A 288,358-nucleotide genomic window follows, 5' to 3' on the forward strand; every position below is an offset into this window, starting at 1 on the left:
CTTTAACTGCCTTAGTCAATGCAAATTTTAAGTAAGTTATTAGAGAAAACGATGGATCTAGTGCTGCCTTAGAATACTTGATTCTTGTTAGTCCCCAGCATCTAGCAGTTTCAGGCTCATCTTCACCTTGATGGTGTTTTTCTTTCAAGGAGTTTCTCTAGGGCCCGTTTAAAAAATAAGTGATATGTATCTGTATCAGGGGCAATTACAAAGTTATGATTGTTGCATGAAGTTTTGTGATTTTCTCACTAGCATGTGTTCTATTGATGAGTACCTCGTAGAGGAAAATGAAGCACGTTAAATCCTTCAGGGCTGCAGAAGGTCTCTGCAGCTTGCTGGATGTCTCCGTAGCTTGGTTAGACTTTCTGCTACAATGTGTCTTCACCCAACTGCCAGCCGACTTCCTTCCACCCACTTTGTAAATGGAAAATAGCGACGAGTTTCCTGTTTTGAAGTTAGACCTCCACTAAATTGTCAGTGTCGATGGCAATGAATCATAGGGAATCTAGATAGCATTTTTATTGGAACACTTTCCCCACAGTGCTTAGCACACTGCCTTGTACTTGAATGTCTGCCCTAATGAAAACAGAAACCTGATCAATCCATTCCCAGCTAAAAATCCGTCAGTGACTCCAAATAGCTTCCAAGACCTGGTTGAATTAGCTCCACATTCAAAACTATTAATAATGTAGTCCTGACTAATCTGTCAGCCTTGTGCAAAAGGTACAATAGTCACATATATTCCTTAGAAATATATATGAATATTAGTACTTAGTTACTATATTATATATAAATATTAATACTTAGTTATTATATGCTGAGCATACTTATGTCATTGTCTTTCATATTATATATACATATGATCTCATTTATTCCTTTTTGAAATATTGTATGCAAATGAGGAAACCAAGACTCTGAGAACGTAAATCTTTACAACAGCTAGGGTTTGAACTGGAGTGTTTTTGACTCCAGAGTCATTATTATACTTCTCTCATCTTGCCTCTTCTCATAAGCACATACTCTGCAGTCAGACTGCGGTACTCTCAGTTCCTTTTATGTCTAATAAGTTTTGCATAATCTTTACTTCCTCTAGAATGCCGTTCTCCTCTGCTCCAACTAGTCAAATCCTTCTTGGGTTTAAAACTTAGTTTTATCACCTGCTCTGGTTGACCCTCCCTGGTTTATTCAACTGTGTTGGTTGCGTCTGCTCTGAGTTCCAGTCCTGAGTAGTTTTTCTAGAATGTCTGTGAGGGAGTGTGGCAGAGGATGGGGGATGTAATTGCTGATGCATTACACAGTGTGGAACTCCATTTTTAACTTGAACTACAAGAAAATGATTCTTCCTTCCAAAGGGAGCAAAATAAGTCCATCTCCTTTGACCCTAGAATATGGTTACTGAGAGAGAGCGAGATCGAGAACTGAGGGAAGCAGTAACTAAAGTTCCAACTCTGAACTCCCTAGTTAGAGAGCATAGAAGAACATAGGGCTAAGAGAATAGAATATATTACCTGGGTTAACAAATCAAATGAACAGCTGTATTTAAAGGCTAGACTTCGGGGCACCTGGGTGGCTCAGTGGGTTAAAGCCTCTGCCTTCAGCTCGGGTCATGATCCCAGGGTCCTGGGATCGAGCCCCGCATTGGGCTCTCTGCTTAGCAGGAAGCCTGCTTCCTCCTCTTTCTCTGCCTGCCTCTCTGCCTACTTGTGATCTCTCTCTCTCTCTCTGTCAAATAAATAAATAAAATCTTTAAAAAAGAAAAAAAAGAAAGGCTAGACTTGGAACGAACTTTGAGCTTTTGCAAATGTAAAGACCAAAAGGACCTTGAAAGTAAGGAACAACAACCCCCACCCAAACTACTACAGGGAGAATCTGGGTACTCAGAATGGGCAATTCTAGAGAAACAACATTCCTTTTTTAAATTCTTCTCTTAAGGTAGCGTACTGCTATTTGAGTATGCTGTATAGGAGCGGAAACTTTGATGGAGTCTTTCTCCAACATTCCCTTTTCATTTCTTTCTCAAAAATTGGAAGGTAGATTTTCCCATAGATTTCTAGCATGAGTATTGCTTGTCTTATTTATTTAGCCTTTCTTATTATGGTTTCTTCCTCTTTTCTCTTTGTGGGTTGAACAGTTTTCTAGTTGATGAGACTCTAGAAATTTCCAGGCAAATATGGTTCCATTTTCTTGAGAGGAAGGAATTCTTTAAAGAAATGGCCTTATTAGTTTATCATTTCAAGTATTTTCTTTTTATCACTCATTTAAAAAATGTTATGGGAAAGGGAAGTGCCAGATGACTCTCTTAAATGGATTTCCTCATTTAATTCCAGACACAGTCCCTATGATGTTTATTATCCCCATTTCATAGAGGAGGGGATAAAGTCCAATAGAGATCGAATAACCCAGTGGTAAGTGGGGGAAGCTGAGATTTGAATAACATTAAGTCCAATTCCACTATCCCAGAGTTTCCTAAATTTTTTTTTAAAGATTTTATTTATTTATTTGACAGAGATTGCAAGTAGGCAGAGAGAGAGGCAGAGAGAGAGGAGGAAGCAGGCTCCCTGCTGAGCAGAGAGCCCGATGTGGGGCTCGATCCCAGGACCCTGGGATCATGCCCTGAGCCGGAGGCAGAGGCTTCAACCTACTGAGCCACCCAGGCGCCCCAGAGTTTCCTAAATTTGAATGAAGAATAAACTTTTTAAAAAATTTATAGTATATTTTAATAGCTAGATGAGCTTCAGAAATGATTGAAGCTCACTAGACCTCTTTCTTTTTTCTTTTTCTTTCATTCCCACTCCCTATTTCCCCCACACCCCTATCTATGTCCCCTCTGGTAACCAACAGCTTGTTGTCTGTAGTTAAGAGTCTTTTTCTTGCTTTGTCTTTTTTTCTTTTTTTCCTCCTTTGCACATCTGTTTTGTTTCTTAAATCCACATATGAGTGAGCACATATGGTATTTGTCTTTCTTTGACTGACTGATTTCACTTAGTATCATACTCTCTAGTTCCATCCATGTTAGATTTCATTCTTTTTTATGACTGAATACTATTTCATTGTGTATATCTACTACCTCTTTATCCATTCATCAGTCAGTAGACACTTGGGCTGCTTCCATAATTTGGCTATTGTAAATAATGCTGCAATAAACATAGGCATGCATGTATTCCTTTGAATTAGCGTTTTTGTTTTTGTTTTGTTTTGCTTTTGGGTAAATACCCAGTTGTGCAATTCCTGGATCACAGAATAATTCTATTTTTAATTTTTTGAGGAACCTTCATACTGTTTTCCACAGTGGCTGCACCAGTTTGGATTCCCACCAACAGTGCAAGAGGGTTCCTTTTTCTCCATATCCTTGCCAACACTTATTGTTTCTTGAGAATAAACTTTTTTTTAAGAAAAATATTTCTGCAGACACTTCATGTTGGCTAAGATTATTTCTTATAATCTATATAAAACTCATGTTTCTTGAGTGAATAAGCATAAAACTAGAAGTAAATATCTCATGCTTATGGCATTTATATAACCACAGAACTAAAAACAAATGTACACATCTAATAGAATGAACAATTCAGACAATATTAATAAAGAACAATTAACATAATTTTGTTGCACTAAAAATGAGGCTTGCAGTATAAATGTAATATTGATTTTTACTGTGCAGCCTCTTTTCAGTTTGGTGTTTCTATATGCTGTGTGAAGATTCTATTTTAACATTATTGTTTTCTCTTCGAACTACTGTTAAAACCCAAGATTTTTGCAGAACATTGTGATATGAATTAGCCTTTACTTGACCTAAATGATTATTTTGTTATGAAATTCACCTCTGTCATGAGCTAAAGAAATAAGAACAATAAAAATAGGACTATGTTTTTGGAATATTCATTCTTTGAGGGTGGGTCCTCTGTCTGTCTTCCCTGTTGTATTCTTGGTGTCTAGAATAGAGTCTGGCACATAGTAGGTGCTCAAGAAATGTTTATCAAATAGAGGAGTTAATAAACAAAAAAAAAATACTTGAAGCTAATACATTAAGTGTAAATGCAGGTCCTGAAATCTTGTGGTAGTAGATAGCCATCTAGATCATTCAAAATGTGCTTATATTGTGAGAGAATATATTGAGTTATTTCTTTATTGGTTTCTGTGTTATCTCCAGCCCTTCTCTTTCTTCTTCAGCCACTCAAGCAGGCACTTAGGATTCTATTCCTGTGACCTCACGGAGAGAGCTGGTGGGTCAGAGAAGCAGAGACTGTTTATAAGCTTTCTTGATTTTTGTTCCTTAAGCCTTCCAATGAGAGAACCAGTTTTGAGTATACCTTTCTTCAGTGTGATACTTTTCTTTCATTCGTACCTACAGATCTACTCTCCATTTTCCTTCAACTTCATCAGTGCCCTTGGAGGCTGATCCTTATGAACTACATGACTGGGCCCTCTTGACTTTTGGCTTCTTCAGTTTGGTCAGTGGGAGGCAGTGGCATGAGACTGGAGGGTCACACCTTAGTGGCTTTTTATTTGGACAGATGTCCTTCCTCCCACATAGTCCCCCCACATTTTGGTGTTTGGGTTCTGTGAAAGGTTGCAGAGTTGGGACCAAACCCTGGAGATGTGAGGTGAGGGGAGCAAGGAGACTTGAGGTTGTCTGGCTTCCTGGTGAAATGGTGGACTCAAGTTAGAAATAAGTTTAATTATAGAAAATTAAGTAGGAGGAGGTGCAAGATGGCGGACAGAGTATGCGGGGCCCAAGCTCACCCCCAGCCATGTTTATAACTAGTTACCTCACATCTGAGTCAGTAAACCAGAGAGCAATTTGAAGACTGGCGGGACAAACTCCACAACTAAATGTAGAGAAGACGTTGCACTGGAGAGGTTAGGAAGGACAGAAATGGTGGTTGGGAGCTGCCCACGGGGAGGGCGGGAGTAGCAGGTGGGACAGGGGAAAGCACCAGGAAGCCCGTACAGGGAAAACGAATCTCCATAACATTTGGCCTTGAAAACCAGAGGGGCTGAATTCCATGAGCTTGTTTAACCAGCAGACTTGGAGCCTGGGGCTTAAAAAGTCACCTGAGGCTACAAGAACACTAATTCAAAGGGATTCATGCATCCCTGAGTTTATTGCACCATTATTTACAATGGCCAAGATATGGAAGCAGCCCAAGTATCCATTGATTGTTGAATGGATAAAGACATGATATGTGTGTATATGCACACACTCACACACACACACACACACACATATGCACACAGTGGAGTATTACTCAGCTGTAAAACAATGAAATCTTGCCATTTGTGATGACATGGATGGAATTAGAGGGTATCATGCTAAATGAAATAAGTCAGAGAAAGATAAATGCCGTGTGAACACAATGGTGTTGCAAACAACAAATGGGAAAAAAATAGAGACAGAGCAAGAAATAGACTCTTAACTGCAGAGAACAAAATCATGGTTACAAGAGGAGAGAAGGGTAGGGGGATTGTGAAATAGGTGATGGGGATGAAGGAGTGCCATTCTCATGATGCGTGGAACTACTGAGTTACTGTATTGTACATCTGCGACTAATACAACAATGTATGTTAACTAACTGGAATTAAAATGAAAACTTGAAAAGTCAGCTGACTCAGCACTGGGTATGCCAGGAGGGTGATTGATAGCTGGGTTCCCACCCTTAAAGAGACCAAAAAAAAAAAAAAAAGGGGGCGAGAGAGGATTAAGAAATATATTTTTTCCATACACAGTTTTGCAGACTGAGATTCATACCCCCCATGAAATGTTTCTAAAAGGTTATCATTATGATAGAAACTCAAAAATTTTAAATTGTCATCGTGAACTCCGTGGACCCCGGCTAAGAATTCACTTTGAGATACACTATGTTATGTTATGCTAAACTTTGGTTTATAAAATTCTAAAAGCTGGTTTCTGTGTATATGAACGAAAGTTGTGATTAAAAGTTATACTCAGGGAGGCAACAGAATATAGTGGATAAGAATGAGGAATCTGGATTCAGAATCTAGCTTTGTCACTTACGAGCTATATGACTTTTGGAAGGTTGCTCACATCTCTCTGTGCCTCAGTTTCCTCATCTGTAAAAGAACACAAAACTTGGAGGATTAAATCAAATACTATGTGTAAGTAACTTAGAAAGGTACACACAGTAAGGCTCCCAATAAATGATTTTATTATTACTATTTTTTAAAAAAATATTTATTTGAGAGAGAGTGAGAGAGAGAGAGCATGAGAAGGGGGAGGGTCAGAGGGAGCCCGATGTGGGACTCGATCCCAGGACTCTGGGATCAAGACCTGAGCTGAAGGCAGTCGCTTAACCAACTGAGCCACCCAGGTGCCCTATTATTACAATTATTGTTGTTCCTAGGATTTCGGTATCACTCAAGGCTTCCTTGTCTCACAGATGTTTACTTACCACCAGCCCTGCAGTGCACAGCAATAGGTACTTGTGCAAAAAGGAATAAGAGATTTATCTGCTTCTAAGCAGAGGCTTGCCGTTAACCAAAAAATCCATTTCTTCTTTTTGTCGGGTGTGCACCTACAGCTCTTAGGTGCCCTTGCAGGTTGGCACAGAATGCAACAAGTTCTAGCCAACGGTTTGTGAGTGGAAGTTTCCATGTCACTTTTGAGCTAGGGTTTTTAAAAGGCAGGTGTGCCCTTTTCATACTTGTCCCCTTTAGTGTCTCGGTGTCGAAGGTGATGAGACTGGCGATGACACAGCCGCAATATGATGGAGCCTGAGTTCCTGAGTCGGCATGTGGAAGAGAGCTGCCAAACGACCAGGAATTTCCCTCCCACATTGAATTATGCGCAAGAAATAAACTTCTGTGTTCTTTAAGCCATTGTAGTCTTTTTAGAGGGGCTGTTTGTTAGAGCAACTAGGGTGATCCAAATTAATATGCAGTCAAATAGGTTGACTAGTTGGACTCAGATTTTCAGAAGGAGGAGGGAAGGGAAGAGGCTAGAAAAATGGAAAGCCTTTCACATCTTGTTTTCTTTCCTGAAGTCAGACCCTTTCCAGGTCTTCCTGGTCTCCCCATTATGTCTCACCCTGGGCAGTATTCCACCCCCCAACCTCTTCTCCGTCATGTTCTTTGTCTTGCTCCCAGGCAGCAGGCCCCTCAGCTCAACCATGAATGGCATCCGCTAGGAGTGCTGGCCCCTTTTTAGATCTGGGTCATGCTTTGTGTGTCTTTCCCCATTAGTGTGATAAAGAGCTCTTCCTGACCTTCTGGTTCTTTTCCCAAATGATCCACTGGCAATTTGTACAGTGAAAAGTTGGCTTTCCAACAGTCCAGAAGTAATGTGACTTACTCATCAAAGGAATTTCATAAGATACAGGGCACTTGCATTGTTTCATTTTCATTAAATAAGTTGTATTATTATTTTTTGGAAACATTTTTATTTTTATTTTTATTTTATTTTTTATTTTTTTTATTTTTTTTTTAAAGATTTTATTTATTTATTTGACAGACAGAGATCACAAGTAGGCAGAGAGGCAGGCAGAGAGAGAGAGAGGGAAGCAGACTCCCCGCTGAGCAGAGAGCCCGATGCGGGGCTCGATCCCAGGACCCTGAGATCATGACCTGAGCCGAAGGCAGCGGCTTAACCCACTGAGCCACCCAGGCGCCCCTGGAAACATTTTTAAATTCCAGGCTAGTTGTATATCTACCTCTCGAGACAAAACACCTTACTTTCAATGGGCACTTTTCGCGGTAAAAGGCCGACACCTTCACTAAATGGCAGAAACAGGCAGTGTCCCACGGTATGTTATCCCCATCCTCCAACCTAAATTATGGACTTGGCAGAGGTACTTCTCAGGACACAGACCAACACCCTTTTAGCAAATCTGTGGGTACCCCTAGACCAGACCACCAGAGTGGGCACAAGTGAAGAATGGTTCTGAGCGTGTTGCCCTAAATCAGATCTGACTGAGGGCTGCACAGGGAGGCCTGGTTTGGGTTGATTCCAGCCTGGTCCTGCTCCAGGCTCTGTCTGGAGGCCTTCCCAAAGGGGAGGTGGGGTGGTGTCTGGTTCTCTCCCTCCTCCAGGGCACTGCCAATCTGCATCCTTGGCTCGAAAGGTGTAATAACACAACTAGAAACAAATCATAGGCCCATTTTTACCTGGAGTTGCCAACTGTCCTGGATTGACCGTTCTCATCCAAAATGTAAGCCTGGATTTTAGAGAAAAATAAGCACTTCAGAAGCATTTGGAATTCTCTCTCTCTCTCTCTTAAAACTTCCAAAGCCTGAAACCGAAAGAAGGCAATTCTTCTTAAGTTGCTATATGTAGATTCAAGCACCTGCATCAATAATATTTACTATCAGGACTTCATTTTACATTTAAAAACAATATTCCAACTCTGAAAAAATTATTCTTTTGGCAGGTTTTCAGGAAATAAATGTTTACCATGTGAGATTTTAGGGGAAAAAAAAAAAAGGAAGGGAAATTAGTCACTCAATACTTCGAAGCATCCAGCAACTTCAAAATCCCTGGAAAAATCAACACAAAGCAGACCCCTTACAGATTTCTTAACATTTCTGTTCTCTTAGGAATGCCAACCTCTCAGCTCTCTCGCAAACACAATTTGCGAGCCAGGATTGGCCCAAACCAAACTGGTTTTTCATTCTCCTATAGCAATTGCACTCAAAGGGGTAATCACAGCTGCAGCTTCAAGTGAGCCCCCCAAAACTGGACAGAGTGGGGTTTGGTGCACACATATTTGTGTGACCTGCTCCGTGGAGGCTGTCCTATTCTGGCTAGAGGAGGAGTGACCACCCACTGGGCAAGTGCTTACAGGAGAGACCATGTGTTCCCCAGCCCAGGGCTGCTCTCCGGGTTGGCAGGGTGGGTCGCCAAGGAAAAGTACAGACTTAAGTGCCAAAGAGCCTCACTCCTATCACGTCTCTGCCTGGAACCTACCACAGCAGAGAAATTAACCAGCCACCTACCACCCATTTACCAGCACAGTGGAAGGGAAGGATCACAGGATTTCCATGCTTGCTGGGAATGGACCGCTGCCATATGAGAACCCCTCTCAGGGTGGTCTTAACAGAAAGTGGTGATGGCAATTGTTCCAGTGGGCAGAGATACAAACCACATACTTGGAGGCTCACTTTATGAAAAGGGAGAAGCAGCTTGAGATACAGATGGCTATGAACTGGGGAACAAGGGTGAATTGCTTGGCTGCTTGGTCAGGGCCCTGAAGGAACCAGATTGGAAGGTCCGTGATAAGATAATCTGGGGAACAGGGATGAGACTGTGGGCACAACCACGTTTATGTTTCCTTGTATCCTACCTTAATGCCCACCAGAGAACTTCTACTGCAGGGGATGCTCTCAATAATGAGCTAGACAAGGGGTCTTGTTTTGTGGCGGTGGGCAACCCATGATGAGCCTTGAGGACACCAGACCACCCATTGGGTGGCAGAGGGATTTCAATTTCAGTTAGTCCATACTGAATTGACACCTGCCTTGCCTATGTGTCTCTGTTAGAATGACCATCCAAGGGCTCAGACAGTTCCTGATCTATAGTCGTGGCATCCTGCATAACTCTGTCACAATGGGTTCAGGACCACAGAGCCACTGGTCTTACCAGGTGGTTGCTTAACCAGGAGCAGCTAGCTAGTCCAGTGGGACAGTGAAGAGATTATTGAAGGCTTAGCCAGAGGCCTTGGGGGCAATAACCTGTAGGGCTGGGGTGCAGCTGTCTCAGTATGTGGTATTTTCACTAAATCAGTGGCTCTGGTGCTATTTTCCCAAGACCTAGAATTCACAGAGACAGGAACCAAGGGGAGGAAGTAGGTGTGGAGCCTCTCAGTCCCTGCTTCTCAAGCTTGCAACTTCAGGCTCTGCCATATTAAAGTTCCTGGTTCCCACAAGGGAAACACTAGGCAGTGTGTGAACTTGGGTGGGTCATTTTAGTCTCCTCCTGTCAGCGGAAGAACTGACAAGGAAGAAGATTACTGCACTGGTGGACCAAATTGACCTCAGTTACCATGAGGAGTGGGTTGCTTCAAAATAATAAGAGCATGGAGGAGTTGACTAGAACCCAGAGGACTCATTTGGGTGTGTCTTGGTGCTTCCATGGGATAACAGTAACTGGGCAACTTCAATAGCTAGCTATGGCTTGATGAGGGCAAGGCAGCTCAGGGCTCAGGCTGAGGTGCTGGCTCATGGGCCCATCAGGCAGGCAGCCTCGGCTGTCTGGAGCACTGGCCAAGAGCCACGGAAATTAGAGTGGGTGGTACAGGAGGGAAATGAAGCCTTTATCTTGAGATCTGCTTTCCAGGGAACTCAAGAGAGATCCTTAGCACCTGACAAAGATTCTGAACCAAAGCTGGGAGGCCCTGTGTGGTTGACTCTATGAATCTTTGGTGACTATAGGATTGCTCGACTGCTTTGCACTCTGTCGTAAAGGAGCTCATGTTAATTCACATTTGAGCCGTGCTTGGGGAGCTCGGGGCAAAGTCGGTCTATTAGCACGTGGCACTCCCAGACAGTTTCAGCAAGGTTCATTGACTGTCCGTCCTGCAGAACCAGGGTCTCGTGGTGAAGGCTCACACACAGCTTTGGAAACGCACCAAACCACCTCTCTGCTTGCCTCCCCAAGCCACTGTGTCCCCAGCAGGAACTCATTATTCCTTCAGAGTCAGAGCGAATGACAGAGAGAAATACAATCTTTCTAGCTTAACCATTTTCTTTCCCCAAGTAAAAAAGCCAAGTCACACATGGCTACAATTTGGATGCTGTGTCACTTTGCCACTTTATTGCCCCACACATAAACCAGTTGAATGTTTTGGTAACTGACTGACTGAATTTAGTTTTTCAATTATCCTGTGTACCTTACCCCAATAAATTATCAAAATAAACAGCAAGCGTAATATAATTACAATGTCGACAGTGGTCTGGGGCTTAGCTAGATGAAAAATTGCTCTCCCTCCACCCCTTCATTTCTCTCTCCTGGGATCGGCAGCTGGGAGATGAATTCTCCAACATGGGAGCTATCTTCTTGAAATGCAGTCATAGGCGTGGGTGAACTGGGAAGTGTTTTGCCTAACCATGAAAGACTCTGGTTAAGGTCAACAATCTATTAACCTCTTAATGTTCTTTCCATCTTTCTCACGTTCTCTTCGTTTTTGACATTTTGACGGTCTGGTTCAGTGACTCTCAACCCTTTGGTTTCCAGCCCTTTCTCCCATTATGGAATTTTGGTGGCATGCTTGAAGGCATTGAAATAATCAAAACAGGAAACAAGCCATATATTGCCACGTGATCACTGCTAGGTGGAGTGCTTGCCGGTGGGGTCTGGGAAAGCATTCACAATTCTACGACTTTCTCCTGGCAGTTTTTCAGACCCATGTGTTTGTTTGAGATGACCTTTTCACGGTCTTGGTCTTTTGCTCACATGTTTAAATTATCATAAAATTTGCCTTTAGTATTGGATTGATTAAAAATCTGTATTTTACTGCCTGACTGTACATTTCACATAGCAACCGTCTCACCTCTTTTGAACAGCTCTGTAACATGAGATATTCATTCTAGTTGTGCCAAAAAATGAAATTTACACCTTGCTCAGTATTTGACTTCATATTAGCAATGTTTGCAAGATGCCACTGTCCTTTATATGACCCATCAGTTAGAACCACGGATCTAGCTAGTCGTGGTGATTTCTGTGAAGAAAACAGTATGTGTTACCTTCGTTAAGAGAAAATGATGCAAAACTTGGAAATAAAGTAGAAGGATGAATTTCTATGCATAGGCAGATGGTTTCGCCTGGCTGAAGAGTTAACCCCAAAGATTGTAGCCTTATTGCTCTGAAATGTAGTTTTTGTAGCTAATTTAGCATCTTCAATCTTTTAAAGAATAGACTGTATTTTTTAAAGATTTGATTTATTTATTTGAGAGAGAGAGCCTAAGAGAGAGTGAGCATGAGCAGTGGGGGAGGAGCAGAGGGAGAGGGAGAAGCATTCTCCCCACTGAACAAGGAGCCTGATGCGGAACTCGATCCTAGGATGCTGCAAGCACGACCTGGCACCCTAGACTGTATTTTTTTTTTTAAAAGATTTTATTTATTTATTTGACAGAGAGAGAGAGAGATCAAAAGTAGGCAGAGAGAGAGGGGGAAGCAGGCTGCCCACCAAGCAGAGAGCCCGATGCGGGGCTTGATCCCAGGACCCTGAGATCATGACTTGAGCTGAAGGCAGAGGCTTAACCCACTGAGCCACCCAGGTGCCCTAGACTGTATTTTTTATAACAGTTTTAGATTTACAGAAAAATTGAGAAGCTAGTGCAGAGGGTTCCCTTGTATCCTGTATGAACCCAGTTTTCCTTATTTTTAACATCTTATGTTAATAGGATCCATGTGCTATAAATAACGAACCAATATTATTACCTTATTATTCGGCAAACTCCATATTTGACTTTGATTCCCTTAGTTTTGACTCGATGTCTCTTTCTATCCCACCATCCCACCAGGATCCCACATCCCATATAATGGTCAGGTCTCTGTAGGCGCCTCTCCGCTGCGGCAGTTGCTGGTCTTTCATTATTTTTGATGACCTTGACAATTTTGAGGAGTCCTGATCACGTATCTATGGGAATGCATCCAGTGTTTTTGCATGATTAGACTAGTTTTATGGGCTTGGGGAAAAGACCACAGAGATAAAGTGCCATTGTCATTTACACCCTATCAAGGGTACATCCTATCAACATTATATCAAAATGATATATGACTGCTAATGTTGGCCCAGAGCACCTGGCAGAGGTAGTGTTTGTCAAGTGTCTCCACTGCACACATCTCTTTTCTTCCCCCTTTCAACTCTGTCCTCTCTGAAATGTAGTTCATGTACCACGGCATGTAGTTCATCCCTAGAGTCCCGAGTTTTGCTCTGCCTCCTTGAGGGTGGAGGGTCTCCATAAATTGTTTGGAATTCTTCTTCAGGGGGATTTGTTTCTCCCCCACTTGCTAATTTATTGAACCATTTATTTATATCCTTTTTATAGGGACTCATGTCTCCCAGGCACCAGGTTTTTTGGTTGCTAATGGGGTATTGTTTCTCCTGAGTCCTCTCAGCTGACAGCAGGGAAATACATGTATGTATATTAACATATACACACATGTATATTATACATGTGTGTATATGTACACACATGTCTGTGAATGTTTCTGTATGTAACCATCTGTAACCATATGAAACTAAACATGAGTTCTTACGGATGTCTCCAACTCCAACCACATGAGTCATTCTGGCCTCCTTCCCTGAACTCCCTGTAAATTCGCACTTTAAGAGTGGGAAGCCTGATTCCCACCACCCACCATCCATTCATTTAATTGTTCAATTCTAAGATTCATGTAATGTAGCATCAGAATTGTTAATCCATGCCCCCATGGGAAACCACTTCATTTGCCAGGGTACAGTGCTTACACCCAGCTCCTTCTGCCTTTAGTCTTACAGATTCCACTCATTTCCAGTTACTTAGGTCAGCCAACCCCCCACCCCCCGCTCCCGTGCAGTGAGGTTGTTTCACATGTTTGTCATACAGCCAGATTCTCAGGTCATAGCCAGCATTCCATCCTGGGATCCCCCAAGCTCTTAAATGATTTTTAAAACTTTTCCACACATTAGGATGCCCTCTTCATGCTGGAAAGCTTTATGGGCTTTGATAAATGTATAATGTTAAGTATCATACAGTTTTACTGTCTTTAAAAAAATCCTCTGTACTCTACTTATCCATTCTTCTCTCTTCCCTTCCTCCTGGCAATTGCTGATCTTTTTACTGTTTCCACAGTTCTGCCTTTTCCAGAATGCCCAATAATTGGAATCCTACAGTATTTGACCTTTTACTTAGCAGTATGCATTTAAGTTTCCTTCATGGTTTTTTTTGTGGCTTGTTGCTCATTTCTTTTTGTCACTGACTAATATTCCATTGCACAATGTAGCACGGTTTGTTTATCCATTCACTTACTGAAGGACATCTTGGTTGCTTCTAGTTTTTGGCATTATGAACAAAGCTGCTATATTTCTGCTAGCAGCCCTTTTTTTCATTGCCTGTATGTATTCATTTCTTCTGTATGCCTTTGAACCAGTTTTTCTGTCTTGCCAGTTCCCTCATTAACAACATGTGCCCACTGTATTATTTGTATGAGAATTATGTTTTTAACCTTTTGGCAGTCATACGTTGACATGCTCTTTTTTATAAAATGCCTTTGGGAAGATGTATTCCTTCTGCAGCTTGGGGCACATTGCTGTATGATCCACCTCATTTCCATAAGTGTGGCTCTTGATGTGGCCTTTGGTTGGGTGAGCACTTCTAAGGGTGAGCCGAGGCAAGCATTTCTGATGAGTGGTGCTGTTGTGGTTATACAACAGAGTTTGTTGAAAAAGTACTACTTTGTTAATGCTCCTTGAGATGATTTTGAGTCCATTGAGACTTTCATCAGGTCACGAGGATCACCTGAATGGGTCAGTCAGTTGAGCATCCAACCCATGATTTCCTGATTTCAGGTCAAAATCTCATGGGTCATAGGTTTGAGCCCCTTGTTGGTCTCCTCGTTCAGTAGAGTCTTCTTGTCCCTTTTTCTATGCCCACCCCCACCCCCCACCTCCCCCAATCAATCAATCAATCAATCAGTCAATCTTTAAAAAAAAAAGACTTTCATCAGGTCACGTTGAGGACATTATTCATGTAAGGAACATGGCAGGTGAGTGGGATGGAAACAGCACTGGGTTTGAGGACTCCTCTGTTATTCAGCACCAAGTCCATTAACACCTGGAACCTCAGCTTCCTAATTTTTATAAGGTTGGAAACATGTAGCAACATAATGATGCTATGGTGGATAAAATATCCTAATCCATTGAGATATTTGTTTAAAGTTAATGAAATTATGTGTGTGAAATACGTTCTAAGCTCTATAAAAGCATGAGTTGTTACCGTCTAGTACAGTGGCTGGCAAACTTTTTCCTTGAAGGATCAGACAGGAACTATTTTCAGCTTTGCAGACTACATGGTCTCGCTGCAACTATACAGCTCACTGTGACAGTTCAAAGGCAGCCATAGTTGGACAGCACATAAACCAATGATCATAGCTGTGTTCCAATAAAACTTTGTTTATAAAAACAAGCAGTGGGGGCGCCTGGGTGGCTCAGTGCGTTAAGCCTCTGCTTTTGGCTCAGGTCAGGATCTCAGGGTCCTGGGATCGAGCCCCGCATCGGGCTCTCTGCTCAGAGGGGAGCCTGCTTCCCACCCCCCACCCACACCTGCCTCTTTGCCTACTTGTGATCTCTGTCTGTCAAATAAGTAAATAAAATCTTTAAACAAACAAACAAAGTGATCTGTATTTGGGCCATGGGCAGTAATATGCTGACTCCTTGTGTAGAATAAGTGTGGAAAGATAAAAACTGCTTTCTCCTCTTTTCCTTCCCAAATCTGTTCCAAATATAGTACTGAGGAGGACATCCAATCATTTACTGAGGGTCTTGAGTCAGAGACTACAAAGTCTCTGGGTGGGGTGAGGTATTTGTCAGCCCAGCTCTTTAAAAACATGACATCGTCCCTGCTTTCTACCCAGGGTCCCACCTTCTCTGTGGGAACTGCCTGCTTCTGCAGGAACCGCCACACTCATCTGTCCATGAATCTGCTCACCTGCTCTCTGGGCCATATTATTAGGTGTCTGGGAGGACTGAAACCCGGTTATTTCTTTATCTGAGCCAGAGAACTGAAAGAGAGTGCCACAGGAAGGGAAGACCAAGATCATTGCCCCTTTAAAGCTTGCAGTTATTCTGTGAGGTAGGTTTTGGCACACCTTTTTCACATTTGATAAGTTCAAATTTTAGAGTGAGTTCATTTGACTTTTCGCATATAAACATTTTTTCAGAAGTCGTGACATCTCCGCCTCCACAAGAGCAGGAAATTTCATGTTGTCAACTCAATTCAATTAGTGCAAGTTCCCCTGTCCCCTCCTTCACTCCTTGTGTGTGGGAGGGGTGAGCTAAGTTTCTGGGGTGTTGGATTATATGACATCATGGTGGGGCGGGTCGACATCAGCCTCTGTTTCCTGTGTTCTCCTGAGAAGTTTGTCTTTTCTAGTCTATGTGGTCTTCATGGTTTCCTATCATGTATGTGACGATCATACATTCCTCCCTCTCCATGTCCCAGACACTGGCTCCTTTGGGGCTGTGGCTTGTGCTCATTTTCCTGTTCATGGAGGGGCTCACAGGATCATTTTGCTAATTCTATGAGGCTTTCCTGTGGTTCACCTGACCTGGAAATTTCCTTAGTCATTGTCAGGCTGCCCTTCTGGGGCCATTTTGGACATGAGGCTTTTCTTCAAGACTTGAATTCTGAGCTACTACCTGGGAAGCCAGACAATGAGCTCTTTGGCTCTGGACACCCTTTAAGGTTATCTGGGATTTCTCTCTCCCCTTCTGTCCAAGGTTTTAGGTCCATGGAGGGGGCCACTGGGCAGGGTACTTCTTAAGGACCTAAATGGGTTGTAACCTTGCTTACTCTTCATCCTACAATCATTGACTCCATCTTTGTTTTTTTCGAGTAGAGACAAATGTTTTAATGTCATCCTACATTTTTTCCTGTTCCTTAGTTCATAGTATACACTCTGCAGAATTCTCAAGGATCCTAGTTCCTTAGTTCAACATTTTCGGTCCCAAACATTTTTCTCTTTCAAACACCCTGCCTGCTGTAACAAAAAAGTTTTATTTTCAAGATAATGTCTCTGCATGAGGCTCTAACAAGAATCCTTCAGAACTCACAGTTGACCAATTACTTCTTCAAGTTTAGCACATTTGTCTTCCCTCTAAGAACAGTATGTATGGAGAACTGCTTTCATTTTGTTTGTTTGGTTTTTCCTAGAAACAAATATTATGAAAAGCTTAAGATCAGATTGAATACAGATCAGTATAGGATCCTATTTCTTTGTCTAAATGATTAAGGGATGGACACAAGGGAGGAGGAGGCGAAGAAACCTTGGGTAGTATCTCAAAATATCAACTGTGCATCCTCACAGATGAGGAAGCAGAGGCCCCAAGAGGCTGGGCACTGGCCCAGGGCATACCAGAGAGATCGGAGGACGTGGAACTCCCAAGCCAGGTCAGTGGCCTGATTTCAAAACAAATCCGAGGTAGGGGGACAGTTGTAAAAGGAAGAAGTTCTCCATTTTAGCAGGTCCAAATGATGCAGAGAAGCCCAGAGAGGTAAGAATGAAGACAGGTTTTTCAAATGCGACAGAGGTTGAGATAACCACTGACAGGTTTGCTCTATGCTGGATTTTGTCCCTCATCACAAGACTGCAGACTCCGAAGTCTTGATCCATTTGCTCCACTGAGGTATTGCTGACTGTTTAGAGCTCCCAAGGAGTGTGCATCCTTAAAATATTTTTTTCTGGGTGTCCAGTGGGAGAAGGTTCTAAAGAGTAGGACATCAGCAAGGATATATTGTACTTGACCATTATATAAATGATACATGGCTAGAGGAAGGTGCCAATTGAAGAACATGGGAAAAAGAAGGTGTTGAAGTGAGTGGAAAAAAGGGTTTGAGTGAGGATGTGAGGGTTCCTCCAAATTTTATTGGTGTCCCAAATTCCTGCAAAAGAGAAGAGCCAAAAGGGTTGCCCCTCTGAAGACAGGCTAACAATGGCCATCCATGAAGGAATCCTTTTTTAGACTCTTTGTAAACTTCTAAATAAGCAGTGTCAGTTTGTAAGCCCTCCCTAGCTGTGCGCTAAGTATGTGGAGTCTTTGTTATCTTACCCTGGGAGGGCTGGCTGCTACCTATATCTTGGAGGACAGATTTTAATTCTTCTTTTTTCCTTTTTCTTTCTGGAACTGCTTCCTAAATGCCTTGTGACAGCCAGGTTCCCAAGGCAAATGGCCTCACAGAGATCTGTTCCTTCTAGGACCTCAATGAGGTGCCTCACTCTCCCTGTGCAGGTGGGGAGAGGCAGCCTCTGGGAGCTGGCTGACCTCTGCTGCTGTGGCAAACCATTGACTGCTTGTTTCATTTCTCCTTGAAACAAACATTATGAAAAGCTGAAGTTCAGATTAAATAAAGATCAGTTAGGATTCTGATCTGTTTTTTTTTTTTTAAAGATTTTATTTATTTATTTGACAGAGAGAGATCACAAGTAGATGGAGAGGCAGGCAGAGAGAGAGAGAGAGAAGCAGGCTCCCTGCTAAGCAGAGAGCCTGATGCGGACCTCGATCCCAGGACCTGAGATCATGACCTGAGCCAAAGGCAGCGGCTTAACCCACTGAGCCACCCAGGTGCCCTCTGATCTGTTTTTTTTTTTAAACCTTTTCTTTTTAAAATCTTCTCTTATTGTGGGAACCCTCTTAACATATTTTACTGAGATGTAATTGACACATGAGGTGTTAGTTTTAGGTGGATGACATAATGATTTAATATTGTAAAATGATCACCACAGTAAGTGTAATTCATATCCATTTCCACCTCTTAACCTTCTTTAAGTGCACAGTATTGTTGTGCTTACAATATTGTTGCCTTTTGGCTTGATGTTGGCCAACAGATCTCTCAAGAACTTACTCCTCTTGCTTAAGTGAAACTTTATGCCTGTTGATTGGTAACTCCCTATTTCCCCCTCCTCCCATGTTCCTGTCTTAATTCAATTTGACTCCTATGTATCCAGTGCCTCCGATATACAGGGCACGGTGGCCAGTGGCTATAGAAATGTGAAAGAGGGAAGTCCCAGCTCCCGCCTCAAGAAGTGCCTATCACCTGTGGGGTAGGGAGGTAGACAAATATTCAGGTAACTGGCAGAAAGTCAGTACCTTAAGAGAGGAAAAAAGGGGCATGAGAGGTTAAATTATTTCCCACTGGGGTCTTCATGGGGGACCTAGCATGTGAGGCAGAATTTGTAAGGAGAGCCTAATTTCATTGGGTGGATGGATGTGTGGCTAAAAAGTAATCTACCTAGGGAAGTTCATCACGGATATAGAAATTCTGGGGTTTTGCTCCTCTATGGACCTCAGGCCATCTAAAATTAGAAGCAGATCCCAGGGGGGCCTGAGTGGATCCTGATTAAGTATCCAACTCTTGATTTCAGTTCAGGTCATAATCTCAGGGTCCTAGGAGGGAGCCCTTCATTGGGCTCCCCTTTTAATGGGGGAGTCTGCTTGAGGATTCTCTCTCTCTCTCTCCCTTTGTCCCTCCCTGACTCATGCAAGTGCTCTTTCTCTCTCTTTCTAAAAAGTCTTAAAAAAAAAAAAAAAGCAGCAGCAGATTCTGGTTTATTCCTCTGCCCTTTTCCCCAGGACTGCCTGAGACTTCAATTATTGTATAAAGTTCCCAACTACCTCGAATATCGAAATAAACCAAAAATGCTTTCCTGGAAAGACGGAGAATTAGCCTTGAGAAAACGGATGAGTAATAGGTCTTGGAAGGGAAGAGAAGAGGAGGCAGAACAGACTTTATAGGTATAAGAAAGAGGTGGTATTGTCTCCATAAGGTACTAAAGACCTCTTTTTTTTTTTTAAATATTTTATTTATTTATTTACTTGACAGAGGGTGAGAAAGAGATCACAAGTAGGCAGAGAGGCAGGCAGACAGAGAGGGAGAAGCAGGCTCCCCACTGAGCAGAAAGCCAGATGTGGGGCTCGATCCCAGCACCCTGGGATCATGACCTGAGCCAAAGGCAGAGGCTTAACCCACTGAGCCAGCCAGGTGCCCCTACTAAGGACCTCTTAATGCCACAGTGGACCATGAGTTAGAAAAAACAGGAATCTGTGCTACAGATGGGCATCAGGAGAGAGCAGATTTGAGGGACCAAAGCCAAGCTATAGCTGCAGTTACGTGCCTCTGCCTCTTGACCTAACAACAGTCTCATCAACCAGTGGGTACATATGCGAAGTGCCAGTTGACGCATACATTGAGCCCTGAGGAGCTCAGGCCTGGACATTTGGGCTCTTTCTATAATCAGAGGTGGCCAGGTCCCTGGGAGCATAGCCACAGATGGAGGCACAAAGGAGAGGTCAGTGTGGCAGAGGGAAGCAAGTGAGGGCAGGATGGTGCATGAGTACTAACAAGCAGAAGTACTCATATGGGGGCATCTGGGTGGCTCAGTGGGTTAAAGCCTCTGCCTTCGGCTCAGGTCATGATCTCAGGGTCCTGGGATCGAGCCCCGCATCAGGGTCTCTGCTCAGCAGGGAGCCTGCTTCCCTTCCTGTCTCTCTCTGCCTGCCTCTCTGCCTGCTTGTGATCTCTCTCTGTCAAATAAATAAATAAATAAATTAATTAATTAATTAATTAAAAAAAAAAAAGAAGTACTCATATGGGCCAGATTCTGGACACTAAAGCCCTTATCTGTATTTTCTAACTTAATCCCCACAAAAACGGAGGCAGTTGCTGATGACTTTGGAGAGTACTTTTTCCAGAGAGCAGGGGGAGAGGGAGCCAGGTCTAAAAAGCATAAAGGAGTGGGAAGGTAGAGGGGAAGTGGAGGCTGCAGATCTAGGCTATTCTGAGAAGTGTGTCTTTAGCAGGAGATGAGGGAGAAAGAATAGCAGTTTAAGAAAGAGAGTTACTTTTTATATTTTTACTTTGCTTAAAAACATTGGAGGGGGGGTGCCTGGGTGGCTCAGTGGGTTAAAGCCTCTGCCTTCAGCTCAGGTCATGATCTCAGGGTCCTGGGATCGAGCCCCACATCGGGCTCTCTGCTCAGCAGGGAGCCTGCTTCCCTCTCTCTCTCTCTCTCTGCCTGCCTCTCTGCCTACTTGTGATCTCTCTCTCTGTGTCAAATAAATAAAATCTTTAAAAAGAAAAAAGAAAGGACTGTGCCTTAAAAAAAAAATTGGAGGGGGTTGGGATATGAGATAGATGGAGAGGAGGGGAAGGAGCAAGTATCAGAGGAGAGGCTGAAGATACTACAGAAGGGTTTCTTGAGTGTTGTATTCCCAGGGCTGCTGAGGTGATGTGCCTCCCTGGGGTGCAGTGAGTTGGTTCTGGGAACAGGTGTGAATGAAGTCAAGGGCACAAGAAGATAGGAGGGCTGTGGCCCAGGTGGGAGGGACTTCTTCCTCAACAAAGAAGGAATGAAAAGGGGAAGGCACAGAGAAGTATTAAAACGGGCAGGAGGAAATTACCTGAAACCATAAAATTCCTAAAAGAAAACATAGGCTATAATGTTTGATATTAGGTGTAGACACATTTTTCTAGATATGTCTCCCCAGGCAAAGGACACAAAAGAAAAAATAAACTATTGGGACTACACCAAAGTAAAAAGTTTTTGCACAGCAAAGGAAACAAGCAACAAAACAAAAAGTCAACCTAGTGAATGGGAGAAAATATTTGCAAATGATATATCTGATAAGGATTAATATCTAAAATATGTAAAGAATTTATACACCTCACTACCAAAAAACCCAAAAAATTTGATTAAAAATGGGCAGAGATCCTAAATAGACATTTTTTTCCAAAAATACCCACAGATGGCCAATGGACACATGAAAAGATGCTCAACGTCACTAATCATCAGGGAAATGAAAATCAAAACCACATCACCTTACACCAGTCAGAATGGCCAGAATCAAAGACACAAGAAATAAGTGTTGGCAAGGATGCAGAGAAAAAGGAACTCTCATACACTGTTGATGCAAATGTAAATTGGTAGAGCTCCTGCAAAAGACTGTATGGAGGTTCTGCTAAAAATTAAACATAGAATTACCATGTGATCCATGTAATTCTACTATTGGGTATTTACCCAAAGAAAATGAAGACACTAATTCAAGAATATATATGTAGCCTATGTTTATTGCAGCACTGTTTGCAATGGTCAAAATATGGAAGCAACCCTAGTGTCCATCAATAGATGAATGGATAAAGAGGATATGGTGTACATATATAACACAAACATACAGTGGAATATTGCTCAGTCATAAAAAAGAATATCTTGACATTTGCAACAACATGGATGGGCATAGGAATTCTAAGTGAAGTAAGTCAGAGAAAGACAAATACCATATACTTTCACTCGCATGTGGAATTTAAGAAACAAAAAAAGAAAAAATGAGACAAAGACTCTTAACTACAGAGAAACAAATTCATGGTTGCTAGAGGAGTAGTGGGGAGAGGGATGGGTGAAATCTATAAAGGGGATTTAAAAAATGGGCATGAAGTTTAAAGACTGCAATTTGAATGGCCTCAACATTAAAAAAAATTTTTATTAACATATAATGTATTATTTGCCCCAGGGGTACAGGTCTGTGAATCACTAGGCTTACACATTTCACAGCACTCACCATAGCACATACTCTCCCCAATGTCCATCTCCAGCCACCCTAGCCCTAGCCCTCAACCTCCCAGCAACCCTCAGTTTATTTCATGAGATTAAGAGTCTCTTATGGTTTGTCCCCATCCCGATCCCATCTTGTTTTATTTTTTCCCTCCCTACCCCCAACAACGCCCACACTGCCTCTCAAATTCCTCATATGAGGGAGATCATATGATAATTGTCTTTCTCTGATTGCCTTATTTCGCTTAGCATAATACCCTCTAGTTCCACCCATGTTATCACAAATGGCAAGATTTGGGGGTTTTTTGATGGCTACATAGTATTCCATTGTGTGTGTGTGTGTGTGTGTGTGTGTGTGTACACACACACCTCATCTTTATTCATTCTCTGTTGATGGACATCTAGGTTCTTTCCACAGTTTGGCTATTGTGGACATTGTTATAAACATTGGGGTGCATGTGCCCCTTCAGATCACTACATTTGTATCTTTAAGGTAAATACCCAGTAGTGCGATTGCTGGGTCATAGGGTAGCTCTATTTTCAACTTTTTGAGGAACCTCCATACTGTTTTCCAGAGTGGCTGCACCAGCATGCATTCCCACCAACAGTGTAGGAGGGTTCCCCTTTCTCCATATACTCACCAACACCTGTCATTTCCTGACTTGTTAATTTTAGCCATTGTGACTGGTGTGAGGTGGTAACTTATTGTGGTTTTGATTTGTATTTCCCTGATGACGAGTGATATGGAACACTTTTTCATGTGTCTGTTGGATGTCTTCTTTGCAGAAATGTCTGTTCATGTCCTCTGCCCATTTTTTTTTTTTTATAATTTTTAAGATTTTATTTATTTATTTGACAGACAGAGATCACAAGTAGGCAGAGAGGCAGGCAGAGAGAGAGAGGAAAGGAAGCAGGCACCCTGCTGAGCAGAGAGCCGGATGCGGGGCTCCATCCCAGGACCCCAGGATCATGACCTGAGCCGAAGGCAGCGGCTTTAACCCACTGAGCCACCCAGGCGCCCCCGCTCTGCCCATTTCTTGATTAGGTTATTTGTTCTTTGGATGTTGAGTTTGATAAGTTCTTTATAGATTTTTGGATACTAGCCCTTTATCTGATATGTCATTTGCAAATATCTTCTCCTATTTTGTCCGTTGTCTTTTGATTTTGTTGACTGTTTCCTTTGCTGTGCAAAAGCTTTTGATGTTGATGAAGTCCCAATAGTTCATTTTTGCCCTTGCTTTCCTTGCCTTTGGCGATGTTTCTAGGAAGAAGTTGCTGCGGCTGAGGTCAAAGAGGTTGCTGCCTGTGTTCTCCTCAAGGATTTTGATGAATTCCTGTCTCACATTGAGGTGTTTCATCCATTTTGAGTCTATGTTTGTGTGTTGTGTAAGGAAATGGTCCAGTTTCATTTTTCTGCATGTGGCTGTCCAATTTTCCCAACACCATTTGTTGAAGAGATTGTCTTTTTTCCACTGGACATTCTTTCCTGCTATGTCAAAGATTAGTTGGCCATAGAGTTGAGGGTCCACTTCTGGGCTCTCTATTCTGTTCCATTGATCTATGTGTTTGTTTTTGTGCCAGTACCATACTGTCTTGATGATGACAGCTTTGTAATAGAGCTTGAAGTCTGGAATGGTGATGCCACAAACTTTGGCTTTCTTTTTCAACATTCCTCTGGCTTTTTGGGGTCTTTTCTGGTTCCATAAAATTTTAAGATTATTTGGTCCATTTCTTTGAAAAATATGGATGGTATTTTGATAGGTGTTGCATTAAGTGTGTAGATCGCTTTAGGTAGCATAGACATTTTCACAATATTTGTTCTTCCAATCCATGAGCATAGGACATTTTTCCATTTCTTTGTGTCTTCCTCAATTTCTTTCATGAATACATTATAGTTTTCTGAGTACAGATTCTTTGCCTCTTTGATTAGGTTTATTCCTAGGTATATTATGGTTTTGGGTGTAATTGTAAATGGGATGGACTCCTTAATTTCTCTTTCTTTTGTCTTGTTGGTGTATAGAAATGCAACTGATATCAGTGCATTGATTTTATATCCTGACACTTTACTGAATTCCTGTATAAGTTCTAGCAGATTTGGAGTGGAGTCTTTCAGGTTTTCCACATAAAGTATCCTATCATCTGCAAAGAGTGATAGTTTGACTTCCTCTTTGCCAATTTGGATGCCTTTGATTTCTTTTTGTTGTCTGATTGCTGAGACTAGGACTTCTAGCACTATATTGAATAACAGTGGTGATAATGTACATCCCTGCCATGTTCCTCACCTTAGTGGAAAAGCTCTCAGTTTTTCCCCATTGAGAATATTTGCTGTGGGTTTTTTATAGATGGCTTTTATGATATTGAGGTATGTACCCTCCATCCCTACAGTTTAAAGAGTTTTGATCAAGAAAGGATGCTATACTTTGTCAAATGATTTTTTTGGCATCTATCAAGAGTATCATACGGTTCTTGTTCTTTCTCTTATTAATGTATTGTTTCACATTGATTGATTTTCAGATGTTGAACCACCCTTCTAGCCCAGGGATAAATCCCACTTAGTCATTGTGAATAATCCTTTTAATGTACTGTTAGATCCTATTGGCTAGTATTTTGGTGAGAATTTTTGCATCCATGTTCATCAAGGATATTGGTCTATAATTTTCCTTTTTGATGGGGTCTTTGGTTTTGGGATCAAGGTAATGCTGGTCTCATAAAATGAGTTTGGAAGTTTTCCTTCCATTTCTATTTTTTGGAATAGTTACAGGACAATAGGTATTAATTCGTCTTTAAATGTTTGGTAGAATTCCCTGGGAAGTCATCTGGCCTTGGGCTCTTGTTGGGAGATTTTTGATGACTGCTTCAATCTCCTTACTGGTTATGGGTCTGTTCAGGTTTTCTATTTCTTCCTGGTTCAGTTTTGGTAGTTCATATGTCTCTAGGAATGCATCTGTTTCTTCCAGATTGTCGAAAATGCTGGTGTATAGTTGCTTATAATATGTTCTTATAATTGTTTGTATTTCTTTGGTGTTGGTTGTGATCTCTCCTCTTTCACTCATGATTTTATTAATTATTAATTAATTAGGGTCCTTCTTTTCTTTTTGTTAAAGTCTGGCCAGGGGTTTATCAATCTTATTAATTATTTCAAGGAACCAGCTCCTACTTTCATTGATTTGTTCTACTGTTCTTTTAGTTTCTATTTCATTGATTTCTGCTCTGATTTTTATTATTTCTCTTCTCCTGATGGATTTAGACTTTCTTTGCTGTTCTTTCTCCAGTTTCTTTAGGTGTAGGGTTAGGTTGTGTACTTGAGACCTTTCTTGTTTCTTGAGAAAGTCTTGTATTGCTATGTACTTTCCTCTCAGGACCACCTTTGCTTGTCCCAAAGATTTTGAACAGTTGTGTTTTCATTTTCATTTGTTTCCATGAATTTTTTTTCAATTCTTCTTTAATTTCCTGGCTGGCACATTCATTCTTTAGTAAGATGCTCTTTAGCCTCCATGTATTTGAGTTCTTTCCAACTTTCCTCTTGTGATTGAGTTCTAGCTTCAGAACATTGTAGTCTGAAAATATGCAGGAAATGATCCCAATCTTTTGGTACTGGTTGAGACCTGATTTGTGACTCAGGATGTGATCCATTCTGGAAAATGTTCCATGTGCACTAGGGAAGAATGTGTGTTCTGTTATTTTGGAATGGAATGTTCTGAATATATCTGTGATGTCCATCTGGTTCAGTGTGTCATTTAAAGCCTTTATTTCAGGGCACCTGGGTGGCTCAGTAGGTTAAGCCTCTGTTTTCAGCTCAGGTCATGATCTCGGGGCCCTGGGATTGAGCCCCGCATCAATAAGCTTTCCCCCCCACCCCCACCTGCCTCTCTGCCTACTTGTGATCTTTGTCTGTCAAATAAATAAATAAAATCTTTAAAAAAAATAAAGCCTTTATTTCCTTATTGATCTTTTGCTTAGATGATCTGTCCATTTCAGTGAGGGGGTGTTTAAAACCTCCTACTATTATTGTATTATTGTTGATGTGTTTCTTTGATTTTATTATTAATTGGTTTATATAATTGGTTGCTCCCATGTTAGGGGCATAGATATTTAAAATTGTTAGATCTTATTGTTGGACAGACCCTTTAAGTATGATATAATATTCTTCTTCATCTTTTATTATAGTCTTTGGCTTAAAATCTAATTTATGTGATATAAGGATTGCCACCCCAGCTTTCTTTTGATGTCCATTAGCATGGTAAATGGTTTTCCACCCCCTCACTTTAAATCTGGAGGTGTCTTTGGGTCTAAAATGAGTTTCTTACAGACAGCATATTGATGGGTCTTATTTTTTTAATCCATTCTGATACCCTGTGTCTTTTGCTTGTGGCATTTATCCCACTGACATTCAGGGTAACTACTGAAATATATAAATTTAGTGCCATTGTATTGCCTGTAAGGTGACTGTTACTGTATATTGTCTCTGTTCTTTTCTGGTCTGTTACTTTTAAGCTGTCTCTTTGCTTACAGGGCCCTTTCAGTATTTCCTGTAGGGCTGGTTTGGTGTTTGCAAATTCTATTAGTTTTCATTTGTGGAAGCTTTTTATTTCTCCTTCTATTTTCAATGACGGCCTAGCTGGATATAGTATTCTTTGGTACACATGTTTCTTCTTTAGTGCTCTGAATATATTATGCCAGTCCTTTCTGGCCTGCTAGGTCTCTGTGAATAGATCCACTGCCAGTCTAATATTTCTACCATTGTGTGTTACAGACCTCTTATCTCGAGCTGCTTTCAGGATTTTCTCCTTGTCATTGAGACTTGTGAGTTTTACTTTTAGATTATGGGGGGTGGACCCATTTTTATTGATTTTGAGGGTGGTTCTTTGTGCCTCCTGGATTTTGATGCTTGTTCCCTTTGCCATATTAGGGAAATTCTCTATTATAATTTACTCCAATATACCTTCTGCTCCTCTCTTTCTTCTTCTTCTGGGATCCCAATTATTCCCATATTGTTTTGTCTTATGGTATCACTTATCTCTTGAATTCTCCCCTCATGGTCCAGTAGTTGTTTGTCTCTCTTTTGCTCAGCTTCTTTATTCTCTGTCATTTGGCCTTCTATATCACTAATTCTCTCTTCTGTCTCATTTATCCTAGCAGTAAGAAACTCCATTTTTTATTATACCTCATTAATAGCTTTTTAAATTTTAATTTGGTTAGATTTTCTTTGATGTCTCTGGAAAGGGATTTTCCTTCTCCAAAAAGCAATCTCAGTATCTTCCATGCCTTTTTTGAGCCCAGCTAGCACCTCGATAATTATCATTCTGAACTCTAGTTCTGACATATTACTAATGTCAATATTGATTAGGTCCCTAGCTATCAGTACTGCCTCTTGTTCTTTTTTTTTTGTGTGTGTGTGTGTGTGGTGAGTTTTTCCACCTTGTCATTTTATACATATAGGAATAGATGAATGAGAGAACAAAATACTAAAAGGGTAGCAACGACCCCAGAAGATATGCACTAACCAAATTGGAAGTGACCTGAAACCAGGGGTGAAAAAACAAAGAAAAAAATATGTATATGTTAGACTGGTGAATAGAACAGAGCCACATGCTTGATTTTGGGTGTATTTTGATCTGTTAGAAGAAACTACCTCTCAAAATTCTACAGAAATGAAAAAATAAATACACACACACACAGACACAAATAAGTGTAAACATGATGAAGGGATGGAATATGAGTGTAAAGATGAAAATTAAAAGATTCTAAAAAAGGAATTGGTAAGATTAGATGTTAGTTAAAAAAAGAAAAAATAAAGGAGCAAAGAATGTGATCAGACTGGAGACTAGAACAAAGCTATGTGCTAGATTTAGGATATATTTTGATCTATTAGAAGAAACTGTATCCCAAAATTTTAAAGAAAAAAAAAAACCCTATATGTATTCAGAAAACAAGGTTAAATATAAGGAAGGATAAAATATGACTATAACAATGAAAATTATAAAAGGTTTTTAAAAATGTATTCTAAGATAAAATAGTTAAAAAACATTAAAATAGGAAAAATTAAAAAATAAAAAAAATTAAAAAAATTTAACTTTAAAGACTAAAGAATCATGGGGAAAAAAAGCCATGAATTCTATATGTTGCTTACCCTTAGCTCTGGAGTTCTGCAGTTCTCATTGATCGGTGAACTTGGTCTTGGCTGGATGTTCTTGCTGATCTTCTGGGTGAGGGGCCTATTGCAGTGATTCTCAAATGTCTTTGCTGGAGGCAGAATTGCACTGCCCTTGCCAGGGGCCAGGCTAAGTAATCTGCTCAGGTTTGCTGTTGGGAGCTTTTGTTCCCTGAATGCTTTCTGTACAGTTTTGGAGGATGGAAATGAAAATAGCAGCCTCCCAATCTCCTGCCCCATAGGAGCCAAGAGCTCAGGGCCCCACTCCTCAGTGCACCCTCAGAGAAAAACAGTTAATCCCTCCCATCTTCCTGGTCTCCGGCCACACTATGAGGTCACCCAGCCTGTGACCAAGCATTTCTATCTCTGGCACATGACCCCATTTGGAGTCTCTAAACTCAGAAGATTTCTGCCATGCTGCTCCTCCCTGAGGAAGAAGGTGAGTCTCCCCAGATCTGCCATTTGTGGGGTCCCTGCTCAAAGAGCAGTGGTCCAACTGTGCCCAACTGTGGATCACAGTTTAAGGTAACCCCGAGCTGAGAGTCCCCTCCTCAGCTCCGTCTCTGTAATTGGCTTCCCCGCTCCAATACCTGGGAGCTCTGCCACACTCAGACACCCCTGGTCTTTCTGTGACTCCGCAGGTCCCAACACCACACTGTCCCCGTGAAGGCTCCATCCCTGCTTAGCCTCTGGAGTGATGTCCCTCAGTGGAGCATGCTTATAAAAGTTCCAGTTTTGTGCTCTGCTGCTCTCATGCCTGCCAGGAGCTGGCGCCTCCCCCTGCAGTCTATCTTCCCATATGTCGCCTCAGATTCACTTCTCCACACGTCCTACCTTTCGGAAAGTGGTCGATTTTCTGTTCCTAGGATTGCTGCTCTTCTATCTTCTGTTGAGTTTGTACGTGTTTAGAATGGTTTGATAACTATCTAGCTGGACTTCTAGGACCTGATGATATTTAGGTCTCCTACTTCTCCACCATCTTACTCCTCTCCAGATCTGGCCTCAACATTTTTAATAAAGTGGGACAAAGAGTCATTTATTAAGAGTGAAGGAGTCATGGAGAGTGTTTGGGGCTGGATTGTATCCCCCAGAATTCATATACTGAACTCTTAACCCCTAATACCTCAGAAGGTTACTGCATTAGGAGATAGAGGTAATTAAGGTACAATGAGGTCATTAAGATGTACCTTCATATGACAGTGTCCTTCTAAGAAAAGGAGGTGAAACACACAGAGAGGAGAGATCATGTGGGCTCCCCACAAGAAGATGGCCATCTGCAAGCCAGGGAGAGATGCCTTGGGAGAAACCTGTCAACAGCTCCATCTAGCTTCCAGAACTGTGAGAAAATTCATTTCTGCTGCTTACACCACCCAATGGTACTTTGTCATGGCTGCCCAGCAGATGAGTACAGGGAAGAACAGAAGACTCGGACATATAGGAGACATTTCTAACAGCCAATGCAGGGAGTACCGTAACGAGTGAAGACGAAGGTGGAAGGAATGATTGCTGAGGGGTGATTTGTGTACAAGTGAGTTCAGACGCTGCTGTGGGTAGGCATGGGATTGCTCAGCTGGGCTTCATGTGTGAGTCTATGTGGGTGTGTGTGTGTGGTATATATACAAACACACTGGTATATATCAGCTTTCCATTCATCTTCCATTTGTAAAGATGTGATATGAACATGTTTGATTTAGGAACTTGTAATCAATGCACACATAGGATAAGTGATTAATCTGAAAACTTTGGAAAGTATTACAGCAAGGCTTTGAGCTTCTAGCTCAAAGGCAAAAAAACAAAACAAAGCCAAAAAAACCCACAAAAAAAAAAAACAAAAAACACCCCAAACGAAAACAGGGTATACTTAATATCTTTTCCTTCCCCAGCTCTCAACCACTCCTTCTACTCTGTTCTATTTCCACCTGCTTGGCTTCATATTCAGCCTTCCCTTGGGAAAGGCAGATCCTCAAAAAAAACCACCATGTGATAATACATAATGTGAAGAATCTTTGTTTCCTGGTGATCTTTGGGGGGTTGTCTGACCTTGGGAGAGGAGAAAAAAGCTGGTGGCTTTGCTTCTCTGCTCCTGAGAACTGTCTTAGGGCCTCTTCTCTTCCCTTCCAGCCCCCTGAGACCCTCCCAGGGCTGGCTTTAAGTGTAGGGGGTGGCCGTGGAGCAACTATGCAGGCCTGAGCTCTCCTTGAGGGTTCAGGGTTTGCGTGATGTCAGTCTTGCCACTGAAAAGGGAATCTAAATGATCAAATGTGATTTTGTGGGGGGCAGCGGGGGAGTCTTTTAAAGTTCTTTTTTTCCTTTTCAGGACACATTCACAGATTTTAGCAAAAGTCTCTGTCAGATCTTCTGTTCTGATATTTTGCTCATCAAGCATGTTTCATTTATAGGTAAAGCACAGGATTTTTAGGGCTGTGAAACTTCTGTATGATCCCGTTATGATGGACACCTGTCTTTGCACATTCTATGGATTTTGACAAGTGTATAACACAAAGAGTAACTTTAATATAAACTATGGGCCTTAGTTAAAATAAAGTATCCATATCGGTTCACCATCTGTAACAAAGGTACTACACCAAAACAAGATGGGAGGGAGAGGGCACAGTTTCTGTACTTTCTGATACTTTTATGGAGCAGTTACAGATTTATAGAGAAATGTAACACCTGTAAAAATAAGGGAAAAAAATCAAGGTTCATGTATAAATGTCACCCCCTCCTTTTTATTCCCTATCTCCAGATTCTTCCCCACAATAACTGAGTCCAACTTTGGAGACATGCTTCTTTGGGTGAAATGTCCCCTTTCCAGCCTTTTAACTAAGTTTTGTCTTTTCCCTCCTTCCCCCTTCCCCCTCTTCTTGTATTAATGGCTTGTGGGGGGGGTGGTTATTGGGGTTGGTTATTCTGGTGCAGACCCCTGTGGAGAGATATTGGAATCTTGCCTGAAGGCTGAGGTATTCCTTTGTATCAACAACCTGAGACAAGTGTCCCTCAGGGTGGATAATGAGTCTGTAAGCAGGGGAAGGGCACTTCAGGGGGGTTGGATGCCTGCAAGGTGCTCTTGTAGTCAAATGCTCTACCAAAGAGCTATATCCCCTGCAAGGTGCTCTTGGATGGGAGGTTTTAAAGGTGATGCCTGGAGGCAAGCTGGAGGTAGAGAGGGAGCAGTCCAGGTGAGACCTCTTTGCTCTGGAATCTTCTGTGGACAGTCAGCTCTGGTCGTCTAGCCATTGGTTCCTCTTTGTGACTATTTGCCTCTTATTGTGCTCTGGCCTTTAGTTCAAAGACTTCTTCAGAGATCCTAACCTAGAGAATGAAAGGAAGGGATTTGGTCCATACTTGGGTATGAGTGTCAAAGGGGCAACACTCCCCTTCCTGTTGTGATGAAGCAGGTACCCATGTGGGCCCTAGGAGAGTGTGAAGCTTAGGAACGTATAAGGCTGTGGGGTCTGGGACATTATCCTACTAATCTTGAGGTATTGATTTATTTTCTTATGAGAAGTGGTCTTTTCTTACATAATCTCTTATGTTAAAAGATTATATATTAAGTACAAGATTCTTTCTCAGAAATTGCAGAGAGGCTGGACCAGAAAGGATGAGACTCTAGAGTTCATTCATACACAGTAGAGGTGACAGCAGAAGATCAACCTTGCCTGCCTTTCATTGATGCCAATGCCTTCCCATGGGGGTTTTATGTTGCTGGAACGAGCCTACCCCTGCACATCTGCTCCTGGAGAAGTTCATTTTCTACCTGCATTTGGATAACAGGCTGGGTTCTGGGCTTCTCCTGCTCTGGTCTCTCTCCCTATGTACCTGTTGTTTCAGAGTAACAAGTCAGTGAGCTGAGTTACAGGGGAAGAAAATTGTCCCCATAGGAGGAAGGAAGCAGCCATCCCAAATGCCAGGGCCAGTTGGCCAAGGCACTAGTTCTTACTGTAGACTGTGGAAAATGCAGTGCATGTGATCTTGTTGCCTGTGAGAAAAACAGAAAAAGGTAATTTCTGGAGGGTCTGTAACTTCCAAACATTATAGTTATGGAGCTGAAAAGTAAGCAAACATGATTTGAGGCAGATGAGATTTTCATGCCCTTAGGAAGGTATGCGCCATGCAGCCAGCTTCTCCGGATCTAGGATAATCTAAAACTCGGGTGTGGGGAGCAAGTGAAGGACTGCAGTGGACTTGGAGGGCAGGGCTTCTTCCACTGAAAGAACTCTTTCAAGTGGACTCTGGGTTGAAAACTACTAGCTTTCTCCTAGCCAACCCTCAATCTCTGTCTTTTTCTCTTTCCCTTCCATTCTGTCTGTCTGTCTGTCTATCTGTAGCTAGCTATCTTTCTATCCATCCACACATCCATCATCTAATTTTTCTAGTTTTTTTTTTTTTTTTTCCTTTTCGAGAAATGTCAGGGTCTGTATGAAGGTGCTATTCACTACTCCTTGTGCCTGTTGATTCAGGACTCTTGGTACATTTCACTCTGTGAAGCTGTAGACACAAAGTTGAATCAGGTGAAGTTCCAGTAGAAAATGATTACTGCTTTGCAGTGTCTATTAAGTGGCACCTTATAGGACCTGAAATCCAGACTATTTTATAAAATGGGCCTCAAACTATACCTTTGGAGAAAAAAACCAGCTTCTTTTCACATGGTATTATTCACATGGAGGCATAGCAAATAGTTCTTTAGAAACAAGTAATTGCCACCATCAAAAACAAGGTAATATGAGTGTAACAACACATATAAGCATTGTCTATGCTGATTTGATTAAGCAAGAGAAAAATGATTACTTTATTCATTTTGCTATCTATGAACATCCTGGTAGAATTGGGAAACATGATTGGAGCTCGGAAATATTTGGGAGGGTAGAATCATAGTTTTTTGTTTCTTTGTTTTTGAGAGAGAACGAAAGACAGTGAGTGGCAGGGAGAGGAGGAGGGAGAGAGAGAATCTTAAGCAGGCTCCATGCCCCGTGTGGAGCTGAACATGGGCTCGATCCCACAACTCTGAGATCATGACCCATGCTGAAATCAGGTGGCTTAACCAATTGAGCCACCCAGGTGTTCCCAGAATTACAGATTTTTTAAAGACATGTTTGCTATGGGGATTCTTGCTTTTTACAAATCTGAGCAGGAGTTCCCATAGCTTCAGGCTTCTGTGCCATTCCTCTTGCATCCTTTCCCTGTCAGATCTGTCAGTACAATCTGGGGCTGCCTAGTGCAGCTGAGTTCAGCCAGCCCTGCCCGTATCCCTTGTGACCTTCAGCTTCCTTTTAGTTGACCTTTTGGAGTTTAAAGTTTTAGGAGAGATACTTTCAGGGGGATTTGTGTAGAAGCAAAAAGACATGTTCCTAGAGATCATGAGCGAGTGGGTAGAGCCTGTGAAGAAACTGCTTATGATGAGGTCAGAACCTACTCATACATGCCTCCATCCATCTCTCTATCCATGGAGGCATGTATCCATTCATCCACTCATGCACACCGTTCATCTACCATCTGTGCATCTGCCCACTGATGCATCCATCTGCACTTCCATCCTTCCATCTAGCCATCATCCATCTGCCCCTATAGCAAAGCGAGAACACAAATTCCATGATTTTGGAGATATTTAAATTGATTTTTCTGCCTTTTGGGTAGCTATGACTCAATGCATAAAACATTAAAGATTAGTGTACTGTATCAAAATTTAACTTTTTTTTAAACAGTGAACCTCAGAAGAAACCTCATATCTGAGATAAATACATAGCCATCTGAAAAGGCATCTGAATCTCTGCTACACAAATACCTTCCTCTCAACTACTGTGGCACCTTCATAAGATCCCTTGGCTACCTGGAGCACAGCTTACAGACTGCTATGCTTTGGTATAAAATGAAGTATTGGCGATGTGGTTTCGGCAATTGATCTTGGGGCGATAAGGGAAGGGAGAGGTCACTGGGAGGTAGAGATTTTGGAGGAAGTGTTTTGAAAGAGGGGGTGTGCCTTGAAAGGGAAGTCCTATTTTGATCCATGAAGAGGAGGTGGGGGACACACTGCTTGGCAGGGTAGAGGCATAGAGGTGGAGATGGGGTAGAGACAGAAAGGTTATCAGTCAGGGTCCAATGAGGAAAAGATGGCGCAATAAAGCTGAGTAACTGAGAGTGTATTAAAGGGGTAATTGACAAAGCTACAGCAGGTTTGGGGAAGACAATAAAGGATAGTGTGCAATCTTGAAGCTGGTGCAGCTTCGAACAATTATGGGGGAGGGGTTGTGTGTGTGTGTGTGAGTATGTGTATGGTGTAAGAGGAAGTTGTCACTCCTGGACCTAGGGAGAGAGCTGGACCACCTAATAGGATGTGTGGCCTTCAGGTGAGGGATGCAGGGAGAAGTTCAACGAGGAGGTCAGGGAAATAAATCGCCCACTTTGCTCTTTCTCTCCTGCCATTTCATTGACCAAACCATTGGAAACCAGAAACCAAGGAAACCCATAAAGATTTACCTCCTAAAGTCCAGAGAATGGTGGAGAAGGGATCTGGAGGGACAGACAAAAAATAGACATATATACAGTAATTGGGTTAGAACCCAAGGACCTGTTATCAGTTAGTTCTTGCTTCAGTAATGCTGTGTAATAAACAACCCCCAAATCTCAATGGAACATATGTTTCATGGGTCTGTGGGTTGGCCAGGTGGCTCTGCTGAAGGCTCTGAAGGTTGAGGTGGCTTTGCTTCTCACTGCAGGTATGTCTTAGTTGGGGCCATTTTGTTCCATGTGTGTTCTCTCTACAGCCCAGGCTGCCGGGGCAGCAGCTACCCAGGGGAGGATTGTCAGGCCTGGCGTGGCTCCTGCTCCATGGCACAGGAATTGATTTTATTTTTTAAAAATATTTCATTTATTTATTTGACAGAGATAGCACAAGCAGATGGAGCTGCAGGCAGAGGGAGAGGGAGAAGCAAGCTCCCTGCTGAGGGAGGAGCTGGACGAGGGGCATGATCCCAGGACCCTGGGGTCGTGACCTGAGCTGAAGGTAGCTGCTCAACCAACAGAGCCACCCAGGTGCCCCAGGAATTGATTCTAAGACACCTATAATTCTCTGTAGTTTCCAGCCATGATTTGGTGGGTCACAGCAATGTGTGACGTGTAAAGAGTACAGTAGGGGCGCCTGGGTGGCTCAGTGGGTTAAAGCCTCTGCCTTCGGCTCAGGTCATAGTCCCGGGGTCCTGGGATTGAGCCCCGCATCGGGCTCTCTGCTCAGCAGGGAGCCTGCTTCCCTTCTCTCTCTGCCTGCCTCTCTGCCTACTTGTGATCTCTCTGTCAAATAAATAAATAAAAATCTTAAAAAAAAAAAAGAGCACAGTAAACTCTGGCACCAAAGATTAGAAGACTGGCCAAAGGACAGTTCTCCATACCTGGTCAAGAAGACTAAATCGAGATCCTTTGGTTATGCCCATTTAAAAAATATATATATATAATTTAATTTTAAATTATAATTATAATTTTAATTATAAATTTTAATATATAATATTTAGTCTTGAAAAAGTAAGCATATATATAATATGTATATTATGTATGTATATATTATATACTATGTATATATGTATGTATAATATGTATGTATATATTATATACTATGTATATATGTATGTATAATATGTATATATATTATATACTATATACTTCTATATATAGTATATAACATACGTATTTTTTATATATATATATATGTTTATTCTATAAATCACAACACCATTCCATTAAGGGATTCTTCCTAGGAAAATGGAACTATTGTATAGAGCAACATCTCAAAAACACTGGAAAGTCCACCTGTACTTGTAAAATTGTTGAGTATAATAGCAAGAGAAGAGATACTTGATTGCACTGCCATTTAGAAAAAGTTTCTAAAGCTTTTCCCAGACTCAGGGCCATACTTTGGTAAAAGGATGAAAGTGTTTTATCATCTGATTTTTTTCAGTCTATCTTCTTCCATTCATGTTGATGGAATAACATGTATAATATACTTAGATCCAATATACTGGATGAGAAACATGAATTCCTTCATTTCTCTTGCTTGACTTCTCCCACTCTTTGGTGCTTTTATGATTTTATAACGGACTGGCCACATTCACTTTCCTCTCTTCCAATTCAGTCGTTTTTTGGTCTTGCAACTAATCTGTAGATCTAACACAGTGAAGGAGTTTTATTGTTTCATCCAGCACACTTGTGCATAGTGTTTGGCATGGAAAGAGGAATCAGACAAGGTGCGTTTGTTGGGAAAGGAATCAGACAAGAAGTGATGCTTGGGCTGAGTCTTAAAGAAGGTTCTTTCCAGGAAAAAAAGATGAGGAAGGAGTCAGTTGAAGTGTGGGGGTGAGAAAGAGCATGGGGTAAGTGCAGGTGGCTTGGAAGGCTGTTTGGGTGCCTGTGGAGGGAGGGTGGGGTTGCAGCTGGAGGGAAGGCTGGAGGTGTGAGTGGGAACCTGTGATTCTTTGGAAGATGCTAGGCTGAGGATTTGGGGTAGGATGGACTTGGATTTTAAATTAAGAATGAGGATCCTGATCAGATTTGCCTTTTTGAAGGCTACTGTGACAGCAGTGTGGGCAACAGCAAGTCTTCCAAGTAGTCCCTGTTCTCTGATTTCTAAAGTAGGGACAAGGGGCACTTGAGAGGCTCAGTCAGTTAAACCTCGGACTCCTGATTTCAGCTTGGGTCATGATCTCAGGGTTGTGAGATCGAGCCCCCGTCAGGCTCCATGCTCAGAGGGGTTTCTGCTTGAGATTCTCACTCTCCCTCTCACCCCACTTGTACTCTTTGTCTCAAATAAATAAATCCTTTAAAAGATAAAGTAAGGGCAATAGGTTTTGTATAAAGATTAGAGGAGATAATGTCGGTGAAAATGCCAAACATATTAAAACTATTATTCTTCTTGTGTGACTTCTTTGAGTCATGAATGAGTTAATATGCTTACTTTTTCAAGAAGAGACCAGCTTTGTCATCTGAGGCAAAGAGGATATGCTTGGTATTGTTACCTGACTTACATAGCTTCCTACTTCCTTAAACATCTGGTTTTTAAAATGGGAGTGGCTATTACTATTTGTTGTCGGCTTTAGCTTAAATTTTAACTCCTTCAAATTGGAAGGGTGGTGGGGGAGCAGATGAATATTAAGAGAAGAAGAAAGGGTTTGTTTTTTTTCCCCCCTCCTGGTATGGATTCATCCTTTCAAGAGCCAGTAAGGAAGGAAAAATTCCCTTCTCCCAGCATGTAGGAAATCAGGTGCCTGAAGACATCATTAAATCTCTCCTCCCAAAAGAGCATGAGCTGTGAGTAGGTGAACAGAAGCCTGCTGTGTAAATAGCTAAATGCACAGAGAAGCATGTGAGGCATCTTATAATGTGAGATACTCAGATCTGATTTTATTCAGGGTGGTATTAAGAAGGACCTTGGGTTCTAAAGAACATTAGATCATTTTCAGAGCTCAGATCTGAATCCTGTCTCACTGGTGATGGTGTGACTGAGAAAATGATGTCAACTCTTTCTGATCCTCCCCTTTTTTGTCAGTGGGGAGGGTTGAAAAGCCTGCTTCATAGGGCTGCTGGGAGGAGGACATGAAATTGTCTGACTCAAGCACTTGCTGTAGTGCCTGACAATGAGAGCTCTGTAAGTTCAGGGCTAGGACAGGAGCAATCCCAGCTGTGGGAACTAGCTATTCCCTTCTCATGGGGGCAGAAGACATTTAAGTTGCTTCTAGGCATGAATCTTAATTACTTAAACAGGAAAAGGACAAAAAAGGCGATTTGGTTTAGTCTCTGAAAGGTCTTGAGTGGTTGGGTTTCATCTATGAACAGTCTTGAGCCTGAATAAGTACTAGAGTACAGCCCTTGACTTGTGTCATGGGGCCCAGATGCCAGTGGGTCCTGCCCACATGACCAGGCTACATGGACCAGGCATCAGGGCATAAAGATGCTGAGGAGATGGCCACTTCGGGCTGCAGAGATGGGAGATGGCATGGATGGTGACCAGGGGTAAGACAACATAGTCCACACAGCTACAGGTGTGAAAGTCAAACTCTGTCTTTATTCTTTTACCATTTTATTTGGGATAGGTAGCAGCATTGCCTGGGAAGCTCCTTGGAAGGGGAGGAGAGGAATTCTGTTGGATAGAAATCTTACCTTTAAGAATCAATGATATCTAATGCCTATTTTCAGCACATTTCTTGTTAAACTTTTCAATGGCAAGTCGAGGAATAGGAGGAGGATGGACTCAGAGGAAGGGTTCTTTGCAGTCGTTCAATGTAGTGGCCAAAAGTTGACTCTTGCATTTCATTATGCATGCGCCTTGGAGTTATGCTTTTTGGAACGTGAATTAAGAAAACACAAACTTTCCAGATAGCGTATAGCTTTCCCCATCTTTCTTGTATCTCTGTCCTTGGTTGATAGGATGCTATACTTTCCTGACAGTCATTAGCAGCTCTATTAGGAGTCTGATACCACACACATTCATACTGCAGCCACAAAACAAGGCTTTCTAGGTGCTCTGTCTTTTCCAACAGATACCTTTCTACCACTCCTAACTCCCACCAAAATGAAGCAGAAGCACATTCTGAGTTGACCACTTCCTCTGGGCCCAGCCAGGCACACAGCAAGAATGCTGGCTGGTGATGGACTCAATACACAGCCCACCTGACTGAGCCATATATATGTTCAGCCTTGACGTACCCTGGCAAAATCTGCAAGGATATTTGTAGACATTTCAAGTGATTGACTCTTCTGAGGAAATGCTACATTAAAAAATATATACACACATATATTTAATTTTTTTTAAAACCACAATTGAAAAAAATTTTTTTGCCATTGGGTAGAATTAAATCTGACAAGAAACCCTAGGAGTTTTTTTTTATTAGTACCATTATTGTTTTCTTTGGCTCCATGTATTATATTGGTTAAAGGACAAAAAAAAAAAAAAAGAAGAAAAGGAAAAAATTGTAAAAAGGCAAATATTTTGTACAAAAATACAAAGTTTTAAAAGCTCTTTAAGTATATTTCATATTATCACTAAGAGTTGGCTTATATATCTGTATGTCTGCATATTTTTCTTACGTTTGGGATTTTAGAAATGTAAGGTACTGTTTACACAATACAGTTTAAGTTCTTAGAGCTCAACAACCAATGATAGGCTTTTTTCTGATTGGAGCAATCCATACTTTGGAAGATGTGTTTTGCATAATTATACAGTTACTGGCTGAGAAAAATCTATGTGATTCAGTCCATTTGCATACTGAAAATCAATATATCATACTGGGGGAACATTTTAGTTCTGAAGTCCTTGAGTAAAGGAGGATGGTAAAGATAACCAGCTGTCAATCTTTTCAGAAACTGGTCTTCAGTGCTTTTTTTTCCAATCTGGAGAGAAGGTGATACAATCAGAGAGCAGTATCCTTTCCCTTTGAGAACCATCCAGAAGTTTGCTCATGTTATTATATCACAGTCCATTATAATGCAGATGATAGTACTAAAAGAGAGGAAAAATAATGGGCATTTAGTTTTTCTTAAAGAATACCATTAATGTACAATTAAAAAAAAAAAGGAACATGTATTTTAATAGAAAAGATTCCAAAATGCAACATTCAGTTATTTTTTCAAAGAAATGCCTGTAAGGTTATATTCAGATTAACTAAAAGGTAAATTTCCTTTTGAAGAAGCCTATTCTGGGCTCAACTCAAATCCCAAGTGGCCAAACAAGGCAAACAAATGACAAGTCTGGGTCACTTCTCACCCTCTACTGTAATTTCTTTCTTTTTTTTTTTTAATTGAGGTATAGCTGACACACCACGTATTAGTATGTTTCAGGTGTACAATATGATTTGGTAATTGTATACATTCTGAAATGATCACCACAGCAATCTAGTTAACACCTGTCATCACAGTTAGAAAAATAATTTTTTCTTTTAACTTCTTGAAGTTTTAATTTTAATTCCAGCTAACACAGAGTGTTATATTAGTTTCAGGTGTATAATACAGTGATTCAACAATTCCTGGTGCTCATCATGACAAGTGCACTCCTTAACCTCCATCCCCTATTTTGCCCATCCCCCCAGCCTACCTCCCTTCTGGTAGCCATCAGTTTGTTCTCTATAGTTAAGAGTCCATTCCTTGGTTTGTCTTTCTCTCTTTTTCCATGTGTTCATTTGTTTTGTTTCTTAAAATCCACATGTGGGTAATCATATGGTATTTGTCTTTCTCTTCATGACTTTGCTTATCATAATACCCTCTAGCTCCATCCACAATATTGCAAATGGCAAGATTTCATTCTTTTTTGTGGCTGAATAGTATTCCATTGTATACATATAATACATCTTCTTTATCCATTCATCTATTAATGGAGGGTTGGACTGCCTTTCATTTTTTCGAAAGCTTCCTTTGCTGTGTAGGAGCTTTTTAGTTTGATGTAGTTCCAGTTGTTTATTTTTGCCTTTGTTGCCTTTGCTTTTGGTATTAGATGAAAAAAATCATCACCAAGACTGATGGTCAAGGGGCGTACTGCTTATGTTTTCTTCTAGGGATTTTATGGTTTCAGGTCTTAAGTCTTTAATCCATTTTGAGTTAATTTTTGTGTATGATATACACTTCATGATTTTGCATATGGCTCCAGTCTGCCTAACACTATTCATTGAAGATACTATTCTTTTGCTGTTATGTATTCTTGGCTCCTTTGTCAGTTAATTGACCATATATGTATGGGCTTATTTTTCTATTCTGGTCCATGATCTACATGTCTGTTTTTATGCCAGTACCATACTGTTCTCATTACTGTGCCTTTATAATATAGTTTGAAATCACATTTCAAAATGCTTCTAGCTTTTTTATTCTTTCTCAAGATGGCTTTGGCTCTTTGGGGTCTTTTGTGGTTTCATACAAATTTTAGGATTGTTCTATTTCTGTGAAGAATCTCTATGGAATTTTGATAGGGATAGGACTGAATTGCTTTGGCTAGTATGGACAGTTTAACAATATCCTTCCAATCCATGAGCATGGAATATCTTTGCATTTATTTATGTCATCTTCAATTTTTTTCATCAATGTCTCGTAAGGTTTCAATGTACAGATCTTTCACTCCTCGGTTAATTTATTCCTAGGTATTTTCTTTGATGCAATTGTGAGTGGAGACGTTTTCTTAATTTTTCTTAGCATTCATAATTAGTGTATGGAAATGTAACAGATTTTGGTATACTGGTTTTTTATCCTGCAACTTTACTGAATTCATTTACTAGTTCTAACAAGTGTTTTGTTTGTTTGTTTAGTGGAATCTTTAGGATTTTCTATATATAAAATCATGCCATTTGTGAATAGTGACAGTTTTACTTCTTCCTTTCTAATTTGGATGCCTGTTCTTTTTCCCTCTAATTTCTCTGGTTAGGACTCCCCCACCCCATACATTTGAAAACACTTCTATCTCCATTAAAAAAAGATGTTAGTTGAATGGGATATTTTAAAATTTAAATTTAACATATAGTACATCGTTAGTACATACAGGACAACATAAAGCCAACATATAGTAGCTCATTAGTTTTTGGTGTAGTGTTCAAAGATTCATTAGTTGCATATAACACCCAGTGCTCATCATATCACATGCCCTCCTTAATGCTTTGGCTAGGACTTCTAATACTATGTTGAACAAAAATGGCAAGAATGGGCACATCCTTGTCTTGTTTCTAATCTTAGACAGAAAGCTTTTAGCTTTTCACCATTGAATATGATGTCAGCTATGGGCTTATCTTCTAAGACCTTTATTATGTTGAGGCCTCTCTATTCACTTTGTTGAGAGTTATTTTATTCTAAATGGAGGCTGAATTTCATCAAATGCTTTTCTGTATCTATTGAGGTATTATTTTTATCCTTCATTTTGTAAATGTATCCTACTGATTGGTATATGGATATTGAACCATCCCTGCCTCCTTGCAATAAATCCCACTTCTCATGGTGTATGATCCTTTCAATATATGGTTGAATTCAGTTTGCTAATATTTTGTTGAGGATTTTTGCATCTATGTTCATCAGAGATATTGGCCTGTAATTTTCTTGTGGCATACTTCTCTGGTTTTGGTATCGAGATAATGATGGCTTTGTAAAATTAGTTTAGAAGTATTCTCTCTTCTATTTTTTGGAAAAGTTTGAGAAGGTTAGTATTAATTCTTCTTTGCATTGTTTGATAGAATGCACCAGTGAAGCCCTCTGGCTGTGGACTTGTTTGTTGGGAAGTTTTTGATTACTGATTTAATCTCCTTACTACTAATCTGTCTGTTCATGTATTCTCTTTTCTTTGTTATTCAGTCTTGGTAGGTTTATGTTTCTAGGAATTTATCCATTTCTTCTAGCTTGTCAAATTTCCTGTCAATAATTGTTCAGAATAGTCTCCTATGATCTTTGTATTTCTGTGGTATTAGTTGTAATATCTCTACTTTCATTTCTGATTTTACTTAAAATTGAGTCTGCTCTTTTTTGTGGCGAGCCTAGCTATAGTTTTGTCAGTTTTATCCTTTTAAAGAATCAGCTCTTATTTTCATTGAGCTTTTACAGTGTCTTCTTAGTCGGCATTGCATTCCCTTCTGCTTTCCTTTTTGTTATTTCCTACCTTCTGCTAACTTTGGACTTCATTTTCTAGTTCTTTGAGATGTAAACTTAGGTTACTTATCTGAGCTTTTCTTGTCTATGGAGGTGGGCATTTATTGCTATGAAGTCTCTTAGAACTGCTTTTGCAGCATCCTGTAAGTTTGGTATGTTGTATTTCCATTTTCATTTGTCTCAAGGAATTTTTTTTTTTAAAAGAATTTATGTATTTGACAGAGAGTGAGAGAAGGAGAGAGAGCACAAGTGGGGGGAGCAGCAGAGGGAGAGGGGGAAGCAGGCTCCCTGCCGATGCGGAACTCGATCCCAGGATCCTAAGATCATGACCTGAGCTGAAGGCAGAGGCTTAACCCACTGAGCCACCCAGGTGCCCCTCAAGGAATTTTTTGATCTCTCTTTTGATTTCTTCTTTGATCTACTGGTTTATTTAGTAGCATGTTGTTTAATCTTCACATATTGGTGAATTTTCCAGTTTTCCTTTTGTAATTGATTTATACTTTTATATCACTGGGGTCAGAAAAGATGTTTGGTAGGATTTCAGTCTCCTTAAGTTTAATTTAACTTGTCTTGTGGCCTAATATATGATCTTAGAGAATGCTTCATGTACATTTGAGAAGAATGTTTTCTGTTGACTTTTTTTTTTTTAGATTTTATTTATTTATTTGACAGAGAGGTCACAAGTAGGCAGAGAGGCAGGCAGAGAGAGAGAGGGGGAAGCAGGCTCCCCGCTGAGCAGAGAGTCCGATGCGGGGCTCAATCCCAGGATCCTGAGATCAAGACCTGAGTCGAAGGCAGAGGCTTAACCCACTGAGCCACCCAGGTGCCCCTTCTGTTGATTTTTGATGGAGTGTTTAGTATGTCTGTTAAGTCTATCTGGTCTAATACATTGTTTAAGGCTGATGTTTCCTCATTGATTTTCTGTCTGGGTGATCTAGCCATTGATGTAAGTTGGGTAATAAAGTCCCCTGCTACTGTACTGCCGTCTATTTGGTCTGTTAAATCTTTGTTTCATGTATTTAGGTGCTCCTATATTGGGTCCATAAATATTTATAAATGTTACATCCTCTTGTTGGACTGACCCCTTTATTATTATTATTTTTTTTTTTAAGATTTATTTATTTATTTATTTATTTGACAGATCACAAGTAGGCAGAGAGGCAGGCAGAGAGAGGGGGAAGCAGGCTCCCCGCTGAGCAGAGAGCCCAACGCGGGACTCGATCCCAGAACCCTGGGATCATGACCTGAGCTGAAGGCAGAGGCTTAACCCACTGAGCCACCCAGGCGCCCCGTGACCCCTTTATTATTATGTAACGTCTCTTATATAGTCTTTGTTTAAAGTTTCTTTTGTCTGATATAAAATAGCTATCCCATCTTTCTTTTGGTTTTTGTTTGCTTGGTATATCTTTTTCCATTCCTTCATTTTCAGCTTGTGTGTACCTTTATGTCTGAAGTGAGTCTCTTGTTGGCAGCATACGCACGGGTCTTGTTTTCTTATCCATTTGGCTACTTCATGTAGCTGATTTTGATTGGAAAATTTAATTTAATTCATTTCATTCACTTAAAGCAACAGTTGATAGGTGTATACTTAGTCATTTAAAAAACTGCTTTTTGGTTGTTTTATAGTTCCTCTTGATTCATTTCTTTTGCTCTCTTTGTGATTTGATGACTTGCTTTAGTGGTATGCTTAGATTCTTTTTATCTTCTGTGTATCAACTACGGGTTTTACTTTATTGTTACCATGAAGCTTACATGTAACTACTTATATTTATAACTGTCTATTTTAACTTGATAACAACTTAAGTTTGCATTCTAAAGCTCTACATCTTTACTCCCACTTCCCACATTTTGTTTTTGATATCACATTTCATCTTGTGTATTTCTAATTTTTGTAGTTATAGTTATTTTTACTACTTTTGTCTTTTAACCTTCTACCAGATTTATAAGTGATTAATCCACCACTTTTACTGTTTATCCTTACCAGTAAGATTTATACTTTTGCATGTTTTCTTGTTATTAATTAGCACTTTTTTTTTAAGCTTAAAGAAGTCCCTTTAACATTTCTTGTAAGGCTAGTTTAGTGGTGATGAACTCCTTTGGCTTTTGATTATCTGGGAAACTCTATCTCTGTTTCAATTATGAGTGATAAGGCTTATGGGGTTTCCCTTGCAAATACTAGTTTTCTTTTCTCTTGATTCGCACCCCCCACATTTTTACTTAAATTCTAGTTAGTTAACATATATGGTAAAATTGGTTTCAGGTATAGAACTTAGTGATTCATCACTTACCTGTAATACTCACTGCTCATCACAAGTGCCCTCCTTAATACTCATTACCCAATTAGCCCATAAATTCTCATTATTTTTTAATTGTTATGTGTCTTGGTGTAGATATCCTTGGCTCCATCTTATTAGAGGCTCTGTATGCTTCTTGGGCCTGGATGTCTGTTTCCTTCCTCAGATTAGGGAAGCTTTCGAGTAAGTATTCTGCCCTTTTCTCTCTTCTGGGATCCCTATAATGTGCATGTTATTATGCTTGATGATGTTACAGAGTGCCCTTTAACCTACTCTAATTTTTATTCTTTTTTCTTTTTGCTGTTCAGCTTGGCCACTTTCCATTACCCTGTCTTCCAGACTGCTGATCTGTTCTGCATCCTCTAATTGGCTTGATTCCCTCTAGTGTATTCTTTGCTACTGAAATCTTTCCATCCAACTGGTTCTTTTTGTATTTTCTATCTCTTTGCTGACATTCTGAGTTCATACATTCTTTTCTCAAGTGCAGAGAGTACCTTTATGACCATTACCTTGAATTCTTTACCAGCCATATTGTTTATGTCCATTCATTTAGCTTTTTATTGTGATTTTATCTTGTTCTTTTATTTGGGACATATCCCTCTGGCTCCTCATTTTGTCTGTTTGTTTCTATGTATTAGGTCAGTCAGCTGCAATTCCTGGTCTTGAAAGTAGTAGCCTTGTGTAAAAGAGGTCCTGTAGGGTGCTATCATGCAATCCCTCCAGTCACCAGAACCAGGTGCTCCAAGGGTATCCCCTGTGTGGGCTGCAGGTGTCCTCCTGTTGTGGCTGAGCTGACTGCCTTCAGCACAGCCAGCTAGAATGACCCACTTTGCCTGCTGTGGGTGCACCAGGCAGGGTTTGCTCCCTGTGTGTTGAGAGGCCTGTCAGCAGCCACCATGAGTTCACAAATGGGTGGGCCAGCAGTCAGGCTAGCTGCCTGCATCTGAGCAGGCCCACCAAAGGACAGGTTTGTTCCCTGTGCAGCCAGCTGTAGGAACATCCCCTCATCTTCCCGGGGCAGGAGTCACTTTGGAGTAGTGGTATCCGGGCCAGGGTTGCCTCCCAGGTGTGGCAGGGTAGGACCTGCTCTGGAGGGATGCTTGCTGAGATGGGTGGGTGGGCTGGTTGGGGGGCAGGGGGTCTGCAGGAGAATGCCAGGGCAGAGCATTTAAGGTAGATGGAGAGTGTTAGCATTGGCTCCCCTTCGCTTGCTAGCCTTGGCTTGCCTTGGCTATCTAGGCTGGGAAAAAGAAATGGTGCCCACCAGTACTTTATCCCTAGAGAAATCTTCAGATCTCTGCCCTTTCAGCACATGTTCTAAGATAAGTCCCAGGTGTTTTTCAAACTACTGCTTCTGTGCCGTGTCTTGGGTAGAGTTATGTATGCTGACATTTTAAGGGTAGGGACTCAGTTTCCCTTTGCTCTCCAGCTCTCCAGGTGCCTGGCGTGGGGTCCTATCCTCTCGCCTCACCATGCTTGTGATGTCCCTCCCATTTTCGTTAGTCACAGTGGGGGTCTGGTTTCCAACCACATCTCTGCCCCTCCTTTCTCTTATGATATGACCTCCTCTCTGATTAGCTGTGGGAGGTCTGTTCCGCCAGTTTTCAGTTAGTCGCATGGAGGTAGCTGCTCTCTTGGGTGTCTTTGCCACAAGGTGAACTCAGGATTCTCCTATTCCGTCATCTTCCCCAGTATTCCAGTGAGCAGCTTGATGGCCATTACTGTGAGCACTTTATCAGGGAAGTTACTTATCTCCACTTTATGAAGGGTTCCCCCCTTGCTGCCGAAGTTTTATCTTGCTCTTTTGTTTGGAACATTTTCCTCCGTTTCTTCATTTTGCTTGACTATCTGCTGGTTTCAATGCATTAGATGAGACCACCTCTCCCAGTCTTAAGGAGCGGCCGTATGTAGGAGATAAACCTTACCGTTCAACCCCACTCTAGCTCTTGGTTGTCTCTCAAACTTTCTGATTGTCCAAGCAGCCTATTTTATTTTTAATAGCTCCCCATAGTTGAGGGCGTGCCAAGGTCAGTGTCCCAAAGGGGAAGATCACAGTCAGCACCTAGATGCAGGCTGATTGGAAGTCAGACCTTCAGGCAGCAGTGTTTAAAGACTGCAAACAGACACAGTCCTGTGGGACCACATGTGTAAGCTCTGAAGGCCACCAAGGCCAGGTGATCTGGAGGTGTCATTTGCAAAAATACCCGTGGGCACAGGGAGAGCACAGAGATGGCATCCCCCAGCCTCTGTTCCCTAGGAAGGCCTCAGATGTATGCCAATCTGATAGGTCCCCTAGCCCACCAGACACATGCAAGAGCTCCCCTCCAGGAGACGCTGGTGCTCTGGAGCACAGCAGAGAGAGAGCATGGAGATAGTGACTGTCCTCCAGACCTCTGGAAATGATTACAGTCAGGCCTTAGAGGTGTCCTTCATCACAAGCCTATGCCTCAGTCTGCAGTCATGGTGATAAGTGGACACGTGTCTTTCACAGAAAGTGGAGCTCCTGGGTCTGTTATCTCTTGCTGTGCCCTGGAGGGGGGTGGTAGCTGTGTAAGAACTCTTTCTCTGCTGGTTACAGTCCTGCAGGATCCATGAGTATAAGACCCACAGGCCACTGGAACCAAGCCATGTAGATATGGCCCCTAGTGACAGCTGCAAACATGGATGCACTGGACAAGGGTCTAAGCTCCTTTCTGGGAGACGCCAGTGAGCTTAAGTGAGTCTGAAGGATAGTGTGCAAGGGCTGCAGCCACTACCCACAGGCCCCTAGATGTGGTCTAAACCGGAGGCTGCCCCTTAGGCCAAAGCCCCTGGACAGGAAACTAAGCTGCTGTTGCTTCTTTTTATTTTAGAGAGAGAGACAGAGACTGGTGTGTGAATAGTTGTGGGGGGAGGGTGGGAGAGAGAGAAAATCCGCAAGCAGACTCCCCACTGAGTGCAGAGCCCACTGTGAGGCTCAAATCAGGACCCTGAACTCATGACCTGAGCTGAAATCAAGAGTTAGACACCTGACTGTTGAATGGATGTATGGAGAATCTGTGCCCTGGTTACTACCAACAATAGTTTGAGAAAATGTATTTGAGGTTTTTTTGTTTGCCACCACCATTTTCATAAAGGTTTTATGAGACATAATTCACATATAAAATTCATCCACCTAAGGTATACAGTTCAGTAGTTTTTAGTATATTCACAAATTTGTACAATTTAGAAGTACCTAATTTTAGAACATTTCATCACTCCACAAGAAATCCATACTTATTGGGATTCACTCCCCACTTCCTCCTACTCCTACCATAAATGTTTAAATCTAGTCCTGATGAAGAAAACAAAGATGCCCCATTCTGAAAAGGGTCATGTATTACATGAAGCTTTAGATTTTAAAATAAAAAATAGATACATCCAAAAGCTTCTTTGGCTTACAGGCTTTTCAGGGGTATAGACCATCTCCCTCCATTATCTAGCATAGCCCCCGGCCCAGATTAGATGCTCAATAAATACACGTGGAGTTGAATGGTTGGCCGCCTAAAATCTCCGTGTGTGGAACTCTATAAAAGAGGCATGACACTGGTACCAAATTTATTAACTGACAATATTACAAGATAATGACCTAGAACAGTTAGTCTAATACTTACTTCCTGTACGTTTGAGGCACATTTATCAACTTATTTAAGCTCTCACAACAACCTCATGAAGAGGATACTGTTACTATTTCCCTGGGGTTTACAGCCTTCCCTCTAACAAGTGGCCTAACCGGGACTAGAACCCCATTGCAGAGCCTGCATTCAAAGCCCTTACCCTCCTTATATGTCACCCTTGAACAGGAGGTAGGCTCTGCAGCCCACCCTCAGATCTCCACTCCTGCTTACCTGTCTCTCTGTCCTTTTCGCAAATGAAGTTATTGATGTCTTCACACTGGAAGTCATTCCACTGCCCAGCATAAATCAGCCCAGCACAGTCTTCTCCTGGCCCGTGGCCATGACCCCAGTTATCTGGCTGTCCAGCTTTCCAATTTCTTTTAATAAAAAGAAGTTGAGTGTTATTTGCAAGTCACGCCACAGTTTTCTTTACCCAAGAGCAGCAGAGAAATGTAAAAAACAAAACTGCATCCTGTCATTTGTCCTGGAAGGAAAATGCACTGTTTAAGGAGTGTTCTTATTCAGAATAAAAAGCAGCTGTTTTGCAGGGTAGTGGGTAACACAGCATCTCCCTGCAGGCTTGTTATTTTTGCCACAGAGAAATCAACTCACTAAGCTGCTGCATCAGAATGCTGAGGGAGTGAATCCTTCTGGCAACATGGTTAGATGAGTAACCTTCCAGTGTGTGTGTGTGTGTGTGTGTGACTATACATGTACTCAGTGGACACGCTACACACACACTCTCACTCACAAGAGAACCAGGGGGATCCTTGCACATTTTGATACCTTGCCCATGACCTGTTAGTGTCAGGCAGGGAAAGTGAGGGACTGCTAATATACATTTCTGAGAATTTACACCCACCAACCTTGGGTTATGACAGTCTGCTTTAGAAAGAAATAGTAATTTAATCTTACTGAAAATGACTCCTCTGTTTCCCTACCTTTTTTGGGAGAGAAATGCTCAAAAACAAGTTTTCTTTAGGATGCATTCACTTGGGGCTTGTTAACTTGGATGCCGCAGCTCAAAACACCACTTTGCCTGAGTCTGCACTTTTCAATTCTGTTTCTACGCAATTCATTAGATGTGCTTCTAGGACTCAAAACTTGAAAGCTGAATTTTCTATAAGAAGCAGGTTCTTGCATAAAAGCTTGTGGTTACTGCCTGAGAAGACAAGCTTGCCTCATGTGGAGGGTCTGTAAAAACATGTGCGGCGGAAGGTTCTTCCCATAAACAATGACTCATTGCCCCGTCAGCCATAGGGTGTCCTAGGGTCACCCGAGGACACAGCCCCTATTGCCCTACATCTTTTTTTATCTATGTCATACACACACACACACACACACACACACACATATACACACACACATACATAAAATATATAATGTATTATTATTTGCCCTAGGGGTACAGGTCTGTGAATTGTCAGGCTTATACAATTCACAGCACTCACCACAGCACATACCCTCCCCAATGTCCATAACCCAGCCACCCTATCCCTACCCCGCAACCCCCAGCAACCCTCAGTTTGTTTCATGAGATTAAGAGCCTCTTATGGTTTGGTTCCATCCTGATCCCATCTTGTTTCATTTTTTTCCTTCCTTAACACCCACGACCCCCATCTTGCCTCTTAAATTCCTCATATCAGAGAGATCATATGATAATTGTCTTTCTCTGATTGACTTATTTTGCTTAGCATAATACCCTCTAGTTCCAGCCACGTTATTGCAAATGGCAAGATTTCAGTTTTTTTTTAAATTTTTTATTTTTTATAAACATATATTTTTATCCCCAGGGGTACAGGTCTGTGAATCACCAGGTTTACACTCTTCACAGCACTCACCATAGCACATACCCTCCCCAATGTCCATAACCCCACCCCCCCCTTCCAACCCCCCTCCCCCCCAGCAACCCTCAGTTTGTTTTGTGAAATTAAGAGTCTCTTATGGTTTGTCTCCCTCCCAATCCCATCTTGTTTTATTTATTCTTCTCCTACCCCCTTAACCCCCCATGTTGCATCTCCACTTCCTCATATCAGGGAGATCATATGATAGTTGTCTTTCTCAGATTGACTTATTTCGCTAAGCATAATACCCTCTAGTTCCATCCATGTCATCGCAAATGGCAAGATTTCATTTCTTTTGATGGCTGCATAGTATTCCATTGTGTATATATACCACATCTTCTTTATCCATTCATCTGTTGATGGACATCTAGGTTCTTTCCATAGTTTGGCTATTGTGGACATTGCTGCTATAAACATTCAGGTGCACGTGCCCCTTCGGATCACTACATTTGTATCTTTAAGGTAAAGACCCAGTAGTGTGATTGCTGGGTCATAGGGTAGTTCTATGTTCAACTTTTTGAGGAACCTCCATGCTGTTTTCCTGAGTGGCTGCACCAGTTTGCATTCCCACCAACAGTGTAGGCGGGTACCCTTTTCTCCATATCCTCTCCAACATCTGTCGTTTCCTGACTTGTTAATTTTAGCCATTGTGACTGGTGTGAAGTGTTATCTCACTGTGGTTTTGATTTGTATTTCCCTGATGCTGAGTGATGTATTGCACTTTTTCATGTGTCTGTTGGCCACCTGGATGTCATCTTTGTAGACATGTCTGTTCATGTCCTCTGCCCATTTCTTGATTGGGTTATTAGTTCTTTGGATGTTGAGTTTGGTAAGTTCTTTATAGATTTTGTATACTAGCCCTTTATCTGATACATCATTTGCAAATATCTTCTCCCATTCTGTCAGTTGTCTTTTGGTTTTGTTGACTGCTTCCTTTGCTGTGCAAAAGCTTTTGATCTTGATGAAGGTTGAAGCAGTCATCAAAAATCTCCCAACAAACAAAAGCCCAGGGCCAGACTGCTTCCCAGGGGAATTCTACCAAACATTTAAAGAAGAGTTAATAACTATTCTCCTGAAACTGTACCAAAAAATAGAAATGGAAGGAAAACTTCCAAACTCATTTTATGAGGCCAGCATTACCTTGATCCCAAAACCAAAGACCCCATCAAAAAGGAGAATCATGACCAATATCCTTGATGAACACGAATGCAAAAATTCTCACCAAAATACTAGCCAATAGGATCCAACAGTACGTTAAAAGAATTATTCACCACAACAAGTGGGATTTATTCCTGGGCTGCAAGGTTGGTTCAACATCCACAAATCAATCAATGTGATAACACTACATTAATAAAAGAAAGAACAAGGACCATGCCCTACATCTTTTGACAGGAGTATCAGGTACGACCAGAGGGTAGTGGGAAAGGATGGGTGAAATTTACAGTTAAAGGGTGAGAAGATGAGGTAGAATTGTCTCCCCCACACTAAACATATACATATTGTGATTTTTTTTTTAAGATTTTTATTTATTTGTTTGACAGAGAGAAATCACAAATAGTCAGAGAGGCAGGCAGAGAGAGAGGAGGAAGCAGGCTCCCCACTGAGCAGAAATCCCGACGCGGGACTCAAACCCAGGACCTGGGATCACGACCCGAGCCGAAGGCAGCGGCTCAACCCACTGAGCCACCCAGGCGCCCCCATATTGTGATTTTTTAAAAATGAAATGTAATCTAGTGACAGATAATCTAGATGAAACCATCAACTAAAGAAGAGTAAAAAAGGGATGATACTTAGGAGGGAGAGTTAGAAATACTCATTCACACATTCAGTCCAGCAGATCTCCCCAGAGCACCTACTATGTGCTAGGATGAAGCTACATGACGGCAACACTGCAGTGCAGGGAGAAGACAGAATTCCAGCCTTCATGGAACTTCCGTCACCGACAAGAAACAAGTGAATTAAAAATCTCAGATCGCCATGGTGATGCCAGAGAGAAATGAGGTTGGACGGAAAAAGAGGTTACTTTCATGGCTGCTTTTCTGTGTGTATTTCCATCCACCTCGTGGGACCCCTTTGGCAATGTCAACAATGCCTGAGCAGCTGGATCCTGCTGATGGACGTTTGCCTAATCCCTGCCAGCAACCCGAGGGGGTTTGATTCCAATTTTGTTTACAGAATTTGAGATCTGTGATTCCTGAATGTATAATGATGGGACATCTGATAGTCTTTATCTCAGTTTACTAGGAAGTTGTATAAATAGGACTTTTGGAGAGAAGACCTGCTTAGTATTATTCCCTTGTATATCCTTCCATTTAAATAGATAAATGGGATTTAGAGAAGAGACCAAAAGATAACTGACTGATAAGAGAGGAGGTAATGTTTATCACCATTCTCTGTTATTTTGCTAAGCCTTTGGAATTCTTTGCCTGCAGTGCTCGAGGTTTTCCTGTGAGACAAGAACTGGGTCGTAGTCCTGTGGCTGCGAGGGAGTGACTTGAGGGGACACTGGTGTTGGGGGTGGGCTGGTAGAGGAGCCTGAAGCCAGGCTGCAGGGGGAAGCAATTCTTCCAGCAGCCCAAGCACCCAGTCTCAGAGCATCTCTTTGGAAAAGCCAAAATCACATGCAGTGATTTGTAGCAAATACCCTGAGTCTGCATGCTTGTACTATAACAGAACAGAACATGTCCCGTAAACAGAGTTTATATATTTTAGAGAAAAATTTTAGCTTAAATTGTGCCTTAACTTCCTTTACAAGTAGAATCAGAAAAGAAGATGGCTGAAGCCTGGGCCCCAATCCCTGAGTCCCATACTACACAGACACATCACAGAAGTGGCTGGGTAGCGACAGAGGTACTCGGGGAAGCATGCTCTAGATACACCAGAGACCTGGGAAGCGCTTGGACTCCCTGCTCCAATCAGCTGCAAACACACAAGCATGTAGGCCAGTGGGTGTGAACCTCCCCACTGAGGATTTTGGTTTCTCCTCATGGCAGCAGAACACAAACTCTCCCTTGGGAACCCCTTCCAACCTCACGAATTAGTACTTTCTCATCAACCACAAGATTGAGGCTTCAGGGCCAAGAAACTTCTGCTGGTAAAGCCTGGCCCCAAAACAGGAAAACCTCCATCTTGCGAAGTGTTACTTGGCTGTAGAATTTTCTTCTGATACAAGGTTCTATATAGATTTCTTGCTGGTGGCCTAAAAGCCAGCGCCACTCTGCTAGAAATGTGAAGCATAGACCAGAGTGAGTTTTTAGTGAATCAGGTGACTCTGAAGGTTCCCTTCTGGAGGCCACCATACTATAGCTCTCTAGTCTAAAAAACACAATACGTAATAGTATGTAGAGGGGTCTGCATGGATAGAGAGGCAGCCCAGAGCAGAGACGGGAGTGTTACTCATCACTTGACAGGATACTTCCACCAAATGATGTCCCGTGCAGGAGACCAAGAAATGGACAAGAGGAAGAGAGGAGCTTCAAGTGTGTTTTGGGAAACCCTTGGGAAGACGATCACGTCTCTGCTGATCTAAGGTGGGCAGGTGCAGGCAGGGTAGGCAGGAGAGGCCTTACAAGGTTCCCTTATAGTTGTGCTCTGAGCCAAGCCAGTGGGCAGAATCTACATCCCACATGGGACCGATTCCCCCACTCCTACCGGGCAGCCTCCATGAATGGTGATGAGCTCTGCCAGGCAACATACTTGCATTTATTCTATCAGGAGCAGAAAGCTCCGCTGGGATGTGCTCCTGGTTTCACCGGTCCTCTTTCATTGTCTGCTTTCTGGTCATCATTATTTCCTTCCTTCTACTTATTTTGGGATTAATGTGCTCCTCTTCTACTCATATAAAGTGGCAGCTGAGATCATGGATTTTCAGCTTAAAATTTTTTTTTCCAAACATAAGCACTCTTAAGGAGTCTAAACCCTGTTTCATCTGCATCCCACACATTTCGATATGTTGCATTTTTCTTTTCTTGGACACATTTTCAGATTTCCTTTCTGATTTCTTCTTCGATCCATCGGTTATTTAGATGTGTGTCCTTTCATTTCCAAATATTTGGCAATTTTGCAGCTATCTTTTTGTTACTGATTTCTAATTTAATTTTGTTTCGGTCAGAGAATATATTCTGTATAATTTCCGTTCTTTTTGAATTCATTAGGATTTGTTTGATGGCCCACCACGTCTGTCTTGGTGAATATACGGAATGTACTTGAAAAGTGTGTATTTATAGCTATTGAGTGAAGCAGCCCATAAACATCGATTAAGCCAAGTTAGTCGACAGCGTTTACCATATCCCTACTGATTTTTCTACTTGTTCCGTCAACTCCTTCAAGGAGAATGTTGAGATGTCCCTTGAAGCTCTGCTCTTTTCTGTGTCCACATTTAGGGTTGGTATGTCTGTCTGCTTGATTGTGACATGGTCTTGGAAATCAGACTTTCTTTTTATTTATTTATTTATTTATTTACTTGACAGACAGATCACAAGTAGGCAGAGAGGTAGGCAGAGAGAGAGAGAGAGGAGGAAGCAGGCTCCCCACCGAGCAGAGAGCCCGATGCCGGGCCTGATCCCAGGACCCTGGGATCATGACCTGAGCCGAAGGCAGAGGCTTTAACCTACTGAGCCATCCAGGCGCCCCGGAAATCAGACTTTCTTTAGAGCAACAAGTCTCATGAGTAGCACCGGCCCTATACTCTAGGAAATATCCTCTAGGCCAGCACAGAGACTGGCTCACAGCGGGCACTCCAGGATAATTTAGTGAATGTGGACACGGGACAGTGGGCTGCTGGATCCCCATTTCCAGTCCGGGGTCTGATGCTGGCCAGGAAAGAAGTTTTCATAGACATGTGGTGAAATATAAGGACATACTGGTGAGAGACCCCTAGGAGCTTGGAGCTCAGACCCCATCCCCAGGTCATGGTGGAGAATGTTCTCCTTCACGGCCCTGGTGTGGGATCTGAGTGAGGCAGCGCATGTGGCATCTGAGTCAGGATATGGTAAAACGCCTCAAGGGCAGGTGGTCGTGTTCTGCAGTGACTGACGTGTGACGACACTTAGATTCTGACAATGATAGTGATACTCATACAGGGACTAGCACGTGACCTTTCCCGAGCACTTCCCATGGGCCACACACTGTCTTAAACGTTTTATATACATAATCCCATTTCCTTTCGTTTTCACAATACTGCTGCAGGCCCTTCTGTAAGACTGGTTGCTAGAGAAGGACATGTGGTCCACAAGCTTGAGTACCTGGCAGTGATGAAGGCCACGTCCAAGCCTGGAACCCGGACGGACCTCCCTGCACCGGCTCCTTTTCTAGTTGGAGCAGTGTCTATTATTTTATGTCAAATTAAATTAACCTTTCGTTGTTGAGGCCGCATAAACCATCTGCTTCATTTATTCTTGCTTTTAAAACTTGATCCCGTGGGGGCGCCTGGGTGGCTCAGTTGGTTAAGCATCAGCCTTTGGCTCAGGTCATGATCCCAGGGTCCTAGGATCGAGCCCCACATCGGGCTCTCTGTTCTGTGGGAAGCCTGCTTCTCCCTCTCTCACTCCCTGTGCTTGGGTTCCCTCTCTCGCTCTCTCTGTCAAATAAATAAAATCTTTAAAAAATAAAAAACAAACACAAAAACCAAAAAAAAACTTGATCCCGTGGACTCATCAAGTGTATGTGTTCCTCTGGGTGGTAAGCGAGAGGGATGGGGTGTTGTGGCTGGAGTGCAGAAGACCAGGCCCTTGCGGGGTTCCGTGGTGGCTGTGACTGGGGATGGAGTTTCCGGGAAGGGGCCTGGTGAGCTCATCCTTCTCAGGTCCCAGGTACTGATGCAGGTGTTCTCCTCCCAAGTCACCTGACTCTTGTAGAGCCGAGGGAAGGGGAGAAGATTGCCACTTGGGGAAAGCCAGTGAAGCCTGTAATGGTCCAGCTCAATCTATCCCACATGGGCCAATACAGTTTTTTCTTGGAGGAAGGCTTCCCACTAAATTTCTTAGTGAGTCTAACCCTGATCTTTTTTGCACTTAGGACTGTGAGGAAAGTGGAGGTGGCTGAAGTGTTTTGTTTTGTTTTTTTTTGACTCACCTACTTTCAACTCCCTAAAAAAAAAAAAAAAAAAGACCCCGGCAATCTTGTCTAAGACCAGTTTTATCTTTTTCCTTTAATAACTTCCATCTTTCATCTCTACCGCCGACCTTTCCAACGGTTTTGAGTCTCCTGAGGTATAATCATGCTGTGCTGGGTGCTCTCCTTGGACCGCCAGCTAACCCCCCAAGTGCCAGGATGTGGTATAGCTTCCTCTCCCGAAGGACAGGTGCAGAGGGGGCACACAGGATATCTGTTGGCCCAGCAGGCAGATAACCACTTGCCTTGGGGGCACTGTGAGGCTTACCTTCCAAGCAGACTTAAAACCTTCCAGTGTTCCATCTTGATGTTTAGTCACTGTTCTGTAAAGAAATGGCCTTACACTGGTTTCTGCCTCTACTTTAATCTTGTCATGTGGAAGATTTGTCTCCCTGTGCCCAGGCACACGCACACAGAAACTTTTTTTTTTTTTAAGATTTATTTATTTTTTGCTCCACATCACTCAGCATCAGGGAACTACAAATCAAAACCACAATGAGATACCACTTCACACCAGTCAGAATGGCTAAAATTAACAAGTCAAGAAATGACCGATGCTGGCGAGGATGCGGAGAGAGGGGAACCCTCCTACACTCTTGGTGGGAATGCAAGCTGGTGCAACCACTCTGGAAAACAGTGTGGAGGTTCCTCAAAAAACTGAAAATAGAGCTACCCTATGACCCAGCGATTGCACTACTGGGTATATATCCTAAAGATAAAAACGTGGTGCTCTGAAGGGGCACATGCACCTGAATGTTTATAGCAGCAATGTCCACAATAGCCAAACTATGGAAAGAACCTAGATGTCCATCAACAGATGAATGGATAAAGAAGATGTGGTATATATACACAATGGAATACTATGCAGCCATCAAAAGAAATGAAATCTTGCCATTTGCGACGACGTGGATGGAACTAGAGGGTATTATGCTTAGCGAAATAAGTCAATCGGAGAAAAACAACTATCATATGATCTCCCTGATATGAGGAAGTGGAGATGCAATGTGGGGGGGTTGGGGGGTAAGAAAAGAAAAAATGAAAGAAGATGGGAGGGAGACAAACCATAAAAGATGCAATCTCAAAAAACAGACTAAGGGTTGCTGGGGGGAGGGGGATGGGAGAGGGTGGTGGGGATATGGATATTGGGGACGGTATGTGCTATGATGAGTGCTGAAAAGTGTGTAAACCTGGCAATTCACAGACCTGTACCCCTGGGGATAAAAATACGTTATATGTTTATTAAAAAAAAAGATTTACTTATTTTTTAGGGGTGCCTGGTGTTTCATTCGGTTAAGCACCTGCCTTTGGCTCAGATCGTAATCCCAAGGTCCTAGGATAGAGCCCTGAGTTGGGCTCCTTGCTCAGCAGGGAGTCTGCTTCTCCCTCTCCTTTTGCCCCTGCCTCCATGTGCTCTTTCTCTCAAAGAAATTTTAAAAAGATTTTATTTTTTAGAGAGCCAGCAAGAGAAAGCGCATATGAGTGAGCTGGAGACAGAGGGGGAGAGAGAATCTCAAGCAGACTCTCTGCAGAGTGCAGAGCCTTGGGGCTCAAGCTGACTTGGGGCTGGACATCACACCCTGAGATCGTGCCCTGAGCTGAAATCTCAAGAGTCAGATGCTTAACTGGCCGAGTCAACCAGGCGCCCCCACAGAAACATTTTAGACACACTGGCTTCTCCACCACCTCTGGCCCTAGCTCCCAGTCCTTGACCATGACAGGTCACACCTCAATACTCCCGACACTGTCTTAGCCTGAGGCACCCCACGGTCTCCTCCCCCATGCAATGATCACAGCTGCCTCCAAACCTCCAAACCGTGACAGCCTCATGCCTGCCTGAGCCTCTGCAGGGTGTCTGCCTTCTCTTCTCCAGCAAAGGAAAGGCTGGTTATTTAGAGGTGAGTTTTCATAAATTCTGCTGCATGTGGTACCATGTGTGGCATATTTTCACATTCATTAAAGGCAAAACAGGAGTTGGAAGAAGTGAAATTCAAATTGGTACAATTCAGCCATCTCCTGACCCTGGGGTCGTATTAAGGAAGAAGTGGAGAGGACAGCCCTAGCGGTTGAAAGAGGAGCCCAGAAGTCTCCATGAGCCTGGGAGCCTGTGCAGGTATTGTAAAGGGTTTCCATTCTTTGTTGCTGCCTTTATAGAATTCAGGTCACACCAGACTAACAAGGACTTCTCAAACACTTAGAGGATGATTATCCCCCACACACCACATCTTTGTGCCTGGTGCATCTGTCACAAAATTGTAGTTCATAAATCACACTCTGGCCAGAAGCCCAGCTGGGGTCAGGGCCACTGACGGTGTTATCCTGAAGTGAGCTCCCGGCCCTTGAACAGGGGTGAGCTCTCATCGTGCCTGGTGTAGTCTTATCCTTCACAGCAGCGACGGAAGAGAACACCTCACCACAATTACCATACTGCGAGATGTTATGAGTCTCTGATTTTTTTTCCATAGGAATGAAAAAAAATTCATGCCATGAAAAGGAAAAAAAACCCCAAAACTAGTTTATAGCTTACTCATTCTCAACCACACATGGAAACACACAACAGGTAGCAGAAGCCTCAGTGTGAGGGGCATCTAGGACACAGGGTGTTTAAAGAAGAGACTGCAAGGGGCCAGGGAAGGGGTGAGAACCAGAGAATAGCCTGGAAGGCTCTGAACACTCACTTATACTCTGGAGATGTCCCATCCAGCCACTTCCATTCGTTTTCATGCTCTGAGTCTGTGAGGCCGATCCAGTGGCTCGCTCTCCCTACCATCTGCTTCTTTATCCATTGCTGAAACACAAATCAGTGGCAGTGTGTCATTATTTGGGGGAGACAGGTATCTGGAGGAATGCCCCCTTCCCTGCAACATTTGGGGAAAAGAAAGGACGTTTAAGAGAAGGTGTGTTATGGTGTGTACATGCTTCTGCTTTTTTTTTTTTAACTGCACTTTTTTTTTTTTTTTTTTTTTTTTTTTTTTTTTTTTTTTTTTTTGCAGTGGTTGGGGGCTTGGACGCATTTTCCTCCTATAGGTTTGTAAATGATATTTAAGGGATGCTCCTCTTCTAAATCACCCAGACACCTTAATGAATCCCACCAGGCTCCATTCCTTTCTATCACCCGTCGCTCCAGTGTTCTGATGACACGAACAGCCATGGCGTTATTGAGCTCTTCCTTGGGCCAGCTCCCGTGTCCATGTGCCACAAACAACCTGTCTGTAAGCCTTCCCAGCAACCAAGGTAGTGAGTGGCTGAGCTGAGATGGAACCCACGTCTGCATATTCTAAAACCCAGGCATCTGACTGGATGCCCGGCCCCAGTTAGTCAGTGTAGGAAACATCTGTTGTCAGGGCTGCATCTGCTGAAGATACTTAGGGAAATGGAAGGAGGACACTGGAACAGTGTGGCACCAGAGAGCACTGGCATTGTTGCTAGAGGGACCTCAGTTTCAGTCTCAGCTCGGCATTTACTTGTCATCCTATAAATAAAGCCATTAAACCTTGTGGGGCCTCAGTTTTCTTATCTGTAAAAGGGGGATAATAATACCCCAGGTTCTGGGCTTGCTGTGAGGTGTAAAGAAGAGATGCCTTGTACAGTGCCCGGCCCATAGTAGGGGCCTAGGGAATGGTCACCAGCGTGATCATGAGGGAGCTCGGCCCTGGGGCCTTCTCTACTGCTGAGGTCACACACCTTGTCCCCTGCACCCACCCCTACAGTGCTCATGCCCCTTGGCTTCTCTCTCCACAGGTGTTTGGTGCCAGCCAGCGGACTTCTCTTCCATATTACAGCTCTTCTGGGAGAAGCCACCGGGAGGAGCCACCATCTCCAGGCTTAATACAGCAGTATCTTTCAGGTGGAAGCAAGAGGACGTAATTCCCATGCCATGAATGCTCTTGTCACTGGATAAAGCCCAAATCGCCAGAATGCGGCCTTCTGTGTTTATGTGACTTACGGATTTTTGATATCTTTGAATCCCCAGTTAAGCATGCAATTTCCAGATGTAAACAATCCTTAAATGATAGTTTTCTCTAAGCATACTGCAAACATACCTGTTCCTCTCTTGTGTTTATGAAAACGAGATGTGAAGACTTGTCTTCGCAGAAGAGTTTTGCATCCTCAAAAATTTCTTTCTCAACCGAAAAATAGTAGCATTTGTCTGTGAAATTCTTCCAGTGAGGGGGGCAGCCTAGGAGCACAAACGTTTAAAATATTAATTAAAAAACACACATACAAAGCACTACGCCCTTCTTCAGTTATATTTAAGAGGCCGTGGCTCTGGCCTTGCTTCCCTCCAAGGCCAGGAGCAGTTCGTGCGTCCACATGTGAGCCTGTGACTGCCCGTGCTGGACAGGCTGGGAGCAGACTCTAGTGGGGAGGAGGGCGGCAGGCCGCAGAGGACACAGTAGTAAGAACTACAGAGCCTGGAAAGTTAAGGACACTGGGACTTAGTTCCTCTGCGTCTGGATTAGTCTTTACAATGACAGAAAGAACAGAAACAACAAAAGACTGAGCAGCCACAGATGTGCCACATTAGTCTGGAGTCCTATGGAACCCATCAATAAATACAGGGGAGAACCCACAACCAAAACGGGGCTTGTGGAAAAAAAACGAAGACAACCAGAGTCGTGCTTAAGGAAATCAAGTGGAATTGGGTGTGATTCAAAGGAGACAAAAATAGGCTTAGTCACTAACCAAACATTGATGGTTTTGCCGAATTATCAAAATTTGGTAATTGAATTAAAAAAGGTAGAAGCACCAGAACACCCTCTCAAAACCATAAGGTCTGGGCTTTAGTAACAGAAAGTTCCATCTACACGGTTACTGAGGGGCGTAAGATGAGAACAAGACTGGCTGGGGGTAGCCAGCCTCAGACTTGCATGAAGGGGATGCATTTGTCCCCAAGGGCCTGACTCATCTAAATAAGTGTGCTAGAACATGATGGCATTTAGAGAGAAACACAAAGTTCCTGAGAGACCCCACCCGGGGTAGAGGTCTGTGAGAGCAGCCAAGGCCATGTGCCTGCCCTCACAGAGGCTTCAAAGCCAAGCAAAGCGGGGCACGGGGGCACACGGGGCTGCATGCTGGGGCCGGCCAGGAGTGCACAGAGCACCCCTGACCCCGGGTGTGAGGGAAGTCTCAGACTTACCATTAGCCTCAGGTGTGGGGGTTGGCTCGTTCTGTAGGGCTAGGGGCATCGCTGCCCCCGATGGGCCCGGGGGGCCGGGGGGACCCTTTGGGCCCGGCATGCCAGGCACCCCAGGCAAGCCCGGCAGCCCCCGTGGTCCAGGCACCCCCGGCTCTCCCACGGTGCCCTGCAGTCCCTGGAAGCCAGGAGGGCCCTGAGGGCCAGGGGGTCCGTCCTTGCCGGTTGGGCCAGGGGGGCCTGGGTCCCCACTGGGGCCCTGAGGGCCAGGCTTCCCGGGGGATCCACGGGAGCCTTTGGGGCCCTGCAGGCCCTTGGAGCCTTTGCCGCCACGTTCTCCAGGGGGGCCGGCGGGCCCAATTGGGCCCCTCTCACCGGCGGGGCCAGGTGGACCAGGCTCCCCCTTCTCTCCTTTCTGTCCTTTGTTGCCAGTGGGACCAGGGGGTCCCTGCTGTCCTCTGTCACCTTTTGGACCTCTGGGGCCAGGAGGACCTAAAATATAAAAAAGCATAAATGGTGTGAACATGAAATCCACTGTGAGTAGTGGTGAAGAATTTATCTTCTTATAAACGCTCCAACTAAAAAAATAGATTTTTTCCGAAGTATATACATTATGGAGGGCTACTTCTTTCACCGTACTATTGTTGATGGTTTGTTTGTTTTTTAATGGAAAGGTTTCTTTACCAAGTTCACCCTTTCTGCTCCAAGCATTTAGAATATCTCTTAATGGCACACAGCCTTCTGGTGTCCACATATGTCTTCTTCCCGCCGACCCCACAGAAGTGACTCACGCCATTAACCTGGGTTCCCTTAGTCGTCTGGCACTTTTCTGTCACCAGCAGAAAAACTGTGCAAGTTGGGATGGGGGATTCCCTCCCACAGATGTCCCCTTCTTTTCATTAAGTTGACAAATATTTATTAACAACCTGCTATATGCCAAGCACTGTGCAAGGGGTTATGGGAAAAAAGTTGAAGAAAGATGCCATCAAATGTTGAGAGGCACCAGCCGGCTAACTCCCTCAGCACACCAGGTGCCAGCCTCTTCTCTGTCATGTCACTGCTGGCCCTCTTGTCTCCTCCACCGCGCTGTGGGGATGCTGCTGTCCTTGGGACTGAGCCTCCCTCACTCTTGGCTCAGAGGGTCTTGGTGGGAAAGGGCTCAACGGGCTGAGCTGAGAAGAGTGTCCTCTCTCCCAGCTTGTTAGTCTAATAATGCAACAGGGAAGGTGGGCTAGAGAAAAAAGCAGGTGACCGTCGAATTGAGCAAGCAAGGAAAAAAAAGGCCACCATTTATTCCCAAAGGAAGAACGCGGCTATCCGCTTATCCCTTATCATCCTAGAGAAGGTGGCATAACCTGAGATTGTTTTTCCTGTAAGTTCTCAGGGGCAACAGGGAACTGCACGCAAATACACCACGACCAGGATTTATAGAGTGAATGAGTTTTCGAGGTACTTTCACATACATTATGTCACCTGACCTTCATCTATGACCTTTGATTCTCAGAGCACCTGTGAGGATAGGTTGAGCCAGAGATGTCAAACTTCTTATTCAACACTAGCTCCTCAAGACAGATACACCCGGGAGGATGAGACGTGGACAGTCACAGTCTAGCGGTGGAGCTGGCCCAGGAATTCCTTCTTATGTGGAAATAACTGGACCTGGGAGGACACCATTCTCAAATATTCTACTCTCCAGAATTCTTGAGTTTCTGAAATCTCACTGTTCTACAGGAGTTAAGTGAAAGAGATCTATACTCATTCTTTCCATAGAAGTAGAAAGCCTTTCAGGCTGGCTGGGCAGAAGTACTGGGGAGATGAAGGGTGGGTGGGCCTCCCACCCTATGTTTTTCTTGATCCCTCTTACCCAGTCCTCCCCCACCAGCTGGACAAGACAGAACAGTGAAGTAGGCCTTCCTGCCTCCATAGGGCGATCTCTCTCACCCATTCCCCTTTCTAAGCCTCAGTGGACATCCACTGTACCCTCACACTATCCATGGCCCCAACTAGTCCACCCATCTCTGTTCTCCCTTAGCAAGAACCTTGCCTCTGGACTCAGCTTTCCTTATTTAAGGCTACCCATGATTTCGTCCTTGGATTTACTGGCAGACGTTCTACTGAGCTGTAAGAGAGTTTATGCTAATAGTTCAGACTGGTTTCAATGTGTCCCTTTTTAGGGTTACCTGCTTCATAAGCGAGAGACTTGAGAAGACTTTGTGATGAAAAATTTTCTCTCTGAATCCAACTCACTGACTTCTGCCTCCCAGTTCCTGTTGGCGCTTCTCAATCATCAGCTCTCCTGGTCCTTATCTCATAGTCAGATGGTCCCCCTTTCTCTGGGATGTCTTGCCAGCACCTGCAACCTGGCGTGTCTAAAACGGACCTTATCCTCACTTTATCATTACACCTTTCATGACATCATCACAACCATCTCTTCCGTCACTTATCACGACCCAGTGTGGGGGCTAATCTCTTAACTGCTCTTCCTACCTTTGATTCCTCTCCCTTCACTCCACTCCGCATCTTTCCCACATTTGTCTTCCTTACTCAATGATCTGATCTCCACTTGCTCTAGAACATTCAGCCCCTGCTACTTGGTCACCCGGTGTTAAACCAAGGCTTTCATGACCTGGTCTAGCATGTGTTTACTCCATCCTCCTCTGCCCTTCTGCAGCTTGGCTCTTAGAATTTCCTCTGCCCACATCCATCTGGAAAATGGTCCGCCTACCATATAGTCCTCCCAGGTGGAAGTGCTTCCTCTTTCTCTCATCTTTTAGTTCTTGTTTGTTCTTTGAAGGCCCTTCCCCAACTAGCAGCTAGCAATGTCTCATGCACAGTCATTTTTCAGACAGGATTTACCAAATGAATGTGCATCACAGATCCAAAGACCTAGCGCACTAATGCCAACATTCTGGGTCCCAGGAGAGACCAAAGGGAGAAGTTTCTGGGGGAAAATGACCTGGTATCCCTCACCTTATTCTAAGAAGCATAGCTCCACTCATTCTCTGTCTCAGGATGACCCTGGCTGTTGCTATGAAATGATCCTGGGGAGACTGGTCTTTCTTGACTCTACTCACATTTAAGAATTGATCCAATGGTCTCTGCATCTACAATCCGAGGGTTTGTTTTTTTTTCTTTTTTAAACTGAGGAGGCTCATTAAGTGTATTAGTAAAAATAAGGAAGGTGGATTTTCACTGCCAAATCTATCTCCTGTGAAAAAGGATCTTAGTTCCTTTGTGTAGTTGAGAAACAACGTCCTAGAGATTAACAGTGGGAAGGTGGCGTATGCATTCCTACATAATGGTTGTAGCATTATGGAAGTTCTAGTGGAACAATACTGACAACAGGCCAAAAAAAAAAAAAACCCCACAACAAAATTCTAATTTGTTAGAATAATAGCAAACATAAAAGTACCTTTTCTTCTTACCTATTTCTGTTTAATGTTCTATGTTCAGCCTTATGGAATCTAAATAATGGAGAAGGTCTGTTGGGAAATTCAAGGGCTTTAGAGATTCTTTATCCTTATTCTTTTTATGGGTTTTGCCAACAATCAGTGTTTCTCAATGGTTCACAACTGGGTTTGTTACTATACTTGCAGGTGATGGGAAAGGAATTTACCTGTGTGCTTGGAACAGAGACTGTTCAGGGGTCTGTCTACCTGATGGGACAGACCAATGTGACAGGGAGTTCTGTTTCTCCCAGAACACCTTCCACTGGTTCCTGACAGACCTCCAAAGACACATAGTTCTCTCTTCTTCTCCTGATATGAATCTGAGACCTACCTCACCTAGGATGACCGCTTTTCATTAATCTTATTTCTTTCTGGGGTTGGGTAGCTAATGGTATTTAGCTATTTCCCTCTGAAGTGCTGCTCAAGTGTCCCCACTCACTCCACACAAAAGTACCGGCTTATTTTAAGAATGGCACCAACCATGGATCCCACAGTCAGTGCAACGTGTCGGCAGATGCTAACTTCTAGATCTTGGGGAAGAAAGAAAAAGATGTCAAAAGACGATGCAAGTTGTTTGATAAATCTTACTTGTGAGGCATTTACCAGCTGGATGAGCATAAAAATGGATTTTTTTTTTTTTTTTTTTGCATGAAGCACTACATCAATCACAAATCAGTTATCTGTTTTAATTACCTTGAATACTCATCACTGTGGATAACCTCCTGGCAACCACCGTGTTACTAACTTCTTCATTCACAGCTGCCCTGGCCTTGGGAAAATCGTCACGGTGCTAGAGCAGGAAGCTGGCCTTCCAATGCTGGGCTAAATAAAAACGTATTCTATGTGTCCCCATATGTAAGAGGATTCAGTCATTAATACTTACATATCCAGTAAGACCATACTTTGCTCATTAAGACCTAGATGTTTCCTACTTACTTCTTTTTAAAAATTACTGAGAAAAAAGAGCTAAAACCACTTGAAAAGCCAGTACTGGACACCCAGAAAAACAGATTATTAATGCCCATAAAACAGATTATTAACGGGTATATCTTCCTCTAGGACACAGGACGGTAGTATCGCTTGTTAGCATCTGGATGATCCCAGACTTTGAGGTCTTACATGCACCTTTTATTGGGCAGCTGTTGAAGTGAAAATAAAATGAAATAAAAGACAAGCCACCCCTAGTGCCTTAAAACCAAAACAGTGAGATAAATAACACAAGAGTATTTCTAAGCATGCGTAGTAATGACTTGTCCTCAGAGTTGAGAATGTGTTAGCTCCCAGGTGGAGGCATGTGTGATGGCCCTCTCAGAAGCAAATTTGAGAGTTTCTTTCAAGGCCAAGCGAGTGGCTCTCTGGCTCTGGTTCTGACATGCCAGGATATGCACTGCGGTACTGGCAAAGCCAGCCCAAGCTCCTGAAATGTCTGAGTCTGACTTAGACCAGGCCAGGGAGCAGCCTGTATTTCACTGCCTGCAAGGCCTCCTCCCCGTGTTCCCCACCCTCCAGAGCAGGGAGACTGAGACACCTGAATCCTCCAAACAAGCAGTTAGAAGAGGACAGATGATTTTAAATCGCTGCGCCGTTTCTGCTTTGGACACCAAACTGTGGACCTTGGGGAGGGCCCAGCTCTGTGTCCTACCGCTGAGATAAGTTTCCAATTTATTTGCCAACAAAACAGAAAGTAGAGAAACCGCTTTAATTCTTATTGCTGTCCAAAATTTTGGAGACTTGATTTTAGAACCTCTAGCGGTAAGGTTGGAAGCTAGAGAAAACTACTAACATAATCGGAGACATTTTACTTCATTTAAAAAAAATCTAAATTAATCAAACATTTACTAAATACCTACATTATGAAAAGTCATCCTGTTTCACTGAAGTACTTTCAAAGCCCTTATATCACTAGGAAATGGACAGGATATTATTTGGCAATCATTTTGAAAATTAATTCAATTCTTAACCTCATGTTTAAGACAGCCTTCTGGAAATCCCCAGAGGCTCCTTCTCCACAAACACACCCTTGTCCGCAGGGTATATTTAAACCGCTATTTCTCACCCCCTGGCAACAGTCCGCTTCTATGCCTTCCAATGCCTGCTCTGAAGGGTCCACAGACAAATGGTTTTGTTTGAGGAAGCGTGGCAAGAGTGGACGGGGTTGGCAATGAGAGAAACTGAGGCCTCCTGCCTGATCCTTTCGGCCTCCTAGGTATCTGTTAAGATGCAGCTCAAATGTCAATCTCCTATTTAACCTCTACCAATTGCTCTCCTGAAAATAAAGTCTCCCACATTTCAACTTCCCAACATGCCGTCTGTTCTCTTTCATTATCACACGGCAGCAGGGTGTCATGTGGAAGCACGGCTTTGGGAACTAGAAAGATCCAATGTTAGCACTGACAATTTACTAGCTCCTTGACCTTGGAAAAGTTACTCGGGCTCTCTGTGCCGTGGTTCCCAGCCCTGCAAATGGAGACTGGTAATTCCAACCTTAAAGAGCTGTAACAATGAAAGCAGACCCTTGAACTCAGGGCTCAGCAGTATGCCTGGCATATTGAAAACATGGGACTGAAAAATGAGTTGAAGCTGGCTGTCAGTAGCACCTGAGTCTGATTCCTCTTCAGGGTTGGGCTGCAGGCTACCAGCAGTAAGCACTGTTAGACCCAAATCGAAGTTGACCTGCTTCTGTACAATTTTATTCCTTGGGCACATGAAGCTGTTGTCTTCCACTGTGATGTAGCGGCTGGGGCTGCAGGAGAGGAGAAATCTTGCGGAGGTGCTGAACTTCCACTTGGGTATGAATATTAGCCCATGACCTGCTAGGCACTGCACTAAAATCTTATTTACATTATCTCCTTAAGTTCTCATCACTTGAAAGGGTAGATGTAGATGAGGATGAGGAACTTGGTATTTGTGTCTGGGTCTGTCCCATTCCAGAATTCTTGTTCTCACTTACTGAATCTGATGCCTCTCTGAGAAGAGCAGAGGAAGGGGGCCCTCTGCCTGGGCTAGGAGGGGGCAACTTCACATTCTCTGCATTATGCATTATGACATATGAAGCCCTCCATATACATAATGAGCATAAAAGTATTTATATTATTTGTAACAAAAAATAAGGCTTTCTTAGTAAGGTTTGTTTTGTTTTGTTGGTTTACAGATACAGAGATAACTGTTGCTGGGATTCAACATGGAGTTTAATGTCTATTTCCATGTTATCACCTAGTTTAGTGCAAGCCGTCAACTTCCGCTTCTATTTTGCAATGAGGCCAGTGTCTCCTGTGAGCCATCCCGTAGGCATGAGGGTTCATGAAGTGCGAGTCAAAAGGATGTCCCAGAAAGCATGAGAGCACTCTGAACCTTGCAGAGGCAAGGTCAGCATAATCCAAAGTGAATCCAATCCTGGCTCCCTCCTGCTTTGTCCCGTCTCTCCCTCCTCCTCGGGGAAGAGATCTTCTTGGAGGAAAAGGAGAGAGGGAGCAAAGAAGTGCACTGGGAAATGGAGCCCTGCCCCCAGTCTCTTGTTCTCTGGGAACACCTCATGGACAATCCTGTTCTGTAGGAAGTTGAACAGATGGAATAGAAAGGGGGCAACTAGAGATGTTTCTGAGGTCAATTCACAAAAAGCACAGGTAATGAAAAGACCAAGGATAAACGTTATAAGGGAAGGCAAATGAGAAAAGGAAAATACCATTCAGAAGCCAGGATCTCCAGTGTTTTAGAAACACAGAGTCAGAAACCTCCTCCTCATAGACATGTTCCACTTAACATGTCTAAATGGGCCTCTCTTCCTGAACCTCCCCAGTCTGTCCTTCCACCTACTTGCTCAAGCTAAAAACCGAGGAGATATTCTGCTCCTCTTTTTCCCTCACCCTCCACTATCGATCCACCATCAGCCTTGTCCAATCACATACATCAGCCCCTGACCCTGTGTTCCATTTCTGTCCAACCCCTCCACAAGCACCCCTACAACACACAGCCTTGGCCACTCCTCTGGGCTAAGAACACGTTGGGTAGGAAACTCCAGGGTCCTGAGCACCAAATGGAGCAAGAACAGGTTGATGTGAGCTCTGAATACTCCTATCCCCTTCCATCTCTAGGTTCCTCCCCTTGGGGAGCATAGCTGGATAAAGCCAGTCAGGGTCCTGATGGCCAGGGAAGGACAAGCCTGCCCTTGGGTCTGCCTATAACACTCCTCCTGAATGAGGAGACCCATTTCTCTTACCTCCAAGTCACCCATAACTGGCCCATAGCCCTGCACTGGACCCCTGTCGCCCTGCTTGCTTCCCTGTAATCTATCCTTCTCCTACCTTATTCCCCTCCCCACACCCAGAATGACCTTTTAAAAATATAAATCAGATCATGTCCCCACCATGCCGCACTTAGAATGAAATCCCAGCTCCCTGTGCTCACAGGCTGCAGGGCACCTAAGGACTGGGAAGAAGGGCATGCACTTTTGGTGATCCAAGATGGGGTTAACAGCATGGGCCTTGGCACCAGAAAGCCTGGGCTCAGATCCTGTTTAGCTGCTACCATCTCTGTGAATTTGAGCAAGTTCCTTAAACACCTCTCCAAACCTTAGTTTCATCTATAAACTGGTGATGATCTTGTAAGTACCATCTTACTTGGGATGCCTAGGTGGCTCAGTCGGTTAAGCATCTGACTCTTGATTTTGGCTTAGGTCATGATCTCAGTGTTGTGAGACTGAGCTCCACGGTGGGCTCCGTGCTGGGCATGAAGCCTGCTTCAGATTCTCTCTCTCCCTTGCCTTTCCCCAAACTCCTCCCTGCCCCTGGCTCACACACAATCTCTAAAAAAAGAAAGAAAATAAATAAGTAACTGTCTTACAGAGTTTGAGTCAAGTGCTCAGTGCATTCACACTCAATATTAGTGAATAAAAACAATTATAATAGTGGAAACATTACCTAATTGAAAGCCAGGGTCTGAATCTTCAGTTAAAAGCTTTTTGTACACTTCCTTAGCTGCCAAGCAACACGGTCTACACACTAAATATGTTAGAAGTTTACTTGTAGAAGGCAAGCTAGCAACTGGATGGAATAATAAAACTGTAAAACTTATAGCTAGAAAATATCCAGAGTACTGCAACAGGATTCTCTAAGGTTTCACAGTGCCAACATAAATTGAGAAAGCTCTTATTTTATGTGGTTGCGCAACTACTGAGATCTGCCCTCCTTTTGAATTTAGGTTGAGAAAGAATAGGAAAAAACTAAAGCAATTACTGAAGAACTTTCTGATCATCTGAAAGCCTGCCCCTTATTCAGAGTATGACTCGTACCCACGATGTCTGTCTCCTCTGGAGCTGGGACACCAATATTGCTCAGGGAAGCCATTGTATTTACAGGCAACACCAATTTTTATAAGGAACGTCACATAAAACCAAAATTTGTTTTCTATTCATGAATACCCACTAGTCCTGTTTCACCCTCCCCAGATGTCACATGAAATTTCTTCCATGTGATAGTCGTTTTTTTTTTTTTAAAGATTGTTTATTTATTTATTTGACAGACAGAGATCACAAGTAGGCAGAGAGAGAGAGGAGGAAGCAGGCTCCCTGCTGAGCAGGGAGCCCGATGCAGGGCTCGATCCCAGGACCCTGGGATCATGACCTGAGCCAAAGGGAGAGGCTTTAACCCACTGAGCCACCCAGGCGCCCCCCACGTGATAGTCTTTAAATACCTGTAGATAGCTGCCTTGTCTCCACTAAAACAGTGTTTCCTACAGGTTAATGTTCCCGGGTCTTGCAATCCTTCCCCAACCACATCTAGACTCCATAATCCTGGGTGTATTTTTCTTGAGCATGCTGGTCTGTCAATGACCCTTTGAAAGAGGTCCCTCAAAGTACACACTATCCTGCAGGGGTATACTGAACAGAGTACTGCCATACTGAACAGAGTAAGGTATCACCTCCTATCATTTTCATTGATATAATCAAAGATCACATTAGATTCACTGCCAGACACAGTGACTTGCTTACAGTCGATTAAAACCACCATGCTTTTCATACACATGCTCTTCCATCAACATCTGTCTGTCCGGCCTTTTCCAACCTCAAGCAGGATTTTACAGGTATTCCCTATCTCTTCCATTTTGTTGGCACCTCTTAACTATTCTAGCCTCCCCAAGTCATTTTGGATTATGATTCTAGCATCCATGGGCTAGTATATGTAGTTTCATGTCACACAAGTAGTGGATTATCAGGTTATCTATATCCTCATGCTAGTCACTGACAAAGGTGTTGAATGGGGCTTTGCCATCTGCCATCCAGACCTGCTGCCAGCCCCCAGGGGCTCATTGAACTGCCATTCTTATGCACATTCTGTGGAAGACACACCCTAGGGTCACCCCCAATGACTCATGCCCTTGTATCATCTCTTCCCCTTGAGTGTGCAACCTGTGACTTGCTTCTAACCAACAGAACATGGCAAAGGTGATGGCATGTCACTCCCTTGACTTCCATTAGATGAGATTACATTACATAACACTGTCTCAGTAGACTGGAATGAGAGACTCCCCTGCCGGTTTTGAAGAAGCTGCGGTGTGGTTTGATGGTCACATGGCAAAGGGCTGCAGGTGACCTCTAGCCCAGTACCCCTTCTTGCCCCCAAAAGACCCCAAGAACCTCAGTCTCACATTTGCAAGGACATGAATACTGTCAAGCACCCAAGGGAGCACAGAAACGGAATTTCCCCAGTCAAGCCTCTGACGAAACCTCAGCCCCTCAATGACAGGGTATCCTGCTTTGGGGCAGAGACCCCAAGCCTTACCCAGACACCCGATCTACAGATACTGTGAGATAAGAAATGGGTATTGTCCCTTGCTGCTGAGTTTGCACTTTGTTACATAGCATAGAAAACCAACATCACCAAAAAATTCACCCAACTGCGATGTAATTCAGCACCTACTTTCTCCATCTTGTTCTTGACAGCATCAATGACAAATGTCTTGGTAAAATCCAGATACGCTATTTTTTTATTCTTCTAGTTTTTTTTTTAAATTTTATTTATTTATTTGAGAGAGAATGAGTGAGAGAGAGCATGAGAGAGTAGAAGATCAGAGGGAGAAGCAGACTCCCCAAAGAGCTGGGAGCCTGATGTGGGACTCGATCCTAGAAGTCTGGGATCATGACCTGAGCCGAAGGCAGTCGCTCAACCAGCTGAGCCACCTAGGCGCCCTTATTCTTCTAGTTTAAACAATCTAATAACTCTGTTAATGTACAGAAATAAGATTAGGTTCACCTGCCTTCTTCTTAGTGATCTCATTCTGATGATTGCTGCTTTCCCAAAAGCTCACAGATTATCCTCTTAACAACCTCTTTTCAGGCTTGAAGACCAATTCCCCATTCTACACAGTATGTCTACGCATATTTCCTCTTTTTGAAAATCAGGATTTCTTTGCTTACAGGCAATCTCCTGATACTCTAAAATTCTCCTGATTTTAAGCTACCTGAGGGGAAAGACCATCTGGGCCTCTCTGCATGCCCCAGAGTGCTTAGTACATCATCTTTCACATAGTACTTTCAACATAAAAGCAGTGAAAATAGTTCATGACTGAAAAATGCTATTAATATATGGTTGCCACAAATCTTCAGAAGGAGAGTTAATTTGAGCCAAGAATTTTCAATTTACATGGGTGACCTGGATCAGAGTAAAACTCAGATTTTATATGCAGGTCACATTCTTTCTGTCTTCTGTGGCTTTACGGTTACTGTGATGGCCAACCATCCATCTGCTCATGACACTTAGAAACGGGAATCCCTGTGACCTAAACAAATTAACCCTACTTTCAAAGGAGCCCGATTTATAATGACATTGAAAGAGCAAGGCACTGAGAAAGTCCAAATTCAGCAAATAGTTAATGGATTGCCTTTGAGTGCTATCCACAAAGTCACAGTTAAAACTCTTTTCAAGATGTGGAGCTTAATCTACCTGCCCCTTGAGTGTGGGTTGGACTTAATGACATTTTTAAAGAGCAGAATATGGTGGAAGTGATAGTATGTGACTTCTGAAGCTAGGTCATAAAAGGCATGTGGCTTTTTCTTGTGCTTTCTCTTGGATCACCTACTCGGCAGTCAGCCAGCTGCCATACTGTGAGAATACTCAAGCAACTTCACATTGCCAGAATCGAAAATCTCTTGCCAACAGCCAGTAGGGAACTGATGCCTCCTACCAAGAGCCATGTGCATGAGTTATCTTGGAAGGAGGTCCTCAGTCCCAGTTAAGAGTTCAAGATAACTGCAGCCCTGGCCAATATCTTGACACAACCTTACAAGAGATACTGAGCCAGAATCACCCAGCTAAGCCACTCCTGAATTCCTGATCCACACAAACTTGAGATGGCAAATGTTCACTGTTTTTAAGTTGCCGACTTTTAGGGTAATTTGTTATATACCAATCAGTAACTAAAACGAATACATTCAGAATTTTCACTTACCTTGTAGTATTGTAAAGTTCTTGATGAGCTGACCATGCTTGGAGTCTACCAGCTTCATTTCTTCCATAATCACTGATAAGTTGGCTACTTCAGTGTCTAACCTTGACCTCATCATATCTTGCTGCATCCTGAGAGAAACAGAATCCAAACGGATGTTGGCTAGTGTGTTATTCAAGGAGGTCAGATCATCTGTGTGTTTGGTCAGTGTATCAGTGCACGTGGTCCTGACTTCATTCAGATTGCTGGTCAGCGTCCGCAGGTAGTGGGCAGTGTAACTGATGTTGCTAATGATGTTCACTATATCCGTCTCAAAGAGCTGGAAGCGTTCCTCCAGCTGGCTAAACTTGATGGCCGTCCTGTTCTCCGCGTCCTTGTGTATGTCCTGCAGGTCTTTCAGGTTCTGCTCGTTGGCTTGGGAAGCTGTGGTGATGTTGTCCATCTGCCCCGTGAATGAATTGAGCTGGCTGTTCATATCCTCCAGGGTGTCATTGTTAGCTTTGGCCAAGGCAGAGTTATTGGCAGCCAGTGTCTGTAAGTTCTGCACTTTCTCCTTCAGCCAATCAGTGTCCTTCTTGGCTTGAAGGAAAACCTGCTGCAAATTTTGGAAGTCATTCTTGATTCGCTGGATGGCCTGGCTCGTGTCATCCACAGACCGCTGCAGATTGGTGATGAGGTTCCTCTGCTGCACCTGGGTCAGGTTCAGGTTGTTGAGGTTCATAACGACCACGTTATGAGAGTACATTTGGCTCTGCAGGTTGCCCTGCAGCACACTGGTGTCTTGCTGCAGATTTGTGACATATCCATTATACGCCTGGAGGGTTTTGTTCACAGTGGTGATGAGGAAAGAGTTATTCTCCAAAGTTTCTTTCAGTTGACTCTGCCTGTCCACCAGGGCATCCCCACTTGCCTGTAACTTCTCCAGAGTGTCTTTGTTCTTGCTGGTTTTCTCTGTGATCTCACGCAGCTGCTGACGAAGATCTAGTATGTCTGATCTGAAGGTAGAGAGTTCTGAGTTGGTGCTCATAGCTTTCTTCCCAGTTTGGTCCCCTGGAATAAGACATATTTATTACTTAGATTGGTGGTATGGAGAAATGCTCAGGTGGGGTCAAAGATCCCAAAGAGGGGCACCTGGGTGGCTCAGTCATTAAGCTTCTGCCTTCAGCTAAGGTCACGATCCTGTGGTCCTGGGATCGAGGACCCTGCTCAGCGGGAAGCCTGCTTCTCCCTCTCCCACTCCGCTTGTGTGTTGCCCCTCTCTCTCTCTTTCTGTCAAATAAATAAAAATCTTTAAAAAAAAAAAAAAAACCAAAAACCAAAAAAAGAACCATAAAGATCCAAAAGACACTTAACTAATATGAACTGTGTGTCAGATATAAGATTTGTGGTCTATGCAGAGTGTTTTGCATTAGTAAAACCCACGTATCTATCTTTTCAAAGTGGGTTCTGGGAAATTGGGAAGGGTGCTAACTTCCCAAGCACTTTTCTCAAAGAAGGAGGGGGATTTTATCAGATTTTAGAGCACTGGGCAGGGTGTCAAGAAGGAAATAACTTACTGTTTATTAAATTTACCATTAATCCCTTCCTAAAAAATGAAAATAAAAATCAAAGTATAGAAATAAGTTGGAATCTTTTAATTTTTAAAATTGATTTCTGTAGCTCTTCTATGCAGTTTAGAATATTTCAAGTACGAATTTACTGAACATTTTATAAAGGATATTTTTTTGTTTTTTTTTCTCTTATTATTTTTTATTGAGATGAAAATTATAGCATATACACAAATTTTAAACTTTAAAAATTACCCTAGGTTCACATTTCAACTGTTCTTCTTCCTATTTAAGTCACCATTTTCTCCTGTATAAATTAAGGATGACAATACCAATATCCACCTTGCAAATACTTAGAAACTTTCTCTGTAGGTTTGCTCTAAAGAGCTTTTACTAAAATCTATGTGTGGTCCTTTTTGATCAGGATTGATCTTCAGATTTTAATTGGCACACAGAGTGGTTTTTTGAAGAACTCCAAAATTGCTCCTTAAGGTTAAAATGTAGAAGCCTTTAAATAAAATCATGAGGAAAGACTCAACACACAACACAAAAATTTAACATCCTTCTGGGTGAATGTGAATTTACAACAGTATGGTTCTAAATAGCGGCGGTCATTTAACATGGAATTAGAGGATTCAGTTTGACGGTTCATTCTTGTTGCAGATTACCTAATTTTTTCAGGTCGCTTTCCACTGCTGTAAGCTTGTCATCATAGGTCTGGCGAGATGTCTCCATGCCACCCGTAACATTGTCCATTTTTTCTACAACTAAGATTTAAGAATTAAGGATTAGTACACACACATGCTCACATTTTATTTTTCAGTTTTGATGAAAAAAACATTTCATTAGCGAATAAAGGAAAAGATTGAAACAAAAAGAGTATAAATGAAATCAAATATGGGGGAAAAGCGATTCTTTTAAAAAAATAACTTGTTACAAAACCCCGTGGTAGGTTATTTGGTTGAGAATTGTGTGTTTTAAAGATTTATTTATTTGACAGAGATCACAAGTAGGAAGAGAAGCAGAGGGGGGGTGGGGGGGTGGAGGCAGCTTCCCGCTGAGCAGAGAGCCCGATGTGGGGCTTGATCCCAGGACCCTGGGATCATGAATCCAAGCCGAAGGCAGAGGCTTTAACCCACTGAGCCACCCAGGCGCCCTAAGAATTGTATGTTCTTAGCTGTTCTTAGGATTCTGTAATGCCTTGGATGTGTTAGATGTTGTCTGGAGCTCAGCTTTAATTTTTATGTATTATATAAGTCCTCAATCTGTATTATTTTCTAAAGTGTTTTTCACAGATGGAGGTATAACACTGTGATCATTTACAAAGTTTTATCACTCATCACACTCCCTACCATTCCTGGAAGGTGGTATACATTTGTCTGGAAGAAAAGTCTGAGAAAAGTCTGTAGTAAAGAATACCTAGCTACTTCTATAAATAGTCTTTGTAGAAGGAAGGGAAAGAAAGTCAAGAGCATTTGCCACTCTCTTTCATGAGGCCTTGAAAAGTCTACTTCTCAGTGACAAGCCAATCTGTCCTTCGTCATTTCCCAAGAAGATCCCTACATAGATTTCCAGACAATTATTCATGAAGAAGACTTTTTTTTTTTTTAAGCATTTTCTTGATTGTACATGAAAGGGAAAGAGTTAGTGACACGGTGTTAAGTATCAACTTCTGCTCTTATTTGTTCTCAGACGGCAGCTCTTTACGGTTGTGAATACAAGTTTCTTTCTAAAATATTGCATAAGAGCGTGTTTCTCCAGAAGTGACTCCTGCGACATCCAACCTCTAGCAACTCGAGATCAAGTCTGTCTTGGTATCAATGGCTTTCTGAAAAGAAGGACTTCATTTTTTTTTTTTTGAAGCATGAATATATTTTGTATATTAATTGTAAGGTAACGGAGCCAATTTATTTTTATTCTTCAAGTGTTCCACCCGTGCGTGATTGTATGAGAAGATTCTCCTGGCTCCTTTCAGGAAGCAGAGGTATGCTCCCATGGGTCTGTATGACCCAAAGTGAACCAGCCCTGTGGCTTCTAGCACCTTCTCTGGGGAAGCTTGTCCTGCTGTCCCCCTCAAGCTTCTAGAGTGTGGCTATAATGAAATGCGTGCAAGGCACCAAATGCTCTTTTTCACCCAAGCCCTTCCAAGTGCTCTTCTTTCTACCTAAAATGTTCTTCTCTGGGATCATCGCCAGGTTAAGCCCTACTTGCTCTTCGAGACTCCCCTCATCACCTTCTATGGGAAATCTTTGCTGCGGTGCATCTTTTAGAAATTCTCTTGGCAAGCAGTCCTTTCTCTGCCATAGGACTTACTTCACTGTGTGGTCCTGGCTTGTTTACTTGCTTGTTTAAGGCAGGAAAATTTGCATTCAGTTTGATCTGTAGCTCTTAGTGTGGCACTTAGTAGGTGTTCAACACATATTTGTTTATTATGCTATTTACTTAAATCGGTGAGAGTCTGCCCCCTCGCTACTGAGGCCTGTGAAAAACTGGCTGAGCTAGAGATCCTGCAAACAGACATACAAATCAGCCCTCCCCACCCCCACACCCCAAGAAGAACAACAGCCAGCTGAATTATGACTCTTTTTTTTGAAAGTGACTATATAGACAAGAGGGGTATTGTTATAATAATCTATATCTTAGGACTGTTAGACAGGCATGCATATTTGTAAATCCCCCCAAACTCTGAGGAACACAATGTTTCATCTGTAATTTTGCAAAGTTAAACTTTAAAAAAAAAAAGCATAAAATGTTGATGAGTTAAGATTCAGTTTTGATTCTCAAATCAAAACACATGGCTCAGTCTGTCCTCAAACCACACACAGTCTCTTCAGTCCTGCCCATTTTTTCCCGGAAGCCGAAGAAACTTCTAAATATGCTGACAGGCAGTCATTTTCTACCCTCTCTAATTTTCCTTCCATTTTAGTTTTAAAAAACACAGAACTGTCATGGACAGAGAATTCAGGTTTGTGTAAAGGCAATAAATACATTTGTTAAAAACAGAATGAAAATCTGTTAGATTTCTCTTTGGTGCAACGAGGAAGCTATTGGCCTTGGCCACAGGGGCTAATGATCTGGTTACATGCATTGGGGCGTGTGTGTCTGCATTTAAAAAATAGGATCTGGGTCTAAAGCTGCAAACTTCAGGGCTGCAAAGCTGGCAGCTTGCTACGGCATAAAAAATACCAGGCTGATGGGCATCTAGAACCAATACTTGCTGTAACAGCACACAGCATTTTTGTTGGTTTTTACTCTTAACCTATCAGCACAAGTTGTCAATCAGGAAAACAGTGACAGAGCCATCCTCCCTTACCCTAGAAACTCCCAGTCTATTGATGCAGACCTCGGTTTGTAGATCCTTCTGATGTGAGAAAGATGAACATCAAACGGAAGAGTTCCTAGCAGCCTGTTTTTTCATGCGCTCCCCTTTATTCTTTCTTTTTTTTATTGTGTTATGTTAGTCACCATACCGTACATCATTAGTTTTTGATGTAGTGCTCCATGCCATCGGTGCCCTCCTTAATACACACCACCAGACTCACCCATCCCCCACGCCCCCTAGCAACTGTTTCATCAGTTTTTCTTCAGAACATTACTGCTTTGGAAATCATACCCAAGGAGTTGGCCCTCTTTGAGTACCCAAAGCCTAATCCTCGTGGATAATCTGACAATCATACCTTTTCTATAAAAGCCTTTTGGTACCATCCCTTGGCCTGGGCCATGAACCTCGTTCTCCCTTGTCATGATTCCACCAGTCCTTCAGGGTCCACTCCACTCTCACCACCCCAACGTGCTAAGCCTTCCCTGACAATTGGGTTTTATACCACACCAATAATAACAGCAATAACAGCCTCTGTTTACCAAGTGCCTACTCTTTGAAAGGTGCACTGCACCATCACCAAAGTTAATCCTTAAAACTGCTGTTTTACAGATGAAGAAATTGAGACTCAGAGATGTTCAGTAACTTGCCCAGGGTTACACAGCTTGTAAAGGACCAAGTGAGATGGCAGGCCAGGAAATCTAATTCCAAAATGAATGCTTTCTCTAGAATTCCACATTACCTCGTATTTAGTACTTCTTTTTCCTCAATATGGTTACCTCCCATGAGAGACATAGTTCACGCTCCAGGCCCTGAGGACAAGGAACAAGGGCAGGGCGAAGAGCTCCTGCCTGGTGCTCACACGCATGTCTGTCCCAGACGGCGGTGCTGAGGGGGTAAACACGCCCCTGCGTGGGTACCTGGGACTTCCGGGAATACCATCTGCACTGCCCTGGAATGCAATCAAGGCATTTCCACCTTGAATGCTATTTCGGGTCTCACTACAAAAGTACAGAAGATCTGGCTGTCGGGTGTTATGCTGGCTTCTCACAGGAGCCCCCCAGTGTGACTTGATGCCCATGTGGAAAGCCTACTGAACCAGCTGTCTCTGCTACTTTAGCAGAGATTAGCAGCAAGGTAGACATTCAATGACTAGGAATGTTGAGTTAAAGGAGATTTGTCTTGAGAAAGATTCAGATTTCTTTCTTCTCTATCCTAATTCTCTTGAGATGGATGCCTGCTGATTTTCCTGTTCCGGAATGTTCTGGAGGAAACATGACCCGCTGAACTTAGGAGATGGTGTCTGCCATGGCAGCTCCATGACGGAAGTTAAAGAGCCCAAGGCAGAGAATGCCCCGAGCTGGAATTATCCAAGAACATAGTTTCTGTACAGCAGTTGCTAAGCCTCTGGGGTCACAGTCACTGTACAGCCCTGTGGGGGTGACTCAGCAGTTCCCCGCCTTATGCAGCAAATTCTCCAGAAGGAACTTCAGTTATATCCTAACTCGTGGTTGTGTAAGTGACATAAAAGGAGAAGTAAAAAACTGTTCTGAGGAAAACAGTATGGAGTTTTGCCAACTCTCATACATAAAGCACTTTCTATTGTACTTCCTAACTTCTCCTTCAGAGAAAGATCTCCTTTGAATATTCTTTTTCTTCTTTCTTTTTTGAAATGGAAAGAGTCTCTCTAGACTTCAAAGGGAGATGTGGGAAAGGAGAACCAGGTCTTATCTTTCTGCCTCTTCCCCTGTGGGGTTGCTAGACTCTTATCAGCAAGAAAGAAGACCTGCTGTACAAGAGAAAACACATCTGGAAAATATCCACATTTTAGTTCATTCAGACTATGTTTGGGAACCCAAACTGGATGTGGTTATTATTTTGTATTTGTTAGTAGATGCCTGAGGGATGGGGGCCCCTTCAGGAGGGAAAAGGAGTAAGACCATCTCCTTGCATCCACTCGTACTTGCTCCCTCAGCACCTCCCTGCTTCATCCTGGGCAGATTACACCCGCAGAGAGCAGTCCATGCTGATCTTTAGGATTTTAGACTTCCTGGTAGGGCTCTGAGTGGTAGCAATGCCTTAAATGCAGAATGGTTTACACATCCCTGGGCACTGACTTATTGTCTTTACAGAAGTCAGCCCTGATCTACAATCCATCCATCCATCCTCCCTCTCATTAATTTATCCAGTAACTTTAACTGGTGCCTAATAAGTACCATGAGCCTAGGTGCTAGTGGGAGATATGACAAACTAAAGATAGGAGTCTCTTGTTTTCATGGAGCTTAGAGTTTGGGTAGTGACACAGACAAGCCCACTGGCCATCATGAGTGAGTATGACAGGGGCTAAGTGTAAATAAGGGAATGCTTTGGGAACAAACAGGAGGGCCTAACTCAGCCTCCGGGGCTTCTTATGGGATAAATGTCTAGAACATGAAAGGAAAGGAGTCCTTTTAGGTGGAGAGCAGGAAAAAAGTGTTCTTAGCAAATGGACCAGCATGTGCACAAGATGCCAGAGCTGAGATGGGCTTTCCAATGTCATAAAAATGGAGGAAATATCTGGAATAACTTTAAAAATAAACAAAGGGGGGGGAACCCCTCTCCTTTGGAACTTTTATACAATTCTAAAGGCACAAAGATTCTAGATCTTATTTCTCTGCAGAGAGAAAAGTTATAAAATGCCATATGGTAATATGCTCTTCAAACCTTTGTCAACTTTCTTCCAGTAGTTGTTTGCTTTCATGATATCACACAGTACTGAGCCCTAAAGGTACTTATTAAATGGCTATTTGATCTCAAGATTCTCCTTTATCTGGGTTTTCTGGGAAACATCGAGAAGTAAGTAGTGCTCTAAATAACCTGGTAAAGGAGGAGAGCCAGCTGACTTCAAGCTGACTCACCCAGGACATAACAGACCCTCCCTTTCCTCACTAGACTCCCTCCCCCACCCCTTGTCCTGCCTTGCCACAATTTAATAACCTTTCTTAATGCTTACTTTGTTATTCTTAGGTTGGATTAACTAATCACAAATGTATAAAATGACCTAGTAAGTTTCTAGATTTCCACTGCTCAAATTCATCAGTCAACACCCTACAGGATGCACACAATTTTCCATGCATCTGGCCTCAGAGATGGGACTTTCAAGCTTCAACTATACTAAGTATTTTTAACATTTTGCCATTCTACGAGCCACAGCTGTATAAATGCCATTATGAAGAAGCAAGAAACAGAAATATGGCCACTATCTACTAGAACCCACTACTGGACAGGTTCAATGACATCATCTTTGCTCATTCCAAACTCCTTGAAAAGTGGTATTACTGTCATTGTAAGAAATAGGAAACTCAAAGAGGTTGTGATTCATACCCAGGTTACACAGCCATGCGGAGGACTTAGCATGATGCCCAGCATGTCAGCAAACACTTAATAAACTCTCACAATTGTTTTACAAATAGAGGAATCGAGAGTTAGCTTGGACCATCTGGCTCCAAAGCCCATTCTCATTTTAATACATGGGGTTTCCTCAGGAAGCCTCTAGACACTTGGAGAGAGGAAAGAGGAGTGATAGGTTGGAGGGAATTCACTTCTCTCCCCAGGGAGGAGTGTCTATGAGCCAAGAAACAGAGAAGGGAATATGTGGGAATTCTCCACTGATAACCTGTCAGTTCTGAGGGAAGGCAGCCAGGATAGCTGCTGAGTGAAGGTTTTGAAGATCAGCAGCCCCCATGCTTGCCTCTTGCTGAAACCAGACGACACATCTGTGTCCTGTATCTTTGATGGGAAGGCTTCCATGGCTGTTTTCTATAAAAAGGTTTATGCAGCCCATGATTCTGAATCATGACACCTTCTACCTGTGGTGTCTGGAAAGGGTGTGGTGGTGGGCGGGGGAGGGGAAGAAGGAAACCCACTTTGTCTGCAAGTCTGAAGGATTTAGGTAAAAATCTTCCACTGACCTTAAACCAGACATACTGAAAGAATACCTAACATCCCATAAAGTATTATTGGGGTGGCGGTGCTCCCTCTATGTTTTACTTCTACAGGGCAATATTTTTACGGAGCTATATAAACAACAGTGGTCAGGGTAAATGTGCTGAAGAGGGAAAAAAAGGAAACTAGCTGCCCAGTCCCTGGGGTGAAGTAAGTCGTAACTCTGGAGATCTTGTGTTTGGCTTACCCTCTGTCAGTATAATTTTCCTGTGTGCTGACTCCAGGGTTTCCACAGGAGCTCTTAGAGATAAGATGAAAAAAGATTGAGGAAGAGGGTGGAGCTAGAAACAGGTAGGAAAACACAACAATGAGGAAAAAGCTTTATAACTCATAGAGGACCTTTAGGATTGTAGAAATGCGTCAAAAGGACTCAGATCCCACAACTACAGGAAGCGCAAGACACAAAGTTTACGATGTTGCTTACTTTTGCATTTGAGTTGTATTAATGACATACTTCATACTTGCAAACATTTTTTTTTTCATGTTTAAATTAATAAAGGGAAATGTGCCATTTGGAAAGAAAAAGGAGAGAGTACTTACCTTTGTATCCCAAAATGGCTACTGTGATTGTTAGCAAGGCACACAAAATGTATAATAATATGATAGAAAACTTCAGTGCCCAGTTATTTTTACATTTGGTACACTGCGTTCCTTCCTGAATACCTGTAAGAGAAGTCAAATTTTAATAACAGTAACCAGAGATATCATTTCAAAAAGTATCTTTCTGCATGTTGCCTCGAATACTATGATGAAGACTCATTTTTCCATATGCCTTCCCATAGGATGAGTGGTATTTTAAACATAACCATTTTAGCAACATAAGCACTTTAAACATCACCATTATGATGATATAGTTTAATGTCGCTGTATTTAATAATGACTTGGAAATAGCATGTAACTTTGTGTCAGAATAATTTCAAATCCATTATCATTAGCATTTCAATAAAAATCTCTACATGATCAAAGATTTTAAACACCCAAATTGACTTGTTTCAGCTCTTATTGGATCTATAGCAATTCAAACACAACCAACCAGAAAAACTGTGGACTGTCCCTTGATGTCTGTTTCAGTGGTCTGCTTGAGCTAGTTCCTACTGGCTTACAAGAGCCAACTGTTACATTTGTAGGAATTTGGGGAGCTGGTTGTCAAATTGTTGGAAACCTAAAATCCCCGGAAGGAGTATTTATACCATGGAAATGGGCGACCACCACATATTGTGACCGCCCCCCATACACATTGTTTTACCATGCCCCTGGCTGCAATGCTCTATAACCTATAGCAGAAAATATAGGTAATTTTATGATTAAAATGCTCAGGATATAACCATTTTTGGATATCATATGTATATAGAAAACAGACACTGACCCTTACTTAAATTATCACAGTGATTTGAATAACAATTAGGAAACTAAAAAAAAAAGGACATTTTTGATGAGAGGAGGTAAATTTTGACTGCTCACTATTCAATTTTTTGAAAAACATTCTAGCCTAAGTGGTAAACCGCTATCACTTCTGCAAGTGACTCCAGAAACTAACCTATAAAAAGGGAACTTTCCGTCACACTGATTAGAAACACAGAAGACAGAGACTGTGGACATTTTAATGTGAAAATCACATTGTAAGGAATATCGGGAGATCCCTTATTTTCCTATGTATATTTTACTAATAGCGTCTCACAGGAGCAACAGCACATAAAGGACTGATCTCGTATAATTGTGCTCAAAAACTTTTGATGTGTAAGTCGTGAGGGTTAAGCCACAGCGAAAGTTCTCCCCTTTCAGTTTATAATTTTACGCATGGTGCCCTTCTTCAGTGAAAAGAGTTCTTCAGCTGTGTTTAATGCAATATGATGAGAGAAACAGCAAAGAACAATGACTCCAATTTAATTTTCAGGGTTTAACCAATCTCTCTGGTGTTCTGAGCTACAAACTCAAGGGGAGGGGGTTCATTCCATCTGTTCCATGACTTAGAGCAGTGGTTCTCAAACTCTGGGATGCATCAGACTTGTCAGAACACAGCCTTTCTACCTCAAGAGGTCTGGGAAGGTGCCTGAGAATTTGGATTTCTAACAAGTTCCCAGGGGATGTGGACATTGCTGGTCTGGCCGCCATGCTTGAGAACAGTGCTTCTCAAACTGCAGAGTGCTTACAAAACGCACTGTGAAATGCAAATTTCTGATTTAGTAGGTCTGAGGCAGAAGCTAAGATTCTGCATTTCTCCCAAGGTCCAGAAGATGCCTAATTAGAGAAACACATTTTGAAGAGCTAAAGCTTATTGAGAAGATGGTCATTCTGGATCAACCTTTGGTTAGCCAACCCTCTGAAGGTAAAGTTGTAAAATCTGACTCAAACTGACCAAGAGTAAATCAACTTCTCTGGATCGGTTTTCCCATTTCTTTTACTCTATTTCCTTTCCGTCCTCCTTTAATTGCCCTTTGGATGTCTCGGTAGCACCTCCCTATGCAATATCATCCCCACCAAACCAGAACTCCAACTTCCACCCTAAATACTACCATTATCCCAATCCCCCGCTCCAGGACACCTTCGAGTTTTCTCTTCTATTCTTTAATTCACTCAGTTGCCAGGGCCTGCTAATCTTCCCATGAGACATTTTTATCACAGTCATCTCCTCTGTAGGTTAATCTGGTCCTGCCTATGCTCTAATAGATTCTGAGCCAAGTGCTTTCCATACGGCATCTTTATTCACAAGCACCCTTCAAGGAGGCATGGCAGTGATAGCTGCAATGATATCCCACAGACACCATAGGCAGGATTCAAACTCGGGTCTGACTGACTTTAAGTACCATGCTCTCTCTGCTCTGCCATGGTGACTCTCTCTGGTCATCCCTTCCTTTCTACTTCACTACCATGGTCCTCAGTGAGACCTTTTCATCTCAGTGGGAGCTTCGTCTTCCACTCCCACTGGAATCCAGCCTTACCCTGTACTCAGACACTGCTATCCTCACAACAGTGCCAAAGAGGGGAAAAAAAAAACAAAACACTTTAACAACTCCTCCTTAAATAATGAACACACACACACACACACACCCATCAGCTCTTAGACTCTCTATAATCCGGCAGCTTAAAATGAAACAAAGACCCCTTACATCAGTCAGAGTGAAACTATTTTTGGAACTGGGATTGGTGGGGGTTGGGAGTATAAGTAGACCCACAAGCATGCCACATCTCCTGTCCAGAACCCAGAAACTTGCTTTGGTGGCAACGGTAAGCACAGAAGGATGATAGACACAGCAATGTTGGACTGAACTCCCTTGGAAAAGACTGGCTGACGCTTTTGTGGTTGATGGGGGGGGGGCGGGGGGGGTTACCTTCCTTTTGGATTTTAGGACAGTAGGTGGGTGAATTCTTTATGTCTCTCTAGGGCGATTTCTTGCATTCCATTGGAAGAGCCTCAGAAGATTTGGTCACAGGGGAGGTTAGGGTAGATAAGAGAATCTTGGGTGAGAAAGCTGCTTGGAGGTCATCTGGTCAAGTGTCATTGTGTTATTGATGGGGAAAGTGAGGTCAGTGAGGCAAAGCAAATCCAAAGCCACGCGTCTGCCCTCTCAGGGTGAAGGTCCTTCCCTCCCACTCTGCCGTGTGTGCTGCTGTTGGGTTTGCCGCTGGACCTCCTGGGCATGTGGTCTTCATGCAGATTGCTCGCGGACAGTTGTCACTGGTTCATATTCTGAAGAGCAGGGTCACTTCCTCGCGATGCGCCTTTCTCGCTGCTGACTGTATCAAGCATTTAATCAATATCAGATGGCACCGCCTGGCCTCCCTTTCCACTTGACACACGTTCTGTGTCTTGTTTCTTCTCTCCCCAGAGACTTATTTTTAATAAGAATTCTGTTTTATCTTTCCCTCTCTGCCCTCTGCTGGGAGGACATCTGGCCAAACATACAGATGCCTACTACAAAGAGACCCTGCTGGCTCACGAAGCTGGGGGACCCCCTCCTCCGTGAACCTAGATGGTCACAAAAAAACATTCAAGAGAGATATCCCCCTGTTCCCCGCCTTTGTACTGTTTGTTTTCTCAGCATTACTTTCCAGAGACTGGGGGCTTTGTTCCTGTGGGCCGGGGTGGGGTGGTGGGAAGGGCAAGGGAATCAACCTGCAGGCTGCTGCGGATAAGACATTCTCGCTCAGGAAGTGAAGCAGTCTTGCCCCTTACCGGGAGACTTCATGTATCAAAAATCCTGGCCCAAATAGCACATTTGCAATTCAGCACGCCACAGATGGAACATGCCTGAAGGATCCCTGCTTCTGCATTGGTTATCCCTCTCAAACTCTCTCCCATTGAACTTGAGTCTTGGCTCATGTTTTAAATGTATTTTCCAGTGTCCAAGTATTTATTATGCAAAAAAAAAAAAAAAAAAAAAAAAAAGGAAAAAGAAAGTCTGGGGGCCCAGTGAAATCAGAATCACTCTGGTTAACTCCTTGGGTATTCCACGGAAGTTCAGAATAGGCTGACAATTTGGTCCCCAGGGCTCAAACTCTGGGTTCCTCGGGTTGCCCCGTTTCCAATAACACATGTTTAGAGTAAGAAGAGTGGGGGCCGGGTGGGGCCGCCGATCAGGGGGCAGCGGTTAGCTGGTTGGAGAGAATAATTGAAATACTGCAGGAATGACAGTGCAAAGGGCCAGAAGAATTCACCAGCAGAGAATTCCTTTCTGCTGTGGTTCTCCATAAAAAGCCCTCCCAAGTGCTGCGGTCCAGGCTCCAATCCAGTCTGTTTTTCCAATCTTTTTGGAGAACAAAAGTGTCTCCTTCCTTCACTATCGTATTTTTCGGCCATCACCGAAGGATCGCTTGTCTTTTGATATGGACTCATGCTGATCCGTCCCCTTTCCTGTCAGGGGAAGCTTGGCATGGTGGGCAAGTGTGGGACACACTCCTGGTCTGTCTGAATTATCACAAATGTCTACAGAGCTCAGTGGTGTTGCCGTAAAGATCATGTTACTGAAGAGAAGCTTCAAAAAGCTGGTGGGTTGCAAAATCTAGAAAACCACAGGCTTTGATCTGAGATTTGCATGTGGTTTTTTTATAGTTATTAATCTATTGCCTGGTGGCATCTATTCCCATCAGCCCACAAGAATGATTTGGCTCTAACAGTAAAACTGATGATTCAAATAAATTCCTGTAATTAAAATACCCTTAAAGGCAACAACATAGTAAGAGTTAACAACCTGGTTAGTTATTTGGATGTTATGTAATATCACTAGAACAAAAGTTAAATACATAAAATACTTTAACCCACAAATAATTAATTTTTCCTTATTATAAAGGCCATTTACTAAATGACAGAATATGGATTTAGTTAGCAACAATTTTTTTTTATTAATCAGCAATTTAGTTGCCCAAATATTAATCTCAGCCGTGGACACCTCATTAGGCCAAGTTTCCTAAACGACGTGGAGAAGTATGAAAACAGAGGCAGGACAAGACCTGGGAATGAAATAACTCTCTGCACAAAATAAATGAGGCCTCATAGCATCCCTGTATTCATAAAAGTGTCCTCAAACCAGAAAAATTATTTGGAAGAGAGTTTCAGGAGTCTGAAATCTTCAGCACTCATTCTGAGCTTATATTAATAACTTGCCCAGTCAACAAGGGTATAGTTTTTTTTCATTAAAACATTTATATATGGCAGTCAGTTCTGGTTTGATATTTAATGTTCAAAGAGGAGTATGTAGTATTTGTTTACAATTTATCATTTATACCCTGCCTACTAAAAAGAATTATAGGCAAAAGCCAGATACAATGAGCCACTCAGAACATACATACAGAGTCTCCCAGAATATATAGTGTCTCAACAGAACACCATTATTTTTGGTTTTTATAAGAAGAAATCCTTTATTATATGAACTGTACACAAATGCTTTCAATTCTGAGGGAAGGAATTCTTGCTCCTCGGGGAGCTCAAGCATCACATCTCCAACAGTTGTCTCTCCTCGCTGGCCCCCTTCCTCTTGGCTCTATTCCTATTCATTTTATTCTAGGGACACAGCGTGAACTGTCAACAATCCTGATGATATATTTCAGTAGCTCTGACGGCTTCATTATCTGGTACTACCAAACAATGTCCTTCTGTGATTAGGCACTGAGTCTTTTAACGGAAAGGACTTACGAAAATGCAGCTCCAGCTCGGAGCATCAGAGTCTGTTGTATAACTGAGCTGGACACGGACACTACACAGGTATCTGGAGGAAGGCCACTGGACGTTTGCTTAGTGGGTGAGAGTCTGCCATCGCCGCGAATGCAAGAGGAACTGCTGGGGATGGCTGCTGGTCCTGAGGCCCTGAGAGGTGCCAGGCATCTTCTCCTGGTTACTTACAATGCCTTCAACGATTCTGCAAAGTAGGAAAGCTGGCCCTAATTTTATAGAGTTTAGGAAGGTGCCCGTGAAGGAGGTTGACTCTCCAAGCCAGTAAGTGTCTGAGCTGTAAGATGAACTTGGGGTTATCACATGATGCTTCTCCAAGCTTACTGACTTCCAGAAGTGGAAAGCAAAACAAAGCAAGATTAAGGATGCCTAACAAGATAAACCATAGAAAGCTGACAGGTTAGACTTCTAGAAGTATTCTGTCAAAATAAAGGGGTGCAGAAAATCTTTCTAAACATTGATAGAAGTTGCCTTTCTGAGAAATGAGCAGTAAAATTCAGTCTCCAGTAAGTTAACTATTACAGGCTTGGGGCTTCTACAGGCTGTAATTTCTGACTATTCTGTGGTGACATACTGAGCACCAAGTTAATTGCACCCTAAATAAATGCTCATTATCTCTGTTAGAGGTCAGGATTGTCTTGGAGGTTGGCTGGTAAGGTCTCTTAGCCCTTTAGGAGAATCATCCCCCAATGACGATGGAATTTTTGGAATGGGGTAGGCTGGGAAGAGAAGATAGTTTTATAATTTCAAGGCAAACTATGAGACATGCAGGGGGCTTGCACGGTTTAAGTCCAAAACCAAAACAAGTTTGTTGTTCCTACTGAGGTTTCTTCTGAGCTTCTAATACATGATATAGTAGATATATGATATATAGCCACAAAAGCCAGTGTCCAATGGCTCATTCATCTATGGGTGGTGGTCCTTACTTCAAGAAGTTGGGTGAGATAAGACAGTGGAAAGAAGGCAATGAAAGAAGGATTTATTAAATGGCTATTAAAAACATTAATTTATCTCTAGCCTCTTATACTCCCTCAAACAAAAAATTCTGCCTGGAGTACATTGGCAAAAACCTCTTACAAACACCAGCTTGAGCCCATGTTTCAGAAAACCATGGTAATTCTCCACTGCCACAGTAAGTTCCAGGTGGCTCACAGCAGATTCCAAGATGCAGAGCAGCTGGCATCCTCTAACTCTGCAGGTTCAAAGAACCTCAGCACTAGGAAGAAAATCGGCTGTCATCTTGGCCAACATCCATCTTACAGTGAGGAAACTACAGTCCAGTGAACTCCACGGCCTTCCCCACTCACACATGAGCCAGGCCTGGCTTTAGGCTTCCCGGTTCCTGATTCTCCTCTGGAATTCTAATTTAGTTCCTGAACCCTGCCCACTTTACCATGCTTCTTTCTTGGTCCATCCCATTATTCATTTATTCAAGAAATAAGTATGGAGGGGTGCCTGGATGGCTCAGTTGGTTAAGTGTCTGCCTTCAGCCTCAAGTTATGGTCCCAGGGTTTTGGAATTAAGTCCCGCATGGGGCTCCCTACTTGGAGGGGAGTCTGCTTCTCCCTCTCCCTTTGCTGCTCCCTCTGCCAAAAATAAATAAATTTTTTTAAAAAGGAAAAGAAATAAATATGGAGCACCTACTATGTACAAAGCACTCGGTATAATGGTCAGCAAAACAGACAATAATATTGGTCCCTGTGGAACTTACACTCCAGTAGGAGGCTATGGTAGGGTATCAGGAGGTGATAAAACACTTTGGAGAACAATAAAGCCAGAAATGGGCAAAGAGCATGTGGGAGAGGTGATGGATGGCAATTTTAATACAGTGGTCAAAGGAGGCTTCAGAGAGTAAAGCAGAAGCAAAAGCTTGGGGGAGTGCAGGAAAGAGCCCCAGGATACCCGCGCGGAGCTCGCACTGCACCCTCCAAAGGTCTGCTTAGTCCTTCCCCAGGTCTTGAGATTTGCCCTCCTTCTCCCCACAACAGTTTTCCTCCCCCATGAAATGTCTTCTTTTGAAACCTTCGCTCACCCATCTCCTCCTCAATGAATCCTGTCCTAACATCAGCCTCGTCCCAAGCCCAGCTACGCCTGAACCCTTTAGTACTTGTGTGATTCACACCAGATAAATCTAGGTATGTGTGTGTGTGCACGCGTGCGCGCACATGTGTGTATGCGTGTGTATGTGTGTGTGTGTTTTAAAGGCTGTCTGCATGGCCACTGCATTGCAGTGGTGTGGGAATTTTATTTCTCTGCACTATTGCTTTTGCATTTCTTTAAACACACCAGGGAGTTCTCTAGAACTCTCCATGTCAAGCAGTTTAACGAGTACATGACTGCAGTGACGTAGATCCCAGCAGGGGGAAATCACAGGCTCTGTCACTCCCTCAGGGACTGTGTCGCACACAGGTTGGAAGCAGCGTGCCTCCACCAGCTCTCGGATGCCTGGAACTCACGACCTTCCCTCCAACCTTTGGGTCCAGCTTTCTAGGTGACGAGGGACATGCTCATCTGTCTTGTTGTCCGGGGGGTAGGCGTCCTGGGAGAGCATTCAGCTCTGAGGCCTGACAGTCAAAATGCAGACACTCGGGGGTGGGGAAACCCTGTCCTCCCAAACGATCAGGTACCCACTGCCTGAAGGGAAGAGTTTTCTGTTCACCTCAGGACGTGGGGAGTGCAATAGGGTTTACTAGCCCCAGGATCGCAAGGCATTCTTTAGACCCTGGCCCAGCCCAGAGCGAACCCCAAGATCTAAAGCAGGAGGGCAGCATTTCTACACTTTCTGTCCCTTAGCACTTGAAAAACTAAATCCGACAGGGCCAAGATGACAAATGTAAACCCACAATTCAACACCTGCCTTGAATGCTGTCGCTTTAAAAAGTGTTCTTTGGGGGGCAGCTGAGGAGCTAATATCAGGATGAGGGGAACCCTGCTGAGCTGGCGGTAGGGGGGCAAGTCACAGTTAATGATAGTGTGTTCACTGTTTATCACCGAAACAGTGTTGGGACATGTGAAAATTATGTGTGGGGCAGGTGCTGGCAGAAAGAGGAGACTAATCTACGCTCTCTCACATACCTACTTGGTCTCTTTAAACCAACAGAACTAGTGTTTTGATGGGGAAAAAAGGGCCTCCATGTAAATGAAAATATCAATCAGCCCGACAGACATTCCTCATTCCTTTGTGAATAGGTGTTTTTTACTTTCTTCAAGTGAAGACTATAGTTGAGGACACTTAAATTAAGGGAAAAGGGAGCCAAGACGGAGCAACAGATTTTACTGTCGGTGTTTTAAAGTAATTATTTGCTCTGCACTGAATGTAGCCTCAGTTCTCAACTGTGATGAGAAATGGGTCAATCAGCTTGAAATGACCCAAATGAGGAAACGCTGGCAAATAAATAATGAGGGAAATGGGAGGGGTCTATTTTAGGGACAACGGCCCAGCAGTGAGAGGAGTGAGGTCCCCAGGTTCCGTGAAGAGTCCCCTGATCACCAGCTTTTTATTCATACTTGTTATTAAGTCTGGACAAAGGACAGAGAGAGGAAGAAATGTTTTCATGGGGCAGGCAGCTATGGTTGTGGAGGCCAAAGGAATATAAAAATGGAAACCTGATACACAAAAAGAAGGCATGTGACCGAATTATAATTGAAGAGAAAGTAAATGGGAAAATGTATGTTTATTAAAATTTTCCATGACTTTGTAAAGAATTCATAGAGGACAGAGCTAAATTTAGAAAATTATCTAAAACTGAAATAACTAGATAAAAAATGGATAAATGCACATATTTGTATAGACACACCCGCAAACAAAGTGATTTCCTTGACAGTAAAAGATGTTTAAAAAATGGATTTCTAAGTCACGACTCAAATTCACAATTTCCCAGACCCCTCAGAGATGTGCTGGGACCAACTGATGCTGACTGGTAAGAACCAAGTGTTTGTATCTCTTCGCAACTCCACGTTCAGTGACTTTCCATTGGCAGCTTGGAACTGGTCACACCAGGAGTATTTATACCAAAGAAATCAGCAAATGCTACAAAAATCAGGGCTTTTGCCTCCTGGAGGCCCACCTCTCAACCCGTTGCAACTGACCCACCACATTTAAACAAATCAAACAGCTCCGTCCATATGGCGTAATCACTAGAGAATTTCAGGGTCACTGGACAGGGTGAAGGCTATGCTGGACCTTTGTCATTCTTTTTTTCTCCCTCAGGGTTACAGAGATCGTATGGGCTTTCTTAATAGTGATATTTGTGCACATTAGATGTTTTGGAATTTGAAAGTTCCAGGGACACTTAACATACTTCAAATTCACGATCTCTGTGGGGTGTGATCATCTTAGATTCCCGGTGAAACTGACAACATCTGGGGCTCAGGTCCCACATGTCTGTTAACGTCATATCACGGATATGGGTTTGACTTAACTCTGACCAATCACCCTGGAAGTGAATTTCCCTCTTGCTTGGGGGATGATGTACAGAGGACTAGCCTGATCTGTTACCTGCATGAAGTTAGTATGGCAAAGTTATGAGCACAGATGAATCAGCCTAAGGACAGGCAGTGGTGGAGAACACACGCAGATTCAGAGGAAGGAATCACCATGGAGGAAGGGATTTCAAGTGAGAAGCCTCAGTCTGGAAGATATTCTCTTTGCCTCCTACATTCATGCAGGGATTAAAACCCCAGCTGCCAGACAGAAAAAATTCAAGAGTCCAAAGGAGTATAAGACCTTGGTACATTCATGAAATGTACAAATTTCTGACAGCAGCAACCAGACCTGGAGACAGAAACGGGAAAACATCAGAAATACACCAGCGGAGTTGCCAACAGTGGAGGCAAAATACCTTTTGAACTTGACCTCTTGTAGCAGAAAACTGCACAATTTGGTCCAGGCCACATTAGCTCTGGTCTATTATTCAGTGGAGATCAGAGATGCAGAAGATAAAATACACAATTTCACCAATATGAACTTCTTAGTTGATTAAAATCACTTAATTCTATTTCATGCTCAAAGAAATGCATCTTATTGCTACATGGCCAAACAGCTTCTAATTCGATCTGTAAACTGGGGAAACAGGTGGAAAGAAAAGGCTTAGGACAAGCTCTTAACAATGCTGCCCAGCCCACACCTAGCTCAGGGTTTTCTTCTTTACCCCAGTAAATATGGAATTTGAAACCTGTATCAGAACCACCCACTCGGGAGTCATTCATGTATTTCATTTCTAATTTGAAGCATATATTTGTTTGCATTAATTCCTCCTAAGCTGTGTGAGTTCATTGCTTATTATTTTTTAAAATATCTTGTGGTTCCTTCCAGTTAAGAAGTATTTGTCTTTTTTTTTTTTTTTAAAGATTTTGTTTATTTGAGAGAGCGAGAGCACATGTGCATGTGCATAAGCAGGGGGGAGCGGCAAAGGGAAAGGGAGAAGCAGGCTCCCCACTGAGCAGGCTCCATCCCAGGACTCCGGATCATGACCTGAGCCAAAGGCAGATGCTTAACCGACTGAGCCACCCAGGCGCCCCAAGAACTGTTTGTCTGGATTGGCTACTTCACAATGGGATGCCAGGCATGGACGCAGCTCAGCAGACCAAGGACACACACCCCTTCTGGAGCAGGGTCTAAGCAGGGCTCTTCTTCCTGGGGCAGCAAAACTTCCCCAGGAAGTCTTGGAAGTGTTGGAAATGCTCTCATCCTATTGCTGACAGGCGGGCAGTGTGATCTTGCAATCAAGACAGTGCTGTTTCATTCCTTTCACAACATGCATGGCCCTCAAGAGGCACTAAAAAAGAAGGATTCGGTCATTGACAAAGCATCCATTCCTAAATGAGGAATCAAATCAAGTCTGGACTTAATAACCCCAGCTACTATACAATGTTCCTTCCTGCCAGAAAGTAGTTGTGCTACGGCAGCAAAGCTAGTAAAGACAACCGACCACCTGTAAATACAGTGCACCGGTTGCCCTGAAACAATCCATCACTTTATACAGCACTTAGGGGAGACAACACCTAATAAACAACACCTAGTAAAGCACAGGAACATATACTCCAGTAAAAGGAAAAATCCCACTTACAACTGTGGTTATGACAGTGCTTATAAAATTAGAAGCACTAATTTACTAGGGTATACAGAACCCCCAATGACTACGTGATTGTAGATTTACTCAATTGTATCTACGGGACTACGACATAGAAGTAAATCTTCTCGGCTTTGAGCTTGGTGGGAAGATCCGACAGTTTCCGCACTTGCTCACTGCCCAGACGGACATCACGAGTGGGCACAAACCACCTATGAGAAATGTTCACTCAAGTGGGGCCAGGAGAGTCAGGGGCTCAGGGAGGGCTCTTTCTTTCAAAGGCTTCAGCTGTACAGGCCTCAGGGAGGATGGAAAGGCTCTCAGAGCAGGGGAAAGAAATAACCACCTCCCCCCCATTTTTTTTTCTTTTTCTTTTCTTTTCTTTTTTAGGAGAGCAAAGATTTGTGATTATCTAGAAATAACATAAGAAAGGGGAGAGCTGTGGCAACAGGGAAAGGAAAATAAGCCACAACAGGCCTTGGAAAGGACACCATAAGGAAGGCTGCTACCACTGAGTGCTCTGTGACCCAGTCACCTGGGAGACTCTGAGGGGGAAGGTCTGCGCCTCACGCCCTGGGACACAAAGATGACAGAGATAATTTCTGTTGATAATGAACAGTGGGTTCTCGAGAGTAAGGGGAAAACAAACTAGTGCATGAAACAAGTAGTGTAACATTACAACGAAGCAAGTCTGTTAGGTAAAGAAAGGAACACCGTCTCGCTCCTGCTGTTACAGTGTGGGGACTTTCTCCCAAATGGCCAATACCAAGGCTTGAGATCTAGCAGCATACCTGTCCTCAGAGCAGGGCGAGACCTCGGCTTCCACGCAACTCCCTCCTGCCCCACCCCACTGACCCATGGCCACGTGGCCTCAGGTGGCCCCCAACCTGGGACCCAAACATGGTGGCTCAGCACAGACTCCAGACGCTGCCCACTTGGGGTGCTGTGTTGAGACAATGAAGGTATTTTCTCTTGGTAGATGCGACTCAGAGTTCTGCCTCAGCCTCAATGCCTCTCCCTCCTCCTTCCCTCATGAAACAATGAAAATGAAGAGACCAAACCGACTTGGCTTATTTTTCTTGCACTATCCCATTTCTAGTAAGTCAAGCACCATGGTTCTGAGTCCCTGTGTCCCTGCTGGGAGCAGCTCGGTCAAACCCTTGAATTCGTGCAGGAGTGGGTATAAAACAGTTTCCCAGCTGCATCATTCTGGAGGGTGCACCCGACACTGGGAGAGGCAAGGGTGTACCTCAAGCCACTTTCTGCCAAGGGGACATGGAAATGTACTGATTGCTCACACAGAGGAGATCCAGGTTTTGGTCTGATATTTTTAGCAAACAGGTTAAACCTCCTCCCATCTGTCCAGGAAACACAGAGGACAGCTCAGTAGCAAAAGATACTGAATGCCTCTGAGAAACTGGTATCATTAAAATAATTGGACAAGGGAGGCCGTCAGACTCAGGTGGCTTACTTGTCCTGGTGCCCCACAGGAGCAAACCAAAACCTAAGACTGTAAATGCCTCTAGGTTACAGAATCGACATCCAAGGACAGCCAGCCACACAACAGGCAACAACTAGCCTCAGCATTAGCTAAATCAATTGATGTCCTTTCCTTGCTGCTGGGCACCTTCTCCACAGAAGTCTCTCCCCTGGCTCCTGTCGGTGGAGCGTTTCTAACTACTTCTGGTATGTTGCTGTGCTGGTTTGAATAGATGTCTGCTTCAGCCCTCAAAAAACTTTTTTAAAGATTTTATTTATTTATTTGACACACAGAGAGAGATTACAAGTAGGCAGAGAGGCAGGCAGAGAGAGAGGAGGAAGGAGGCTCCCCGCTGAGCAGAGAGCGCAACACAGTACTCGATCCCAGCACCCCGAGATCACGACCTGAGCCGAAGGCAGAGGCTCAACCCCCTGAGCCAGCCAGGTGCCCCAGCCCTCAAAATTCTTAATATGCCCCAGTTTATCTTCTAACAGTATAGTCAGGTTAGAGAGGAACAGTGGCTAGGGCTCCCCTGTGGCCAGGACAAAAACTGAAATGTTGCCCGTGCTGGGAGACAGAAATACAGACTGAACCCGTAGCAAGTGTCCTTGTCATAGTTCTCCTCTTAAAATCTCCACCTTGATAAAAAATGTGAATTTTCTATGCAACCGAAGAACAAAATACACAGACTTCTGTTTCATAATTTGTATGGCGGATCTTCTCTACTTATCAAATATGAGCTTATTGCATTTGATCATGTTTCTATCGTATTTGATCATGGCCCTACTTCTTCCCCACCACAGCGATAAAGGGGTGGGGGCGGCTGCGGACGCTTCTGACCCTGACGTGAGAGGCAGACGTTGCTTCGGTTAATTGACACAAAACAGCAGGGGAAGGGGCAGTGGGGACATATGGAAGCAGATTCAGACAGGACCAGAACTATTTCCTTAGCCGCAATGATGAAGGGTTTTTTTTTTACCAGTTCCTTTAGTGAGGAGGAACTGGAACCTGATATCAAAACCCACTGTATGTCCTTTATAGTTTATTGTATATAATTACGTACCATAAACTGTGCGGGGTTTGCATTCCAGGGCGTGGGATCAGTCATTCTCAACAAATCCTTTTGTTGACTTCTCTAAGTCCTGGCTAGGAACCCCTGGAGGGCTTCTCTGAGCTGGGCCCCGTGGACTAATGTGTCCCTAGGAAGCACTGAATCCCACCTTCAGGTACGTCTGCACATGCACACCCTGCGTCCGGAACCCAAATGTGTCTACAGGTGCCAGCATGACTTCAGAAACATCTCTTTCTAGCACTGACTGTTGCAAAGTCACTAGGCTTCCCTGTTAAGTTGTTCTCTTTGTTCCCCTCTGCAGCGGGGACCTCATCTTGTGTGTGAGCCCTCTTCCACGAAGGACCACAGGGGATGGTGGGGGGAGGGTTCTTACAAATACTTAAGGCCTAGGTTGTTGTTTTAAACTATTTGGCTCATGAGCATGTCTGTAAAGCATTGCTAAAATTGGAGGTCTTTCAAAGGCAATGAGGAGCATATGAGAATAAGTGATCTAATACAGCCGGGGAATTCCTAGCAGTTGAGTCACTGAGCAAAAGGAGGCAAAACAGACCCTGTGTGACAGCACACCTGATGCCCCAAAAATACATTCTGTGCCTTCTAAGAGACTATGACTTCTCTTTCTGTCTTAGAAACCCAACAAGTAACGTTTGTAAATAGAGATATTACAGATTCTTAATATTAGGAAGCTAGGCCCCTTCTTCGAAATGTGTATATTGTCACCTGGTTGCATATAGGTTAACGCACTAGCATATCCAAGGTTGCAGATATGGCTTGCAGTTGTGATGAAGCCATTCTAGGAAGAAGCAACATGAAAGTCATGACCTCTCCCCAGAAAAATGCACCCACACATATATTTGGACTTAACTTCAGGAGATCTCTGGGCTCTAAAAGCTCAGAATCTGTGATGCCTTGCCACTTACAGGAATATCGGGATACCATAATCCTCTCCCAAAGGAATTTACAGGGGCTAGTGAGTTCTTGGTCACAGAGGGAGCAAGTCCATTGACAAACATCTCCTTCTTCATCCTTGCTTTCCATTGGTTCCCCTGGTGGCCTGGCCAAGGCAATATTTATCTGTGAGTCCCTGCGCCAATAACTAATGCAAATGGAACACACATCACGAATCACAAGTGTAGACCACAGGCGTCTATGCAGCAACTTTAGTAGCATCCTCAAGACAATCCAATGCAGAGAGGCAGCAAAGGATGGAATCATCCAGAAGGGAGGAGGCTGGACGCAGATACAGGGGAAGCTGGGCAAAGTTCATCTGTTGTTAAAATCAACAAGTATGATGTTGACAGTGGAGGCCCAGATGTCCTGCTAAGAAATGTCCTAGTTAAACAGTCTCAAAAAGTGGGCAAATGTCCTTGTGGGAACCAACAGCAGGGGCAGCAGCTGTAGTGAATGAATCAGAAGTGTGCTTTCTACACATCTGGCTTCATCTTGATCATGCCCCTTGTCTGCTCAAGCTCTTCTGGTAGCTTCTCTTCTCACCGAGACACGGAGCTGAGGCCCATGAAGCCCCATACAGTCTGCCCTACCCTGACCTCTCTGACCTCATCTGCTCTCCCCTCTGCTCCTTCAGCTCCAGCCACACTGGTCTCCTCGCCACACCCTGGATATACCAGACACGCTGCTAGAGGACCTTCACACCTGCCTTTTCTTCTGTCTAGGACTCTCTTTCTCCTGGATATCCTCATAGCTTCCCTCGCCTTCCCCCACCCCACCATTTTCTGAAAAAGCGTTTACTCAAATACCGTCTTATCAGAGAGGCTCTCCCTGATCATTCTTTTGAAAATGGCAACACTACTCTCCCCCACTTCCCACCCCTGGTTGCATTTCTCTCCATAGCACTAAGCCCCATTTATCACATTATTTACTTCTCTTCTGTCTTTCCTCAAAAAGAATGGAGGTTTCACATGGGCAGAGATCTCTGTCAGTTGCCACTCACCACTGTATCCCCAGGGGCTAGAACATGGCCGGCATGGTGCCCAGCCCAAGGGGCTGTTGAGAAGATTAAATGAGTTACTACATGTAAGACACCTTACACCACACAGCACATGATAGGAATTAAAGAAATGTTGGCTATTATTCTGATTTCTGTTTTAAACTTCATGACAACCTAATGAGTAGTTACTACCACGCCATTTTACAGATCAGGAGACTGAAGTTCAGAATAACTCCCCCGAGGTGACATATTTGTAGTTGGCGGAACCAGGATTCAGACCCAGATCTGACTTTCGGTTCTGTGCACTCATTCCCCTCCCTCTGCTTTCTAAGTCCTGGGATAGCAGAGGAGGCAGAGATCCATTCGTTCTGGAACAAGCCCAATCCCTCAGAAGGCTCCAACCCCAGGGTGTTGGGGGGCAGGGAATAAAGTTTCCAGGATCCAGAGACCTTAGTGCTACGTGAATCTGAAATGGCATGTGGCATTCTGTTTACTTCCTCACTTCACCAAAAAAATGTAATCGAGCCTGCCAATTAAAAAATGTTTTCATGACCCCAGAAAATCCATGTATTGGAGACATTTACTTTAAACAGTCATTCTACCATAACAGGAAAAAGAGGTAGAGCAGAGTCCTTTATTATAACAGCTGCTTTCATACCCCAAACAAGGTTTGGCTGTTTTTGGCAGGTTGTACTGTACTCATGTTGGCAAGAAGTGGATGGACTGCGTGAGTTTCCTTTCAAAAGATCATTTTGCTTCCTCAGAGAAACCCATGACTGGACTATCTAGTGTGAATTGCAGATGTTTGTTCCTCCTTTGCTCCTCGGTCCCCTCCTGGGGCTTCCAGCCTGCCGAGGCCTAAATGGGGCACGAGCCTGTAGAGCAGAAAGAGCGTGGGCTTTGGAATGGTGAAGGTCTTGGTTAGAATCCAGTGTTTCCTTTCTTAGCAGTGCAGCTCTCCGAGACGCGGTGTCCCCAGCCACAGGGCTGTATGAGGACTAAGTAGGGCGGACGCTCCTCCTAGCTAATTACCAGGTACCCCTGGTAGCGATTATTGCAACGCAGTTATTACTGTGATTTTAGGTGGCTAGAGGCTTGAGTCCCCATTTCTTCTGAGGGTTCTCCTGAGAGATTCCATTGTACAAAATGCATACAGCAGAGGATGTAAAATCCAACTCCTTTCCTGGGGGCTTTTTAGAGTCACTCTTTAGAGTGACTTATTTGCATCCCCACTTCAAACCTACAAGGTGGGCAAGAAATGACACAAGGATAGATATCAGGACCTCCCCTTGCCCCCGCAAGGGTCACTGCTCTTGAGCTCCAAAAGGGGAGGAAAAGGCAGGGACAGAAGGGGACCCGATGATTCTGAGGGTAGCGCTTCACTGGATTTTAAACTGGAAATCCTACAGGAAGTAAAGGGCTCCTGGCTCCCAGAACCAGGGCTGTGCTGGGCTGTGCCTCTTGCGACACTGGAGTACACAGCACGCAGCCGAAACCATTTCAATGCTAATGGCTTCCAGATGGCAGGAGAGCAACCAGCACACGATGCACTCAGCACAAGTGAGCCCAAGGGATCTGATGCCCATCAGTCCTGCTCGTGGCCCAAACTCATAAGAACCCATGTGAGTCAGAACAGGACCCCCAGCAAACTTGGATGCCCTAGCTGGATGGACAGCACCCGTTGTCGTATCCCAATAAGTTACAGACTCCTGTGTTCCGCAGAGTATCAGTCAGCACAGAAGCCACCTCCCTCCCGCCTCCAGGAATGCCTGCTCCCCAGCATCCAAGTCTGAGACCCGCACACAGCATAGGTCTTGCTGCGCAAAGGAAACGGGCTTCGCCAAGTATTTGGGAGATATGTGCTGGGCTGGGTTTTTGGACCCACGCTGGAGAGGAGGGAATCTTTGGCCACTGCTGGCAGTTTTGAAGACCTATTTTTGACTTCAAAGGCCTTTAATCCTCTATTCAGAGCCTGAACTTGGAGCATTTGCCTTTCAAATAAAGACGGGGGAAGCCAGTGAGCAGCACTGGGAACTTCCAGCCCCGCCCCCGCCTCTGAGCTGGGCACAGTTAAGTCCTTCTCCTGGGTTCCAGCCTGGCAATAAGTGGGGTTGGGGAAAAGTAGGTGGGGGGTGGCTATGCTCCTTCCCCACTGAGACGGCGGCGGGGGCGGGGGGCGGGAGGGAGTTTAATTCAGATGTCAAAATATCCCATACTCCAGGGGCACCTGGGTGGCTCAGTGGGTTAAAGCCTCTGTCTTTGGCCCAGGTCATGATCCCAGGGTCCTGGGATTGAGCCCCACATCGGGTTCTCTGCTCAGCAGGGAGTCTGCTTCCCCTCCTCTCTCTGCCTGCCTCTCTGCCTACTTGTGGTCTCTGTCTGTCAAGTAAATAAATAAAATCTTAAAAAAAAAATCCCATACTCCAATACCTGTTCAACCAGAAGGAAAGACCCTGTACAATTTCAGCCTCAACCCCGTATCTAGGGGTGATAGTCCACATCCTTAATCAGTGCTCTGGCATGGGCACTGATCAGTCAGAAGGGATATACCATGGTGCTCCCCCTTCTGAGCACCGGCCCTGCCTACGTCCTGACAGAGACGTTTTAAAAATACCATGGCAATTACTTGTGGGTGGAATATCCCGGAGCAGCCAACACTTTCCAGCTCTCACTGCCTGGAGCCTTTCCTGGAGGGCACCCCGCTCCATGGAAGCCCGGCCACACAGAGCTGATGGGACATTAGAAGATGGACTCTATGCCCCAGTTGTGAATGAAAAACAAGAACTGTTACAAAAGTAGACAGATGAATGGCTATTTTAAGTTGTTCCACTATTTTGGGAAAGTGGCTGCAAGGACAGGTGCCAGGGCTTGAAGAATATCCTTCCATTCCTGTCAAACTGTGTAAAAACCCTAAGTGTACCGCTTGGTGAACCCAAAGACTCAGATGCAGCCACCACAGATCCTTCAGCAGAAGACCAACATGGAGTCCTGAAGGGCATGGCTAGTGAGGGAGAAAGAATGAAGCAAAGGGCACCCAGTTCCCACCCTCCAGAAACTTACAATCCAAGTCTTTGCAATTTTTGTCATAGTTTTAGATAACTAGCTCCTTCCACGCAGTAGCCGGTACTGCTCTCCGTGGGGAAATTCTGAGTGCCGTATTTTGTTTTGTCCTTTCAAGACTCTTCCGACATGGTGTGTTTCTTCCCAGTCTATTTTCCCTTCTCCTTCTCACTCCTAGATTGCTATCTCTCAGTTCTCACCTTTCTTTTCCTTCTTCCTCCATAGCCAGCTCTCTGCAGCAGACCCTTTGATTCTTAGCAGTTCCATGTCCTCCTTCTGGTTCTTTCTTTCCGACAGTACCTTCCAGAGCCTTCCCCCAGGACCGCCTGGAAGAACTCTGAGTGCCCCTGACTGAGGATGGAGTGGGGCAAGGTGGAAATGTGCAGGATGGTTTCCACCACCATGCCCACACCAGCCCAGAGTTGCCCAGACTAGTCATTCTTTTTCACAACATAGATCCTCACTGGGAGAAAAAGTTAGAACATGCAACCCAAAAATTTTGGAAAAGGAAAAAAAAAAAAGAAAGAAAAAAAAGGGGTGGGAATTGGAGGGGAAAAGGAAGAAATAAAAGAAATAAAGAGCAGGAGAGAAAGACTCAACTTCAGAGTGATCACATTGAACTCAGGTCAAAGTTCAAAATACTAAAACTGTTTCTAACGTTCCACTAAGTAGCAGCCTCTCAGTGCCTCTGACAAGTGATTTAAGGGAAGTGGTCTGTTCCCAAGGGGGCCCATGAATCTCCATGCATGATGGTTCGATCGAGAGAGTCTGGAGTCACACAGTTGGGAAGGTGGCAACACAAAGGTCAGAAGTACAAGGGAGGAGTTCATTCATCAACCCCGACAGGCGGGCATGCCCAGGACGGCGCAAAGGACAGGAGCCATCTGGTAGCTTTGCTTGCAAGACCAGATTAAGAAAGCACCAGCCCAGAAACCACAAAGGAGAAGACAAAGCTATATTTCCGGAAGAAAAAGCAAAGATTTCTACCCAAAGCTGAGGTAAGAGCTTTATTTATTTTTTTTCCAATGATGAAGAAAGAATCCTACTTCCCTCTGATTTTGAATTATTTTTAGCACACATGCCTCAGCTTTGATGCCCAACACGTCTGGCCATGTCTCTCTTCCCCTGCCTGAAATTTTTCAGTAGCTTCCCAGTGCCTAGAGTATAAAACACAACCTCCACTGTATGGCTCCTAAAGGCCTTCATGAAGGGACCTCTGCCCAACACTTCTTGTCTTCTTCGTGCTTCCTAGCTCAGACTTCAGAGGACTCGGGCCTTCCATAATACACTAACACCGTCTCCTGCTTTTCCCTCTGCTTGGAACACCTTCTCCTGTTTGCCTGCCTGCCTGTCTGCCTGCCCAAATTTTACTCATCCTCTATAACCCATCTCAAAACTCCAGCTCCTTGGGAATCCTGACTTCTACAGGGTTCCCTCTCCTGGCACTTGAATGCCATCCCATTACACTAATTATCTTTTACTGTAATCCAGACTAGAACTGTACCTCCCATCTTCTTGCACGCAGTGCCTCGCACCCAGGAATTTCCCCAGATGTGTTCAGACTACTCAGATGATCATTTGTTTGCATTCTATATGTATTCATATTTAATCTCTCTCTCTCTCTCACATACACACACACACACACACACTACGTCATCACCTCATCACCTCCTGGGTCTCTAGGATTGTGGGATCTAGGTTAGGACACTGGTTAGAAGTTAGGGCCCCAAGGTTGAGATGGATGTGAAGAACAGAGTGAGTCATACATCAGAAATCAAGTTAGAAGCCTAGAAATGAATGGCTTCAAGTGCTTAGATGTTTCCTATCCACAGGCCTCAGCTTTCCACTCAGGCAGAATATATGTATGTTTGCAGAGAGAAGGCGGCTAGAGCAAAGTGAATGAGAGCAGAGAGAGGGCTACAAGGTCTTGTGCAGAGTCTCTCTCCTGGTCTCTTTCCAGCCTCCTAGGCAAACAGCCCCTGGCTAGTGGTTCCATACTAAGAGTCATATATTATTTCCATCCATTTAAATTTCATTTTTAATTAGCCCCTTCCCAAAGAACCACAAAACATCCAAGGTGTTGAGGTAAGCAGTTGAGACATTTATAAGTGTCAAAGCCAGTGGAGCCAGACTCAGAGAAAGGCAGGTAAATGCAGGAAGGGACCCCTTGCATTCCAAAACATGTGCAGAAAAGTGCAGAAGTCAGTATTTATGGATGGAGGAATTTTTGAAATAGTCCATTGCACTGAGACATAATTCTGCTCCAAGACCTCAATTTTCACTAAGTCTGGCATGGAACAGACAAGCGAAGAACCATCTAGATACTTAATCTCAAATGTTCTGTAGTTCTGAAATTTGGTCTAGTTTGTGTTCCACTAAAATAGTTCACCTCTCATCAGGAAAATAATTGCTGGATTAGCAAATGTCAAGAATGGGCATGTTAAATAAGCATACCAGGTCTGTGATCTTCTAGAGATCTTAAAAAAAAAAAAAAAAAAACAGGGACGCCTGGGTGGCTCAGTTGGTTAAGCAGCTGCCTTCGGCTCAGGTCATGATCCCAGCGTCCTGGGATAGAGTCCCACATCGGGCTCCTTGCTCATCAGGGAGCCTGCTTCTCCCTCTGCCTCTGCCTGCCGTTCTGTCTGCCTGTGCTCGCTCTCTCTCCCTCTCTCTCTCTGACAAATAAATAAATAAAATATTTAAAAAAAAAAAAGAGGTGTGACCTTTAAAAAAAAAAAAACTAAACAAAAAACAAACAAAAAAAAACCAAGGCAAAAAGCCACTGCCACCCCAGGGGAGACAGGAGCTTTGCTAGGAATTAGGAATACACAGCGATAATAATCCGTAACATGCTCATGCTGGAGTTGGAGTAGTGTTGTCACGATACAACCAGGTAGGCAGCAGGTTAAACAGGTGTTGCAGATAGCCAGAAGATGAAATATTATTTCTAGGGCAAAATGTATCTTTAAAATGATCAAACATCTGCTTTACAAATCACTCTTCCTGTTCCAAATTAGGAACCACCTGTATAAATCACTCAGACACACTGATGAAAAATAAATCCCCCTTTTCTTTCTACTTTTCATGCACAGAGTCAGGGATATAGGATCAATTAGTTTCTCAAGTGTATGGTCTGTTGTAATACTTTACATAGCATGTTGCTCAAAGGCAGGTAGAGTGTCTCCTAAGCATTCTGGATTCTCTCACAGTGGAGCAGGTTTTCCTAACCTAGACAATGTATGCTGTGCACAAACAGGACTCAGAAAGACCGAAAGCCTGCAACTCTGGGGTAAACCCAACACAGTTAAATTCAACATCCTTAGCAGGATGGTGTAGGGGGAAAGGCATGACACACATTTCCATCCTGACACCCCATTTATTAGTGCTTTGCCCTTCTGAGCACCAGCTTCCTCCTCTATAACATGGCCATCCTTATGTGCACATCACAGAATTTTTGGACAGATTAAGTAAAACCATGCATTTACAATGATTATGGTCAATGTGGTACATATTGGGTCAAAGCATCACAGATGCTTCCTCTTCTCTCCTTGTAAAATGCAACTACCTTTTTGGGGTGTCTGCCCACAGAGGGCACACTTTTTCTCCATGCAGCACGTTCTACAAGCGAGTCCTCACATAAGAAGTCTATGGTTTTCTAGTACTGCCTGTGGGAAAGTCCAGTGAATTCTGGAGACCACGACTGAGAAACTCATTGTGGCGGCACACCTAAGTCACATCCTCCCACCTTGCCTTTATCAGTATTAAAAGTGAATTTTTTAATTAAAAAAAAGAAGATTGCCAAAATATAAGATGGGGGTAATGGCTTAGGAGGTAGCATGAGGAGGAGAAGACTAGGAGTCTTTTTTTTTTTTTAAGATTTTATTTATTTATTTGACAGAGAGATCAAAGTAGACAGAGAGGCAGCCAGAGGGAAGGGGGGAAGCAGGCTCCCCACTGAGCAGAGAGGCCAATGCCGGGCTCGATAACCCAGGACCCTTAGATCATGACCTGAGCCAAAGGCAGAGGCTTAACCCACTGAGCCACCCAGGCGCCCCGACTAGGAGTCTTTTTTAGGTGAATAGCAAATTCACAATACGCAAGTGCTCTCCTGCAGCTAATGTGAAGAATATAGTGCGGCAGAGGCAGAGAGAGGGGCGGTATGTCAGGAGGGAGATGCATGCACCCCCACCTCCTGACTCCCCAGATGCCTTGTCATAACATCCAGAGAGAAAAAATATCTGCTAGAACACGATAAAACGTGAAACAGAAACACATGAGCTCACCTAGCTCAGCTGTGAAACTTAAGTTATGATTATATTGGTTTTGTATCAACGTAAAATAATTCAAGATGAAAGCCTAAAAGCCCAATAAGAAGTACTAGTTCCAGCTTAAGGAGAGACCTGCCAGTCTGACAAAAGGTTGCAGCTTCTCCTCCACCCTAATCGCCCTCCCCATTCCTTCTCTACACTCAAACCATGCAGCCAGCAATGCCTCTGATTGGTAAAGACTAGAAATAGCGGTGCTCAGCCTCCATTGCATTTGACGTACCCCAGAAGCCTGGACAAATGTTGACCCCAGGTCAGTGAAGTCCAGGGGACTCCAACATGTAGCCAAGGTTGAGAACAACTGCTCCAGAAGGCTGGTCCCCCTTGAACCCAGGGGATGGTACCAGAGACTCAGGAGCCTGCTCAAAGGGCAGTGACCAGGATACTGACATAAGGACAACCGGCAAGGGACATGGAGATGAGGAGAGTACACTCAGGGAGGTATAATCAACACTTAAAATACCTGAAGCCCTGTCAAGTGTCAGAAGAAATTGTTTTGTTCTCCCTGCATGGCTACTAAAGGATGGGAACTAGAGGGAAACGGGTTTCAGCTCCATCCCAGGAAGAACTTTCTTAAGAGAACTCTTTAAAGACAAGGAGACCTCGAGGGAACTCACAACCCACAGCTGAACGCGTGCAAGCACTGACCCCACTGGCGGGAGGCCCCACTGGGCACAGATCCGTAGGGGGAATCAGGCACTGGATGGAGAATTGGACTGAACGCTTCTCAGGTCCATTCAGCTCTGTGATTCCTGGGGCTCCATGTGAGTGATGGACTAAACTGCAAACTTTCCACAACAAAGAAAACATTTTTTTTCTAACTCAGGAAAACAAATCCATTATAAACCTTGCCAAATGGAGAAACATGAGTGGGCTGGGATGGCAGAATAAAGGCATGACGACTGAAATGCTCCAAAGTTCTTTCCACAATATCGTACAGTTCATTAGAACAATTCAAAATGCAGCAGTGAAAGGCTGCTATGCTGCATGGCCTCGCAGGCCGCTCTCCAGGAGCTATCTGCTGATTTAGGAAGGCAGACACTCTGGAGGAGCCCCCTGCTGTTTATATGGTTGTCCAAGTTAATTATCCCTATATTTGCAGATGACGTGAATGGGAATCTGTTTATCTAGGTCAAATATTTGGAGCTGCCTCTGTCCCTTGATAGTTGTACAAAAATACATAGTGTTGTCCTTTTGGGCATTATAAGAAAAGATCAGGTTAAAAAAATAGCATCCACTTCTTTATAGGTTCAACACAGTAAGCCCCTGTTTGTGAAGTAGCCTAATTAGACCTAACTCTAAACAATGAGTTTATCATGGGATTTAAAAAAGAAAAGAAATTTTGAATTCATGCCATATTTTTGTCTTGAGTTTATGAATATTTCCCCATAGAGATAATGAAAAGCTGACCTCTGGCCTCTGCAACCATTCCTAAGAGTAGTAACTTCCACTGCATAAGGAAAAATAAATGTACGGTTCTACTTACATAGACAGCTAATAAGGTGCTGGTATTGGTTACCAGAACAAAGAAGGGTGCTGGAGTGGAGGCAGAAACTTTATATGTCGCGAGGTATGTGGGAAGGATGCGATTTAAGTTGCAAAATAAAATCTCTGGAAGAGTAGGTGCTTCCTAAAGGCATCTACCAGCCGTCCTTTAAGATCAATTTCATTTTGGATTAAGTCAGTCAGAGTGAGCTGGGGACAGAGTTAGGGTGGGCATGCCCACATGGAGAAACTTATACAGGAATTCTGCTGTGGGTAGGGGTGGGGAGAAGGCCAGGCTTGGTTTGGTCCTACAGGAAGGAACCTTCAGAGGACTGAGGGTCACTGAGCAGCCAAAGTTACAAGCTTCCATCCAACCACGTCCCTTTGAGCTACTTTTCTGTACTAACTACATCCAGTGTACCTAACATTATTACACACAAGGCATCTAATCAATGTGGGCATGCAGCCATGACAGGAAGATGAAGACATGCTTGCTGCCCTCTTGGCGTCTCAGAAGGATGATGCTATAAGACCTCCATTCTCAAAGTGCTGTCTGCACCAGCAACACCAGCATCACCTGGAAGCTTTGTAGAACCTCAGGACTCTCCCCAGACCTGTTGAATCAGACTCTCATCTTAGTAAGATCCTTAGGTGATTGCTTTGCCTCATTAAAGTTGAGGAGCACTTTGGTAAGAGACCTTAGAGTTAATACCCTCTCATGTAAAAATTAAAAAAAAATTAAGATTATTTTTTTAGAGCAGTTTTAGGTTTGCAGCACAATTGAGGGGAAGCTACAGAGATTTCCCATGTACTTCCTGCATCCCCCTCAACTTGTACAGCCTCCCCCATTATCCCCACCCCACCCACGAGAGCGGCACATTTGTTACAGGTGACGCACCTACGTGAACACATCATAACTGCCCGAAGTCCGCAGTTCACATGAGAGTTCATGCCTGATGTGGAAAATTCTGTGGGTTTAGACACATGTATAATGATGTGTATCTACCTTTATGGCATTACATGGAGAGTTTATTGCCCTAAAAAACGCTGTGCTCCATGTGTTCATCCCTCCCTCCCTCACAGCCCCTGACAACCACTGACATTTTTACTGTCTCCACAGTTTTGCCTTTTCCAGAATGTCACATAGTTGTATTCATACAGTATGTAGCCTTTTCATCCTGGCTTCCTTCACCTAATAGTATATATTTATGTCTCTTCCATGTGTTTTCATGGCTTGATAGCTCCTTTCTTTTTAGTGCTGAATTATACTCCATAATCTAGATGCCTTATAGTTTATCCATTCATCTACTGAAGGACATCTTGGTTGCTTACAAGTTTTGTCAATGATGAATAAAGCTGCTACAAACATCTGTGCACAGGTTTTATGTGGACATAAGTTTTCATTTCCTTTGGGTAAATGCCAAAGTTTATGATTGCTGGATTGTACAGTAAGAGTATATTTAGTTTTTTCAAGACCAACCTTTCATTTCTTAGCTACAAAGCTAAGACCCAGAGAAGTTCAATGATTTGTCCAAATTCACGCCATAAATTCATGGCAGCCAGGTCTACAACAAACATTCCGTGATGTTTCATCGGGAAGCATATGCTCTTGGATATGAAGAATGGATATGGGAACTAGGGAGACCTGAATTTGGAGGCTCTGTGCCTCAGTTTCCTCATCTATGGACACTAACACGCTAATATTTCCCCATAATTATGTGTGATTATGAAGATTTAACAAAATAACACACCTGCAGGACCTCAAGGTACACAAAAACTGTAAGTCCAGAAAAGTTTTTGTTCCTACTGGCACCTTGTAGGGGCACAGAGCCTCTGGAAGGGGTCAGGTGCACACCTGACTGAGGCCTGAGGGGCTCTCCACGTGGTGAGGAGTTTTGTTGAGCCAGAATGGAGAACTGCTTCATCTGCTGAAAGGTGGGGTGCCACACTGCTGTCCATTTTCTCTAGACTGTTGTCCAAGCTTTATATAGATCCCTGGATGTTTCCAGTCCTGTTTTCTAACACAGTGACATGCTCGCTTTTGGCAGATTAATTGGTAGAGCTGTCAGCACAGCTGCATTTTATTGCCAATAAACTTGGGTCTCTCTGAGCTGTGGTCTTAATTATTTGTTATTTCTTTTTCCAAGGGGGATAACATACGCCCTTCTTTAAGACGGCGTTTTCTTGCATCAGGACAAGAAACTGAAGAATGCACTGAGGAATTTAGCATATGGCAGTAACTGGGAGTCACTAGGAGAAAAAGCAATAAACTAGCAGAAACTGGAGTGGCCTTATATCGGTCTTTTTCCTTGCTTTTCTTACTCCTCTCACCCCCCTTTCTCATGCACCCAACCCCCAAAACCCATGCTTAATGGCAAGAGACAGAGAAACATCTGCTTCTGGTCTAAGCCTCATGATAAAATTTCCACCAGGATAATACTGTGATTTCCCTCTCCCCACTTAAGAAAAGGTTGAAGGCTTTTATGCCATAGTGCAATCCCCCGGTGATTTGAGAACTGATCAATCTCTCATAGCATCACTGATTCAGATACAACCGTAGATGACTGTATTTCTACATAAAAATAAAAAACGTACCCTAAGAAAATTGAGAAACTCTGTTGACAGTATTTACAGACATAGGCAAAAATGGTTTTGATGAGTGTAATCACTGTCAAATCGGGTAATTTTAAAATGCTTCAGTATCTCGTTGGATTTGTCACTGTTTTCCCTTACATGTGACAAAACTAATGTCATACAAGCAGAAACCTGCTGAGTTTACTTTTTACCCTACCTACCAATGATTAGCTCTAACACTGGGGATCTAGGGGAATCCGAGGAAGATGTAATCCATGTGGTAACACACAGGTATGTTTTCAGCCAATAGTTTCAGTATCTTCCCTACAAAACAGTTTACCAGATTTGCTGCTAGGCAGAGAGACAGACATGAGCTTCACCTTCTTCATGTCTACCTTCTTGTCAAGGGGCTAGTGAACTGTGTAACGGTCTCAGATGGACAGCGGGAGGGATAATAAACAAAAATAACTTGGTAATAAGCCAACTACCTAATTAGTCCATAAAAAAAAATCAAGCTAACGTGGTAACTTTTAAGGCTGTGAGTAGCACTCAGCTTCCACAATAGCAAGACCCAGTAAACTACTTATTATACTATTTTATTATACTCAAATACCACCTCATTTTAAATGGAAGCCTTGTAAAATTGAACTAGATTGATGTCTTAGCCAGAGTTATCCGTATAATCTCCAACTAAATCTGCCTAATTGGGTCATCGGCAATGGCTCTCTTGGCCATTAGTCTTAATTAGCATGGCGCCATCAATACTGCGCATGCTCCTGTGGCTTCCAAGTAGGAGCTCGCATCAATCACCCACCTCTTTATGAAGAGATTCACTCAAAGTTTTTGTATGTATGTGGGTCTCCTCAAATGCCAAGCACACATGCAGTGATGTTTGTAAACCTTGGCTTTAGTTTGCTGAAACCATTTGATTAACTCCTGTGGCCACCCAATGTCTGAGAGCTAGTGTGTCACACAGAGATGGAATAAATAGAGATAACAGTGGAGAAATAATGGAGGGTTCCATTATTCTCCTCATTCCTGGCAATGACAGGCTACCAACTAATAATGTGACATTAAAGCCAGCTTTTGTCACAAAATCTGATTCCTTGGGACACTTGAAGAGGAGTAGACACATCAGTAATTACATAACTGATTGTGCTTATAAAATTCTCACCTACCATTGCTCCCTTTCTTTCAGGCCAAGGAACCGTTGGGAAAGCATACACCTTTCCTCCCAAACCAGGGTTTGCTTTGTACTTTCAACATGGGAAGAAGTTTATCTTTGGAGTCCTCCTGCCACCACCTCTTTCTCCTGAATGCCATCTACCTGCCCCTGGTATCCTCCTCTGCCTGTCAGCTAGTGAAATTTCCTTACGTGCTGCTCTCCTCCTGAATTCCCCTGGATTCTGAGTACCTCTTCCTTCTACAACACTCCTGGAGAGTGTGTAAACCAGGTGTTAGAAGGAAAGCAACCTGTTTACATTATTCACAATTTACTGTGAAGCTAGAACAACTCACCACAACTCTCCCAAGGACGTTAATAACGGAAAGAAAGCTTACTAACAATACTGAATTTATTATGATAGACTTTCAACCAATGTAACTTTGAAAAGGAAGCTGTTTTAGGCAGAATTAGGAGATGATATTTGAAAAGCAAGATACATACATCCATTTCACACACACATAGCCAAGCTGTAGGATACTCTGCAGCAATTTTAAAAAATGAGATTGTGTTGTATATGCTAAAAGAGAAGCTCTCCAAGTTACAAAGGACTCCAAGCAAGTCCCTTTGGGGGTTCTTTAATCCAACGACCAGGTCAAAAATAAGGTCATCCCTGGTCTTCTCTCACTGATTCAGAATAATCATCCCCTCTGCTTCCTCTCCTCCCTGAGAGAATTGAGCTCACTCAAATGCCACCCACAGACTTAAGCCTGAAGAACAGAGCTGAAAACTTGGTATGGCCCTTCTGAAAAATTGCTAATCCCTGAGCCTGGCCAATGGATGTGGAAATCTCATCGGTAGTCAAAATCACCCTCACAGATAAGGTCGCAAATGCAAATCCATTTTCTGCCATGGTATCCACAGATCTCATCTATTACTTCCTGTTGATTGGCTTTTGTTCTAATTGAAAGGCCAAAGAGAAGATCCTGATGGAATTTTTTTTTTTTAAGATTAAAAGCACAAATAAATAAAAACATGGAGCAAACACACTGCCAGACTCTTTTTTTCGCAGGACACCACGTCAACCTGAGGCCTTTCCCAGGCCCCACGAGTGCTTTGCCCAGCAGGGGGCTACACTGCTCCCAATCACATGTGCATTTCCCAAGAGCAGGAGGCCTCAGATGCCCCCAAAAACTGGGAAGGGAAGCCGGTCCTGCTCCACAAAAGCTGGTTTGCTACCGAAGCAGAGATGGCGTACACGCCTGTCCTTCTAAGAGCTATTTTTGGAAAAAGAGGCAAGATGAGAACCTTGAAACACAATCTTTCAAAGCAGAAATGACCCTCTGGGACCCAGACATTTTCAAGATGTTCCATTAACTATTTCAAGGCACTAAGGATCACTTTGCAAATGACCCTTTTCTGTACTTCAAGATGAAAAGGTAACAAAGGCAAAGACCCCTTTGGTGCATGTGTTAAAATCCCTAAGACTTCAGAAGGCCCTATGTTCCTAATACCCTTGTTACGGTATAGTAGCAGGTCACAAAGACACAAGGACAGTCTTCTCCCACTACAGTGGTGGCTCAGACATCATCTTCACGGCAGCAAACTGGTGTCTGTCAGGAAGGAACCATGCAGGTGGCTGTGGGCAGTTGTGCATTGACAGGGAGCTGATTCCACTCTTCTTTCTCTCTTCCTTCCTTTCCTATCTTTCGTGTGTGAATTTCCAGCTACTGAAAAGTCATTTCTAAAGAGTGGGCTTTTCCAAACCAGTCTCGGGTTTGGCTGCCAGAGGGTCTTGCTTCCACTGACTTAACATGAACTCCATCTTCAACAACTTGGGAGGTTGGAGAGAAGAAAGCTCTTCGGATGTGTAGCAACTTTCACCTTGTAGACTTCCAATGTTTTGAACTGAAAATGACTCAGGAGATGATACATTCTCTCATTTTTAGGAGTCAGTACCCAACTGGATGCTAACTGGAAAGGGGTGAGTGGTATTGTGTGCCCAAACAGAGAAGAGAATAGGAAAACACATTCCGGAATGCTTTACCTGGATTGATTTGGGGACGGGCTGCTCTTGGGTATCGTTGGCAAGTAACTGCATCAAAAGGGTCTCGATTTTTGAGTGAATACACAACAAGTTATGAGTTAATGGGTCTGACTGCCATACTGAGATCTGGGATTTCCTCCTGGAAACAAACTGGGGATATATGGTGCTGTCTTGAGATCATCTCTTTGAGTGGCAGTGACTCTCTGGTTATGAGAACCCTGGTTGATCAGGAGGAGATCCTGTCCTTTGGGACGCCAGTTTACAATTTAGTGCATTATGTCAGCGGTGGCATCGATGTCTGAATTTTACTTCTTATCTTTGTATTTTCAGGGAGAACCAAGAGAAAACAGTCTATATCCACAAATTCTCTGCTGCACATTAAAGCAACTAGACACAAGTTGGCTCTTCAGATGTTCAGTGCAAAAGTAGGCAAGAAGCAGAAAGAGTTTACTTTTACTTAAGCAGAGTACTCAGAAAAGCAATTATTACAATATACAGAGTTCAAGTTCATCTTTATAGCTACCATAAGTACCTTCGGGAAGATTTGGTCATTTGGTATCAACAGATAAGATTATTTAAAGTTTCTACAATATCTGTACAACTAATCTTACATTATACAGAGAACAAGTGCGTCCACACAATCATACATGGCAATGCACCGTATGTTTGGTAAACAGAAGGCTGGTAGAACAGACCCTTGGATTGTCTCTGGCCAGTGCACACCTGGGATCACCCACAGACTACAGGAACTAGGAAGTACTTGTCTTTCCATAACAGATGCCTCACATTCCTGCCTAAGGAGTTGATATTTTTTTCTGAGTTAACTGCAGGGTGCCTTCCCTACTTACAGTGTATGGAATTTTTTCCATTTGGCAGTACTGTAGCCTGGTGGCTGCGGAGCGTGGTTATCATACCCTACAATTTGTTCTTCCTTTGAGTAAGTCAGGTGTGTCTTGGAAGAGAGAAAAATAACTGTACTAAAATCAAAAGAGCCAAGTTATGATCCTTGTTCTCCTACTCCATGTGCACGCCAAACTGAGCAAGTCTTCAGTTTTCTCATATGTATTATGGGATAAGCATACCAGTCCTGTTCAAAGTTCTGTGTAATTTGAATTAGATAGTGGGTGGGAAGGATCGAAATATCTTTTATAAATTGTACAGTGTTGCATAAATATGTGGAATTTGTTTTTTAGGTGTAGTGGAATTTACACTCTTAGTTTAGATGCTATTTGGTGAATGCCACAGGCCTCCTGAGACGAAAACAAAACACACACACCCACAGTCTGTTGGACCTACATTTATGTTTCACATAATTGATTCAGCTGCTGAGGAAAAGGGCCTAATGTCAAAAGATGCTCAGCCCACAGCTTTCCTTGTGTAATGTAAGGACTTATTTATGCTCCCACCTTCAACTTAGGAGTTCACAGCAAGACATGTGCTGTCAGGTCAGGGAACTCTACTTAGCAACTCAGCCCTAATTCCAGGTCAGCTGGAACTGAGCCATGGATTACACCATTAGTCCAGGATGACCAATTACTTTCCTTCCATGATTAAACATCTTTGGAAAAGATTTTTCTGTTGCATAACCCAAGGTTCACACTCTTTTGTTCTTGAGGTCTTTGACAATGAATAGAAGCTTAAGTTCACTGCTTGCTGTCCAATACTTTTTAAGATCCTGTTGTAATAAATAATATTCATGGATGATTGCCCAAAAGATATGAAGAACTTCTCTTCCTTTATACACCACAAATCATATCTGTACATCAAGCCAAACCATCACAAAGCAGCAGGCTTAGGCTGAACTGCTATGGCCCTGTGCAGAGCGGCTTTTACTGAATTACACTTTGGCAATGGGCCATTGGCTTAACACTGAGAGACATTACAAGAAACAGTTCTATACAAATTGCTAGTGTAAGAATATGGTTGAAGATATTTCCACTGTATGCCCCCATGGAGCCTTTGATAAGAATCAATGGATGAATTTCCCTTGGGTCCTAGTTCCAGCAAAAGCCTGTTTCTCTGGCTTTTTTCATTAGTTCAAGTTTCTCTTTTTGCTGTGGCATTTAGGAAGTACAGAGTGAAAATCTTTTTAAGATTTACTTGAGAGAGAGAGTGAATATGTGCACGTGTGAGCAGGGGGACAGGCAGAGAGGGAGAGAGAATCTTCAGCAGACTCCCTGCTAAGCTCCAAGCCCAACTTGGGTTCGGTCTCAGGACCCTGAGATCATGACCTGAACTGAAATCAAGAGTCAGACACTTAACCAAATGAGCCACCCAGGCGCCCCACAGTGTCAAATTTCTGTCCTAACTGTAACAACTAATTGTACATAAACTATATAGGAACAACTAACTTTCATGGTCTTTACCATCCTCATCCCTCATACTTCCTACAATTCAATTTCTTCTTTATGTATTTGTTATGTGTGTTTCTGTAAACTCTCCTAATTTTCTGGAGAACAAATGTGTATTTAACTCATGGTCCCTGCATAAGGCTCTTTCTGATCCCAACCTGCCTCTCTAGCCTTCCAGCCTTGTATTTTGCCATCTTCCACCATGACTCTGTAATGCAATCACACTGACCTGCATCATGCCTTGATTATGCCGTGTCCTTTTATGCTGCTCTGCATCTGCCCATGCAGATTCCTCTGACTGGAATACCCTTACCTGAGTGAAATCCTGGCAGAACTCAGAATTCTGGTCTCTGTTCCTATACAGCTTTTCATCCGTGCCCCCGGTGTAGCTTTTACATTCCATTCTGGCACACTATGTATACACTTGTGTCCTTTACTAGGTGATAAACTAGGTGAAGGCAGGGCCATTTGCATATATCTTTCTATCTCCAGTGCCTATCCAGGTATACAACAGGTGTGCAACAAATGTTTGTAAAACTAACGAGTTAATGAATACTGCCATTCCAGCACCAGCACTGAGATCTCTGGGACGCTTGTTACCAAGGTTGATAACAAGTTGCATTGCAATATTCACATGGGCGTGATGGTGGTGGCTGCTGGAGGTATAGGTGATGGTGTCTTCCATCAGTCCTTCCTCAGAGCAGATCCCAAACCTCAAACTCTTCTGGAGGCAGGAATACAGGGATGCTTTTTTCCCCCACAACACTTGCCTGTGGATTTGCTACATGGTCAAATTCCAGCTGCGTGGCATTGATGAGGCTAATACCACAACAACAATGAAATGAAGCCAAAAACATAAAAATCTACACCGGGCTCAACTTTGTGATTCCATATGACAGAGAAGAGGGGCTCAGAAAATGGGAAGCAGTCTGGTATACTGGGTTACACCTAGAGGGTGTAAATGTGCAGATGAGTGCTGAGGAAAGTTAACCCCAGAAAGCAATTAGTCAATCAATTTTCCAAACAATGGGATGGAAATGATGCTACCAGAGCCTCCCTTGTTCTTCCAGTGCCAGAATCATTTCATTCAAGAGTCCAAAATATCCATGGGATGGTGAGATGGAACGTGAAAACAGCGTCACAGTGTTTGCAGAAGAAGGTTGCACCAAAACATGTTCACAGAGCTTTGAAGAGCAATGTTTAACATGCCTTGGAGGTTCTGCCTTGGAGGTTTCCCATCTTTGCCTTTTGCGTGGTCTTTGTTTTCCTGGAAACCTTACAGTAAAACTAATAGGACAACTACTGTTTCAACAGGAAGACCACTACATCCAACATCTCCATTCTACCAATGGGCAAGCGGATACACTGAGTTACCCAACACTACACAATGATCTGGCAAAAGAAGCAATGCTTGATACTCAGTCCCTGTCCTTCCCAGGACATCAGTATCATACCAGCTGGCTCTTGGTAGTCCTCAAACAAAAATTAAGTACAAAAAAACTAGAAGCACCTGGGAGAATAAACCAGTTCACTTATTTCTACCAACTCAGTTAAAAAAAAAAAAAAAAAAAAGCCCTGTATTAAAGGGCTAACAGACTCAGCTAAAAGGTTTGAGCAAGTGGTTAATGTGTACAGGGACAGGGAGAAGATTGCTAAGAAATGTTACATTTTCAAGCTTGGCATCTGGGACTCATTCTGCAAACACTGGGAGCGGGGGGAGCCTAGCATCTGCTGACCCAAGTGCTGGAAGAAGGAGAGGAGGTGAATGAAAGAGAAGAGTGGAAAAGTGCGACAGAAAACTAGGTCTCAGACCTCCTGCTCTGTTGATGAATGTGTTATGTATGTCACTTGGCAACTGGCACATGGCGTGCATCAGCAAAAAGACACTCAGGGTTTCTGCAGTTGAGCTGGGAGGACACAAGGCCCTACAAATGGTTTACAATTCAGTTGGAAGGACCCTAAGGAAGACAAGAGTTTGGTGCCTTCTGGTTCCAATGCTGGCACAACACCCCAGTTCTGGCGGGGGGACGCACATGTGTCTACAATGCTGGGGCACACACAGCACAAGGGAGAGGCTCATGTGCGGATGTACCGATTCAAACAAGCACAGAAAGGGCACTAGACATTTTGGAGTTTCTGATGGCCTTTTTCAAACAATAAAAATGTGGATCATAATCCTTCCCAGAAAAATGTGAGGTTAAAAGTTTAATCTGAGTTCACAGCACACACATTCCAAGGGGGCACTGTACTTGGGGAAATTACTCACCTAGAGTTTATATAAGTTCCGAGGCGATTAGAGTCAGCCGACAAATTGGAGCCAGTACACGTTTACATTTAAGGCTTAAAATGTAGAGTCCTCTTATGGAAAGAAAGAATGGGGGGGGAATCACCCACCACCCAATGTTTCTTGTTAAGGGAACAGACCCCATTAAGTGTCAGTCCATCATCTCAAAGAGTGTGGAAGATGCCAACACACGATCCCTCTCTGTCCCTCTTGAAAAGCAAACGTCACATCTGCTTGCGATCAGCATTTATCTCACAGCGTGCGTCTGACTCATTTGGAAAACTCAAAGCACATGTTTATTCCTGCCGAGGAACCGGCCATTACTATGCAATTTACAGGTCTTCTGCAACCCAGACCGCACCGTGCTGAAGGGAGAACTGCCAGGGAGACAGGCTGGACACTCAGTGCTGCTCAGTTTGATCACTTTGCTCCCAGTTTTCTGAGTGGAGAGGGCACTGTCCTGGTCCTCTGGAGAGCCCTCCTTCACTTCCCAGCCTGGATCACAACTGACTGTCCCTCTTAGCCAGTCTGAGTGGGTGAGGATCCCAAAGCAAGCATGTTTGGGAAAGAGTGGCAGCGGGTAACGAACGAGAAGCACATGGCTTGTTAGTTTCTGGAAACAAGTGGCATTTGTGCAGCAACTCAAGAAGTCTTGGTCCCAAAATGAAATCCATCCCTGTTGTCTTCGGGATGGCTCCTAGTGATAGCAATACAATTCTCACACTGGGCTTCTCTCCACCACCTAATCTGATTTCAAGTGGCTTCTCTAACAACACTGAGGGTGAATGCAACATGAACCTACCTTACTGGGCCTTCAAAAAGCCACACTCCGGGCTGAAGAGTGAAAATTCATTAGACATAGTGCTTGATCTTTTTTTTTTTCCTCTCTTTTTTTTTGCTCTATTCTGCGAAAATTCACTGCAAAGCCATGGCAGTTCAACGTAAGCGTCTCTGTAGGAGTTAGAAAAAGGTGACTTCTAGGCAGATCAGGCCTTCTGGAAAACTTTCTGCAGAGCAAAACCTGCACAACCTAATGCAGCGGCCCTGACAAGAGCTCCTGGGCCTTTTCTTACCAGAAACCTTGAAAAGTGATAGAAACTCAAGGTTTGTTTGCCTTCACGGGAAAAAGCCACACTGGGATGATGAAATGTAAAAGGCCAAAGGTTCGAATCAAAACCTAGCATATATACCTCTATGTTTGTTCTCTGAATGCTGAGTCCCACCCACAGTGGGGAGGTGGTGAGGCTGGCATGAGTTATCTGCACTCAATGGGCCTTCATGACCAGATGAGCTGCTAACACTCACCTTTCCCGACCAGCTCCTAGACGGAACCTGGTGCTCTGGTCAATTTGTGTCCACTTTCTTAAGTTGCTTCCTTAGATTTGCATCCCTCTGGAAAGAGAGAGACATCTCCCATCCTCCTCATTTGTATATATCCTCTCACTTCTCATCAGTGGCCTCTGTCATCCCTCGGTTTGCAGGAGGGTCTGTCCCTGGAGGCCACGCCTACCTCGGAATAGACCACCAACCTTAGACCGTCAACTTAGTAGGTACCATTTCTTAGAGCAAGGGGTTCCAAGCATTTGAACATATAACTCCCGAATTCCTGACTTTATTTATTCTTCACTAACTTATAAATTATCTACACAGGCTATCATGATTACTTAATAATTCAGGGCACAAAATACACCTAGCATGTGATCTATCATAATAATTATACATGTACATTTTTATCCATATCCTCCAGTGACATTTTAATAACTTTGAAGGTTTTCTGGCCAACTGCTTGGCAAATCACATCAGACTGTCACTGTTTCTACCCTGTAACACTGTCACCCTGTAATGTGATTGGCAAATCATTTTCAGGAGGAATGATGGAAAAGTTTCTTGCGCCATTATTGTCTGATTTTCTTGGGGATGTACTGTTAAACAGTGCTATCTTTAATCCCTGGTTCCTTTATAAGAGCTTTTTAAAGCCACATATCCATTTGTGGAGGCTAAAACTAGGTAATACAACTGTAAATCCATTTAACTAGGTACCAGTAACCAAGCATGGGGGTACTCTCCACCTTTGATTTTGAGTACTTGAAGACCGAAGTCTAAAGACTGGCTCACTCTTTCACTTAGGGTTCATATTATGTCACCCAACCAGGAAAAAGTGCAGAGGGTTTTGGGGCCACCAGAAACATGAGAGTTTCACAGTTGACTCCTGGTTCAGAGCACTTTCTAGCAAGAGAAGGAAAGTTATAGATACTCGGTGTCCAAATGTTTTAAATGCCTCCTAAGGGAAGGAGGTAAGGTATATGACCTAACTTTCTAGGCTGAAAAAACAAAGCAGGGTCTGTCTTCATTCGTCTTTCCTCCATGGGCACTTCCAAAACACATGGGAACTTTAAGACAGTGGCGATGGGCATGCTGTTCCTCCTTCCACCAACCCCCACTGCCTCTCCCTCAGCAATAATAATGCCTACAGTCCTAACACTTTCTGGAAACTGATTTTGTCACCCCATTCTATGTTTGAAAACTCAGAGCTGCTATATACATCTTCAGTCTCAAGGATCATGATTTCTAGTTTTTTAGGAATGTTGCTACTTTATCCAAGAAAAGCAATCACCAACAAGATGAAAGGAAGTAGCCACAAATTCCCCCTTTCCACCCACTTCTACGGTAAAAACACAAGATCAGCGTATTTCTCCCATGTTGCCAGTGAAGACTTTTCTTCATTGCTTGAAAACTGGCCCTTCTGACCCAGGTCTCCTCTTTGGGCGTGAGCCTCTCTCTGAGGGAGAAGCAGCTCTCTGCAGTCAGTGGGCCTGGTACAGGGAAGGGGACCTGCGGGAAGGGTCGGTAGCTGACTTAGCCCGGTCAGTTGCAGGAAAATTCCACAGATGGGAAAAGCAGATTTAAACTGTGGAGGAGTCAGAGGAACTAGTTAACCATAACTATAAGTTAGCTTCCACACTGAACTATCTGACTCAAGGGTGTCCACAATGAAATTCAACGAAGTCAGTAATTAGCTGAAGAATGAGAAGAAAACTGACATTGAAGCCAACTGAAGCCATGGATTGAGATCTCTGGAATCTCCACGCTTTTCTGGGGAAAAGCTCACAGCTCTGACCTCAAGTTCCACATGCTGCCTCTTTTCGCAGTACCTGGCAGTGTTTATATACCAATTCTAAGTGCCCACGGACTTAAATAATACAAGAAGAAAAGAAGGAATTAAAAGCTGGTCTATCTGTAGTATACAGATCTAAACCTTAACCTAAACATATCCAAATTCCTCTGATCTTGTTAAGATCAATTTAAGACAACAGAGCAGGTTCAAATAATGCCAAGCATTTGGGGGCCACCCGTGTATACCAGGCTACTTTATCAGCAGCTCAAGGCACTATTTACAGAAAGCAAAACCAACCAAATAAACCAACAAAAAAACAACACAAAAGACACCCAAACCCAAAATGCCATCCCAGAGAATGCACAAAAGAGTCTGAGGTTGAGGACTTTTCCACCCTGTCTCAGGACTGAATTTCAGATGACTAGGGTGGGGACCACCAGCGACAGCGGCCTGTGGTATGTGGCAGGGAAGTGGGCGGGGAGAACACTTCTCACTCCCGGCCTGTGCCCCTGCGTGGTCTGTTCCTGCTAGCTGGAGTCCTTTCTTGTCAAACTTTCCCAAATGGCAGGCCATGCTCTGCCATCCATGTCCTGTCACTCACTAGTTTATTTGTCCATTTAGCAAATATTTATTGAATTCCTCCTAAGGGTCAGGCCCTGGGGATATACACATGAATGGCACACACACGGCCCCTACCTTCATTGGACGCTTTCTCTAAGTCTCTCTGGCAGGTTGTTTGCTTGAGCTGTAATCCTGGTTAAAATGTAGATGCTGTGAGGCAGAGCCAGACTTGGCTATTACTCATTGTTAGCTAAGCAGGGTTCTGAAATTTGGACTGATGCTGAGTGCCTGGAAGGAAGTGCTGGGACAGATGTGTGGTGAGGACCATGGCGGAGCACTTGGGAAATTAATTTTCATCTGGTTCACAGTTTGCTTAGGACCAGCTCAACCTACAACAGACCCCAGTTCTTGGCTCAACCCTCAGACAACCCTTGTTAAAAGGGTATACATGGGGGGCAGTGACTGGAGAGGCTGTATTTATTCAGAGCCTACAGAAAGTCCCATGACACAGTTTTAGCTAGATTTTCAGCTTTCTCTTTGTATAAAAGTTAACCCTTTTCATCTCCATTTGCATCTCCAGCACAAGGTTCTTGGTAGTGCTCAGGAGGAGTAAAACTGCAAAAAGACAGTGGCAAGTGGCTATGTAGAAGCTGGAAAAGGCCCAGATAAACTCTCACTTGGATCATCTCTAGGTCCTAGATAACAAAGCACTGACATGCTCTAAAAGTAGTGACTTTGAGTCTAAATTATGCCAATTGAGTGTTCAACAGTTTCTAGAGTAAGTAGATCCTTTTAACCTGTCATAAGTTCATGCACTTGGAATGACCAATAATGTATACTTAAACATATAATAAAACTTAAGGGAAAAGAGAGTCCAGGGGTGCAGAGGAAATGAGCTATTACTCCTCTGGCATGGAAAGGCCATTGTGTTTCATGTACGATTTGACCATGCTTCAGGAAAGCAATTTTGGCTTTAAATGGCACATTTCCTTTCTTCTTTATTAGGCTTCCAGAAGGGTTATTTCACCCCAGGTACTTTCTTATACTGAGTAATATTTCAGCTGTTTCGTGCAAACCCAGAGATCTTGCAGCGATCTCAGTAATACGTGGTATGTCACTAATGGTCAACAACTGGCAGACTGTGGTTCTGGAATCCTGAGCTGCATACTTGAATCTGTGATGGATGTTTATAACTCGGAATGTGTCTTCAATCATCACAGAAATGCCTGAGCACATGGCTGTCGGTTACGCAATGTAAGACGTGACTGACCGCGTTTCTTAAGATGGGCATCTGTGCCATTGTTTATTATTGTTCTGGTAACATTTACTATTTTTGAGGGCTTGTTGTTCTGCTTTAAGAAATAACGATTTGAGTGTTGCTGTTTTCCTTTTTCCCAAAGAAGTAGCCTTAACCTTCTTTCCCCGAGTTTTGGAGCAAAGCAGCATCTGGGAACATATGGTTTCAGCTTCCTGAAAAATAAACTTTCCTTCTTTATTTTGTTAAGATGCATTCTTTTTTCCTAGTGAAATCAAAAGTACATTAGTTAATGGAATTTTATTTCCTTGGAACTTATCTGCATGGGAACATCAATCTCATTAGAGCCTCTGGAAGCAGGGGATAATGGAATGTAGACTGTCTTGCACATTAATGTCTCCTGATCATGAAGCAGCAATTCTCACTGAGGAAATGCATGTGCTTTTTTCTGATACTATCTGCACCCAGGCTTGCTTCCACCTTCTTAGTATTTAGGTATCTGAAATTAGTTATTCATGAGTGAAATAAAATATTTTTATTTGCATTATAGTTCTTCAGATCTGGAACCAGCTCATACCAGCTGGCCTTTTAAATAATTCCTCTGTAAAATCTCCAGCAATTTTGCCACTCAAAGCAATGCAGTTACCTTTGGCTTCATTACAGAGATGCAACATCTATTCCAAGGGAAACAGACGACGTTTTCAAAAAGCTGAACAGTCCTTGGCTCCTTAGCTGCTCATGAAAGTTCAATTATTATCAACAGAAAAGATACTTTCTAATTGTCACCAAGAACTTAGTGTTCTATGATTTTTCTTGGACCAAAAGTCTCCAGGTGTCATGGGCAGGGCCAGTGCCAGCACCAGCTTAGATTCACTATGCAACCTCTTGGCATCTCAATGTTGTTTATGAAGCTGGGCTGACTTATCCTTTAGAGATACTCTACAAAGCACCTCAGGGGAATATGCTCAAATACTTGTTTCAGTATAATTCCTGGGCCATGGCACTGGCCACATCATATTCCATGAGGCTTCATAGCAGGCTTCAAACCCCCTTTCTTCAGGGTTCAGGGACAGGAAGGCTGAAAACTAGTGGTGCTACATGATGACCTGGAACTCAGAGGACCCAAGAGGGCCTGTAAGGGATGAGTGGTTTCTGGAGGAGTTAACACTTGGCTTTGCCAAAGGCCTCTAACATAAGACAGCACGAAGAACCATCCACTGGAAAGCACAATTAATACACTCTTGAGTCCAACTGTAGTTTTACCATGGTTTATGGTTTCTTCATTCATACAGTGAAGGTTGGATACTCAATAACCTTCAGGACTCCTTCAAGTTCATTGTATGTTTTGTAATTCCATTCTACTCAGAATTATATCTTAGCAGACCATGGCGGAGCAAAGCTGCAATGTAACTGTATGAAAACAGGGACTTAGGGGGTGGCTGGGTGGCTCAGTCAGTTGAGCGGCTGCCTTTGGCTCAGGTCATGATCCCAGGGTTCTGGGATCGAGCCCCACATCAGGCTCCCTGCTCAGTGGAGAGCCTGCTTCTCCCTCTCCCTCTGCCGGCCTCTCTGCCTACTTGCATTCTGTCTGTCAAATAAATAAAATCTTTTAAAAAAAAATTAAAAAAAAAAAAAAGAAAACTGGGACTTAGGATACCCGGCCAGATAACACAAAGATGAACCAGAAGTGAGGTAAAGAAGATGCCCATGTCTTGTCTAGTCCAACTGGGAATCTGGTGGGGATCTAAAAGATCCAGATGTTCTCCCTTCACATAATAAAGGTCTTAGCAGTAGTTGAATTAGGGCTTTCTCCATGTCTGATACAATTTCATTCCCACCCCTCATTCCCCACCATGGGCAGCAGTGAAAGTCTGTTCCTTTTGGGTGTGTGTATATGGAAGCCTCTTTGTGAGTCAGGTGTGTACACAAAAAGGAGGAAACACATCTACTGGGCAAAAAGTGTTTAAACAGCCATGGCCTGAGTTACCAATTGGGGGGACAGTCTAATGTGTTTTCTAGTGCCAGTGCCTCTAACAATGAGCCTTCCTTATTCACTTTAAGGGTTAAGTTATTCTGAGCTGATTCCAAGATGGCAGAGGAGTAGGAGGCCTTGGTTTCATCTGGTCCCAGGAATTCAGGTAGCTAGATGTAATATCATTCTGATCACCTGCAAACTCAACCAGAGATCTAAAAAAGAATAGCTGCAACTCTACAAATAGAAAAGCAACCACTTTCTGTAAGGACAGAAGGACAAGACAGAAAAACTCACCTCAAGAAAAGACAACAAGAGGGAGCACCAAATGCCAAGGACCTAATAAATATGAATGTTCGTAAGATGTCAGAACTAGAGTTCAGAATAACGATTATAAAGATACTAGCTGGATTTGGAAAAAGCATAGAAGACACTAGAGAATCCCTTTCTAGAGAAATAAAAGATCTAAAATCTAATCAAGTTGAAATAAAAAAAGCTATTAATAAAAAAAAGCTATTAATGAGATGCAATAAAAAACAGAGGCTCTATGGGACACCTGGGTGGCTCATTTGGTTGGGCAGCTGCCTTCAGCTCAGGTCATGATCCCAGCGTCCTGGGATCAAGTCCCGCATCGGGCTCCTTTTTCGGCGGGGAGCCTGCTTCTCCCTCTGCCTGCCATTCTGTCTGCCTGTGCTTGCTCTCTCTCCCTCTCTCTCTGACAAATAAAATCTTAAAAAAAAAAAAAAAAAAAAAACAGAGGCTCTAACTGCTAGGATAAATGAGGCAGAAGAGAGAATTAGTGATATAGAAGACCAAATAATGGAGAATAAAGAAGCTGAGAAAAAGAGAGATAAACAACTACTGGATTGGGAGGGGAGAATTCGAGAGATAAGTCATACCATAAGATGAAACAATATTAGAATAATTGGGATTCCAGGAGAAGAAAGAGAGAAAGGGGCAGAAGGTATACTGGAGCAAATTATAGTGGAGAACTTCCCTAATCTGGGGAAAGAAACAGGCATTCAAGTCCAGGAGGCACCTGAAATCAATAAAAATAGGTTAACACCTCCAACATGTAATAGTAAAACTTGCAAATCTCAGAGACAAAGAGAAAATCCTGAAAGCAGCTTGGGACAAGGGATCTGTAAACTACAAGGGTAGAAACATCAGACTGGCAGAAGACCTATCCACAGAGATCTGGTCGGCCAGAAAGGACTGGCATGATATATTCAGGGTAATATTAAATTCAGGGAATTTATTAAATTCCTATTTATTAAATAAATATTAAATTCAGGGAAATATTAAAGGGGATCCTTTAAGCAAAAAGAAAGCTCAAAAGTAACACAAACCAGAAAGGAATGGAGACAATATACAGAAACAGTGACTTTACAGGTGATACAGTGGCACTAAATTCATATCTTTCAATAGTTACTCCAAATGCTAACAGGATAAATGCCCCAATCAAAACACACAGGGTATCAGATTGGATAAAAAAGTGAGACCCGTTGATATACTGTCTGCAAGAGACTTATTTTAGAACCAAAGACACCTCCAGACCTAAAATGAGGGGGTGGAAAACCATTTATCATGCTAATGGACATCAAAAGAAAGCTCGGTGGCAATCCAACAAATTAGATTTTAAACCAAAGACTGTAATAAGAGATGAGGAAGGAAGCTATATCATACTTAAAGGGTCTATCCAGGGGTGCCTGGGTGGCTCATTGGGTTAAAGCCTCTGCCTTCGACTCAGGTCATGATCCCAGGGTCCTGGGATCGAGCCCCAAGTCGGGCTCTCTGCTCAGCAGGGAGCCTGCTTCCTCCTCTCTCTCTGCCTGACTCTCTGCCTACTTGTGATCTGTCAAAATAAATAAATAAAATCTTTAAAAAAAAAAAAGGTCTATCCAACAAGAAGATCTAACAATTGTGAATATTTATGCCCTTAACGTGTGAGCAGCCAATTATGTAAACCGATTAATAACAAAATTAAAGAAACACATTGATACTAATATAATAACTGTAGGGGACTTTAATACCCCCCTCAGTACAATTGACAGATCATCTAAGCAGAAGATCAACAAGGAAATAAGGGCTTTGAATGACACACTGGATCAGATGAACTTCACGTATATTCAGAGTATTCTATCCTAAAGCAACAGAATACACATTCTTTTCCAGTATACATGGAACATTCTCCAGAATAGACCACATACTGAGTCACAAATCAGGTCTCAACCAGTACCAAAAGATTGGGATTGGGGTGCCTGGGTGGCTCAGCTGTTAAGTAGCTGCCTTCAGCTCAAGTTATGATCCCAGGGTCCTGGGATCAAGCAATTTCCACAATAGCCAAATTATGGCAAGAACCTAGATGTCCATCAACAGATGAATGGAGAAAGAAGATGTGGTGTATGTGTATATATACATATATATGAGTAGTATTCCATTGTGTATATATACATATATATGTGTATATATAATATATATATATTAATTATATATATTATATAGGCAAAGTCAAGGGTCAAAAACCTAGAAGATGTAGCCAGAGGAGAATAGGATGGTGTGGGGTAAGAGAACAATAGGAAGGTAAACCAGAAGTTCCCATTGTTGCATATCTGTGATTCATTTGTATTGGCCAATAGTCATATGACTATGAATGGATCATCCTGGTTGAAAGTCCTGTGTTGGAGTGGCTAATTTTTCATTCAATTTTTTCGGTCCCATCCCTAGTCCTACTTTATTTTTTTTTTTTAAAGATTTTATTTATTTATTTGACAGAGAGAGATCACAAGTAGACAGAGAGGCAGGCAGAGAGAGAGAGAGAGGGAAGCAAGCTCCCTGCTGAGCAGAGAGCCCGATGCAGGGCTCGATCCCAGGACCCTGAGATCATGACCTGAGCCGAAGGCAGCGGCTTAACCCACTGAGCCACCCAGGCGCCCTCCTAGTCCTACTTTAAATTAAGATATGGTGCCATCCTGTCCTTTGAATATTTTGTTTTATTCAGTAACACAAGTTCATGACTTGGTCAAAAAAGTCTTAGTTTACAACACCATAAGCCAGTGCCCCATAAATTTCTATCACACTGATAATATCTTTAAACATATGAAAGGCATTTTGGAATCCCGTATTGTTAGAGTAAATTTCAATTTATTTTAGTGCCTTGTGAATAGCTCATAGAGGAATGATCCTCTTGTTTTATCATTTGCTTGGTTTTTTGCTATATTTTCCCAAACTTTGAAAAATAATCACTAATAAACAAAGCCACAGAAATCATTCCTGTTCAGCGAAATAAACAGACTTCGTGGGATTAGAAGAAGTCACCTAAGTTCGTCTAGGGGTGCATTCATAACTGTATTGTATTAGCACATCAGTGCTGCCATGTGTGCAGATAAAAGTATCAGTTTTCATTTCATGCTTAATTTTCAGATGATTTTGCTATTATTATTTTACCAAAAGTAAATTAAAAAACAACTAGGGAAACATGTGGGAGAAAAAAGGAAGACACTCTGGGTTGGATCTTAGAGTTCTTCTAATTCCATACCAGCAAAAGGAAACCTCTTCCAACCCCCCCTTTTTTTTAGTACCATAGGTATGTGAGAACAAAATATAACCATCAATTTTCCACGTTTTCTTGGCTTCAGGGGAATCAGAAGTCTGCCCAGGGACCTGGCAAATTTGGCCCTAGACAGAGTGTAGACGTTATAGATTTGAAAGGATAACTTGTCTTTTATTTTTCCCCAAACTGCATAATTTTTTCAGCTCTTCACTTTGGTTAGCTAATGGAAATACAACTTTTTAATTTCTTTGTCTCCATTTATCTTTTGGATTGAAATTTCCAAGAGAAATTAGATTCATGGTTTTCATTCAAAGCTGTCATTTTAGGAAGTTGGACAGCAAAGAGTCACTGAAGGTAAAAAAAAAAAATAATCTTTGCTTAACACTCTCTTGTTTTGTGTATTTTTATAAGTGTGTAGTGGTGGTATTAGCACACCCAGTGCTAACTGTCTGCTGTATATAGGAAAGTTTGGCAAATGGCTGCTCCTAGTCTGGATTTTCCCCACTCTGGGCATCAGAATCTTGTCTTTACAGGCACTTGTGTCCATTCAAGATGTATCTCTATTTATAACAACTTCTGGAAGTGTTGTTACTGTTGTTGTTTAACCCAGGGTCTGTATGAAGACAACAAAGGAATTTCTTGGGAGTGGTTAAAAACACACCCTTTGATAAGTAAAGACTTTATATAACTTGTTGTGTACACACCACAAACCATAAGAAAAATGAAGTGAGTTTTGCTCTGTCTCACTAAGAATTTCATCACCTTTAACCAGTGGTGCTTTGGTCCCATCTGAATACTTTCTGTCCTGACTTCATCCCAGTTGGTCTGGTTTACACTTCTTACTTCACAGTCTTTCATGAGATGGTTACACATAGCTGTTAGTTTTTGTTTCTTAGAGTCTAGTTCTTAAGAACCAAGTATCTAAAAGTCCTCTCAGGATTAGCATTCTGAATGTTAAGGCTACAGATGGGAAGTTGAAAAGTCCTTTTGAAGGGCAGAGTAACTTAACCCTTTTTAAAATATATTTTTTAATTTAAATTCAATTAATTAACATATACTGTATTATTGGTTTTCAGAGGTAGAGGTCAGTGATTCATCAGTCTTATATAACGCCCAGTGCTCATTACATCATGTGCCCTCCTTTAATGTCCATCACCCAGTTACCCTATTCCCCCTCCCCTCTCCTCCAGCAACTCTCAGTTTGTTTCCTAAGATTAAGAGTCTCTTATGGTTTATCTCCCTTTCTGATTTTGTCTTGTTTTATTTTTTCCTCTCTTCCCCTATGATTCTCTGTTTTGCTTCTTAAATTCCACATATGAGTGAGATCATATGATATTTATCTTTCTCTGACTTATTTCCCTTAGCATAATACCCTCTAGTTCCATCCACTTTGTTGCAAATGGCAAATGGCAAGATTTCATTTCTTTTTATGGCTGAGTAGTATTCCATTGTGTATATATACATATATATGTGTATATATATGTATACGTATATAATGTATATATATGTATATAATATATATATTATATTTTTCTATAATATAGTTATCTTACCCCACACCATCCTATTCTCCTCTGGCTACATCTTCTAGGTTTTTGACCCTTGACTTTGCCTCCCTCTCTGACGCCCTGTTCGCCCCTTGTCTTGCATGGGACACCGGCTTGGCACTCAGTGGCACTGGTCTGTACCGCTCTTTGGTTCATATTTTCCTTGTGTCTTTGTGTGGTCACCTCCCCACTCAGTGCTGGGCTCTAGATGCCAAGTTCAGCTTTGGCCATCTGGTCAATACCCTGAGCAGAATGACTCCAGACCACTAGGAGAGACAAATAGACAACGTGAGTTAACAGTGGACATCCAATATTAAGGTGCCTTTACCCCTCAGGTAGCTCCTCCTGTGATGATACCACTTTAGGTAGGCTACATTTAGACAGAAAGGTATTTTGTTCTTTGATTTCACAGCTGCTTCTCTGAATAGGCACAAGTACAAAGGCCAAGAATCAGACCAAGCTGGTTGAGAGAAGCACAGGAGCAGGAATGTGAGGTTCTTATGGCTGACCTGCAGCCTCTGCATCAGTGTTGAGGTGGAACCTTCAAGAAATGTTCATCCCAACCCCATTTTAAAAGAGCTTCCTGGGAAGCCTGGGTGGCTCAACTGGTTGTGTCCAACTCTTGATTTCGGCTGAGATCATGATCTCATGGTCCTGGGATGGAGCCCCATGTTGGGCTTCACACTCACTGGGGAGTCTGCTTGAGGATTTTTTCTCTCCCTCTCCCTCTGCCCCTCCCCCACTCTCTCTCTCTCTAATACATAAATAACATAAATGAATCTTTTTAAGATTTTTAAAATTTGTCAGAGAGAAAGAGAGAGAGAGAGAGAGAGCACATGCAAGGGGAGAGGCAGACAGAGCAGGCAGAGGGAGAAGGAGGCTCCTGGCCGAGCAAGGAGCCCCATATGGGACTCCATCCCAGGACTCTGGGATCATGACCTGAGCCAAAGGCAGTAGATTAACCAACTGAGGCACCCAGGTGTCCCTACATAGATAAATCTTAAAAAAAAAAAAAAGTTTTCCTTGTGATGTCTCAAGGGACATAAAGTATGAAAAACCTCAGAGACTGAAAAGGTGTCAAGAAGTCTTAGTTAAAAAGTAAGTGGCTCAGTCGGTGAAGCATCTGACTTCTGCTCGTGTCATGATCTCAGGGTCCTGGGATCAAGCGCTGTGTTGCACTCCCTGGTCCATGGGGAGTCTGCTTCTCCCTCTGTCCCTCCCCTCTGCTCATTCTTGCTCGCTCGCTCTCTATCTCTCTCAAATAAATAGATAAAATATTTTTTTAAAAAAAGTGTGTTACCGATGGTTCTCCAGAGAAACAGAACCAAGAAGATGTACATACATATAGAAAGAAATTTATTATAAGGAATTGGCTTGTGCAATTATGGAGGCTGAGAAATCCCAAGATTTGCAGTTGGCAAGCTATAGACCCAGGAGAGCTAATGGTGTAAGCTAGACTACAAGCCAGTTGAGACCCAAGAAATACCAGTATTTCAGTTCAGTCCAAAGTCAGGAAGAGACCAACGTTCCAGTTCAAGGCAGTCAGACAGCAGGACCCATTTACTCTCAAGAGAGTCAGCCTCAGTCTTTTTGTTCTATTCAGGTCTATACTAATTGTAGATGGCCACCCACATCCAGGAGGTCAATCTGCTTTACTCAGGTCACTGCTTTAAATGTTAATCTCATCCAAAAACACCCTCATAAATATACCTGGAATAAATATTTGACCAAATGTCTGGGTACCCCATGGCCCAGGCAAGTAGACACACAAAATTAACCATCACAGGGGGTAATGTTAGAGATTACAGAAGCCAGGAGACTGCAAGTTGTCAATCCTGGCTTCCCATCAGAGACCCCTGGGGACTTTAAAAATAGCTACCTGGACCCCATACCAGGCCAATAATCAGAATCTCTATTGGGTGGAGTCTGACATAATTTAAAAAACTCCCCAGTGATCTGATGTGTAGTCAGAATCTCAAAGCTCTGGACTAAAAGGAAGGAAAACAATTAAGTGGCTGGACAAATGATGAACAGATGGAATCCAACGGCTGGTGCTAGCCTAGGAGATGAATTTTCAGTAGGTCTTCTTCAGAATGCAAGAGGTTAAATCGTTTCTTTGGCTTTCAGCTTAAGAGGATTTTTTAAAAAAGATTTTATTTATTTATTTGACAGAGATCACAAGTAGGCAGAGAAGCAGGCAGAGAGTGAGGAGGAAGGAAGCAGGCTCACTGCTGATTGGAGAGCCCCATGCGGGGCTCAATCCCAGGACCCTAGGATCATGACCTGAGCCGAAGGCAGAGGCTTTAACCCACTGACCCACTCAGGTACCCCAAGAGGATTTTTTAGTGGTGTGGGAAAAGAGTACGGGCTTCAGGGTCTGAAAGACTTAGGTTCATTATAGTTTCATTTCTAGTTCTACCACACAGCTATTTAACCTCTTGTAAACTAACCCCCCCCCCCAATTTCCTAACTGGTAAACTAGGGATAATGATGGCTGAGATGATACTCTTAGAAGGTCAGCACAATGCCTGGCCCTGAGAGGATACCAGCAAAGGTCATTCTCTTCCTATAAACTCAGCAGGGATCAAGTATTATTAAAACTTGAGAACCAAAAACGTGACTATCATACATGTAATCCCATCTGTGTCTTCAATAAATAAATAATACATCACATACCGCATCTCCTTTATCCATCTTTCTTTTCAATCACTATCTTATATCAAACTCCTCTGGTTTATAAACAGAAAAAAAGACGTCAGATTTTGAACTTGAAAAGGAATGAATGCGGGATTAAACCTGAATTATTCATAGCTGTCTCAAAGCTGAAACTCTCCAAGGAATTCAAGTATTGCCAAGTACTGGGGGAAAGTAGAAAGGGAAGAAAAAGATTAAGATGATTTAAATAAAATTTCAGGGACAGAAAATAGGTCTAAAATCTGTAATCTGTACAGAGTTGCCACAACTTCTCTCACATTAAAATAGAATTTGAAATGCCTAACTCAGAAATGATTGTGTTCAACAGTTATTTTCAGTTTTTTTAAGCTTAAATGGAGTCAATGATTTTTCAAAACCAAAAGAACATTATTTGGATATTCCATCAGCAGACAAATGTTTTAAGTTCTTAAAGAAATGTCTCGTTTCAGGGTGCCTGACTCACTCAGTCAGTAGAGCATGAGACTCTTGATCTTGGGGTTGTTTAAACCCACATTGGGTATAGAGATTACTTAAAAATAAAATCTTTTAAAAAAAAGAAAAAGAAAAAGAAATGTCTCCTTTCCCCAGAATGCAAGCATTTCCTACAAAGAGCAGCAATGAGTTCTTTTACTTACGATTTTGTATATATTTATTTACTTAAAGAATTAGTCTACTGTATTGTGGGCACAACTTATATGGTAATTCTAGAACACGTTAACATGGTGGGATCTCTCTCTGATTTGATCCTATAGGTATTTACTAATTTCCTACTGTAGGTATAGGACTCCCCTCTACATTTATACACGAAAACCACACCTGTATGAATATGTTTCACCTAACTGAGAATTGAGGTCGAGTTGCATGGGATTTACTAGGTATGGACATGCAATAGAAGCAGGAATGGTCATTTCTGTCCTGGTTAAGCTAAAAAGCTGAGTGAGGCATGTGGTGGGAGAAAAACGTGAGCAAAACTGGCTTCACACCCTGGCTTTGCCAACTACTAAACTGTGTGATCTGGAACAAGTTACTTAATTTCTCCAAACTTCAGTTCTCAATCTGCAATTCAGGCTTAATAACACCCTCCCTCTGCTATTATTTTAAGGATTAAGTGAAATTATGCATAAAGTGACAAGCATGAGGTAGACACTTTTCCTTTCACATAAATCCAAGAAAGAAATGTTTTCCACGGGTGGTTCAGGGTCCTTCTGGTTTGTGAGGTGGTGCTGCACACTCATACAATACTGAGCTCGAAAACCAAGCTGACTAAAAATGAGAGCTCCAGAACTTCCAACTTCCAGGAAGATGAAGTGGACACATGTCCTCCCATTTCTCCCACTAAGTAAACCTAAAGCCTTACACATCAGATATTAAATAAATATAAGGCTCTGAAAGGGGAATAGAAGAAGGCAGACTAGTTAGAAGATCTAAGGATGCATGGAACACCACAGTGGTGAGTTGTACTTAACTCTTTGGATGTCAAACACCCCAACAGAAGCCTGCTTTCTCAAGTGAAGGGACAGCTTCAAAAGGTAGTAAACTTTTAAATCAATAAACGCTGTGCTCCAGCCAAACACCACACACAAAAAATTGTGGCCAAGCTTCCACCTCTGCCAGCAAAACCCAGGTGGGGAGCTTAGACTTCCACGTCTGTGAGGCTGTACTGGGGTGTCCAAATATCTCCACTGAGGTCGTGTCAGAGAATGCCCAGCTGAGAGTCCGGACTTTCATTCTGTCCTACTGATAATGAGGCTGCCCTGCCTGCATGTGTCAAAGGGGAACCTCCACCCCTGCTTAGCAATAATGCTTAACAATGAGTAAAGATAATAATGAGCGATAACGACACCCCTCCCGTGTCAACAGAGGTTCAATGGGGGACCTGCACGTCTGCCTCCACTGAAATAGCAATAAGGCAATGTCCACCCCATCCCCTGCCAAAGTCCCAAGAAAGCTTAAAACACAGGATTTCCATAAGATCCAGAGTCTCATAAAATAATATGAAAATATCCTAGTTTCAATTAAAATCATTTGTCATACCAACAAACAGAAAAATCTCAAATTCAGTAAAAAATGACAACTGTAGATGCCAGTACTGAGATGACAAGAGATTTTAGGACTTCTGAGCAAAGATTTTAAAACAGCCATGATAACTGCCTCTATGAACAATTACAAATACATTTCAAACATGAAAAAAGTTAAAAACTTAGAAAAGAAATATAATGTTTCAGTAAAAAAGCAGATGACCTAAAGAAGAATGAAATGGAAACTTCAACAACACATTTACACATAATATATAATATATACATATATATAATATACATGTATATATGTGTGTGTGTATATATACATATGTGTGTGTGTGTGTGTGTATAACAATTAAAATACAAAGCTCATTGGAGGGGCTCCACAGCAGAATGGAGGGAACAGAGGAAAGAAATAAGAAAATGGAAGACAGGAGAGTAAAAATTACCCAATCTTAATATAGAGAAAATAGATTAAAAAGAAAATTAACAGAATCTCAGGAACCTGTTAGGAAATCTAACATTCATGTCATCAGAGTCCTAGAATGAAAAGCGGAAGAGGGAGGAGCTGGAAAAGTATTTGAAGAAATAATGGCTGTGGAAACTGCTCAAATTTGGCAAGAGACATAAACCTACAAGTTTAGAAGCTGAATGAATCCCAAACAGGAGAACGCCAAAGAAATCCATGCCAACACACATCATCATTAAACTTCTAAAAACAAAAGGCAAAGAAAATATTTTGAAAGCAGGAAGAAAGAAACAACGTGTTACCTACAGGGGGAAAGCAATTCAAACAGTGGCTTTCTCTTCAGAGAATATGGCAGTGGAAACGAGATTTTTCAAGTGCTGACAGAAAACAACAGTGAATGCACAATCCTGTACCTCGCAAAAACATACTCCAGGAAGGAAGGGAGAAATGAAGACATTCTCAGAGGAAGGAAAACCAAGAAAAGTTGTGGTTAGCAGACCTCCTCTGAAAGGATAGCTAAAGAAAGTTCTCTAAACAGAAGAGAAGACATTGTGGAATGTCAAGAAAGGAGACAGTACACAAAAATAGGGATAAATATAACAGACTTCTCCTTTGGAGTTTTCTAAATTATGTTTGATGGTAAAGCAAAATTAACAAAACTGTTTGATTTGGTTCCAAATGTGTGTGGATAAACTATTTAACACAAGTGTATTATAAATGGAGGGAGGTAAAGAGAAGTAAGGTTTCTATACTTCAGCTGAATAGGTAAGAAGAAAACAGCAGTAGTCTGTGATAAGCTATGTAGATACATAATGTAATATCTAGAGCAACCTCTAGGAGAAAGCTATCCAAAGAGACACACTCCAAAACACTATGGATAAATCAAAATGGAATTCTAAAAAATGTTGAGCTAACCCAGAGGAAGGCAAAAAAAAAAAAAAAAAAAAAAAAAAAAACAGAACAAAACAACAACAAAAAACCCACAAAAAAACAGAGATGTAAAAAACAGAGGTAGGAGCGCCTGGGTGGCTCAGTGGGTTAAAGCCTCTGCCTTCGGCTCAGGTCATGATCCCAGGGTACTGGGATCGAGCCCGCATCAGGCTCTCTGCTTGGTGGGGAGCCTGCTTCCTCCTCTCTCTCTCTCTGCCTACTTGTGATCTCTGTCAAATAAATAAATAATAAAAAATCTTAAAAAACAAAACAAAACAAAAAAACAGAGAGATCAATGACCAAAAAAATAAAACAGTTGACTTAAGCCCTAACATATCAATAAATGCTTTAAGAGCAAACAGTCTAAATAAACCAATTAAAAGACAGAGAAGAGCAGAACAGATTTAAAAATGTGACTCAAGTATGTATACATTGTCTACAATAAACTTATTTCAAAACAGCAATACAGGAAGGTTGAAATTATGAGGATGGGAGAAGATATAGCAGGCAAACATTAATCAAAGGAAAGCAGGAGTGGTTATATCAATATCAGATAAGGTAGACTTCAAAGAAAAGAAAATGAGAGACTATGGACTCTGAAAAACAATCTGAAGGGTTTGAAGAGGTGTGGGGGTGGGAGGCTGGGGGAACCAGGTGGTGGGTATCAGAGAGGGCTTGGATTGCATGGAGCACTGGGTGTGGTACAAAAACAATGAATACTGTTATGCTGAAAATCAATTAAAAAAATGATTAAAAAGAAAAAAGAAAATGACCAGAGACAGAGAGGGACACTACAAAATGATAACAAGGTCACTCCGAGAAGACACAGGAATCCTAAATTTATGTGCACAAAACACCAGAACTGCAGAATAGGTGAAGCAAAAACTGATAAAATTTAAAGGAGAGAGGTGCCTGGGTGGCTCAGTCACTAAGCATCTGTCTTTGGCTCAGGTCATGGTCCCAGGGTCCTGGGATCTAGCCCCACATAGGGCTCCCTGCTTGGCGGGAAGCCTGCTTCTCCCTCTCCCACTCCCTCTGCTTGTGTTTCAACTCTCATTGTGTCTCTCTGTGTCAAATAAATAAATAAAATCTTTTTTAAAAATTGAAAGGAGAAATAAACAACTTTAGAATTACAGTTAAGGAATTCAACACCATTCTTTCAAAAATTGGTTGAAATTGATTTTCAACAGCAAATCAGGAGGACATAGAAGAACTCAATGCCATCAAAAACCAACAGGATCTAATTATTATTTACAGAACACTCCATCCAACAACTGTAGGATACGCATTCTTTTTTTTCTTTTTAAAGATTTTATTTATTTATTTATTTGACAGACAGAGATCACAAGTAGGTGGAGAGGCAGGCAGAGAGAGAGAGAGAGGAGTTAGCAGGCTCCCCATTGAGCAGAGATACTGATGCAAGGCTTGATCCCAGGACCCTGGGATCATGACCTGAGCCGAAGGTAGAGGCTTTAACCCACTGAGCCACCCAGGTGCACTAGGATATGCATTCTTTACAACTGCCCACAGCACATATACCAAGACAAACCAAACCCTGAGCTTTTATGAAACAACATCATCAATTTAAAAGAGTTGAAATCATACCAAGTGTGTCCTCTAATCACCATGGACTCAAACTAGAAATCAGTAACAAAAAGATAACAGTAAACTTTCCAAACACTGACAGTAAATAACAACCTGATAATGAATCCATGGGTCAAAAAATGAAATCTCAAGGAAATAAATACACTGAACTGATGAAAATGAAAATACAACATATCAACATTTGTGGGGCACAGCTAAATCAGTGCTGAGAGGGGAAATATATAGCACTAAATGCATACATTAGAAGAGAAGTCTCAAATCAATAATCTCCCTGATCAAGAACCTACAAGGAAACAAAATAAACCCAAAGCATGCAGATGGAAGGAAATAATAAAGATAAGAGCAGAAACCAATGAAAATTAAAATACAAAAACAGTAGAGAAAACAGGAAATCAAAGAACTGGTTCTTTGCAAAGATAATAAAATTGACAAATCCTCTGTAGGCCTGACAAAGGAAAAAATATGTAAAGTACCATTATCAGAAAATCAGGGGGGAAAAAAAGGACATCATTATAGACCCTATAGACACCAAAAGGATAATAAAGGAATATTAAGAACAATTCTACATGAATACATTTGACAACTTCTATGAAATGAACAAATTCCTCAAAAATCCCCACAAACTAACAAGACTCACCCAACATGAAATAATTTAAGTAGGCCTATATGTATTAAGAAAAATGAATTCATAATTGAAAAACTCCCAAAAAGGAGTAGAGGAATTGAAATAGCTAAAACAATTTTGAAGGGTGCCTGGGTGGCTCAGTGGGTTAAGCCTCTGCCTTTGGCTCAGGTCATGATCTCAGGGTCTTGGGATCGAGTCCCACATCAGGCTGTCTGCTCAGCGGGTAACCTGCTTCCCCCTCTCTCTCTGCCTGCTGCTCTGCCTGCTTGTGATCTCTCTTTCTCTGTCAAATAAATAAATAAAATATTAAAAAAAAACCTACAGTAATCAAGACTGTAGTGTATAGGCAATTAAGAATAGAGAACCTAAAAGAAAAGAAAAAAAGAATAGAGAACCCAGAAACAGACTCCCACAAACATGACCAACTGATTTTTTGATAAAGGTACAAAAGCCATTCAACAGAGGAAAGATAGCATTTTCAACAAATGGTGCTGGAGTTACTGGACATCGATAGGCAATTCTCACACCTTACATAAAATTAAAATGCATCACAGACTTAAATATAAACAAAAAACTTACAGACAAAAAAAATAAATAAAAGAATATCTTTAGGATCTCCAACTAGGCAAGTAAAAAGATAAGTTACAGAGAGGGAGAAAATTATGCAAACCATACTTTCAAAGAATTAGTACAGACTATGTAATGAACTTTCAAAAACTCAAACAAAAAAGCAAATAATTCAATTGGAACACAGGCAGAAGGCACAAAGAGACATTTCACCAAAAAGATAGACAGATGGCAAGTAAGCACATGAAAAGATATCCAACATCATCAGCCATTAGAGTAATGTAAATTAAAGCCACAATGATACACCACTACACACCCATCAGAATAGCTAAAATAAAAAACAGTGATACTACCAAATGGTGGTGAGGATGTGGAATGTAAATGAGGAACATAAAATAATGCAGCCACCCTGAAAAAAACTTTGATAGTTTCTCTAACAACTAAATATGCAAATACTATAGGATCCTAGGGATTTATCCCAGAAAAATATGCTCATACAGATCAGTAAATAAATGTTTATAGAAGTTTTATTCATAATCCAAACTGGAAACCCAGATGTCCTTCAACGAATGAATGACTAGCCCATGGAATACTATTCACCAATAAAAAGGGACAAAGTATTGATATATGCAATAATCTTAATGAGGCTACAGAGAATTATACTTAGTCGGGGGCTGGGGGTAGAGCGAACCATGAAAGGTTATATATTGTATAATTCTATTTATACATTTCTTGAAATGACAAAACTACAGAAATGGACAACTGATTAGTGGTTGTCTGGGGCTAAGAGAAGATGGAAGAGAGGGAAGTTAGTAAAGTTATCTATATAAGGGAAACATATGGGAACCTTGTGACAATGGACATTTTCTGTATCTTGACTCTACTAATGCCAATATTCTGGTGGTGATATTGTCCTACAATTCTTGCAAGATGTTACAACTGGGGGAAACTGGGTAAAGAATATACAGGATTATTCTGTATTATTTCTTACAACTGCATAAGAACTTGTAATGATTTCAAAACAAAATTTAATTTAAAAACTTAATGCTCCAGAGGTGACTTGCAAACTAGTAAAGAAAGTAAGCAAAAGCAAAACAAAACAAGCAAAAACCAAACTCTCATGCAAACACTGACCCTTTAAGATAGAAGAGATTTTAGTTATCAACTAGTCTGACTTCTTAATCTGAAGATAAGAAATAGAGGCCTAGAGAAATGGATTAGCAGAGCTTTTCTGGATAAATATGCAGTAACATGGAGGTTTATTCAGTTGTCTGTCATAGTGACATATGAACTTAATTAAACCGTAATTCACATCTGTCTTTCTTCAACTACTCAATACTCTGATGTTGAATATGTTAGGCTTAAAATAAGTTGGACTGAAGAAAAATAAATAAGAAATGATAATCAACAGCACTAGTTCCTGTTCAGGCTACTGATTTTCACCATCCTCAAATGAGTTATCATCATGCTATTAGATGTGGGTGAAATATTTGTAGGGTGGAGAGATGACTTTTTAAAACTCTTTCTAGATTCTCCAGTTCCTTTTCTTTTTTTTTCCCCCTTAACCCAAAGGTCCAACAGATCAAGTTTCCAAATTGACATGTGACATGCATTGAACAAAAAATTAGTTTGAGAATTGTTTCATCAAAAAGCAAAAGCAAACTGAAAATAATAAAGACCATCCAGGGAAGTACTTATCACATGCTGGTTACTGCAGGTGATTCAAACATTAAACAGAACTGGGTTTCATGAGATTATCTGATGTGGAAGAAAAGAAGGAAAAAAAAGATGAAGAAGGTCAGAGGTTGAAAAAGAGATGTAATGAGAGAGTCGCGGTCATAATACCTTTGAGTTACAGTCTCTAACTGCTCTCTCAACATTTTACTTAAGAATTTCACAAGTCATTGAAAGTGGCTTCTGTGCCTCCTCTCTGGTAGGGAATCTCTTCTGTTACAGGCAGGGAGAAAACTGCAAATTTCTATCCACACAATGAGGCGTTGAGTCTCATCCATGCCCTGCATGCCCATGCATGCCCATGCCCTCATGTAAGTCCAGGTGTACCTCCTCAGAATCAACTTTTCCCATTCTCTCTCACTCCCTGTTTCTGTGCTGTCACACAGCTGGAACACTGTTCACCTACTTCTCTTGAATGCGTCATGGGGAAGTACCAGCTCTAGAGAAGACCGAAGTCCTTAATCAGAGGGTAGGTCTCTTAAAGTTTTTAAATAATCATCATAATAATAAAATTAAAGTTAAAAAACTCATTTTGCCCTACATTCTGAACAGCACAAGATAAAGTCTGGTAAACTAATTTGGGAATTACAGAAAAAGAAGAATGGTGGAAAAGGGTTTTCTAGGTAGAGAGTCCAGCATCTACAGTCATAGATGTGTGGGATAGCATGTCAGGTTTGAAGAAGTGCAGTAACTAGAATAGTTCATTAATTTGACACATATTTGTTGAGCACGTGGGTCAGTCATTGTTTGTAGGGTTACAGTGGTGACCAATAGACAAGGTCCCTTTTCCACGAACTTGCTTCTGAGAGAGTATGGGGGTGGATAAGAGATGCACAATAAACAAATAAAGTAACACGAAAATATCAAATAGTACTCAAAAAATATCAGAGACTCAAAAGTCACTCAAAAGTGACTACTTTTAGATTGGGTCCTTCAGAAGTCAGGAGGTGAACAGGTCTACTAGACAGAAAATAAGGAAATATCGGTCTTAACAACATGTTAAACCAGATGGACCTAACAGATAGACATAGAACATTCCCTCTGAAAGCAACAGAAAACACACTCTTCTCAAGTGCACATGGAACACCCACCAGGATAGATCATATCTTAGGTCATGAAACAAGTGTTAATGAATTTAAGAAGACCTGAAATAATATCAAGCATCTTTTCTGACCACAGGAGCATGAAATTAGAAATTAATTACAAGAAAACTGGAAAATTCACAAATAATTCACAAACAATGTGCTACTGAACAACCAATGCATTGAAGATGAAATTTTAAAAAAATACCTTGAGACAAATAAAAATGGAAATACAACATACCAAAATGTATGAGATACAATAAAAGCAGTTCTAAGAAGCGTATTCATAGCAATGAATGCTACCTCAAAAAACAAGTGAAATCTCAAATAAACAACCTAACTTCATACCTCAAGGAACTAGATAAAGAAAAACAAAGTACAAAGTTGGTATAATAAAGGACATAAAGATCAGAGCAGAAATAAGTAAAATAGGGACCTAAAAGATAATAGAAAACAATGAAACTAAGAGCTGGTTCTTTGAAAAGATACAATTGACAAACCTTTAGCTAGACTTACCAAGAAAAAAAAGAGAGAGGACTAAAATATGTGAAAACAGAAATGAAGAAGACATTACAACTGCTACCACAGTAATACGAGAATTGTAAGAGACTACTATGGATGACTATACACAAACAAATTACAACCTAGAAGAACTGACTAAATTCCTAGAAACATAGAACTTACTAAGATGGAATCATGAAGAAACAGAAAATCTGAACAGACTGATTACCAGTAAGGAAATTGAGTCAATAATCAAAAACCTCCCAACAAACAAAATCCAGAAGTAGACATCATTACTGAATTCTATCAAACATCCGAAGAGGAATTAATACCAAGCCTTCTTAAACTCTTCCAAAAAATAGAGAAGGAGAGAACACTTCCAAACTTATTTTAGAAGGACAGGATTATCCTGATACCAAAACCAGAAAAGGAGGGAATGTGCGCATGCACACACACACACACCCCAAAAAAGAAAAGAGAAGAAGGAAAATTACATATCAATATCCCTAATGAACATAAATATAAAAATCTTCAGTAAAATATTAGCATAATTGAATTCAACAATATATTAAAAGGATCATACACCATGATTAAGTCATTATGTAATATGTATTCCAGGGTTAACATCCACAAAAATCAATCACTGTGACATACCAAATGATAAAATGAAGGATAAAAATCCTATGATCATCTTACTAGATACAGAAAAGCATTTGAAAAAATTCAACAAAAAAAGCGCCTCTCAACAATAAGTATAGAGGGAATGTACCTCAGTATAATAAAGGCCACATATGATAAGCCCACAGCTAATGTTATACTCAATGCTAAAACTCTGTAAGCTTTTCCTCTAAGATCAGGAATAAGACAAGGATATCCTCGATGACCACTTTATTCTATATTGGAAATCCCAGCCAGGGCAATTAGGCAAGAAGAGGAAATAAACAGCAACATAGTGGGGTGCCTGGGTGGCTCAGTGGGTTAAAGCCTCTGCCTTCGGCTCAGGTCATGATCCCAGGGTCCTGGGATTGAGCCCCACATCAGGCTCTCTGCTCAGCAGGGAGCCTGCTTCCCCCTCTCTCTCTGCCTGTCTCTCTGCCTACTTGTGATCTCTCTGTCAAATAAATAAATAAAATCTTTAAAAAAAAAAAAGCATCCAAGTTAGAAAGGAAGAATTAAACTCTCATTATTTGCAGATGATATGCTATATACAGAAAACACTAAAAACTCCACAAAAAAAGTGTTAGAACTAATGAATGAATTCAGCAAAGTTGCAGGATACAAAACCAATATACAAAAGTCTATTCCACTTCCATTCAGTAATAATAAACTACCAGAAAAAATTAAGAAAACAATCCCATTTACAATGGCATCAAAATGAATAAAATACTTGAGAATAAATTTAAGGAGATGAAAGAGCTATACACTGAAAACTATAAGACATGAATGAAATAAATTAATGGACATAAATAAAATATGCTGTGTTCACTGATCCAAGGAATATTGTTAAAATGTCCATATAATCAATCAGTCAATCAATAAAATGTCCATCCTACCCAAAGCAATCTACAGAGTCAATGCAATCCCCCATCAAAATTCTAATGGCATTGTTCACAGAAATAGAACAAACAGTTATAAAATTTGTGTGGCTACAAAAGACCCAAATAGCCAAAGCAATCTTGAGAAAGAACAACAAAGCTGAAAGTATGATGCTCCCTGATTTCAAACTATATTATGAAGTCACAGTAATCAAAACAGTATGGTACTGACATAAAACAGTCACAATGATCAATATAATAGAATAGAGAAAGCTGAAAAAACTTGCACATATGTGGTCAATTATGACAAAGGAACGAAGAATATACAATGGGAAATGGACAGTCTCTTCAATACATAATTGGGATGGATGGATGACTGGGCAAACTGAACAGCCATATGTAAAAGAATGAAACTGGACAGTATCTTATACCATACACAAAAATTAACTCAAAATAGTTTAAAAACGTGAATGTAAGATCCAAAACCACAAAAATCCTAGAAGAAAACATAGGTATAAGGTCCTTGACAAAGGTCTTGTTTTTTTAATCTGACACCAAAAGCAAAAGTAAACAAGTAAGACTACATCAAACTAAAAGCCCTTGCACAGTGAAGGAAAGTATCAACAAAATAAAAATATCCAAAATGTATGAAGAACTCCTATAACTCATTAGCAAAGCAAACAAAAAAATATAACTCACTAGCAAAACAAAATAAAAATGTCCAAAATATATGAAGAACTCCTATAATTGACTAGCAAAACACAAGAAAAAAAAACTAAAAAAATCTGATTAAAAAATAGGCAGAGGATCTAAACAGGTATTTTCCCAAAGAAGATATACAGATGGCCAGCAGATACCATGAATAAAATACAAATCAAAACTGCAAGATAAAACACACACACCTATTAAAATGGCTATTATCAGAAAGACAAGAAATAGTGAGTGTTGATGAGGGTGTGGCAAAGAGACCCTTGTACACTTTTGTTGGGAATGTAAATTGGTGCAGCCACTATGGAAAATAGTATGGACTTTCCTCAGAAAATTAATAATAGAACTACCATACAATCCAGAAATTCTACTTCTGAGTAGTTACATTATTATTCAGCCATAAAAAGGAATGAACCTTGCCATTTGCAACAACATGGATGAGTCTGGAGCACATTCTGCTCACTATAAGAAGTCAGAGAAAGATAAATACCATATGATCTTATTTACTTATGGAAGCTAAGAAACAAAAACAAAAAAACAAAGAAATCAAGCTCCTGGAATCAGAGAATAGACTGGTAATTGCCGGAGGCAGGGAGTGGAGGTGGGAGAAATGGGTAACAGGTGTCAAGAGGTACAAAATTCTAGTAAAAAAATAAATACATCATGGGCATGTAACGAACAGCGTAGTGACTATAGTTAACAATAATGTATGGCATATTTGAAAGTTGTTAAGAGAGTAAATCTTAAAAATTCTCATCACAATAAAAAATATGTAACTACCTTAGGTGATAGATGTAAAGTACTTCATTTGTAGTGATCATTTCCCAATGTATACAAATACCAAATCATTAAGTTGTACATCTATGACTAATATAATGTCATATGTCAATTATACCTTTTAAAAAGTCCTGAAATAATAATTTTTTAAAAGATTTTATTTATTTATTTGAGAGAGAGAGAGCATGAGCAAGGGGGAGAGGCAGAGGGAGAGTGAGAAGAAGAGTCCCTGTGGAGCAAGAAGCCCCGAAGTGGGCTCGATCCCAGGACCCTGGGATCATGACCTGAGTCAAAGGCAGATGCCCAACCAACTGAGCCACCCAGGTGCCCCAATAATAATAATAATAATTTGAAAAGGAGTCAGGTCTAAATGATAAGGAGCTAGTCATACCAAGATTACCGGCAAGAGGGAGTAGCTACTGCAAAGATCCCAAAGCTTGAGAGAAAGATCCCCACTTGTAGCAGTGGGGTAGAATGTGGAACCTGGAAATGTGTCCTGTACGTATGGACAACTGTCAGCAATATTGCCTATATCTAAATGGAAAAATGGAAATGTTTATTAACGTTGTTTCAGCTGAACAAATAATGAAATAATTTATATCCTAGTCTCTATGACGACTACACAAGTATGGGCTATATTGGATCCAGCCAAATATTCACCAACATATGTTCAGACCTGGGTTCCAAACTCCCTCTTGTCTTCTGCCTTCCCCTATCTTCAAACACGGCCACAGCTGAACCACATTCCCAAGGCCACTGACAACATATCTATCTGGTGACATGAGCAGAGACCTGTCTTGCTCTTCCTTCTGGCCAGGAGGAGATCGTGGTGGGAAACGGACATGGTAGAGGGACTGAGATGATAGAGCCAAGTTCATTACTATAAGCATCAGAAGCATGATTAACAGAGAAATTTCACTCCTAAGGCCTGTTGCTGTCAGCAAATTCTAAGAAACACTGGTCATTACTATAGCAACTGATTTCACATGCATCATGAGAAATCATAACAGTATTAGCTTTTCCTGGAAACAGTCAAAGTTGAAACTGCCTACGATTAGAGTGTTCCCCATTTCCTCTAATGATGCCAGCGCTGCCTCCAATCTTCGTGCCGTTCTCTAACCACCGTGGATTATTCAGTCCTCTAGGGCCTCCTCCATTTTTGTCCCTGAAGAGGCTGGTCCTGCTCTTTACAACTAAGCCATTTGTATACTGTTCTAAGCTTTAAAAGGCCAAGAAACTGGGTGTATTGGCGTAGGGAAGTGAGGATCCAAGAAGCAGAAATGACAGGATTCGGAATTTAACGTTCTGGGCTTGAGCACCAGCTCCAGCAGTCAGCCATATGACCCATGAGCAGTTTACTTAAACTCTCTGTACTTCCGTTTCCTCATCTGAAAAATGGTGCTACCTCTCATGAGATCGGCATGTGGAATAAAGAAGATAGTAAGTGTGAAAATACTCCGTAAGTATAAGAACCGTGCAAACACCAAGTATTTGCCTGAGGCAAAAGATCTTTCTTCACTTCAGGAAATTAATATCCAAAATGATGAAATTTATTAAAAGTCCTTATTATAGCCATTGGCTTCTACCTATATTAAGGAATTCAACAAAGCCGTCAGTGAAAAGAGGATGAAAAGCTAACCTAATTCTGGTCCTGCCTCTACCACCATGAGTAGCCATTCAGAGCATCTGCTTCCTCATTTACAAAATGAAGATAATAATACCCAAGCACAGATATAGGGATTAGATCACAGATTACTTAAAATTCTTTGGAAAATATCCAGCAAGTGCAAGGATATACATTTTAATATCCTAATATACACCGCACATATTTTAGGGGATTACCAAATTTGGATTGGTAATTTGGATTACCAAGTTTGAAGTCAAAATTTTTTTTCATCAAAAGGTCAACAACCTTCATAGAGAACTCTGAAATGAACTACAGATGAGTAAGTACCCTTTTTTTCAAAAAAAGATTTTTAATTTATTTTAGAGAGAGAGAGAGACAGTGAGAGAGGGAACACAAGCAAGGGGAGTGGGGAGGGAGTAGCAGGCTCCCCACTGAGCAGGCAGCCCATGGGTTGGGGGGCTTGATCCCATAGCCCAAAGCAGCTGCTTAAGGACTGAGGCCCAGCCCCCCCCCCCCCCCCGCCCCAATATCCACCTTTTTAAGGCAGGTACAAAATGAGATAAAAATAATCTCCTTTTTGTAGATATGCAAAATGCCCTGTAGTAGACTAGAGATAACCACAAATTCCTTACTATTCCTCCAACTGAGAGGTGAAGTGTCTGTTCTCTCCCCTGGAATCTGCAGGGTTGGGTGTGGGTGTCTCTGTGAAAACTTAACCAACATAACCAATATGGCAGAAAGAATGCGGTGCCATGCCAATTTCCAGGCTAAGCCTTAGACTAGCACTTTCTGACTCCTGAAGACTTACTTTTGGAGCCCTGAGCTACCATGCAGGAAGCCTACCCTGAGACTGCCGTTCTATGAGAAAACTCACACTAGTCACTAGGAGAGACCATATGAGGAGAGAGAGCTGCCTGGCCGCCCCAAGTCTTCAGCGATTCCTATCATCCCAGCTGAAACCCCAGGATGATGCTACAGAGGCAAGCTGTACCAAATCCTGGACGCACAGATCAGAGATAAAAGAATAATAAATTGTTTCAATGCCACTAAGTTTTGGAGCGGTTTGTTTCACAGCAAATGATAACTGGAAAATCATGCAAACATGAAATGATAAAATATCTGGTGGTAATTTATGAGTGTGTGTGTCACTAAAATGAAATTTCAGCCCCACAGTTGCTTCAGTCCTAGAACAGGAAAACATTTTCCTATGGCCAGCCGCCAGTGAGTGTCTGAGAAATTATGGCAAACTGGAATGATTCCTCAGTATTTCCAAGTACACAAAAAGGGGAAAAGCCTCATTAAGTTTTGTAAAGCAACAAAACCTATATAGGCTAAATCTCTTCGGCAGAAATCCAAAAGGAAAAAAAAGAAGTCTAAACGTCTAATAAAAGCCCTCAGAAAGTTTTTGGGTAAGGGGAAGAAGGCTCTGGATTCCCCCCAAGGTCGAGATTAAACTTGATATCGGACAGTAAGTTAGGACTGTATAAATACTGTACCACTCATTCAAAATCATGTTAGACCACTATAGGCAAATCACTCAGAACACATTTGACAAATAATTGAGCAACTGCACAAACGCCAACTAAGAAAGATTCTGACAAATATGCTAAACTCATTTGTATTGTATATATTTTTTTAATTTTTTGTACATTATATTGTTTTAACATTTCAAAAACCCTTCCTAGCTGAGGAGACTGCTACCCCTCCTGGGCCAGTCAATTCTTGGAGATCCAAAGGGCCCAGCTGGGAGCATGCCTTTGATATGCAAACTAACCAAAATCCAGAGCCAGACCTCCTCAATCTGTTCCCTTAACCCAGGACTCAATATCCCTCTGCCTTAATCATCCCAACACCAGGTACGGAACTAGAGACCATCTCCATCGTCCAAATCCCTTGGAGGTTATTACAACTAGCCAATCCTATTTCACCTGTCCTGTCTTTCCTTTCCCTCAGGCCCCGAAATAAAGGCTGTGGCCTTATTTACCATGCCATATCCAACATGGTTATTCTCAGAACATCACTCAAAGGGATTACATGTTCAAAGATTTAGCACCAAGACCTAGCAACCTTCTGACTGGTGCACTGATGTCAGTGAGGCCTGGTCTGGGAATGCAGAAGGGTCAGCATATCTCCCATTACAGTTATAAAAGCACCACAGAAACTGTGAAGGATAAGCCATGCCACCGTCCTTACGAAGGAGAACAGCTGAGAGACAGAACAGAAACTCAGTTGTGTAATTCCGAAGTTCAGTTTCTCAAGTCATCTAGCAGAAAAAGTTACATGGATTGCCAAGTACCTACTTCAATTAGTTCCTATAAATAAAATATCTGAATGGTTGCATAGCTTTAAAAAGTGTACACGGGGCACCTGGGTGGCTCAGGTCATGATCTCAGGGTCACGAGGTCAAACCCGCATGGGGAATCTGCACTCTGTGGGGAACCTACTTGAGATTCTCTCTCCCTCTCCCTTTGCCCCTACTCCCCTGCTCACACTCTAAAATAAAATAAAACAAAATAAAATAAAATAAAATAAAATAAAATAAAATAAAATAAAATAAAAGTGTACACACAACTTTGAGTTGTTCAGGGCTGCCTATCTTCTAAAAATGAAGCCTGTCTCTATCGCTGAGTTATGAAAACTACATATTAAGTTTATAAGGCTATACTTTACTAGAAATACATGATAAAATTGAACCCTCTTGTCTAGTGATAGAATCCAAATGTTTTATTAACAACCCATGCTAGTAGACAGCAAATGACAAAAAAGTGTATAAATGTATGTCTCAGTTCTACCATGAACTGTTCTACTATTTTCTCTACTATCATCAGAAATCAGATTTTGTATCTTCTGAACGTCCCCAAAAGTGTCTTCTTTCTTCTATAGTGTAAACAAATTAACTGAGGTCTTTCTTTTGCAGATCCCCTATGTTCGTGATTGTTCATCTCCTGCCAATAGGTTGATGAAGCAGGAGGCAAACGTGGACAAACAGGAGGCAAACCCAAAGGAATGTAGGAGAAATTTGGAGGTGTAATTAAAAGAATTACATGTCTGGCTTCCCGTGCCTTTAATTTAGGAAGTCAGTGGCTTCAATCACGTCCTTCACAGCATGAGTAATGCACAGAACGTCTGTGTTGGAGCCACGGTTCAGAGGACCCTGCCACCCAGACTGAGGCCAAGTGGCACTTTCTTCACTTGATCAAAATACTTAAGTGATTCCAACAACTGAAAACTGATGGTAATCTTAGCTAGACATTCCTGCCATTGGGATCTTTCAACTAGCTTCTTCAAATGGCCGCAAACTGCCATTTAAGCATTTTTGAATATTGCCAACTCATTTCCTAGATGAGGGGCCAAGAAAGGGTTCCATGCATTTGGGTCATGCCAGCTGGACTGGGGTTAAAGTTCACACTCATCATGTCCGTTTCTGGACATCAGGCTCCATGACAGGCCAGATGACCGTGGTTGAACCACTAGATTATTGTCTCCTTTTCCATATGGTCTCATGAGTTTTTCAGTTGATCCAGCCAACCAGCTGTTGCCTGAACAGGGCTGTGAGTATAAAGGCCTTTCAGACTGTCATGCCCGTTCAGTCCTATAAGGTTAGCAGGTCACCAGGATTAGTGGCCTTCTTGCCAGGCCATTGGCCTTTGTGGAGTCAGTAGATAAACCCATAGGAACACCTAGGATTAGGTGTAATACTATGTTACTCCACATAATACTATGCTATTTGGTAACAGTGGATAGCTAATTTGGGGCTATTTTGTTTTTAAAATTGGAAAATATGTTGATCAACAGCAACCCAAAGCTATTCCTTTATTTCTGATAGCTTCTTCCAGTGACCTAGATGACGATGTCCTCTTTTTCCCAGGTTTTCAGTTCAATTTCTTTATCATCATTCTATTCCTAACTCTCTCAAAGTCAAATGTTTGAGTAGAACTTTCAGGCCACTCAATTCGCTGATTCACATATGTGTGTATTTAACATTGACTGAATGTTTGCTAAGTGCCAGACCATGTGTTAAAAATTAAGACACACAAATGCATACTCATTATAAGAAGAATTCAAAAAATGAGAAATATAGAAGATAAAATGTGAAAGTGCCCTTTATCTTTTTTGAATTTACTCTCTCTTTAGAGATAATTACTGTTAACTGTATTTTCCATATCTTCAAAAAAATCCACAGATATGTACATACACATGCATACAGTCTATGCATCACATTCTAAGCATGTGCCCATGGAAGTATTGGGGTATATGTGTGTTCATGAACAATTTTAGATATGGTATTCATGAGCTTAAAAAGTACGTATTATTAAAAATGATAATAAATGTTCTTTTAAAATTCCCACTCTGATCTTTTTGTTTATACAAATTTCTCAGAGTCTGCAGAAAGAAGACACCACTGGACTCACAGCCAACAAGCCCAGAGGCTTTTGCTCTGTAAATATTCTTTTCACTCACTGATTCAAAAAATACTTATTGGGCCTAGACCATCTTCCAAACACTGTGCCAACTAGGAGTACGAAAATGAAGGTGTAGCCTTTCCCTCAAGTCCAGAATACACAGAATTAAAATGAACATATGTACTATTTTTCCAAATAAAGTTATTTTTTAAGAAAATAACCTCAAAAATCCTCCTTTGGGCTATACATAGTTGTTATTTAATTGTGCCACCAGGTGTTATAATGATAGTTGTTCAAATATTAGCCTTCCCAGGTAACAAGACATGGCAACCGATTAGTAGTGCTTGTCTCCCCAAAAGAGCCTTAAGAAGTATGCAGGAGCACTGGGGGTTATACGTAAACAATGACTCATGGAACCCTACGTCAGAAACTAACAATGTACTGTACAGTGACTAGCATAACATAATAAAAAAATAAATTTAAAAAAGTAACGTTTTAGGTATGAGAAGTTTGAGAAACTTTGGGAAGATTTCATATCATACTGGTCACACATGCATAGGGCTGGCCTGATAGTCGGGATAGTTTAGGAACACTCTGTTTTTTCCTTGCTTATAACTGAGGTTGGCCCAGTCGGAATGTGTTGATGTGGTCTCTGATTCAGGGATCAGGAAAGAAGTGACCTAGAGACCCATCTCTCCTCCCTAGGAGACAATGATGCAGGTTGAGAGAGCCAAAGAGTTCATCTGATTTCTTGCTCCTCTTTCCAGTTGGGAAGGAAAAGACAGTGATTTGGGATGGACTTTTATAGCTGCCACTGAACTCAGTTTTAAGAACAATATCTTCCAGTGAGAGAAAAAAATTACACAACAAATGTCCCTGATCACTTTTCTATGTAGAGGGAAAGCCCAGTTATAAATTACATCCAGTACTTAAATCATGGCATGACCCACGAATGACCTTCTGCCTTCTTAGTCCAGCCAGCCTGGTGACTCCCCCTGACCACTGTGACCATGGCAGCTGGATTACAGCAGGGACGGAGGCTGTAGTGGGACTTACGTAACCCACAGGCCTGTCTCTGCCCTGGCCCTCTGCTCACATTAACACGAAGCAGTATATAATTTAGAAAGGGGGAAATGCGATCATAGCTTTTGCCCCCACACTGCTATGAAATTCCAGGCTTTTATGTGCAGGAAGCTCCGTGTTGATCTTGGCGTCCCCATGGGTTAAAAATCTTGTTTAAATGTTGCAGCCTTAGAATAGTCTTTGAGGTTTTTCTATGTTGTTTTATAAAAGGCTTCTGCCTGATTATTTACAGATGCTGTCTCTGAGAAAGCTGAAAATAGTCTCACTATGAATACTAAAATTTGGACCCAGGCTTCCCTTACATTTTTATGGTGAACAGTCGAGCCCAAATATTGGGCTCTTCAGTTGGCTTTTAAATGGGTTTCTGTCAGTGTCTCTGCCACTGAGGTGTCTGTTGACTTGACCTCAGTCTGTCAAAGGAGTCATCATCAATGTACTCACGTGACAAATAATTGCTGAGCCCTACTACGTGTCAGGTTTGTGCCAAGGCCTGGGCGCACAGGGATGAAAACCAAGGCTCTGTTTTGAGGAGCTCACTCTAAGGAAAGGAAGGAAGTATGAGAAATGCTGTCACAAATGCTGGGGTCCCCTCACAGGGGACAGGGAAGTACAGGTAAACAGGGAGGCCTGCTCAGTTACTCAATCGCTTTCCCACCTTCACTTGGCCCCGTTAGTTGTAATAAACTAGGTAGGATCAGGTGCGGTGTTCTTCTCTCTGGTTTTCCCTTCATCAGATTTGAATCAAGCCTCTGCCTCTGGGAGGACCTGATCCATAATATTTCATACTAAGAGAGACCCATTCTTGTTCTTCGAGATCTCTGGAGAAGAACTTGGTAGAACCTTCGTAAATCTGTCCACAGCATTCCCGAGTGTAGGCAGATGGCACTTCAGTCTCCATAACCATAACCCTTGAGCTGTCACTGAAGTTATTCTCTTCTGCACCAGGCATGCTGGAAAGCCTGGTATCTGTCCATACTTAGAGTCATGCCATGACCGGCTCCTTTGCAGGCTAAGCAGTCCTGCCCACCCGCCCCATCCCCCGCTCCAGGCTTGCTCACCTCCTTTCAATGTGTTCAGTGTCAGGTCCTGGACTCACTCCAAACCCTCCTTATCCCTTCTCAGTTACAAAACCCAGAACTGGGCCAGGAAAGGAGTGTGCCGGGCCAAAGACTTTCTTTCCCAATTCCCGCAAATTCCTGAGAGTCTCTACAGGCTGGTTAAATGAATCTCTTTTTACAGGATAACCAGGGGAGACTCTGGGATGACAACACTAGGGGAAGAGGTTGAGGAGAGTAAAATATCATCCTTACAGGTTTAATTAGGGACACATGGCCTCCATGGTCTTCAACATTACCACTCCTGGCACCATGAACTTCTCTCTGGAGCCATCAGGACATGTGGGTGAATACTGGAGAAGTGCTTTTGGATCAACAGGAGTGCCATAAATCACCGTTACTGAGTTAAAGACTTCTCCATGTGATTTACAACTTGCAGTAACAATGACCTGGTGAGTTTAAGAACTCACCACTCCATCTCTTATTCTATAGACTCTTCTTAAAGAAAAATGAACCAATCTAAGCTGAGAACAATCATATAATCACATCCCAACTTGACATGGCATTTTTTATTTTCCACAGTACTTTCCCACATAGAACCTCACCTAATTCTCACAATAACCTTGTGTAATGAATCTTAAATGCACTAACTTATAGTTAAGGAAAGAGAAGCATAGAAGTTCTCAGTGGCTCGCTCAAGATTACACAGAAAGTAGCAAGGTAGGACTGAAAATGCAGGTTGGCCTCACCAATCTCTTTAATTCTAACTACTATTTACAAAATATACCACAGCTTATATGGCAAGTTTTCATATCCATTATCTTACTGGTCCTCAAAATATTCCTAAGATGCAAATAAGGAACTAGCAATAACAAAAACTGTGCAGAAAATGATTGTGAAGAAGTTACAAATGGATCCAAATGACTAACGGGTGATATCAGCGGAAACCTGGGCATTGCCTACTGCAGCCTTCCAGGTTACCTGAACCTATGAGGTCTTTGCACGTTTCGTGGTCTTTGGGCTACTTTACAACTTTAAGTTGCAGATGATTGAAAGGAATGTATGTCATTCTTACCCACAGACATGCACATGAATTTTGTCCACTGGAAGTGCAATTGATTTCCCTCTCTCTTTGGAAGAACCCAATCTTGCATCTACTAACCCAATCCTAATCGCCTACATATGCACCTGCCCTTTGGATTCTCCTTTGCCCTGGCTGTAACATTACTGATTCTCTCATTAATGAATGAGTTAAATAAATCCTTGACACACTGGGCGCCTGGGTGGCCAGTGGGTTAAGCCTCTGCCTTCAACTCAGGTCATGATCTCAGGGTCCTGGGATCAAGCCCCGCATCAGGCTCTCTGCTCAGCAGGGAGCCTGCTTCCCTCTCTTTCTCTGCCTGCCTCTCTGACTACTTGTGATCTCTGTCAAATAAATAAATAAAATCTTTTAAAAAAAATCCTTGACACCTGTTCATTTGACATTTGTATGAGAGTCATGATTTTCTGTTTTAAAATAATCATCCTTTAACAACAGCTAACATTTCTTGAGCACGAACTAGAAGCCCTTACTAAGGTCTTTACATACATTTAATTCTCACAACCATCACAAGGCAGGCACTCATTACCTCTGTTCTCTAGATGTGAAGGTAGAGGTTTAGAGAGATTTGATAACTGGCACAATGTCCCACAGTCACTAGAGAGGGAATCACTTATGTCTGAGGCCACTGCTGTTGATATTTCCTTGGGGTCTGCAATATCTGGAATGAAATAATTAGGGCAGCCATGTGACCCTGACAGAGGTGGGCACGCAAGGGCCTCTGGAGCAGTTGTGGGAGACAGTCTGCAGTTTGTGCACCCTGAAGTTAAAATCATTCTCATCTTGGATGTTGACCAACATCCTACAGATAGACGATTTGGGATGTACTCCATGTTGTCTGTCTCCCACACAGCATGAGCAGAGGGAAGAGAGTATCCTGGATACAGCACTGGCCCCACAGTGAGAAGAGGTGCATTCTTGTCTTAGCTCAGCTACTGAAAAACAGCGTTATCCCAGACAAGACACTTAACTTTTCTGGTTAATCTGAGTTGACGAAGATCAGATGGAGAGACAAGAAGGACAAATTCAGCTATGTCCGCAATGCTAACAAAGACCATGTACACAGAACAACGTATATGGGTCCCTGCCCTTTCAATCGTTGAATGTGGGCCTCTGAGGAGGGGGAATGTCCTCATTTAAAGCAGCAAGAATTACAGGTCACCCAATATACACAGGTGGAAGAGTTCTACATCTTGCCCCTGCGGACAGGGCTGTCCTTGGGTGACCTCCATAGGCTGATCCTTTTAGAGGTTTCTTCAGTGAATCCCTGAGGAGTGACTCTGGGATGCAGTGCTCTTGGAAGAAAGTGAAATTCTGTGTCTGGACTAAAAAGATGGAGGCTTATCTATATAATTACTAATCTCTAGAGGAAAAAGAACTTTCCTTATTCATACCTTTGAATCTGCCCAATCATTGGCACAGCTCATAACTAACCCTCAAATGTACACTGAACATAACTGAAGGCAAGTCCATTAACTAGTTAAATAATTCATGCAATAAACATTTATTGGATATCTTATCACATGCTTGGCATTATCCCAAATGAAGGAGAGGCCAAGCCTATCCCACCACATTCATGGGCAGGTGGGATGTGCTCTCTGGATTCCACTCTCCTCTCTGGCTGTCTTTGGGGAGGTATTCTTTACCCCCTTCAAAGTTGCCTTTGGTGTTAAATTATCATCTTTTATAAAATGCACAATTCTGGGTGCATGGGAGGCTTTGTCGTTAAGCATCTGCCTTCAGCTCAGGTCGTGATCCTGGGTCCCAGCACCAAGTCCTGCAACGGTCTCCCAGGGAGCTTGCTTCTTCTTCTGCCTCCCTTTCTCTGTCTTTCAAGAACAAATAAATAAAATCTTGTAAAAAATGCACAGTTCTATACAAACTGTTATTTGCCCTCATGGAATTCCTACTTAATGACATTTTCCCAATAAATATTGACTAAATGTTTGCCATGGGTTATGCCTTGTTCTATGTGTTGGATTAAAACAGAGAAACAGAGGAAGTCTTCATTCCCATGGAGTTTATGTGCAATTTAGGATGCTCAACACTCTGTGTCAGAGTGTTGAGAGGAGACAGATGAAACTCAAAGAACCTTTTAAAAATACAACCAATTTGTAAAGAGAGAAGTAAAATTGTCTCTATTTGCAGATGCAATGATACCATATATAGAAAACCCTAAGGACTACACCAAAAAATGGTTATAAATAATCAACAACTTGATGCAAGATACAAAAATCAATATATAAAAATCAGCGACATTTCTATGCATTAACAATGAACTATCAGGAAAAAATTAAGAAAACAATCCCACTTAAAACTGCATTAAAAAATAAATAAAACAGGGACGCCTGAGTGGCTCAGTTGGTTAAGTGGCTGCCTTCGGCTCAGGTCATGATCCCAGCGTCCTAGGATCGAGTCCCACATCGGTCTCCTTGCTCAGCAGGAAGCCTGCTTCTCCCTCTGCCTGCCACTCTGTCTGCCTGTGCTCACTCTATAAATAAATAAATAAATAAATAAATAAATAAATTAATAAATTAATAAATAAATAAATAAAAACAACCTAGGAATAAATCTAACCAAGGAGATGAAAGAGCTGTACACTGAAAACTATAAGGCATTAATGAAAAACTGAAGATGACACCAATATATGGAAAGATGTTCTGTGTTCATGGATTTAAAGAATGTTAAAATGTCCACACTACCAAAGCAATCTACAGAGTCAATGCCATCCCCACCAAAGTTCCAACGGAATTTTCACAGAAATGGAGCAAGCAATACTAAAATCTGTATGGAGCCACAAAGACCCTGAAGAGCCAGAGCAATCTTGAGAAAGAAGAACAAAGCTGGAGGCACCATGCCCCCTGATTTCAAACTATGTTTTGAAGCCACAGTAATCAGAATTGTATGGTATTGGCATAAAAACAGCCACACTGATCAGTGGAACAGAAGAGACAGCCTAGAAACAGACCCACGATCATATGGTCAACTGATGACAAAGGACAATAATAGTGTCTTCGATAAATGACATTGGGAAAACCTGGACAGCCACATGCAAAAGAATGAAACCCTATCTTACACCATATACAAAAATAAACTCAAAATGGATTAAAGACTTGCATATGAGACCTGAAATCATAAGACCCCTAGAAGAAAACATAAGATGTAAACTCATTGACATTGGTCTTAGCAATGATATTTTGGATTTGACACCAAAAGCAAAGGCAAGGAAAGTAAAAATGAATAAGTAGGACTACATAAAACTAAAAAGCTCCTGCACAGCAAAGGAAATCATCAACAAAATGAAACGGAAACTACAGAATGGGAGAAAATATTTTTAATTGGGATGGGTTTTTTTTTTTAATTGAATTGGATGAGTTTCTTGTGTATTTTGGATATTAGTCCTTTACTGGATATGTGGTTTGCAAACTTTATACCAGGAAACTTTAAAAATTAGAACTCTTGAATTTCAGAAATAAAATCTTAAAAAACCTAAGCAATACAAATTTATACATTTTATCTCTCTCCAGATCAAGTTAAATGATGGCAAAAAAGGTTGATTTTCATATGATCCTGTGGTATCTCCCATTTTCAAAGAACACAGAAATCAGAACTTTTTATTAAAAATAGTGCTTCAAAACAGTTTACTTCAAGTTACTCAGTGAGTAACTTACCAAATGGTCAGAACACATGCCATGATTGCTAAGTAATCTATTATTATGGCTAAAAAAAAGTGACTGATTAGAAATTAAATCCAGGGGCGCCTGGGTGACTCAGTGGGTTACGCCTCTGCCTTCAGCTCAGGTCATATCTCAGGGTCCTGGGATCAAGCCCCGCATCAGGCTCTCTGCTCAGCAAGGAGCCTGCTTCCCCTTCTCTCTCTGCCTGCCTCTCTGCCTACTTGTGATCTCTGTTTGTCAAATAAATAAATAAAATCTTTAAAAAAAAAAAGAAATTAAATCCAATTGATACATACAGCCATATGTTTGCTGGAGCTCATTTGAAAGGAATTACTTTAAATAAAGTATTATTTCCCAAATGAGTCAGCATTGCATTTAATTAGGTAACTAAAGGCTCTTTTTTTGAGTCTTAAATTAAAAATTATAAGCCAGTATAATTTCGAACAATAGTAATTAAAACACTAAACTATATGTAAATATAATGGCTTTCCGTTAAGATTTCATTAACTTAAATGTTTTTCTCCTTTTGGATTAAGTTACATCAGGCCAAAATGAACTCGCCCCCAAGCAAATTTTCTAAGAAACGAATATAACATTTACTAGGAAACACAAACACAGTAAAGGAATTTTTTTAAAGATATTTTTTAACCAGATGGAAGGCTTTTATTTTAAAAATGTAAAAGGTTATAAAAGCCCCCTTTTGGGGGGGCAATCATAATTTTTTTAACAGGCCAAAGTGAATATTCTTAACACACAAGTTTGACTTTTAATTCTTTAAAATGCAGTGGGGAGTAATTTTTCCTTAACAGTAAGAAGGAAAATCCCTCTGAGATTGTGAAGCTGTAGAATTTGAGACTAAAAATTCGCTAACATCAAGACACAGTTAACCATCTCTTTTGTGTGTTTGTATTTTCTTAATGAAAGCATTTTGTCTCCCCACTAGTAAGGATGCAGATTTCAAAGTAGCTAAACTACTGTTAGATCAATGTGTACCACACCAGACAACTTCTATACTTGGCTGATTTGATTGTGAACAACACAAACAAACAAAGCTATTTTCTTACGCAATTCATTACTAACACAGGCTAGCTGAGAATCTGCACCAGAGAGAAAGGGAAGGTAGGACTGTGTGATGGTGTATGTCAACTTGAACATCTAATTCCAAGCTACGTGAATAATGAAATTACAGTGAACAACCAAGCCAGGAGAAGCCCTACAATCTGTGAGAGATCCCCTACCACCCCCATCTATCTAATCTAGCACCCTTTACTTGCTATTTTTTTTTTTTTGGGTGAGATGATTTTTACCTACATTCCATAGACAAGGCATGCTTATAAATTTATAAAAAGTTTTACATGTATAAATAAATTTATAAATTCATAAAGGTCTGTTTAAAGTAGAAGTTTCACTCCAGTAAGAGAATTATAAACTATACAAATCTTTTATTTAAAACAATGCGAGGGGCGCCTGGCTGGCTCATTAGGTAGAGCATGTAACTCCTGAACGCAGAGTCATGAGTTCAAGCCCCACATTGGGCGTGGAGCCTACTTTAAAAAAAAATGAGGTGATAAATTATAATTAATGTGTAAGTACAATAATGGCACTAAATTTAGATATGGAAATTCTCCAAGTTGCTGAGTGTGAATAGTATCAAACCTTTCCTTTCTGTTGATGCTTCTGGCTGAGAATGGAAGGAGCGATGGAGGCTTGAAGTAATTGAAAAATTCTTCACCTGGTTTCTTGTGACCATGTGTGGAGGGCGACATCATTTTCTCTAGAGTCTCAAGGTAAAATGTCTCTGAGCTGAAATGAGAATTGATCTGCTGCTTGGCTAACCATGGCTCGAATACTGCCAAAAAACTGTGATGGAGGATTTGCCAGGAAGAGGTTGCAAATGGTAGTTCTTGCCATCTGATGTTTTGGAAAGAGCCAAGATTGGGAACTTTTCGCATCAGCCCAAACTATCCATGTCTGTGTCATGTTCTCTCTGGTGAGTTTGGTTGTTCCTCCTTTGCCAAGGATCCTTCCTATTGCCCTGGACACAGGGTCTCCCTTTACGGGCTTCACATCTGTAATTTTAAAAGACTCTAGAAAGAGGTCATTCAACCTATTGAGGACAAGTACATCCTCCACAGGAAACCCCAAGAAGAAAGGCTTTCACAAAATCAGCTGCTTCTGTCAGAGTCCAAACATCCTTGGTTTCTTTACAGGTCCTCATTTCTACATTCCTCGATTTCAGGGTAAAGCGTATCTGAAGTCCCAAATGTTCTACGATGGGAGTAACTCTCTTCATTCAGTTCACTTTTAATGGCATGTGGCTGCTGGCTGGAACTGGGATTTCCCTGTTTCTTCTTGCTCACCCAGGAATCCAGGGCCAGGGGGCATGGCAAAAAGGGCTTCACCGGCCAGGCCTCCACCGTGCCCACACAGCCTATGTCCCTACGTCCCCTGGCCCCAGACAGCCTACCTTTCTCCCCACTGGCCAGCTGGCCTGCTGGGTGAGCTGGGTGAAGCCATCCTCAGCCTGCTGCTCTGTGCTTCCATCCCCAGGAATCTCCAGCCCACAAGTGCTTCCAGCCCTTATTGCTCTTACTTTAATTCACAGTTCTTATCACTGCCTGGCCTTACAGGTTTATTGTTTGTTCATTTGTTTTCTGTCTCTCCCAGTAGAATGTGAACTGCCTCAGGGTTGGCTGTTGTTTGCTCACTGCTGCATCCCCAGCTCATAGAACAGGGCCTGGCACAAGGCAGTTGCTCAATAAATAAATCCTTTAGAGAACTACAGACTCTGGACCTAGATAACTCTGCTTATTAATTATCTCTATTTTGAAAACTTCTATTTTTCCAGAGCTCTTTCCTAATTACCTATTTACTAACGAATATATTATTTAATAGCACATTTGAAAGATAATGTTCCTTTTTCAATTATATGTTACATTCAAAACTTACAGTGAATGGAAAATCTCTTAGGTTTTATTTGTACAGACAAAACTACTAAGAATATGAGTATATTAAGCTAAGTTTATTAATCTAAGTAAGCATATAAAAAGCAGAAACTTAAAGATTTTTTAAAATTTAAATTCAAAACTTCTTTAAATTAAAAAGATTTTAAATAGTTGACTTAAAATTATTTTGAACCTACTTCCATATCACCATGGAAAACGATTATCATACACAAATCCAACTAAAGAACTGAATACTCTAAAAGAGAGGGAAAACTTTTACTGCATAGTCACTGTCATGTGGAAGAACGTTTTTAGGACCCCAAATGGAGAACGAGTAATAAAATTAGTGTTCCTGACAAAACAAATATGCTTTGTTAACCCAAAGGGCCCAAACTTTAAAAATATAGAATGATCCATTGATGATACCCTTCATCATCCTTGCACATTAATGGTTATCCACTTTGTACTTAAGTGGGTAGCAAAATATAGGAACCATGATTGCATTATGGGGCCTCTTATAGCTGGTCAACACATTTTATCTTGACTGGCCTACTGTGCAGAATTTGGATCAGGTCCTTCCTACTTTCTATCTCATCTCATAACACACTGGAGATTCTTCAGGACAAGAATCATGCCTTATTCATGTTTATTTCGTGAGGCACTTTGGAGAGTGCCTGACACACAGCTGGTGTTCAATAAAATCATAACGGAATGAATGGATGACCCATGGAATGTGGAAGAGGGAGGACAGAGGAAAGGAGCACTGAGGTATCTAGCTTGGGTAAGTCAATGAAAGTGGTTGGAACTCATGAGGAGAAGTACATCTGGAACGAGTTAATGAGTCTGACTTTGGGTGTGTTGAGTTTGACATCCTACCGCATATCTGGTTTGGAGATCTCCAGTAAGTAGCTGGGAAAACCAGGCCACAGCTCAGGAGAAGTACCAGGGCTCCTTCTCTCACATTCACTGATCCTTGGTTCCTTCCAACACACATTGGCAGCAGCAACAGCTGTAGTAGTGATAATGATGATGATGATAATTGCTAACACTTACTGAACCACTGCCATGTACCAGGCACTGTGCTATGAGTTTATATATATGATCTTATCAAACAATTAAAGAAAGTCAATGAGGAAGATACCAGTATTATCTAGGGAGGTTAAATAACTTGTCTGTGGTAGGTCACAAGCCTATACTCCTAATCATTTTACTAAAATCCAAACCAATCCAAGAAACCTTGAAGAGTGTAAGAGCCATCCTTAACTCCAAACATGTATCTTTTCTATGTGTCTGTCTACACTCAGGTCTGAAAATGTTTCTCCAGTGAACCTGGACTTGACTATGTCCATTCACTAACCTCATTAATTTATTCATTCATTTACTAACAAATATTTGTTCAGTTCCAGATACTCTGTTAAGTGGTGGCGTCTACATTAAAGCCAGTTAAACAATGTTTAAAGCCAGTAAAACAATGTTATCACTGGCAAAAAAAAAAAAATAATAATAATAGCAAGAGTTTACAAAATATAGCAAAAGAAGCAACAGAGTATGTGAACATTCCTACTACAAAGGGAGCGTGGTTTCAACTTCTAATCTGGCTACAAAACCTCTGGCTGGGTCTCCGTCCTTATATAAAAGTTAAGGGGTAAAATTACAGCCAGTTCTGCTATATTACTACTTTGAAAACAAACTCTTTCCAAACCATTGATATATTAGAAAACAATTGGAGCATAACATGAATTTCACTTTTTTGCTAATACACAGTTTCTTCTGTGACAAATACTAAACGAATGCAGAAAACACCATCCAACTGAACTGAGCCGTTCTGGAATACACAAAATGTGCATGTGCACACACATGTGCACACATGTTAAGCACCTCCCCGCTACCTCAGTTCACCACGTGTTGTGAGCCACACCCATCCACATGTGATGTTATAACTTTCCATCTGATATCAGATAACCGTCCTTCCACCCCTTCACAAAAACTCACAAGCCACAACCCTTCCAGTATCAACCTCCAGGCAAACTCTTCAACATAAAGTGCCATGTTTACTGTTGTATTTATATATGTATTTTTTTTTAAAGATCTTATTTATTTATTTATTTGACAGACAGAGATCACAAGTAGGCAGTGAGGCAGGCAGAGAGAGAGGAGGAAGCAGGCTCCCTGCTGAGCAGAGAGAGCCCGATGCGGGGCTTGATTCCATGACCCTGGGATCATGACCTGAGCCGAAGGCAGAGGCTTTAACCCACTGAGCCACCCAGGTGCCCCGATATATGTCTTAACATGTGTTTCTTTAACATGTATAAAACTGTGCTAACCTTTTCATAGGACCTTATATTTTTTAAAAAAATATGTCAGTGGTAAGGTTTTTGAGGGTTGTGCCCCATGCCCCTTACCCCACTTTTCCCATTGGCCAGTGGTTTTTATCCCATGATTTTGTATAGTGCGATGGTTTCTACAAAGGCAATATGTTGCACGATGGCAGAACTGACTATACTCAGATCATGCTCAAATTTAATGTCAGTTCTGCATAACTTCTTTATGTCATTCCTAATGTTTACCTCTGATAGTCCCTTTAAATCAATCTTAACATGCTGAATCACATCATAGGAGGCTGCAAATAAAAAGTAGCATTTGTTTCAGCCTGAACTTGCTTTTTTTTTTTCCATAAGGGAAAAAAGGACCAGGTCATATCATTTAAATGACCACATACTGCCCACTTTGCTGCTCCCTTAGGGAAAGCACCTATTTCCTTGCATTTGAAAATTCAGCACTTGAGAAAGGCTATCCCTTAAACAAACCATAAGAGACTCTTAATCATAGGAAATAAACCAAGGGTTGCTGGAGGGGAGGGGGTGAATGGATGGAGTAACTGGACATTGGATGGACATTAAGGAGGGCACATGATGTAATGAGCAGTGGATATTCTATAAGAGTGATGAATCATTGACCTTGACCTCAGAAACCAATAATACATTATATGTTAATTAGTTGAATTTAATTTTTTTTTTAAAAATTGAAAGAAAGAAAGAAAGGGAAAGGAAAGGAAAGGGAAGGAAGGGAAGGGAAGGGAAGGGAAGGGAAGAGAAGGGAAGGGAAGGGAAGGGAAGGGAAGGGAAGGGAAGGGAAGGGAAGGGAAGGCTGTCTCTTGGCTTCCTATACCAACCAAGGATGCTTGGGGGCTTTGCTGAAGGCAGGACTGGTATGGACTCAAGAAACCTAATATAGTCTGAAGGTTACTGGCATGCTCTATCAGTTTTTTTAGAGACTCCTCTGGTAACTAAACCCCTGGTTTCTTGCAAAATTCTGGCATCCCCAGGAGGACCTGAAGTCAGGTTACTGCTCAGCCCAGAAGACCATCAGCTGTAGCAGTCACCACTTACAGAAGACAACAGAAGCCTTTAGAGGCCTGCTCTGATCATCCCCGCCTGAATCCGGGTCTGCCCTGTTTATTAAAAGGATGGAGAAGAGATTTGACTGTGGCAGGGGTAATCTTCTAAATCCAGTTATGAGAAAAAGAGAAGAAAGAAAGGTTAAGAACCCTGCAAAATCTACCACAAAAATCAAACTCACACCCCAAGAGGGAGTCATTACAGAAAATATATGAGGCCATCATCATTATTACTCTTACTATAACACTACTAAAATATTGTCCATAAATCATGAAGCCATTCTCATTGCCTGAGAAAAAGGAATAGGAATTATTAGAATATATGTTTTCCACTGATAATGCAAAACTGTGAAAGAATGTGCCAACAATTGAAAAGTAGTTGAAGCATAGTATGAAAATGCAAGAAATAAAAGATATGCAGTGCTTAAAATTGCAGATATTTAAACCAATAATAGCTGATAATGATCCAGAAAGGTACATGGGGTGTTCATGACAAATCCCCCTAATGGGGGCTGTTTTGCTTTCATCATCAACTTGGCACCAGATCTAGCTTGGGGTCTAAGTTTCTATCCCCCATGTTTCTGTATTGTCAGAGCAGCCACATCTGGTCCACTCTTCCTCCACAAGGCCTCTCCTGGCCATGCTCTCTCACAACGGGTCTTTGTCACGGTCCTGATCAGCTCAGGCTGTCACTACCACCTGCCAAGTGTGATGCAACAGACTGTCAAAATCAAACCCCTATATCTGATACCTTCTCTCTCATCACGTCCCTACTCACACTGCCATCAAAATTATCATCCCAAAGCTGCTATTTGAAGTTTACTCTGTTTTGCAATCACACAATGGCTACCTTTTCCTTGGAGACCCCTTCAGATGGGTTTTGATGGCAACATCACCTTCACTGCACCCCACTTATCTGGTCTAAACCATTATTTTCCTGCTTCAACTCCCTACCTGGCCATCCCCACATCCCCCACGTGAGCCCAAACACTTGCCATACATGGAAGTGCGCTACACGGCCCCCTGCTCTAGGCCAGGGCTCATCCTCTCTGCTTAGCTCATAACGCGAGTCCAATCTTCTCTGCCTCTTATCTCACTGACTTCCCTGATTCTGACTAGCAGTTTTTGGGTGTTTATTTAGTACTTATTCCTGATATTATAATCCTTTTATCCTTCCCTAGTTGAATTCTGAGTTTCTTAAAGATTGTAGCACCTAGCACTCTCTCTTGCACATAATGAACATGCTGTTAACACTCACTAAATGTAACTAAGCTGAACTTCTAATAGAGAAAGGATGAGAAGTTAAATTCATAGATATGTATGTCTGACATACATTTGAAGTCTCTTGTTAATACATATCTTCTCCTGAATATCCAGAGGTAGACAAAACACTCAGAATTTTGCCTGCTTGATAAAAATCCTTCTGGATCTCTAAAATCCGAGTATTGCATTAGAATGAGTAAGCTGCTACACATAAGTTGAAGACACTCATTTGTTTTCCAAATGCAAAAAGTGTCAAAATACAACGTCTACTATTCTGATGGGTCAGGCTAAAGAACTTCCTGGAATTTTGCACTCTTGTTTCTGAGAACACACAACAGAAATTTGGACTGAAATCTAGACTCCTCAACTCCTCCTCCTAGCAAATGTCCAAAAAAGACTCTGTGTTTCTGGCAGTCAGATATTCTTAATAACTCTTTTACCTTCCCCTTTGGTCTTCCATGTGTCTGTGTTGTCTCTGGAGAAAATTTAAGTCAGAATCTGTGACTAATGGGCATAGGATATCAACCAGACTATTGCTTCGAAACGAGCTCCAGCTAGCCCTCAAGTCTTTGTCATAACACTGCCTTTTGGTCAACTTACTGGACTGCGTGAAAGATGCCTACTTAGTGATGAAAATGTTGGTTAAATAGGCCCTGCTCTGCCAGGGGACTAGCTAGAGAAAAGGGACTTATTTTGCATGTAACAAAGGAAAAAAGACAAGGTGACTTTCTGGAACTTAGATCTGAGGCCCTCCACTCTAAATGTAGTTTGGTACAGACATAACACAGATCGCCTCTGTGTTCCACTGAGATTTTCAGGCCTGACCACCAGCCTATCCAGGAGTCACCTGAATCAAAAAAGTTACAACCAGAGATAGCTCTCCCAATGAAGCACGTTATTTTGCTCTGAACAGCCACAGAAGAATTTTGTACCATTCTTTGATGATCTTACATGTGTTCATCTTTCCTCTACAAACAGACTGCTTGGTTCCTGAGTCCAAGGTCTATGCTTTATTGTTTCATTTGTATTCCTCACGTAGCTGCCTGAGCCATCAATGTCGAAATATCTAGTGCATGCTCATTAAATATCTTCAATTAACTGTGCTATAAAAAGTTGCACAGTTCTTGTGTTTTTCAGAGATATCTAGCTCATACCTAGAAATGAGCACACATTTACATGACCCAGGAGCTTCAGAGACAAGGAGCAATTCTCTGAGAAGCATAAAATTGGAGAGGTTGAGGGCAGTGAAGGAAGGAAGGCAGTAGTCACGGAGGAGAAATTACAGAAATTAGAGGAGGCTCCTTTGCCCAAACCAGGGCCTCCCTTAGCAGGACTCTATATTTTCAGAGAACAGCCCCATTAAATATTGATGATTGGACTCTGAAAGGCCTAGAATTAAATTCCAATCCTGTTTTAATTTTATGGGCTGTGCAACATCAAGACCAAGGAAGAACATCTGGGCCACTGGGCCACATGCACGTGCTCACAGCTGGAAGAGATCAGAGATGACCCAAGTTAAATTAGCTTCAGGGTGGCCACCTGCACCGCATTTTCATTTCTCTAAAATTCTTTCCCCTGCCCATTTTGACCTGTCCCATGACTCTCCACTTACACTGAATTTTTTTTTTTAAGTCTATTTCCGTAGTCTCTTTTCTCTCATCCTCTCAAGTTGGTTTTCATTGCGTTGGTGGTGCGTGTGCACACACATGGAATGAGGAATTCATAGTCATTTGTTCAGTTGATAGCTGGTGGAGTTATCTCTCTTTAGTATATTCCTATGCACAATTAGAAAGGACAGGAAATGACTCCAGGGCTAAAAGTTTTATTCCGATTTGGGTAAGTGGCTTGAGTCAACCCAGATGGTGATACTTCATGTCACAGCATGTGAGTTAAAAGAAAAGTCTTTGGAGAAATCATATGAATGACACGAGCTTGCATTGACTGAGCCCCTACCAGATGCCAGGCACTTTTTTAAGCTCTTTTTCATCTATTAATTCATTTAATGGACTGTTTCAGCTACAAAAGTGGGTAAAAAATAAATCTTTAATATTCCTCTGGCAACTAATAAAAAAGGCGAAGGAAAGCAGAATTTAAAGCTTTGACTTGTCATCCCAGAGCACACATATTTCTGAAGAAATATACTTTTTAGAAATTTATAGTCTACATACATATGTTACATGTATATAGTCGATTATAATTCAGCTTTGAACTCTTGGATATATTTTGAGTTTAACTTTTCAAAAAAATTATAAAAGGGGTAAGATGACATATGTGCTAGATTGAAATGTAAAAGCCATATTCTTAAATAAATGTAAAAAAGAAATTAATTTGGCCGCAGAGATACTGTTGGATCTAAAAAAGTGGACATGACTGATTTCAGATGTTGTAAAGTCAGAGTGCCAGGATAAACCTCATTCTCTTACAACCCCGGGCTGACAAATGAATTAATAATTTACTTCTCTTAATTCTTTTCCAAGTTGATAGCTTTTAGCCTCAAATTTAAGGGGTACTTTATCATGGAGCTAAAATTCACTCTAAATTCTAAAACACCCAATATTTCTGCCAACTATTTATTATTTTTAAACATATTAAAATCTTGAGTGAACCTGCGTCATTTTAACTTTCAATACTTTGAAAATTTACACATCAAGTTGAGCTGTGCTTTATTTAAAAAGGAGACACAGTGAAAGATCCAAAGTTCTCATTCCATAAAATCCCAAGCACCCCTCTTCTACAAACTTTCAATGAATCTCTCCAAATAGTCACAGAAAGAATAAAACAACAGACCTGAAGTTCAGGGGCAAGGCCATGATTATGGGAAGTTACAGAAGCAGCTGGCAGGGAAGAATAATAAATAAAGGAAGCAGGAATTATAATTTTGAGTAGGAACTAGCTGCCCTTAACATGCCTTGTCTATCTGGGAAACTTTTTCCAGATTCAACTCAAACTTCTCTATCTTCCTCTGATGGGGCCCTTGCTCTGAGGAATCAAGTGCACCTCACCATGCTTTGTATGTCCTTCTGCAATGGCACATTCCTTACTGTTCTATAATTATTTGTTTCCATGTCTGCCTTTTCCCCAAAATCATGAACAACTTAAGAGATTTTTTATTTCCTTCATATGCACTTTCCATATGCTTATACCAACCAAAATGATATCTCATCTTCAGTGCTTAATAGTATTTGTTGTATAAATGAATGAATGAATAAGCAAATGGATGGAAATTAAGTAATTTCCTGGTAATTAGGCCAGCAAGGGAGAGAAAACCCAGAGCACAGAGAAGAATCAGGCCCTAGTAGTCACAACAACTCAAATTTTCTAAGCCTCACGGTCTCCAGAGTATGAATATTTTTCATTTTTCCAATTTTACCGCTCTACCTCTCTCTACCTACCTACCTAACAATGTTTATAGAGATATAATCACATACCATCTATTTGGAGAATAGCACATGCAGTAATAATTAGAAAATGATACATTTTAATAGACATCTAAATTACATTTAAATAGAATTTTACGTAAAAGCATTTTCAATATGTTCACACATTGGATTCTTCCAATTTTTTTTTTTTTTGACAGAGATCACAAGTAGGCAGAAAGGCAGGCAGAGAGAGGAAGGGAAGCAGGCTCCCTGCTAAGCAGAGAGCCTGATTCGGGGCTTGATCCCAGGACCCTGGGATCATGACCTGAGCTGAAGGCAGAGGCTTTAACCCACTGAGCCACCCACGCGCCCCCCAACGTTTCTGTGAGTTACATACCATAAAATTTTATCATCCCCTTCGTACATATCAGATACCTGAATCTTAGAAAGGTTAAACTACTCACAATTACAGAAAGTTCTGGGAAATAGTGGGTTAGATCAAGTCAAACAGGCTCTACAGTGGACCTGTAGAGTGCCACACATCAAAGTGCTATGCATACTTTAACAGGGTTATGCACATTGCACATCTCTGCAGAAGGCCAAGCTATGCAACTTTTCCTACACTAAGGTCATTTTTTCAAAGACCACCTTTGAAGAGTGAAGGACCAGACTTCAGGAAACAATGGACTTAATCATTTAGTGCTCACATGGAAGAATTCATCACAGCAGATAACACTGGGTATATAATGGTGAACAAAAAGCAGACACAGTCCTTGTTCTCTACTGTGAATAGACTATAGTTTAAGGCATCATGAGAATGAACATAGAAGACACTGTCCACAAGCCTACACTAACCAAAGGGGTGTCTAGACTACTTCAAGTTCATGTTTTCCTTTTGCCAGTAAATGTGTACCAATAAAATCTCACTTTGGGACAAATAAGAATTTTTTTATTTATGTAGTTGTAGCTAAACCCAACTTATCGGGAAACAAATAATGTCTTTTGATCTACATAATTGGACAAATGTTTAAATATCTCATCAGATTAAGAAGAGGAATTTCTTTCAGTCAATACATTTGAAAACCAGGGATGCTCCTTATCCAGATTTGTAAGAAGAAAATACATTAGGGGGTCGGAAGGACAGTTAATCCACAAACACTTATTGAACACCTACTTTGTATCAGGTACTGGAGATAAAGATGAACAAGACAAAAATCTCTCCCCTCAAGTTGTAGAGAGTCTATAGAACAGACAAGTGTAACAAACATTATTACTCAATACAAGGAATGCCATAATAAAAGAATGGAATGAGTGGCACTGGAGCACCAAAGAGGGGACCCCCAAATCTGTGGGAGGTGGGGAAGAGGCAGCAAAGGGACAGAGAAATGTAATGCTTAAATTGAGTCTTGAACTACTAGTGGTTAAATGTCTAGAATCTCTTCCAACATTATCATCCTGATTTCTGTTACCACTTCCTTCTCTTAAATGAAGGTCTCGAATCTAATAAAAAATATTGCCTATGATGACCATCATTAGGAAATGGAAGTGTTACACACAGGGATTCTGAGCCTGTGTGCTGGTATTGTACTCCTCAGTGCTGGGAATGTCTAAGGAGTCAGTCAGAGAATGATACAAGGAGGGAGAAAGAGGTTACCAAATGTGAAATGTAGGCCGGCATTTCCTCTCCTCCATATTCATACTGGCTCAATGATTTTCCATCACCACAATATTTCCTACAGAGATGGATTATACATTCAAGTCTTCAATTATGACGTCTACACAGAGCACATCTGCAGCCTTGACTTCTCTCCTGAGCTCAGGATGGATTCAATTCTTTGTGCTTATTTCTACTTGGAGACCTTACCATCACACCTCACCCTATTGACCTCAAACTAGGTAACAGCAACAGATTTCCTCACAAATGTTTCTGATTCCAATCTCTCCTTTCTTTTAGTCCATTTATACACTGCAACTAGGCTAATGCTCTTAAAACAGAGCGTGCAGTATGCCTTTCAATATGTGATAGCATCCAGACTTTCTAAGCTGACCTAAAACAACCTTCCTGTCCCACTCAGGACAGGTCACTGGTATACTGGATAGGAGCAGAGGCAGGAAGCTTGCCTCTGGCACTTGACTGCCATGACCTTGGGCAAACAACAGCCTGGCAGGACTGAGTGAAAAACCCATGCCAATGTATGGCTCCAGCACATAGTTCCCCTGAGCAAAGAAGGCTTACTTACTAAGTTTTGTGTGTTCCTACTCTTTGTTCTTTGCATATCCTGCTTCTCCAATGTGAGTTCAAGTCTCATCTTGCTTGTGAAAATTTCTCCAAGTACTCTGGCCCAAAGTGACTTCTGTTTTTTCCCAAACTCTTGGAATTTTCCTGCTAGCTCCTCCATAAAATCCTAGGTCATCTCTTGGAAAGCTAGAAGTGACTGCAAGAGTTCATTTGGTCCAGTCACCTGCTAGGAGGAGAGTCATCTCTTTTTACTGATGAACCAAGGTTGTTTCATATATAATCTTGAGTATTTGCTAATGTTCTGTATGTGTGTTAATGTGGAATATATATACAATAAATGAAAAATACTCTCTATGTGCATAGTCTCTTTCCAACGACTGCATAAATTCTTCAAGAACAAATATTTCTCTAATTTTTCCTATAGTATCTAAATAAAATATGTACTTGATAAGTATTTAACTGACTATAAGCATCTTCAGATTAGAGTTAAATTATTGATCGAAATCTCCAAATCTGGAAAAATGGAGGGTGCATCAATTTTTCATGACTGAAAGAAACAATAGGTCAAATCTGGAAGAAACTCAATTAGCTTGTATCCCACTTTCAAGTCTTTTGGTTAGTAAAATAAAACCACTCCTTTTATTTAAGTATCCTCTCGGGCCTTCTATTGAAATGGTGGTCAAGAATAGTTGGCTCTGGAAGTGTAGCTCTCCTCAGGTTTTCATGGGAATGTGTGTCTGTTCCTGAAACCTGGGGTATTTTTGGCTCCAAATATGTGCTTGCGTTCCCTTATGCTAATGGTGCAGGGTGAGACAAGGAACCAATGGAAATGAAGCATGAGGCTGGAGCGTAAGAATAGGATTAGAGAAGGCGAAGAAGAAAGGAGAGTGCTCACCAAACTTTGTGCTCAAACATCCTTATCCGAAACAAAGTAATAAGAAAGTGTCCTTCAGTATATGTATTTTACTTATAAATTATATATACCCACTATGTCCATATCAAATAGTATTACAGCTTAAATGTCTTTTTCTTTTTTCAGATAAAAATCAAGCAAACATGTTTACACTACACTTTGGAGACCAATGGGGTAAAGTTTAGACTCCTTAGCTAAGAGCTGGTCCAGTGCAAAGGCTGTGGTGGGTGAAAATGCTGACATAATTGAAACAATATGCCATGTGCACAGCTAATAAAGCCATGTTCCCACTTCAGCTTCAGCTGTCCTTCTAGAGCACTCTCTGTGCAAAGAGCCTCAGGACTTCCCTGGCCCACATCCACTTCAGCTCCAGCCATCCCACCATGGCAGCCTCAACATGGTGTGCACCACCAACCCCCAGCCCACACCAGCCATAGTTCCAGCCAGCCAGCCAAATTCACCAAGTACACAATGTCTACATAAGGGCTAACCATACACAAGATCATCCCTTCAAGTTTAGAAGTAGCCATCCTGCCTAAATCATACACACACACATAGAAAGTCAGGCAAAATGGGGAAACAGAGGAATATGCTCCAAAAGAAAGGATAAGACAAAAACCTGAGAAAAAGAACTAAATGAAATAGAGATAAGCAATACGCCTGATAAAGACTTTGAAGTTATGATCATAAAGATACTCACCAGGCTGGAGAGAAGAGTAGAAGAACTTAGTGAGAACTTCAACAAACGGAAAATACTTAAAAAATAATAACAAAGCCACCCAGATAGAAGACATGAGCCCATATTTACACTGCAGTTAAACATAAAACATCAGTAGTAGTCTTGATATAAAATTAATTTCTTTTTGAGGCATGATATTCCCAGAAGTGGTTTGCAGTTCTGACACTCTCAACTTTTTCTAGAGTAACATTTTTTTGTTTGTTTCTTTGCCCTGTTTGGTTTGGTTTGGTTTGGTTGGGGGAAGCAGGAGATGGGATAGAGCAGACAAAGAAAAGGCTAAAATAGAATATAGGTATGAAAAACAAGAAAATTAACCTCCAATGTAAAAACAATTTTTATTTGAAAAATTACCTTTCTCTATGTAAATGAGATAGACGTATGCTATTTCCACATTGCCTTAAAGCAAGAAATTTCGAGTTGTCATAAACAATATCCTGAAATCATCTCACTGGGTCTCATACCCACGGCAACTGCAGTTCTCTAAGTTGTACACAAGATCTGACAGCAGAGAACACACACACAGTGTTTTTCTCCGTCTTGGAAAATACTTTCTCTTTGATCTCTTATGTTTTACTTTGTCCATTTAAGCTATTTTTACTCATTAAGATACTTTTTCTGCATATTACTTTAAAAAAGAGGTCAAATATGACTCGCTGCCCTCTCCTTATGACAATCATGGTTTGTTTCTTCCAGTTGAAAATGTTTTTCCCACATGGTGTTTGCCTTCAGAGGGGAATATATAATAAAGTCATCAAACCTGACCGAGCCAACAATTTTCACATGGAGAACAGAGCACCTGGGAACGCGTGCCAGAGAGTGCATGAACACACACTTGTTCTTCCAAATGGCACCAAAGGTGCCTGAGCAGATCCCAGCCAGTGCGGGATTCAGAGCACCCTGGAATAAACATTACCAGCTTCTCCTAGGTTAAAGCTACCTTTTCTCAGCCTTGCTCCTTTTAGCTTGCTGATGTTGTCTATATTGTAATGTAAGCTCTTGTTCATCTGAATGCCAATTATTCACCTTTGTGAAAGTTCTGATAGGGATGGACTGACATTTAACTTTTCTTTTTTAACAGAATAGTTTGGTTGAGATATAATCACATACCATATAATTCACTCATTTCAAGAGTTCACGGGGTTTTAGTATATTTCAGAGTTGTGCAACTGTCATTGTAAGCAACTTGAGGACATTTTCATCACCCCAGAAAGAAACCAAATACCCCCCAACTGTCCTCCAGCTCCTGTGCCCACCCTGCTCTTAACAACCACTCTACTTTGTTGTTATAGATTTGCCAGTTCTTACATTTCATATGAATAGGATCGTTTTGTGTAGGATTTCTTTTGTTGAGCATAATATATTCAAGGTTCATCTATGGTGAAGCACGTACCACTATTTCCTTTTAATAATGGAATGATATTCCATTTTATGGACTATACTACATTTTAATTATCCATTTATCAGTTGATAACATTTGAGTTGTTTCTACTTTTTGGCTACTGTGAATAATGCTACTATATACATTTGTGTGCAAGTTTTATATGGACATGTTTTAATATCTAAGAGTGGAACTGCTGGGCAACACGAAAACTTTATGTCCAATCTTTTTTTTCCTTTTTTTGTTTGTTTGTTTCAGGAGTAGAATTTAATGATTCATCACTTGCATCTAACACCCACTGCTGAGGCGCCTGGGTGGCTCAGTGGGTTAAGCCTCTGCCTTCGGCTCAGGTTATGATCCCGGTGTCCTGGGATCAAGCCCCGCATCGGGCTCTCTGCTCGGCGGGGAGCCTGCTTCCCCCTCTCTCTCTGCCTGTCTCTCTGCCTACTTGTGATCTCTCTCTGTCAAATAAGTGAATAAAATCTTAAAAAAAAAAAATTAACACCCACTGCTCATCACAACAAGTGTCCTCCTTAATGCCCATCACCCATTTAAACCATCCCCCCCACCCCTCCGCCCCTCCAGCAACCCTCAGTTTGGCCTCTACAGTTAAAGAGTTTGTTTTACGGTTTGCCTCCCTCTTTTTGTTTTTCCCCCTATGCTCTTCTGTTTCAAAAACATTATGTCCACTCTTCTGAAGAACTGTCATATTATTCTGACATTTATCTTTTATCCATGCAAATATGTTTTTTTTTAAAAGATTTTATTTATTTGACACAGAGAGAGAGAGCACAAGTAGGCAGAGAGGCAGGCAGAGGGGGGTGGAAAGCAGGCTCTCCACTTAGCAGAGAGCCCAACTCAGGGCTCGATCTCAGGACCCTGAGACCATGACCTGAGCCAAAGGCAGAGGCTTAACCCACTGAGCTACCCAGGCGCCTCTATGTAAACAAGTTTTGTAAATGAATTCAAATGTGAAGTGCAGGGGCGCCTGGGTGGCTCATTTGGTTGAGCGACTGCCTTCAGCTCAGGTCATGATCCTGGAGTCCTGGGATCCAGTTCCACATCAGGCTCCCAGCTCCATGGGGAGTCTGCTTCTCCCTCTGACCTCCGCTCTCATGCTCTCTCATTCTGTCTCCCTTTCTCTCTCAAATAAGTAAATAAAATCTGTAAAAAAAAAAAAATGTGAAGTGCAAAATGAAAAAAGGAACATTCTGTTGCTTTTATAAAATAATTTCCAAACCTTTCAACAGTATAGGATTACTTGCATGAAATATTTACTGTGTTAATTGCAAATTATTTTCTTATTAGAGCAAGTCCATTGATCTTAACATACATTGCAACATTTTGTCAGCCATTCATTTGTATTATTAAACACCCCTAAAAACAATCAAAAGCCATTTATTTCATTCACATTTTCCATGTCTCCCTAATCATTATGAATTATTTTACCCATTTTTCTTCAGAATATAAGGACCTGGAATGCATAACCACATTAATGGGCTTCTGAAAATAAAGAATGCATTCATCTTTGGCAGTTTGCCTGAAATGATATGTACCACATTCATAGTTTTTTTTTTTTTTTAAGATTTATTTATTTATTTATAAAAAGATTTTATTTGTTTATTTGACAGAGATCACAAGTAGGCAGAGAGGCAGGCTAGAGAGAGAGAGGGAGAAGCAGGCTCCCTGCCAAGCAGAGAGCCCGATATGGGGTTCGATCCCAGGACCCTGAGACCACGACCTGAGCTGAAGGCAGAGGCCTAACCCACTGAGCCAGCCAGGTGCCCCAAGAGTCATTCATTTATTTTAGAGATCTTATTTATTCCTTTGACAAAGACAGAGAGCACAAGCAGGGGGAGCAGCAGGCAGAGGGAGAGGGAGGAGCAGGGAACATGAGGTAGGGCTGGATTCCAGGACCCTGGGCTCATGACCCAAGCTGAAGGCAGATGCTTAACCAAATGAGCCACCCAGGCAACCCTTGACTTATTTATTTATTTTAGAGACAGTGAGAGGGAGCAATGACATAGAGAGAAAGCGTGCATGCACAGAGAGGCAGGGGCAGGGGGAGAATGATAGAATCTCAAGCAGACTCCCCCCTGAGTGGGGAACCTACTGCAGGGCTTGATTCCAAGACCCTGAAACATAACCTGAGCCAAAATCAAGAGTCAGATGCTCACCTGACTGAGCCACCCAAGCACCCCCATAGTTATTCTTTTATTTTTTTCATTGTATTGGTTTTTCTTGATTTTTAAAAAGATTTTATTTATTTACTTATTCGACAGAGAGGTTGAGAGAGAGCACAAATAAGCAGGGGAGCAGACAGAGGGAGAGGGAGAAGCAGGCTCCTCAGGGAGCAGGGAGCCCAATACGGGGCTTGATCCCAGGATCCTGGGATCATGACCTAAGCCAAAGGCAGACTCTTAACCAACTGAGCCACCCAGGCACCATTATAGTTATTCTTTTTTTTTTTTTAAGATTTTATTTATTTATTTGACAGACAGAGATCACAAGTAGGCAGAGATGCAGGCAGAGAGAGGAGGAAGCAGGCTCCCTGCCGAGCAGAGAGCCTGATGCAGGGCTCGATCCCAGGACCCTGAGATTATGATCTGAGCCGAAGGCAAAGGCTTTAACCCACTGAGCCACCCAGGCATCCCCCTCATAGTTATTCTTGATTGTACTGGTTTATCTTCTCATATTCAAGATGCTAACTCTTTATGGGTCCCTCTAGTTCATGTGACTCAATGACGTGACTTCCTCCTGGGAATTACGTGGGCTTAAAATATATGAAAACATGTTGAATCCCTCCTTTTGAAAGACTGTTCATGCTGTGCAGATAACACATGCATTCAGGCTTTCTCCTTACCTTATGGCCTTTGTTAACCAACAAAAATTATATCTTTTAGTAAATCCTCTTTTTCTATTTGTAAGTTAGGATCACCCACAGTTATACCATCTAAGAGATATTTGTATCAGTGGCACCTTCCTACATGGGGACAGACCCTGCTCCTCTGAGTAGGATCTGACTTCATCAGAGGGCAATCAGGTCTCCCCTTAAGTCTCTATGGGGCAGCATGAACCTTCTCCATTTCTCATGGAGGTAGAGGCAAAGCAGAGTAGCCTACCATTTCTGGAAATTCACCCATAGTTCTTGCCTGGCATGCTGAATGGAGGCCACCCAGTCTGTCTTCTTGAATAGAATTTCATGACTTCGCCAGACCAAGTGAAACAGATCCACCACAGAAGCACTCCAGGAAAAACAGCAGAGCGTAACCTCAGCATGCTGTGAGTCTGGTGTACTGCTTTCGATGACCACTGTCAAAACTAGGAGGGGATAACCCCAGCTTCTCTTCTCTTCTCTTCTCTAAGTCTACCTGATAACATTACAAAGAAGCAGTTTCTAGTCCTTGGATCTTTTACTAATAGGTAGTAAACATACAGGGACAACTATAAATGCAGGTCCTGTCATCTCTGGTTTTATTAAATATAAAGCTACTCATCATTTTTCCCCCTCTAGCAAAATACAACAATAATATAATCATATGGGAAGAAAAACTCTAACCTTGATTTTTCATAATTATCAAGTATCTTAGAACTCTCTTTAAAATATGCCAATAGTCAGGGTATCTAGGTGGTGTCTCAGTCTGTTAAGTTTCTGACCCTTCATCTCAGCTCAGGTCTTGATCTCAGAGTGGTGAGTTCAAGCCCCACATTCGGCATGGAGCCTACTTAAACAAAAACAAAAACAAAAACCAACAGTCAAGGTAAATGGTAATGGGACAGCATAGAAATCTGACTTTGGGGAACAGTATGCATGAAACTATGTATCTAAAAAGTTCAAAGCAGAATGCAGCACTACTCTAACTGAAAAACAGTAATTCTGCTGCTTTCGAATACCCAAGTAGTGGCCACAGAGTATCTTTCTCTAAGGCCTGTCTGGATGGATGCCTTTTGTCTCTTTTAAAAGTATTACTTTGTAGAGCAATCTTTATTTTAACCACTTTGTCATCATCATGGGATAAACACAATAGAGTTTCCCAAATGAATCTGGGAGGTTGGGTTGTCTAGATAAAACATGACTGACTGTTTGGCAAACAATTGCTCACAAAGGGCCTGATCCTGTAATCTTTGTGTTGGCAGAACACTGCTGTAGTATAATTCGGTTTGGCAAACCTTGTATAAAAATAGGACCCTTGACTTAAGATACAGTGTAAACAGGCTGACTTCCTAAAACCCTAAATGGGTATGTGGTGAATGAATACTTGGGTGCAGACTCTTCTTTGTAAAACCAAATTTACTTGAAAGGTAAGGTTTCTCTGCTCTCTGTTTTTCATGATATGTGGGCAGCCCAACCCCCACACCTTCTACCAAACACTTCACAGTCATTGTCCAAATTCCTGTAGCATCCAAAGGGGAGATGGTATTCAACTACTGAGGGACTTTGAATAATATGAGATGTCTGTGAGGCTAACTGCATTGTCCGTGACTAAAAATATGCATAAATTAGAATTATGTAAATGAAAATGATTAATAGAAATTCGTGGGGGAGGAATCTTTTTAACTGATTCTATTTCCATTATACGAGTACCAACGTCCTTTCTGACTTAGATTTAAAAGGTTTAAAAAATTACTGTACTCTACATAAACTTAATGAAAATAAAGCACTGCCTTTTGTTACAGTGTACAAAGGAATAAATTCTATGGTTTCTTTTAAAAGTAATTTTCATTGAAGGACTATTGTATACTGAGTATATGCACAAATAATAAAAAGAATTGGTGGCTAGATATACAAAACAAGGTCATTTTTCTGATCCCACAGAAATGGCACCTGGGATGGGAAGAAAATAAATACTGTTTACTTGAATTCATGCCTTTCATTGAAATCATACTGAAGACTATACACAGCTGACCTGTGAATAATGCAGAGTTAGGGACACTGACCTGCCACGCAGTAAAAAATGTGCATATAATTTTTGACCCCACGAAGACTTAACTACTTGGCCAGAAGCCTTATAGATAACATAAATAGTTGATTACCACTATCATGTATGTTTCATGTACTATATGCTGTATTCTCATAATAAAGGAAGCTAGAGAAAAGAAAAATGTTCAGAAAATCATAAGGAAGAAAAAATTCATTTATAGTGCTATACTATAAAAAAATCTGTGTGTCAGTGGACCCATGCAGTGTAAACCCAGGTTGTTCAAGGAGCAACTATATTAACATTTCCTTAAAAAATATAGAACATATATCTTCTTGAAAACAATGATTATCCCTTGGGGATGGAGTGTTACAACAGATTTCTACATTCAAAAACATACATTTCTAAATGCATCAAAAAAAAAAAAAACGCTGTGAGTTAAAAAATAACTCTGGTGTGAGAGATTTTCTTTGAGGCTGGGTTGAAGAAAAATATGTTGTTCTCACTGTTGTTTACAGTCTAAATAGAGAAACATCAAACGTATCAGAACTTGTCTTGAAGGAGACCTGCAGGGTCTTGGAGACCCAAAAGTACTATTAGCTGCCTTATGGACCACCGTAACGAAGCTTCCTCAACAAACTCACACAGGGGTTCCTGTATTGAGACGCTTTTCAAGAATGTGGGTAAAATCATTATACAGTCATGGAGAGGCACCCCTCAGATGTCCCCTCAAGATAGAAACTGCTATGACCGCCAGCCATTGCACCTTTGGGATCTGCAACAGTGTTCCTGCTGAGGCCACTATGTTGTAGGTCTGCTTTCAGTCAAGGACCAAGCACAGCAGGGACACTAGATCAAGGCTGCTTCTCGACACGGAACACTTCTAACGGGCAGCCTCTGCTCTCAGGCTTCCCATCAGTTTGGCTGAGGCCCTTTCTACCTGCACTGTAGTCCAAGGCCTCTACCCAATCCTTCCTTCCTCCTCTCTTCTCACAGGGGTCAGACCTGTATAGTCTGAAGGCTCTCTCTGGTTACTTTGGCTTCCTCACTCCATTATCCTTCACAGACATTTCTGCTAATCAACGTCTCACACTTTTCATTCTGTCTTGGTGTCTGCCTTCCAGAAGACTCAAACAAATCTAGACATCTCCGGCCCCAACTTACATTCTTGCGGGGAAAATGGGATGCTGAGCTAGCCCTGGGATACCGGTAGCATACACATAGATCTTTAGATGAGAATGTCTGGGCCACGTTATCCAAACACTGTGTGTTCTCCCACTCAGACCTGGCTTCCCCTCTCTACTATAAAGCAGTTCATAGAACCTTGATATGAACTCTGGTTTAGGTATAGCCAGGAAATGTTCTTCTCTTTAAAAAAAATTATATCCCCAGAAATTATATAACGTTTTGAAAATAATATTGCTATTGACAATATTACTAAAAAACTTTCATTATTTCTTATGATTTAAAAAACTTTCACTTGAGTTTCATTTTTCTCTTTTTATTCTCATGTCAAGTATGTATGCTAGGTAAATCATTTATTAATAAAATATTTAGGACACTTGGGTGGCTCAGTCAGTTAAGTGTCTGACTCTTGATTTTGGCTCAGGTCATGATCTCAGGATTGTGGGACTGAGCCCTGCACTGGGCTCTATGCTAGGAGTGAAGTCTGCTTGAGATTCTCTCCCTCTGCCTTACCTCCCTCTCTTAAAAAAAAAAAAAAAAGGTATGAAAAGAAAAGAAAAAAGAATATTTAATGAAAAAAAAATAGACACAGATTGCCTTCACTTGCATTAGGAAACATTTATATTCCTTACAGGGACAATGTTGACACTGAACAAAATATTAATTAAATTACAAGAACTTTCTCTTATTTTCATTGTGACAAAACACACATAAAAGCTACCATCTTAACCTTACTTTGAATACAGTTCAGTAGTGTTAAGTACATTCATATTGTTGTTCAACCAATTTCCAGAACTCTTTTCATCTTGCAAAACTGAAACTCTGAACCTATTAAACAGCAACTGCCCACTGCCCCCTCTCCCCAACCCTGAGAAACCATCATTCTGCTCTTTGTCTCTGCGATTCTGACTATCCCAGGGTAACTCTCATATAAGTGACATCATGCAGTAGTCATCCTTTTGTGACTGGCTTATTTCATTTAGCATAATATTCTCAAGGTTCACCCATGTTGTAGCCTATGAAGGACTTGTTAAAAAAAAAAAATCCTTCATTGGCTTCCAGGGACACCATACCTTTCTGGTTCTGTTTCTGTCCCTAAATCATCTTGTTAGCCTGTCTGACTGGATCATCTTCTTCCATCCACCTCTTTAGAGTGGACACTGTCCAGAGTTCTGTCCTCATCCTCCCTGTATATGATCATATCCACTTTTCATGGTTTTCACTGTCACATATGTTCTGGTCACTTCCTCTCCTGTGGACTTCAGACTCACACCTGACTGACCACTGGACACTTCAACCTTGGTACCAGAGGACTTGGGGTAGGCTAATAATGGCCCCCAAAGAGATCAAATCCAAATTCCTGGAACCTGTAAATGTTACCTTATTTGGGAAAAGAGTCTTTGCAGAGATTGAGGAATCTGAGAGGAGATTATCCTGGATTACCTGGGTGCGCCCAAAATACAATCACAAATGTTCTTATAAGAGAGGGGCAGAGACAAATTTGACAAATGCACAGCGAAGAAGGCAAAGTGACTGCAGAGGCAGATGGAAGTAATGGGGCCAAAACCCATGGAATGCCAGCAACCACGAGAAGCCAGGAGATGTAAGCAACAGATTCCCTCCAAGAGTTTCTGAAAGGAACCAACCAGCTGACATCTTGATATTGGTTCAGTGAAAACTGGTTTTGGACTTCTGGCCCCCCAAACGATAAGAGGATACATTTCTGTTCTTTTAAGCAATGAAATGTACAATACTTTGTCTTGGCAACCACAGGAAGTGGATAGAGGGATGCATGAATTTCCTAGAACGACTGTAACAGAGTACCACAAACTGCAGGACTTAACACCACAGAAATGTGTTCTCTCACAGTTCTGGAGCCTAGAAGTCCAAAGGCCGGGGTTCTGTAGGGTTGATGTCTTCCAAGGGCTGTGACAGAGAATCTCCTCTATGCCTTTCCTAGGCTCTGGTGGTTTGCTGGCAACTGCTGGTGTTCCCTGGCTTCGGATGCATGTCCCTGATCTTTGCTTGCATCTTTACATGGTATTCTCCTGCTGTGGATGCCCTCTGTGTCCAGACTACTCCTCTTTGTAAGGTCACCAGTCATCCTGGATTAGGGCTCACCCTAATGACTTCATTTTAACTTAACCTACAAAGACCCCATTTCCAAATAAGGTCATTAACCACAGGTACTGGGAGGTTAGCACTTCAGTCTCTTTTGGGGGACACAATTCAACTCATAACTTGTCTATTCTCTGGATCCTCAAAATTCATGTCCCTCCCACATGCAAAATACACTGACCTCATCACTACATCCCCAAAGTCTTCATCATTCCAGCATCAACTCAAAGTCCCAACTCTCATAATCTAAATCATCCAAACTGGCTATGGGTGACACTTGGGATAAGATTCGTCCTGGAGCAAAATTCCTCTACAGTTGTGAAACTGGACAGCTGGTAATCTCCTTCCAAAATACAACACTGGAACAGGCATAGGATACATATTCCTGTTCCAAAAAGGCGCTAATTGAAAGGGAAAAAGGGGGACTATGTTATCCCAAGGAAGTCAGAAAAGTAGCAAGGCAAATTCCACAAGATTTTAAGGCTTGGCAATAACCCTCTTTGGCTTGATGCTCTGTCCTCCAGGCCCACCAGGAGGGCAGACCCATCGCCTTAGTCCCAGGTTGCAGCTCACCCCTCTGGAAACAAGGAGGTGGCCCTGACACCCCAGATCTGTGCCCTCAGGGACCATGGTGATGGTATCAGCCCTGTTGAGCTCTGAATTTTCTTCAGGGTCATTCTTTCCTTTTCTTAAAGGATAACACACATTTGTGGTCAAATAGCTCCACTGATCCATTTCCTCCTCCCTGTAGAATCCTAGAGGTCTGACAGCCGTCCCTCATTTCACACCATCTCTGTCCCCTTTAGCCCACACTGAGAACATTTCTGCTGAGATGGTTGACACCCCTGATGTTCTCTGCACAGTAGACAATTTCTTGTTTTTTTCTGCAATACAGACAGGCTAAGAATTTTTCAAATCTTCAGGTCCTGTTTCTTTTATGCTTAACAATTCCTTCTTCAACGGGTCTCTGTCCTCTCACAGTTTGCTATAAGCAGCAACGAGACACTAGGTCATGGTTTCAATGCTTTCTCAGAAATCTCCTCAGCTCCAAGTTCTACTTTCCATCCAACAGAACACAGTCAGCCAAGTTCTCTCCCACTTCATTACAAAGATCGCCTTTCCTCCAGTTTCAAAAAACATGTTCCTCATTTCCATCTGAGAAGCTCACAAGAAGCAACTTTAGCATTCATGTTTCTAGCAACAATATGCTCATGAGGATTTATGTATTCTCTAAGAAGACGGAGGCTCTCTCTCCAGCTCTCCTATTCTGAGTCCTCACCAGAATCACCTGTAACATCCATGTTTCTACCAAAGTCTCTCCAAGGCAATCTTTCTCTAACAAGCACCACAAACCTCCTCCAGCCTCTACCCATTACCCAATCCCAAAGACACTTCCACATTTTTAAGGATTTGTTACCACAGCACCACATTTCCTAAAGTCTGTATTAGTTTCCTAGGGCTGCTGCCATTACAAAGTACCATAAACTGGGTGGCTTAAGCTACAGAAACTTATTCCCTCACAGTTCTGGAGGCTAAAAGTCCAAAATCAAAGTATCCACAGAACTGGTGCCTTCTGAGGGCTGTGACGGAGAATCTCCTCCGTGCCTACCATAGCATCCAGTGGTTTTCCGGCAATCTTTGGCATTCCTTGGCTTCTGTTTCACAGAAGCCAAGACAGAAGCTTCTGTCTTCTTTGTCACATGATGTTCTTGTATGCATGTCCTTTATGTCCAAATCTCCCCTCTTTAGAAGGACACCCATCATATTGGATTAGAGCCCACCCTAATGATACCTCAGCTTGATCATCTACAAAGACCCCATTTCCAAATCAAGTCATAGCCACAGGTAGTGAGAGTTAGGACTTCAACATTTTGGGGGGCAACATAATTCAACCCATGAGTACCCCCAATTCAGCATAAACAAAACATAATTTATCCTCCTTCCGAAAAACATGTTGCTCTTCCTGTACTCCATTCGTGAGATGGCAACACCACCACCATTGGTCCATTCAGAAGTCTTGGAGTTATCCCTGATGCTTTGCTTTCCCTCTGAACTCCATGCTAAATCCTACTTATTTTACCACCTAAGTATGTATGTATGTATTTTTAATTTCAATTTTATTTTTTTAACCCAACATGTCCCAAATATTATCATTTCAATATATAAACAGGTTTTTGGATGAAATTACTCTTTTTTCCTACTTATTTATTTCCAGTATAATGAACATATAGTGTTATGTCAGTTTCAGGTGTACATATAGCGAGCCAACAAGTCTATATATTAGTGCTCATTATGATAAGTGTACTCTTAATCCCCATCACCTATCTCACCCATCCTTCTACCTACCTTCCCTCTGGTAACCATCAGTTTGTCCTCTATAGTTGAGAGTCTGGTTTTTTGGTCTCTTTTTTCCTTTGTTCATTCATTTTGTTTCTTAAATTCCACACCTGAGTGAAATCATATGGTACTTGTCATTCTCTGCCTTATTTCACTTAGCATTATATTCTCTAGCTCCATCTGTGTTGTTGCAAATGGCAAGATTTCATTCTTTTTTATGGCTGAATAATATTCCATTACACACACACATCACATCTTCCTTATCCATTCATCAACTGATGGACACTAGGGCTGTTTCCATAGCTTGGCTATTGTAAATAATGCTGCTATAACCATAGGGATGCATGTATCCCTTTGAATTACTGTTTTTGTATTCTTTGTGTATATACCCAAGAGTGCAACGGCTGGATCATGAGGTAATCCTATATTTAACTTTTCAAGGAACTTCCATACTGTTTTCCACATTGGCTGCACCAGTTTGCATTCCCACCAACAGTGTACAAGGGCTCCTTTTTTCCCAAATCCTTGCCAACACCTGTTGTTTCTTGTTGATTTTAGCCATTCTGACAGGTGTGAGGTGATATCTCATTGTGGTTTTGATGTGCATTTTCCTGATGATGAATTATATTGAGTGTTTTTTCATATGTCTGTTGGCCATCTGGATGTCTTCTTTGGAGAAATGTCTGCTCATGTCTTCTGCCCATTTTTAAATTGGATTCTTTGTGTTTTGGGTGTTGAGTTGCATAAGTTCATTATATATTTTGGATATTAACAACCCCTTAGCAGATATATCATTTGCAAATATCTTCTCCTATTCAGCACCTTGTCTTTTTGTTTTGTTGACCATTTCCTTTGCTGTGCAGAGTCACTTTTTTTATCTGCCTAAGTATTTATTGATTTTATCAGCATCTCTCACTCTCTCCAGCTAAAGCCTTTAGGTTTAAAGAGTTTAGGGGCTTATCATCTGGGCTACTGCAACAGACTCTTAACTGATTTCCCACCCTCTAGTCTTGCACTTCTCACATTTGCCCTCCTATCTTCTGAGCTCCTTGACTACATTTGCTGTATCTCATTCATCCTGGAATCCCACTGGCCTCACACAGAGCCTGTAGAAGACATTCATGTAGAAGACACTCACAGAGCAAATGATGACCAGTGAACTCATTCAAGAAATTGCATTATATACACAACACTGAATCTATACCATTGAGGTCTTCCTTGGGATTTAGAGATAAATTCTCCTATTGAAACAAATGTTATGATAGTATTTCTGAGAGGGGGATTTTGCCAACCCTTTGAAAGAGGGTACATCCTAAGTATTAGTTAAGATAGTGTTTTACACACCATTAGTTGAAAAGATAGTTACATCATAGAGGAAAATATCACCTTGACCTCTGTCCCTCACAGTGTCTTGCTCTCCCTTCAGCATCTGTGATATCTGTCCATAGCTCTGATTAGACACTTCATTACCTACTGCCTGACACTCTATTTTTTTAAGATTATGTTTTCTCTGACACCTAAGCTGCTTGAGAAAAAGAACAATGTTGCATATTTTTAATGCCCTCACTATGCATGGTCTAGTGGTAAACAGAAGAGATGTTGGCATTAATCATCAGTCACACAGACTGTGTTTGAAAAAGAAGACCAACGTTGCGCACTATAGTTTCATATATATATATATATATATATATATATATATGAATACATATTCATATATATATTATATTATATGTTATATATATTTATATATATTATAGATATATATATTTGGAAATCCTGTGTTTCCAGGTGTTGGCTTTGGCAGGATTCTGTGGGAGTGCAGAGATCAGCTGATACTACGCCTGACAAAACCGAAAATTTTCCCAGTCTAAGCCAGGATCCAAAGATTGGATCTCCAGGACTGACCTACAGGTTTGTTTGTATTTTAAATTACTGTGTTCTGTCAATATGGTTTTTTGCTTTGTCCTTTTCTTCCACTGAACTTCACATCTGTTTCTCCTGCCACACAAGCACCCAAAGGCCTTGGAACTAAACACTTCTAGTAAGATCACAGGGCTGCTTTAGAAAGGGTAAGGACACTGCCTTTGTCCCACCAAACAGTGCCACTCAGGGACCCATGGGAATTTGAAGCTAATATGCTACAAGGTAAAAGAATGTATTCAAAACACATCACCCTAAAAAAAATAAAAATAAAAAATAAAAATAAAAAAAAATAAAATTAAAAAAAAACAACACATCACCCTAAAAAGCAGCAGGAAACTAGAGGGTTTACATTGCATATTGCCAAATTCATCTTCTGATACACAATGAACTTCTGAACAACAAAGAGAGGTCTCTGAGGTTTGGTGGTTTACTGCCCACATTCCCCAAACACTCCAACTTCCCCTACTTAAAAGTGATGGTGAAGGGGCGCCTGGGTGGCTCAGTGGGTTAAGCCTCTGCCTTCGGCTCGGGTCATGATCTTGGGGTCCTGGGATTGAGCCCCGCGTCGGGCTCTCTGCTTGGCGGGGAACCTGCTTCCCCCTCTCTCTCTGCCTGCTGCTCTGCCTACTTGAGATCTCTCTGTGTCAAATAAATAAAAGCTTTAAAAAAAAAAGTGATGGTGAATTTAACAAGTGAGAATTCTGAATCACTCTCATATGATCAGTGTCACCATGCTCATTCTGGAGATCAGCAAGGACACAAGTACAAGATCTATTCCTAGCCAGGTTGGAGAGGTCTACAATTTGGGAATTAATCAAGAAAAGAAAGAAGAGGCGAAAAGAAAAGAAAAAGAGAAAAGAGGAAGAGGAAAATTATCAACCCCCATCTCCCCGTCCCCTGACACACATGAACAGCACAGACCAAACACCTGAACATTCCTGACCTCACTCCATCCCTTACACCTACATCAGCAAGCCAGTCAACTCTGTCTCTAAAACACACCTCAAACCCTAGCACTTCTCTAGGACTACCACTCCATTCAAGGACACCACTACTTTCCACCTGGTCTCCTAACACAACTTCTCATGTCTCCCTGCTTCCACACTTGCCTCCCCACGCTCCCTATCCCCACCCACTTTTCCATAAAGGAGTCAGAGTGGCTTATAATACGAGCTGCAAGTCAGACCAGGACACTACCTGAACCCTACAAAGGCTTTCCAAGTCTCCAAAATCCTCTCTAAGAACAGATGCCAGGTCGGGGCACCTGGGTGGCTTAGCAGGTTAAAGAACAGATGCCAGGTCTTAAGATATTTTAGGCTCTCTCACTTCTTGACCTCATCTCCTCTACCTCCCTTCATTTTATTCTAGCAACATCTGGCTGAGTTCTGTTCCTAGAACACTCTAGGCTGTTTCCACCTCAAGGTCTTCTTATTTGCCATGCCCTCAGGCTATAATGCTTCCCCCAAATCACAGCAACCATCAATCTTCATCTCTGTTGTTCCAACATCACCTCCTCCAAGAGGACTTTCTTTAGTCATCCTGTCCAAAACAACCTCTCATCTCCCTAGTCCTCCATCCTGGTTTTTCTCCATAGCACCTGTCACTATTTGAATTATTTTCTCATTAGATTATTACTTATCCCCTCAACCTGGTTGAGGACAGGTACTTTGTTTTCCACTGTATTCCCAGAGCCTAAAACAGAGTCTGACATGTAACAGTTATTCAATAATACCTCAAATAAATAGATGTAGAACCACTGAGATTGGCCCGAAACATTTTCCTATACTCAGGATTTTTAATTTTATTTTCAGAGAGATGAAGGATGGGGCGCCTCAGTGGCTCAGTGGGTTAAAGCCTCTGCCTTCGGCTCAGGTCATGATCTCGGGGTCCTGGGATCAAGCCCCGCATCGCATTGGTATCTCTGCTCAGTGGGGAGCCTGCTTCCTCCTCTCTCTCTCTGCCTGCCTCTGCCTACTTGTGATTTCTGTCAAATAAATAAACAAAATCTTAAAAAAAAAAAAGAGAGAGAGAGAGAGAGAGAGAGATGAAGGATATATGTTGGCTGGAATCATACTTGAAGATCACTAATGTTCCTGATCTCCCTGATGTCCAAGCACCTCCATCACCCCCACAGGCAGGGCCACCTTTTAGGATCACAGACCACATATCATCATTCGGATGGTACCTCTGAGCTAGACAGAAACAAGGTGAAAAATGTTGCGCATTCCATGACTCTGTGGTAGCTAAATGGAAAACTACACTGGAAGAGAAACAGAAATGAAAGTCACCATGATGCTATAATGTTATTCTAAACAAGAAAGCTCTACCAATTTTAAATGACACAATACTTAAGTGTATCAGGCATACCCAGGCAGGGTGTGAAATCGGACCATATGTCAGCCCTCAGGTGGGATTACAAAGCACGTGGCTGAAGGCTGACTGGTTTAAGAGGTCCTTGCAATACATTATAAAGAGCATTTTACTACTTTTCTGAATTGAACTTAGCCATGGAATTGAGAGAAACCATCTGACTTCCACATTTACCCTGTCTCACTGAGGTGGGGCATGACAGCATTAAAATCCAACAAGCACCCTGTAGCTGTACTCCATCCAAATCCTCAGTGTGGAACTACACTGTTGGTGTTATGTTGTGTTTAAATCTTAATGAAGGGGTGCCTGGGTGGCTCAGTTGGTTGAGCGGCTGCCTTCGGCTCAGGTCATGATCCCAGCGTCCTGGGATCGAGTCCTGCATCAGTCTCCTTGCTCGGCGGGGAGCCTACTTCTCTTTTTCCCTCTGCCTGCCACTCTGCCTGCTTGTGCTCTCTCTGTCAAATAAATAAATAAATAAAAATTTAAAAAAATCTTTAAAAAAAATCTTAATGAAATAAAACATCACTTATTTACATCTTGCACTCTGCTTAGTCCTATAACCCTCATACAAAACACATGCCCCTTCCTGGTCAGGGAGCACCGGGGAGTTTGGACCAACAGTGTGCCGTGAGCAACTTGTGCTCATAAGACAGGCCCACACAGATGAAACACTCTGCACAAAGAGAGAAAAGCTGCCCAAAAACCTCCTCTGGAGAAATACTCAATATTGGCCAGACTTTCCCTCCAGTGCTGGAAACAGCAGAATGACTTCTAAGTTACCAGTGATCTGTTCTCCACATCACTGGAGCCTTCCCACACCTCAGCTCAGGAAGGTCACCGACCCACATCAGATTAAATGCTCTCACAGCTTACTGGAAACCCACTGATGGCTGATGCAGTGTTTTGAGAATAAACTATGTAATCTTCAAGATTTCCAAAAGGCACATTTTCTCCTCCAGCAAAGAGCAGATTCTGACCAAACTGTGGGCTGTGGGCAGTGGTAACCCCTTGGCTACTCACCTTTTGGATTCTGGAGAGATCCCACATGAGGATGAAAGGCTGGGGAGAAGGCAAGTAGAAAGCCGATAAAATAATATATAGGTGGTAGGTAAGAGCTATCCAGATAGGGCCACACAACGCACAATTCTAAGACCACATCTCCCTTTCTCCTCAAGTGGTCAGCCCTGCCGCTTCTCTGTAGGTAAGCCTGGGAGCACCTTCCGGTTCTTAAACATCTCCCTGCTTTTAGGCAGCATTTCATGGGCATTTTGTTCAGAAGGGGTTTTTGCCCAAGTCCCTGAGAGCTTTTCCTTGGCAAGGATCGGGAGAGCTAGGTGACTGCTCTCCCTAAATGAGCCTTAATTAGATTATGTTTGACAGCATGGCCTGCGCAGGGAGGCACGCCGATGTGTAGACAGGGAGGGCCTTACCCTGTAAATTAATAGGCCTGACTGGGATTATGGAAGCTCGCTGCGTCAACGCAAGCAGAGCCCCCAAGCCAACAGTCCTTGGCCTGCTGACACAGCTGCACCAGCATACCCAGTCACTGGAGCGCCAAAGGATATTCAGTTACAGTGAAGAAATCATAACAAAGACAGGAAACAGATCAGCACACTCTGGATTTAACACCCTCCCTGGGGAACTCGGCTGATTTCTAGGCTGCAGATGTTTTTAACTCTGCCTTGAAGAATGTCCATGTCACATGCTGAAGCTGATGGAACCGAGTACAGTAGTCAAGTAAAGCTCACATATTCAGAGAGGGGACCGAAACTACATTGGTGAGAATTCCTCATCTCTGAAACAGAGGTGGGACAACTGCTAAAATCCATAAACTCCATGGGTGGATCTGCTGAGCCATCAGGAAATGCCCGCCAAGCCCAATGTTGACGTAAAATGAGGTGTAAGTGAAGCCGACTGGACCCTTCCATGGAGATCCTGCCAGTCCCGAGGATCGTGGCGTTTCTCAGCTGCTCTCTCTTGTGCTTCTCAGCGCTCCACACCAAGTGCAGTAGAATGAAAACAAGCCTTCTTCATTCAGCCTTTCTCAACATCACTGCCAACAAAAACGGGATCTTTGACTCTTTGGAGCTTATGATGAAGGGGATGGCATATCTTACAGGCAGGATATAGGTCATTTTTCAAAAGTTGCAGTAAGTTTGCAGAACTGGAAGTTTATCTTTTTAAATTCTTCCGACTGAGTTACATAAATATGTCTAAGGCTGCATGAAGATGTGGTTTTCCAGAGTACTGCGTTTTCTTTATGGCAAAGGGACCAGCTGCACCGTGCCAGGAAAGAGTTCACACAGGAGAAGGACTACGGATGTTAGATAAACCTGAAGCCCAAGAACTGGAAAAAGGGAAACCTGTTCGGCTCACTTGTGATTTTTTTTCTCAATTGCAGTTATTTTATTCTTCTAAGTTTCCTTATCTATAAAATGAGTAATTTTTATGAATGCTTTCAGAGGACCCTATCAAGACCAAACACTCCATCAGTAATTTCCTAACTTACCCTTGAAACATCCTGCTAAGAACGTAGTTTTGTTTCTCATGTTAAAAAAGCAATGATCATTTTAACTGCTACTGAATGGAATTTTGTGATTGAGCAGACAGGTATTTCTGGCAATTTAGAGCAATTCTCCTTTCTCCACCTGAGCTTGCAGACTTATTCCAATGACTGAGAAGATGTGAGGGTGGTGGGGAACGAGAGTGAGGAGAGGCTGCTGGAAGTATCGGGGCTGGCCCTCTCTGCAGCACAGACTGACATCCTGAAGGCAAGCCTCCACTTCCACCAGTGGAAGGCGGTTCAGGACAGAAGGGCTGGTAGTGACTTATGGGGTGGCCGGACCACTGTTGGACAGTTCCACCTGTGAAAAAGCCCCTCCTTATTTTGGACTTCTCTCACCCATGTTCCTGTCCAAAGAATTTCTGAACACGGATTCTCTCCCCAGACGATCACTCCCTACGATGTCTCTTTTCTCAAGGAAGCCATTTCTCTGAATTTCCTCTCTGCTCCACCAAGTCTCCTGGGGGTTCTCACTTCCAGCAGTGGGAACTCAGAGAGTTCTTACTTGCTAATGAAATAACTGGTGGATATATCGAGCTGGATCCCCCAGATTCTGATGAGCGTCTTGGGTGGATTAGGGACTTAGGGACTTAGGGATTTAGGTGTGAGCAGAAAAAGTCTTATCCTAAGATGTGAAGGTGCCAACGAATTGTCTCTGCCCTGTCAGTTTGCTGTAAGTCTGGAAGGTCATTTGTGGGGTCTTCTTCACACAGGGCCCTATCACTGAGGTCTCCTTTTGAATGAATGACCACCCGAAAAATGAGCATGCACAGTGCCTGGTACATATGTGCGGGATGAATTTCTAAGTGAAATCATAAATCAGACAGCGTTTCTCACTAGGAGAACCTGAAAGGATGAAGGGACTGGATGCCCAGAAGAGACAGGCCAGCACTCTGGTATGTGAAACCTGAGTGTAGGTAAGAGGGACATGTGCAATAGTTCTGTCCACCTTAAAACTCTGCTCAGGCCAGGTCCGTGTCAGGAGATCCCAAACCATCTTCCTGGGCACACCTAGGGCAGCAAGTCTCGCCTATGTGTAGAACACCTCTGTTTATTCTTTTCTCCACCTTCCAGAAGCTTCATGGAAGTGGAGCCAGGGCCAGGATATAATTTCCTGACTCTCTCATGCCTCTCAGCTATGAGGTAAGAGAGTACAGGACAGAAAATGGATGCTGAGGAGCTTCTCAAAGGGGATCATTGCTCGTAAAGTTGGCCCTAAAATCAACCAGGAAATCTAACAAAACTCATGTGTTCAACATACAAATTAGTTTATTGGATCATGGTCTCTCTCTTAATTATCTTGTTTTTCAGTAAACCATAATGACCTTCTGGTACTTTCCAGAGGGAATGCCCAGAGGTTCTTCCTTTAAAGTGGACCAGTGATGAGTGGTGATTGATTAACCCGCCAAACCTTCACTTAAGAGCTCATCAGCAGAAAGAAGAAAATAGACTGAGCTATTTTGATTTGGCAGTGAGCTCAAGGAAACAACATCAGTAAAACAGTTAAGAACGTTTTTGACAAGAGACATCATTTACACACACGTGGAATCCCTCTGCTGTCAACCGAGAATAAAATCCTGATGGGCTTCCACCTATTTTTATTCTTCTTTTTCCATGGTCGCTTGGGATGGGCCACAGGAGAGATCAGGATTCTTCATTTACTATATGCCCTAAGGTTTTATGGACTTTGTCTCACCTTTTGAATCCATTTCCCCAACACTGCCCTGAGTTTCATTTTACGCATCAGCGATTGCCTCAGCCAAAGGGGAAGAAGTTTTCTTCCCATTGGAGTAGAATTCAGGAATTTATCTGTCTTAAGGTCTGGAGTCAAGCTAAATTATGTTACCTAGGGATGTTGCCAAAACATAGGTCTGTTCTCTGTTTTGAATCATGAAACCACCAGTGGTAATCTTATGTCCAGATATTTGAGATTAAAAACACCAGTACATCATGTGTGTTTTACAGAAGAGGGCTGCCAAGTATGTTATGCCTTCAACATAGCTTTCCAGGTAATCTGAAAGCTGACCTTCAACAAAAAAAAGGCAAGTGAGAAGCACAGGGCCAACACTGTTAATGGTGAAGTAGTCTCCACACATACTAGTTGAAAGACCAACCTCCCCCAACATTTCCCCAGCAGTTTGCCATACATATATACACACATATATGTATATACCATCCTCTTCCTTTCTTGGCCTGCAATGTCCACTGGTCACTCTCCTGGCTTCTACAACAGAGAGGGCCAGCGCATTCCTGGGAGAATCAGTGAAGGCACTGTATTCAATTATCACAGGACTTTGTTTTAATGTCTTCATGGTCATGTTTCTATTTGTGAAAGCTTTTTCTTATTTTGTTGGTTAGCTGATGAATTCATCTTGCTGGAAGGTTGCTTGGTCAGGGCCCTTCTGCGGAAAGCTGACTTGCCCTTACTTTCAGTCAAGGGGCAAATGGATTCCTGATCTTTCTTCAGTGATTTTAAAAAACAAAACAAAACAAAACAAAACAGGGGCACCTGGGTGGCTCAGTGGGTTAAAGCCTCTGCCTTCGGCTCAGGTCATGATCCTGGGATCGAGCCCTGCATCGGGCTCTCTGCTCAGCGGGGAGCCTGCTTCCTCCTCTCTCTGTCTCTGCCTGTCTTTCTGCCCACTTGTGATCTCTGTCTGTCAGATAAATAAATGAAATCTTTTAAAAACAAAACAAAACAAAAAACTTGCTAATAATCTGAATCTACCCAAAGGATATTTAAACTTTTTTTTCTTTACCAGTAGTTCAAAAAACACAAAGTCTTAAAAATCATCAATAACAGCACTGCCCAACAGAAATATAATAAAAGCCACACATGGAACTTAAAATTTTCTAGGAGCCACATTAAAAAAAGTAAAAAGAAACAGGTGAGGTTATTTTTAACACTATATGTTATTTAACCCAACAGATCCCATGTAATTTCAACATGTAATTTATATAAAAATTATATTTTACATTCTTTTGTTCATATTAAGTTTCCAAATCTGGGTGGGTTTTAGACTCACAGCACTTGTCAATGTGAACTAACTACATTTTTGAGGGCCCAAGAGCCACCCCCAGCTCCTGGCTACCACCCTGGCAAGCTCCCATAGAACAGCACCGTCCTGCACTTCACCGACTTAGGGAAAGGAGAACAGGAATGTTAACCAGGTCTTCTTCTCCACGTGGTGGGGAACTAAAGTGTACTGTAATGTGCAGATACTGAGATGTAAATAAAACACCATACCTAAAACCATTCTTGGGTCATTTCAGTTCTATCCTCCTTAGTTACTATAAATCACCAAGGCGCTATATAGCAAATTAACTCAAGATGTTTTTCTCCATCCCTTTTGGGGTAAAGGAAATAAGGGTACTCAGTAGTGAAGGAGTGGCACAGCCACTGTGAAATACAGTCTGTAGGTCCTCAGAAAGTTAAACACAGAACCGCATAAACATGACTCAGCAGCTGTGTTCCTAGGCACATACCGGAGAGCACTGAAAACATACGTCCACACCAAAACCCTGTACATCCATGATCACAGCACTCTTCATAGAGCCAAGAAGCAGAAACAAGCCAAATGCCCATCAAAGGATGAATGAATAAATGGGGCAGCCCCACACACCAGAGTATTACTTGGCAAGAAACAGGAAGGACGTCCTGACACACGCTACAGCACAGATGGACACTGAAGACACGGTGCTTAGTGAAATAAGCCAGAGAGAGGACCCCATACTGTACAATTCCATTTCTATGAAACTTCCAGGACAGGAAAATTCACAGTGTCAGAAATCAGACAAGGGCTTCGATGGAATGGAGAGAGTTGGAGGGAAGAGGGGAATGATTGCTAATAGGTACAAGGTTTCTTTCTGGGGTGATGAAAATATCCTAGTATCAATTGTGGTGATCACTGCACAGCTGAATACACTCAAAGCTAGCCAACTGTATACTTTAAATTGGTGAGTTGTAGGATATGTGAATTGTATCTCAATAACACTGTTACTGAAACAAACGAAACGCAAGAAGACTGCCACTTGATGTCTGAGGCGCCTGCACACCACACACGTTTTCTCCAGCGCTCATGCGAGACTGTGCATGGGACCAGACGTACAGGGATACAGAGGTATCCTACCAGTACAAACCATGGTTGAAACACTTAAGGATGTTTCTTTTATGCAAAGGCGGTAAAGAAGAGCAGCTCAGGTTACTTTCTCCCTCGCCAGAGTAGTAAGAGAAGCAAAGTGCAGTATCTCAGACTGAAGACTTCCTGGGGAACATCGAAAGAGCCCGCTCTTTCCACAGGACTGAGGGTCCTGTGGGGTCTGAGGGTCCGGTGGCAGGTTCTGCAGAAGCACAGGCAGGAGCTGCAACCCCACTGTCCTCTTGGGCAGCTCAGCCCGAACTCACCACCCCCTACTCCTCAGGCTGGGTTTCCCAAATGAGCTTCCAACCTCAGAGCCAGCCTTCAGCGTCAAGCCATTTGCTTACCTGTGGCCAAGTATCACCCTCGTGGACTGCTCATGTCACACTTCTCTTACCTTGTTTTGTTTTAGGCTTGGTTTGTTGCTGTTTGGTCGTCCCTCCAAACCAAGTTTCCAAGACCTCACCAGCAGCAGCTCAGTAAAAAGTGCTTCTTATTTGTACCTGACTATTCATGGTTGCATTTAATTAAGACATCTGGCAATAATCCACCAAACCAAAAGATCCATTCGAATCAAGAACGTCGTAAACCACACACAAAGAAAAATAATTAGTTGCCCATTTGTCTCAATGCAATGACAGGTGGCCTCCTGGGTCCTAAGCAACCAAGTGGTGGGATTCCTCTGCTCTACCAGGCAGGGGCCGGGCTGTGTGGCCGCTTCCCTAGCTGTCCTCTGAACCTCAGGGCCTGATGCTATCGGGGACCGCAGTAAGTGTCAGCAGACATCTTGGAGTCACAGATGACAGCGGCTCTCTCCCTTCATTCCCATCATCACACGCACAGTATCAGCCTGTCCGCTGGTGACGGCTACGGCTCCGATCCTTCACTGCCCCTTCCTTCTGTCGGTTTGACACTGCGGGCTGACATTCCATCAGTCACTCCCAATACTCCTCAAGAGCCTTTTTGCTACACAGACAGCTCTGTTAAAACACTTATAGAAACAGGGTGTTTTTGCTTTTTTTAAAAAGATTTATGTATTTATTTCAGAGAGAGAGAGAGCAAGCAGGCATAATCAGGAGGACGACAGGGAGAAAGAATCTCAAACCAGCTCTGTGCTGAGCGTGGAGCCTGACATGGGGCTCGATCCAGGACCCTGAAACCATGACCTGAGCTGAAATCAACAGTCAGATGCTTCACTGACTATGCCACCTGGGCGCCCCTCAGAGATGGGTTATTTTTTTTTTAAGATTTTATTTATTTATCTGACAGAAAGAGAGATCACAAGTAGGCAGAGCAGCAGGCAGAGAGAGAGGGGGGAGCAGGCTCCCTGCTAAGCAGAGAGCCCGATGTGGGGCTTGATTCCAGGACCCTGAGATCATGACCTGAGCCAAAGGCAGAGACTTAACCCAATGAGGCACCCAGGCGCCCCAGAGATGGGTTATTTTAACTGAGTCAAGTCTAAATTCTTCTGCCTAATTTTCACCTCTCTCGCTGGGCTCCATACACACCCATGCCACACCCCAAGGGCAACCCCAGCTCTGGGCAGGAAGACTGCTCCCCTCTCTACGCGCCTTTTCTCCCATCCCCACATGCGCCTGAGCTAACTCCTGCTTCTCCGCACCCAGATCCCAGGATGGCTGCAATGGCTTTCCTCTCTCTTCCCTGATTTCCTCTGGACTCACCTTCACCATAGAGAGCTTACCGATACACGCTCTAGCATTGTTTGCTATTATTACCTGTAAGTAACTTGAGCATTCTTTTTTTTTTTTTTAAGATTTTATTTATTTATTTGACAGAGAGAGATCAAAGAAGCAGAGAGGCAGGCAGAGAGAGAGGGGGTAACTTGGGCATTCTTAACTCGCTTGTAACCTCCTGACTGCAGGAACCAAGCCTTCTTACTCTGAATCCTCCCAGGCATCCAGCACCTGTTGAGAGTCTAAGTGATGCGGCATCTAATGATTATCACTGGACACTGGATTCCAGAGGTGGAGCTGCACCTCTGCTTGTGGGTGTATGTATGTTTCCCTGTGGGGCACCGGCCCCAGTCCATCTCCCCAACAAAGACAGGAATGTAATGCTCCTTGATTCTCTGGCAACATCCTCATTCTGACTCAGCCTTGAGGCTCTCCCAATGATGATCAGGGGACTTCCTCATGTTAATGCCCTTCCACTCAAACAAATCATCCTTCTCTGTTCCTTTCTCTGATCACACTTCTTCCCCCACCCTCTGCAGAATTAGTAACTTCAGAATGTGGGTCCTCTACCTGTCCTCTATTTCCTTGCAAATATCTTCCAAACTGCAGTATGACTATGTTGATTTTTTTTCCTCCCTGTTCGACCATGAGGACCATAATTAATGATGCCGTGTCTTAGCAATACAACCCCAGACTCCAGCACAGGGGTAGGAGATAATAGCTTCATAACAGATATTCTAGGATTTTATTCCATGAGCTCTCACGGAGGGCCCAAGACTCATGCAAACTTCCTATTCTTAGTGGAAGTTACCTCTCTTCCCAGAACTTGGTTGAGACTTTCTTCCCAGCATGCGGGGTGGTGGGGGGGACACCAGCCCCAGGGCCCAGGGAAGCCACTCACCAGGGAAGGGCTCTAGAGACCACTGTTACCCTAGGGAGCTCCATCTAAAGGCAGCTTCTCCTCAGATGACAGTCTCCCTCAAGCCCCTCTACAGATGGCCCCTTCTCACCTGCTTTCTAGAAACAAAGGGGAGATAGGAATAGACTTCAGGAAAACTGTTAATTATGGAAAGTTTGTGTTTCACACTCTCCTGAGTCCCTGCCCAACATCCTGACACCCTTCTTTCCCAATCCTAGGTGCCTTCGATCCAAAGCTCTTCGAGCCTTTCCTATTTCTGAAAGACGAATCTCTTTACAAGCAACAGCTTCCAGGATTTCAGTGAGATTTGAGGAAGAAAGCAGTCAGATTAAACAGTGCACCCAAAAGTGCAGGGGACGATCAGAAGCCTCCATCCTTTCAGAAACACTTCCTGGTGAACTTGTATCTCAGAGGTCTGCAATCTTCATTAAGTTTAATAGAAATAAAGTAAATTCAGAGGAAGCCAAAGGACCCTCCCTGGGTCTTTCTGAAGAAGCAGACAGACATCTGGTCCCTCCGTGGTTAGAGATGTTCAGATGATCAGGGTTTCGCTCAGTCTTCCCCCTCTGACACCGACACTCTCTGACCTCTTCCTCCCCAATATCAGCTCAAATTCGTCTTCTCCCTTCTCAGACTTAGCCCCTGTTGTCTTTTACTTTTCCTGGATCTGAGTCTGTGCTGTAACTGACTGTTGGACGTGGGGTCTGGGCCTCTGCCTTCCCTGAAGTCAATTTTAGAAAATGTTCTTTGTCCATACAGAGGTGCCTTCGGGGAGAGGTCCACCAGATTGTGAGCTTTGGGAAGATTTAAGACAACACCCAGGGTACAATGCACGTCCTAAGTATACAAAATACCTTGCTTTTCCTTTCTCAAATATTTGTTGAGCTGAGGAACTGTCCTAGGTACAGTAACGAGCAAAACAGGCACAATCTCCGTCCTCATTGAACTTACACTATGGCTTAAAAAAAATTTTTTTTTAAAGATATTACAAGGAATCAAGGGTTTGCTCACTGCCTTCTGCCTATTATCCCTGCCCCTGAGGACTAAATAAGATCACCACATACCCCCAATTCCAAAGCCTGCAGCACACTCTACCACTTGCCTTTCTCCCCAAGCCCGTGTCTTTCCCCTTCTCATCCTTCCTTTAGCACCCCAGAAGTTTAAATTCTTCAGCTCTCTCCAACTGTGGGTATACCTAAATCCACCCAAGTGCTCAGCAAACGGAAAAAAAACGACAACAGAGACTTTTAGTTTATCAGGATCCACCTTTTCTAGGTAATTGTAATTAAAATGGAAATAAAGCTTAATACTCTTTTTTGTTTTCTTCTTCCCTTCATTATAAATGCTGACTTATTGTAAATTTTGAAAGTGAGATTAACTATATACAAAGAGGCAGAGAGGGAAGGAATTAATTTAATAATGTCCCAGCTGGGAAAACGACTAGCTCACAAGATTTTAAAATATAAGCAGTCCCACTTTACAGAACCACAATCTCAGATGAAGGAAAAAAAGCTCGCAAAGCACAGAAGACCACCCAGGTTTTTTTTTTGTTTGTTTTGTTTTGTTGGTTTTTTTTTTTTTTTTTTTTTTTTTTTTTTGGTGGATTCTAATACTTGGTCATTAACCTGAAAAGGTAAGAAGGTCATAGCTCCCACTGGGCCATCTTCTCAATAAGGAGCATAGCTAAAATGATTTTTTTCCTTTGTTGATAACTAGTGGATTTATGTTTTCATGCAATGTGTCTTTCATTAAGATGAGAAGAAAAATTTCATAATATGATAAATATAAACAGATCACTGAATTGAGAGAAACTGCAAGTTTTCTTGGGATTATTAATGGAAATGTTATGCTTTTTGTTAAATTTACAGACATGTGTATTTGAATAATTATTCATGGATTTTATGAACCTGGGAGGGACGAGAATATTCCATGACTGAGTGTAGAAATCTAGAATAAAGTGAGTTTCAAAACATGTAAGCCTAGAAAATGTTTCAAAAGCTCTAAAGTTACATGAAAGGAACATATAACCAAATGGAAAAATCAATAATCATGAGATCACTAATATTTCGAACAAAACTAATAAGAAGAAAGTTTTCCATCTGCCAATTTTTGCCAACTAACTTTTGTGTCAGAGTACTGGGAAAATATAACTAAAGTGAGGGCACAAAAAAATATTTATTCTGAATTGAAGTAAAAGAAAAAGTAAAAAATAATATCATGTATTTATAATCAAATTTAAGGGCAGAACAGAACTTTGGATGACACTATAGCTACTAACCCACTGCATGGCCTAAAGAGTCTTCAAAATCACCTACTCTACCCTCTTCATTTTGCAGAAGAGCTTATTTGAGACCCAGAGCATTTACATCATTTTGCAAAATTCACAGTTAGTTAATATGTATGAAAAAAAAAAAGACTACAATTCTGAAATGGTGAAGACCACATTCTTCTAATTCAGATCTTTTCAAATACGCAGTCATGCATGCACACACACACATACACACAGGTAGGGGGTGTGTGCACATGTAGACAGAGAGGAAGAGGGAGAGGGAGGATGGGAGAGACAGCGCAGAAGAACTACTGGACTCAGTAATTTTCCAAAAAAAATCTAATTTTCTTTGTCTTTCTCCTCTGATTAGTAGGGAGCATTTACAGAATACCTTCTAAAGTATTTTGCCAAGTACCTCACTTAAACGAAATAACCCTCAGAATGCACTGTAACATAGGTAGGATTGTCATCCCTCTTGCGTAAAAAAGCAAATGAGGGCTTAGTGGTGTCAATTTATGAGTTTAGGGTCACTCGGGCTCCCCGAAATCCTTACTGGACAGTCTTCACTGTTTATAGGAGGTACCTTTTGGTCTACCAAAATATGCAAAAGTGCAACCAATAGTGAAGGCTTCCAAACCAAATTATTTAGTTCCACGCTTTCGGAATTGCATTTTAAATGAACATAACTGCTGTTAATAAGCAGACTGGATCCGCATGGCAGCAGTGTGGAAACAGCTGTGATCGATGGTGTGTACACCATACCCAGACAGAAATTACCTTCCAACCTTCTTTCACGGGCTTCTATCAAATGGATTCTGAACCTTTCCTGTGGGGCAAAGGAAGGGGACTCTGCATATGCCTTCTTCACTTGCACAGACGGACAGGGATGCGCATCAAGGAGAGTTCCCGACCTTCTCTGGAAACCACTGAAGTTTTGCCAACACCGAACTTACAACAACACTGGAGGGAGAAAGAAGAGGCGGCTCACATTCCATCTGGCATGTGGTGCCCTCTATTGTGCCTTTTGAAATTCTGCTGGTGGGTGAGGAAACAATTTGTAGGCTTGGCTGATATTTCTCTTTTATGCAAATGTGCCAATGCCGGGAAAACTCTGCTTCTCATTAAATTTGAAATTCCCAAAGGCAAAGCCTATGTCTCCCCTCTTTATTGTGCATGATGCTCAGCACGTTATGGATAGTTAATAAATGTCACATCATTTTCATATTGCATTGACTAAGAATGACATTTTCCCATGAACACTGCTTGCTTTAATTTCTCAGCAAATCTCATAAAGTGCATATATTTTGTAAGAAAAGAGTACTGTGTAAGGCCCCTCTTCCTTGCCTGAATCTCTTCCCCGAAATCTCATTAACGCTTCAGTCACCTTTTCTCTGGGCCAAGGGACAACCCCCCTCCTCCCCTGAACCCTGTTTCCCAACTGCTTTACTCTTTTTTCACTTTCACTTGCAGGATTTATGCACGGATCTCTGACACCCAGTTCATATCATTTCCATCACAAAATGGCAGCTCTCCAGTCTATCTTTACCTTATGAGTCTTTTGGGGGACCCTTTGAGGAGGTTTATGAACAAGGCCATAACCAGTATGGAGATTTCTAAAAGCAGTTTTTGTTTTCATGAGGATTATGATACCTCTTATTTTCTGAGAAACTGAAAAAAAAAAAAGAATTATAAACGTTGATGATGATTAATAGTCAGGAAAAGGACCTTGTTTTATTCATCTTTGTACCGCAATTCATAGCACATGGAGGGCAGTCAGTGAATGTTCCTCAGAATGAGACGGATTCCTACCTCCCCTCAACGGTTTCAAAAACAATTCAACAGTAAGACTTCTATGTAAAATATGAGGTAGAGCCATCACTACATCTTCATGGTACTCCTCAAATGGTCCCAGGAAAGCACCAAATAGCGATCAGGAGGATATCCTCTTACAAGTACAAAATGAAGGAAAGCCCCAAGGGGAAGAGTACGCTTGTACCTCACTTACACTACTTCGAATGCCTGAGCTCAGGTTTAAGACTCAATCTAAAATGTCCACAATAATTTTACGTATGCGTTTTCCTGCTTCACAGAACAAGAAGAATGTGACAGAAAGGTTATTTCAAATATCAGAGAACAGAGGCATCTTTAGGCATTTGGAGTAAAACTGGAGTCTAAATTTCTGCCAGAACATTTGCCGACTTCTGGTTCTACGCTCCTGTTTTTCCTGACAAGTCTCTAGTCCTGTATCTTCATCAGAAAGAAACTGATCTGTGTATGGAAATATTTATACCAAAAAAAAAAACCAAAAACCTACCCTAGGATATGAAAAGAGAAGCTTGTTTCAATCAGGGCCAAATGTCAACTTTCAAAAACTTATAAAAAGGATGAAAATGGAAAACATCGGAAGAAGCACAAAGTGTTTATAGTTATGACTCAGAACAGGACACCAATTTCACAATGTTTCCTGTGGCAAGAGTTGTAGTCACTGAAAATATGAGAGTTGTAGTCTTCGGAGTTCAGCACCTTGTAGCTCCATTTATTACAAAATTATAAATCACTTAAAAGTAAACTTGTAATTATTTTGTGAGTAAACTGAATTTTTTCCTGTGTTATATACAACATGATAATTTTGTAAGTGGAACAGAATATAAGTAATAATGGAGCAGATTATAATGAAATCACATTGTTATTTAATAATAATCATTGTCTAAATTAACATTAAATTATAGATGTAACCATATGGTATATTTATTATGTGATATTAGATATTATAGATATTAAGTTACACATAACAATACTGATCAGAGTACTTATACTTCCTCACTGTTCATTCTACTCCAAATGATTAGATAAGCCAACCAGAGCCAGCCATTCCCTTATCCATAACGGATTTAGGAAAAGACTGTGACTCAACGTTGGCCAATGACTTGTGACAGAGAGTCTACCAAAAGCCTGGCATAGTTTCCTTGCTTCCGAAAAGGCACTGAAACAAAGACTCCTTCACCCACTGGAAATGCTGCAGCCACCTTGTGACCATTCCTGTCACTTTCTACAATACATACTCTTATGTGGTTCTCTTTAGGTGTGAGGCAGTGTTCTGCCTCACTAACTCATTCAGTCATTCAGTTCTCACAACTCCCCTACAGGTAGATACTTGAACTACCCCTATCTTTTTTTTTTTTTAACTATCCATGAAAATTGCTCTCAGCCACGCCCCCCTTCACAGTGTGTGTTACTTTCCTTAAAACACATTCTTTGCTGGTGGCCACCAAGTCTTTCATTATTTTTAAAAAGACCTGCAAGAAAATCGACTTCTTTGATATTCCCTAAACAAAGTTATGGCACTGGTAAGTAGGAGTGAGGGCAGTGAGGTTTTGAGGGAGGAGGACAGAAGGTAGGATCAGAGAGCACCAGGCCTATCAGGCCTCTCGAAAAGAGAGCTGAGGCAATGGAATGCTGGTTCCTGGTGAATGGGGTGGGGGAGGGGCATGGGCAGGAAGGGAAGGAAAAAGAAGCGAAAGGAAGGGAAGGGAAGGGAGAGGAGAGGAGGGGAGGGGAGGGGAGGGAAGCGAAGCCAAGCGAGAGGGCTGGGAGTTGTCTACAGTTAAATGGCCACCACAGTTCAGTGCAGACCTGCTATATTACTTAACAAATTTTAGAATTCATATGCCCTGCAAGGAAGGTTTTCTTGCTATTCCCATTTCATAGCTAAGCAAAGTGAGGCTTAGAGAGTTTGGAGATTTGCTGGTAAGGGGCAAAGCCAGCACATAAACCAGACTGTCTGAAGCTAAAGACCCGCAAGTGTCCTGAAGAGCAGGGGCACTGGCAGGGAATGTGAGGGAGGAAAAGAGCCACCTTAGTTCACAATCGTGCTGAGGGCCATTATCTTCCCTCAAAACCCATGTCTCTCAGACATCATTCCCTTTCCCAGGCCACCAAATGAACAACTCAAGCCTTTCAAGGAAAGTTTCAAAGTTCGTCTGTTTTAAGTTACTAGGAGTTGCTACCAAAAGGAACCACTCTTTCCCACCCTACCCCTAACAACCAAGCACTGGAAACAGCCTAATGCCTTCATGCTGTCTGAACAGAAAAATGGCTGAGTATATCTTTTTTTCCCCTTAGTTTTTCTAAAAATAAAAACAAACCACATTCAGCTTCAACCCAATTGTAGGAAAAACAAATTATTCTCCCTCCCCACACTCTTACCAGGATTCAGAACAGAATACAAACCAGGAAAGGGTGGGGAGGAATTCTACTTAAAATGGTTGGAAAAGACCAGGCTCAAGCATTCAATCTATACATACTGTGAGTTACAAAACAAAAACCCACCTATAAACAGCTGCGGACTGAAGCCACATACACCTATGATCGTTTGTTTTCCCACCAAAATCTTGAGATGCCCTGAGAATGGACGCCTCTGTGTCAGCCGTGGACGGAGTAAAAAGATCAGTGGGCGCTGGAGTCAGCTGAACTCAAATGGGTTGGCCAGACCACTCCACCGTGGGCTTCAACCCTCCTCACTTGCAAGCTGCAGGAATTTCTACCTTGAAGAACTTCTGAGAAACTAAATGAACTAACTGAGGGGGAACCTTCCTAGCACACAGTACATATCCGAGAAATGATTCTTAATAGTTTCTTATGGGAAAATGGTTTTTTAAAAAATCAGAATCTCATGGGACTACCATGTGGAACAATTTTTTTTTTTTTTAAATACTGCTGAGCAAAAAACACTAGGTGGGGAGGACCTGGCCTAACCAGTGAGTTCTTGATGAGAGCAGAAGTGAGAACCTGGAAAAACACTGCAGGCAAAAGAGGTCATGAATATTATCTCTAATGATAAAAATTAGGAAATCTTCTTAGTTATTTAAAAGGAAGTGACAGCTACCAAATTCCCTTTCTCAGTTCTCAGGAACCCTACCTGCCTGACTGGAAGCAGAGGGTAGAGGGGCTACAAATCCCCTCCACGATAATTCTTCTTATTTTCTTTTTAAAGATTTTATTTATTTATTTATTTATTTGAGAGAGAGAGAGAGCATGTGCACACACCAGCTGGGGGAGCGGCAGGCAGAGGGAGAAGCAGACTCCCTGCAGACTCCCCACTGAGCAGAGAGCCTGATGTGGAGCTCTATCCCAGGACTCTGGGATAAGGACCTGAGCTGATGGCAGATGCTTAACTGAGTCACCCAGGTGCCCCCAGCTTCAAGGTGATTCTGACTGAGAATCTCTTTTTTGTCTACTTCTCCACAAGCCATTTGACACCAAGTTCTTCTAAAATAAAAAATATCAACTTTATTAGGACTTACAAAGCCACATAAGTAAAACCCTGCCAGTAAGTGATGCAAATGGCTTGTACATTTCCAAGAAATCCCACAGGGATACTCCGACTCCTGTTTCCTGCCCTAACTTGTCTCTCTGCCCAGGGTCAGTTCTTTGCGTGTTCCTAAACCATTTCCATTCACAGATGCTTGAAAAAGGTTCTTCTGAAAGGCCAGCCCCATGCTGAGCTTATTTAATCACTCCCCCTAGGAAATGATGGAAATTCCTGGCATTCCTATCAGGGAAAGGGGGTGAGCTCTGCTGGTGTCAATCTTGAAAGGTCCTGGTGATAGGGAGTTAGGGGAGGTAGATGACTTCAAAAGCAGGGCCTTCTCCAAACCCAAACATGAAGCTTCTAGAAGAGTCCTGGGAGAGGAGAGACAGGCAGCCTGGTCCCTAAGCCCAAACAATGAGAGGTTGAGGCATCCAAGTGTTCATCTTGGGCAGCTCCTCAAAGACAGTTTGGTATCCTCTCAGCAAACTCTTTCAATCCTCTGCACCAAAAGCAGAAACCCACCATGTACCTCAGACAGAACTGGTCTTCCTGACTGTTTGAGCATACAGATGTTGGGCTTTTTCAGAAGTCTGTGTGGCCTTTCACACTTTTAGCATTAAGCTCCTCTAAAACTCTTGGCAGGAAACTCTTGGCTCGGTGATTTAACGGCAGTTGCCAAGGTTTTTTCATCTATGTCTTTAGAGGATGAGTCTGGAGGATGGTATAGGTAAGAAGTAGGCTAGGGGTCGTTCTAGAGCAGGGCTGGGCTCTGTACAGACTTCAGAGGCTGCTTCCACATGTCCAGCACTGTCCAGATAGTCTTGCTAATTTGAAATTATCATTCAAGGTTAAACGGGAAAAGAAAAGCACAGTGTGTTTGAAACGATGGGTATAGGGAGGCCTCTGAAGTCGCAGCTGAACAGAACTATTTAAGGGCACACACTGGTGAACACACTTAGAAAAAGGCATCTGATACCCCTTTTGGAACTGTAACCCCTAAATAATTTTTCAGTAGTTCTCTCAGAATTTTCCTACTTACTTTTTTACAAAAGACTTGAGTTCTCCTTAAAAACTTCAACTTTTTGCTACTGTTCCACAGTTGGCAATTTTTCAGATCCTTTTCTCTCGTCGCTATTAATACTCCCAGCCACTGAGCCCCAAGGAAGTGTCACAGTTTTGTCAAATCCACACAGTGGACGTTTCCAGCTGCTCCCCAGTTGGTCACTTGCAACCCTTAAATCTACCCATGATTTTCACCGGTGGAGACATGGATTTTTTGCTCCTCTACCATTCCAGCTTTGGACATCCTATTATTATAATACCAGATCAGATTCCAAAGATAACTCAAGACAACCCAATGCAACCAAGGAAACAAAGTAGGTCTAGGTGCTCTTTTGCCCCAGCACAGAAAGGAGGAAAAGCAGGCTCTAGACAGAGGGCCCAAAATATCCAGCATGGTGCTTACTATTAGACACCCACACCACCCACTGGGAAGCTGGGGCACAGAGCTTCTGTCGCTAGGTCTCCTCGCCTCTCATAGTATTTAACAGTACAGCAAGAGGTATGACAGAACAGGAATTCATGAGGCTGCTGGAAATCAGAAGGTTCCAGGGCTCTACTAAATCCTAGGCTCTATGTTCAAGCAGCGGGACCAGTAGCCCCAAGAAGGAACTTATTAGAATAATGGTCAACACTTACGGGATGTTCCCAGCGTGCAAGGCACTGTGCTAATGAACTCAGCATCCCATTTAATTCCACAACTTCATGGAGCTGGCCTATTATGACCCAAACTTTACAAATGAGGAAGCAGATTTCACAGGAATGCACCTGAGGTCACACAGTTGGGGAGTCTGGGAACTCAGATCCAAAGCCATACACCTAGTTCTAGTGCCCATACACCTAACCACTGCCCCCCACTGCCTCCAGGAAAGATAAAAGTGGCCAACAAACAGGAAAGATAACACCTGGCCTGCTGGCCTCATGTATTGTTGCGAAAGAAAAATATGTTTGTCCTTTGGAAAGATAAATGTGATATACAAATGTGAGGTGGATTTGCTATGATCATTTCTACACATGTTCTGGGACTCACTCCTCTTCCCACACTTCTCCCCTTTTCCTATGGAATTCTGATGCACTTATCCCTTGAAACGGAAATGACATTCTTTGTTGCTTCTACTCTGTATCATCTTAATGAAGAAAAATTTAAGAAAACAAAACTTGAATGCATTCATGTTAATCATATGACTAATCAGAAGGTTTTAGAAGACATTCTTGGATCAACTTACCATAAATTCCAAACTTTATAAATTTATATTTACCCCTTATAATATGAATTAATTCTCCTTCCTTTTCTGCTCACTATAATAACAAAGATACCAGAGCCATATGTGACACTTGCACAGAAAACAATAACTGAGAAATATGTAGAAAAATATCACTGTACTATATATTGTATTCTATCTATATAAGGTACAAATTAATATACAGTGCCTTGTGTTCCAGAAAATGAACTCTGCAAATCGTAACTATAGTTACATCCCAAATTAATTAGCTCTGCATACTGAGACCAAGAAATGCTGGTCCTGAGAGCCTGATTAAAGCTTGAAGATGCTTCCTTCATTAACCTTTCAGAGTTTCCCCTCAGTGAAGCTTCTGTCAGAGAAGCAAATAAGTGGCAAACCCATCGGATTTAAGTCTGTCTCCCCCTGCAGACACATATCTGGAATTCTGGGAAAGGGGCTAACAAGCATGACATATAAACAGACTGAAGAAAAACAGTCATTTTTACATTACTATATATTTTATATATCTATACATATAAACAGTATATATTTATATATACTTATATACAAACAGTTTATATATAAACAGTCATTATTATATTATAGTAAGTCATAATTATAATTAAAAAATTCATCATTGTGACCAAAATACAGTAATAATTTCCCAAATAAATAAGGGATGACTGTCCTAAAATAATACCATGCCACACTTGATTCCAGGTAAAGATCACCCATTCTGCTCTTTACTGTAATTTTGTACCAAATTTGCAAAAGCGCAGTATTATTACATAAACAGTCCCAACTTCATGTAGCAAATGCTTCTGAATAACAATCTACAACAAACTGTGGGTTTTGGAAGGGAGAGGGTGGGGGGGATGGGTGAGCCTGGTGGTGGGTATTAAGGAGGGCCTGAATTGCATGGAGCACTGGATGTGGTGCATAAACAATGAATCTTGGAACACTGAAAAAATTTTAAAAAAACAAATACCTTTGGAAACAAGCCACCAAGTAACAATCTGCTAGAACAGTGAGCGGCCCCTTTGTCCTGTGAATAATGAACCCCTGGTTCACCAGTAGTCTAATTTCAGTTATGCAGATCATAAACAAGACACACCTAAAATAAGACAATAACTAAACCCTGTATGTTACCCTAGTCTATTTTGCCAAAAGTAAAAGTCGATATTACCACATTGAAAAGTAAGTCCTACCTTTGCATCTCTTCAGGAGTGAGGTTTCAGACCTGACACGCTTTTTGATATTTGGCAGTGGTTGTAGCAAAATATCCGGAGAGTGACAAAGTCCCTCATCTCAGAAGCGGGATTACAGCACCTTTGCTTCTAGAGCGCTGTGCTTTCAAAGCACTGGTCCGCCTGGTATCTCTCTTAGTCTTACCACAGGCCTGTGAGGTAGACTTACATCCCGTCAGGGGTCACTCTGCCCACGGCAGAGATGCAGCATCTGAGGCCTACAGTGTGTAAGTGACTGGTTTCAAGTCATGAGAGGAAGTAGGGGCTGGTCCTACAGTGCTGTGGGGTCTCTGGATTCCTCCCACCTACACCACCTTCCATCGACTCTGTCTTCCTATAATGGTTAAAGTTTAACCATATCTGGAGGAATGATTTCCTGGGTTCTGCAGCATTCAGTGACCAGCTTTGACTACTTCTTAGGACTGAAAACTCATTTACCTTCAATAAAATCAGAACCAGAGTCCTGGGGCTTGCAAAAATGATGAGGCTCCATGGTGGGGCCGCAGTCCACTTTAGGGTTCTAGAACTGCAGGGACCCTTCTAGGATATGGGAGTTGAGAAATCACCTCAGCCCCATTGTGGGACCCTTCCCCAAGACTACGCTTGCCTGAGGGGTAGAAAACCCAGCATCCAGCTGAGCAAGGACTGAATCTATCTGGGCCTCACCTTACTTACCTATAAAATGAAAGCCTGCTTTAAATAATCTCAAAGGCTCTTCCATCTCCAAAATTCTACTCTACCCCTAGGCTGAATATCCATCACTTTGACTAAACAATCACTCCAAGAACTCTCAAAGCTGGGACACCTCTCTCATAACCTTTTCCAAGATGTACCACATTAATTTCACCCTCATCATCCACTCACACCACCTGCTCTCACTCTCACCCTGCCTCTCTGCTCACAGGTCTCCAGGACTGGTAAGTTGTTATCATGTGTCTTGTAAGTCACTGGTTTATGATTTCCACACATAATTAAATAAATTAATAATTAAATCTTTCAGCAACTATTATTTGTGTGTATTTTTTCACCAAATCCCCACCCAAGTAGCTAGTCACGTGGTCATGAAATGTTAAATAAAATTACTCTCAAGGTCACTCTTTCTTTCTTTTTTAAAGATTTTATTCATTCATTTGAGAGACAAACAAAGACAGTGCACAAGCATGGGGAGGGGTAGAGGGAGAGGGAGAGGCAGACTCCCCAGCAGGTTGGGAGCCCAACATGGGGCTTGATCACAGGACCTGGAGATCATGACCTAAGCTGAAGGCAGATGCCCAACCGCCTGAGCCACCCAGCCATCCGGTCACTCTTTTTTTTTTTTTAAGATTTTATTTATTTATTTGACAGACAGAGATCACAAGTAGGCAGAGAGGCAGGCAGAGAGAGAGGAGGAAGCAGGCTCCCTGCTGAGCAGAGGCCCGACGTAGGGCTCGATCCCAGGACCCTGGGATCACGACCCAAGCCGAAGGCAGAGGCTTTAACCCACTGAGCCACCCAGGCGCCCCCTGGTCACTCTTCTTAAAGAAACTTTCTCTCACGGTTCTTCATATTTCTACTAATGTCCAAATAAGTATCAGCAATCTACTGATTTCCAAAATAGGCATGTCAATATTGATTTTGCCTTCTTTGACAAGTTTGATTTTCCTCTTTATTTCCATCTTTTTTTTTTTAAGATTTATTTATTTGATAGAGAGAGAGCATGAGAGCACAAAGCAGGGAGAGCAGAGGGCAGAGGGAGAAGCAGGCTCCCCGCTGAGCAAGGAGCCTCATGCAGGACTTGATCCCAGGATCCTGGGATCATGACCTGAGCCCTAGGTAGAGGTTTAACGGACTGAGCCACCCAGGCGCCCCTATTTCTACCTTTTCATTTTGGTCTGTTCTGTCTTCCTTTCCTTTTTTAATTCCCAGGTTCATCTTGGCTCCTGCTATCACGTTCAGTGAGCCCGCCCTAGCAGGACAACACAGGGCACCAGTGCGGAAACAGGTAACGTGCAGATACAGGACAGTGACGAGAAAGTGCTCAGCATCTCTGCCAGCACATGAACGGAGGAGCTGTCGGCTTAATGCCACTGCATTCCCACTGTAAAGCCCTACTTCTGCACAGAAAGAGACGTGGAAGTGTATATCCAGAAGGAAGAATGCTAAAGCAATGAGGTAGCCAAGCAGCTGGGGACTATTAACTTAAATCAAAGTCCAGCCAGGAGTTGGGTTTTTTTTGTTTTGTTTTAAACAACAGGAAGTAGATTCATTCTATTTTACATTCTGTCTCTCTCTCTCTCTCTCTCACACACACACTCACACACACACACACACACACACACACACACTCATTCTTTTCTCCTCCATCCTTCTTCTTTTCCTCTTGCCAAGGCACAGGAACAAGGCGGACGGAACAAGCCCAGTTCCTTCGAGCTGTCTCTGGAAACTGCCGTGTTCACTGGCAGCCCAAACCCAGAATGCAGAGCACAAGACATGTGTTTAGAGAGAGACTCGCGCGGTGTGCAGCAGCCCCAGAGACTGAGGACTGTGTTTCAGTTTCCTCCGGCCGCCGTAATAGATTTCCACAAACGTGGTGGCCTAAAACAACACAAATCTCTCCTCTCACAGTTTGAGGGGTCAGAAGTCTAAAATTGACTCCAGTCAGCTGAAATCAAGATGTTGGCAGGGCTGTGCTCCCTCCCGAGGCTCTGACCAGAAAATCCATTTCCTTGCCTTTTTCAGCTTCTAGTGACCACCCATACTCCTTGGCCCGTGGCCCCTTCCCCACGGTCAGAGTGCATCACTCCAGTCTGCTCCTACCTGCCCTCCACCTTCTCCTCTCAGTCATTTAACATCCCTCTCCCTCCCTCTTATGAGCACACTCCCATGGAGCTTAGAGCCCAACCAGATAGCCCAGGACAATCTCTCCATCTCAAGGTCTTCAATTTAATCCCATCAGCAAAGCACCTTTTGCCATCGAAGGTAACATGCAAGTTCCAGAGATCCAGACATACATCTCTCTGGGGGCCACTTCCCAGGCTACCACAGGGCACCTCTGTCTGCCTGGTTTCCTGGAGAAAGTCTTCATCTCACTTATCCGCTAAGTTATGGATATGAGATGAGAAAAGAGGGCAAAAATGTTTTCCAAATATCAAAACAGAGAAATGTGTATTTTTGCTCCTGTCCTGTCACAGAGTTACCTTGCCCATTGTTCCGCATATTAAACCATCGGTTTGTATTCAGAGAACCCCATGAGCATCCCGTTGCTTTCCGTGCCTGGGCACAGCTCCTGTTCCATTACCATCAGAGTTACAAGAAATCATCCTCTGTTACACAGAAACTGCATTTCCAACCAAAACTGGACCTCAGAACTACACATATCCACATGCCTGTTACCACATCCCATATCAGGCATGGAGAAGGAAAAGAGCTTTGCTAGAACTCACCAAACCTCTTGTAACCGAAGGACTGCACCTCCTCCTCTTCTGCAAAGTCGTCTGTGGGAGAAGAAAAGACACAGGGTTAACCCTGGGAAGGCCCAGAAGCATGCGGTGGGTGAGGGATCCTACGGCTGTGATCTCCATCCTCTCTACCTTCCCCTCGCCTCACACTTGTCCTTCTGCTCCTGGAGCATGTCACGCTTTCTGAGAAAGACCACAGGGTCCCCCGCACTGGCTGTTCCCTCTGGCTGGAATGCTCTTCCTCCTGTTTTGAGGAGACTCCTTCTAATTCAAGTCTCGGCTGAAGTGTGTCATCTCTGGGATGCCTTTCTGGACCACAACCTGGCCATCCCTGTCATACCACCCTATTTTAATATTATTCTCTGATACCATCCTTGAGTGTGTATGTGTGTGTGTGTGTGTGGTATTATCATGCATTCTGTTAGCACACACCTTTTTTTTTTGTTTCATGAACAAATCCCCCATGCCTGCCACAAAGCAGAGGCAAAATAAACTTTGTTGAACGATGACTGGATAACCAGCTGTCCAGAGGGTTACATTATCGTCACAGAACTGAGTGAGCCTAAAGCCCTCCCTCTCAGATGCCAGGCTCCAGGTTCACGTCTAAATGTGGCATCTCAGGAGCCCAGCATGGCTTCTGCAGACAACGGAATCTTTCCCCACTTCCTTGCCATTGGATGACGGGACCTACAGATGGTTTCCCAGTAAATACATTTCAAAACACAACCTTGTTCTGGGAATTCCTAAATGAAGGCCCCTCTGGAAACAAAAGAAATAGGTCAGCAAAGCTTTCTACCAAAAAGGTCGGAATCCACCACCCCCTCCACCCCCCACCAAGACAAAGGCAATGTGATTCCTTATCACAATGATAAGGAACCCATTTTACAGTTCTGCCAAGGGTGGGTCTGGTGATTTCTCCGGCAACTTCTGACGACAGGTAAAGGTGTCAAGGCAAGGACTTTCCAGGGAGCCCAAATCAACTTCTCTTGAGCCGGTCACCATGATGCGCCAGCACTCAGCTCTGCCCCTGCAAGCGGTTCAGTTCAAAAGCACTTATTTGTACCAGAGACCACCAAGCAGAGGGGCTTCAGAAATGAGTGAAACCCGGTCCCTTCCCTTAAGAAGCTGACAGGCTTTCAAGGGGGGAAAATAAAGCCTCTGTGATCCTCTTTTTCAGACCACAAATGGGATGCAGGACGTGGATCTATCTGAACCTTCAAATGTCATGGGAAAACCCAAGACGTAGGACATCAACAACACAATGCGGTGGGCCTTGGGGCACTACTGTGTAATAAGGTGTTCTGAAAACACAAGTGAGAGAGCAACTGCTTCCAGCAGAGAAAGAAGAAGTGTGATAGCTCTGTATTTTATCATCATTTCCTTACTCGGAGAACAGGGAAGAGATCTTGCTGGGAATCTAAAAGGCCAGGTCTTCATAATTAAAGCAGTCTCCTTATGTCAAAGATTAATGCTTTAGTTCTTTCTACATGTTAGAACATGCTTACCACCCAGAGAACAGCACCTTCCTCAGTCACTCGGTGACTGGTTATTTCTACAAATACACATTAAGCTCTTCTGGGCCAGTTTTAGTAAGTAATCCTATCATATTAATGACTGAGTAGCTTAGTCTAGTCTCAATTAATGAGAAACCCTTATCTGCTGCTTCTGCTTAGAAATCCATGCATTTATTATTCACTCATTCAATAAATACATGCTTGGATCCTAGTGGAGTGGATGAGACAGGAGCATAGGGAATGGTACCACCCAGACGTCAGCCTCCCCTGCCAGCTCCGGCCCCTCCTCCATCCTATTTCATCTGCAGAAGGATCTACTCACACACAGATGTTGCGAACCAAGGAGCCATCACTGAGGATGTCACAGTGGAAACAAAAGAGTGATTTATGCTGTACCCTTCATAGCAAATAGCTTAAAATTTCCCATTAGACATTTCTGTTCTCCCCCCGCCAAAGCTTCTTTTCAGCAGGCCTACCATTAGTTTGTTTGTTTGTTTTCTTTTTCCTCTTTGATCTTTTTCCCATGCAGCATTTAGTCTGACTGACTCCTGTCTCCTTCCTGAAATTTCCCTGGGAACTCCAAATGTCTCATATTTTTGTTATTAAAGCAATTCAGTTCTGTCTCCAAATTAACATACTCAAACCCATTCAGGGGTTCAAGAAAACAAAGGCCTTCCAGGTGACCCCTAATAAGACTAATAAGAGGATCTCCTGGTTCTTGTCTTAAGCCTCATCCCAAAAGGGATCAGGAATTCTTACAGCAGCTACTAAAAGAGTACAAAGTTTTGTCTCATCCAACTCTACAACCAGAAAATCATGAGCTCTGAGGGGTATACGTCAAGTACCACAGATCACATCTCACTTGGATGATCAGGGAAGTTCTCACAGAGAAGCATCTTAAGTGAGTCTTCTTAATGTTTTTCCTTTGGAGGGAAAGAGAATTTGGGAAACATGGCATACTATACCCCTTTCTTGGCAATTCATCATGGTTTTTGAACTATTAGAGATCTGAGAAGTGCTAATAGAAAGAGAAAAAAATTTGTTTAATTTTGTTTCACTCCATGTTTTCAACAGCTGACCTTAGAATCCTTTTCTCATATCCTTAAAGCTTGGGTGAAGTCGGTCAGGTAATACTTACCCACAGTTCATTAGGGACCCCAGGTCCACGGCCACGTTTTCTCAGCTATGCAGTCAACAAACAAACCATTCATGCTAGTGACGGAGCCAGAGAAAAAGAGGCCAGAGCTGATGGCTCTGTGGCTGTGTGGGCAACCCACATCAGGCTACACAAGCCCCAGGAGAGAAGATGAGAGGTCAAGTGTTCCTAACTACGGAACATTTTAGAAGGCGGAAGACTACAATGGGCCCACAGTGGCAGACAGATGGTTTGAGGAGGACAAATAAGGCTGACATGCTGTGCAGTGTTTTATTCTGTTCTCAAAACTTTTCCTCACACCCTAGAGGCCCAAGCAAAGTGCATCCCAGACTGTCTTTACAGGACTGAGGGCCTGTGGATGTGATAATCTCAGTGAGTTAAGTGAAGATGTTCAGTCGGTTTGAGGACTAAGTATGTGATGCCCTACAGTTAGAATTTACCTCTCCTTCCCATACAATCCCTTTGCATCCATCTGACAGCACTTTCCTTCATCTGCCTCATATTCCAGTTCCTGGTTTTCATGCCACCAGACAGAAAACAGGAAACTTGCCATGTTGTACCCTCAGCAGCTAGTACATTTGTAGCATGTTACAGATACTCAGTAGTGGTTGAAAATTAAGTAGATTGGAGTTATACATGTGTCTCTCTCTACTACCAGCTGATGAATTCCTGAAGGAAAGAGCTTAAATCTTTTTCTTTTTGAATATCCACCATGTTTGTGGAAAATAAGAGAACTAAGAATTAGTTAATACCTCCTATATATCAGGTACTTCCCCTTCACGATGCTTCTGTTTTACAGATGAGAAAACTGAGCCTTGAGGCAGGTATGTAACTTGACCCCAGGTCTCACAGCTTATGAGTAGACAGACCAAGACTAAGATCCAGATCTGGGGAGCCCTTGAGTTACACACCGTGATAGTCGCTGACCTCACAGACTCAAGAAACCGACCCCTGTGCTAGCAGCAGCAAAGCTAAGATGCAATGCTTTCCACCACAGAATCCTGAAAAGGCTAAGGAATCTGGGGCACAGGTCACTCTTGAAGGAGAATCAAGGTAAGGCTAAAATAGGAGGATGGGATGAACATATATGAAAGAAACAGCTGACTATAACCAGAAAGATAACAGATGTTGGCAAGGATGTGCAGAAATCAGAAGCCTCCTACGCTATGGTGACAATGCGAAATGGTGCGGTCACTTTGGAACACGGTCCGACTGTTCTTCAAAAGGTGAAGCAAAGAGACACCATAAGATGCGGCCATTCTGCTCTAGGCATACACCCAAGAGACATGACAACCCAAGAGACATGACAATGTCTACACAAAACCTTGCACACAAACGTCCGTAGCGGTTATTAGTCGTAACAGAGAAAAGTGGAAATAACCTGAATGTCCACAAAACGATGAAGGGATAAATTAGCATAGAGACATACAATGGAGTATGACTGAGCTATAAAAAGGAAGGAAACACTGACACACACCACAACGTGGATGGCCTTGAGAACATCATGCAAAGTGGAAGAAGCCAGTCATGACAGACTGCATAGTGTACAACTCCATTTCTATGAAATGAAATGTCTACACGAGACAAATTCACGGAGTTGGAAAGCAGCTCAAAGGCTACCCAGGGCTGGAGGTTTTAGGGTGAAAATGGGGAGCGAATGCTAACGGGCATGGGATTTCTTTTGGGGGTGAGAGAAATATTCTAAAATTTATTGTAATGATGGTTTCAAAACCTGTGAATATACCAAACTAAAACAAAGCAAAACAACCCCACTGACTTACACATTTTAAACAGTTTGTGTGGTATGCAGGGGAAAAAAAAAAAAAAAGGCAGCTGGACTTCCCAAGTCCCCCTGCCAAGCTAGGTAACTGGCCCTCCCTGACTACAGCAGAAGGTCTAAGGTTTATTATTCAGAGAAGTTAAAAACAAAAGGTCTCTTGTCTAGAGGACACCAGGAATAGCTGAGATGAGGGGACTGTTGTGGAATCGGGGGAAAGGTGAAAGTTTACACACTGAATGTCCAGACACGCAGTCCTCCTCTCCCACTCAGTCAGCCAGTGTGTAGCCTTCAGGCCAAGGACGGGAAGGCTCTTCCTGGGAAATCTGACCAGTTAAGAGGAAAACAAATGAATGTTTCTGATTCTGGGAGGTCCCCGGTGGAACAGCCCAGCCAGTTCAGCTTAGAGTGACAGTCACAGTTCACAAATCCCACCAAAACAGAAAAGTTCTAATTAACCCTTATAATAACCTGCTCCCACAGATGAGAAGACACCACACATCTGACACAGCCTCTAACATGAAAAGACAAAGATGAAACTAAAGAAATCAGATAAAGAAATCTGGAGGAAATACAGGTGACATGATAAAATTTTCAAAAATATTCTACCATTAATATCCTTGGAGAGGTGAGAGAAGATAATGTATCCATAAAATTAGAACAGGATGCTATAACAAAGAAAGAACCACAGAGAAAAAGAAAAAGCTCTGGGAAATTAAAAGCATGATCACAAAAAAAAAAACCTAATAGAAGAGCTGGGAAATAGGGCTGACATATTCTGAGAGTAGGAAGAAAAAAGCAAGTAAATGGGAAAGAGCAAAGACGGGGTGCCTGGGTGGTTCAGTGGGTTAAAGCCTCTGCCTTCGGCTCAGGTCATGATCCCAGGGTCATGCTTCCTCCTCTCTCTCTGCCTGCTTCTCTGCCTACTTGTGATCTCTGTCTGTCAAATGAATAAATAAAATCTTAAAAAAAAAAAAGCAAAGACCAAAAAAATTTTTTTAGAGAATCCATTCAGTGGGTCCAATATTCAAATAACAGGTGTTTTGGGTAAAAGAACATTTCTTTGATGGTAGAGAACCATCAGAGGAAGAACCTAACAGCAATTTTCAGTACTGAAGGATAGGAGTCTTTGGAGAGAAAGGGCCTATTACTTCCCAGCACAAAGGAAATAGATCTGTTCCAAAGCACATCACTACAACATTTCAGAACACCGAGGACAAAAAGAAAATCCTAAAAGCTTCCAGAAAGGGGAAAAGGCGGGGGGGGGGGGGGGGGGAGGAAGGTTACTCAAAGGAAAAAAAAAGAAAAAAGAAAAAAAGTGACCTCACTTCTCAAAAACAAAACTAAAAGAAAATAGATCAATGCCCTCAAAATTCTAAGGCTAAATTATTTCCTACACAGAAATCTCTCAAATGAATAAACAGGTAATATAAAGATCTCTTCAAACCCACAGAGCCCTCTAAAATGTACCTCTCATGCATCCTTTCCTCAAGACATTATTAGAGAATGCATTCCACTAAAATAAGGAACAAACCCAGAAAGACGTGTATGTGTATGTATGTGTGTGTGTCCCTGTATACATGCACACTATACACCCTAACCTAACCCTAACCCTGAGGAAGTCAGAAGGCTCCAAGGAAGATTTCTTCAAAAACATGGAAATGAGAGAATATCTACTACAGGTGAACACCTGCGTAGAGATCTGGGAAACTGGAAGAGATTCGGTATGGACGATGACGTGTATATACCTAGGAAGCTAAGCAAACAAAATAACAAGAGGATTATTAACTCTAGAAGATGAGAAGTTATGGAAGAAAGAAATAGGAGTCAGCTGTGAACACTAAATATTGCTTTAATCAAGACTGTGATGTGACTATATTGGGATGATGGAGGGCGACAGAAGGCGTCCATGAGTGTGTTGGGTGGAGATGAAGGGTGAAAGAACTAAATCCTTATCAGATATAAAGGGAAGTCAATATATAATGCCTAAACTCAAAATAATGATAGTAATAAGGAGGAGGAGGAGAAAGAGGAGGAGGAAGGGTCCCATAAGCATGGGACTTAAAGAAAAGGCTCTGTGGCAGAAGGTCTGCATAAAAGACTACCAGTAATTCTTTTCATCCCTCCACGTACAAGTCCATTTCCATTCTCTTGAAGCTGGGAGGGCCCTACAACTTGCTTTGGCTGATGGAATTTACCAGAAGTGGCAGTGGGTGACCTCAGGAACCGGGCCTGAGATGCCCTTCAGCTTCTGTTTTCACCCTCCTGGAAGGCAGCTACCGTGGGCAAAGTCCGACTACCATGCTGGACTGGGGGCCCCCCCAGAAGAGAAGATCTCTGGAGGACGAGAGACGATGACGGAAAGGAAGCCGTTCCAGCCACCTCGCTGATGCCCAGCTGTGGGGGTGAGGCCGGCCAGCCTGGCCAACCCCTCAGGAAGCAGAGGCCAGCCCGAATTGTAGAATCTTGAACAAATAAACAACAGTTGTTTTAAGCTGCAGGGTTTGGGGAAGGTTTGTTAGGCATTAGTAGATAACCGCAAGAAAAGTAAATGCCAAAAGAAAATGCTAAAAATGTTCTGAAGAGGCTGCCCCTAGGGACTGGAAAATGATGAAATGAAGGTGGGCCGGGCTGGCAACTGCCGTTTTTCATAACAAATCTCATTCATAATAAATATTAGTCAACTCCTCGAACTATGTACATGTCTGACTTTGATTAAAAAAAAAAAAAAAAGCAAACAAAAAACAAGGGAATGTGGGTGGAAGATAAAAGGCAGGTAGACAACAATGAAAGTGCTCAGGTCTTACGGACACCGATGACCAGAGAAGGTGCAGAGAGGACCCAGGTCCACCCCGCTGCAAAGAGCCAGTGTGAGGAGTTCAACCTGCAGCAATAGAACACGAAGTCTGGACTTGCAGCCATCAATCCCTGGCACACCGCAGGTCCTGACAAATGCCAGACTGAACAGAACAAGTTCAGACTTTTTTAGGAGCCAGGCTGAAGGACTGTGGACAGAGGCCAGGCCGAGTTCAGAGTTCTTTTCCAAGGTGGGCTGGGTGATGCTGTCCAGATTACGCAGCCATCAGCAACTCTGTGCTCTTTCTACCTCAGTGCAGTCCCAGCTCTTAGAAACCCATCACTGTTAGAACAAAACAGCACAGTCCCATCGGGGGGTAAAATGTTTAACTGCTTCCAAACCAACTGGTGAATGTGCTCTGCTGGGAGCATTCCTGCCAGCTCTTCCCATGTGTTCCTACCACCAATACCTACTGTAGCAGGGCTGGGTGGTGAGGAAAAGAGAAAGTGCCATTGCACTCCTGGGGCCAAATGCCCCTGAGTCTACAGTCACCCTTCATTGGCCAGTGCTGCATGGGAGAAGCTTTCACGGAGTTAGTGGTCTGGGGAACTGTGGCCTCCACAGAGTGTCACCTAGGTTGCTAAGTATTTTGAACATCCCCTGGGACACTGCTGTAGTGTTCGGGAGGACTTTTCTCCTAAAGCTAGACTGATATACTGGTAAAGCTTGGGCTTTGGAATTGTAAGACTTGAGTTGGAACTCCGGCTCAACTCGTGACCCCAGCTGAAATCAAGAGTCAGATGCCCAACTTACTGAACCACCCAGGTGCCTCAGTGATTGAGTTTCAAAAGACACGAAGTTCTGGTCTGAAGTGAGCATTGGGGAGGTAAACAGCAGGGAATTTTGGTTAACAAGGGTATATGCGGGGTGGGTTCAATATGGTCTATAGCTAACCGGCACTGAAGTATCCAGTTGATACTGAAAAAAAAATTGTGTCTTAATGAATTTGAGCTACAAAAACTGAAGACATACACTCTTTAACCTTGATGTAACCCTAAGAACCAAACTGGTACTACCTGCCATGGCTTCAAAGCTTTCTAAATATAAAACCTTATGCGGCCCCTTGTATAGTTTGCTTTACCCTACTAGCATTTTGGGGCCACACTTGATAAGTATTCTGCAAGGGAATGAGCTCAGCGCAGTGTAGTAAAATACAGAGGTTCAGGATAATTTTGATGGGGTAATTAGATCTGCCTTCCAGGCTTCTCCCCTACCCCACCCTAAATGGATAAAAGGAATTTGTAGCCATTTAAATACTTTTAGATTATTCCAAATATTACAGAAGATTTATTTCAATTACCCAGCTGCTTTTCAAATGTTGTTTTTCAACAATGGGATCACTTTTTGGTTCAGTGGTATAAGTGTTTTTTGTTGTTGTTTGCTTTTTGTTTTTAGTCAGTATTATAGACACAAACTGACCCCAATTTCTGGCACAACTTATAATTCTGATGCTTGTAAAAACAGCAGATACTTGCTTGTAGGGTAAAGAGAGCTACAATACCATTTTCCTTCCTTTACAGTCCAACAAAATTGAAGTGGTTGTGTGTATTTTGTTACTTTTACCACTAAATTGGTAGTGGGGGCTAAACCAGATTTCCCCCAGGAGCCAACTTCAACAACTTAAAAAGTAAGAAATATGATACTCAAAACCTTGATCCCCACATCTACCCGTCATGGGTAACTACAGGGAAAAGGACATGCTTCCCTTTCTTTTAGGAGGGAACCCCCTCATCCAGTCACATTGGTAGGGTGAATAATAAGAAAGTCTGGATGAAGACGATTCACTGCCTCAAATTTTGTAAGGGCTCTGGAAGCCCTCAAATACATGGGTCATTTGTCAAGGAAAACTAATTTTTCCATTTCTCTGGAGGCATGCAAAAATAACTGGTCTTTGCTAACTCCCCCAGTAAATACATAAATAAATACATACAGACAGACAAACATAAAGGATACATCTGTTTTGTTTGAAATCCCATAACTTTAGGTTATCCGAACAGTTATGCCAAAGTAATATATTGTAATTAATTACAAATGATAGACCAACATTAAGCTTAGGAGACAAAGTCTGAGAAAATTTCAATTTTCTCTCATCTTCCATACTGAGATGTCATACTGCAAGGTTGTGGGGTGCCCCAATGCACCATTTGCCTCTTCAATTACAATTAGAATAATGCAATCTGAAATATGAACTCTAATTCAAGATAATGAATCAGGTCACATCATCCCTCCAAAGGGAAATATCCCTGGCTGCAGGCAGGTTGCCCTCTCCTCCCAGGTCCTCTAGCAACATTTATCGGAACCTCAACTAGGGCACTTTTCACATCTTACCTGAGATTACAGTTGTTTACGCATAAGCCTTACACTGCCCACCAGACTGCAAGCTCCTTGAGGACAGGCTCTATATGTACTAAATATTTGAATATGTCTCAGTAATATGCTAAACAAATATTTGTATATATTTAATATAAAGAATATTTGAATACATTTAAATATATTAAAGAATAAGTGAAAGCCAGTTAGGATTTGGTGGCCCAAAGAAGTAAAAAAAAATAAAAATATGACAGCTTAATGGGAAATCAACACTAGCAGTGAAATAGACATGATCTCGTACAGTTTAAAAAAAATACACATACATACCTGTCTTAATAGTCCCTCTTTTTATACATATATATGAAATATAAATATATTTAAAGATTTTATTTATTTGACAGAGAGAGACACAGTAAGAGATGGAACACAAGTAAGGGGAGTGGGAGAGGGAGAAGAAGGCTTCCCGCTAAGCAGGGAGCCCAATATGGGGCTCAATCCCAGGACCCTGGGATCCTGACCTGAGCAGAAGGCAGTCTCTTAATGACTGAGTCACCCAGGTGCCCCTGTCTTAATAGTTCCTTAGAGACAAATTTGTTTTATGTTTTGATTCTTTTATGTCATATTGGTACTGGATAAAACTGGACATTGCATTTGAGATACAAATTTTAAAAATATTATGTCATTATCAGTAGGCACCTGAACAAAGGTGCTCCAGGAAAATTAGTGCTCGTGAGCAAATCAAATGTATTTACAAATATTAAATCAATTTTCTACGACTATCATAAATGAGAAAAATCGTATGATTTCACTAGAATTGCAAATGCACTATAAATATGGTCCCTGCATTTTCAGTAGGGCTGGTTTTTGTGTGTGTGTGTGTGTGTGTGTGTGGCTTTTTTTTTTTTTACACTACATTACAATGATGACAAGAACATAAGAGAGCCACTGGAGGTGGACGAACATGAACACTGTTCCTATAGAGAGCACAGCTCCCTCCTATCCCTGAGGTCAGTTTTAACACACTCATAATTTGAAAATTATTTCCTTTCAAAACTGAGCTCTGTTCTTCATGGTATAAACTGTATCACTTGATTAACTTAAATGGTTCATAACTGGCAATTATATTACTGCCTGGAGGAAGCAGCAGGTTACAATTACACAGTATTACAAAAACTAAAATGTCCTGGATTTTCCTAACCTATTGGACACCATTCTAAAGAACTGATCTATCCTAACCTATTGAATCCTCCAAAAAACAAACAAACAAAAATGGCATTGGGCAGATGCTATTACTGTTCCCCCTTTGACAGATAAGGAAACCAGGCCCCTCAGGGGAGGTTAGGTAATTTGCATATGGCCACCAGGCTCTCTGGTTTCACAGTCCAGACTCCTTGTCACCACATTAGAATTCTCAGGTTCAATTCCTGGGATCACTATGTATGATGACATTCTACGAAATGTTGTATTTTAAAGTATGTATTTTGCATTATAAGACAGGACTATTTTGCCTGTGAATGATAAGTTGTTATATAAGTATCTGAGTTTCCTAACATTTCTAGGTCTTAAGGAAGTGACTAAGGCTCGAAGAAGTGTAACTCCTTCTGCGAAAGCCAAGGACAAGTTAGGCAGAATGTCAAATGTCCAATCTCTCATGCTAGTGACTACGACCTCATGTGATACAGATTTGTAATCCCAAACCATTCAGGAAGCTTAAAGGAGTCATATTTAATAAATCCCAGTCCAATAAATTTACTTACTTTTAAAAATTCCTCCCATGTGGAAAAACACATTTCCTTTATATTCTAATGAGTACTGATTGAGTATGCATGATAAATTCAGGGATTAGTTCTTTGGCATCTTAAATTTGGGACTACTAATTTCTGTTTACATTGGCTCTCAGTGCCATATAATTACCAAGGTTCCCTACGTAAGCAATCAGCAAGACCTTTTCAAGGTCCTCTATTGGTTTGGGCTCTTCAAATAACACCCGCTGACACAGAAATCAAATCACTGCTTGACTGAAAGTTACCTCCCTCAAGTTCTGTTGGTGTGGTCAGAAACTGTGTTGTCAGTAGTAAAGAATGCAATACTTTCTATGAAGAACGTCTATCCTCCCCTAGCCCTTGCTCAAAATGTTTATTACTGTCTCCACTCCTACTGTTTTATTTTTATTGTTTTTTTTAACTGATCACCTACTGGTGGTTACAGTCTGTTCTTGAAAGTGGCACTTCGGACGATGTTCCATTTTCTCCTGGCAAACCTGTCAGCAGGACTGTGGTGTAGAGGCTGTTTTCAGAGCTGCTGGCTTCGGTGGGCCATTCACATTCAGTCAGTCAGTCATAAGCAAAACCTCCTAAAGATAAACTCTCCACACCATAACGACCCTGGAATCTGCTTTATCTTTGCAGAGTGCCTGTCTAGAGAGGATCCTCTCATGGCTGGCTGAAGAGCACATCAATTTCTTCAGACCTTCGACGCCAGGTGATTACATGTCTGAGTCCAGACGACAGGACCTTCTCTGTGTTGCTCACTTAGTATGTATTGGAACGCAGCACACAGTAGGTACTCAGCAAAGATGTGTTGATTGAGTGGAATGTTAGGGTTTGGCTAGGAAGGAGTCTAAGCTAGAGGGGTAGCATGTGGATTCTGGAGTCAGACTGCCTGAATCAGTTAAAACTGCCTTGAATTGGGCACCTGGGTGGCTCAGTGGGTTAAAGCCTCTGCCTTTGGCTCAGGTCATGATCTCAGGGTCCTGGGATCAAGCCCTGCATCGGGCTCTCTGCTCTGTGGGGAGCCTGCTTCCTCCTCTCTCTCTGCCTACCTCTCTGCCTGCTTGTGATCTCTCTCTGTCAAATAAATAAATAAAATCTTAAAAAAAAAAAAAAACTGCCTTGAATACCAGTTTTGCCACTGACTTGCTGGATGCCCCTACAAGGAACTATACCTATTTAAGCCTAAGTTTTCCCATCTGAAAAATGGAGAAAATAAGAACACTTGGCTTGGCGGGTGTTCAGTAAATGCTAGCTATTATTAGAGAGAAAAATAATAAGTGGGCATGTAGGTGGCCATCAGTCACACCTAAGAAGTTGCTGGTGAGCATAAGCCATGGTTCAGATCAACCTTGTCCCTGGCTTTTATCTTCCAGCTCATGACCCTGTTCTGGGCCATAGACAGGAACTCTGGAAGCTGAGAGACAGTGAGCTTGTGCCTTCGGAATGGCAGAAGATGGAGAGGACAGAACGAGCCTGGCAGAGCTGACCCCGTGGTGGGGGTAGACTCTCTTCGTAGATGCGTATCTCTCAGGCCTAGAATGCTGTCCCCCCACCTGGCCGTCCAATTCTTCCCACTCTGATTCACCAGCTGAACTTCCAAAGCACCACAGACACACACACCGCCAAACAGGAAGACTGCGCTCTGCCACGGCTCTGGGCTTCCTCTCCCAGGACCCCAACCCTGCTTCCCAACATTGGGCAGACATGTGTCAGATTTGCCCCCTGACAAACTACTCACAAGCTGTGTTCACCCCAGGCAAAATATGCTTTTCTTCTATCACAAAATTTAAATGTCTATTTTCCCATCTGAAAACTTGGAGGGCCATTTAACTTACTTTGGCAGCAGCTGCATCAAGTGTCTTAAAATACTATTTTAATGAGAATAAGTGTTAATTCAGAAAATTAGGCACCTGGTTTGCTATAGCTTGAGAACTATCATCTGCCAGCTTTTCCCAGTCATACCTTATCAGTGGATGAGCTGCATGGTTAAGGAGCTGGGGGAGGGTAAGCAGGGCACAATCTTGGGAAATTGTGGAGGAGACCACAGGAAAGATCTATACTTAGCAATAATTAAGCCCCAGATTAAGAATGTTAAGCATCCCCAAACTAATGAAAAGTCAAAAGTATAATTAGATTGCAAATTCACCTTCCAAAGAAAGGGTAGTCCCAGTTCCAATCAGTGAAGGGAAAAAGGCCTCATTTTGTTTCCAGTTCCTTTCATAAAACATGATGCTTTCAGTGCAGTCAGCCCTTACACAATTGTTTACGTATCCCAGTTAAGGACAAGAAATCTTAGAGACAGTGGTAAGGCAAGGAGTCTGTGAGTCCAGAAAAACAACCGGCAGTAGACTGCTTACCAGAGCATTTTTAAAGTATTATTGCCAACAGTACTTGAGAAATGTTTATATACAAGCACACAAAAATAAGCAGCTGAATACTATGTTTTGATGGCACCAATCTCCTCCCTGTGTTAAATTAGAACGGTGGTTTGGACCTCTGTGGTCCTGTGTGCTGGTGGTTGTTTTTGGCCGTCTCTTAGGCAACAAGTGCTGCTGCTTTAAAACTCACCGATATTCCCAACTTTAAGAACTAGAAATGTGATTTAATATTAACACACCTACTCTGGAGGAGTCAGATTCCTTCAAAAAGAATGTGAATATTTATCCAAAACCATGAGATTAATGGTGCGGCACAGCTAATTGAAAATGAAACTGGAAATTCAAACCAATTTCATGTTTTAATCAGTTTGGAAGACTGCAAGTATTGCAGCAACGAGGCAAGTAATTTTCTTCTGGAAAATATATAATGATGTCATTATTTTGGTACTTATGATTCCAGAGATGGAGGAAATAAGACCGAGACAAATATTTGCTGAATGCAACAGATAGGTGGCGCTGTGACTCATGGCGGATATGGAATTACACTCCAAAATCCAGGTTTATTACCCAGGCCAAGAAACATCGGAATTAGAAAGTCAAACCTTATAAAGGTGTCTGACTCGTAAAGAAGCTAAATTTTTCTTTTGGCCAAAAAAATTTCTGTAACTTCTAACATGTCCACTAATTTTCTATTTGTCTAAAAAAAGTTTTAAGTTAATACTTTAAGCATTTGCAAGGCTTGTCATTGGCCTCTATCATTTAGGGAAATTAAATTCTAATGAAATGTTGGTTTTCTTAAGTATAACGAGTTAATAACTATGCAACATAATCACAAATCCAAGGAAGCTTTGGGTTGGTTAACTAATGGCAAAATGTCAAGATAATTCCACTTGGTAAAGGCATCCTTCCTCTTTGGCTAGAAATACTCTGTGCTTGGCTTCAGAAGGCTTGTGTCCAATTTCTTGGATCCATCCCCTTCCTGGCTGCTGCATCAGTTGTGGGTTACTTGGCTACTCAGTTGTCTGAGATTTACTTTTCTTCTGGTCTACACCAGAAGTTGTCATACCTGGTGTCCTAGTTCTTTCCAAGCAACACAAGGAAACTGGCAAGGTTTGTCTTCAGTGCCTACCACATTCCTGATTCCCAGTTCCTATCTGTTCTAGACTCAGTTTCCACATCTATAACATGAGTTCAAATACCTACCTCATGGTATCGTTGAGAAGATTAATTGACAGAGTGTTTTGTAGAGGGTATAGCACCATGGTTGGCACTTTGTAGATTCTATAAAATTATTACTGTCTCCTTCCCTTCCCATTTCACTAAACAGACAAATGAATGTAAATTATATGGCAACAGTTGGTAAGCAATCTTCCTCCAGAATATTTCCTTTTAAAAGAGGCCTTCAAAGTGAGTAGTCTATGGTGGGATTCACAGGTCCCTTATTAGCCCTCCCCCACTGGGACAGAAGGTATGTGGGGGCTTTAGGCAGTGCCTGGATCATAGAGGATAAGCAATGAACCTTCTCCAGGGGTTCTGCAAGCTGGTCCAGAATGCAGAGTAAATCTCACAAATACAAGTTTAGGACTTTCAGGCGTGTCTTTCTTTAATAACACTGGAAAATACCCAACTGCAAAAACGGTCATTTACCCAGTCAAAAAGCATAACAAGATTTTCAGGGCTCAAGAACCAACACAGGAGCTGAGGGAGTGAGCAGTTTGCTTATCTTTTCCAACAGTTCAAAGACTACTGGACTCAGTGACCAGCAATGAGAGGATTAACTTCTGGCTAAAATGACAGTAACTGAGCCCCAAAGTAACGTGTAGCCTGTGAACTCTTTCCTTGCTGAGAGGATCCTTTAATCAGTGCTAGCCAAAGAAAGAGTTTCCTAAAATGTAAATGAGAGAAGAGAAACTGAGAGGGAAAAGAAGAAACATCCCCCACTGCATTTCGAAATTCCCTAGCCAGAAAAGTGTATCCTATCTTTTGTTTCTCTTCTGGGGACAGTCACTTTTCACCTGGAATTCAGTCCCTGCCCTTCCTAGGGTATCCTTGAAGAGGAAACTAATACCTTGGAAGGGCAGCTAATTGGTAGGACATTATCACTCGGGATAGTTTAGCGAGGACTTCCTTTCGGAGAAACCTAGAGGGAAAAGTTGCTTTCCAAGAGTGTGGGGCTCCCCCGGCACCTCCCTCGGACAGCAACCCTGGCAAGTCAAAGCGATCGCATGGCCCGGTCTCTGGCGGCTGGAAATGTGGTCACCGCGGTCGGATGGCACTTCACACCCAGCCCCCTCGCTCAGACCCGGCCCGCGCGCCGTATCTGAAACATGTTATCCCAGTACAAGACCAGAAACTCGAGTCTTGTGTAAACACCACGTCGGCTCATCCCCCAAACGATTCCCTTTGATGCCTCTGTTGTAATTATTTATCTCGCATGTAAATCAGAATTCTGCTGACCAATCTCCATATTTCTAATAAATAGAAAGCTGCCCCGCGAAGTCCTTCTCCTTGTGATTCAGTTTAAAGGTACGGTAACATCCTACACTTCCCTAAGCCGGCCTGCAGAGGACACAGCTCCGGAGACGACCAGCGGGATGATTTGTGTCATCTCTGAACACACGTGGGCACACCAGCTCCACAGGCGGGCACGTGGAAGGGACGCGGAACGAAGAGCAGTTATTTTCCAATCGGTGGGTCGGATGGAGAAAGATGCCAAATGCACTTTCTGAGCCAGCTGAACTCCGCGGGTACCTAATCATTGCCAGATGTGGGGAGGACGCACCGAGAACATCCCCGAGTCCAGGAGGAAACAACCCAGCCGGCAGCACGTCGACTTCTCGGATGGGGAAACGGCACCAGCCAGGAGGAGAGGTCCCCGAACGGAGAGTGGAGCGCCGCAGAGCGGAAAACCGACTCGGGGAAATGAGGATGACTCCCCTCTCCTCGGCATGTTTTTTCAATTAAAAAGTTGGGAACTGGAATCCGTAAACAACGACTTAGGGCTCCAAACTACTTTGCAGAGACACGATGAGGAGGGGATTACTTGCACGCTCCAACCCCCCGAACATCTAGGTCTCCTGCCGTGCCCAACTCCGGAACCGAGGAGCGTCCCACGGGTGCACGCATGAACCCCGCGCCGCCCTCCTCTGGCCCTCCGCCCGGAGAAAGTTAAGCGCAGGCTTGCACCTCCGTCCCTCCCGCGCGCCCCGAAGCCCGCCCTGCCGGCCCAGAGCCCCGCGCAGCCCGCCGCCGCCCTACCTTTCATGGTGACGGAGGAGACGCACAGCCAGTCAAGGAGCTCCGCGCCGCCGAGAAAATTCGCGCTGAACAGCCGGTCACTGCGCGCCCATGGCAGCCGCGCCGCGCGTCGGACGTCTGAGCTCTAGTCCTCCCTTGCCGCCTCCACCGCCGGCCTGCGCTCCCAGCTCGGCGCTCTGTGCCGCGGGGCTGCCGCGCGCGCCGCTCACCCCGGGCGGGAGGCGCCGATCCCGCCAGCGCCCCTCCCCCTGGCCCGCCGGGGCGCGCGGGCCGCCGCGCCCACGCCCCCTCGCGCCCTCCCGCGGGCGCCCCGCCCTCGGGCCCGCGCTCGCCCCTGCCCCGCCGCTCTCTCGCCCAGTCTCTCCTCCGCGCGGTGCCTCGCCCCAGGGCTCCCTTTGCCTCGTCTTCCCGCGGCGGAACGAAGTCGGAAGAAAGCGTCTCCCGGGCGGTCAAATGTTCACCCGTGGTGTGCGCGACGGTGCTGTTGCTGGGCTTGTTTCTAGACCCCAAAGTATCTAGAACGTGCGGTGAGAGAGTTGAGGAGCAACAGCGTCACGGCGGTGGCGGAATAAGCTTGTCCCTTCCCCAAACGTCTCTGGGGGCATGGAGGGTCAGAAGATTAAACCAAAGCGAGAACGTCCTAGGCTTTCAAAGATTTCAGGTGCGCTTGTTCACGTGCATAGGGAAAACGGGACACAGGCGAGCGCCCTCACTGTCACCCGGGGAGAGATGTTGCTAAATCCGCAATCACCATGAGATGCTCTCCTTACAGAACTCAGAGCAGCATTACAACTCTTAGACCTCCAAAAGAGACAGAGATCAAAAACCCACTACACTCCCCTGGGTTGGAATAAGTCACCCATCTACCCACCACCCCTGAAACCAATCTGAAATTGATCATATTGAAGGAGGCGGGACTATTGAGTGGCTTCTTAGAAAGTTCCTTTCATTGTGGCCCATCATGAAGTCCCAGTGTGGGGGTTCCCCCCCCTTTTAGAAGCCCCTAATCAGACCCATTTGTTGCTTTATTGCTTTAAAACATAAACTAAGTGTGAGTGGAGCTGTGGAGAGGGAGGTGCAGAGCGACTTCTTCCACAACGATGAAATGAAAAATGACCATGTGCTTACTAGCACACCAAAAGCACTACAATTCTGCCTGGGCGGTGGTTGCAGCTTTCCAGATTTCCTCTCCTGAGGATTTGGTAGCATGGTGTAAACAACCCATTGATTCATTCTAAACAGGGAATTCTGCTCTAGAAAAACATAGTGCCCCAAAAGGAATACATTCTAAAATATTTTAGACTCTCCATTCCAGAAGCCTTCTTTCGAACATCAGGGAGAAACTTTTACCTGACTAGCAGAGAAAAAGACAAAAAACAGCACTTGAAGGGTTGATTAAACTACAGGGTCCCTAGGGACTTGCTCCACCTCTGGACCAGGCACCTGCCTTGTCTTCTTGCAGGGCAAGTAAGGGTTGCTAAAGAGAACCCAGATTATGCTGGGGTAGAGTAAATCCATCAGTTTCTGTGCATAATAATTTCTCCAACTGAAAAATGGAGAGGATTTTGGCTTCAGCATTTGAGTTATAAAATTGTTTTAAAAACATAAATTATAGCTATGACAGCAAAAACACAGTCAGTAAAAGAATATATAGATTAACTGGATTTCATTAAAATTTAAAACTTGTGCATCAAAGCACATTATCAACAGTGTGAAGAGACCACCCACAGAATGGGATAAAATATTTGTAAATCATATATCTTGTAAGGGATTAATATCCAGAATATATAAAGAATGTTTGCAATTCAACAACAAACAACAACCCACTTCAAAAATTGGCAAAGTACTCAAATAGACATCCTCTGAAGATTTACAAATGGCCAGAAAGCATGGAAAAATGTTCAACAACTTTAATCACTAGGGAAATGCAAATCAAAACTACTGTTAGATACCATTTCATACCCACTAAGATGAATATTATAAAAATAAAAATGTTTATTAAAAAGCAGAAAACAACAAGTGTTGGCAAAGATGTGAAGAATCAGAACCTTGTGCATTGATGGTAAGAATGCAAAATGATATAACCACCATGGAAAACAACATGGTGCTTCCTTAAAAAAACGAAACATAGAATTATCATATGATCTAACAATAGTACTTCTAGATATATGCCCAAAAGAACTGGAAGCAAGGACTCAAATAGATATTTGTAGACCCAGGTGCACAGCAGTATTATTCAAAATGGCCAAAAGGTAGAAGTAATCAAAGTGTCCATCAATGGATGAATGGAAAAAACAAAATGTGGTACATACTAACGATGGAATATTATTCAGCCCTAAAAAAGGAAGGAAATTCTGAAACACACTATACAGTATGAATGAACTGAGAACATTATGCTAAGTGAAAAAAGCCACTACAAAAAGACAAATACTGTATGATTCCTTTTCTAAGAGTTGCCTAGAATAGCTAGGCATAGAGACAGGAAATAGAATGGAGGTTGCCAGGGGTTAGGAGGAAGAGTGAATGGGGAGTTGGTGCTTAATTGTTACAGAGTTTCAGGTTTGTAAAGGTGAAGGGTTCTGGAGATGGGTGGTGGTAATGTTTGAGTGATAATGTGAATGCACTTAATGCCACTGAACTACACACTTAAAAATGGTTAGGATGGTAAGTTTTATTTGTATTTTACCATACATTTTCTTCTATTGATTTACTTATTTATTTATTCTCTTATTAACATATAATGTATTATTTGCTTCAGGGGTACAGGTCTGTGAATCATCATTCATATACAATTCACAGCACTCACCATAGCACATACCCTCCCCAATATCCATCATCCAGCCACCCCATCCCTCCCCCCACCCCACCCCAGTAACCCTAGGTTTGTTTCCTGAGATTGAGTTCCTTATGGTTTGTCTCCCTCCCGATCCCATCTTGTTTCATTTTCCCCTCCCTACCACTCTGACCCCATATCCTGCCCCTCATATTCCTCATATCAGAGAGATCATATGATAATTGTCTTTCTCTGATTGACTTGTTTCACTTAGCATAATACCCTCTAGTTCCATCCACGTCATTGCAAATGACAAATATATATATATTTTTTTTGATGGCTGCATAATATTCCTGTGTGTGTGTGTGTGTGTGTGTGTGTGTGTGTGTGTGTGTGTATACCACATCTTTATCCATTCATCTGTTGATGGACATCTAGGCTCTTTCCATAGTTTGGCTCTTGTGGACATTGCTTTTGTAAACATTTGGGTGCAAGTGCCCTTCAGATCACTGCATTTGTATCTTTAGGGTAAAGACCCAGTAATGCTATTGCTGGGTCTAGGGTAGCTCTATTTTTAACTTGTTGAGGAACTGCCATACTGTTTTCCAGAGTAGTTGCACCAGCTTGCATTCCCACCAACAGTGTAGGAGGGTTCTGCTTTCTCTGCATCCTCGCCAGCATCTGTTATTTCCTTACTTGTTAATTTTAGCCATTCTGACTGGTGTGAGGTGGTATCTCATTGTGGTTTTGATTTGTATTTCCCTGATGCCAAATGATGTGGAGCACTTTTACATGTGTCTGTTGGCCATCTGGATGTCTTCTTTGCAGAAATTCCTGTTCATGTCCTCTGCTCATTTCTTGATTGGATTATTTGTTCTTTGGGTGTTGAGTTTGGTAAGTTCTTTACAGATTTTGGATACTAGCCCTTTAACTGATATGTCATTTGTGAATATCTTCTCCCATTCTGTTAGTTGTATTTTGGTTTTGTTGACTGTTTCCTTTGCTGTGCAGAAGCTTTTGATCTTGATGAAGTACAAATAGTTCATTTTTGCCCTTACTTCCCTTGCCTTTGGCGAAGTTTCTGGGAAGAAGTTGCTGCAGCTAAGTTCGAAGAGGTTGCTGCCTGTGTTCTCCGCAAGGATTTTGATGGATTCCTGTCTCACATTACCACACATTTTCTATATTTATATTTTGTTAGAAAAATTTCTAACAAATTATGAGATTAAAAAAATCCCACAAAACCCAAAACCTATGATGTTTGTTATAATGAACCAAATTTGTGATGAAAAAGCAGGCTTGGCAATTCTTTAGAGGACAGTTTCAAGGAGCATTCCTGGATGATCACCTCCTTCAGCACAAAAAGGATGGAGCTCCTTGAGTATGTCCCATAAATCCCCTGCCTGCCACCTCTTCTGAGTCCCACTCGGGGCGTTCATAGGATGAAGGTTGTGGACACATACAGATCATCAGCCAACCAAAATTTCCCTGGTCAAGATCTATGAGAGAAGTTGAGGATTGAACTGGGACTTGGGAGGAGAAGGGAACAGTACAGGAGAGGAGGGAGGATGGTGTGGTTAGGAAGGACTGAATCACACCAGTGAAGACGCTTTGAACCCCTTAGCAGAAATGGGCTACAGGGCTTCCAGGTCATGCTCAGGCCTCCCCACCTTCAGCAGCAGCAACTGTAACCTGCATTCACATTATAAACCTGGAGAAGGCATCATGTCATTTAATCCTCAGCCCAACCTTGTGCTAAGTATCTCCTTTTTAGGAATGACAAAGCCCTATCACACTTGCCTTCTCTCCTTCCCTTAGCTGTTCTCACCAAGCTCTGCTTCCACCTTCAGAACATGTCTCACACGTCTCCACTTCTCCCCATCTCCCAGGTAAAGACCACTATGCCCATCTGGAATTCAGCAAGAACCCTCCAGGCTGGCCTCCCCATGCTCCCTGTTGCTTCTTCTCTGCTTCAGGTTCCAAAACCCAGCAGGCTGAGAGGCAAGAAGGACAGAAGAGAGATGGGAAACTCTATAGTTTCCCCAGCCTAGGACCTTTAGAGAGGTTCCAGGCCATGATATGAGAATGGGGAACACAGGTTGAACACAAAGAGCTCCTTGAGTGAAGGAGAAGCTGAGAGGGCAGGGAGACCAAGGCAGGACAGAACATTGGAGGGGAAGGAGTGGTAGTCAGTGTGCACAGGGATCAGTCCAATACCTCGATCTCTGACCATCTCTGTTTCCTCTCTGGCGGGCAGCCAGTACCTTCCAGCAACTGTCTGTGCTACCACCACTTCCTATTTACCCACTCATTTCTCTTCTGTCCTTATGCAGTCCCTTTTGTTCCATTTCAGCCAAGCTATTTAGTGTCTCCCCAAACATCATGTTTATTCTACTTATGAAGTTTTGAGCCTAGCATTCCACCCCCAGAAACATCCTCCTTTCTCTGTTGTATCAGTACACTTCATTGTGTCAGCTTTAAAAAACAATTCTCCGGGAGCCTGGGTGGCTCAGTGGGTTAAGCCGCTGCCTTCAGCTCAGGTCATGATCTCAGGGTCCTGGGATCGAGTCCCGCATCGGGCTCTCTGTTCAGCAGGGAGACTGCTTCCCTCTCTCACTCTCTCTCTCTCTCTCTCTCTCTCTGCCTGCCTCTCTGTCTACTTGTGATCTCTCTCTCTGTCAAATAAATAAATAAATAAAAATCTTAAAAAAAAAAAAACAACAACTCTCCATTTAGAACTGAACCCTTTCGTCCAGGAAGGAAGACCTGCATGATTATTAATAATTGGCACTGTGCTACACACTGCGGAGAATACGAATTAGGGCCAGACAGTCCCCCATCCGGGAGTCTGTTAGGTGAGGCAAGGCATTCCAGAAAGGAGCCACAGTAAAGACAGAAAGTGGGAGATGGCCAGTGTCATGAGAGTACAGAAAGAAGGCCACAGAAGGAAAGAAGGTAGCATGGAAAGCTGGGAGCTGAAGGTAAACTGAGATTCAAATGAGCATGAAAAATCAACCAGTAGCTTGAACAATGGCATCTGGGAACCACCTATATCAGAATCACTCAGGGGTGTTTTTATAAAGTGGACATGGTTGAACTTCACCTCAGACTCCTGAATCAGAAGGTTTCAGGATGTGGCTTGGGGTAATTCCATTTTCTAGCACTCCCCAGCTGATTTTTGTGCTTACTGAACTTGGGAATCATCACGGTAGAGCTGCTTTATGGCTATGACCCTGAGCTTCTTTATGGCTATGACCCTGAGCTTCTTTAGAGGAAGACCAGGTCTTCTTCACCTTTGTTAACAGCTTCTAGCAATTAACAATCCAGGGAAATACTGAATAAATGGAAAGGGGATTAGTAATGGAAGAAGATGCCCCAAAAATGCAGAGCAGGGAAAGCAAAATGTATGAACCAACCCTTAGGATACTTTCTGTGGATGACACTTGCTCTGAAAACCAAGCCTTTGGGTATGATGGGAGAATAAGCTTGTTTTTTGACAAGAATATTGGCTTCTATGGTTTGGTCTTCTGAGTCCCTTCATATTCTCTCCCATACTTGACAAAGAATAGACTTTGTTTTCCCAGACTAGCCATGGTGCTGTTGAGCAAGTCCACTAAAATGGTAGGATCCTATAAAGAACTAATGGTGCTCTGTGGACACCAGATGCTCTGTCTCCATCCTTGGAGATGGGATTTTTCTTGAGATCTGCATGAAAAGTTTTGTTTGTTTTTGTTTGTTTGTTTGTTTTTGTTTTTGGGTTTTTGTTTGTTTTTTTTTTTTGGATAAAGAAATAGCTTTTAAGTCCTTAAAAGCTTAGGTTTCTGTCAGTGGGTGTTTCTGTTTCTTTAGTGTTTAAACAAACAGCATTTTGAAAGAGACCTCTGATTGAGAGCTGCTTCACCTGTTTTGTCCAAAAAAACCCCACTATTTTATTCCATTTGATGTTGCACAATTCAGAGGATCAGTCTGAGATTGTTCTAGCCCTCTACAAACGACTGTGATTCTCAGGATGGTACTGAAGCCTCTTTCCAAGTTCAGTGGAGAGGCAAGGGCCTTAGAAAACAGAAATGTGGCCCTTGAGTCTCAGTTTGGAGAGCAGGGTGCACCTCGAGGTAAACAGCAATTCCCTCATCATGACCTGAGAGCTATCAGGTGGATGACCAGGGGCTCCGTTCCAATCCCGAAATGTCGGTGATTGCTCTCCTATCAAGCTTCAGACATATTACACCTGGACATTTCAGATCGACCTGTTTTTAAAAAATAAAAATAAAATATGAGTTTGTTTTTGCTTTCAATGCATGTCTTTTGTAGTGACATAGATGAGAGGGATTTACTTTGGTTTCCTGTTTCATTTGGCTTTGTCATTCATTTGCTCTGGAGATGAAACATGTTGATGTGAGCAAAGCCACCGTCTGGTGACCAGTGGAATTGGACTCTAAGGCCGGTTCTGTGAGATATATCTGTCTGATGGAGGGCAGGACCCTGACTTTTCCGGGTGTGAGAATCCTCACCATAAAATGACCGATTTTAGACTAGGTCATTTCCAAGGTCCCTTTAAGTTCAAAAACTCTAACCTGAAATACCTACAAACACTATTGAATACAGAATAAACACACAGAAAATGTGAAAGTTAGAAATTCAGATACATTTTGGATGCATGATATAAATATGTATCTTTAAAATATGTCTGAATTTCCAACTTTCACATTGATCAGCTACAAATATATATAAATCAGTGATCATACATATATACATATGTACATATATGTACACATACACATTTGTAGCTGGATCACTTTTTGAAATATTGGATTACCTCAGAGGTACATCGTTGTCCATATGTTCACACTGGTATTCCCAGGGCATAGTCAGCATTCAGTAAATGTCTGTTGAATGAATAGATGAATGAGTATTCAAATGCAACTGAAATAGAAGCAAAAGCTAGAGGAGCTAATTTATCTGTTCATCAGTTTCACCTAACTTTAAAGTGAACCCTTTCATGGACACCTGTGGCTCAGTCCACTGGACATTTGCCTTCAGCTCAGGTCATGATCTCTGGGTCATGAGATCGAGCCCCACATCTGGCTCTGCACTGGGTGTGGAGCCTCCTTATGATCCTTTCTCTCCTTCTCCCTCTGCCATCCCCAATAAATAAAATAAAATACTTCACATATTTCCTATCACTTAGGAGAAGCTCATCAAATTGTAGTAATTTTCCTCATAATTATTCAATATATTTATTATCTCCTATTTTTTTTAAGGTAAACCAGAAGACCGAATTGAAAAAAGGCAAAATAATCTTCAATTATTTTATATGAAATAAAAATTTGGCTGGGTAGGGAAGAGCCTAGTAAAATTAATTTAAAATCTGAATGATGGAATATCTCTAAGGAGATGGTTTTATTTTTAAGATCAAACAAGTACAAAAATAGTAGAAATCTTGAAGAGAACTACCTTAAGGGATAGATTAAATTGTTTATGATTCATATGTACATTGTTACTAACTATGGTCTGCTCAAGATATTTGAACATAATTTGTTCTCTAAAGTAATTTAAACATTAACTTTGTGACTATTGTTTATACTATAATTTGATTAATAATGGTGAAAAGGTAAACTTGCGGGAAGCTTTTGTCAAAATTGTTACAAATTCCAAATAAGTATATCAAGATTGGTGAGGTTTCACAGTATGGTCTTATTCCTGTGTGGTGTTATCTGTTGATATTACAGTCTTTCAAGATTGGCAAAATTTTATTTTATTCCTTCTTATAAATAACTAGCCATTTTCATTGGTGTTTTTGACCACACTACATTTTTTATTCAAGATTAAAACCCAGTCATTCTTTCCATTTTAGTTATTTACATCTTTCATTGAAGCAATACATTATACATTGAGCTTAAATTTTTCTTTGTCTTGAATGTGCTTTCTTAGCACATAATAGTGCATATTAATATTCAGAAAGATTTGCTTAAAAAGAGCAGCAGAAGTGCAAATAACTTTATGGGATCTTTTATTTGCAAAGACTTTTTGCCGAACTGGAAAAATGTTCTTTGCTGATTGCTCCTATGTTGTAGTGAATTCTTGGATTGCCCATTAAGTTGATTTGTTCTATAGATGTTAAAAGTTGTAGATTTCCAATCACATACAATCAAAATATTTAGTATTCATATAGTAGAAGCTGAAGTCTAGAAGGGTTCTACAACTTTTCTAAGTCCAAGACAATGGAGAATAAGGTTCCATTAAGATTCTGATGGAATGTGTTCAAAATAAGCACATCTCAAGTTGAATATGATTTTCCAATAACTGTAGTTTCACTGAATGAAAAACTTAAGACTGAAAAAAAAAAGAATAAGAATTTTAAAACTAAGCCTACAATGCTTCAAGAACATGGGAATGTGGACAGCTTAAAAGATAATCCTTACCTTTTACTTAATATCTTCTATGGAGAAAGTAGAGCTCATGGAATCTTTATAAATTTTAATAAGATCCTAGAATCCCAAATTTTAATGTGCTGTAAGGAAAATGCTCACAAGTCAGACCCCAGGGTTATGGTCCCAGCGCAAATCATAGCTAATTCTCTGGGGCCTCATGACTCTCTCAGAGTCCTTGTGCATGCTCTGGGCAGCCCATTTCCCCATTTTCCTAGCAGTTTCTCCTGACCCTCTCAAGAACCCTGCTTGACACCCACCTTCTTATTCTCAGCAGATGGCCTCGTCTCCTTCTCTACAAAAAAATCAGAGGTTATCTGGCAGGAATCCCCTCAAGTTCCTGTGGTCTCCCCTAACCCTATCCCTCTAAACTTATCTTTCCTAGCACCTGGCCTCACACTTCCCCTAATTACCACAGGAAGAGGCACCTTATCTGGTGTGCAGGCCTCAACTCCCAGCTGGGTTCTCAAACCCCACCTCTTCCTGCTCTCATGTCCCCCCCTCATCTATTATTTCTCTCTCTCTCTCTCTCTCTCTCTCTCTACCTGTAGATTCTTCCTTTACTTCCTAAACTCTTCTCTTTGTCAGAGCCAAGCCTCTGAAGTCATCTGCACCTACAGTGTCCATTTCCAGGACCTGTTCCCTCTTCAGAGTGGCCACGGGTCTGCAGCCACACGGTGGCGCTGCCCCTGACATAACAAAGGTCATTCGAGCCATCCAAAGAGCCAACTCCAGGGGGCACTTTGCACGCCATTCTTAATTCATTAAACTTCTCTCTCTTTTTTTTTTTTAAGAGTTTATTTATTTGACAGAGAGAGAGAGATCACAAGTAGGCAGAGAGGCAGGCAGAGAGGAGGAAGCAGGCTCAGTGCTGAGCAGAGAGCCCGATGCGGGGCTCGATTCCAGGACCCCGAGATCATGACCTGAGCCGAAGGCAGAGGCTTAACCCACTGAGCCACCCAGGCGCCCCTAAACTTCTCTTTTGTTGACACTTAACTTCTCTAACGTTTCTTTTCCCCCTGATAGGTGTCGACAGGTCTCTGATTCACTCACTAAGTCTACTATCCTCTTGGTTTTCAATGTGGCTCCTCCTTATCTACCTTGCTTCAGAATCAGGACACTCCTAAGGATCTTGCCATCTGCTCTGCCTTGAAGACTTCAGCAGCTATTTATTTCTGATGACCTCTGTTTCCTGCCTCCACTTTTCTGAGTTCCAGACACAAATTTCCAATTGCTTACCAAATATTTCAAAACCTTTTCCTTTCATGTAGAATTCCAAATTCACTGGCATGAAATTCATTGTAGTTGCTTGTATGATTTCCTTTTTTTTTTTTTTAAGATTTTATTTATTGAGAGAGAGAGAGAGAGAGAGAGCAGGGGTACAGGCGAGGGAGAGAGAGAAGCAGACTCCCTGCTGAGCAAGGAGTCAACATGGGGACTCAATCCCAGGACTCTGGGATCATAAGCTGGGCTGAAGGCAGATGCTTAACCCGCTGAGCCACCAAGGCATCCCACTTGTATGATTTTCTAAAAACATCCCTGGAATAGGATTATATGTTCATACCTTTACTGTGGCCTCATGGTGGGTGGAGTATACTTCTCTGCCTCCTGATTTTGGACTTGTCCACTTTGGTCATATTTGAAGCAACTTGAAATATACCTATGCTCTTGGGCTTGTCTTCCCACTTTGTGAATATCTGATATGAGAGGAAATGACCCAGATATCTGTTGTCCCTCAGGCTGGGCCCCCAAATGGGAAGGTGAGGCCAACCACATACTCTAGCGCAGGACCTGAAGAGTCAATAAGACTTGACTCTGGACATGGGGGGTCTGCATGGAGCCTTCTGAAATTTATTACACAGGTGGCAATGAGCACAGAAAATAAAGATGAATTCCCATTCAAAATAAGCCTGTAAAGCAGTATTCTCAAAACATGTGAAGAAAACAAATGTGATAAAGTATAAAGTGTTAGCAACTATTACCACAACAATGTTGTACAACAAAACTCAGTAGCTTAAAAACATGGCCATTTAGTCTCAAGTACGTGAGGTTGCTGGCAGGCTGCCACTTGGCTGGGCTTGGCTGGACTCTAGGTCCTAGGAACCAGTTTCTGGGCTCCAGGTACCATTTTGGTTTTAGGTCTGCTCCAGGTGTCTCTCATCCCTCTGGGACCAAAGGTACTTAGGGCATGTGGTTGGCTTCATATTTTCCATTCAGGAGCCTTGGCTAAGGGACGGCCCATACCTGGTTCATGGTCCTCTCATGATAGATCATCAGAGAGCAAGAGGGTAAGCGCAAGAGCACAGGTATATTTCAAGTTACTTCAGATATGGCCCAAACCAGTCATATGAACAAGCTTATAACCGGTCCTTGAGCCAGAGGATGACTTGGACCAGGTACTGGTTGTAAGCTATATTTGCATCTCCCAATCTCTCTAGCTATAAAGCTTGTATCAGGTGGGGCTCAAGTGGCAGGATAGTTGGACCTATTCTCAGTTTCCATTCATGCAGGAATTAAAACCAGATCCTGGTTTCTAAGGGTGAGAATGGCTCACTTTTTCTATCTTGCCTAAGTTCTTTTAGTCCTCATTACCCCCACAAGACATAAACTCCACCTCCACCTGCTTCCAGACCCTGAGCCCAGGAAGCCACAGCTTCAGTCCTCCTTATCATTTTATATTCTTTTCTAAATATGGTCCAATGTTGTATTTATCTTACTTTTGAGGTAGCAATGTCTTTTCAAGTTTCTCTAGGTATATTCTTCCCATCACTGCTCTGTGTTTGGAGTGGGGAAAGGGTGCTTTGAAACATGAACTCACAATGCTATCTTGACCAGAATTTTCCTGGAGATTTCTACTCGCACGTTCATCAAGCACTTATACCTCATACACTCAAAACAGATTCCAGTCACCACTTTCCCACAAAACCACTATTTTCTGTATTCCCACTTCTGATTAATTCTACACCATTCATCCTTTTGCTCAAGTCAGAATCCTCATTCATTCTTTTCCTCTCACCTTCTGTATCTGCTTCCAGTCTACCAACTCCTGCACATGCCAGCCCTCGATCCCATCTGTGAAGTCAGCTCACCAAAATGCACACCTTATTATATTACTCCATAGCCAGAAAGCTCTTAATTAGCTTGAGGATAAAGTCCAGACTCCTTAGCACAGCATAGTGTGAAGGACAGTCTTGATTCCCTCCGAGCCTCAGCTCTAGCTACTAATCTATTCACATTTCCTTGATTCTGACAACTCTTTCTGGCTCTATGTTTCTTTTCATGACCTTTGCAATGACAGAAATTCCTTTCCCTGGACCACTAGCCCAAGCCAAGCATCCTCCACTCCCCCTACCTTCCCTCTCCCCTGCTCATCTGGTGAATCTTTAAGACCCAGGAACCTCCTGTTCTGAAAACAACTTCCACAAACCCCTCACCCCCAGAATTGACTGATCCTTTTCACCTTCAAGGAATCTGATGTTACATCTCAGTGATAGAACCAATCAACTAGTTGGTGTGTGTTTGCATACATTTGTTTTCCCAAACAGAAGAAGGCTGTAACCTTCTTGAGAACAGATATTTTATTTTTCAATATCTAATGCCAAATCTGACATAGAGCATGCAACCAACAAATGCTTGTTGAATCCTTAGGATTAAACACAGGTGAGCCTTTTTTTTTTTTTTTTTAACTAGGTTTTCTGGTTTCTCATTAGTAGTTGAGGAAATAGACTGCATGACCCCCAAGAGTTCTTTGAGGCTCATCTCACTGCCATTGGGATGCCTTGAATGTACATTTTAACTATAATTCACATGAAAATTACTATTTATAGATGACATCAGTAAATCTTTGATGTTTCGGGCCTCAAAAGATGATGGCAGTGAAATTGATGGTTGCTTTAATAAATGCTTCTAGTTTATCCTGGGTTTGGGGGGATTTTTTGATGTATTGTTTTAGACTAAAAACAAAATGTAAAGGAAGACTGTCAGGTAAAAGGTATCCTACTCCAAGTATATATTGTACACCATTACTTTTGATTCTTTAATGTAGTATTTATATTTTTTATTCAAAGTATTTGATTATCATTTTATTTCATTGGGGATCTCTTATTTGCAATTGTTTGGATTTTATATTATTGTTTTAAGGATGGAAAAATCTATTCAATGGATACCTTAGCTAATGTGGTACTAAATCATTTTAGAAGTCAGAATTTTCATTTCAATCTCTGCCTGGCTTAGCTGCCCCAAACTTTTAGGTCCTCACTGAAAATTTCAAACACCCGTACATGGCATGAAATTCATTAAGTGAACTAAAAGTTTGATTCAGGTCACACCTGACCAACTAAAATTTCCCATTCATTTTTTAAAAATTAATTCAGCAAACATTCATGCAACATCTATTGGGAATCAAGCGCTGGTAATGTCATAGTGACAAAATAGAGTGGTTTCTATCCTCAAAGATCTTAGCAATTGTTGGGGGAGAGAAGCAATTAAATAAGCAAAAAAAATATGATGTGTAATACTGATGAGTTAAGAAGCTTTCCAGTGTAAGTAACATAATCCAACTCCAACTGCATTAATAAAGGAGATTTATTTTTAAAGATTTATTTATTAATTTGATAGAGAGAAAGAGAGCGTGCATGTAAGCACAAGCAGAGGGAGGGGCAGAGGAAGAGAGAATCTCAAGCAGACTCCCGCTGAGCATGGAGCCCAGTTTGAGGCTCTATCTCTAGCCCCTGAGCTGAAATCAAGAGTTGGACACTTAGCCAACTGAGACATCCAGGAGACCCAGCTACAAAAGAAATTTATATATGCCTGTGCCTTCAGAGGTATGCTGGCTTCAGCAAAGTTTGGTCCAGGCAGCCCAAAACATGTGACCAGACCCAGCACTTCTCTCTCTTCATTTCTCAGCATTGCCTCCATGATATGGGCTCCTTGGTCATCAGAACTCACTTATGATTCCCGGATGGCTTCAAGGAAGTCTGAAGCTGCAGACTACATCCTCAACTACTGTGGGGAGGAAGGAATCTGTGTCCCAGCATTCCCTGCATGTGAGCAAAAGTCCCAAGATTTCTTCTGATTGGACCAGCCTAGCACCTGGGCCTACACTGAACCAATCACTATGAGCAACTGGAGGGGATGTGTTTGTTGACTGAGAGAGAGTGCCCCATGTGTTTTACCCGGGGGCCCAGGAATGGAGACTGTATAGTTAAACTGAAAGTTGCCATGAAGTTGGAAGAGGGGATGGACATTGGGCAGGTACTGCAAGTGTGGTGACAGGAAAAGTATGGAGTGCTCTGGGAGGCAAGATATCACAGTAGTTAGGAACAAGGGCTCTGAAGTCATGTTGCCTGTGTTTGAATGTCTGTTCTGCCAACTTACTTTCCTGCCCTATACTCAGCTTTCTCAAGTACAAAATAGAGATTATAATAGTACCACTCAGGATAGTTTGAGGAATAAATCAGATAATGAATGTAGAGAGCCTAACACAATGCATGGCACTCTTAGCAGTTATTTTTGTATGAAAGACACCTAAGCCAGTTTGTAGGAGTCAGGGAAGGCTTCCAGGAGGAAGCGGCATTGACACCAACTCCTAAAGGAAAAGGAAAAGTCATCTAAGGAAGAAGGAGTATTGGTCTTTAAGAGAGAGTATACTGGCCCTTCAGTTTTTTGCCCTAAATGGAACTTGTACTAACTCAGAAGGAAGTGTTTCTTATGTCTCATTTTCTACATGAAATGTGTAATGATTCTACTAGACATCTAATTTCTATAATGAACAGAGAGGACTAGCTTTTGAGAAGGGGAGCAATGTGAAAATGGAGCTTAATGATAGGAAATTTGAAAATAATTAGTTTGTGCAAATTATGTAGGAATTTGGCTTTTTAAAATGGTATGTGTATATGAAAAAGTTCTTCAGGTTTTGATTTACCAAACATCCAAATGTTTGGTAATTTATAGCAAGAGGGGTTAGAAAAGAAAGGGGGCAGGAGGAGGGAGTTTCACAGTTAACTCTTCATAGGCCTTTGAAGCTAGTGAGAGGTTGGATACATGAAACCTAAGACCCAGTTTGGAGAATCCATGATTTATTAATCAAGAGTCAAAGAGTACCAAATAACTACAAAGCAAATTTATAGAAAGGAAATGAGACATCTTCCAGGGAAAAAGAAACCCCAAACCATTGATCATGCAAGTCAGTGAGAACAGACTGGCCTTCAGCTACTCCATTCCCTCCCATATTCAGATGTCTCCTGAATTGTGTCTATAGTTACCACCAACAAGCTGCAGGAGGCAGCCAGAATTCATCAACCCTCATCAGTCACTTCTTTAGGCAAGGCACTCTGTTAAATATGGGAAATTCAAAAATGTAACAAATATACACCCTCCTAGGCACTTGCCTTCTGGGAGTAAGGATATCTAGCTAATATTTACTGATCATATAATTCTGCTATTTTGTGAGTGCAATTGTTAATCTTATTCCCATTTCATAGATGAGGAAACTGAGTCCCTGAAAAATTAAATAGCTTGTTCAAGGTTCCCCAGGTGATCAGGGCCAGAACCAGGACTCAAACTCACGGCTGTCTGAACTTGGAGGGTTTACTTTTAACCCCATCTATGTTGTCTGAGCCACAGGATTCACTTTCGAGTTTATAAGAAGCAGGTGCAGCATGTTCTAGGGGAAATGGACAGGCAGGGGACAGGATGAGGATGGGTGAACTCCAGGTGGCTGGCGTGGGTTGCCAAATGGGTTGTTTTGACCATTTTCCCTCTATTCTCAAAGGTGATTGAGATCTCTTGGATTCTTCATGGCGAATACCCTTATTTTCTCTATCCAAAGAATAGTACTGAAAATTGTGCTGCTCAATAGGAGTGCTTTTTTTTTTTTAATTTTTATTTATTTGACAGAGAGAGAGATCACAAGTAGACAGAGAGGCAGGCAGAGAGAGAGGAGGGAAGCAGGCTCCCTGCTGAGCAGAGAGCCCAATGTGGGGCTCGATCCCAGGACCCTGAGATCATGACCTGAGCTGAAGGCAGAGGCTTTAACCTGCTGAGCCACCCAGGTGCCCCTCAATAGGAGTGCTTTATTGGTCTTTTCCCCCACCTACCTCTTGTGCTCTTTATTTTTTTTTTTTATCGTGTTACCTTAGTCACCATACATTACATCATAGTTTTTGGTGTAGTGTTCCAAGATTCATTGTTTACGTATAACGCCCAGTGCTCCATGCAATCTGTGCCCTCCTTAATACCCACCACTTGGCTCACGCATACCCTCAGCCTCCCTAAAACTCTGTTTGTTTCTCGGAGTCCACAATTTCTCATGGTTCATCTCCCCCTCCAATTTTCTCTCTTCACTTTTCCCTTCCTTCTCCTATAGATGCACTGACTTTTTTCTAATAATAAAATCTAAAATCTAAAATCCAAATTCCAATTGCTTTTATTGTTAGGCCTGAATGACATTTTAGTTATATGTTAGGTATAAAACTATAAGCTTAATAGAGGATAGTAATATAAGTTTCACGAATTCATGTGCATTATTTCCAATTTTAACTCATATGTGTGTGGGGGGAGCTTGGCTGTCTCAGTTACTAGAGCATGTGACTCTTGATACCCCCATTGAGTTTGAGCCCCACATTGGGTGTAGGGATTACTCAAAAATAAAATCTTAAAAAAAATTCAAAGAATCTCTGTGTCAGAGAGAGGGAGCAAGGGACAGAGAGACAGACATTCTCACTGGAATGTTTTTGAGTCTGAAAATTTTTTGAATATTTTGAGCACAAAACAGCCCTTTCTCCCCCTTAATTTCTTTATTAATATTTTTATGAATTAGTAAAATTTGTTGTTGCTAAAAACCAACTGAAACATTTTTCAACCACTTCAACAAGTATTTTATAATCTTCTTGATAAAGCAAAATTGCACCGGTTCTTAAGGAAACATGCCAACAAAGAACTATCTCAAGAATGTGTAAATAATCTTATTTCTTCACCTCCTTTAAGGAATAAAGATTCATTTAGTTGAAATCCCCTTTGGCAACCATTTATTCAGTTTCTGGATCTTCCATTATAATTACTTGATCTCTGTGGTTGGTCCTAGCATACAGAGGTAGGTTACAATTTTGTGTGTTTGCTAAGCACTTATAGAGATTATGGGGTAGCTCTGTCAAAACCATTAAAGTTCAAAAACTAGTGGGTCACCTGGGTGGCTCAGCTGAACATCTGACTCTGAGTTTGGCTCAGGTCATGATCTCAGGGTCGAGAGATCAAGCCCCACATCGGACTCCACACTCAGCGGGGAGTCTGTTGGAGATTCTCTCCTTCTCTTGCCACCCCTCCCCCTCTATCTCTCAAAAATAAATTTTAAAAATATATCTTTTTTGAAGAGTGTAACTACTAGTATCCACTATTCGATTGGCTATCTTTCCACGAAGTTGCTATTTGAATAAAACTATTTATTGACCTTGTCTTCCAAAATGGTCAGGAAGCAAGTCCTTCACATATAAACATATCTTTCTTTGGTGTTGGATTGACAGTAGACTATGTGTCTTACTACAACAAGTTGGGTCTCCAAGACATGGTATTTCTATCATGTTGCAGACCCTTAGCTGAAGAAAAGAGTGTCTAGTAAACATGGGCCAAAAGTTGGTGGCCCATCTAGAAGGGTTTGTGGCACAACTAAGTCACAGAACAGCTATTTGGTATCACTAGCTGAGGGATCAGACCATGAGCTCTGGAGTCATGAATGTCTGAATTTCAATCTCAGTTAAGACACTGATCAGTTGAGTAACACTGGGAAAGTCGTTAAACCTCCCCTTAGTGTATGTCTAAGCATTACAAATATTCTTAAATTATGTCCTTATTTTATTCATTGTTCTTAGATCAAGCTAGAAATAAGACAGACGGCTAGACAAAACTCATAGTGGAGTACGTTTCCTCAGATAATAGCCACTCATTGTCAGGAGCTGTCATTTATTCAACACACTAACACACGTTTCATGACTGTCCATTTTGTGACTGACAATATTCTAGACGCTGACAGTAGCTACATAACATCTGGGGGATTTGACTGTCAAGTGTGAAGACAGAAGGTAATAGTCTCAAGGTAGTCCATGCTGTAGGGAGATTTGTAAGCAGTACTGAGGAATGGCAGAAGGAAGGTGACAGTCTTCTTGGGGAGTCCAGAAGTCTCCCTTGAGAATCAGAAACCTATAAAGCAGTCACATTTCCACTAACAATAGCATTAATAGGAATATGAGTATCAACTATGCAGTTTATTACAAAACAAAATGTCAATCTTAAATATAGAAAACTGCTCAAAACAAATAATGCAGGAAAGGAAAATAGTTTCCATTGACAAATTCTCACTTCAAACGAACAACCTTCCCTTCCTTTCCTTTCCTTCCTCCTTTCTCCGCCCCTCTACCTCCCTGTTCCTTTTCCTCTGTTCCTTCCTCTGTCCCTCCCTCCCTCCCTTTCTCTCTTTGGTTAATACTTCTTTTTCTTGGTGCAACTTTGATTTTATGCTTAAAATGAACCAAATTAGAGTTCTGTGTGGTTCACTTTTGAATCACATGATCAATCCAAAAATACGAACACATCGCTTACAGGATACATTTTAATCTGTCAATAGCCTTTAATCTGCACACTTACTAAAACTATGAAACATAATTCATTGAAACTAATTTTTTGAAATGCATATTAAAAAAGCCATCAACAGGGCAGGTAGGACTCAGTGCTTACCCCCAGCCTACCATCTTTCACACTTACCTGTCACCCTCCAGCCCTGATCCCATTTTCTAACCTACTCACTTCCCACCACCTTTAACTAGCTAACTGCTACTTATTCAGACCTTGCCTTCTCCAAGAAAGATATCTTCAACCCTCCCAGAACAGCCAGTACCCCTCCTTGGGCCTCCAACTTAGCTTTTTTCACTGCCTTGGGACAGTCTGTTTTTATTTTTAAGGACAAACACTGCATCACATACACCCTTTTATCCTCTGTGCCTGGGGTAGAGAAGCTCAAAAAATACCGCAGAAGTGAATGAAAGGATTTGGTTACCCTATCAATCAGTAACTGGAATTATCGTGATAGTGAATGTCTGTTAGGTGTGTGCAATATGTCAGGCACTGTACTTAGCACTTTATGTGTATTTAATTTCATCCAGTCTTCACAGCAGCCCTAAGAGGTCGAGAATATGTGTCTCCTTGTTGTACATACCTAGACACTGAGGCTTGAGGGATTAGGTAACTTGCCCAAAGGTGGGATGAGAGAGGGTCAGAACTGACTCCAAGTCTGATCCAACTCTAGAATTCATGCTTGACTCAATTTTCCACTCTTCAACAGATGTCCTTACGGAGAGATGTTATAACCAGCCCATTCTTAGAGGTTCTATTGTCTTGAAACAGGTATCTTTCAGATGATCTCTTTTTGCATTTATTTCTTCAAACTTTACAACAAAGGTTTATTTAGATGCCAGTCAAGTTGACTGATGATATCATTTTATAACACTGCTTTTGACATGTCATATTTCAGGCTCAAAATTCTTTTTTAACTCAACAGACCCTGGGATGCGGTAGAAAGAAAAGAATGACCTGAGTCACAGTGGCTCTATCTTGAGCAAGTTGAGGGCTTTAGGCAAGTCCCTCAACCCCTCTGGACCTCTGAATCGTTGTTTGCAAAGTGAAAGTCATCTTCAGCACTTACATTCTGTGATCCTGGAAGCCGTATCCAGGATCTCCAGCTCTCTCCATCTTAAATCTTGAAAGGACCCTTTTATAGAGTGCCATGTTTTGTGAATTTAATTTTTGCTCTTTCTTTCTCAGAATGTGTGCCTGGAAAGGCAGGATGAAATAAAGTTACATTCTGCATTCACCTTCCAGGATAATTCAGGCTAATAAGATCCTTTTTTGCCTCTGCCTGGACACACTGGCTTGTCTGACCTCCCTAACCAAATTGTATCATCAATGATATCCTGCTGTTTTTCACCTGGCAAGATGAAGCTAGATGCAGTTGGGTTTTTTGCTGTCTGGATACTAAATGTAACACAAGTTTTCTTACATCCATAAGGAGAAAATGCAACTTTTGAAGCTGAATCCCAGAAGACAGACTCTTAATTGAGAACAGTAAAAAGAAATCTATTTCAGTAGAAAATTGTCCACAGTTCAATGTGGATTTGTCTCTATTCCCAAGGGGCTCTTCACTCATCAAAGCCACTGTATCTAAAATAGATCAAAGACTTTCTCAGAGAAACAAATTGAGAAAGCAAAAGACCCCACCAAGTCCAGGTCTCGGGAACACTTGGTGTGGCAGAGACAACCCTTGGTAGAACTGAAGGTGAAAGGAAGGAAGCCTGATGGCTTCTCCCACAGCAAGAGCAGGGCTTGTCAAGGCATCTACATCCACCCCTTACATGCAGTTCCTGTTTTCTCAGAACAGATCATCAGGAGCCTTCAATTCTGGGTGGTCTGCTTTTCCAATTTGTGATGCCTGGTTGTATTATCTTATCATTCTTCCCCTTCCCAGTTTCCTCTCCCAGTCCTCCCATCTCTCCCCTCCTCTCCCTCACCCTCTCCAACTTCCCTCTGCCATTACATATTCTCTCTCACATACAGCCCAGAAAATAAAACTCAAGACTCATTCTTTCATGATATGAGGAAAACTAAAAATGAGAGTGAAACACAAAGGTTATTTTCTAACACAATAGAGTTTTCATGTTGGAAGTATCATGAGAATGTACCTAGGCCAACTCTGCATTTGACCATGAGCCCTCAGGCCAGAAGAGCTCACGGGATTGTCTCTGTAGAATCTGTCATAGCTGCTGTCTACCCAGAACCCAAGTCTCCCAACACCCAGACGTTTTCACCATCATCTGATTACAGTCCTTTGATATTTATAAAGCTCTGTACTTTACAAAGCACTTTCCCATATGGGTCTTAGCCTAGGAATTAGACCAAATGGTTCTTTATAACCCCTGTTATAATTTACACAAACAACAAGGTTGAAAAAGCAAGTATCCTTCACTGGATCACCTGGCTATTACATGGCAGGGGCAGGGTATGAACTCTGGAGTCTTAGGCCATGTGCTTGCCGTACTGTCTTCCTATGCTTGCTGTCAATTATATTTTAAGGTCAATTTTTTTACACAAATTTATATGTGTATTAACAGAAATGATCTCATTTGAGTGACAAGCTCTTAAGTGTGAGATCAGCACTATAAAATGATTCCAGAAAAGTCTATTTGCTCAGATGGTGCTTTCTGGCTGAATGTGAAATACCATGGCCAATTTGGACCCACTCACCCAAAATCTACTCTTCAGTGTAATACTCTGGACTTGAGGCCTCCTCTATTTTATAATTAATTGCATCCTGAAACTGAGGGTAGAAGGAGCATAGATACATTTTAAAGCAGGAACAATTGTAATTACATGAAAAATACAAGTCAGAGCCTGCTGTTCTTGGTGTCAGGCACAGTGAAGACCCACCTGCAGGCCCCTCCCTGGAGATCTACAATTGTAGTGACATCAAGTGACGCTAAGGCTGTTTGGGGGCCTATGTTTTGGGCTTTTTTTCCCACTTAGTGCTAGATTACAAATGTTTTCCATGCCCACAAATACATTTCTATAACAGGATTTGTGATAGCTACATAGAATTCTACTTAACATATACACCATATCTCATCCAGACAATCTGGGATTGTTGAATTAAGGCTGCCTCTGACTTTTCATGTTACTAACAGAAAACATCAGCAACATCTAAACCATTTGTTAAGACTCCTTTCCTATTTGAAGACAATGTGAAATAATTAAAGTAGAGAAGGTCAGGTTGATATAGTCTTCCATACCAACCTACACATTTTCTCCCTGAAAGGTGTGCTTGTTCAATGGTTTAGTTGGTGACAACTAAGAAGAGCTGGTATTTATGAGAAAAAGAGGAGTTCATTAGTACTTTATTCATGAGTATTCATTAACTCATTCATTCATCCAGTCGGCTGTGAAATATCTCTTGCGTCTTAGATGTTCCATACATACTAGACATGTACGAGGCAAAGATGACTCAAGACAGACTCACATCTTGGCCAGAACTCAGTCTGGTGGCATGGGGTGTCAGTGTATGTGTTGGCATCCCCACCTAGAGAACGAGCTCCTCGAAGGTAAGAACGAAGCCCATCCCTTCTCTATCCACGTGACACCAGTCCCAGTGGTTTGTGCCGAGAGGTCCACGATCAACATTTACTATGGGAAGGCGCACATTTCACCTAAAGTGAATGACGGAAGCCGCTGTACTTTCCAAAAACAAGGAAGAGCCCAGGGTTATGTGAAAGAGCAGGAACTCGATTTATTTCCTGTACTTGAAAAGCCTGGATTTGAGATTAAGGGGAATTGTGTAAGAGCATCTTATCTTTGATGTTGGCTTGTTTTGTTTTGTTTTTTTTCCCTGTTATGATTTATTTTGGGTCTTGTTCATTCAAGACATTAGTTACTAATTACCCAGTTATTAAATACTGTTAAAATTAAACCTATTTAATTAAAAAATTAATAAATATTAAATGACTATTAAGAAATTAACCAGGTGCAGTTAATAATAAAATCATCTATTTATTCTTATTCCCAATAGCTTCAGTATAACCAGTAGCTTTCTTTTATCCATGAAGTTTACCCAAATGCTAATTTTTACAAGAAAATATTAATCATTGGCCAACTGAAACTTAAAGAGCTACCTGGTTTTTATTCATCTTTTAGAAAAAGGTTTTAAACAATCTTATATTCTGAAACAATTTTATAAGACATTTTTATTTTCCTTTCTGGTGAAAGAAACCCGTCTCTTAGTCTTCTGAAAGTAATTTTGAGGAGTTGCCTTAATTAACCTGGCTACAAAATTAATCAGCACCCACTCAAGAAGAAAATGAGAATTGTAGAGCCTTAGAGGTAGGAAATGCTTAGAAATAGGATTTAAGGCCACCATATATACTTAGGTTTGCAGTGAGGTTCTGAGTCCTAATAAAGCTGGGCATTGGTGAAGGAGAAAATAAAATTGTGGTCTAATGGTATCCAGTTTGGTAGGCACAGATGGGAAACAAGCATGAACAGAACATAGTCCCTTCCGTCTAGCTTAGAGAAGGAGCTGTATATGGAAGTTAATGGGGTGAGGGAGGAGCATTGACAGGGCTAGCTACCTAATTTATGGGGCCCAGTGCAAAATGAAATGTGAGACTCATTTAAAAATTTATTAAGAATGTCAAGACAGCAACAGCAGAGCATTAAATCAGGCATGATCTCCATGCTCATGAAGCCAGCCTAAGAGAGTGGGTTAACCATGGTCTTGTCCCGCCAAATACAGGTGCTAGGACTCTTCCTTCCATACCAACACCATGTCATGGGATGTCAAAAAGCTCACCTTCTGTTTCCCAGTATTTACAAGTATTTTAGGCTTAAAAGACGATATCCACACTGGGCCAGTGTCACATGGGGGATCCCAAACAGCACGAGGGCAGGTTTGCTTAGTATCAAATGCCATGTTGAAGAGAAGGCTGCCTTTTATAGTTCCTTTCCCTGAGTGTTTTGCTATGTTTGCGTGAATAGCGATAGTCTCAAAGGACCTCACAGCAATGGGAATAAAGCAAAACTCTTTTTGCCACATCCTTCCCAGACCCTCCATAGCAAAATGTTTGCATAGCTTAGTATTTCTGGGCCATGCCTTATAAGCCCCACCCAGCCCACCCACCCTCACAGTTTTGCCTCTACAATTCTTTGAAATTTTTAGGCTATAATCTTGTCCTCTTAAAACACCCTTGGAAGAGGGATGCCACACACCAGTGAACAGCTTCAAAGGGAGGACTTTGGGAAGTTGCCTTGGTTTAGGCGCACTCGTTGCAGAATAAGGAACATACATGCAGCGTTTGGGCCATGAGACAAACCACACAAGACAATTGCACTTGGACCTCCCCTATGCCATGTGTCACTTGAAAAATGAAAATGGAACCTACCCCCTGCTTTGGGCAGACACAATCTGACATCAAATTGGCAAGCAGTTGGGATGGGTGTGAACCAGTGGTCAGTGGTACAGGACAGTGAGAAGGACATTGAACTAGAACCCAAGGAAGAGTCCTCCCCTCTTGATTTGACTCAGGTTCTTTCTATTCATGTGAGTTTAGGTTAATCACATAATCTTTCTGAGTCTCAATGACCTTGTCTCTTTAATGAGAACATTGGACTATCTCAAATTTTGGATCTCTTCCTGTGAAAGAGGGAAAGTTCCATGCACATTTAGTTGAAAAGGTGTTGAGGGAAGATAGGGAAAAAAAAAAAAAGAAGAAGAAAGAGTCTGTTTAAGGGACATTGTTCATTTGTTCATTGACATAAACAATGAAATACCCAGAGAGGGTGAATCCTGTCCAGGAAACCAGAAAAGACAAGAGAAAGGACTAATATTTAGAGATTGAGATAATTAGCTACAGAGCATGTCAGAGTGGTGGGCCGGGGAGTTGAAGTATGTTCAAGGGCAAGTTCTTGGCTTTGGGTAATGTAAGAGGCGGGAAAAGGGCTGGATGGGATACAGATTTTAATTTCAAACTTCCAAGAGGTTATTATAAACAACTGCAGGAAAGGTTGTTTTAAATCGTGTTTAATGTGAGTATTCACTTGTTGGCAGTGATCAGCATTTCCTATAAATACCACTTACATCGTATGGAATGAAACTGTAACATGTAATGTGTAAGGAGAAGAGGTGAAGAAAGAGCAGTGAGAGAAACTTGGAGCCTGAACACTTGGCATGAAAAATTGGGGAAATTGAACTCCCCTCTTTTTATTCTTTTTGGAACTGATGGTGAACAATTGCCTTTTGAATGGCTGTGTTCTTATTAATATACATTTTTGCTTTGCTTTGGGGTATTTAATGTGCTCTCCAGAGAATTGTTCAAAGCATTTAAAATAGCATTTGCCAATTTCTCCTTCTCCTAATTAATACCAAGTGGTTTCATTCAAACTGAAGTTTCAAGCTGAGTCTACATAAGCAAAACTAAATGTAGAGTCAAGCTTCAGAGCCAAAATGACCTCAATTCAGATCCCTGCTCTACCACTTACTAGCTTTATGACCTTAGAAAAATGATTTATCCTATCAGAATTTCAAATGCATATTTTTTTATAATGAGGATTGTTACTAAATGTAGTAGATGAAGTATGTAAAACATCTGACACAGGTCTTGACACACAGTAGGAATGCTGTCAACATGCCCTATTCCTCAATCCTCACCTACAACTCTCTCTCCCCAAGAAGCTTTTGGAGGTCTGACTTATTCACTCAGATGCTGACATGGGTTATATTACCAAGGATGACCATTTACCCTCTTCTACTTCGTGCCCGCGGAGGAAGGCCTGTGAGGTAAGAGTCTGTTTCTAAAAATTGTAGCTTCTTACTTGACTGATGTGAAAACCTCATGCCTGCAATGCCCATTCTTCCTTCCCACCCAACCCTGCTTTCAGACTCATCCCAGGAGGTAACTCATGCAGAAACCTTCCTTGATCCCTCCAGTTTGGGCCCTCTCACGATGTAGATGGCCTCCAACTTGTGCTTCAACCTACAATTTTTTGACCTTGCAATCATGCAAAAGCAATATGCATTCATAGTACAAACTTTAAATTCTGACCTTTTCTGCATAGTATGGTACGCTCTTATGCCCGGCATAGCTTCCAGTCAGCCACTCCATCACCAGAGTAAACAAATGATACACTGACAACCATTTTGTACCCATATGGCCATTCTGTTTTACACTTTCAATAGAGTAATCAATAAATTACAGGAGACATTCAATGCTTTATTATAAAACAGGCTTCATGTTAGATGATTTTGCCCAACTGTAGGCTAATGCAGGCATTCTGAGCATGTTTAGAGTGCTAATGCACATACCTGTTTTTGGGTGGGTAGATATTTAAATTAACATGGGAAGAGTTACCAAGAAAAGGGGGAATGGATGTTGAGAAGATATCACAATAACCAGCATACCAATGGTAGAGCTAACTGGTATCAATCCCTGTTCAATGTTGTCTTAAAATGTTGTTGTTTTCATATTTCCCTATTTGATATGGATTATTTATGTATGACTTTAGTTGGATTCTGACCTATACTGAAGCTGAAATTGGAGGAAAACATGTATGGACCCAGATAATGGCTTTGGTGCCAAGATGTTAGGGGTACTTGACACCAAACTGGCTTGGACAGTATTTGTGTAGTGAAAGTGTGAAGCCGAGTACCTCCAAGAATTAAACATTACTGAATACTACCTACAAAGATGAGCATCTCCTCACTGGGGTAAAGATCATGTTGACAGTCTTGTTCCTCTTATCACCCTTGACAGTGCTCCTGTGACTTTCCATGGTGATGGGCAGATGAGCTGAGAACAAATTTTAAAATGTACATTTAGGAAAACTGGATCATATAATATATGATGCTTTGTCAAAATGCACTTCTTAGAGTTAAACCTCAAATGTTCTCTTGCCTCTGCCTGACACCATGAAAGCAACATAAGGTTTCCTGAGGTTCTTCATGTCCATCTGGCTTTCCGTCTTCAACCTCAGAGAAGCCATAACATTAGGACCCTCATCCTAGAAATGAAGTATGTTTTCATTCCACTACAATGGACCCCTGCCACTCCTTCACCTCACACTCCAGGAAAGCTGCTTTCTGGTTCCAACAGTCTTTATCAGTCCTTATCAGAGTTTTTCACACACCTAACATTCCCCATGATTGCTCAAACCATTTCTTCATCCCTGAATACCCTCCTTCTGCCATCCTTTTTTTCAAATTCCACCTTACATGTTCCCTCCTCCTCAAAACCACTCCTTCTCCCCCAACCTGAAATGATCTGTCCTCTAGCTCTTTACTTATATGTATTTTGTGTCCAGTGCTGAATGTATGAATAGAAGGTAGTAGGTCTGTGTGATATCTTCCTTGCATCGGTAAAAAGGTTAGTTTTATCAGAAAAAAACATGGGGAAATTTTCTGTACAGAGGTAAGAACAGTTTTGAAAATTCTGCCTTATTATTAAGAAAAGTTCTTGACAAGAAAGATATTTGTAACTGGTGGTTGCCAGAGGGGAAGGAGGATGGGCAAAGTGGGTGAAGGGGAGTGGGAAGGACAGGCTGTCAGTTATGGAATGAATAAGTCATGGGGATGAATGATACAGCATAGGGAATGGAGTCAATGATATTTTTGATAGCCTTGTATGGTGACAGCTGGTAGCTACATTTGTGGTGAGCATAACATAAACTATAGAGTTATTGAATCACTATACTGTATACCTGAAACTAATGTAACATTGTGTATCAACTATACCTCAATAAAAAAAGATGCAAAACAAACAAAACACAAAACAAAAAATGTTGTTGTATAGTATTTAATCCACAAGAACATGTTCCTAGTAGAGAGCAATAGTTAAGGTCTCAATTTATTTTGCAGTTTCTTTTACGTCAATTTATTTTTATTTCCTGGTATAGAAAGGCTTAACTTCTGAGTTGCAGTCCCAAGTGTCCGTTTGTGGGGCACAGTGCTATTTAGAGGTAAAAAAATGGAGTGGTGGTATATACATCTTGATTAATTAGAAAATAGTTTTCCCCCTCCCCTTTTCATATGCCCCCCTTTCCCTCTTTTCTATTTGAATTGGCATGTAGCTGTGGTGGTTCTGCCAAATGAGTAAGCTGAAATGAGAAAATTCATTTTTTTTAGCCAGAAGAGTGTCAGCATTGACCTGGGGTGGGGTTGGCAGGGGGGAAGGTGCTGATATGTGTCCTGGCAGACTCTGTCACAAGAAAAGCACCAAAAGTGTTTGAGGAAAATGTGCTGTATGAATAAATGGACTGACAGTTTCAATAAGTGGGCTCACACTAAACTATAAAAATGGCTGGGGGGGGGGGGCGTGCCTGGGACCCTCCGTCAGTTAAGCATTTGCCTTCGGCCCAGGTCATGATCTCAGGGTCTTGGGATCAAGTCCCGCATTGGGCTCCTGGCTCAGCAGGGAGGCTGCTTCTCCCTCTCCCTCTGCTGCTCCCCCTGATTGTGCTCTCTCTCTCTCTTTCTCTGTCAAAATAGATAAATAAATCTTTTTAAAAAATAAACTAAAAAAATTAAAGAAGCCATCTTTTCACATGTCAGGTCCACATGCATGGCAACAGAATAATTCCAAGCCTGGGGCGCCTGGGTGGCTCAGTGGGTTAAGCCTCTGCCTTCGGCTCAGGTCATGATCTCAGGGTTCTGGGATCGAGCCCCACATCAGGCTCTCTGCACAGCAGGGAGCCTGCTCCCCCCTCTCTCTCTGCCTGCCTCTCTGCCTACTTGTGATCTCTCTCTGTCAAATAAATAAATAAAATCTTAAAAAAAAAAAAAAAAGAATTCCGAGCCTGTTCCAAATCTAAATTCTAGTTGAACACATAGACATAGCAGTGTCCATAGAAGTAGTCATCATTCTGACCTTGCTACTTTCTGCATGGGCTACTGCTAAGGAGCTACTAAGAAAGTTACAAGAATGGCTTGTAACTCTTCTGTCATATGTATAGACAGCCAAAGTTCTATATATAGGTCCCAGCAGACGTTGTCCCACCTGCATCAATTAATCTCAAAATCTTCTAGCAACTTTTGAATGTTTATCAACACTGATCAGAGGTGTCAAGGCCAAGGGTCATTTCTTTGAGCAAATTCCTATTGTAAGTCCTGACAAGGGTGCCCCAGAAATTCAGAGCCTTCTGTTATATTCGCTTATGAGAAAATTAAGAAAATGAATTAACTCTCAGCAAGCTGTTTTGGGCTGAGGATCTGGGATACCAAGGGGTTGATGGAACCTGAGTGATTGATTAATGGGCGTAGGTAGTGATGCCCGCTGGGAGGGCAGCAGAGGGGGTGGGGGGAGGCCTGAGACTGGAACCTTTGTTTGCCACTGCAGCTTGCCTCTCCTGTGCCATCTAGAACATCAGTCCATTGGTGTGTGAGAAGAAAAAATTAAGATTTTGGAGTATACTAAAATTCGTTTTAAAAATAAGAAAAATTAAGATTTTCTAGGGTTTAACATATACTTTCTTAAGACCCCTATCCCAACCGTTTATTAGGTTCACACACACTATGTTTACTCAGAAAAGAATAATGCCCTCTTCTTTGTCTTCACTTTTGGTATATTTCAAAGTTTCCAAGATGTCTTTGTTGGGACTGATTTATAAAAATGAGATTGTAGTGAAATGGGAAAATGACCAAGACAAATCTCAAAAAAATAAACATAAATTACCCACATCACCCAGGAATTCCACTTCTGAGGATATGCCCAAAAAAGAAGTGGAAGCAGGAGTTGAAGGCATATTTGTACTCTCATGTTCACAGCAGTGTTATTCACAATAGCGAAACCAGTAGAAACAGCCAAGTGTCCACTGACATTCGAATGGATAAACAAAAACGTGATACGTATGTACAACAGACTATGATTCAGTCAGAAAGGAGGGAAAATCTTGCACCTGCAACAACACGGATAAACCTTGAGGACTTGGTGCTAAGTGAAACAAATCCGTTACCAAAGGGAAAATACTGTGTGGTTCCACTTATATGAGATACTGGAATAGTCAAATTCAGAGAGAGAAAAAAGTCTGGAGTGGCGGTTGCCAGGGGCTGGAGGGAGAAGGAAATGGAGTCCTTACTTAATGAATGCAGATGTTTAGGTTTACAAGATGAAATGTTCTGGAGATAGAACGTGATGATGGTTCCACAACAATAAAATATTACCACTGATAAATGGTTAAAATGATAACTTTTATGTCCTATCACAATAAAATATATATGTAAATAAATAATGAACACTCTCACTCTGTCATTTCACAATAAAGCCGATATGTTCCCAAAGAATGAGAAAGTAAATAAATAAAGTAAATAAAGTAAACTGTCTGAATAAAATTTGTACTACAGAAAAAAAACATTAAGAAACTGGATGTCTGGAAACATTTCCATGATTATGGAATACTGTTGCCCAAAATAGTGTGTCATCTGTAAAAACTCTGATAACTGCACTTTTTAAAAACTTGGAAAGAGAATTTGTAGATTTTGAATCTACTTATGAATGCACAATACAGAAAAGCAATATTTTTTAGTTTGTGAGAACCAACTGATTAACAACAGGGAATATTTAGGCTTACTAGATGAATTTGAACAAAAGTGTTTTTATAACTGGTAGATACAGCTGAAAATTAAGTGTCATGTTTTAGGAAATTTAGTCAGTGATGTAATTCTTTTATTTGGGTCTATTTATCTTTGTAAGAAATCTTTTTCCATGTTGCCTGTTAAAAACTAAATATCGGGTAAACATGAGTTGGTACACATCTGTGTGTGTGTGCCCAAGTTCTGTCTATTGAATGGGCCTAGAATTAATACTCCAACAGCAGTGAGTACTATGGTTTCTAAATAACATTCTACAATTTAAAAAACCAGGACTCCTGGGAGAAATGTCATTTCCAGGGCTGAGGCAGGGAAAATACAAGATGAACTTGGAGCATAAACTGGGACATAGGAGCCAACGTAAAAAAAAGTCCCAATGGCCAAAGCTAGAAATACTTGAGCAACAAAATAGGTAACATAGTATTGGATTATAACCCAAACTATAAAATAAATATCCATGAGCTAATGTTTATATAAATAAATGATTGAATGCATACATGCATGAGAGGAGAAGAGACAAATCCTCCGCACAGAAAAATTCCAAACAATGTATGTAGACTCTACCCCTCCAGGAGGTAGGGCTTACTTCCCAACTCATTTTCCCTCTGCTGTGAACTGAGCTACATATAGTGATTTGACAGCATAAAGAAAGGGCTAAGTAGTACCTCCACAGTGAAGATTGGCAAACACTGCTTTAACCAAGGGATGGCTGACATCTCCTGTGATGTCATATGGTTATCATGTACACACATCATGATGCCAGGAGAAGGGCTCTTTACCTCTGTGATATTCAATCCCCAAAACCATTCCCCCAGTCTAATCACATCAAACCAACACAGATTGAGGAACCATTCTACAGGCTACTTGGCTGATACTTCTTGAGACTGCCAAGGCCATAAAAAAACAAAGAAAGACTGAGAAGCCATCACAGATCAGAGGAAACTGGGAGACATGATGATGACAAGCAAGATGGGACCCTATACTGGATCCTGGAGCAGAAGGAGGACATACGTGGAAAAGCTAGTGAAATCCAAATATGTCTGGAGTTTAGTTAACAAAAAAGTATCAATGTCCATTCCTAAATCCAATATGCCACAGGAAGATATCACAACTTAAGATGTTTACAGTAGGGGGAAACAGGTAAGGGATATACACAACTCTGTATTATCTTTGCAACTTTTCATAAATCTAAAATTATTCCAAAATAAAAAGTATCAAAATATATTGGGGACCAAACATGAAAATCACTCTATCACAAAATGTTAAATCAAGATTTTCATAAATACTGAAGCTTTGACTATCATATCTCCCTAAAAATTAAAATTATTAATAATTGTAGTTACAGCAAAATTTGTTTCTGCTTAATCAGTAAACAAAATGTATGACTTTTTAAAGCATCCTTTTATTTCATTTCTTTATCCTTTCAAAATGTCTGTTGTTTTGAATGTTCAATAGTGTACTTAACATATTAACATTGTCATGCATTTTACAATTTACAGATAAGGAAGCAAAGAAATATTTTCACAGGTCTTTGAGGCTGAAGTTTGTCTATTGGTGGTTTAAGGATACAACAACGTTTCATAACAGAGATCAAACCAGAACATCAGGGTTCAGGTTCCAGCACTGCTGCCTACCGACTGGCTATGTGCAGTTCACTTCCTTCCCTGAGCCTTGTGTTTCCTGTCCATGAAGTGAGGATAGTGATATCACCTACTTTTCAGAGTTGTTATGTTGGCTAAATGACATCATGAATGCAAAAGGCTTTACAAACAGTGAAGTTCCCCATAAAGGTGACCAGGATTCAGATAATAGAATGTGGGGTGTCCATGGTATTAATGCCAAAAGCTGAAACCAAGGTCAGAAAAGGCATGAAGTGGACAATTACTTGCTCACTAGAATAATCTAGCCAACTTTAAAATATGTCCTCTTAGTTCTTCCCTGGGCATTTGAGGTGGCTGGAGTCATAGCTTCAGCTGACATCCCTTTGGGTCATTTGGGACCTTTGGGGCAGCTGAGGTCATGAGGTCCCAGAGGCCTGGAGGCTGGATCTCAGATTTTATCTTTTGGTTCAAAACTTTCCTCTCATCCATTCATTTAAGGGTGTTGAAACCTGGGGAAAGAATGTTTACACTAACCAAACTTGAGAAAATTGATTTATGAGCCAGTAACGCATCTCTCAATTACAATAGCCAATGTGTTTGCCACGGAGAATGTCATACTTGGCCCACAGGTCAGGGCCTGCCTTTCCTTGTAAGTGTGCTTGGAAGATAGAGAACTGTTAAGGCAAAGAGTGAGATCTTCCTCTAGCTGGAACAACCTGCCACACAATCTCCACTCCGTAGTGTGCAGACAGAAGCTTCCTTTTTCCAGGTTTCCTGATGACCGTCTTTCGGTTGCCATGACAATGCCCTTCTCCATTTTATCCAATTTTCACCGTGGGTGACAATCCAGGGACAAACCTTACCAAGCTGGTGCCTGCTCCATCTGAGATCTACAGGGGTTTATTAATCCCATCAGCTCTGCCTCAGAACCCCACAGCAGGGCCCTTTCATTCTGAGAGGGCTTCAGACCAGCAGGACCCGTCTGGGTGAATTTCAATACCTTCAGTCTTGGAAGCTATTGCTGTTATAATGGTTGTCATTAAAAAAAAAAAAAAATGCTAAGAGGGTGATATTTTCCTTACTTGGGTGTCGTCATATCCTCCTCTTGACCTCCCCTCCAGATGCATCCCGTCTTAAATCTCAGGGCCTTTCTTAAGGCTGTTTGTGTTTCCTCCACAATGAGTAAGACAAGATGATTGTGTGAATGTGTGTGTGTGTGTGTTTGTATGTGTTCAGGCTCTTCTGTTTCTCTTCTCACTGATCTTCAGAGATTTGAGCCTGAAACCTACTGCTGAGATTTCCTGCCCAGTAACTTCCTGTGTAAACAAAAACAGCTCTTCGTGATCCAAACAAGGAAATACAAACCTCTCCTTATTCAGCGCATTTATACCATTCGTGCCTCTTGGAGGAAGACAGTAAGTAAGACAGACGCTGGGTGCCCCAACCTGTGGTTATTAAGATTTTCATCACTAAATGTTTTGAACAAAGCTTGGCCTCATTTAAAAAAAAAAAAAAAAAGTCTTGAGTGCTGCGCAAAACACAACCATCTCTTTCATCTAAGTGTTTTGAAAAGAAAGGCAGCAGAAGTTATGGATTCCACTGTCAGAAGGAGCCTCCTTTGATAGAGGAATGTTTTTAATTATTTAAATACTTTCACAGCAAGAGTTCGCGGTGGGTTGGTTTCCAAAAGTATTACGAGAGTCTCCCCGCAGGTAACCATGTAACTTTGTCAGAGGCGTTGATTAAACAGCCTGGCGTGAGGTGAAGTATCCCTGTGAGACGGCACAGCCCCACGTGTAAGCACGCAGCACTGAGTTTGGGCAACCATTCAGACACGAGGCTTTATTCACCCACGCTTCTGAGCCACTCAGAGTATCCCCAGATCCTATCCCACTAAGACTTCCAGGGCTGCGGCGGGGTTGCGGGGGGGGGGGGGGGGGGGGGGGGGGGATTATCTAATCACAAACCTCTGGTGGCTTTTTATCTTTCAAAAGACAGTGGAAGAACAACATCAAAGGCAAAGTTCTACTTTCCAATCCACACCATTAGGAGAAGCCTTGAGACTCTATGAAAATAGAATTCACTAGTTCTCTATTCCTTGGGAAAACATTTTCACTTATAGAGAGGTAAATGCTACCCTAGGAATCTTCTTTGACTGTTCTCCTTAAAAATAAGCACTGAAAAGGCTGTAAATAAGGTTAAAACTGAACTGGCCAAACTTACTAAGCGCTCCTTTTAACTGAGACGTTCAGATACGAACATACGCAATTCCTCTCTCTCCCTTTTCTCCTTTCTTTTCTTCCTGTTTCACCCTTCCTTTATTTCTAAAAATATCTTGCACCTACTGGGTGCAAGCATTATGATAGATACTTGGGTTACAAAGGAAAATAAGGAGTGGTCCCTCCCTTCAGATCAGTCTATGGAGGAAGCCAGACAATTAGGTCATTCATTCATTCATTCATTTACACATTCTCCCAGCCATTACTTCTTGAGTGCCTACTGTGTGTGCCTGCATTGCAATGACACCAAAATCTCAGTTATCTAGAGAGGTAAGTGAATGCTAAGGCCACCTGTGTCAAAAATAAAGAGATGGAGGAAATTCATGTTCTCAACTTTTCTACCTGCCTGTTTGAAATATATAATAATAACATATAAAAATAAGTGTTTCTAAGTGTTCTACTATCTCTGTCTTTGACATAAAAAATTATGATTAAGATAAAATGTAATGAAATACCCATAAGGCAGATGGAGGCTTCAGCTGAAATGAAACTTAGTAAAATGTTTTATGTCAAAGATTAAAAAACAAAGAAAAGAGAGAAAAGATAGTCTATGCAAAGTATGTTTAGAAATCTTTCCATTATTATGTAACTTTCTTGCTGAAAAGATGTTTCACCTCTTAGAACTCATTTATCTGTCTACTTGGACTTGGAGAAAGATTTTTTTTTTAAACACTTCTAAATGAAGAATATCAGTGTTTTTTAAACCATCTGCCAAATATAGAGAGAAGCAACATCCACAAATAAGTGACGATGGAAATTTCCTAACCAAATATTAAGAAAAACTTTGCATAATTGGTACCAGAACTATTTAAAAAATAAAGATACCATCATTTGTAAGTACACCCAACAATGCACATCTTTCATTTTTGTATTATATGTTATCGTGAGGTATCTTTTTCAGCTGTGATCATCATTAAAATGAAATATAGAAATAAACTGAATTTAGAACTAGGCTTTCAAGTAGTTGTATTATAAGCTGTTAAACGAAAATTTTAAAACATGATGAAATGTATTTCATGTCTTAGTAAACTCACTGCAAAGATTGCTTAACAGTAATAATATAATATTATATTATAATATTATATTATAATATAATATAATATCTCATATTAATAATTATTGCTTTATTAAACATTTAGATATTCTAAAGGGGTATGGAGAAATTTTACAGCCTTAAATGCTTATAATGATAAAGAATAAAGGCTGAGAATTAGCAAGCTAGGTACGCTGCTTAAGGAGCAAAAAGAGGAGCAGGGAAAAAAATAGAAAATAGAGGAAGAAAATTATAATAAAGATAGCAAACATATACACTCGTGGTGAGCATATCATAACATAGTTATTGAATCACTATATTGCACACTGAAACTAATGTAACATTGTGTCAGCTATGTTTCAATAAAATAAATACATGAATACATAAATCAATGAGTTTAGAAAGGTAGATTTTTTTTTAAAAAAGGATAGAAATATTAATGGGAGGAAATCCTATACTAAGTGAGGATCAACAAATCCAAAAATTGATTATTTAAAAAGACAAATATTGCCAAACCTTTGGCAAGCCTGGACAAGAAAAAAAATAAATCATTCATAAATAATGTTAAGAATAGAAAGGAGAGGGGTGCCTGGGTGGCTCAGCGGGTTAAAGCCTCTGCCTTCAGCTCAAGTCATGATCCCAGGGTCCTGGGATCGAGCCCCGAATGGGGCTCTCTGCTCAGCAGGAAGCCTGCTTCTCTCCCTCTCCTTCTCTGCCTACTTGTGATCGCTGTCAAATAAATAAATAAAATCTTAAAAAAAAAAAAAGAATAGAAAGGAGACATAACTATAGTTGCAGAAGAGATTTAAAATTCTTTGTAATAATACTGTGTACAACTTCATGTCAAAGTCATAAGTGAAATACACAAATTACTAGAAAAATTTTCATGATCAAAACTGACTCAAGAAGAAACAGAAAATCATAATGACCTTATATACATTAAAGAAATTGAATTCACAAAAGTAATTGAGTTAATTCAAAATATTCTCTCAGAAAAAAATACTAGATCCATTATTTTACTGTTGACTTCTAACTAACATACAAGGATTAAACAATTCCAAGTTTTACAATATTTTCAGATTATAGAAAAAGAGAGACTAATTCCAAATTCCTATCACGATGCTAGCTTAACCTTAATGTCTAAACTTGACCAGGACAATCGGAGAAAGGAAGAATATTGGCTAATCTCAGTCATGGACATAGAAGAAAAACCTTAAACAAAATATTAGCAAACTTGTAGCCAGTAATGTATGAAAATATAATATTTTATGACCAAGTTAGATTTATTCAGAATATAAGGTTGCCTCAATGTTAAAAAGTCAAGTAATATGACAGCTTCAAAAAGGAAACCATGGTTTCTCAGAATATGCAGAAAAAGAATTCAATAAAATCCAGTTACCATAGTAGCCAAAGTAAGGAAAGAGCCCAAACATTAATCAACTGATGAATCAATGAAGAAGATGTGGTATATATAGAGAGAGATAGAGATAATGGAATATTAGTCAGCTACAAAAAAAAAGAATGAAATCTTGCCATTTGTAAAGATGTGGATAGAACTAGAGATTGTAATGAACAGAGGGAGAAAAAAAGAGAGGCAAACCAAGAAACAGACTCTTAACCATAGAGAACAAACTGAGGGTTACTGGAAGGGAGGTGGGCAGGCGGATGGGCTTAATGGGTGATGGGCTTTAAGGAGGGCACTTTTGGGGATGAGACTGGGTGTTACATATAAGTGATGAATCACTAAATTCTACCCCTGAATCTAAACTAAAGTAAAAGATAAATGAATGTATTGGTTGTTTAAAGAAAAATAAAAATCCAGTTACCATTCAGAAGTATAAAACAAACACCTCAACAACTAACAATAGAAGAGAACATTTTTAATCTGTTTAAGGTATACATCCATGGATGTATTAATATTTTAAAAAAGTTAAAGTAGGGCGCCTGGGTGGCTCAGTGGGTTAAGCCGCTGCCTTCGGCTCAGGTCATGATCTCAGCGTCCTGGGATCGAGTCCCGCATGGGGTTCTCTGCTTGGCAGAGATCCTGCTTCCCTCTCTCTCTCTCTGCCTGCCTCTCCATCTACTTGTGATCTCTCTCTGTCAAATAAATAAATAAAATCTTAAAAAAAAAAAAAGTTAAAGTAGAAAAAGTCACAGAACAATATTTCAGTGATTCTATTTAAATGATTTTTTTACTTCTATATGATTTTTGTTTTTATATGACTGTATTTATAAGATTCAGTGATTCTATTTCTATGAAAAGTTCACAATTAGGCAAAACTAAACAATATATTGTTTGGAGGTCCAAACTTGCATATACTGAATACACATACAGCTCTGTGTGGGGGAAACGATGAGCCTCAATTTCAGGACAGAGCGTAGGGGAGGGGAGGGGAGGGGAGAGATAAGAAACAGACAAAGAACCTCAAAGATTCTGGTAATACTCCTCTCTCTCTAGCTCAATCATGGTTACATGTGTGTTTGCTCTAACATTATTCTATTTTTAGTTCTAATATTATATGTTATAGAAACATTTTGCACATCTAATGTATTTTTAAGTGGCAAATGGCTTTTCAGTAAATTGCTCATCGAGGACAAGTGCTCTGATGACAATGAACAGAAAAAAATGATACTTTTAAATACGGCCAAAGTGGGGGACCTTGATTTGGCATGGGAATCAAATTTTTCTTTTCACACTGAACTATTTATAGATGAAATGCTGGGAATAGCTTCAAAGTAACCTGAGCATAGGGGTAAGGGTGAAAATATTGACCATGAATTGGTAATTGGTGAAGCTGCGTGATGAGCACGTGGGGGTTCATTTATACTATTGTCCCTAAAGATCAAGTGATTGTGTGCGCTTGAGGCGGGGGAAGGGAGGAAGGAAGGGGTGGAGAAATCTCACCGATGAGAACTGAAACAAGTGAGGATATTTACTGATAGTCTGAATGTTCAGCATTCCCTGGTATAAAGAATAAATAGTGCAGGGGCACCTGGGTGGCTCAGTGGGTTGGGCCTCTGCCTTTGGCTTGGATCATGATCCCAGGATCCTGGGATCAAGTCCAGTATTCGGGCTCTCTGCTCAGCGGGGAGCCTGCTTCTCTGTCTCTCTCTGCCTGCCTTGCTGCCTGCTTGTGATCTCTGTTTGTCAAATAAATAAATAAAATCTTAAAAAAAAAAAAAGAATAAAGCAGTAGATTTAAAAGGAAGAGGAACGAAATAAATGCAGACCGGCCCGTTTTTGGTTTTTGTTTTTATTTTTTTAAGATTTTATTTATTTATTTCACAGAGATCACAAGTAGACAGAGAGGCAGGCAGAGAGAGAGAGAGAGAGAGAGGGAAGCAGGCTCCCTGCTGAGCAGAGAGCCCGATTCGGGACTCGATCCCAGGACCCTGAGATCATGACCTGAGCCTAAGGCAGCGGCTTAACCCACTGAGCCACCCAGGCGCCCCTGTTTTTTGTTTTTAAAGTTATCTCTTACACCCAGTGCTGGGCTCAAACTCACCACCTGGATATCACGGGTGGCATGCTCTACAGACTGAGCCCGCCAGGCACCTCCCTGCTGGCTCTTTATACATGGAGAAGGCAGCTAGAACTCATAAAATGTGCAGGCATGAAGGCATAACAGGTCTAGCCAGGCTGGCAGAGCAGGTGTGACCCGAGGTGAGATGGTGAGAGCCAGCTCTGGGCAATCCTACACACTGTGCAAGAGGCCACTTCTTCTCTGGCTGCTGCTGAGGACCTCCATGATCTTGCCGCAGCCCTGAGTCTTTGGGGAGGTCAGGGGAAGACACAAACTGATAAAACACTGTGGGTATCCTGCCGTGCTATACCGGCCATCAGCCACCTGAACTGGGTTGTCTACAACACAGAGAGCCCTATCTCCTCCAAACTACCACATTCCATGGCTCTAATTCTCCTTCCCACGACCTCCATGGCTTGTGCCTGCCACCCCACTGTCTTCCATATATGAGTTCCCAGCAAACCTCATAAGGGCTTACACTGTCCCCAAGCATACCCCCTCCTCACGTACCTACACACACGTTCCCTACTCATCTCCTACTGAGCCTGCTGTTTACTTTCTTGCTTCTACTCCTTTGTACTGTAGGTGTTATTCCCTTGATCAAAAAGTTCCTTGCTCTTCTGTCCTCCTGGACAGTTCACAAGCGCCCTCCCAGAATGCTGGAGTGGGACCTCCTTTAGGAGGCTCTCCCTGACCCACAGGGAGGGGAGGCCTTGCCCCACTGTTTTAAAGCATCATCCTCAGTACTACGATTATTTGCAACACTTCTGGCTTTTTCCATGCTGCTGAACTTCTCTCTGCTGAATATTCCACAATTGTGGAAAAAACTCTTTTTTCCTGTCTCTATGACCATCATTCTACATATGGAAATCACCTAAAAAAAAAAAAAAAAAGCACACGTTTGCTATTTAAAAGATTGTAGAAGGTATCAAAGGAAGGTTATTATGTGCACAGAGGGATATTGTTGTTTAATCCTAGCTTTGTTCTTGATTTTCTGTAATTACATGTTGCTGTGATTTAGATGGAGTTAGTGGAGAAAAGTTCCTGCTGAAATCAAGGTCTGCAGCTGATGCCTTCTTCACCTGAGTATTTGTCCCTACTCCACATTACATGACTGTTCTTGCTCACACCCAAAGCCAGACCAGCCCCCAAATGAGCCAGGCATGGGGAGAGAGGGAGATGGTAGAGTAGGAACTGGTTTTTAGAAACTCACAGAACAAATACCTTTCTTGCAAGGACAGACATACCTGGTTCATTAAATATTAAACTATTCTTTTTTAAAAAGGCAACCTAAGGGTACCTGGGTGGTTCAGCGGGTTGAGTGGACAACTCTTGATTTCAGCTGAGGTCATGATCTCAGAGGTTGTGAGATCCGGCCCCAGGTAGGGCTCCAAGCTCAGTGCAGAGTTAGCTTGAGTTTCTCTCCCTCTGCCCCTTCCCCCAGTTCACACGTGTGCATTCTCGCTCTCAAATAAACAACTAAACCTTTTTTTTTTTTTAAAGGCAACCTAAACTATATCATGAAATCTACGCTAAACCAAAGCAGGATGCCGCCGTTGGACTGAAGTTAGTTTTTCTGTTCCACCTTCAGAACTCCTAGTTATTAATCCTGGGAGAAGGATGGCTGCTAGCTGCAGTCAAACTTGGCAGTTTAAATGTCATATCCATGGTATCTGTTTTTATTTAGTAGCGTGATATATCTTTATCCAGCACTGTTCTATTTCGCATATGACATTTTAGTGCACGCACAATATTTCGGATCATATCTAGGTACAGAGGCCGATCACTTTAATTTATGGGTGACCCCAATTGTCACTTTCCCCCAAACAGCAATGGAATTTTTCAATATCCCCAGAATAAATCCCTCCTCTGGAGCAGTAAACATAATATGACAGTGTGTCAACCACAGATTTGTTTCAAGATTATTTACTTACAATTCAACAACACTGCTGGCCCAGGGAGTGCCCCGTCAGCAAAAGCTGCATTGTTTGAAGTAGCTCAGGGAAACGGCCAGGGTTTCAGAATCCAAAGAATGTAGTTTTCCTAAATACCTCAGGATTACGAGATGCTATAGAACTAATAAATTTGCTCCTTAAAATAGTCCAGAAGGAATCCTTAACTATTCCTACATGTTTGAAAGTTTAGGTTATTGATGGAGAGAGAGAATGCAGTTTTGTCCCTTAGGCTCACATAACAAGTGTCATGGGTAACTTTTCTCCCCTGCCCTTTTCTCCTCGTGATTATTTTTAAAAGGATAAATTCCAAAGGTAGAGAATCTTTTGGAAGAGAAAAAAAATAATGATGAAATGAAGAGAGAAGATCTGCAAAAGCCCACTTCAGCGTAACCTTTTAAACACCAAATATTTACCTGGTGCTGATCACTGTTTCCCAGGATGGTGGGCTGGGTGAGCTCGCCCACCCAGGGCGTGAATCGGATTGCACTCTGTTGAAGTCCAGTCAGGTAATGTAGTCACAGAATGAAAGGAGTTACTACTATCACCATTTTAAAATGAAGACATTTGGGCCCAGAAGACTCAAGCAACATGTTTAAGTTCATATAGGAAATGGGCCAATGAATGCAGACAAAATCTCAGGTCCCTTAGTTCAGTGGTCATAACCCCTGGTCTATGCAGGATGCATTTAATTCTGCAAAGTCACATCTGTCTAACTAAAAGAAATATGCACATGAATCACGTGCAGAGATGTCCTCTGCAGTCATGGACTTTAGCTGGGAGCATGGCAGCCCACAATAAAGAATGCACTTTGGGCGACCTGGCTGGCACAGTCGGTTGGGGATCCAGCTCTTGGGTTCAGTTCAGGTCCGATCTCAGGGTGGTGAGATTAAGGCCGCACGCAGCTCCGTGTTCAGCAGAGTCTGCTTGAGACTCTTTCTCCCTCTGTCTCTGCCCTTCCCCACTGCGCTCACTCTCTCTCTCTCTCTCTCACCCTCTCTTTTTCTAAAATAAAGAAACACATCTTTAAAAAAGAGAGCAAGAGAGAAAATTCACTTCTCAATCTGTCTGGTAGCTACATGTGTCCAATTGAGTGTGAGCAGAAGGGATGTGGGCCACTTCTGGGTCATGGAAGGCTTGTGGAGCCCCCTCTCTTGGCCTGAGCTCCCCTGAGAGTAGAGTCTGAAGCTAAAGCTTGATGCAGATTTATTTGGGAAGTGATTCCAGGGAGCAGGAGTGAAGGTGACAAGAAAAGAGGGAGAGCCAACGCAAGAATGTGTCAGAGTTGGCCACCATTACAGGTGACTAGCACTCAATGGCACAGTACGTTCTGATGGGGAGACACAAGGGGAGAGATACCCACTGGTACTCGTCCATCATCAGTCAAGGTGTTAGCTGTCCCACACCACTGGCTTGTACTTGCTACAATGTCCAAGAAGCTCCAGAACAGAAAAGTGAGAGGCTTGGGCTGAAGTGAGGCATGGCCAGATCGCACCTATGCAAACTGGCAAAGCCTGCACAGTTATGGGCACCAGAGGAGTGGTTAGGTAGAGTGGAGAGGATTCGTTTTTCAAGAGGAACTCAATACATCTCCCTTCCTGCTGGTGAGGACACTGGTGATGGGGAGCCACCTTAGACCATGTAACAATGGCAAACTGCGTAGTAGGGCTAGAACAGTAATACTGAAGGAGCTTGGTGTCCTGGGACGATCTGAGTAGCCAGGTGAGCTGGGACCATACAAAAGAGAGAAATAAATCTCTTTTATTTAAGCAACTGTTATTTTAGAAACTAATAAAAAGGAAGCCTGATAATCGTAAGTTATAAACATGAAACTGGAGGGATCTGTTTAGACAGTGAATAAAATATTTGGTGTTAGCCAACAGGTGACAGAGCCCTGGGCTACGTGACAATCACCTTAAAAATCTCACTGTCATGTGGCTCAGTCCATGACACCAAATCACATGGATTATCTCATTTTACCACCACCACAATCTTGTGAGTTTACTGCTTTTCCACTCCCATTTTATAGGAATTTGGAGCTTACTTTGCCTGAGGTCATGCACCTAGTAGTGGATGGGGCTGGTATCCAAGGGCAGGCACCCAGGGCTCTGAGCTCACCCCATTGCTGCCCCATGCCCATGGACCATATGGGCACTACCTATGTACTTACATACCACCAATGTAATTTAGACAACTTGTCTGAGACTAAAATGTAATCTATAGATGCAGCGTCTCTGGCTTCTCCCCATCAGGGCTGCCAATAATCCAGCAGAGCTGGAATAACCACAGTTATTTGGAGGATAGAGACCTTTCTGCTGGTGAGTTGTTTTTCATCAAGCTAAAGAATACTATTCTGAACTTGTTCTTTGCCTTCTTCCATTTATCTAGACATTAATCTTCGCCTTGTAAATTTCAGGAGTTCCTCCACGCTAAATTCAAATGTATTTGTTTTGTATATTCTAAATTAATCCCTAATGAACCAGGAATTCCAAAGTGCCCTTTCCTTTGTTTTGAACAAGATGTAAGGTAAAATGTCTAGTTTATGCCTTAGTGTCTAGAAATTGATTGCTAGGAAATCAGGATGTTCACAATTTTTAAGCAGAAAGAAAGGCTAAATAATGACCACTTTCTTAGGATTCACTAAATACTCAGGATTTTTATAAATTCTCATAGACAAATCTGTGTTAAGATATGAATCTTCCCCATCTTTTTCAACCCAGCTTGGTAGATGAGTCAGAAGTGTAAGTTTGTATCTAAAAGCTAACATGTGTCCTCTTTCTCTCCTTCACTCATTCCCCTCTGTTATCCTTAAGCTGTTTTTTTAAATCCTTAAGTTATTTTTCAAAGTGCATGTATGAAACCGTTCTTAGAGGATGTGGGGAGCTTTAAAATTAACCAACTATGGACTCACACTAATGCAATGGGGTCCAAAATCACCCTGGCAGGCAAACACTTTGTATGAGGTGCAACTGAAAACAATACCACAAGTAAATGACCCAGTTTCCATTCTAAACTTTATCCCATGCATAGCACTCTGAGCAAAAGGAACCCTGGCTAGTGCCAAGGGGGGAAATAAAAGAACACGGATTTCAGATAAGAATGATCCAGAAACCAAAGGAATTTGGAAAGGACTTTGTAGATGCAAAGTAGCAAATGCGGAACATCACGGAAAGTAGAGGGACAGTAATTCCCCATGGTGAACCCACTGAGTTTCAAAAGATGTTTAACCAACATCTGAATGAGAAACCTCTGTGGAGAGGTCAGTTGCCAACTGAAACGGCTGAGAAGACATCATCTCCTCCTACCCTAATTTGTACCCCCTTTCCCATTTAAAGGCTTAGCAGGAGGGAGCTGTAATATGATTACTTGTTGATGAAGGGATTCTTAACATGACCTACTGGTTTCCTTTGATGCTTTGTTTTCTGACACACTGCTAAACTCTGAAATGCAGAAAAACTATAATTTAGTTCAGAAGCTTATTTTAAAACATACATTGCAGTCACAGAACTGATTCTTATTACCTTCTTCTCAAAATTTTTGGTTAATGCAAGACCCTTCTTCACAAAATGTATTACGTTTCCTTCTACTGTCACTTTCATTTGGTTTCCCCAATTTCCAATGAGTTGGGGAGAAATCTGAAAACACAGCTATGTGGGAAAGGGCCTCTGTGGGGAAGGGTCCCAGTCCCAGCTTTTCTGCTCCCTCACTGTGCCTTGCACAGGACTTCAGGGCTGGCCTCTAAGAAAGGACCTGGATGGGTCTCACCACCAATCACAGGGGCCCCTAGGCCAAAGGGAAGCTGGTGGATGAGGACATGGAGACATGGCAGGCAGGGAGGGTTTCTCCTTTCCAAGCTGGTTCAAGGGAGAAAATCAAACAGATTAGTGCATCTGTAGCAGTTCACTTTCCCCTATGGGGCTGACTCGGCACAGTCTTCCCTTCCAGAACGATCTTTATGCTGTACTAAAGGAACTAGGCACGAATAGGCTTTGAGCTAGGATTCAATCTTCCCTCTCTCTCTGTCCTTTTCTCTGAGAGGCATCCTTAGTACACGAACCCCAGCAAAAGTGACCAGTACAAGGACTGGATAAACAACATGAAGGCCACAGGCCAAGTTCCGCCTGACCTGTTTTCCGCAAGACCTGTTTTCTTGGGCCTGTGCAGTTCTTTGGTTTGTTCTGTTTTTACATTCGAATGTTGATGTCTTTTAAAAGGGCACAAACTCTACAGGTCACTGCTAATCCCTAAAGACGCCCTGAACACGCAGCCCACTTGGCTCATTTTGTGTTACAAACACCCCTGTGGGCTTTTGACCTTTCAATCCCTGGTAAGCAGAAACTTCTCCTTGGTTAACAGCCTCAGAGCCAGTTAAGAGGCTGATGTCTCAGAGGTCTTGGAGAATAAACGAAGGCGGATCAAAGGGTAAGTCAAGAGCTTAGTTTAGGAGATATTTTAAAAAAATCCAAGCAAGCCATTTCCAGGCCTCTTGGTTCAGCATTCTCTGTCGCATGTCTGCACTTGGGGGCCCTCTGCAGACAGCAGGGCAGTATGATTGCTGGCTCACAAATCCCGTGAGGTTTGGCTTTGAGTTTATATCAACATAGATTGTATCTTTTCTCAGCGTGCTTCCATCAGAGCAATGCTTAATTTGGACTGATCTGGGCTCCCAGAAGGGAGGATAGTCGTTCTTTCATTGGATGCATTTAATTTCACTCTCTCTTAAGTTTAAAATGCTCTGGACATGCATTTACCTTCCTTCCTCTCTTCCCCACACTTTTCCTTCCTCCTCCTTTTATTTTTCCCAAATCCAAATGATGTATAAGTGGAGTGGACCTCGGTTGGGAGTGGAAGGGAAACACTGTCAATCTTTATTTTTTCCACCTCAAGCTCTACATTAGATCCTCCATCCAAGTTTTCTAAAACATGTAAGGTTCTCCTCACCCCTGCTTACATCCTTAGGATATACTTAAAGTCACAAAACAAGCACAGTGCATTTTCTGCGAGGGAATCAATTTCCTGGATGGTCAATCATTGAAAACCATAATAGAACTGGCAAATGTTCTATGAAGCAAAAAGCAATATTCATTTTTTTTTAAAAAAGGATAAAACACAGAATTATAAAGGCCTTCATGCTTGGTGGAGGCTTCTTTCAAATGTTTCCTTGGATCGCAAAGAAGTCCTTTAGACCTATTTTGCTACTAGGAGTAACTGGGTGAAAGTTTGAGAAACAGTGTGAGATTCTGGTAAATTCTTTTCTAAAACACAGCCTGATTTTGTATCTGAGAGGAGTATTTCTTTATTTCTGGGGTGCATGAAATGAGAAATTATGTAGCCTTTGGCTGGACACTTAAGTCTATTCCTGGGCTTGCCAAAAAGGCTTGGGTTGAGTCACTGGACTGGACTTCACAGTCTCATTCAGAGACCACCGGGATTGTAAAACTCTTGCTGCTGAGGCCATTTCTTGTAAATGACTCCACATATTTAAGAATAAATAGCGTAGTTCTGTTATTGTTGGTTTGGGAATCACCCATCCACCATACTGGCACAGTTGTCCTGCTTATGCACAAGTGTCAAACATTTGCATTTTCTCTGTTCTGCATTTGTTGGAAAGCAAATAGGCAGCAATAAAGAAACTTTATTATGCATGTTTTCTGCCTTGGGTGGCACCTGGAATTTGCTGAATTTGCTGAGTGCAACTTAAATTTTAAAAGACTCCTGAGCCTCACCTTTTTTAATGCCATGTAGGTCAAATGGAAAACCAAATACTTAGAATAAGCAAGCTGCATGGGTCCTTTCTCTTGGTCTTGACTGACTCCAGACCCCGTTGTGGAATTCCAGCACCTCTTTTTTTCCCTCTTCCAGCCGTTAAGCTTCCATGACCATTCCATTAAACAAGCATCTCCTCTCCCCCTCTCAGAAAATCAACAACTGATTTAACATATTACCTAGGACACTGCAGTACAAAAGCTTTAATGGGCAAAAACAAAACAAAACAAAACAAAAACACTCCTATCCACTGATTTTCCAGGATATCTTGTTTACTTTATGTCGCTCTTAGTGGAACTTAAAATGTGACTTACAGGCAATGAAGCTGATTTCACAAGCACTATATAGACTCACTGATGACAACTGAAAGGACTTTGCCCAGACTGCTTCTCGCTACCTTGTACCAGGAGCTGAAAGCAGGGAATGGAATGAGGCAGAATGGAAAAATAAATGTAAATATCAAGCATATTGCTCTTTTTTTCATTGACTCACCTCAGAAGGGGGCCCCATCTAAGATCCTACAAAATCCTATTAAATCTTTCTAGGCAAGATGCTTAATTATTATTACATTTAGGGAAGAAGAGCAGGATCATATCTTCCCATTGATACAACCTCTTGGTAATAATCTCAATTTGTAGAAAAGGAAGCATGGTATGGTGAACACAGCCTCAGCATTGGACTCAGACAGGCCAAGGTTTAAAATCCCAGAGCCACCATTTACTGGCTGTGTACCACTGGATATGTTACCAACCTCTTGTGGGCCTCATTTTTCTTCATCTGCAGAGTGGGGAAATGATGGCGAGGATTTAATGAGACCAAATGCAAGGAACAAGTGCAGTGCTGGGCACACAATCCATGTAAAATTTCCTTCCCTTTTTAAATCAGATTACAGATTATGAACATAAAGTAACTCCCCAGCAACAGCTGACTCTGGCTAAGGGCACTGTTTTCTATGAAGGGTGCTCTTGGTGGCCCCTAGTTGTGACTGCTGATTGCACACATCTGGAAACTATGACAACTGCTTTGCTTTGAGCTCAGCTTGGCCCAAATGTAGCTCTATATAAGGCAGCTTCTATCCTTCAGTTTTTCCCAACACATCATAGCTTGGCTTGAATTTGGGCAGAGGAGTGGGTGTCAAAAGAAATGCACAATGTCTAGGAAAAATTCAGATTCAACTAACAATTACCCAGCCCTGTTTGGTTTCCTCTGGGGAACCATTCTTGGAGTAGCTCACAGAACATGCACAGGAGCCCTGTTAGGAAGCTATACTATTATGGCTACTTTGCAGATGTCTCAACTGAGTCTGGGAGGTTAAGTGACTTTCTCGAGTCACAGAAATAACAAGGCATGGGGTTGGGATAAGATCCCAGGCTTTTTGACCCGGTTAAGAAAGCAGGAGGATTTGCAGTGTTGAAAGATAGGCAATGACAGTGTCTACTTGCCAAAGTCTACTTTGGGTTGACACTGTGACAAGTGCTGGGAGGCAGGAGATGGGAGATGCCAGAGGTAAGTTTTCTTGACTTTTAGAAACCCTATACTAAGGCCCTCAGTCCATCATGTCACATATCAATTGGGGCAGGTAGTAAGATGTAGCTATTAAACAGATCATGTAAATAATATCTGATCACTAACTAAAAAACAACACTGAATTTATAAAACACTCCCAGCATAATTTAATCTGGGAGTGGGAGTGGGGTTGGCCTTATCTGGACAAGTTAGAACTATTTTAAAACCAATAGTAACTCTCATTCACTTATTCAACAAATATTTATTAATCTACCTACTAGGTGTCAAGCACTGTTCTAGATACTGGGGATACAAAAACTCTTCAATAAAAGCTTTTGAAAGTGCCTTCTTGGTGACTGATCAAGTAATAATAAGTTGAGATTTGGGGGGAAAAGAATGCTAAAATGTCAGATTTTCAAAAAAAATTCCTTTATGGGCTTATTTGAGGACTCTTTTCTTTGTTTTCACTTAAAAACCTCCCATTTTTCTCTTGCCCCTTTGTTCCCCAGAGGCAATTTTTAGTCCCAATACGTGCTGCACCATATGCTTCCATTTCCATGACCAAAGCAGAACAACGGTGGGGGGAGGGGGGTCTCAGCACAGCCCCAACTAGATGATAAACAGTGAGCGTAATATGCTGCTAGAGTCTTTAAAAAATACCGGAAAGTAGTATTTCAGTCCCCCTCCAAATGAAAAGCCTAGTGAATGAAATTAAGACTGTTATTCGAGTGTAATTACACTGAGTATGTAAAATTGAAACACTGAAAGTAAATCATACATTTGGATATTACATTTCATATTTCAGCATATGCGGAATAAGCCAGTGAAGTTTTATTATTGTTGGGGGTAATGTCAGGAGAGAAACTTCTACAAATTTTATATATAACTTTTTCCATTTTATCTGTTTTCCATTTATGTCAAGTTGAGCACATGCTGTGACTTAAGATTCTCTCTCCTTCTTCCCCGCATTTAATGCCCAGGGACAAGCTCCATCTTGATTATCCTAAATTTCGCGTTAGGTGACCTCAGACTAAGAGGGGGCTTTTAATTTTGTTTTGTTTTCTTAATTCCACGAAGGTTTTTGTTTGTTTTTGCTTGTTTGCTTGTTTTAATTTATATAGAAAAGGAGAGAAGAAGGACTTCCAAATAACCCTATAAACATGGTCTTCTGGGTGCTGGCAAATGGCCCGGATAGCACAGCAAGTTACAATGCATTATGGAAGACAACTGTGGCTGCAGTCACTTCTTGCCGGCCCATGTCTCAGCTCATGGAAACTGGATGACAATCGAGGGAACGGTGGGTTAGAATGTAATAAGATGCCGCAGAACTGACCGGCTTACTGAGCTGCAGCTCACTGGGAGAACGTGAGGGAAAGCTTTGAGAAGGAATGGGGAGAGGCCCCGCGCCTGCGCTCCAGGGAGGGGTTACCCCTGCGCAAGCGCAGTGACTGCAGTGGCGCCGTTAAAGGTAACAACCGCCGAAAGAAGATGGCTTCCAGCTACAAGAAGTCAAATGTGGCCTCTACCAGCCAGAAAAGAAAGGTGGGTCCTAAGCCTGAACTCACGGAAGATCAGAAGCAAGAAGTTCGCGAAGCATTTGACCTCTTCGATGCCGACGGAAGTGGGACTATCGACGTGAAGGAGCTGAAGGTGGCCATGAGAGCTCTGGGCTTTGAACCCAGGAAGGAAGAGATGAAGAAGATGATCTCCGAAGTAGACAAAGAAGGCACAGGGAAAATCAGCTTCAATGACTTTTTGGCCGTGATGACTCAGAAGATGGCCGAGAAAGACACTAAAGAAGAAATCCTGAAGGCTTTCAGGCTCTTTGATGACGATGAAACTGGGAAGATCTCTTTCAAAAACCTAAAGCGTGTGGCCAACGAGTTAGGGGAAAACCTCACCGACGAGGAGCTGCAGGAAATGATAGACGAAGCCGATCGGGATGGAGATGGCGAAGTGAACGAGGAAGAATTTCTTCGGATCATGAAAAAGACCAACTTGTATTAAAGTCACTTTCTTCTGCAAGCATGTGTAGAGAAGTCAAATGGCTTGCTGGGTTCTCTGATTCTGTTTTGTGAGACCTCGAGTTAGAGGACAGCGCTATCCTCTTACCCCCAATTTCTTTAGATACTTCTATTTCCAAATCTCTGGCTCAATTATAGAATTTTAAAGAACCTTTTTAGTGTGTTTTGGTTTCTAATTCTCGCAATCAGACCTGGAGTACTTTAGGTTGAATAAAGAGCCCTGAGGCTTTCGTCCCCTCGCTCACCTTCTGCCCTGCTTTGGTGGATAGCCATTGAGCTGAAGGAAGGTAGGTTGGCTTCTTGAGACAAAGAGCCATGCGATTCCCTTGTTATTTCTTTGGTGGCCTTATATTATCTTGCTTCACATACTATTCCTTGAATTCGAGCCATTCTTTTAGCATGATGAGGTGGAATTGGCCAGCATGTCATTCTAGCCATTACTTTTCATTTAACTGAATATTGGTTTGAAGAAGAACGGTGCAGCCACTTACTAGGCTCAGGAAAGGTGCTCTTCTAAAGTATAAGCTTGCAGTTGGGTGTTGGTAAATTATGCAGTTTTGTCTATTCTTTGACTTCCTCACATACAAATGACTCTTCCTTTGTGTATAAATTATCTACTGTGTATTACCCAAGGCCAGATGTATATCAGGGCTATAAAATAAAATTTAATTTAATATTGGCCCAAGCGAAGCATCGTTTGCATAAGAAGTTAAGCTAACTAGTGATTTTGAGTAAATATCTTACAAATGTAAGATCTTCGTTTAGTAAAAATAGAACGTATTTTAAGCTATTTATCTGTCCTTGGAAAGATCAGTTAGCATTTTAGCTACACTATATTATATCCTTCCCTTTATTACTGCTTTACATTACACGCCAGTGTCTACATGCTAATTCTTAGAACATCTTAGTTCTTGATTTGATATCCCCCCCTCTGTTGTATAGTTGATGCCAGAGCATTTGGCATGTAAGTGGTTCTTTATTTTATAATCCCAGGACACTATTTCACTGTGGTGTGTGTATGTGTTAATACTACTTGTTTTCTGTTCTAAATTAAGCCTTTCTTGTTTTGAAATAAGAAATCTAGCCCTTTTGAGTGTCTATAAACCTGAAATTAGAGAGAATTTAAATAATATGACTGTGAGAAGATAATATAATCTGCTAAGATACAACCTAGGTTAACGTTGATAATAGGCAACAAAACTATTAAACAGGCAAGATATTTTGGTCACAACTGAATGTAAATTAAATCTTCATACAAAGTCCCATTAAGATAAATGTTGAAATTCTGGAAAATTTTTCACTTGCTTTGCCAGCAATTGTACCCTTCAGAGGGTGGTGGATATAATCAGGGAAACTACTACTCTGAGCTTAATTCTCATTAACAGGGACGAATTTGTCAAAGCAGTAGTACTAGCTGAAGTGATGGGTATGTGGACATTTGTTGTGAGAAAGAATTTTGCTGAGGTGGCTGGCACAGGGCAGAGGAACTCACCCAGGCTGCAAAGGCTAACAGTTCAGGTTCAGGGTCTGGGTGTGGATTCAAGTTCAGTTATAGGGGATACAGGTGCAATTTGGGTGCACATCAATCTGAAGGGCCTGATCTGAAGGCAGGGGGAGGAGTATGGCATTCTGGGAAGCAAGACTTCCTGGGATCCTGTTGACCAGAATCTTGGCCCAACGATCTATGTATGAATCAAGGTAGAAATACCAGAAACAAAGAAAGTTGGCAGAAACTAAGAAAAAGGGTCAGAGCCTCAGCCAACTGGCCTAGTTTCAGTCTCGGCTCCTGTCCCAGCTGAGGACAGAAGTGAAAACCAGGAACCTGGGCTGAAGCCCAGCAGTCAGGCTGCCCAAATGCCCTGGGGTCAACTGTGGAGGCTGTAGCCCAGTACATAAAGGGTTGCCCTGAAGGCACAATCCCACACAAGGGAAGGGAGCTCCAGACTATTTCTGAATCCCATTTACTGCTAAGGAAGAACTTCACAATGAACTATTAGTCTTGCTTCTCAATTGACTCATACTTTAGAGGATGGAGGGTAAAGAGGAGAAAGGCGGATGATGAGAGCAGGACCAAACTGGCATTTGAATTTGAATTTTTTTTTAAGATTTTTTTTTTTTTTTTTGACAGAGTGAGCACGCAAGCAGGGAGGAGTGGTAGGCAGAGGGAGAGGGAGGAGCAAACTTCTCATTAAGCAGGGAGCCCTATGTGATGCGGGGATTAATCCCAGGACTCTGGGATCATGACCTGAGCTGAAGGCAGTTGCTTGACTGACAGAGCCACCCTTGAATTTGAATTTTAAGAGAAGTTAATCATATATGTCTGGCTCAGTCTTACTCTTTACACATGACCTAGTCTTTATAAAAGTAAATCACAAGAAATTCAAAGAAAACTTACAGCTACCTTTCTGCAGATGAGGAAACACAGCTGTAAAGCTTAGAAAGAACAAAAAAAAAAAGGTAATTTCCACTCAGCTATTACAAATGACCCCAATAAAGGAGCAGGAAGCAGACCAAAGAAATCTATATGAACTGTGTGGAGACCTCATTGATAAGCCCTTGCTTTCTAATAACAAATGGAATATGAAAAGCATAGCTTAGAGCCAAGGATGAAAATATGACTGTATTAAGATTTAATAATATCAAGAAAGTGGGGCACCTGGGTGGCTCAGTTGGTTAAGCATCTGACTCTTGATTTTGGTTCGGGTGGTGATCTCTGGGCCCTGGGATCAATTTCTACCTCAGGCTCCTTGCTCACTGGGGAGTCTGCTTGAGAATTCTCTTTCCCTCTGCCTCGGACCGTCCCCACCCTCATTCTTTAAAAAACATATCAAGAGAGTGAATGCTCCAAATAAGGAGAGAACAGTAAAAGGTTTTTGTTGTTTTCCCTTAAATACATCTTAGTTATGTTTAAGAAGATATTGGAAGGAATAATTCCAACTCTTTTGATTGGTGTAGGTTGGTTTTCATGGGAAGGAGACTCTGAGTCTGAGGTTTATGTGCAGGAAGTTTATTCAAGTTTATTCAAGTGTGTTCTCCAGATTGCATTTATGGAGAAGGGAAGAAATCAGGACTGGGCAGAGGGAGGTGAGCTGTGGTTCAGTCACAACAAAGGACTCAGCTGATCCCACAAGGAGTTCTGGAGTGAGGATGACCCTGCTGAGCTGTCTCAAATTGGGACAAGGAATTTGGGCCTTTCAAACTTTTCACTGATTGACAGTTACTTTTCCCAGAAAAGTGGTATGACCTTGAGCAAGGTGGCCCTCCTCGGCGAAGGGTAACACCTGGGAGGGAGAACTCAGTTTGCGGTTACAAACCATTAGCTGTCAACCCTCTCAGCACCTAGAGGAATGAGGACTGCAATTATGAAGTGCAAGGCCAGAGGGGAGAAGTAGGCAGTGCCCCACAGCTTCCACAGCAGTCTACCCCTTACACCACTTAGATCCACTAGCTTTGTCTAAGTTCTGGGAGAAATAAATTCAAGAGTCAGATGGAGCTCTCTTCATGGGAGAATCTTACAAAAGGAAGATTAGAGGGACAATCTACAGCCCCAGCTGCAGAAGCTGATCTCTACGCCACAAATAGTACTTAGCTCCCTCCACTATCCAATCTAGATTCCCCTCACCCTCAACACCTCTGTTGATGTAGGTAACTTACTGAGTAGAATGATCCAGATCTTCCTTTTTAAGAAGTCTGAACTTCTGGTCACCAGGCCCTTGTCAGGCTGTGGCTGCTGCACTTATCCCTTTACCCTCAAAAAATGAGTGAAAGGGCACTAAGTGTATTATCTGGATGCCAGACATCCTCTTTCCATATTCTTCCCTCAGCTTCACCTCCTCCTGATGACCAGGATTCCTTACTTATGGATGGCGATTCTTTTACTTGACTATTGCTCTCTGAGCATGAGGAACCCACAATGACTGGGTGGCACACAGAAAATTAATAGCTTTGTTACTGTGCCCACTGGTGGGAGCAGTCCCCGTCTTGAAACCAAGATGTTTAAATACACATTATCCAAGGTTTGGGGAATGAGAAGCACAAATTAAAAGCAAATGAGTGAGAATTAAGGTGAAAACTACTTCCGCCCTTGGTTTATTGGACCCAAGGGTTCTGCTTGAGAGATATCACAGCATAAAATGGGTAATTTATTTAGAGCATAAGCTGCATCCTGGAGGGTGGTATCCTATCTTCTTAGTTATGACATTCAAGCTGACACCTCAAAAAGGATCTTCAACAGGATTTCTTTTTCTCTTTACCAGAAATAAAATTTGTAGAAGCTTTCAACCTCTAGATTCTGGATCACTAGATTCTGTGGCTATATGCCTACTCCTGCACTGCTGATTATCATCACTGGTCACCGCACTCCTTTCCTGTGGAGTGGGTCCCTTGGTCCAATGTAATATTATGTGGGATCCTGTGTCAGTGGAATAAACACCCAGATTCGGTGTCGGCTGAAGCTATGTAAGCAAAGGCAAGCTCATGACCAAAGTATGTGTATGGTCCAATCAAGATGAGTCCCTGGTCTTTCCAAAGTAGAAGGGATCCAATTAGGCTACTTGACATTAAGAGGACAACTGATCTCCTTGAGAGCAGTGCTGTTCAGCATTTGTCAGCAGCTATGCTGTCGGGCTTGTGCATAATTTCTGTCTCTGCCACAATGACTATTCCATTCGTGTGCCTGTTGTGCCAGCACTCGGGCAGCCAGGACCGAGGCAGACTGATGTCCAAGGACCAAGTCATCCTGTCTTCTTGGTTGGCTGGTGTCTCTTCTATGATTGACACTCTGATAGCTAAGTGATATTTAGCCCTGATGTTTCCTTTTTCAGGGCACTGAAAAATCAGCGAACTGGTTGCTTACCACTCTGTGAGTCCACATATATTCTGATCACTTCCTACAGAAAATGGAAGTGCTTATTGGTTTAGTTGGATTAGTATCTGCTACATTTGTTACTGTTTTCTATACACTGTCTCTGTTCATTTGTTCATTCTTTTTCTTCCCTTTTTTCTGCCTTATTGGTTTTAATTGAGAATTTTATGATTCCATTTTATCTTCTCTGTTTGTATATCAATTATACTCATTTTTTTAATTTAGTGATTACCCTAGACTCTACAATATATACACTTATGACAAATTCGAGACCATTTTCAAACGCCATACTGCTTCACAGATAGTGCAAATACTTTATTCCCAACTCATCCTTCTCTTCCCTTATAACATTTGTTAACCTTAACATTTCACTTATCTATATACTACAATCACTCAATACATTGTTGTTGTCATTGTTTTGATCAATTAACATAAGAAAAATAAAATGTTTTATTTACCGTCATTTATTCTTCTTCTAACTCTCTTCTTTTCTCTATGTAGATCTGAGTTTTTGACCTAAATCACTTTCCTTTTCTCTTAAAGAGCTTCTTTCTTACAAGACAGGTATATTGGTGACAGGTCTGCTAATTCCTTCCATTTTGCTTGTCTGAGAGGGTCTTTATTTCTTCTCTACTTTTGAAGGATGGTTTTCTTCTCTACTTTTGAAGGATGGTTTCACTGAATCCAGAAATCTAAATTAGTGTTTTTTTCAACACTTTAAATATTTCACTCCACTTTCTTGCATGCTTTCTGAAGAGAAGTCAGTGAAAATCTTATCCTTATTTCTCTACATGTAAGATGTTTTCCACCCCTCTGGCTTCTTTCAGGAATTTCTCCTTGTCTTTGATTTTCTGCAGTTTGAATGTGATAATTACATGCAGATTTTTGGTGTTTTCTGGGCTTCCTGGATCTATGGTTTGTATCTGTCATTAATTTTTGGAAAATTCTCAGCCATTATTACTTCCAGTATTTCTTCTTTTCTTTTCTCTTTTTTTAAGGATTTTATTTATTTATTTATTTATGAGAGAGAGAGAGACAGAGACAGAGAAAGTGCATGCACTCGAGGGAGCATGAGCTAGGGGAAGGGCAGAGGGAGAGAGAAGGATAAGCAGACTCCCCACTGAGCAGGGAGCCCAATGAAATGCGGGGCTCAATGCGGGGCTCAGTGTGGAGCTCAATCCCAGGACCCTGGGATCACGACCTGAGCTGAAGGCACTTAACCAACTGAACCACCTGGGCACCCCTCCTCTCTCTCTTTTTCCTGGCATTCCCTTTATATGTAAGTTATACCTTCCGTAATTGTTCCACAATTCTTACACATTCTGTTCTTTTTCTTTTTTTTTTTTTCTCTGTATTTCTCAGTTTTGGAAGTTTCTATTGACATATCTTCAAGCTTACTCATTCTTTCCTTGGCTACATCCAGTCTGTTAATGCACCCAGGAAAGGCATTCTTCATTTCTGTTCTAGTGTTTTTTATTTCTTATTTATTTATTTATTCCTTTCTTTCTTCTTCTTCTTCTTTTTTTTTGGGGGGGGGTTAAGTTGCTGCATTTATTTAGAAATGTGGATGAGGAGGGACCATAGTTTTGTTTTTTTTAACATATAATGTATTATTTGTTTCAGGGGTACAGGTCTATGATTTTCTTTTCAATTCTTTCCTAGAGTTTCCATTTCTCTGCCTACATACACAACATTCCTTCATATTGTCCACTTTTTTTTTTAGCATCCTTAGCATGCCTATTATATAAATGATGATCAGCTTCTCTTGGTTGTTGATGATGATGAGTCTTTGTATAAAACTGATGATTTTCTGTCTATTCTATCATTTGTTGAGAGAGGGATGTTGATGTTTCCAATTTTAATCGGGGATTTGTATATTTCTCCTTTCAGTTCTATTAGTATTTGCTTCATATATTTTCCATCTCTGTTGTTTGGTTATGCAGACATGTAGGATTGCTATGACTTCTTGGTGGAATAGCTCTTTTATTATTATTTAATATTTCTCTCAGTCTCTGGTAATTTTATTTGTTCTGAAGTCTAAGTTACCTGATACAAATATAGCTCTTCTGCTTCTTTTCATTAATGTTTTCATGATGTATCTCTTTTCATCCTTTTACTTTTTATCTCACCTGTATCACCTTATTCCATATCACCCAGTGTTCTTGGAGCCCCTACACATTCAATTATCATCTTCACTTTAACAAAGAGGAAACTGAGACATGAAGAGATAAAGTAATTTGTGCAAGTTTACATACCTACTAAGGGGCAAAAGGAAGACTTGAACCCAGTCTGTATGGCTCCTGAATCCAAACTCAAAACTTACAGATTCTACCATTCTAACTCTTTATTTAGTTTAATCAACTTCTCAGGACCTTTCCAGTCCAATGCAAGGTATGTCTTTTAAAGTTCGTACACCTAATCAGTGGTGCTCCTGGGCTCAGAATAGTTTTGGAACCCCTGTTTAGGAGACAATCTTAAAACATCCAGCATATTCTTTTCTTTTAAGATGTTA

General features: G+C 42.0%; 3 protein-coding genes across 3 annotated transcripts; 1 reads left to right on the forward strand and 2 right to left on the reverse strand.

The window, feature by feature from the left end:
- Positions 1-38,431: 38,431 nt before the first annotated feature.
- On the reverse strand, positions 38,432-231,153 carry COLEC12 (collectin subfamily member 12). Its single transcript, XM_047698586.1, has 10 exons — positions 230,937-231,153; positions 213,900-213,950; positions 83,292-83,414; positions 76,117-76,215; positions 73,905-74,951; positions 62,017-62,505; positions 60,920-61,056; positions 59,555-59,664; positions 49,156-49,301; positions 38,432-39,885 (listed from the first exon to the last, which is right to left on the reverse strand). Exons 1-10 carry the CDS (start codon positions 230,941-230,943, stop codon positions 39,866-39,868), a joined length of 2,229 nt encoding a protein of 742 aa, XP_047554542.1. The 5' UTR covers positions 230,944-231,153; the 3' UTR covers positions 38,432-39,865.
- PNO1 (partner of NOB1 homolog) lies at positions 160,751-162,794 on the reverse strand. Its single transcript, XM_053447787.1, is given in 4 exon segments — positions 160,751-161,113; positions 161,115-161,313; positions 161,315-161,416; positions 162,790-162,794. Coding segments are annotated over 4 exon segments (669 nt in total).
- Positions 231,154-280,401: 49,248 nt separating the features above from the next.
- On the forward strand, positions 280,402-281,133 carry CETN1 (centrin 1). The gene has a single exon (XM_047697968.1). It carries the CDS (start codon positions 280,447-280,449, stop codon positions 280,963-280,965), a length of 519 nt encoding a protein of 172 aa, XP_047553924.1. The 5' UTR covers positions 280,402-280,446; the 3' UTR covers positions 280,966-281,133.
- Positions 281,134-288,358: the final 7,225 nt, after the last annotated feature.

The sequence above is a fragment of the Lutra lutra genome, chromosome 12 (genome assembly GCF_902655055.1).
Source record: "Lutra lutra chromosome 12, mLutLut1.2, whole genome shotgun sequence".
In the NCBI taxonomy this organism is placed as follows: domain Eukaryota; kingdom Metazoa; phylum Chordata; class Mammalia; order Carnivora; family Mustelidae; genus Lutra; species Lutra lutra.

Excerpts from the sequence above, each read along its gene's own strand:
- COLEC12 (XM_047698586.1), bottom strand. Across the intron at positions 61,057-62,016 it reads CCCCACACCTGAGGCTAATG|GCTGCCCCCCTCACTGGAAG; the intron begins GTAAGTCTGAGA and ends TTGTGCTCCTAG. Across the intron at positions 39,886-49,155 it reads CGAAAAGGACAGAGAGACAG|TACTATCATCTGCATTATAA; the intron begins GTAAGCAGGAGT and ends CCTCTCTTTTAG.
- CETN1 (XM_047697968.1), top strand. The coding sequence starts at position 280,447 with ATGGCTTCCAGCTACAAGAAGTCAAATGTGGCCTCTACCAGCCAGAAA.